The 288,358-nt window shown below is 43.6% G+C and overlaps 6 protein-coding genes across 14 annotated transcripts; 4 read left to right on the top strand and 2 right to left on the bottom strand.

The window, feature by feature from the left end:
* The first annotated feature begins 2,334 nt into the window (after positions 1–2,334).
* On the top strand, positions 2,335–3,282 carry LOC141107284 (olfactory receptor 5V1-like). Its single transcript, XM_073597977.1, has one exon. It carries the CDS (start codon positions 2,335–2,337, stop codon positions 3,280–3,282), a length of 948 nt encoding a protein of 315 aa, XP_073454078.1.
* A 72,345-nt stretch (positions 3,283–75,627) lies between these two features.
* LOC141107283 (olfactory receptor 5A2-like) lies at positions 75,628–76,575 on the top strand. The gene has a single exon (XM_073597976.1). It carries the CDS (start codon positions 75,628–75,630, stop codon positions 76,573–76,575), a length of 948 nt encoding a protein of 315 aa, XP_073454077.1.
* A 29,745-nt stretch (positions 76,576–106,320) lies between these two features.
* On the top strand, positions 106,321–107,268 carry LOC141107282 (olfactory receptor 5V1-like). Its single transcript, XM_073597975.1, has one exon. The coding sequence runs from the start codon at positions 106,321–106,323 to the stop codon at positions 107,266–107,268; it is 948 nt and encodes a 315-aa protein (XP_073454076.1).
* Positions 107,269–129,362: 22,094 nt separating this feature from the next.
* On the top strand, positions 129,363–130,331 carry LOC141108999 (olfactory receptor 1f45-like). Its single transcript, XM_073600957.1, has one exon. It carries the CDS (start codon positions 129,363–129,365, stop codon positions 130,329–130,331), a length of 969 nt encoding a protein of 322 aa, XP_073457058.1.
* Positions 130,332–146,915: 16,584 nt separating this feature from the next.
* Positions 146,916–216,975, bottom strand: LOC141108339 (methyl-CpG-binding domain protein 1-like). 7 transcript variants are annotated; one of them, XM_073599864.1, is made up of 17 exons: positions 216,875–216,975; positions 200,592–200,722; positions 198,107–198,218; positions 197,863–198,032; positions 194,608–194,693; positions 191,802–191,842; positions 189,311–189,454; positions 188,786–188,920; positions 187,794–187,850; positions 182,195–182,248; positions 172,808–172,861; positions 166,394–166,555; positions 162,115–162,219; positions 161,934–162,026; positions 159,602–159,706; positions 159,435–159,515; positions 146,916–154,736 (listed from the first exon to the last, which is right to left on the bottom strand). In XM_073599864.1, the coding sequence occupies exons 2-17, from the start codon at positions 200,699–200,701 to the stop codon at positions 154,290–154,292; spliced, it is 1,956 nt and encodes a 651-aa protein (XP_073455965.1). In that variant the 5' UTR covers positions 200,702–200,722; positions 216,875–216,975; the 3' UTR covers positions 146,916–154,289. The 7 variants fall into 7 exon arrangements, with proteins under 7 accessions (XP_073455965.1, XP_073455963.1, XP_073455964.1 ...); XM_073599862.1 differs by lacking the exon at positions 216,875–216,975 and adding an exon at positions 200,799–200,953; XM_073599863.1 differs by lacking the exon at positions 216,875–216,975 and adding an exon at positions 200,799–200,950 and having other exon boundaries at positions 159,605–159,706.
* A 12,553-nt stretch (positions 216,976–229,528) lies between these two features.
* Positions 229,529–279,474, bottom strand: CXXC1 (CXXC finger protein 1). 3 transcript variants are annotated; one of them, XM_073599858.1, is made up of 14 exons: positions 279,357–279,474; positions 275,875–275,984; positions 273,575–273,675; positions 268,023–268,156; positions 256,915–257,076; positions 256,267–256,422; positions 256,082–256,189; positions 249,575–249,759; positions 246,366–246,573; positions 246,144–246,254; positions 244,097–244,146; positions 243,891–243,987; positions 238,160–238,312; positions 229,529–230,086 (listed from the first exon to the last, which is right to left on the bottom strand). In XM_073599858.1, exons 1-14 carry the CDS (start codon positions 279,405–279,407, stop codon positions 229,940–229,942), a joined length of 1,773 nt encoding a protein of 590 aa, XP_073455959.1. In that variant the 5' UTR covers positions 279,408–279,474; the 3' UTR covers positions 229,529–229,939. The 3 variants fall into 3 exon arrangements, with proteins under 3 accessions (XP_073455959.1, XP_073455960.1, XP_073455962.1); XM_073599859.1 differs by having other exon boundaries at positions 268,032–268,156; XM_073599861.1 differs by lacking the exons at positions 256,082–256,189; positions 256,267–256,422.
* Between the last annotated feature and the right edge of the window lie 8,884 nt (positions 279,475–288,358).

Here is a 288,358-nt window from a genome sequence, read left to right as displayed (position 1 = left end):
CCTTTTACTCTGAAACCCCTTACTAAAATGTAGTGGAACCAATTGCCTTCAGAAGTCACCTAATTAGTAAATAGAGTCCACCTGTGTGTAATTTAATCTCAGTATAAATACAGCTGTTCTGTGAATCCCTCAGAGGTTTGTTAGAGAATCTTAGTGAACAAACAGTATCATGAAAGCCAAGGAACACACCAGACAGGTCTGGGATAAAGTTGTGGAGAAGTTTAAAGCAGGATTAGGTTATAGAAAAATATCCCAAGCTTTGAACATCTCACAGAGCACTGTTCAATCCATCATCCAAAAATGGAAAGAGTTTGGCACAACTGCAGACCTACCAAGACATGGCCGTCCATCTAAACTGACAGACCAGGCAAGGAGAGCATTAATCAGAAAAGCAGCCAAGAGGCCCATGGTAACTCTGAAGGAGCTGCAGAGATCCACAGCTCAGGTGGGAGAATCTGTCCACAGGACAACTATTAGTCATGCACTCCACAAATCTGGCCTTTATGGAAGAGTGGCAAGAAAAAAGTGATTGTTGAATGAAAGCTATAAGAAGTCCCGTTTGCAGTTTGTGAGAAGCCATGTGGGGGGACACAGCAAACATGTGGAAGAAGGTGCTCTGTTCAGATGAAACCAAAATTGAACTTTTTGGCTTAAAAGCAAAAGGCTATGTGTGGAGGAAAACTAACACTGCACATCATCCTGAACACACCATCTCCACTGTGAAACATGGTGCTGGCAGCATCATGTTGTGGGGATGCTTTTCTTCAGCAGGGACAGGGTAGCTGGTCAGAGTTGATGGGAAGATGGATGGAGCCAAACATAGGGCAATCCTAGAAGAAAACCTGTTATTCCACGTACACACGGTCGGAATTTCCGCTGGGAAATGTTCGATGTTAGCTTGTTGTCGGAAAGCCAACCGTGTGTATGCTCCATCGAACATTTGCTGTCGGAATTTCCGCTCACAAATGTTTAAGAGTAGGTTCTCAAATTTTCCAACAACAAAACTTGACGCACAAAATTCCACGCATGCTCGGAATCAAGTACGAGTGGCACACTGGCTATTGAACTTTCTTTTTATAGTCCCGTTGTATGTGTTGTACATTACTGCGTTCTTGACGTTCGGAATTTCTGACAACATTTGTGTGACCGTGTGTATACAAGACAAGATTGAGCCAATATCCTTCGGAATAAAATCCACGGTTTTGTTGGTGGAATGTCCGATCGTGTGTACGCGGCATTAGGGTCTGCAAAAGATTTGAAACTGGGGTAGAGGTTCACCTTCCAGCAGGACAACAACCCTAAACATACAGCCAGAGCTACAATGGGATGGTTTAGATCAAAGCATATTCATGTGTTAGAAAACAATGGTATCATTAACCGTTAGCGCAAAGGAACAGTAAAAAGTAAAAGTAGTGATGATGTGAATAAAAAATCACTTGTATTCACTCTGTAAACATGTAAATGAATCATCAGTTCACGGGAAAAGAATGTCCAGGGAGGGCTCCTGTCCTCAGAAAGCCAACTCTGTATGCACATCACCTATACAGCAACACATTGGAGCCCTCCCTGGACAGCAGGAGCCCCTCAGAACACTGGATAACAGATGAGCCTACATCTTTTTATCTCTTGAGAGTGTTCTCATGTAGTGTGTCATTAAAACTTTGATCTTAATGCTGCACATAGGTGGCGCTTCCTGTGTTCTCCCCTTTTATTCATGTGTTAGAATTGCCCAGTCAAAGTCCAGACCTAAATCCAATTAAGAATCTGTGGCAAGACTTGAAAATTGCTGTTCACAGACGCTCTCCATGCAATCTGACAGAGCTTGCTCTATTTTACAAAGAAAAATGGGCAAAAATTTCACTCTCCAGATGTGCAAAGCTGGTAGAGACATACCCAAAAAGATATGCAGCTGTTTTGCAGCGAAAGATGATTCTACAAAGTAATGACTCAGGGGGCTGAATACAAATGCACGCCTAACTTTTCAGATATTTATTTGTAAAATATTTTGAAAACCATTTATCATTTTACTTCCATTTTACAATTATGTGCCGCTTTGTGTTGGTCTATCACATAAAATCCCAATAAAATACATTTAGGTTTTTGGTTGTAACATGACAAAATGTGGAAAATTTTAAGGGCTATGAATACTTTTTTAAGGCACTGTATGTGTTAGTATTAAGTTAATGGTTAGCGTAAAGATAAGCTTTGGGAGTGGTTTTAAAAGTTATAAAAATAGAATGATCAATAACATTTGTTTACTGATACAATAAAAGGGTTCTGAGACAAAACAGTTCTTTTATGCCTTTCTGTTGTTCCTCAGATTGACAGTGACCCATGGAAAAAGCTGACCAGAAAAACCAAACTTTGGTGTCTTTTTTTTTGGTTGTTGGCTTTTCAGAAGATAAAGAACCTCAGCTTTGTCTCTTCCTGGTCTTCCTCTGCATCTATCTCATCACAGTCATTGGTAACATACTCATCCTTTTTGTCATCTCCTCCAGCCAGCGACTACACACACCAATGTACTTCTTCTTAGCCAACCTGTCCATCATTGACATCATCTTTTCTTCTGTTACTGTTCCCAAACTTCTCTTTATTTTAGCCACTGCCCAGAAGAAAATGTCCTTCTCTGACTGTATCACCCAGCTTTCGTTCTTCCAATTCTTTGTGGTAGCTGAATGTTATCTTCTAGCAGTCATGGCTTATGACCGATATGTGGCTATCTGCTTCCCTCTTAACTACATGCTTATTATAAGCAAGGAGGTCCGCATCCGCATGGTCATTGCCTGCTGGGCCTGTGGCTTTGTCAACTCACTGACTCAAGCCATCTCTGTCTTACACCTCGACTTCTGTGGTCCCAATAAAGTGGACCACTTCTTCTGTGACGTCACTCCTCTTTTTAAATTGTCTTGTTCTGACACGCGGCTTGGGGAGGCTGTGTTTTTAATAGCAGTGGCTTTAGCAGGTATGGGGCCATTTACTTTTATTCTGGTGAGCTACGGTCGGATTATCACAGCAGTTTTAAAAATTAGCACCAGTAAAGGACGTCTTAAAACCTTCTCCACTTGCGCTTCTCACTTCACAGTGGTGGAACTCTATTATGGTAGCGGCATCTTCAGCTACATTTGGCCATCCTCAACTTACGCCATGGACAAGGACGTCAAATTGGTGGCTGTACTTTATACAATTATGACCCCCATGTTGAACCCTATTATTTACAGCTTGAGGAACAGGGAGGTAAAACAGGCTCTTAAGAAGGCTTTGGGGAACAAGAGAATAAAATAATGTGATATCTCATACTAAATAATATGATGGCTTAACTATAAAACATTACAAAGAACACAGATGTTTTATTTTACTGAATCCAGGTCAATGAAAGGTAAAATCTAATTAATTGCACTACATTTTTTGCACTTCAGTCCTAATCCCTCAAATACCACAATTCCTGTACAGGGGTGGCTTCATTGACATCTCCGCTGTATCTATGGATCAAGCCCAGGTTGTCACACAGGCTGGACTTCAAACATGTCTGCCTTTGTTCATCTCCAATACATGGAAGCTGGTGGGATTAGTAGTTTACAGAAGAAACATAACTTTTTTTGCTTTTAGTTTAGCTCACAGGAAAAGACAAGGGAATTGCATTTCTTGCCAGGTATTTTTTGTACTAGCTGATAAAGTTTTAGCCTGTTAAAAACACTAACGCAGCCACTACATCCAAGGACTGGAAAGCTGTTACTCCTTTTTTTTTTTTCATTTTGGGTAGAACGGGGAAATGTTAGAAACTGTCTTAAATTTTACTGCTATCCAGGGCTCCAGTAGACAGATTTCCCCTCATGTTCTGTTCAGGGGACAACCTTTTTTCCAGGCAGGAAGTGAGAGAATAATCTACAACAGGGAAAGAGATGATACAAATCTGAGGTTCTAGCAATGCCCACCTAACTGGAAAAAAAAAACAGTTGTAATTCTGGTTGTGTTGCAGTTGGTGAGATTTTCCCTCTTTTCCTGTCTTGGGGACAACCTTTTTACCAGAAAAGGAGTGAGTAAACCATCGAATGGCAGACTTGTATGCAAGTGCAAGTTGTATGCAAAGCCCTTCTGAAGCAAACAAAAGCCTAGCAACACAGGTAGGAAAGAAGTGGAGACTCTTCACACAATAAATTATGTGAATGTTCCCTCCAATCGACCGTTCCTCCTCTTCTCAGGCCCCCCGCCAGCACTCTTGACCCCTCCTGCCAAGTGCCCCCATGGTGAGCAGCTTGTTCATTCACACACAGAGCGTGGCTCGGCCCTCCCATTCTTTCCTCATTGGCTCACTGGCTGCAATTGACAGTAGTGGGAGCCAATGGCTCCCACTGCTGTCTCAGCTAATGATTAGGAAGAGACCTGGGAGAGCCGATGCCCTCGTGCACATTGCTGGGGGAGTTGGAGGGGGGGGGGGCTACTGCACACAGAAGTTCATTCTAATCTATGCATGAAGGTAAAAAACCTAAAGCCTTTACAACCACTTTAGGTGTGTTTTTATACTATTGTAGCGACAGCGGACTACAATTATCAGTTATGCAGACCACCTCTCGTCATTTTCCATCTGTTTCCAGTGTCCCTCTAGTGCCGGGCTCCAGTAAATGTCATCATATTTGTAAGCCAAACAGGGAGGATTGTGGGACTAGTAGTCTTTGGATCAACCATTCGGATGTTGTGATATTACCCCCGGACTACACATCCCAGATACCCCTGCGCAACACAAGGGACCTCTGGGAGGAACTATATAAAGGGTCAGCGAATCTGCGGCGCTCACTTCTTCGTGGGCCTCACTGAGTGCACACCTCTCTGCTGCTAGGGGATAGGGGTACGACCTACCACGCAGTGATCGCATAACTCCAACCTGGCCCCCGGAGCGCCCAAATCTTCTTGCTGTTCATCAAACATCCACGCGGCATCAACTCATCAGACAGACCCAACGTCCACCGGTATCCTGCAGCTGGTGGGGTGGTGCACATCCAGGGTCGCTGTTCCAGAGGCTTCTATCTGGTCCTGTTGTTGGTGAGAGGGCTGTCGCCCAGCGGTTGCAATCCTTATCTGGTTATCTTACTTGAACACTGTGTACAGACACTTTGCCCATGGAAACACTTTACTGCATTACATAGGACACTGTACATAGACAGCCTTACCCTAAACTACTTCAAGGAATATCCCTAGCCTGTTGAAACTGTCTTGTTTGTCATCAAAACACTGTGCCATATTTGGATATAATCTAATGAGCTCCAATTGCCAGTGAAGACTATTGCAGGCCTGCATTCTGGACATTGCTGTTGTTATTAGTTAAAGAGTCCCATATCCTGCTTCTATTTTATCTGGTCTCTCATTAGGATATAAAGGTTTAATAGGCCGCCCTGGGGTTCCCTTTTAGTGTGGTAACAAATTTCATTAAATAGTGGGTTCTTTATAATCCTTCCAGTTTACTCTCTAGTTTGTATTACTATGTACATATATGTATGTTGCAATTCTGTACTGTTGAACTGTAATTAGGCTGTTTCTTTAGGGGAATTCCTCTACTGAGTTTGGCTGTTATCCAGAACTTAGTTGATTAATTGCCTTTTGTTGAGAATATATATATATATATATATATATATATATATATATATATATATATATATATATATATATATACACACACACACCTGTGCCTCAGTAAAAGCTAAGATAATATATATATATATATATATATATATATATACCCTGTTTCCCCGAAAATAAGACCTAGCGTGATTGTCGGTGATGGCTGCAAAATAAGCCATACCCCCCAAATAAGCCCTAGTTAAAGTCCTTGTAGGTCTTATTTTCAGGATAGGGCTTATTTTCGGGGAAACAGGGTAGGGCTTATTTGGGTGGTAGAGCTTATATTGCAGCCATCACTGACAATCACGCTAGGTCTTATTTTCGGGGAAACAGGGTATATATATATATATATATATATATATATATATATATATATATATATATATATAGCTGACTTGCGTTGAGTGTCATTTAAAGGTACCCACAACAATATGTCTGAACCCAGAGTGTCAGGTGGGTTGGAGTGCTCACAGGGTCAGGGCGACACAGATGAACAGGTAAATCAAAGCAGCCCTCTGGGGGGCCGTGCTACATTTGGGGGCTCGTCCAGGATTTACTCTGCATCTGGCCCTAGCCGACCTAGACAATAGCCACGATCCACAAGGGAGGCAGCTTTGGTGGCTGCGGCTGTGGTTGCTTGGGGAAGAGCCCAGGGAGCTTGAATGGAGCAAAGCACTATCTTGGAGTTCTCAGGAAGTGAGTGCACTGAGAAGGGGATTCAGCAGTGGGTGAGAGCTTTAGCCCCAGAGCAGAGGGCCTACATTTTGGATGTGTAAGTTGAGTTCACGCCGGACTATATTAGGGTAGTTATGGAGTGGCAGGAAGAGATACCTGTTTGTTTCCAAGAAGAAGAGGTATGCCTAGCTGAAGGGGTAACTGCCAGGGTGATTCCACTGCAAGTGGGGGGAGAAACCGTTGAAAGGCAGCGATCATTGAGGGCCCAGGGAAGAAGCCTAGGGTCTGTTGGGACAGACTCCCATTGGGGCCAGTGCCCCTCCCACTTCCTTCTATACTGACAAGAGCCAGCTAGTTGACAGTCTAGTGAAGAATGGATCTGGAAATGCAAGTGTGAGCTATCGGAGACTCAGATTTTTCTCAGGGCAGCTGCCGACCCCCCCATGGGAGAAGATGAGTTTGAAACCTGGATGAGTCAGGCTATGGGGGAATGGAGTGTTTGAGAGGCTGTGAAACCACAGAGGCTCAGTGAGAGTCTTATAGGGCCAGCCGCCAAAGTAATCCGCAACTGGAGAATGGGAAAGAAAACCTGCGTTGCTCTGGACTATATAAATGCTTTGTATGCTGTATTCAGAAGAGGTGAAACCACTGACTTGCTGTACAAGTTTAATCACATTCACCAACAAAAGGGAGAGAGTCTCTCCGGGTATATTTCTCGAGTGGACAGAATGTTGCATCAGATTATCATTAAGAAGGGCAATATTCCCAAGGATGCTGATCAAGCTCGTTTGGATCGAGTCTTGCAAGGGGCTCGGCCCAACCATCCCATTGTCCTAAAATTATTGCTGAAAAGAACACAAGTGATCCCCACGTATCCCAAGATGATGAGGGAAGTGCAGGAAGAGGAAGCTTTATTGGAGGAAGAGTCAAGGAATGGGAGAACTGGGCGCTAGTGGAGGAAGGAAAGAGAAAGTGGCTACCCAAACTGTACATGCTAAAGCAGGTTTCTCAGATGAGGACAGTGAAACAGAGCAGGCAGGGTTGGCTACTCCTGATACTAACAAGCCAATGGGCGAATCCGGACCAGTTGAACTAATGACCCAAGTAGCTCAAGCGCAAACGCAGATGTATCTGTCAGAAGACCCAGAAACCATAAATCAGACTGAGACAGAAGTACAGTTAAATCACACTTGTTTAATAATAATAAAAAAAGGTAAACAGCGTAAACATAGTCAAAACATAGCCAGAGTTTAGGAACCGGGATGGATAGTCAGAGAAGCCAAAACGTCAGGGAGCCAGAGATGAGCACAGTAGAAGAGCAAGCAGGATCTGGAACCAGAAGGAATGGCAGCCAAGCAAGTCTTTAACAGGAAGACAGGAGAGCATCTCTAGAGATGTGACCAAGGTGAAGGCAAAGATCATCTGGACTGGACGGCTTAAGTAGGCAGGACTGACGAGCAGGATATCATCAACAGGTGAGTCACTGTGGAGAGATAGGAGCTGGCAATTAGCCGACAGCTGAGTGGTCAGCTTTGAGAAGGAAAGGCTGAGCCCAGCCCTTACAGTCCCCCCCCCCTTGGAGGACCACCAGGCTTGAGGGGAATACGTCTATGGAAATCACGGAGGAGGACGGGCATGTACGTCCGAGGATGAGACACAAGAGCGTTACTCCGGACCGTACCCTTTCCAATGCACCAGGTACTGTATGCGCTCACTGAACCTACGGGAGTAAACAATGGACTGTTCTTCATACTCCTCATGGTTCTCAGGTTGAGGACGAGGCACCGAGGTGGTAAAGTGGTTGCAGACCAAAGGTTTTAATAAGGAGACATGAAATACATTTGAGATACGCATATTAGAAGGAAGGTCTAATGCGTAAGCCACTGGGTTAATCCTGCGAAGAATACAGAAAGGCCCAATAAACCGAGGTGCGAATTTCAGAGAGGGAACACGAAGTTGGAGGGTGCGAGATGACAGCCAGACCCTGTCCCCAACCTGGTAGGAAGGCGCAGGCAAGCGTCTGCGGTCAGCATGGAGTCTATACCTATCATTAGCATGTGGCAAAGCCTCCTGGACTTGTGCCCAAGTGGAACGAAGACCACGGAGATGCTCCTCTAATGCAGGAATACTCTGCCGAACAAATGAGTCAGGCAACATGGAAGGTTGGAAGCCATAGTTCGCCATAAACAGGAACAATCGGGAAGCAGAATTGAAGGCACTATTGTGAGTAAACTCCACCCACGGTAAGAGGCCTGACAAGTTGTTATGATGGTCAGAAATATAGCAACGTAGGAATTGCTCCAAGGACTGATTGGCTTGTTCTGTGGTCCCATTAGACTGCGGGTTCCTAAGTGGAATACAATGGGACATTTTCGAGAACCGGTCAACCATGATAAGGATAACTGTGTTACCCTGGGAGTCGGGTAACTCCACAATAAAAAACCATAGACAGGTGGGTCCAGGGCCTCTCTCCATTGGGTATGGGTTGTAGGAGGCCCACTGGAAGGTGTCGTGGAGTCTTACTCTGATCACACACGGAGCAGGCAGCTATGAAGGCGGTTACATCAGCACATAGACTAGGCCACCAAAATTGTTGGGAAATGGCCCAAAATAGTTGATTCTTCCCAGGGTGGCCAGCAGCCTTGGGAGAATGGTAAGTCTGTAGTACAGCAGTACGGAGACTCTCTGGGACAAATCAGCGGTCACAAGGTTTCTCAGGAGGAGCATGAACCTGAGCAGCAAGAATTTTGTCACCCAAAGAAGAAGTGAGACTGGTGCAAACCGTAGCCAGAATACGATCAGGAGGAATCACAGGAACCGGAACAGACTCCAACTTGGAAGTAGAGGAAAATTGTCGTGAGAAGGCGTCAGCCCTTACATTCTTAGTACCGGGTAAGAATGAGACAATGTAATTGGAACTTGACAAGAAAAGGGCCCATCGCGCCCTTCTGGGAGAGAGGCGTTTAGCCTCAGACAAGAATGTGAGATTCTTATGGTCAGTAAGAATGAGAACCGGCACAGTGGTACCTTCGAGGAGATGTCTACATTCTTTCAGGGCTAAAATGATCGCTAACAGCTCTCTGTCACCAATCTCGTAATTGCACTCCGCAGGTGACAATTTCTTGCAAAACTAGCCACAAGGATGCATAGCGCTATCAGAGGTAGGACATTGAGACAGAAGGGCGCCAAATACAGTCTCAGAAGCATCAACCTCAAGGATAAAAGGTAACATAGGATCAGGTTGTGCCAACACAGGAGCAGAAACAAAGGCATCCTTGAGATTCTCAAAGGCCTTAATGGACTCCGGAGACCAACTCTGTGGGTTACTATCCTTTCTGGTGATATCAGTCAGGAGCTTGACCAGAGACGAGAAGTTACGAATAAACTTCCGATAATCGAAAACACTGCAGAGGATGTAAACCCACGGGTCGGGGCCTCTGTAGGACTGCTGAAAGTTTCTCTGGGTTCATCGAAAAACCAGCAGTGGAAAGGATATAACCCAGGATTTTAACCTGTTCACAATGTAATTTGCACTTCTCCAATTTACAATAGAGATTGCTCTCTCTAATGCCGCGTACACATGAGCAGACTTTCCGGCAGACTAGGTCCGGCGGACCGGACTCCGATGGAAAATTCGATCATGTGCGGGCTCCAGCGGACTTTTTTTCCCCAAAAGTCCGACGGACCTAGAAATAAAAAATGTTTCAAATCCTTCCGACGGACTCGAGTCCGGTCGAAAAATCCGCTCGTCTGTATGCTAGTCCAATGGACTAAAAACGACGCTAGGGCAGCTATTGGCTACTGGCTATCAACTTCCTTATTTTAGTCCGGTCGTACCTCATCATGTACGAATCCGTCGGACTCTGGTGTGATCGTGTGTAGGCAAGTCCGTTGGAAGTCCGCCGAAAATCCGTCGGATAGTCCGTCGGACCAGTCGGGTCGAAAAGTCCGCTCGTGTGTACGCAGCATTAGTTTCTGAGGCACACGACAGACATCGGTGTTGTGGCTCTTCAGGGACTTGGAAAATATGAGGATATTGTCGAGGTAAACCACTACACATAACTGCAACAAATCTCGGAGGACATCGTTAATAAATTCCTGGAAAACTGCTGGGGCGTTACAAAGTCCAAAAGTACTCATAATGGCCTGTTCTGGAATTAAACGCAGTTTTCCAGTCATCGCCCTCCTTAATCCTCACAAGATTGAATACCCCTCTCAAATCAAGCTTCGTGAAAACTGTTGCTCCCTTGAGGTGGTTAAATAACTCCGTAATCAATGGAAATCGGATAGGCATTCTTAATCGTGAAACGATTGAGACCCCTATAATCAATACAAGGTCTCAGTTCACCACTCCTCTTCTTCACAAAGAAGAAACCAGCACCAGTAGGGGACGAGGATTTGCAGATGAAACCTCGAGAAAGTGCGTCTGCAACATACTCCTCCATGGCCTTATCTACCATGACAGACAAAGGGTAAACTACCGGCTTGACCTTTGTCAAATACATCACTAAAATCGCAGTACTCCTACGGCAGGGAGGAGAGTGAAGAGGTGCACAGGACCTTGGCTACCTTCTGGAAGCATGTCTTACTGCATTGTGGCAGTACAGCACAGAGCCAATCAAAAGAGGGGTTGTGCCTCTGTAACCAAGGATAACCATCAACCAGCGGAAATTTAGGTGAGGAAATAACTTGGAATTGGATTATCTCATGGTGAAGAGCTCCTACGGCCATGGACAACGGAACAGTCTCATGAGTCACATGGGCAGGCTTTATAGGTCTTCCGTCAAGAGCCTCAATGGCAAGTGGAGTGTCACGCAGCTGAAGTGGAATTGAGTGCTTCGATACAAAGGCAGCATCAATAAACAGGGCTGCAGCCCCAGAGTCGATTAGAGCCTGTATTTTAATGGACGACTCAGTCCAACAAAGGGTAACCAAAACCAGGGGCTTATCCTTCTGGATAACTGGGGGCCACCGAAGGTCTGTCCATGACAGGACCTCAAGGCTAGGGTAAGACAAGACTTCAAAAAGTGACCTGCTTGGCCATAACAAAGGCACAATCTCTCCCTCCTCTTAAGGGTTCTCTCATCCGCAGAGAGATGCGTGAAGTCCAAGTGCATGGGTTCATCTTCACAGACTGACTTGGTACCAGGAGGCATGGGAGGTGAGAGAGGCAAGGGTGGGACTGCAAAGTTCGGAGACAAATGTACAGGAGGCTTCCGCAAGCGCTCCTTAAAAGGGAGTCTTTCTCTGAGTCTGGAGTCAATGAGGATGGCAAACGTGATCAACTTTTCCAGCTCAGTGGGTATATCTCGGGCTGCTATCTCATCCTTGATGGTATCCGAAAGACCATGAGAAAAAGCAGCCACGAGGGCCTCATTGTTCCAAGCAACCTCTGCTGCCAGAGTATGGAATTCAATGGCGTTATCGGCAGCAGAAGCGGAGCGTGCGGGATCGTCAAATACCCTTTTAAAAGAAGCCACAAAATCAGGGTAATTCAAAACAACAGGTTTTTTGCATTTCCCATAGAGGGTTTGCCCAGGCAAAGGCCTACTCTGCTTCTGCTCAACTTGGTTAAGAAACTGAGTTCTGTTCTTCCTATGTTGTTAAACATAACTCCTGACTCAGGGATATATCTAAATGTAGTATTTATGTGTAGGAGGGTTTCACCACCATTGCAAATTGTGTCATGTTTTCCATGGGCAAGGACTGTAATCAGCCTTAACATTTCCCCACCACCACTAATTGCAGCCTCTTAGAAAGCCAAAACCCACAAAATGACAGCTGTTTATCTCTTAGCATGCTGATAGTAATCAGCCATGACCATCCTTCAAAACAGATGGCATATGCCAGAAACAGGTTCTTCCCTGGCTCTCTGGCCTTCCACAGTACATCTGCATTGATTAACTTCCTGCACCCCTGGGACTTAGGACAATTTGACACCACAGAGATGCAGGCTAAAAACATGGAACATCACGGTGGTTCACAGCCTAGCGCTTTAGCCTTGCAGCATTGAATTTCTGGGTTTGATTCCCAAACCTGCTAGCTGGCTATATGTTGTGGTGTTAAACTTTTTTTTTCACCAGTGCTAACGTTTTTGATGGGTTTCACATAATGGAACCCCAAGAAATCACATTATAAATCAACCAAGTGTCGGTTTTCACCAAATCTAGAGCTGGGATGTTTTGGCCCAGATATGGATGTATACATCTGGTGTGATGCTGCACACATATTTTAATGTTGTATGTTTATGATGAAAGAGGCATTTTTTCATTTGTAAAGAGTCCACCTCAAGAGACAGAATCAATTAAACTGGTGGGTGTGTCCTTTACTGGGTGGGTGGAGGGGAGCAAGTTTGTTAGGTTATTTAAAGGCCTGCATTTGTGGCTGCTGTTTGGCCTAAGAACAGGCCTGAATTTTTCTTTGTAAGAAAAATTCAGGCCTGTTCTTAAGCTTCTGCAAAGATGGCTTCTCGGCCTCCTGACTCAAGAGCGGTTGTCATGTATGCCTAAGCTTTGGGTTGGTGGGTGTTCTAGGGGCCCCTCTTCTAGGGAGACCCCTGGATAAACTAGAGGCCAAATAAAGGTGGAACCAATAAACGTCACCATGTTGCGGGGTTCGATGCGTTTGTGAAATTCTATAAGAATACAGGTAAAGCCTGAATTCCGTGGTAAAGGGGGTTTGAAGACGATCGCTGTGGATGTTACAGAAGTTGCTGAATTTACAGGTCAGTGATATTATCGCTCTCCAGGATTTTGTGGCCAGTGGTCAATACGATGTTTCTTTTCATTCTGAGGATACCGGTCAAGTTGCATATGAGAATTCGGGTGAAGACGGATCTAGGAGGGAATATGTTAACTAAGAAGATGGATAATCCGTTTATTGTTTGATCCTGGATTGTAAATCATGATTGTACATTATGTAAAAGATATATTTGCATGATTATTAAAATGTGCTGTGTATTATTGTTAATGTGTTTGGTCATATGACGTAGGGGAGGCAGTCACTAAGTACTGATAGTATATGTGTGCTGTTGTCCGTTTACTGAGACTATAAAAAAGTGTATTGGGTTACAAATAGAGTCTTTGGGTCTGGTATGGACTCTAAGGGAAACTCCATACCAATTTAAAAACTTGGCATGGGTCCCCCCAAAATCCATACCAGGCCCTTCGGGTCTGGTATGGATTTTAAGGGGCACTCAATACCAAATTTAACAGAATAATTTGGCATGGGTCCCCCCCAAAATCCACACCAGACCCCTTATCCGAGCATGCAGCCTGGAGGTCAGGATAGGGGGAGGACAAGCGAGCGCCCCCCCCCCCCCCCTCCTGAACTGTACCAGGCCATATGCCCTCAACATGGTGAGGGTGCTTTGGGGTCCCAACACAGCAGAGGAAAACAGCGACAAAAGAAGAGTAGCTTTTTTTAATTATTAGTGGGTAACCGGCGGCATGGAAGAACACAGCAGCGGGAGAAGGCGGCAGCGGCAGGAAAGATATCTCGGGGAGAAGACGGAGGATGGAGAAGACAGGGGCAGAAGAAGATGGCGGCGGGTGAGACAGCAGCAGGAGAAGATGGCAACGGGAAAGACAGTGGCAGGAGAAGACGTCTCAGAGCTATTTTACAATAAAGGACTTGTCAAAAACCGGCAATTTTTTTTTTTTTTGCATTTCACTGCTTTTTTTTGGTGAATGGATAGAGGTACGATGTACCTCTACCCATTCACATGGGGGGCAGGATCTGGGGGCAATCTTGGTAAAGGATCACAGACCCCGACAACCACTGTCCAGGGTAGTTGGGAAGAGGCCCTTGTCCCCTGCCAACTTGGGGACAAGGTGCTTTGGGGGGGACCCCAAAGCACCCTCCCCATGTTGAGGGCATATGGCCTGGTACCGTTCAGGAGGGGGGGCGCTTGCTCCCCCCCATCCTGACCTTCAGGCGGCATGCTTAGATAAGGGGACTGGTATGGATTTTGGGGGGACCCCAAGCCATTTTTTTAATGTTGGCATGGGGAGTTCCCTCCGAATCCATACTAGACCCAAAGGGCCTGGTATGGACCTGGGGGGGACCCCACACCATTTTTTTTGCGTTGCCAATGCATTTTATTCTATAACTTTAACCCTTCAAGTGCATGTAATATTATGTTGTAGCACTAACTCACGGTGGAGCTGCTAACCTTTGTTACCTCAATTTCACCGGAACCGGGTCTAGGGTCCCGTTGAGTTTAATGCCAGACAGCGTAGACACCAGACACTTGAGTATCTTTTCCAATGCTTTAATAAAGAGTAACTGAAAGAAGTAGTAGGAAAGAGGTAGAAGGAAAGTTGCAGGGAAGTTCAAATACCTTTTCTTGATGTAATATTAGGAATTGGAATCTTGTAGATGAATGTACTCTCCTTTTAGAGTTGAATCTTTGCCCGCCCGGATAAGTTTCTCTCCCTAACCTAGCAACTGGCACGCAGCACGAACAAAAGTCTCTGCCACAGACTTGAATGGTATAGAAACTTGTACGATCCTCTGCCACAGGATGTTTACGATGGATAGCAAACACAGCACTAGAACCTTTAAGCCGATCCAGCAGTACTATACGGTAGGTTAACTTTAGGATGCGTCCTCCAACTGAGTCACCAGGCCCCTCTCCAGACCAGCACTCTGCATGATCCTTCCATGACGGGTCCTCCCCTGGGATCTTCTCAGTTGTCCAGCTTTTTCTCGTAGGACAGACAGCACAGGGCCATTTCCTCGCTGCTGTGGTAGGCCCCAGACAGGCTTCTGGGCCCACCCACACGCTACAGCAACGTGGTCCTTCCAGTCGGAGGACCACGCGGTAGTACTCCTAACACATACCTGTCGGCCAGGAGGGCCAGCAGGTGGAATGAAAGACCCTAAAACATGGCGTCTGTCAATCCACACGATAAGCACAGGGCGACATGGTAGGTTGCTGCACTGTGAACAAATATTCTCCGCACTGCAAACTTCGGACAAATGGACGGAGATGTATGGCCAGTCCTTCACACTTGTGGCAAAGCATGCCCAGCCCTTCGATATCTCCAACCGTGTATAGCACAAACCTCCCCTGCGGCTTCAAACGAATGCCAGTATCTGTCAGCAGGGTTCCGGTCAGCATAGCACCCGCAGCGGTACTTGTAGGGAACATCTTAGATCCCACAATCAACGGTACCAATGGAAAAGAAGACATGGCTGTACTCTGATCCTCTCGGCACGACCACGAGGCCTCTCTTCTCCTTTGGCACCAGACACACACACGCGTGTCCCACGCGGTAGCAAGTAGGTTAGGCTCCTCTCACTTGTTCTTCTGATTACGTAGCTCCCGGGCTTTTACTTCTCACCCACAGCCTACGCAGTCAGAAATAAAGTCCTGCAATTTAACCCCTTCTTTTCCTGGAAAAAGTGACAAAGTCCAGAAACCTCTTTTAACATAAACTCCCAGTGAAATACTTCTCAGGGTTGCGGGAAGTTGACGGCTAACAATCCCGGACGACGCCCCCACATCTAGCACTAACTCACGGTGGAGCTGCTGGTTTAAAGCAGGCTGTTACCGTCACCTTTGTTACCTCAATTTCACCAGAACCGGGTCTAGGGTCCCGTTGAGTTTAATGCCAGACAGTGTAGACACCAGGCACTTGAGTATCGTTTCCGATGCTTTAATAAAGAGTAACTGAAGGAAGTAGCAGGAAAGAGGTAGAAGGAAAGTTGCAGGGAAGTTCAAATACCTTTTCTTGATGTAATAATAGGAATTGGAATCTTGTAGATGAATGTACTCTCCTTTTAGAGTTGAATCTTTGCCCGCCCGCATAGGTTTCTCTCACTAACCTAACAACCGGCACGCAGCACGAACAAAAGTCTCTGCCACAGACTTGAATGGAATAGAAACCCGTACGATCCTCTGCCACAGGATGTAATGGTTTACGATGGATAGCAAACACAGCACCAGAACCGTTAAGCCGACCCGGCAGTACTATACGGTAGATTAATTTTAGGATGCGTCCTCCAACTGAGTCACCAGGCCCCTCTCCAGACCAGCACTCTGCATGATCCTTCCATGACGGGTCCTCTCCTGGGATCTTCTCAGTTGTCCAGCTTCTTCCCATAGGACAGACAGCACAGGACCATTCCCTCGCTGCTGTGGTAGGCCCCAGACAGGCTTCTGGGCCCACCCACACACTGCAGCAACGTGGTCCTCCCGGTTGGAGGACCACGCGGTAGTACTCCTAACACATACCTGTCGGCCAGGAGGGCCAGCAGGTAGAACGAAAGACCCTAAAACATGGCGACTGTCCCATAAATAACCTCCCCCAGAATGCAACTTGTTAGGGGCAACTCTTAAATAAGTTGCTTATAGTTTATATTGCTTTGCCAAATTATTGCTTCTATAAGAAACATGACACGGAGTCAGGTATGTCTGTATCACAGTTCTGAGCCTTCCCAAAAAAGGACTGCTCCCTTTACTTCTTTTATAGGCAGTTCCAAAAGCAGTAATCTTATCGGCATTACCAAATGAGGTTAAGGTACAAAGAGTTTCTCATCAGCGAACATGTAATGATTATTCAGCAGTTCCAAATTCCATCTAGATACAGATTGATAGAACAATTGATACGTACATAGGTAAGAAAGGAGCACAAACAATTTAAATAGAACAATTGATACGTACACAGGTAAGAAAGGAGCACAAACAATTTAAATAGAACAATTGATACGTACACAGGTAAGAAAAAACAGAAACAATTAAAGTGGAACTCTAAGTCATTATTTCAACCCTATCAATTTCCCCCTTTGACATCATCCTCTCCTTCCCCCTGGGTCCTCATGAATAAGTTCTAGTCAGTTTTTCCCCAGAGTCCTTTCCCTGACCGCGAGTTGTCAGAGGGGTAGAACCCATCCCCCTAGGTATTACCAACATCTTAAAATTCAAGAAGAGGAGTTTTATAGGAGTAGGGTGATGTCAATACACACTTATCAGTATACCCTGTCTATTCTCCTAATTTTCCTATTTATTTTCCTGTATACACATATATTCGTGATTGTAAGTGATATTAATATTAGAATAATAATTACCATTGGACTTAACAACCAGTGAAAGGTATTGGTTGCTGTAGAAGACATTCCACTAAATATATCCCACCAATGTGGTGCAGTATCCTGTTGTATCTGTGAGGAAAGATGTACTAGTCTACCTTTGTCAATAATAATTTGCTACTTTAGGATCATCTATAGCCCATTCAAAGTTGTTGTTTCCTCTACTTCAAGTACATTAATACCAGGAGTCCATGCATATATTTGTAAAACAACAATCTTCAACAAAAAATATGTAAGTAGATATTTCATCATGTTGTTTTCTCGGGTTGTTTCTTGCAATGTGATGCGTGTATCCAGGTAGGTTTTCCTTCCAGCTTTACTGAGGTGGCTGTGGTCAAGAGTACTTGGTAAGGACCTTCAAACCTGGGTTCCAATGTCTTTCTGGTGTGTTTCTTCACATATACATAATCCCCTGGTAGCAGAGTATGTGTACCTGTTATTGAATTAGGGTCTGGAAGAGAAGAATACACACTTTTGTGGATCTTAGTTAGACGTTGTTGTAATTGTATCACATATGCAGTCAAACTATCACATTGCAATTGCATACTCTGTGGAAAGTATAAACCCAATCTAGGTGCATTCCCAAAAAGTATCTCATATGGGGATAATCCTGTCTTTCCTGTTGGAGTGTACCTTATAGAGAACAAAGCCAAAGGCAGGCATTCTGGCCAAGGCTTGTTTAACTCTTGCATGGCTTTTTGTATTTTTAACTTTATTGTCCCATTTACTCTCTCCACTGATCCTGAACTCTGTGGGTGGTAAGGGGTGTGAAAACCTTGTTGAACCCCTAACATGGTCATCACATTCTGCATGATTTCTCCTGTAAAGTGTGTCCCCCTATCTGATTCTATGGTTTCAGGAAGACCAAACCTAGGTATTAACTCAGTGATCAGTTTCTTAGCTGTGGCTTTAGCTGTAGCCGATTTTACTGGATAACTTTCGGGCCAACCTGAGAATAAATCGATACACTCGAGGACAAATTCAAAAGGGCCGCTCTTAGGCATTTGTATGTAATCAGTTTGCAGTCTCTGGAAGGGGTATTGGGCCCGGACCTGGTGTTTTCGTGGGGTTTTTACTCTCTGTCCTGGGTTATTCAGGAGACAGATTTGGCAGGCTGCACAGTAGTTTCTTGCAGTGCTACTGAATCCAGGGGCGAGCCATCCTTGGTTCACAATCCTATACATGGAATTGGAACTGACGTGTGTGGGTAGGTGAACTGCCGCTGCCATTTCTGGGTACAGAGAGGCAGGCAGGCATATTTTGCCTCCTTCCCTCCATACATTGTCAAGGTCTGGTGCTGCTCCCATCCTGACCCACTTATCTTTCTCGCTCTCCCCTGCTTGCTCCTGTAATTTACTCAGCTGCTGCCATGTTGGTTCTGGGATACTCACCTCTACCGCTGCTAAGGTCTCAGGGCTTCCTTCCCCTAGAGCTGCCTGTTTTGCAGTCAAATCTGCAAATGCATTTCCTTTTGCCTCAATTGTTTTTGCGCTCGTGTGTGCCGCTATCTTCATAATGGCTACTCGTTTAACCTATTGAAGATTGTTCAGGACTCTCTTAATCCCTTCTCCATGTTTTACAGGTGTACCTGCTGCTGTCAGATAACCTCTAGCCCTCCATATGTGGCCATAATCGTGCGCTACACCATAAGCGTAGGCAGAGTCAGTGTAAATATTCCCTTCTCGTTCTTTTAAGTATTCTAGGGCTTGTTCTAAAGCTTTTAATTCTGCTTCCTGTGCTGACATGTGGGCTGGTAAGGGCTGTGCTTCAATTACCTGCGTATCAGTCACTACAGCATACCCTGTGTGATATTTACCCTTGTCATCAGCAAACCTACTACCATCTATATACAAGGTGTGCTCAGCATTTAAAATCGGTGTATCTGTAACATGTGGAAATCCCATTGTCTCCTGTTCCATGAGCTGAAAACAATCGTGCTGATCTACTTCTTTAAACAAAAGAGTGTCAGTGTCCTCATTTCTTTTCTCACTAGTACTATTAGTACTATCATTCCCCCTTGCCAAATCTGGTGACTGAAGAGGCAAAAAGGTGGCCAAATTTAAGGTTGTACAGCGCTGAAAAGTAACATTTGGAGGTAAGAGTAAAGTACACTGTAATCTTAATTGCCTAGCCATTGAAATGTGTTTGGGCTGTACCTGAGACAAGATTGCATGTATGTCATGTGTGGTATGCACTACGACTGGATTGTCTAGAACAATCTCTGATGACTTATCTATGATAATTGACACTGCAGCTACCGCCCGTACACAAGACGGTGAACCTCTAGATACTGGATCTAATGCTGCTGAAAAGTAAGCGACTGGTCTTTGTTTTACATGTGCCTGTGTCAGAACACCTGTGGCGTGTCCAGTGATCTCAGCAATGTACAGATTAAATATCTTGGTGTAATCTGGTATACCAATAGCCGGGGCAGAAATCAACAACTTTTTCAAAGTGATAAACGACTCATAAGCTACTTCTGTAAGCACATACGGTACAATTTTCAAACAATCGTATAATGGCTGCATCAAAGCGCTAGCATGTGGTATCCACTGTCTACAATATGACACGATACCTAAAAACATACGCAATTGTTTGAAATTCCGTGGGGGTAACATTCCCTTTATCACTTGAACCCTCTCCTCAGTGAGATGTCTCGTACCCTGTGATATACAATGTCCCAAAAAGATAACTTTTTCCTGACACACTTGTAACTTTTTCTTATTAACCTTGCAACCTTTTTCTGCCAAAAATCGCAACAAATTAAGGGTGGTGGCCAAACAAGTTTCTTTGTCAGGGCAGCATAACAATAAATCATCCACATATTGTAACAATACACAGGAATCTGGCGGTACCCATTCTCCCAACACCGTTTGCAATGCTTGCGAATACAAGGTAGGTGAATGCGCCATACCCTGAGGTAGGCGTGTCCAGGTTAGTTGCCGATTTTTTATTGAAAATGCGAACCAAAGTTGGCATTCTTCAGCAAGCGGGACGGAAAAGAAAGCATTCGCTAAATCTATAACCGTAAAGTACATACTGGTTGATGGTATTTGTGACAGTAATGTATGTGGATTGGGTACTAAAGGTGTCATCGGGGCTAGTATTTTGTTGACCGCTCTAAGGTCTTGGACCATTCTATACTTAACCGGACTACCGGCTACTGATTTCTTTTTAACCGGGTACAAGGGAGTGTTTGCCGGTGATTTTACCTCTTTTAGAACTCCACTTTTTAAGAAGGATTGGACCTGCATTTCTATGGCCGTCTCTTGGGGTGCACTAAGTGGATACTGCTTTTGTTGGGGAAGCACTGCTCCTGGAATCAGCTGTAGGGTAACCGGAGGTATGGGCAAAAGTCCAACATCAGCTGGATGTTTTTCCCATAGTTCTCCTGGAAGGGACGACAAAATCTGATCTAAGTCTGAAGGAGGTGTGCCGGACAATTCCGATTCCTCCTCTAGGTATTGTATCAGGTTACACATCTCCATGTGTTCTTGATTATCCCCTATAGCTAAGGTGACAGTGCCATCTGGGTGATAGGTAATGTTAGCTCCTATTTTCTGCAAAATGTCAGCTCCTAACAAATTAGTGGGGGCTCCTCTGGATACCAGAAAGCGTGAAAGGAACATGTGGTTTCCTACTTTAACTTTCAGAGGTTTTGTAAGCGGGGCGTCGGCTAAAATGCCATCATATCCAGTTATTAGTAAAGTGTCAGGTGATTTTTGGCCAGGGAGTAGTTCAGAGTCAGAAAGTAACGAGCGTGAAGCTCCTGTATCGACTAAACAAGAGATTTTCTTATTACCAACCGTTATATTTGTCTTAAGCATTGTTGTTTTGGATTTTTCTAAAACCGGGGTGAGTCATGCTCGTGGACCATCTCCCTGCTGCCTGATATGACTATTTTTGTTGTCCCTGGGCTGGTTCCTTCTCTGATTAACTGGAGAATCAACACCTTCCTCTCCTTCATCCCTTATTCTTTTCTTACAGTTGCGTCTGATGTGACCAATCTTGTTACAGTAGTGACAGGTAAGGGGTTTGCGAAAGGAACCTCTACCTTGCTCTTGGGGACCCCCGAGTGCGTTGATAGCATGAGATTTCCTCCCTTTGGTTTCTGCTAAGTCTGCCTCTATGCCTTGCGCTTTTTGTAACAACGTCCCTCTATCTCTAGTTGCCCTCCACTCTGGTGTGCAGGCTTTCAGTCTCTCACTTATCTGTGGAATTAATCCCTCCATAAATTGTCTATTGAAGGCTCGGATTGTGACTGGCAGGGCCAAGTCCAATCCCTCATCTGCCATCATACTTTCCATAGATAAGTAAAATTCCGATACAGTCTGTCCTGGCATTTGCTTCATGGGTGATATGGACCCCCTCTCCTGTTGTTTTGCCTGACAAAAAGCTTCTAATCTAGCAATAAAAGGGGCCCTTGAGTCTATATGTCTGACATGTCCTGTCTCTAAATTGCCATCCCCATCAACTTGTCCTGCAGGTCTGTGTGGACCTATTTCTGTCATAAACTGGTTAAACAGGGTCAGAGTCATTTTGTGTCTGCATAGATCCTCCCCATCCTGCCAGGTCGCTTCATGTGTATTCATTAACTGTGTCACAAATCTACAAAAAGCAGCTGGCTTTGCTACCGGGTCTGGGGCGCTCTGTATTAATGCCATAAGGGTGTCTGCCGACCATGGTGCCCAAGTCCTTATTTGCATTCTACGAGTGACAGTAGGCGGGGCATTTGGATGGGCTGCTTGTCCAAATTCTGGATTGTTTACCTGAACAATGCGTGTATCAGTGCGTACGGGAGCTACAGTTTCTGGATGAGGTTTTTGTGCCCCACAATGCACACATTCTACTGCCCATTCTGGGTTTTGTGCTCCACAATCCTGACAAACCCATCCTCTCCCCTCAAGTACCGGATATATCTTGTGTGGTTTGCGTTCTACGTCAGTGTATGGGGGTGGGATGGCTGAGCTGGGAGCCTCGACATTTTTTGTTCTTCTATCTTTCATATCCCAACCATCACAATCTGGATTATACTTCCACCCCTCTTCTTTCGCTCTATTTGAGACCTTAATTAAGCATTGAACCTGACGCATCCATTGCTTCTCTAACACCTCTCCTTGTCTGTCCCTTTTTATTTCACTCCATACATCCGGGTCTAAGCCCGCTGCTCCTTTCACCTTAAATTTACGAAGGACATCCTTTAAGTCCTGTGCTTCGGTTTTCCCATAAATGTTCTTAATTATCTGTGGCACCGTATAGTGCGCCACAATTCCCTGACGGGGTTTTGTGTTCCTCTGGCCCATTCTAACAGTCCTGCCTAGGTAGCGTGTGGGACACTTAGTGTACAATATAATGCGGCTACAACATATACAAGAATGAATAATTACTTTATATGCTAGCCCAATAGCAAACCAGCTAAGTTACACTAGTTCCTCGTTGCCTTCCTCCTAGGGTGCTAGAATTCTAGAAACCTCTCAGGAATGAGATTTCTGAAACCGAATTACTTTATATGCTAGCCCAATAATAAATAATTACTTTATATGCTAGCCCAATAACAAACCAGAATGCGGCTACAACATATACAAAAATGCGGCTACAACATATACAAGCATTCCTTTAAGTGGCCAGGTATCCGACTAGATCTCGGGACTTTGTTGAGACCTTATTCCCTCCCCCTATCTGGGAATCCCTCTCATACACTCTTATCCCTGCTTTATGGAGCAGACAGGGCTTATACTCTCAACCCATCTATGGTTTATGAGTTAGATGTGAGGTTAAGCATAAGCGTCAGACCCCCAAGCTCACAAGCCCTCAGGTTCCCAATCGTGTGAGGTAAGGCGCATTCCGTTGCTTAGTTCGGCAATCCCCTTCTAACTCATACCATCCTTGACAAGGCTCATTCACTTTCTCAACAAGACAGACAAGACAAACACAGATAACAAAAACAAACAAATAATTCCAGCAATATAAACTAAAATATGCAGTAATTCTAGACTCACCACTACAGAGGCTGGTGTTTTAAAACCAGGAGAACCGTAACTGACAGAACGGATAGGCACAAATCAGGGGAGCACAGAATATAAGAAAAATAAAGCTTTTTCTTACCTGCGCAGGTTTTTTTGATCTGTGGTTCCCGGAATGCCTATTCCTTTTTGTTCCGTCAGCCGCGTTCGTCCACCTCTTGTAGTATCATCGGTGAGTCCCTGTTCCGAGCGCCAAAATGTTAGGGGCAACTCTTAAATAAGTTGCTTATAGTTTATATTGCTTTGTCAAATTATTGCTTCTATAAGAAACATGACACGGAGTCAGGTATGTCTGTATCACAGTTCTGAGCCTTCCCAAAAAAAGGACTGCTCCCTTTACTTCTTTTATAGGCAGTTCCAAAAGCAGTAATCTTATCGGCATTACCAAATGAGGTTAAGGTACAAAGAGTTTCTCATCAGCGAACATGTAATGATTATTCAGCAGTTCCAAATTCCATCTAGATACAGATTGATAGAACAATTGATACGTACATAGGTAAGAAAGGAGCACAAACAATTTAAATAGAACAATTGATACATACACAGGTAAGAAAGGAGCACAAACAATTTAAATAGAACAATTGATACGTACACAGGTAAGAAAAAACAGAAACAATTAAAGTGGAACTCTAAGTCGTTATTTCAACCCTATCAAACTCAGAGGACCACCTCCACCGAGTTATCTCCAGGACAGAAGAGCACCCATACACTTCAGCGCGTTGCCTTTCCAACACTGACCTATGGCGACAACGACACCCACAGGCACAGTGTGAAACTACATGCAACACAGCCAAACTGGAACAGAGGCTAAATCTGACTATGTATGAAACAGATAACCCACTAAATTTACCTATAAGCGGTAGATGAAAATCTACCAGCGCTACATGTCATTATTCAATGATATTATGGTGTAGAATTCCAAAAATCCGGCTATTCAAAAATCAAGAAAAAAAACGCCACGCCAAAATAAAAAAAAATTGATGCGGGGTCCCCCCAAAATCCATACCAGACCTTTATCCGAGCATGCAGTCTGGAGGTCCTGAATCATACCAGCCCACATGCCCGCAACATGGGGGGTGCTTTGGGTCCCCCCAAAGCACATTGTCCCCATGTTGATGGGGACAAGGGCCTCGTCCTGACATCCCTAGGCTGTGGTTGTCGGGGTCTGCGGGCAGGGGGCTTATCGAAATCTGTAAGCCCCCTTTAAGGGCACTGCGCTCCGAGCCCACCCACTTGTGTTACAATAGCAAATTAATAGTCGCTATTGTAACGCTGATTCTCCTCCTGGCCAATCAGGAAGTGGGTCATGGGACCCATCACCCGATTGGCCAAAAGGAAATCTGACTGGATTGGCTGGCAGGAGGTGAAGGAAGGAGACTCTGGGGAACTGAAGCCGCCAGCAGGGGGAGGGAGGAGACGCTGGGGAACAGCACCTGCCAGGAGGAGGGAGACACTGGGGAACAGCAGACGCCCGCAGCCTATAGAGAAGCTGCTGCCCGGAATTCTGCCCATGAGATGGGGTAAGGGCGGGGCCCTGACCGTCACCCCCACAACCTGGCCAGCCGACTGGGGGGGCTTCTCTGCTGTCCGTGACCAAACTGGGGGGGAGCGGGTGTATTGTTTGCCGCCCCCCCCAAAAAAAAAACAGCCGCCAACGTTAAAGTCCTGATATAATCAAGACCGATGCAGGCTCCATAGCCCTGCACTAATTATGATGACACCAAGGAGTTGATTTACTAAACCTGAAGAGTGCAAAAGTTGGTGCAGCTCTGCAAACCAATCAGCCTTCAGGGTTTTTCTCAAACTTTAATTGAACAAGCTGGAGTTAGAAGCTGATTGGCTACCATACACAACTGCACCCGATTTAACACTCTCCAGTTTTAGTAAATCAATCCCACGAGACAGTCCATTGCCAAAGCATGGGGGAGTACCATCTGCCAGGTAAGCGAGAAAGTTAAAGTGTTTTTCCTCTCCCCCAGAATAAATGAATAGTAAACCCTATTAGTGTGGACACAGCCCCACTGCAAGGGATACTTTTTACATTTCCAAGAATTTGGCTTTAAAGAGAGTAGAAGTAGAGAGTTGTAGAGCAAAGATTAGGGGTCCTGTCACACTTTTGCATCCTATACTGGATGTGCTGTAATGCATGTGTTTTGGTGCTTTATGGTTTTCTGTGTCAAGGCAGCCCAAGAATTCTGAATTGGTTTCCAGTGCACATTAACACATGAAAAAATCACCATTATAGGCAACTCAGCGCATCACAGCACACTGTATGTGCACTGGCCGCAAACTGTATTATGCATTGGGGTGAAGGACATTAAAGCACTGGATTCCCCCATCAACACAGTCAATGTGCTTGCACAGAGCAGACGGGTGTAACGTGTTGATTATTTTATTTTTTATTTTTTATTAATTACCTTTACAAATGCTTTAAATCAAACACAAGAGCTTCCTATTGCACCCATCACCAAGTCAGTTCACTTCAAAGCCTGAGCAACACAGAAAATCTATACAATTAACAGTTCATAAACTGTGGTACAAAATACATGATTTATCTGGTTACGTGTATCTTTTTCCAGCTCCAGTATGTTAGCTCCTGAAAAGAAGGATACAAGTTCATATTGCAGATTTCAATAATCCTCTACTAGTGCATCAAATGTTACAAAGAAAAAGCCATGGCAGGAATATATACACCTAAAGGCCTCATGCACAATGGATGTTTGGCCCATGTGCATCAATTCCTGGTGTTTTAGCGCCCCCAGGTGGCATAAGAGCAGCATCCAGTCCCAATGGCTGCAGCCTGTCAAACTATAACAAGCTGAAATAAGCTGCTTCTAAACGCTGTCTGGAGTGGTTCTCCCATTTAGGGGTGCACATGTTTAGGGACGTATCCCCAGAACACAGGTTTTCTGTATTCCGTGCATTGTTCTCTGAATGCACAGAGCTCGAAAAACACGAATATTACTTAGTACAGCGTTCAGCCACAGAGTTTTTCAGCCCGTCATAGACATTGACAGGCTACAGGCATCAGGGCTTAATGCTGCAGTGGTGCTCCGGAATTGATGCACATGGGCTAAACCCCCCAATGTGCATGCAGCTCTATAGAGAAGATAAAGGAGTTGATTTACTAAAACTGGAGAGTGCAACATTTGGTGTAGCTCTGCATAGAAACCAATCAGCTTCCAGGTTTTATTGTCAAAGCTTAACTGAACAAGCTGAAGTTAGTAGGTGATTGGCTACCATGCAGAGCTGCACCAGATTTTGCACTCTCCAGTTTAAGTAAATCAACCCCAAAGTGTTCATGGGATTGCTACTGTCTATATTAGTGCTAGGTTCAAATATGTTTATCAGTTTTTATGTTACCCCCATAAGGTGTCTATGCAAGGGTTTAAAGTACATAGTTATCCATCTGGGTTTTAATTATGACTTAAAGTGGAGTTCCACCCCACCAGCAAAAATTTTAAGTCAGCAGCTACAAATACTGTAGCTGCTGACTTTTAATACTAGGACCCTCTCCTGTCCTGTAATCCTGGAGCGATGTTGGCACCCCAGCCAGCTGCCATCGTCTGTAAGGGAGAACGGCGGTGAAGCCTTGCGGCTTCACAGACGGTTCCCTACTGCACATGCGCAAAGTGCACTGAGCTTTCTAAATGGCCCGGTGGCGGGGGAAGGAGGAGTGCTGAACTTCCGAGTGATCGCACCGCGGAGCGATCTCCCGAAGGTGGGGACAGGTACCTGTCAAAAACAGGTACCCGCTCTAACCCCCCCTTCCCCCGAAAGGTGCCAAACGTGGCACCGGAGGAGGAGTCAGATAAGCAGAGCTTCCACTTTTGGGTGGAACTCCACTTTAATGCCCTGTGCACACGGTCGGACATTGATCGGACATTCCGACAACAAAATCCTAGGATTTTTTCCAATGGATATTGGCTCAAACTTGTCTTGCATACACACGGTCACACAAAGTTGTCGGAAAATCCGATCGTTCTGAACACAGTGACGAAAAACTCATACGTCGGGACTATGAACGGGGAAGCAGCCAATAACTTTCCTATTTTAATTTATTCTGAGCATGCATGGCACTTTGTGCATCGGATTTGTGTACACACGATCGGAATTTCCGACAACGGATTTTGTTGTAGGAAAATTTTATAGCCTGCTCTCAAACTTTGTGTGTCGGAAATTCCGATGGAAAATGTGTGATGGAGCCCACACACAGTCGGAATTTCCGACAACAAGGTCCTATCACACATTTTCCATCGGAAAATCCTATCATGTGTACAGGGCATAAGGGGAGATGAGAAAAAGTTTAATTTGTGTTAAACTTGTATCCTTGATATTTGAAGGAGTGCCAACATTAATAATACAGTATAGAAAAAAGGGTACCTTCATCCCAACAAAGTGGAGAGGAGTTTTTTTTTTTTTGTGAGGCTGAAATGGACTTTAATGGTACCACACAAAAGCTTGGGATAACAAACTTGATGTAAAAAGTTTTGAATTTTATTACAAAAGCAATTAAAAATACATAAGTTTAAAACAGACTAAAACAAAACAAAACAATGGCTCTATATGGTCACAGATGATGTGACACTTGAAGGATTATACTATCTGTTTATTGATTGCACGACATGTTTCGTGGACAAAAATACCGCTTCTTCAGGAGCTTTATTGTACACATATACACATAATATTATAGAGCGATTACCAATGTCAAACTATAAATCAAAAGAAAAAACATACATTAGTCAGTATCTCATACAATCATCAAAATATTGATTACCGTATATACTCGAGTATAAGTCGAGATTTTCAGCCCTTTTTTTGGGCTGAAAGTGATCCCCTCGACTTATACTCGAGTCACCGCCGTCTGTCTGCATGATCAGCGTGTCATGCAGACAGAGAGCGGCCAGCGTGTGATATTACCATTCAGCGGCCATTCACTGTTCAAAAGTCGCGCCTCCTCCCCGTCTGTGATAGGCAGAAAACTCCATTTCCCAGCAGTCAGTGTACAGCCTATCACGGATATTCTCTCATCCTCGTCCGTGGTATGAGGATGAGAGAATGTCCGTGATAGGCTGACCGCTGACTGCTGGTAAATGGAGTGTTCTGCCTATCACGGACGAGGAGGAGGCGCGGCTTTTGAACAGTAGAATGGCCGCCGAATGGTAATATCACAGGCTGATCGGTGCAACGGAGGATGCAGATCGCCACAGGGACACATGCACAGGACACAGGTAGGTGACACATGCACACATACACAGGGACACATGCACAGGACACAGGTAGGTGACACATACACAGGGACACATGCACACATACACAGGGATACATGCACAGGACACAGGTAGGTGACACATACACAGGGACACATGCACACATACACAGGGATACATGCACAGGACATATGCACAGGACAAAGGTAGGTGACACATGCACACATACACAGGGACACATGCACAGGATACAGGTAGGTGACACATGCACACATACACAGGGACACATGCACAGGACACAGGTAGGTGACACATACACAGGGACACATACACAGGGAGGTATACAGCTGCAGATGGGCATTGTTGACCCTCTTTTTCCACTTACAGTAGCTACTGCATTTCTCACCCTCGTCTTATACTCGGGTCAATAAGTTTTCCCAGTTTTTTGTGGTAAATTAGGGCCTCGACTTATACTCGGATCGACCTATACTCGAGTATATACGGTAGATATGGAATAGAGATATATTTTGTGTGCTGACCCTCCAAACAGGCCATCTTACCCAAAACGTAACCATGTGCACGACCCAAGGAGGAGGTCTGTCCCAGCGGGCATGGGAGCCCCACACAAAAAAAACGCAGGTATGATGTCTGATCAAAAGACAAATAAGGATTGGTAGTAATGTTCCATAAACTAGCAAAAATAATCCCTAAAGTTAGAAAATATATTTAGCATACCATGGCAATCGATCCATGAATCTAAAACGATGGGCCTCTACGAGGTTTCAAAAACAGAACCGCAACATCCTAAAATAGTAAGTGGATAGTCTACTATAACCCACACTGTATAAACAAGACTTACAACAGGATAATACTGTATCATATAGATACTTTACCTAATGCAGTCGATAAACCGTAGAAACCACCTGTGGAGTTTGGTGTAAGGGAATATGTGGGATTATTCCAAAGGTTTTTTTGTATGTTCAAACAGTATCTAAAAGTAATAGAAAAACACATATAATAATGTAATGACCTGATAGGTCTAACACTGTATACAGAGGAGTCCAAACAGATAAGTTTCCAATGCTCACCTTCAGGATAGTAGAACACAAGAGTACATATATAGTAGAATACAGGGTCAAGGGATATAGATATCCACTATTATTTCCACATACAGTGCCCTAAGGATAAAGACAGAAAGGAGGGGGTAGGGAAAACAAGCGGTAAGGTAAAGAGTTTGTGGATGAATCACAAGCTGAAACCAGATCCATGTTATACATACCATTCAAGAGGACTAGTCCCGAAAAGGATGTAGCAATGATGGCAGCAGAGAGGCTGTGTCATTTAGCCTCTCTATTTATATGTGTCCTCCGGAGCCGCACATCCGCCGGGAACAACCATGGCCAGGCCGCTGCACCTGAAGTCGCGTCATGGGAGGGAAAAGCCTGGGGCCGCCATGGTGGAACAGGGCGAACCCAAGCATACCAACCAAAAGGAAGCACTCCCTAGTGGATCGTATGCAGAAAACACCCTGTAAGGCCAGCACCCATAGAGAGCCTATAAGGAAAAGGCACCACACAGACAAAAAATGTAAAAAATACAATGGACATACAAACCTTCACAGGTTGCCACTGGAGTCCTCTTCCACTCCTCCATGACAACATCATGGAGCTGGTGGATGTTAGAGAGCTTGCGCTCCTACACCTTTCGTTTGAGAATGCCCCACAGATGCTCAATAGGGTTTAGGTCTAGAGACATGCTTGGCCAGTCCATCACCTTTACCCTCAGCTTCTTTAGCAAGACAGTGGTCATCTTGGAGGTGTGTTTGCGGTCATTATCATGTTGGAATACTGTCCTTTTGCCCAGTCTCCGAAGGGAGGGGATAATGCTCTGCTTCAGTATGTCACAGTACATGTTGGCTTTCATGGTTCCCTCAATGAACTGTAGCTCCACAGTGGCGGCAGCACTCATGCAGCCCCAGACTATGACACTCCCACCACCATGCTTGACTGTAGGCAAGACACACTTGTCTTTGTACTCCTCACCTGGTTGCCTCCACACATGCTTGACACCATCTGAACCAAATAAGTTTATCTTGGTCTCATCAGACCAGAGGACATGGTTCCAGTAATGTCCTTAGTCTGCTTGTCTTCAGCAAACTGTTTGCGGGCTTTCTTGTGCCTCATCTTTAGAAAAGGGTTCCTGCTGGGGCGGCAGCCATGCAGACCAATTTGATGCAGTGTGCGGGGTATGGTCTGAGCACTGACAGGCTGTCCCCTCACCCCTTCAACCTCTACAGCAATGCTGGCAGCACTAATACATCTATTTCCCAAAGACACCCTCTGGATATGATGCTGGGCACGTGCACTCAACTTCTTTGGTCGACCATGGTGAGGCCTGTTCTAGGTGGAACCTGTCCTGGTAAACCACTGTATGGTCTTGGCCACTGTGCTGCAGCTCAGTTTCAGGGTTTTGGCAATGTTCTTATAGCCTAGGCCATCTTTATGTAGAGCAACAATTCTTTTTTTCAGATCCTCAGAGAGTTCTTTGCCATGAGGTGCCATGTTGAACTTCCAGTGACGAGTATGAAAGCATGAGAGCGATAACACCAAATTTAACACACCTGCTCCCCATTCACACCTGAGACCTTGTAACACTAACAAGTCACATGACACCGGGGAGGGAAAATGGCTAATTGTGCACAATTTGGACATTTTTACTTAGGGGTGTACTGACTTTTGTTGCCAGCGGTTTAGACATTAATGGCCGTGTGTTGAGTTATTTTGAGGGGACAGTAAATTTACACTGTTATACAAGCTTTACACTCACTACTTTACATTGTAGCAAAGTGTCATTTCTTCAGTGTTGTCACATGAAAAGATGTAATAAAAGATTTACAAAAATGTGAGGGGTGTGCTCACTTTTGTGAGATACTGTACATACATTAAGAAAAACAAACAGTTGTAATAATAGCTACACTATTAATGAATCACCATTGCTGATCCTAGATTCTTGAATCACAATTTGGGAAGGGGAAAAACAAGAAAAAGAGAAAAAGGGAAAAAATTATGAAAAGGGAACAGGGAAGGGGAGGAGAAAAAAAGAAAGAAAAAGAGAAGAATAAAAAACAAAAATATTCAAAGATATTCTTTAAGAAAAGACAACCATACCCTACAGGTATACCTATGATTCTATACCTATTAGTCTGCTAAACATGTAGAGTAATCAATATACAGATGGTATAATCCTTCAGGTGTCACATTATCTGTGACCATATAGAGCCATTGTTTTGTTTTGTCTTAGTCAGTTTTAAACTTATGTATTTTTAATTGCTTTTGTATGGTACCATTTAAAGTCCATTTCAGTCTCCCAAAAAAACTCCTTTTCAAACTTGCACCCTTGTTTGTAATGATAAGGAACTTCTGTCTGATATGCAAAAGCACTTTTTAACTCTTATTTAATAAAAAAATATATATACTGTATTTTTATTGAGCAATGTCATGGATGTTCCTTATTATAGATTAAAGCTTAACTCCAGGTTGGAATAAAAAAAATATATGCTTGCAGTGTGGCTTCTTGCACTGTATGGGTTAAATGCTCATTATGTCCCTTTTTAACCTGCTCACAGCTGAGGTCACACGCTCTTCCCCTCCACAGGTTACTAGCCCTGCATTGTATGTGATGAACTTAAGGGACTGCCAACAGGTTGGAGGTTCAGAAGGAAGAGGGCAATGCTGGAACAAGGAATAGGTAAGTAATAGACCCTTTTTTTCTACCCTTTGAAATAACAAGCATTTAACTCTTGCAGTGCACTGCAGGGTTCCCCACTGCAAGGGTATTTTTGTGCTTCAGTCCCTAGTTCAGCTTTAAGATTATACCTGCATTAACGTATTGTATGCATTTTATCCACCTGTAAAGATCGCCCATGTATAGACAATTCTGAGACTGCTGCTGGGCACCACCATCTTGAATGTGATATTATCAGCACCAGCAGACTCAGAGCTGTCACTTAAGTCACCCTCTATAGCGATCACTTAATTTAAATAACATCTAGATGTACAGTAAGCTACCTGAATAAAATCCAAATCAGAAAAATCCTACTGGATGTATAGTGCCAATAAAATATATAAATAAACAAAAATAGTGATCTGCAAATGTAAACAAGTGCTCCTGAGTGTAATCTTAATATATCATATTATCAAGGTGCAAAATCAGATCTATCAAAGTGCATACAGTGCAATTCATAAAACTGCGCAGATATCCTTCTGTGATAACCAATAACAACCACTACAATTCATAAAATACTGCAATTATCTTTTTGTGATAATCAAACAGTTCAGAATATTATAGAAATGGGCGAACGATTCAGAACTTTCGCTGTTCAGACGCTCAACGAGCAGCTGAACAAACGGGTCGTTTGACCATTTATTTGCGCCCCCCCGGAACCGATCACAATGCATTGTGGCACTGAACAGTGCATTGCAAGCCCTGATTGGCTGAAGCAGTAAAAGCTTCAGCTAATCAGGGTACAGAGCACTGTCAGAGTCATAATTGGATAAAGTCATGCTGACAGTGTCCAATCATGGCTCATTACCACCCCACAGTATTCTTTCAATGGCAGCCATTTTCAGTGTGATTTTCGGGTGAAGAGAGATAGAACAGGGCTCTGTTCAGTGCTATTAGTTAGTTAGTGTGCTATACTGTGCTATTTTGCTTCAATTGTCAGTGTAGAATATTAGTTTAGTGTCAGTCTAGGGATAGTGTGTGTGTAGTGAGGAGGACCATCATTCAGCTTTTCATAGTGTGCAGCTAGAATAGGGACAGCTCAGATAGTTTCACTGTAGTGTAGTGAGACCGCGTCATTCATACATACATTAGTGTAGAGTAGGGACAGCTCAGATAGTTTCAGTGTACTGTAGTGAGACCGTGTCAGTAAGCTTTACATTAGTGTATCATACCTCCCAACATTTTGAGATGGGAATGAGGGACACCTACTAGTAAACATAGGGCATGCCTCCTGCCACACCCCCTAAAAGAGAATAAACCAAAAAAAAGATTAATTAAATCCACAAAGGCTTTTTTCACCACTACTATTCCTTTATATTGGCTTTTAAAAATTACAAATACAGCAATTTAGATTTTGGATAAAAATTTTAGCTCTGGGAAACACTTTTTGAAAGATAAAAAGAGCATTTTATATACTATATAGATCAGACCAAAATGAAGGACAAATGAGGGGGAAAGAGGGATGGAGGGACATTGCTCCAAATCAGGGACAGTCCCTCCAAATCAGGGACAGTTGGGAGCTATGGTGTATAGCTAGAGTAGGCCATATAGCTAGAGTAACGCCATTTACTTATGTGTGCATTACTGCCAGTGTAACGCCACATAGTTTTGTGCATTACTGCCAGTTTAACGCCATTTACTTCTGTGTGCGTTACTACCAGTTTAATGCCATATAGTTCTATGTGCGTTACTGCTAGTTTAACCCCTTATAGTTTTGCGTGTGTTACTGCCAGTTTAACGCCATATGGTTCTGTGTGCGTTACTGCCAGTTTAACGCCATATAGTTCTGTGTGTGTTACTGCTAGTTTAACACCATATAGTTCTGTGTGCGTTACTGCCAGTTTAACTCCTTTTTCTTCTGTATGCGTTACTGCCAGTTTAACACCATATCGTTTTGTGTGCGTTACTGCCAGTTTAACGCCATATAGTTTTGTGCGCGTTACTGCCAGTTTAACGCCATATCGTTTTGCATGTGTTATTGCCAATTTAACGCCATATAGTTCTGTGTGCGCTACAGTTTAACACCATATAGTTCTGTATGTTTGGTGCATTATATCGCAGTATATTATAGTGTATCTGCGGAGTGTGTCTCTTTAGTGTGAGTACTCAAATTAAAGTGCACCTCTTTACATTGATTGTGCATCTACATACAGATTTCAATTTCTTCTTTACATTTACTTATAAGCACCACCCCCTCCCTCCCAATAATGTCTGGGAGGACAACAAGGAGAGGCAGACGTTCCCTTGGCACTGTAAGGGGGCCAGCAACAAATTTGTCCACATTCAAAAATAGACGTGGTGGTCAGTCCTCAGGCAGGGCATCATTTCCTCTGTTTAGTGAGTTTGCCCGTGCTATCTAGATACAGCATGCAGAGGAGGTGGTGGACTGGCTCACTAAACCTTCCTCATCCTCCTCAACCTCTGTCACGCAAGCAGAGACAAGTGTGCAGTCCCCTGCAGTTGCCGGAGTGAATATACCTGCCTCCTTGTCCACATCTATTCCTGCCATAGCCCCAACATTAGCCATTGAGGAGTCAGCTGAGTTATTTGACCACAACATCAGCCACTTGCTCCTTGATGATGCCCAGCCATTACTGGATTCAGATGTGGGTTCTGAGGTTGAGGAAGACAGGAACATGAGCCTAGAGAGAGGGAGGAACACTGGTAGACAAATTGGCATTCATGCTCCCCAAGCCGCAGCGTATTGCCAAGTTGTCTCCAGTGGTAATGATGAAGATGGAGGAGATGGAGATGATGATGATGATGAAGTCATCATCATCTCCTGAAGCAACTTGGGTGCCAGATAGAGTAGAAGAGGAAACTGAAGATGAGGCACAACACCAAGGAGGCTGACATCAAGAAAGAGTAGAGAGCAGCCACCCTATTCCATCACATTCTATAGCTGTTATCTCCCAGCCCACTTCCCAAAGCTCAGCTGTCTTGGCCTTTTTCAGCACATCTGCAGCAGATCGCACTGTTGCTATCTGCAAACTGTGTCTCAGGCACATCAAACGTGGCAAAAGCACCAACCATATGCATATCATTGCAATTTTTTTTGCCTTTTATCAAGAGCACCTCTATAGGGTTATGGTGGGAAGGCGCCCCCGACACCCAAAGAGTAATTTTTCTGCACCTGTTTGACAGGCGCATATCATTGCAATTTTTTACAGCAAGGCCAATTCTTGCTTTCATCAGGAGTACCTCTATAGTAGTGGTTCTCAACTCCGGTCCTCAGGACCCACTAACAGGCCAGAATTTAAGTATTACCTTGGGGAGATGCAGACAAGAATACTGCAATCACTGAGCAGCAAATTATATCACCTGTGATGTATTTTGTTATCTTGCAAACCTGGCCTGTTAGTGGGTCCCGAGGACAGGAGTTGGGAACCATTGCTCTATAGGGTTATAGTGGGATGGCGCCACCGACACCCAAAGACCAATTTTTACGCATCTGTTACTTCTATACAAAGCCAAAGTGACACCAGAATGTATCCAAAAAATCTCTAATCTTGTTCCCAGTGTACTACATTGTGGCCTCATCATACACACTGGCTCCCCTGCTGTTGCTGAGCAAAATAAAGGCAGCTTGCAGGTAAAATTTCATTTTTATTTTTTTTTGCTTTATAAATGCAATTATTGCTGCAGCATATTCTAGACATGGTACAGATCTGACACTTTACAGGTAGACTAACTGGGGCCCCCCAGGCACTATATTGGATGGAATTTTTTATTTTTAGGATTTCACTTTGAAAATCAAAAAATCACTGCTCATTTAAAAATGACGTTTTTCCACAAACTTTTTTTTTTATTGATACATATTTATTGAAGGGTAACCATCCTCACCTGTGATCTGTTTGCTTGTAATTAGTGTGTGTGTGTGTGTGTATGTGTATAAAAGGTCAATGAGTTTCTGGACTCCTGACAGACCCTTGCATCTTTCATCCAGTGCTGCACTGACGTTTCTGGATTATGAGTCACGGGGAAAGCAAAAGAATTGTCAAAAGATCTGCGGGAAAAGGTAGTTGAACTGTATAAAACAAGTAAATAACAAAAACAATATCGGCGCCAGTGGCGGCTGGTGCTCAAAGGGTTTTTTTTTTTGGGGGGGGGGGCGCAAACGAACTGAAACATACTGAAACAAAAACATCAATTGCAGCCTCGTTGTGCCCATCATATGCAGCCACTTTGCCTATCATATGCAGCCAACTGTGCCCATCATATGCAGCCAACTGTGCCCATCATATGCAGCCAACTGTGCCCATCATATGCAGCCACTGTGCCCATCATATGCAGCCACTGTGCCCATCATATACAGACTTTGTGCCCATTCTATGCAGCCAACAGTGCTCATAATATGCAGGCAATCATGCCCATCATATGCAGCCAACTGTGCCTATCATATGCAGACTCTGTGCCTAGAAAATGCAGCCAACTGTGCCCATCATTTGCAGCCTCTGTGCTCATCAAATGCAGCCAACTGTGCCCATCATATACAGACTCTGTGCTCATTAAATGCAGCCAACTGTGCCCCATCAATTGCAGCCACTGTGGCCCGTAAATGCAGCCAACTGTGCTCCATCAATTGCATCCTTTGTGCCCATCATATGCAGCCACTGTGCCCCCCGCTGTCTGCCCGGAACTTACCCCATCATGGTGGCACACAAAGTCTGTAGGAGGAGTGGATATGGACTGTACTAGACAAGGTACAATGGTGCCGCTCTAAAAGTCTCTGACAGACAGTCTTTGAGAAAAACTGCAAACTGTGGATGGCAGCAGGCTCGGGGAAGAGCTAGAAGAATACTCTGCAGATAGACAAAGGAAGATAAGCAGCGCCATCTGAGTGCAGAACTGTATAAAATAGGAAAGGGATATAAAAAGATATCCAAGGAATTAAGAACGCCAATCGGCAGTGTTCAAACTCTAATCAAGAATTGGAAAATGAGGGGTTCTGTTGAAACCGAACCATGGTCGGGTAGACCAACTAAAATTTCAGACACAACTGCCAGGAAAATTGTTCGGGATGCAAGGAAAAACCCACAAATAACTTCAGGTGAAATGCAGGACTCTTTGAAAACATGTGGTGTGGCTGTTTCAAAATGCACAATAAGGAGGCACTTGAAGAAAGATGGGCTGCATGTTCGAGCCGCCAGAAGAAAGCCATTACTACGCAAATGCCACAAAGTATCCCACTTACAATGTGTCAAACAGCACAGAGACAAGCCTCTAACCTTCTGGCACAAAGTCATTTGGAGTGATGAGACCAAAATTGAGCTTTTTGGCCACAACCATAAATGCTACATTTGGAGAGGAGTCAACAAGGCCTATGATAAAAGGTACACCATTCCTACTGTGAAACGCGGAGGTGGATCGCTGATGTTTTGAGGATGTGTGAGCTACAAAGGCACAGGAGATTTGGTCAAAATTGATGGCAAGGTGAATGCAGTATGTTATCAAAAAATACTGGAGGAACATTTGCATTCCTCAGCCAGGAAGCTGCGCATGGGACGTACTTTGACATTCCAACATGACAATGATCCAAAACACAAGGCCAAGTCAACCTGTCATTGGCTATAGCAGAATAAAGTGAAGGTTCTGGAGTAGCCATCTCAGTCTCCTGACCTCAATATCATTGAGGGGATATCTCAAACATGCAGTTCATGCAAGACAGCCCAAGAATTTACAGAAACTGGAGGCTTTTTGCCAAGAGGAATGGGCAGCTTTACCATCTGAGAAGATAAAGAGCCTCACCCACAAATACAACAAAAGATTTCAAGCTGTCATTGATGTTAAAGGGGGCAATACACGGTATTAAGAACTGGGGTATGTAAACTTTTGATCAGGGTAATTTGGGTAGTTTCTGTTGTGATGATGATTTAAAAAGAGTAAACACAGTTGATTGATAATAAATGGCTTCAGCCAAACACTAACCATGAGTTTTTGTGTTATCATTCATATTCTCTGAAAAGAAATTCTGCCAGGGTATGTAAACTTATAAGCACACCTGCTCCCCATTCACACCTGAGACCTTGTAACACTAATGAGTCACATGACACCGGTGAGGGAAAATGGCTAATTGGGCCTAATTTGCTCATTTTCACTTAGGGGTGTACTCCCTTTTGTTGCCCGCGGTTTAGACATTAATGGCTGTGTGAGTTATTTTGAGGGGACAGCAAATTTACACTTTTATACAAGCTGTACACTCACTACTTTGTAGCAAAGTGTCATTTCTTCAGTGTTGTCACATGAAAAGATAGAAGAAAATATTTACAAAAATGTGAGGGGTGTACTCACCTTTGTGAGATACTGTACATATCATTTACAAATCTGGAACTAATTAAACTACATGTCTCTCCTACGTACAATAATCCACATTGACATTTTATTATATATACCACATAAGACGATGGACAAGTGTAGTGGTCCTTAATATTTATACTGTAACCCCCCTGTGGCTAGGGAAAGAATTTTCCCTTAATCATGCTACTGCATTGAATCCAATTATGGCATGGAAGAAAGCCACTATTGCGTGGCCCTAAAAAAGTTGTTACAGGTACAGGTGGACGATATTGGTCCAATCTACTCAATTTGTCATGTATGGTCTTCCCCCAGCGATATGAAGCTAAAGGGGGAGAATAAGGCTGGCCATACATTATACTATTTTCTTGTACAATTTTCCTTTAGATTTACCAAAATTATAAAATATGAGGTCAGACTTAAACATTTCAATTTGTATGCAATCAGGCAAGCCCTTGCACTGCAAAGTTGACCGTAAATCTAAAGGAAAATGAACACGAAAATTGTATAATGTATGGTATGGTCAGCCTTAGATTGAGGTACAGAAGGATAATTACTACTCAAAACTGGCTAGTGTTTTTGATATTTTATGCACGGGTTGAGAAAGGGTGAAATTGGGAGATGAAGGGTAATCTCCTGCAGGCTATTTGTTTACTTTTATTTTTACTACCGGCAAAATGATTCCATTTTTTTTTTAACAACATCCACAGAATAGCCCTGTTGCCAGAGTCTAGCTTCCATCTCATTCGTTCTTATTTAAGAGACACTGGATATTTTATAAATAAGATATAAGATGTCTTTATTGTACCTGGCTCTGTGTTGGTAACTTGGGATGTTGCAACTATTCTCCGCGATTTGGGCATTGAAGCGTTCCAATGATTACTTGTTCATTCTAATGCCCCGTACACACGGTCGGATTTTCCGATGGAAAATGTCTGATCGGAGCGTGTTGTCGGAAATTCCGACCGTGTGTGGGCTCCATCGGACATTTTCCATCAGATTTTCCGACACACAAAGTTTGAGAGCAGGATATAAAATTTTCCGACAACAAAATCCGTTGTCGGAAATTCCGATCGTGTGTACACAAATCCGACGGACAAAGTGCCACGCATGCTCAGAATAAATAAAGAGATGAAAGCTATTGGCCACTGCCCCGTTTATAGTCCCGACGTATGTGTTTTACGTCACCGCGTTCAGAATGATCGGATTTTCCGACAACTTTGTGTGACCGTGTGTGTGCAAGACAAGTTTGAGCCAACATCCGTCGGAAAAAATCCTAGGATTTTGTTGTCGGAATGTTCGAACAAAGTCCGACCGTGTGTACGGGGCATAAGATCTATAGTTCCACGCAAATAACCTTTTTTGTTATAGCTTTTAGCTACTATTCTTGAAAAAAATGTCTTCTTCTTTAAAGAGAACTATTATTTAAAGCTCAGAGGTGTGGCGATGGGCTCCAATGTCACCCCCGCCCCCTATGCAAATGCTTTCAAGGATGTGATAGAAAATCCTTTCATATATATATATATATATATATATATATATATATATATATATATATATATAATAACATTCTATTTGTTGAAAATTGTGCCTGCTGGTACAGATTCATTGATGATGAATTTACAATATGTGTGGGCAAGTTGGAGACCCCATCGCTTTTCAATATGTATCGGAATTGTTTAACCTCCCTGGCGGTTTTCCCAAGTGTGGCTCGGGGTTAAAATTCAGGACCATTAGCGGTAACCCCGAGCCACACTCGGGATTGCATCGCAGGATCCTGGTGCCTCCTTACTTACCTTGTCCCCGGGATCCTGCGATGTCCCCCGCAGTGTCCGCGGGCTGTGTCCTGTTCCGAAGCCTCTCTGTGCCAGGCTCCGTTCCCTGCAAGCGTCGCGACACACGGGGGTGGAGCCTGGCGGCAAATTCAAAAAATTTAAAAAGCATAACACATACAGTACTGTAATCTTACAGATTACAGTTCGAACAAAGATTACAGTACTGCATGAAATCATTTCATATCCCATTTGTCCCCAGTGCTCTGGCCCATGCCCTGCATGCAGTTTTATATTGCATATACTGTCTTTTCTGCCTGGAAACTGGAGATTGTCCATAGCAACCAAAAAGTGTCCCTTTACGTCAAAAATGGCTTTAGACCAGCTAGAAAACAGCGATAGTAAATTAGAACACTTGCAGAATTGAGCGATAGTGAATCGTGTGGAAATTTATTTTATTACTATTTATTTTTATTTTTTTTAATTATTATATTTTTTTTATTATATTATAATTTATGTTTTTGTGTTTCAAACTTTATCATACCCGGGATATCTACTAGACTCTTGTTTGGACAGATTTAAGTGTGTTATTGTTAAGAATTACAGGCCTACAATATAAAACGCCAAATTTCCATGCAAAATAATTGTACCGCTTTCAGCACCTAAAATCAGAAAGAATCATACCGCCAGGGAGGTTAATACTTGGCCTTAAATTTAACATGTCAAAGAGCAGAAGCGAGATTCCATTTTTAGATACTATGTTAAAGGTGCAAGGTGAGCATGTCATTAGTGATCTGTATATATAACCCACAGATCAAAACCAACTACCACACTTTTCTAGCTTTCATCCACCCAGGGCTTTTAAATCTATTCCTCTGAGTCAGTTGACCCGTGTTTCTAGGCTAGTTAGCGAGTCTGAAGATAGTGAGAGGAGATTGGATGAGATGGAGGCTATACTCTGGCAACGGGGCTATTCCGTGGATGTTGTTAAAAAAGAATGGAATAATGTAGCTTGTAGTAAAAATTAACAAATAGCTGGCAGGAGATTATCCTTCATGTCCAATTTCACCCTTTCTCAACCTGTGTATATAATATTATCAAAAAACACTGGCCAGTTTAGAGTAGTAATTATCCTTCTGTACCTGAATTTAATTCTCCCCCTTTACCCTCATATTGCTGGGGGAGGACCATACATGACAAATTGATTAGATTGAACCAATATCATCCACATATACCTTTAACAACTTTTTTAGGTCCTCGCAATAGTGACTTATTTCCATGCCTTAATTGCATACAGTGCAGTAGCATGATTAAGGGGCAATCCTTTCCCCATCCACAGAGGAGTTACAGTATAAATATGTTAGGGCTGGGCTCAGCCGTTCCTCCTCAGAGCTCTAGTGCTCAGCTGTCAGTTAATTGCCAGTTCTTCATTCCACAGTGACTGACCTGGTCTTCATTTCCTGCTCGTCAACTAGCCCTGCTGGCTATTTAAACTGCCTGGAACAGATCTCCTGTGTCTTCGCCTGGTCAACATATCCTTATATGCTCTGCTGTGTTTTCCTGTTAAAGACTTTTGCCTTCCTTTTTTTATTCCTGTTTCACTGGCTTGTTCCGACTACCCGCACTGGTTACCGAACCCTGGCTATGTTTTGACTAAGTGTCAGGTCACCTGGGACCAGGTGACAGATGCACTCTGTAGGAGTCAGAAATGCACCGCTAAGGTAGTGGACCCTAGGACTGACTGCTGCGGATTAAACTCTGAAAGGTTCAGGAAGCAGGTCTACAGGATAACTAACATGGATCCCAGTGGGAGCTAGAGCATAGATTCCCCGGGGCGGGGAGTCTAAGAGCCAGTGGGTGTTCACCAGAGCTTCTAGTGGTGAGGATGGACTGCGCTGCAGTCTGGCTCCAGGTCGCGGCCCCCAGGGTCTCACAGCTCACGCTCACCGTAGACTACAGGAGAAGAGGAAGGAGGCAGCAGGCTGGAACGACAGGGAAGTAAGGGGTAAGCCAAAGGTCAGGGCGACTAGCAGACAAGGATAAACATAACACGCCAAAGATCAGGGTAACAAGCAGACAGGGAGAGTCGAGAACAGGCCAAAGTCGGTAACAGGATTTAGACGTAGGAAACACAGCAAGTACACACAGAGGCTAACACACAATGGTTGATTAGCACCGCTGGCTTGCAGTGCACAGGTTAATATAGGGTTCCCTGATAGGGCCTGGGGTGGAGCCATGCTTAGAGGAGAGGTTATAAAACCAGTCAGGTGAGAGGCAGCTGGTCTTTAGAGATGAACACATGGAGACAGGTAAGCTGACAGAGAAAACTCTATTGCATAACCATGACACTACGTTTTCTCTGTTTGTACCATTTTACCATTTTATTAAAAAGTGTGATCTTTACTGCACTTCTGTCTCAGTCTGATTCATGGTTCCTGAAAAAATATTAAGGACCACTACACTTGTCAATTGTCTTATGTGGTATATATAATAAAATGTCCATGTGGATTACTGTATGTAGGAGAGACAACACAGAAGGTTAAAGACCAGATCACATGACATAAATACTTGATCAGGAACAAATTGTTCCAATTACCTTCAGCTAGGCACTTTGTTGAAAAAGGACAACCAGTCACGCAACTAAGATTTATGGTGATTGATGGGGTATCCCAAAATAGATGAGGAGGAAATAGGGAATTAACCATAAGAAAGCAGGTGGTTCATTGGATCCACCATCTGGATACATTATACCCCAAGGGGTTACAATCTGACTTCGACTTGTATCTGTTTCTCTAATTATAATTAAGCTTGGAGTGTTATAATTGGGAGGTGAAGTTTTTAATAAAGGATACTTTTATAGTTATTTTTAATGTTTGTAACTATATATATTTTGATAATAGGTGTCTCTCTGGGATATCTCTCATGTGGTGTAGGGGAGTGGTTATACTCTGTTGTTAGTCTTCTGATTTTTCTGTCATACTGTTGGTGAAAAATTGTAATCAGCTGTTAATAAACTATTTAATTGGTTCCAGATTTCTAAATGATTAACAGTATATGCATGTGAATACTAAAATCCCTTTGTGTGTTCTTGTCTGAGGAGGGGTGTTAGCATTATAGCCCAATACTGTTGTAAACGGAACACTATGTGATGCTTGTAATTTTTTGATCTTCTTATATTCAATTTTATGTGCAGCAATCCCTGTTTACAGTATATACACACGCAGACACCACACACTCTCTTATAAATAAATGTAAAAAAAAACATTTTAAATTGTATTAAAACATGGACGTTGTCAGTAAGGCAGAGGACTGTTAGTAGGGCAGAAATTGCTGTCAGTAATATATTTTTATTTATTTTTTTATTATTTGTTTACTATTTTATTTTTTTATTTGCAAAAACATTTTTTATTATTTTTTATTTTACTTTTTTTTAGGAGCCCCATTAGGGGCTTTGGTGAAATATCAGGGGTCTAAACCCCTTGATGTCTCATTTTTGAGGCAGAGAAAGGGACTGAGGACAGAGACTCCCCAGTCCCTTTCTCTGCAGCCAGGCAGCAGGGGGAATCTGCACAGCACAGGGTGATTAGGGTGTGCCCAGGCACACCTGGCACACTCTGTGTGCATACCTATGGAGGACATAAAGACTCGGGACTGCCTGATATGCTCTGAAGGGGTACAGCACAGCTAACCAACACAGCTCAACGCAGTGTTTTTCAGTATAATTGTTGCTTCAAATATATAGACATTTTTCAAAAAGTAAAGTAAAGTGAAGGCATTGATGTAAAGGAACAATAAAAAAGGGTGGGGCAGAAGAAAAAAAGGGGGGAGGGTGGTGTTAGGGAAGACAAACCTTAAACCTTGCCATGCAGTTCTATTATCTCTTTCTATTGACCAGAAAGCGATGCTGGTAAACATCCAATGTACCTGATGAGGTTTATATCTTCATTGCCTTTCAAAACTATTAGCCTGTTCCTCTTATTTAGTTTATCTGATAATTTAAATGGTATGTAGCCAGCTTGGCTAAGAATGAGAGTGAAAGAAACAGCTACTCCTACAGTAGCTACAGCTACTACTGTAACTGCTGCCCTGCGGTGCTGAACTGGATAAAAGCTCTTTTGGCAAGAGGAGGGAGCTGCTGAGCAGGAAGAATTTACTGAGTTAGACAGCAATGCACTGTGGGAACTGTAGTCCTGAGGAGAGACTCTACTGTGTAATCAAGAGCTTTTGAACTAGATTCCCCAGAGAGGAGAATGCAATCACCCAACCCAACACAAATTCTCTCCCTCATCCCTCCTCCCAGAACAAATCCCCCAATCCGCCTCTCTCAGGGCAGATCCTCTCCCCCCTCAAATTCCTGCTCCCAGCACAAATTCTCTCCCCCCTTCTAGCAAACCCCCCAGCACAAATCTTCTCCCCCTTTCTCAGCACAAATCCTCTTCTACCTCCCCCCATCCACCCTTCAAGCACAACCCCTCTCCCTTCATTCCTGCCACAAATCACCCCACCTCCCCAGTTTAAATTCTCCTTCCCTCCAATTGCCCTTTCAAGCACAACAGATCCTCACCCCCCAAATTCCTCCAAACAGAAAAAAGTCCTCTCCCCACTTAAGCACAAATCCCCCCTCACAGAACAAATCCTCTTCCATGCCCTTAAATCCCCCATCCCAGCCCCACTCCCCCCTTCCTAGCACAAATCCCACTCCCCAATCCCCTTCCATCCAAATCCCCCCTTCCAGCAAAATCCCCCCCCCCCAAAAAAATCTTCTTTTTAGTGCAAATGCTCTTCTCCCCCGAAATCCCCTCTCCTAGCAAAAATCCCCCCACCCACCACAAATCCCCCCCCCCCTTTCTAGCACAGTTCCTTGCTCCCCCATAACCCCCTTCCCCATTCTAGCACAGTCCTCTCCTCTCCAAAATTGTCCCCAACAAATACACTACTGTGCAAAAGTTTTAGGCAGGTGTGAAAAAATGCTGTAAATTAAGAATGCTTTCAGAAAAAAAGCTGTGTAAATATTTTTATCAATTAACAAAATGGAACGTAAATGATGTAATACCAGACAGACTTGATGATGCTGAGATCAGGGCTCTGTGGGGGCCAAACCATAACTTCCAAGACTCCTTGTCTTTGTTCTTCTTCATGCTGAAGATAGTACTTAATGACATTGGCTGTATGTTTGAGGTCATTGTCCTGCTGCAGTATACATTTGAGGCCAATCCCATGCCTCCCTGATATGGCATGATGGATAAGTATCTGCCTGTATTTCTCAGCATTGAAGACACCATCGATCCTGACCAAATCTCCAACTCCATTTGCAGAAATGCAGTCCCAAACTTACAAGGAGTCAGTCCAGAGCATCTGCTACCATTTTTCTGTACCTCAGTTCCTATGTTTTTGGGCATAGTTGAGTCACTTATCTTTGTTTCCACATCAGCGGTATGGCTTTTTTGGCCGCAGTTCTTCCATGAAGACCACTTCTGGGCAGACTTGTCCAGACAGTAGATAGGTGTACCTGGGTCCCACTGGTTTCTACCAGTTCTGTGCTGATGGCACTGCTGGACAACTTCCAGTGTGGAAAGGAAGTAAGAATGATGTGTCTTTCATCTGTTGCATTATGTTTACTTGGTCAACCACTGCATCTATGGTCCTCATTGTTGCTTGTTCTTTGTGCTTTTTTAAAGGAGCTTGAGCAGAACATCTTGAAACCCCAAGTGTTGAAATCTTTGCCTGGGAGAGACCTTGCTGATGCAGTATAACTATCTTGTATCTTGTTGCTGTGTTCAGTCTTGCCAGGGTGTATGACCTGTGACCAGGGCTGGCTGGCCTACTGGGATACCGGGATATTTCCCGGTAGGTGGCCTGAGTTGGGGTCACTTTGAGCTGTGGCTGCAGCGGCGCCCAGGGCTGATCCAAGTGCAGGGTACTCCCCTCCCTCCCTCCTCTTGTGTAGGTCACACACATCGGGCATCTCCCCGCTGTGTCACGGAGCTTGGGTCTGTTTGGCGGCCGCTGTAACAAAGTCCCGCCTCCTGTGATAGATGGCACACTGATCTGATGCCAGGAAATTGAATCAGTGCAACGTCTATCACAGAAGCTGGTTTAGGAGGTGGGACTTTGTTACAGCGGCCGCCCGGCCCGGGCAATTCAAATCAAAGCTGCGTAACACAGCAGGACAGTAAGGCTGAATTGATGGGCACAGTGAGGTTGAATTTGATGGGCACAGTGAGGCTGTTTGATGGGCAGTGAGGCTGCATAGATTGGCACAGTGAGGCCAAATTGATGGGCACAGTGGGCCAAATTGATGGGCACAGTGAGGCCCAATTGATGGGCACAGTGAGGCCCAATTGATGGGCACAGTGAGGCCGCATTTGATGGGCACAGTGAGGCCGCATTTGATGGGCACAGTGAGGCTGCATTTGATGGGCAGTGAGGCTGCATTTGATGGGCACAGTGAGGCTGCATTTGATGGGCACAGTGAGGCTGCATTTGATGGGCACAGTGAGGCTGCATTTGATGGTCACAGTGAGGCTGCATTTGATGGTCACAGTGAGGCTGCATTTGATGGGCACAGTGAGGCTGAATTGATGGGCACAGTGAGGCTGAATTTGATTGGAACAGTAAGGCTGAATCAATGGGCACAATGAGGCTTCATTGATGGGCAGAGTGAGGCTGCATTGATGGGAACAGTGAGAATGAATTGATGGGCACAGTGAGACTGAATTGATGGGCACAGTGAGACTGAATTGATGGGCACAGTGAGGCTGCATTTGACGGGAAAAGTGAGGTTGCATTGATGGGCACAGTGAGGCTGAATTTGATGGGCACAGTGAGGCTGAATTTGATGGGCACAGTGAGGCTGCATTTGATGGGCACAGTGAGGCTGCATTTGATGGGCACAGTGAGGCTGCATTTGATGGGCACAGTGAGGCTTAACTGATAGGTACAGTGAGGCTGCATTTGATGGGCACAGTGAGGCTGAAATGATGGGCACAGTGAGGCTGCATTTGATGGGCACAGTGAGGCTGAATTGATGGGCACAGTGAGGCTGCATTAAGGTGCACATTGAGGTTGCATTTGATTGGCACAGTGAGGCTAAATTGATTGGCACAGTGAGGCTAAATTTATGGGCAAAGTGAGGCTGCATTTGATGGGCACAGTGAGGCTGCATTTGATGGGCACAGTGAGGCTGCATTTGATAGGCACAGCGAGGCTGCATTGATGGGCACAGTGAGACTGAATTGATGGGCACAGTGAGGCTGCATTGCTGGGAACAGTGAGTCTGAATTGATAGGCACAGTGAGGCTGAATTGATGGGCACAGTGAGGCTGCATTGATGGGCACAGTGAGGCTGCATTGATGGGCACAGTGAGGCTGCATTTGATGGGCACTGAAAGGCTGCATTTGATGGGCACTGGTGAGGCTGCAATAATCTCTTGTATCATGTCTGCAATCTCGGACCATCTCCTGTAGTATGTCTGCAGTCTCTGACATCTCCTGTACCATAAAGTATATAAATAAACGTGCCTGCGCTGAAAAAAACATATATCCCAATAGTTGGGAGGTGCATATATAGTGTAAACCTATACTACAATATTTCAATAATAAAAAAAAAAATAAAAAAATGCTAGTAATATATAAATTATAAAATAAATACAATCCTTATATAAAAATATCCCATAAAGTGCAACATGCAAGAAAACAAAACATATATGTGGTTATAAATATAAGATCAAAGTGCAAAATCAAGTGTCCACATTTAAAAAGTTCAATTCATTGATATTAACACATAAAGTGCAAGTAAGTAGTGTCCACAGAAAACAGTGTTCCTCATGCTCCTCCTTAATGGTGTTCACAATCCAGCATGCTTCAGTGCTCTCCTGTGCCCCCCACTTGTGCTTGCGCTCAACTCTGAGCATGTGACACGGTAATTAAACGGTGTCTAAACACGCATTGGAGCCACCCCTTGGGCTCATACAGGGTATGCTGGTATAAACTCCAACACCTCTCTAAGATGTCATCAGATAGTTTCACATACAAGAAAGAAAAAGCTCCATAGTGTGATACAGTAGGGATTTATTTAAAATATATTAAAACTTCCCTCCAGAAGGGTACTCACAATATGTAGGTGCGTGAGTGCACCAATCTTTCCAGAGAGTGTTTGTATAAAACAAGCGTTTGTATGGCGTGCAGTGTGTCGTTCCTCATCTACCTCTGTTGCTGACAGCTCCGTCTTACCCCTCCCCGACGCGTATTCGACATAGGGATCACGTGTCTTCCTCTGGGGGATCTAATTCTGTACCATGTCTGCAGCCTCTAACCATCTCTTGTATCATGTCCGCAACCTCTGACCATCTCTTGTCTTTTATCATCTGCAGTCTCTGAGGGGGGGGAGTCTGGAGAGGAGTCAAGAGTGAGAGCGCCGCCGGAATGGGGTTATGGGAGAAGTCAGATGTGTGTAGACTGTAAAGAGGAGACTATAGGATAAAACCAGAGCCACCAAGCTGGAGCCGTCTGACTGAGCCCTGCACGGTGCATCTGAGAGGAGGTCAGTGACAGTGCCACCAGGCCAGTCTAAGGCTGGGTTCACACTGGTCCGACAAACGCTCCGACATTGGGAGCTCATGTCGCATGACGTGTGAAATTTAATGTTTCCCTATGGGAGCCGTCCTAACTGGTCCGACACAAGTCGTTCCGACTTTAGAAATACTCCCTGTACTACTTTGGTCCGACTTTGATCCTACTTCAGCCTATTGACTATCATTGAAGTCGGATCAAAGTCGGATTGCCGTCTTGCATGATCCGACTTCGGCACGCGACTTGTGCTCAGATGTTCTTGAGGGGGAACTCCGCGCCAAATTTTAAATAAAAAACCGGCATGGGTTCCCCCTCCAAGAGCATACCAGGCCCTTGGGTCTCGTATGGACCTTGAGGGGAACCCCCTACGCCGATAGAAACGGCGTGGGGGTCCCCCCCAATCCATACCAGACCCTTATCCGAGCACGCAGCCCGGCCGGACAGGAATGGGGGTGGGGACGAGCGAGCGCCCCCCCCTCCTGAACCGTACCAGGCCGCATGCCCTCAACATGGGGGGTTGGTGCCTTGGGGGAGGGGGCGCGCTGCGGCCCCCCACCCCAAAGCACCTTGTCCCCATGTTGATGAGGACAAGGGCCTCTTCCCGACAACCCTGGCCGTTGGTTGTCGGGGTCTGCGGGCGGAGGGCTTATCGGAATCCAGGAGCCCCCTTTAATAAGGGGGCCCCCAGATCCCGGCCCCCCACCCTATGTGAATGAGTATGGGGTACATGGTACCCCTACCCATTCACCTAGGGAAGTGTCAATAAAAAAACCACAGTACACAAGTTTCAAAATTAATTTATTGGGCAGCTCCGGTATCTTCTTCCGACTTCTCCTGGTGTTCCGCCTCTTCTCCCGGGCCCCGCCGCTATCTTCTTCCAGCTCTATTGCCAGCGAGGGGCCCGGTCTGCTGCCGCTGTCTTGTCGCCGCTGTCTCGCCGCTTCTTCTCTTCTTCCGATGTTGACACGACGCTCTCCCCGGCTGGAATGCTCTCTGTGCGCTCTGCTCTGACTTATATAGGCGGTGACCCCGCCCCCTTATGCCGTCACAGTCTCTGGGCATGCTGGGACTGTGACGTTTTAGGGGGTGTGGTCATCACCCGATGACCACGCCCCCTTATGCCGTCACAGTCCCAGCATGCCCAGAGACTGTGACGGCATAAGGGGGCGGGGTCACCGCCTATATAAGTCAGAGCAGAGCGCACAGAGAGCATTCCAGCCGGGGAGAGCGTCGTGTCAACATCGGAAGAAGAGAAGAAGCGGCGAGACAGCGGCGACAAGACAGCGGCAGCAGACCGGGCCCCTCGCTGGCAATAGAGCTGGAAGAAGATAGCGGCGGGGCCCGGGAGAAGAGGCGGAACACCAGGAGAAGTCGGAAGAAGATACCGGAGCTGCCCAATAAATTAATTTTGAAACTTGTGTACTGTGGTTTTTTTTATTGACACTTCCCTAGGTGAATGGGTAGGGGTACTATGTACCCCATACTCATTCACATAGGGTGGGGGCCGGGATCTGGGGGCCCCCTTATTAAAGGGGGCTCCTGGATTCCGATAAGCCCTCCGCCCGCAGACCCCGACAACCAACGGCCAGGGTTGTCGGGAAGAGGCCCTTGTCCTCATCAACATGGGGACAAGGTGCTTTGGGGTGGGGGGCCGCAGCGCGCCCCCTCCCCCAAGGCACCAACCCCCCATGTTGAGGGCATGCGGCCTGGTACGGTTCAGGAGGGGGGGGGCGCTCGCTCGTCCCCACCCCCATTCCTGTCCGGCCGGGCTGCGTGCTCGGATAAGGGTCTGGTATGGATTGGGGAGGACCCCCACGCCGTTTCTATCGGCGTAGGGGGTTCCCCTCAAGGTCCATACCAGACCCAAGGACCTGGTATGCTCCTGGAGGGGGAACCCATGCCGGTTTTTTATTTAAAATTTGGCGCGGAGTTCCCCCTAAAGATTCATACCAAACACAGTGCCGGGCATTGGCGGGGATCCAAGTCGGATCCCCGTTCATTGAAAGTCGGACACATGCCGGCTTCATGTCGCAGGGCAAAGTCGGATCCAAAGTAGGACGGCTGTCGTGTCGCACCAGTGTGAACCCAGCCTCAGGGGGGTCAGTTATGTAAGGGGGGAGTGAATACAATAATGTAAGGGGACACTGATATAAAGGTTTCCCCTTTATATCAGTAACCCCCCACCTTACCTTAGTGTATTCTTTCAGCGGAATGTGGTCTCCAGAGTCACCAGAGTCCCCCCCACACATTCCCAGAGTTCTCAGTGATTGCTCCACTTTTAATCGGAAATTGCTCTTGTATATATTAAGCCCTATTTGCTTTCATATCTGTCTTATCTATATATAATACACTCTTCAAATTTACTTTAAAATGCATGGTTTTCCCTTTTATGATCAAGAAAATGATGATATGCTGTTGGGCTGGTATAATAATGCTATGGGGCTGGTATGAAATTATTTCCAGGGCTGTTTTTTATTCCCAGCCCGGCCCTGCCTGTGACATGAACTGCCTTCCACAACCTTACCTTAGTAGCAGAGTTTGATCTCCTACACAGCTGTTTCTGTTTCAGTTATTGACTGTGCTTCAACCTACATATGAAATTGATAATTATTAGCACCTGCTTGGTATAATTGGTTAATCATACACCTGCCTCTAATCCTACAAAATCCCTGACTTTATTTTTTATTGCATTTTAGTGTAAATGTGATATCTGAGGTATTTTTGACCACAGATCTTATATTTAAGAGGTCCTGCAATGTGTTTTTTCTATTACAAGGGATGTTTACATTCCTTGTAATAGGAATAAAAGTGACACATTTTTTTTAAAGAACAGTGTAAAAATAAAAAATAAAAGGTAAAATAAATAAGAAAAAAAAAATTTTAAATGCGCCCCGTCCCGTCGAGCTCGCACGCAGAAGCGAACGCATACGTGAGTAGCGCCCGCATATGAAAACGGTGTTCAAACCACACATGTGAGGTATGGCTGTGATCGATAGAGCGAGAGAAATAAGTCTAGCCCTAGACCTCCTCTGTAACTCAAAACATGCAACCTGTAGAATTTAATGGGTAAAACTATGTCGCCATTGCATGAGCGGGCGCAATTTAGAAGCATGACATGTTGGGTATCAATTTACTCGGCGTGACATTATCTTTCACAATATAAAAAAAATTGGGCTAACGTTACTAGTGTCTTATTTTTAAATTAAAAAAAGTGGAATGTTTCCAAAAAAAGTGCGCTTGTAAGAGCGCTGCGCAAAAACAGTGTGACAGAAAGTATTACAATGACTGCCATTTTATTCTCTAGGGTGTTAGAACCCCCAAACATTATATATATATATATTTTTTTTTTTAAGTAATTTTCTAGCAAAAAAAAGTGTTTTTAACTTGTACAGGCTTGGTCAAGCCAATTAATGACTTGATGGGTAGTGGGTAAAGCCAATTAATGATTTGATGTAGATTTTTCTTCTGTTCACTCATTTTGCATTTTGTAAATTGATAAAAATAAACAACTAAAATATATATTTTGGGATCCTATAGCTAGTTTTAGCTCAGGGCTCAATGACCAGCATAGGCTAGAGCTAAGTTAGGCATCCAACGTCCGCTTAGGATGTAAGAGGTCCAATTGCATGGCTGATTAGAAACTACCAGAGACTAAAGCTGGCCATACATTAGTTTTTTCATTTAGCCAGCCGGATGAACAGAAAAAACGTAGGCGATTTCTCCATCCACATGTTTAATCCTTCCCACTGTGTCATTGTGTTCTGACAGGGGGGTTCTCCACCCGTCAGAATACTTAAAAGGGGGCGCACCTTTAGAGCCCCCTTTTTTGGGACGGCGGTCACTCAGCCCTGGTGATAGTTTAGGTTAGCAGGTATTAAGTGTGCTGTGCCTTTAAATACATACCTGAGTTGCAGGTGGCCCAATCAGATCCCAGGGAAGGTTCTGGTATTCCTGGGAGAAGTGATAAAAGGGGCTGCTGAAGGTCTGTACTTCCTCTTGCAGCAGCTGGACCTGGAAGAGAAGAAACTGCAGCCAGACCTGGAGAGCAAAGAGTTACTGACTTGCCTTTTAAACGGTTCTCTTTCCTGTCATTGTGAGCGGTGCGGATGGAAGACCTTGTGAGGGCTTTTGTGGAGAGAGCAGAGAGCCAGGGCGGAGAGAAATGGATGCGACGCTGCCTGGCGCTGTCTGTCACAGAGGACAGTCAGCAGAACGCAGAGGTGAGAGAGGCTCAGCCAGTCCAGCCCTCACCTCAGTGAAGAGCAAGGCGGAGCGTCCCTCCGGAGCGTCTGGTGGCCGGAGGAGGAGAAGAACAAGCCGCCGGGCGGGCGCGTGCAGAAGAGAGGGGGTGCATGGCGGCGGTGCCCGGGAGACGGTCGGGACAGAAGAGGCGGACCTGCACTCAGTCACCAGCCAGGAGGAGGGAAAGAGGACACTCGGCGCCACAAGAAGAGCGTCAGGAGAGGACAGAGCTGCCTGTGTCTGCTGCAGGCTCTCAAGCAACAACTACTCCTCAGCGGTCGGGTCCTCAGAGTGACCTGGTCCCAGGTGCACTGTTCCACAGCCTACAGACAAGCATGAGTGTCCCAGCGGGGGAGGTGTCATCAGCTGGGCAGGGTGAGTTACAAAAATCCACTGTGAATGATATCTTGGGTTACCTGTCTGCTATCTCTCATGCTCTCTCTGCTGCTGGTATTGCCTCTCCTATTCTTCCTCCTTCTCTGGCTGTCTCCCCCTCTGGGTCTGACCCTGCTAGCTTTAAAATTTCTGCACCTGTAAATGTCCCTGCTCCTGTGTCATTTAGTCAGTCAGGCAGTACACACATTGGGGATGCACACATGCGCACTCCTGTTAGGGATATCTTGTCAGTCCCAGAGGCATGTTTAAAAGGGGTTATGCCTTGTGAAATTTCTCCTTTGGGGTACCATCTCCCTTCGGCGGTTAAAGAAAAAATCTGGCGGGGAGATTTTGTGGAAGTTTTATCTCTTCTTCCCACTGCAAAAGAATTTAATTTGAAATCAGATAAAAAAGGGGAGCAGGAGGAAGATAGGCGCAGAACGGTACTACGATCGTTTAATAATTGGTTACAGGCATTTTTTGTTTTTGCAAGCGTTCTGGTCGAGAAGCACCCGGAATTGAGCGGGGGTTTGTTCCAGCACTTGGACCACGTCTTGGAGGCTTACAAGAATTTTGGAGGTCTGGGCTGGTACGCTTATGACGAGTCTTTTCGCCAGAAGCTATCGGTCCACCCATCTTTAAGATGGGGAATAAAAGACGTGGGCCTATGGCTTAATTTAATCTTGCCTCAGAGAGCGCCTAGTTTGCGGCAGTTCCCTGCTAATCCTGGTACTCAGGTTTCGCCAGGGTATCGCAGGGGTTGGTGTTTTTCATTCAATGAGAGTCAGTGTCGTTTTAATACTTCTTGTAAGTATAGACATGAGTGCTCTTTTTGCGCGGGGCCCCATCCTGTGGTGAAATGTTTTAGGAAAACAGCGGTGGGGGTCCCGTCTCAGCGCGATATTTTTCCCAAGAGCCTGCACGCCAGTGAGGCTGGAAAACATGCGCCCTTGACTGGATCTATACCCAAGCAGGGAGAAAGCGCTTTTACTAATTGAAGGGTTTTCTTCTGGTTTTCCTCTCCCTTCTTTTACTGGCTCGGGTTGTACTATTGTGGATAATCTGAAGTCAATTAGGCAGTTTCCTGAAGTAGTGAGGGAAAAAGTTTCCAAAGAAATTGCAGAAGGTCGCATGGCTGGCCCGTTTAAATTTCCCCCTTTTAGCGATTTTCGCATCTCACCGCTAGGTGTGGTCCCCAAGAGGGAACCAAATTCATTTTGTTTAATATAGCATCTTTCTTTCCCGAAAGGGGGCTCGTTGAATGACGAGATTGACGATTCGCTGTGTTCAATCGCTTATGCGACTTTTGATGAAGCAGTGGGCAAAATTAAAGCATGCGGCCGGGGGGCATTGTTGGCAAAAGCCGATGTGAAGTCGGCTTTCAGGCTCTTACCCATTGCCCCGGCAGCTTTTAGTTCTTTGGGTTTTTATTTTGACGGGTTTTATTTTTTTGACAAATGTCTTCCTATGGGATGTTCTTTGTCTTGTACATATTTTGAAACTTTTTCTACTTTCATTCATTGGGTTGTGTGTTTTGAGTTGGGTCAGGATTCGATTGCACACTACCTAGATGATTTTTTATTTATCGGCTCGGCAAATTCTGACATCTGTTCTCGTCTTCTACAGTTATTTGTGGTTGTTACAGAACATTTTGGGGTTCCTCTGGCTGCCGAGAAAACTTGTTATCCTTGCAACTTCCATGGAGTTTTTAGGTATATTGATCGATACCGAGGTGGAAGAATTTAGTTTACGGCAGGCTAAGGTAGACAAGATGAGGAACCTTATTGCAGTATTTTTGTGGAGACGTAAGGTGTTATTGAAGGAGATGCAGTCTTTACTAGGTCTCCTGGCTTTTGCTGGGAAAATCATGCCAGTTGGGAGGATTTTTTCTAGGAGGTTGTACATAGCAACTGCAGGTTTGAAATCTCCTTTTGCTCACATGCGTTTAACGGCTTCTCTCAAAGATGATTTGGTAGTGTGGGCTGATTTTTTGGTGACTTTTAACGGGCGTTCCTTTTTTCAATCAGATTTTATCTTTGCTCCTGATTTTCGTCTGTTCACTGACGCGGCAGGCTCCAAGGGTTTTGCGGCAATTTGGGGATCGCATTGGAGCTGTGGGGCTTGGCCGGAGGCATGGATTCGAATGAAGGCTACTAGGAATGTCGTGCTGTTAGAGCTTTTTCCAGTTTTAGTGGCCGTGGCGCTTTGGGGAGAGTTTTTTGCCAACCGGCGGATTCTGGTAGAAACGGACAATAAGGGGGTCCTTTTCGCTGTCAACTGTCTTTCTTCCAGCTCTCTCTGGGTGGTTAAGATTTTGCGGCATTTGGTCTTTTTATGTTTAAAATTTAACATTTGGATCAAGGCGAAGTACACGCCGGGGGTTTTGAATAATCTGGCTAACTCTCTTTCCCGTTTCCAGACGCAGCGTTTTCGGGAGCTGCTCCCAGGGGCGGACGCGGAAGGAACGCAATGCCCGGCATACTTGTGGGAGCTAATTTAGCGAGAGTGATGGATGCCGTTAAATGCTCAGTTTCTTCCCGTACGTGGGCAGACTACTCCGTGGCTTGGAGAAAGTGGATGCTATTCGCTGGAAATGCGGGTTTTGATTGGGAGTCTCCCGAGTAGCAGGCTGTTTTGGCCTTTTTGGCTTTTCTAATGGAAGGCCAGCCTTCTTATGGTTCTCTGGCTAAGACCCTGGCAGGAGTATCATTTTTCTTCAGGATGAGGGGTCTCCCGTCCTGCTCTAGTTTTTTCCTAGTAAAGCAGGCCTTGAAAGGCTATCGAAGATCAACTTTTGTCCCGGATGACAGGCGTCCTATTGGTTTATCTCTGCTTAGGTGCTTGTGCGATGCCACATTGGGGGTATGTTTTAGCGGCTATGAGGCTTTGCTGTTTAAAGTAACTTTTGTTTTGTTTTATTTTGGTGCTTTTCGGGTTTCTGACCTGCTTCCTGGATCCAAGCTGAGCTCCTTGGGTTTGTGGTCGGAGCATGTGCTAGTTGACCATGGTCGCGTACAGGTTTTTCTGAGACGGTCGAAAACGGACCAGCTGGGGCGGGGGGAATGGGTGACAGTGTCGGCATGGAGTGACGCCTCAGTTTGTCCGGTGGCGCTAGTTACCGGTTTCCTCACGTCCGGCAGGGGTGACTCATTTTCTCAGTCATTGGGACCAGTCTCCTTTTACTAGGTACCAATTTGCTTATGTTCTGAAATGCTGTCTTGGGAAATTGGGTCTACAAGATTTCAAGTTTTCCTCACATTCATTCAGAATAGGAGCAGCGTCTGACGCTGCTGAAAAGGGGTTGCCAGCCAAAACCATAATGGGTTTGGGAAGGTGGAGGTCAAACTGTTTTAAGAGATATATTAGACCTAACTTGTCACTTTAATTTTCCAGGTTTTCAGCATTGTGTTTGGATTCTGGGCCACTCATACATATATTGGGCTCGGAAACGTGCGGCCCAACGCAGGTATTCTGTCAACCTATCGTTACTGCCGGAATCCTTCAATCTGTATTGGAAAGGAATAAGAGGTTTGCAGTGGCAACATTTATTTTTTCATTTGTCTCAGTTACATCAGGTTTGGCCACCGCCTTCAATTTTGATAGTCCATCTGGGAGGTAATGATTTGGGTTCAGTTCGTACTTTAGACCTTTTATTTATGATTAAACAGGATCTGTATAGGTTCCATTTGACTTCACCGGGTACGATCATTGTCTTTTCAGAAATTGTTCCCCGTTTCGCTTGGCTGTCTTCCCCGTTTTCCAAAGTAATGGAGAAGATGAGGAAGAGGGTCAATCGGGCGTTGGCAAAATTTATGCCACTTTTGGGGGGATTTTCTTATAGGCACGTGGATCTGGAAGGGGGCATCCCAGGTCTTTATAGGCAGGATGGGGTCCACCTTTCAGATGTAGGTGCAGATATCTTTAATCTTGGCTTGCAAAACAGCATTGAGAGGGCCGCGTATTTGGGGTAGGCCGGCCTGGTTGCACAAGTCCGGCTGGTGGGGACGTATTTCTTTGTAAATAAAGGTTGAGTAGCCCGTGTTCTGAAAACTGGGCAAAGGTTTTGCTGTTAAATATTTAATTTCATTTGGAAAATTGGAATTATTATGTTTATTTATATGAATTTTTTGTAACCAATAAAATTACCGCGGCCATTTTTTGCCATATGATGTATGTGTGTTTTTTCCTATTAAGTTTTTATGGTGGTACCTGGGGAACTAAGGTTAGGGGCAAGGTGTGGCCTGCTGTCCCATACTTAAAAGGGGGCACACCTTTAGAGCCCCCTTTTTTGGGACGGTGGTCACTCAGCCCTGGTGATAGTTTAGGTTAGCAGGTATTTAGTGTGCTGTGCCTTTAAATGCATACCTGAGTTGCAGGTGGCCCAATCAGATCCCAGGGAAGGTTCTGGTATTCCTGGGAGAAGTGATAAAAGGGGCTGCTGAAGGTCTGTACTTCCTCTTGCAGCAGCTGGACCTGGAAGAGAAGAAACTCCCTCCCTCCCTCCCCGTCGCGGTTTATTTTATGTGGTTGGGTCACCCCGGATTCCGGGGGGGACGTATTTCTTTGTAAATAAAGGTTGAGTAGCCCGTGTTCTGAAAACTGGGCAAAGGTTTTGCTGTTAAATATTTAATTTCATTTGGAAAATTGGAATTATTATGTTTATTTATATGAATTTTTTGTAACCAATAAAATTACCGCGGCCATTTTTTGCCATATGATGTATGTGTGTTTTTTCCTATTAAGTTTTTATGGTGGTACCTGGGGAACTAAGGTTAGGGGCAAGGTGTGGCCTGCTGTCCCATACACTAATCAGCGCTGCCGCCAATTGGTTGAAGCACTGAATGATCAAAAATATACAAGCCAGTTTATGAAAAGGCAATTGATAGATCGACTTCTCATGAACGAGAATGGCCATACATAGATCAAAATTCAGCCAGATCAGCATGAATGCGGATTGTGATCCACGTTTGGCCAGCTTTAGATGCAGAGTAGATAGGCTGACTCTGAGTTCCAGAGCCACACCACATTCTCTACTGGTCAGAAGCTTTTCAGGCTGGTTGGACAATGCTTCTCGTCATCATCCCTGATCATGTCTTCAGCTCTTTGACACCAAGACGGATGCTGCATCTCGGTCATCCTCAGGGACCCCGCAACTGAAATTAGCTGCAACAGCCATCTTTATTAATAGCTATATACTGTATACCTTAGTATATGTGTACAATTCCACCAGGACTCTTGTTGGCCTCTTTGTTGATATTGCTTGTACATTGGATGTATGTACAGTATCTCAAAAAAGTGAGTACACTCCTCATATTTTTGTAAATATTTTATTACATCTTATCATGTGACAACACTGAAGAAATTACACTTTGCTACAATGTAAAGTATTGAGTGTACAGCTTGTATAACTGTCAATTTGCTCTCCGCTCAAAATAACTCAACACACAGCCAATAATGCCTAAACTGCTGGCAACAAAAGTGAGTACACTCTTAAGTGAAAATGTCCAAATTGGGCCCAAAGTGTCAATATTTAGTGTGGCCACCATTAATTTCCAACACTGCCTTAACCCTCTTGAGCATGGAGTTCACCAGAGCTTCACAGGTTGCCACTGGAGTCCTCTTCCACTCCTCCATGACGACATCACGGAGCTGGTGGATGCTAGAGAGCTTGCACTCCTCCACCTTCCGTTTGAGGATGCCCCACAGATACTCAATAGGGTTTAGGTCTGGAGACATGCTTGGTCAGTCCATCACCTTTACCCTCAGCTTCTTTAGCGAGGCAGTGGTCATCTTGGAGGTGTGTTTGGTGTTGTTATGTTGGAATACTGCCCTGCGGCCCAGTCTCCGAAGGGAGGGGATCATGCTCTGCTTCAGTATGTCACAGTACATGTTGGCAGCAGCACTCATGCAGCCCCAGACCATGACACTCCACTACAATGCTTGACTGTAGGCAAGACACACTTGTCTTTGTACTCCTCACCTGGTTGCCGCCACACACACTTGTCACCATTTGAACCAAATAAGTTTATCTTGGTCTCATCAGACCACAGGACATGGTTCCAGTAATCCACGTCCTTAGTCTGCTTGTCTTCAGCAAACTGTTTGCGGGCTTTCTTGTGCATCATCTTTATTTATTTATTTTTTTTAAATTCCTTTATTTTGATATACAGAAGGCATAGAAATACAGTCCGGGTTACAGCAGGTCACTTATTCCATACATTCCTACTGTTGAATCATATACAGTAAAACTGTAGACCAAGATCAAGTTATTTACCAAACAAATATGGTAGCATACATGTGTTCCAGCCAAAAGTATATCCGTTCCATACATATTATATCAAGGTTGCCTACCAATGGGCCTCCTTGCATAAACCTTAACCTGTTTATGAACAGTTTTGATATATACTATAATATTTAAACCTTTAGAGACAGAAATGTCTTTTGCTATACAGGTGCGTGTTTCCTGCTCACCTTAAATAATATCTTCACATTATATTTGTTATCGCCGTCACCACGGCTGCTTAGTGAGCGGTCAGAACAAAAGAAACTACAGAAAAGAAAAGAATGGGAGGAGGGGAGAAAAGCGGGGTAAGAAGGGGAAGGGAGGGCGTGAAGGAGGGTGAGAAAGGGGCAAGAAAGAAGAGGTTGTAAAGGCATGGCCGCGACATCGCCCCCAACTTGGTCCCACCTGTCACACCCCAGAGGGATGTGTACAGATATCTGTTTCAGTGGGGTCCATGGGGTTGTTCTCAGGTAGATAAGGATTGTGTCTGGGCTATGTCCTGTAGATATGTGTCTGTACCAACAAAATATCTCCAGGGTCTCCATTTGTCCATAAATTGTTCCTCTTTGTTTTGTAGGGTTGCCGTCAGTTCCTCCATTCGTAAAATACAGTTAACTTTTGAGTACCACATGACCCTGGTGGGAGGTAGGGGATTCCGCCAGAGCGCCGGAATGCATGTTCTTGCTGCGTTCAGGAGTTGCATTGTCAATGTTTTCTTGTACTTTTGAATCGGTCTCGTGGTCAGGTGTAGGAGGCATGCGGGCCGGGTTATCCTTGAGATCGACCGAGGTCAGACTTTGGATTGTCGAAGTCACCTCCTCCCAGAAGGGTCTCAGGAGTGGGCATGACCAAAAGACGTGAAGCATACTTCCCACTTCCCTGTCACACCTCCAACACCTATCCGAAAGCGACGGGTTCATTTTATGTAACACGTATGGGACTCTGTACCACCTGGTCAGGATTTTGTATCCCGCTTCTTGGTAATGACTCGCAATCGATGACTTGTGTGCCAAGACCAAGACCTTCTCTCTTTGCTGGGTGGAGAGCTGAGTCCCCAGGTCCCTTTCCCATTTCAGGAGGAACTCTGGAGTTGAGTCCTCCCCTTGTCTCGTAAGGATACTGTATAAGAATGACAGTGTGTGTCTTATAGGTTCCCCAGATTTGCAGAGAGATTCCAGAGGAGTGTGGCTACGAGGGACATAGGGTATTTTCTGGAGGGTCTTCAGATAGTGTCTAAGTTGCAGAGTGCTGAGACTGTCTAATGGAGGATCAATGAGTCTGGAGAGAGTGGAGGCAGTTGGGAATTCTCCCCTGGGCCAAATCTCACCTAGGGACTGTTTCTCACAAATCGTTAATTGTCTCAATCTGCGGCTTGTGAGTCCGGGGGTAAAGCCTGGGTTACCTATAATAGGAGTCATGGGGGAGGGTAACGGTGATATGTCTGTGGTACGGAATACTTTCCTCACCACCTGGAGGGTGGCACCTATTAGCGGGTGGGATTTCATGTCTGCCGGCGGAGTGGACATGAGCCACGGGGATGGGAGTAAGGGCATAGAGGAATCTTCAATTTCCATTCCTACCCATTGTTTGGAGTCTCTGTTGCAGTGCCAGTCGGCGATCCTGGCTAAGTGAACCGCTTGGTAATATCGAAAGATATCCGGGAGACCCATGCCCCCCTTTTCTTTGGGTTTGGTCAATGTTTGCATTTTTGTTCTGGGGGATTTATGAGACCAGATAAACTCTCTGATGATAGACTGAATTTGCTTAAAGAAAGTAGTTGGTAACTGGATCGGTAATGTTTGAAGTATATATAAAATCCGGGGTAGGGCCGTCATTTTCAGGGCGTTACAACGCCCAAACCAGGTCAAGGTGAGTTTGTGCCACGTCTGGAGATCTATCTTAAGTCTCTGAAGTAGGGGTACGAAGTTGCTGGTATACAGGTGTGCCAAGTCAGGGGTGATGTCCACCCCCAGGTAGAGGATAGATTTCTCCGCCCACCTAAAGGGGAAAGATTTGCTCATGTTTGTTGCTACCATAGCTGGTAATGTGATATTCAACACCGCGGACTTGGCACAATTGACTTTGAAGTTTGATGTTTCCCCATATAACCGAAGAGCTGACAAAATGTTGGGCAGAGTGATCTGTGGGTTGGAGACAAAAAAAATCAGATTGTCGGCGAAGGCCGCGATTTTATGATGTCCAGAGGGCTTTGCAATTCCCGTTATATTGGGGTTCTACACATGAACGGTTCGAGGGTCAGAATGAAAATTAGTGGGGACAGGGGGCACCCCTGTCTCGTCCCATTTGAAATGTCAAAGAATTCCGAACGCCACTCGTTGACCCGTACCGCCGCCGAGGGAGCCGAGTACAAAGATGATATCCAGCCTCTCATGTTTGGGCCCATACCAATATGCTCCAGGGTGGCCCGCATAAAATGCCAGGCCACCCTATCGAAAGCCTTTTCCGCATCCGTGGAGAGGAGCAGAAAAGGCTTCTTGACTGATCTCGCTTCATGTATGAGATTGAGAACTCTAATGGTGTTGTCTCTCGACTCCCTCAGCGGCACAAACCCTGCCTGGTCTAGGTGGACCAGGTGTGGGATATGCGGCAGGATTCTGTTGGCCAGGATTTTGGAAAATAATTTCAGATCCACGTTAAACAGTGCAATCGGGCGATAGTTACAGCAGTAGTTGGGATCCTTCCCTTCTTTTGGGATCAGGGATATAAATGCCCTTAGTGAGTCTACCATGTTAGTACTACCCTCCTTTAATGTGTTGTACGCTTTCAGAAAATGTGGCGATAGGTTAGGCCCAAAGGTCTGGTAGTAGGTCAGGGTGAAGCCATCCGGCCCCGGTGCCTTCCTGGGCTTCGTTTGTGCCAGGGCTAGCAATAGTTCTTCCTGAGTAATGTCCGCTTCAAAGGCGTCACTTATATCAGTTGGCAAAGTAGGCATACCCGAGGACCTGATGTATTCACCCGCTGACCTCTCCTTCTCCGCCAAAAATCCAACAGGTTCCCCCGTGTGCAAATTGTATCATTGTTGGTAGTACTCAACAAATTCGCTGGCTATATCCCTGGAGGTATGGACCTTTGCCCCCTGTGAGGTCACTATAGATGGAATGTAAGTGCGCTGTCTCGGACCACGAAGGAGTCTGGCCAACATGGTACCTGGCTTATTGGAGAATTCGAACATAGATCTTCTGGCCCAAGCCAGATTCTGTAGCGTTTTGTAGTACAAAAGGTCCTTCAAATCACCCCTGGCCTTCAATAAAGCCTTGAGGTGTGTTTCGGCCAAAGACTTCCTGTGTAGCAGCTCGAGAGACCGCACCTGGGATATCAAAAGATCGATCTGTTTGGTTCTTTCCCTTTTTTTTGCAGCCCCGATCCTAATTAGTTCACCCCTTATTACACATTTATGGGCCTCCCATATTGTCATTGCAGACATCAAGGGGTCTGTGTTTTCTGAGAAATAATTGGTTAGTGCCCTACTTCTCTCTGTACGTACTTCTGGGATTTGTAACAATGACTCGTTTAGTTTCCATGTTGGGGGGGATCTGAGTTCCGTGTCCCAGCATATGGTTACATGCGTGGGAGCATGATCAGATAGGGAAATGTAATCAATTTGGGATGAGGTGACATAAGGGAGGTCTTTATGCTGGATCTGGAAAAAGTCTATCCTGGAGTAGGTTCCATGCACCGCAGAGAAGTAGGTATAGTCCCTCTCCTCCGGGTGCATGATCCTCCAGGGATCCACCAACTGCAGGCCAGTCAATTCCTGTTTGAGTTTTTTCAGGTAGGCGAAGGACAAGTGAGACGTTCCTCTCGAAACGTCAAGTAGTGGCTCAGGGGCAAAATTAAAATCACCGCCCATCAGGAACAAACCCTCTCGGAATTCTAGGATTAGGGGAACGAGTGATCGCAAGAAGGACAGGTGGTCAGAATTAGGGAAATAGACGTTGACCAGGGTCACTGTGGTATTTCTGATTTTGCCTTTTAAGAGCAGGTAGCGCCCAAGTGGGTCCGCTCTCTCCTCCAACAGTGTCCACGGCAAAGATCTGGCTATCACTATGCTAACCCCCTTCGATTTTGACAAAGGGGAGGGAGCGTGGTACACGTTGGGAAAGTCCCTGTTGCGAAGTCTGGGAACTGCCGACTGTTTGAAATGCGTTTCCTGAATGAATGCCACCTGCGAGCGTGTTTTTTTCAGATCTGAGAGTAATCTGGAGCGTTTTTCCGGTGTCGACAGACCCCGTACGTTGAGGGAGGTAAATTTTATCTCTCCTCGTGTGCGTGAACCCGAGGGAATTCCCGGGGGGGCCATGTCGCGTACCAATACCAAACAAAAAATATAAAAATAAAGAGAATGCTCAGAGAGGTATAAAGCGGGGGGTGGGGGGGTGAGGAGGGGCGGAAGAAAGGGGGGGGGGGGGGAGGCAGAAGGGAGGAGTAGTGGGGAGGACTGGGAGAGAGAGAAAGGAAGAAGGAAGTGAAGCTAAGAGGAGAGAAAGAATAATACTAAGAAGGACAAATAAATTATCCAACTGTTGCTATACTAAGCCTTGCGCACGTATGCGCTACCTATTAGTGGGTGTGGAAGACTAGTCTCTGCCCCACAGCGGGAGACGTGTCGACAGGAGAGAACCGGTATAATAAAAGATATCAAACTATTACCGCTATAAACGGAACACAAAATAATAAAAAGTCTAAAAACAACTCTCTATTGCTATGTGCAGAACCTTCAGGCCGCGTGTATGTAAACCCCTGTAAAGCAGTTTATATTAACACATAGAGAAACACATACACCAACTTTCTGTCCGCCACCTAGCTATCATAGTGAACTCTAATGTCAAGTATCAGAACAGTAATAAGCTATACACAATTCCGTGTCTTTGAAATCAGGGCACCCCCAGCGCCGCCACCCCATGTCCCCAACAAAAAATGAAAGAGAAACGATAAACGGAGGGTAACAAAAATGCCCCCGTTAGGAGTGCGGAGACATGGGGGGGAGGCACTGCGAAAAGGCCTCAACAGCATTTGGGTCTAAACAACCATTTTAGGCATTACATCTCTGCACCGAGGGGCAAGGCATCCCAGTAACATACATACATAATAAGCCCCCTTAAACTATACATGACCCACTCACGGAACCGTGTGGATATGTTATGAGCTCAGGAAGGATAGTCTAATCAAGACTCCGGTGAGGTGAGATTGTCTCTCGGGGATATCCTGGATCTTGAGCGCCATTGTCGTCTGCTGGATCTTTGGGGTCTTGGTGATGCAGAATGTGGGTTGTTGAAGGTGGTTGGGAAGTCCAGCCAGTTGGGTACAGAGAAACCGGAGATCGCCAAGAAACCAAACAGGTCGGGAAGCTGGTCCGGCCATCGCAGTACAAAAGAGTTGTTCCCTTTCAGCACAATCAAATGAAAGGGGTGTCCCCATCTGTATGTGGCACCTGCTGATCTGATTGCTTCAAGTAATGGTCGTAGTTGGCCTCTCATGCGCAGGGTGAGTCGCGATAAATCTGGGAAAAGTTGCACAGAAGCACCATCAAAGTCCAAGGGGCCTTGGGTCCATGCCCTTTGTAGAATTTCTTCCTTGATTGTGTAGTAATGGACTCTCGCCAATACATCTCTCGGCGCGGGATCGTCTCCTCCCCTAGGACCCTGTACACGGTGGACACAGTCTAGTTCCAACTCATCTGTAGGTGGTTTGTCCAGCAATCAATTAAATATGGCCACTATCGTAGCTCTAAGATCACCCCCTGATGTGGCTTCTGGCAAGCCGCGCACCCTGATGTTGTTTCTCCTGCTGCGATTTTCGCCATCATCTATGGAAAGTTGCATCAGGATCAAGCGCTTTTTATAATCAACATGAACCTTTTCCATGGCTGACATTCTGGACTCTAGGTGGGAAGTGGATGTCTCCACCTCAGATACCCTAGAGTCCACCGTATCTATCCTCTGCTTAAGGTCATGGATTTCTTTAGAAAGGGTATTGTGCATCATCTTTAGAAGAGGCTTCCTTCTGGGACAACAGCCATGCAGACCAATTTGATGCAGTGTGCAGCGTATGGTCTGAGCACTGATGGGCTGACCTCCCACCCCTTCAACCTCTGTAGCAATGCTGGCACCACTCATACATCTATTTCCCAAAGACAACCTCTGGATATGACGCTGAGCACCTGCACCTGTCCTGTTAAACCTCTGTATGGTCTTGGCCACTGCGCTGCAGATCAGTTTCAGGGTCTTGGCAATCTTCTTATAGCCTAGGCCATCTTTATGTAGAGCAACAATTCTTTTTTTCAGATCCTCAGAGAGTTCTTTGCCATGAGGTGCCATGTTGAACTTCCAGTGACCAGTATGAGAGAGTGAGAGTGATAACACCAAATTTAACACACCTGCTCCCCATTCACACCTGAGACCTTGTAACACTAACGAGTTACATGACACCGGGGAAGGAAAATGGCTAATTGGGCCCAATTTGGACATTTTCACTTAGGGGGTATACTCACTTTTGTTGCCAGAGGTTTAGATATTAATGGCTGTGTTGAGATATTTTGAGGGGACAAGCTGTACACTCACTACTTTACATTGTAGCAAAGTGTAATTTCTTCAGTGTTGTCACATGAAAATATAATGAAATATTTACAAAAATGTGAGGGGTGTACTCATTTTTGTGAGATACTGTACTTTTATTATCTAGATAACTGGTTAATTTCCCAGGAAGGGAAATGCTTTTGCTCACAGAGACCCTGTGCTTGGTGGAGGCACTGTCCACTTTATTATCAAACTCACTCTACCACTTGACGAAGGTTCTGATTTTCTTATTTACCTACAGGTTTAGTGCAATACCCTGTTTGGGGAGGGCCATTTCTCACCACCCCCTCCTCCTTCCTTCCCCACAGGAGGACAACACATACAAGGCGATCTAGTATTTCTAGGCTGATCAATAGGTCATTCCATCCAAATGATTTTTAGGCCCACAAATGAAGCCTTCTACGATTAGATGTGGGAGACCCCCCCCACTGGGTCTCCTACATCTAATCACAAATGGCCCCATTTGCAAGTGAGAATGGGACCTGAATTAAGCCAGCCATAAATGGTTTAAATCTCAACCAGTTCAGCAGGGACCGGCCGAGATTCGAACCCCTCTGTAAGCAGGCTGATTGTAACCAAGTTGATCCATCATTCGACTTGTGCTCAACCAGCATGTCAGATTTTTACATATGATTGGCAGGGGACCTAAATTACAAATGGGAGCCTGACTCCTGAGTCAGTCTGTAAAGTTGGCTATACACTGTTCAAATTAAGTCTGGTTTCTGCTAAACCAGGTGAAATTTGAGCAGTGTGTGACCCTGTCAGTACTCTACTGCCAGACACCCTTGGATCTGAAATCGAAGGAGCTAAGTGGATAAGTCTCAGCCATAAAATGACTGCAGCCTATCAGAATACATTAACTCCAATGGAAGATCTATCCATCTGTGTTGTTTGGCATGGATGGAGAAAGTTGATAGATTTATTCATTCAGCCTGAAAAATCTATATACAGTACTGTATGTATAGCCAATTTATGATCTCTCTGCCATAAATCCAGGCTCTGATCCCACCCAACTGAGAGAACCCATCATAATGATCCCAGCAACTGTGCAGACCCAAGAACTCACCAATATCCTTGAGAGATAGAAGAAACTGTTATAAAAGGTATGTAACCCCTAATAATATGCATCTTCTATTTGGTCGCTGTTGATCTGTTAAATACCAATAAAAGAGTTTTGTTAGATCTGTTCAATAAGTGCAAAAAAAAAATAAATAACCTGCTAATCCTGCCAGAAATCTTGTAAACTAATAACTTCCTGGGCTCTCGGCCTGTGCAGAAGATCGCTGAGAACAATGTAACTGATAAGAATGCAGTTTTATCAGTTTTATTGTTCCCAGCTATCTCTAAAGACTACAGAGCCACACTCTTCTATGCAATGAAGAGGAGGAGAGGGGGAGAGTGCTGTAGTCCTGGTCTGTTTCTGTTGTCCTGATAGAGAAGAATGAGTGTGTGTTGTCTGTTTAGGACTGGAAATGTTTCTGACAGAATCACCAGGTAAAAATTAGGGGGAAAAAACTTTAAAAAAGAAAACCAATACACAACACCTAAGAAGCAGTAAGTTATTATATTATGTTTTTTGTGTTTAGATACACTTTAATTCTTTAGCACTCACATTAAATCTAAAATATACATTTTGGGTGGACTGACACTTTAAATTCCCCTGGCTGAGAAACTGTACTCGAAGAACACTTTTTTATTATTTTAATTTTTTATTTATTATTTTCAATGTTACACAAGATGAAAAATTCATGTGGGACTTATTCCAGAGGGCTTTGTGAAGCTTTTATTCAGAGATCAGAGCTCAGGGATCTTAGCTGCATGCTGGAAATACTGTAAGACAAAGCAGCAGTCAAATTATCAGGTGTCAGATCCCACATTTTAAAGAAAAGCTTTTTCCTCGCCCTGCTTAATACGGTGCATCCTACGGAGCAGAGATAACCAGCAGATTTTAATGATTTGTCAATTAATTGCAATATGACAACATTCCAAATTGTACTTTTCAGGAACAGATTTAAAACAAAATGAAGCAACATTTAAAAGGAAACTGAACTGCCTAATTAACTAAAAAAAAAAAAAGATAAAAATGATAAATACAGAAAGAATAGACATGGAGAATTTACATTGACTTTTTTGCATGGACGTGCCTTTGTTGTCAGAAAAAAAATGGTGTTTCAGTTAGGTGAGCTTTATAAACCAATAAGCAGAATATGAAAATAGTTTATAGAATTTCATATGTGGCAGGATGTAAGATCCTTTGCTAATAAAAATCCAGACTAAGGCTGGCCATACACTATTCAATTTTCCTGTTCAACTTTCCTTTAGATTTACCAAAACCATATAATAGGAGGTCAAACCTAAACACTTTCAATTTGGATGCAATCAGGCAGGCCCTTGTACTACATAGTTGAAGGTAAATCTAAAGAAAATTGAACAGGAAAATTGTATGGTGTATGGCCAGCTTAAGAGCTAAATGTTCAAGAAAATAAAAATGATGACATTCAAAAATGTATTTATACTAAAAGCATATAGATGTATAGCACCCTATATGTACAACTCCTAATAAATGTTAATTGCTTTATTAATAGATTGATAGAGGGCCACCTTTTTCCACGATGTACAAAATAATGCAGGCCATACATGCAAAGATTTCGATTGATCAAAGTTTGACTGTCAACTGATTTTAATCAGATACTCATATAAACCAATTCATTTTCCTCCTGTTAATTAAAACTGCAGAATGGTTGCTCTAGAATGGCTGTTCCCTTCAGTTAGCATGAACTTTTTTTAAGCAATTCTAGTTGTGTATTCGATCTGTACATGTATGGGCATCATTGGTGATACAAACAAAGGTGAGTAATGCAGGTGATACAAAAACATTAAAATAGAGTACTCTAAGGGCTCACTCACACACGCAGTGCCCTCTGAAGAGCAATCTGTGTTGGATTGCTCTTCAGAAGGCATTTGATAGGCAGTGAGGAGGCGCTATGTCACACCTGACATAATCCTGTATCTGGTGTATTATTGTGTGACAATTGGGTGCATTGCACATGGTTGCAGGGGAGTTGCAGCATAGCCCCATAGTGCTGTATAGATCGCAGATAAAAAATTATTTTGGCTGGGGTTTTAACCCTTCTCTGCTGTATCTAAATGTAAAAAAAAAAGTTCTGGCTATACCTATGTAGCGCCTACCTCCAAAGGAGATGCTGCTTCTCGGGTCCTCTGTTCCTGTCTTCATGACTCTACAAACAACCCCACACACTCTGACACACCTGGCTGGGTGGGGAATTATTATTGCAGATGTATATGCCGTGCCCCAATTGCAAAATAAATATTAGACAGCAGCGTTAATATGGCAAACAGTTAGACCATAGCAAGGAACCGATTGCAAATAGGTGAACAATAGAAAGAAATGCACTGTAAAGAAAATAAAATTGGTGTAGAGGGAAACGCCTCCTAAAACCCTATGCTGGGGCAATCCTAACTAGGGAGAACTATGCCTTAAGCCAGCCATAGACGGTTTGAATCTGGGCCGGTTCCTGCTGATTCAAACCATGTATGGGCATGTTGAATGGATCAATCGATCATCTTGGGTACAACCAGCCTGTCGGATTCTACATGCAATTATTGCAAGCAGAAGAAAATGAACAGCAGGGCGCTGAGGTCAGTATCAAATAAAAACACTTTATTTAAATAAGTAGCACACTTACATTGAAGCCAGCATGAAACAACACAGATAGGGAACACCTGAGACCAAGCAGCTGTAATCAGTGTGAGGCTGTAGGCATCACTGAGCACACAGAGACCGGGGATGACAAGAAGCCAGCCAGCTCAAAGTATGGACATTAGCGGCGGTGTTCAAGGCTGCACACCAGGATGAGAGCTGTCAAAATGCATGGTGGATGTCGGGAGAGGGGGTGTGCATGATCCTTTTCCAGGGACTTTGCCCTCTTCTTCAAATGCATCAGGATGCTTCAGATGTAGCCTAGAATGCTACCGCTAATATCCATACTTAGAGCTGGCTGGCTTCCTGTCATCCCCGGTCTCTGTTCTCTCAGTTAGGCCTACAGCCTCACACTGATCACAGCTGCTTGGTCTCAAGTGTTCGCTATCTATGCTTTTTCATGCTAACTTGAATGTAAGTTTGCTGCTTATTTGAATAAAGTGTTTTTTATTTGATACTGACCTCAGCGCCCTAATGTTTGTTTTCTTCAACGTTGAGGTGATCCTACCCAGATCTTTTGCGGGAGCTGCAGAGGTTCCAGTCTTGATCCCTTGTCCTGTTCAGCCATCCATCCATTCAGTTGCCTCATCCATTCCTCCACCCTGTGATGGTGCACAGATACAGATGAAAGTTCCAATGGACCAAGGGACTTTGCATTTCTCCTAGGAGCGCTGTATGTACTGTGTACTTGTACACTCTTTGGATTAATTATTGAAAGCAGCTGCTATAGCCACTAACAATAATTGCTGTCTTCTCCCAGTGGGAAGAACATTGCGGTGGAACACAATGGCTGGATTCCCCTGTCAACACTGTCTGTGGTTGCTGGAAAGAAATTCACTCCGTCTATGGCGGTCCTTACTATGGCCTCATGCACACAGGATGTTTTTTTCCTCCCCTGGGTGCCCTTGTTCCACTGGAGGATAAAGCAGTTTACAAAACATGCCTAAAGCCATGCACAAAAAATGTTTGGCCATGCATTCATTCATTCCATTGGCCAGAATATTCATTTATTCTGGCCATTAGAGTAAATGAACGTTCAAGCGCTGAACTCACCTAGCATTTAAGCCATTTACATGCATTTAGGTACATTCAGCGTTTTTTTCTGCTCAAACGCTCCTCTCCTGAATGTGCTTCTTCCTTAAAGTGTTACTAAACCCACAAAAGTCAAATCAGTCTGTATCAGTGGTGACTGGTGTCTTTTTTTTGGGGGGGGGCGCAAACATACCATACCCCCTCCCCCACCCCTCGGGCTTTCGGTCGGGTCACACAACTAGGTGGGCTCAGACTGCAGTGCTTTGCTCCCCCAGCTCAACCTTTTTTAAAGCCTATTAGAGCCTCTGGCTCTAAACACGTGCTTCAAAAAAAAAAAGAACCCCATTGAAATCCATGCGTCCGCCGCCCTGCATGTAGATTAAGGGGCCAGATGCATGAATGGGGGGGTAGCGCCCATGCGCCTCTAATAGACGGGCCGCCACTGGTCTGTATATGCATTAAAGCATGCTTGTTATACTCACTGTGGAACCGAAGAGGTTAATCCTCTGCATTGTGTAAAAAAGGCTGTTTCATCCGGTCTCCCTGATCCTTCCCTTCTCCCAATGTCCCCAATATATCTCCTGATAGTACAGAGGCTAGAGACCAGCTGCACATGCTCAGTTTGGTGTGTATTGCTAGAGAGTTTTTTTTTTCCTTGGGCGAGTGCATATGATCAGCACATGGCCAATTAGCACTGTCCAGACATAAGGTCAGGGGGTCCTGCATCCTCATAGGACAATCATGGGAGAATGAAAACTCCACCTACAAGCTTTAACCAGACACTGATAGAAGTCACAAGACTGCTATATACTGCTGATGAAAAAAGGTATTTAGCCGTGTATATTTACTAAAACTATTGCATTTCCATATACTGTGTACTGTGAGAGACCAGATATAGTGAATGCAGGGTCCTGGGTTTAGTAACACTTTAATATGCCTCTAAATGCTTATGCCTAGAGCATGGCCACATAAGCTAATATAGGGGTGCATTTAGAAGCTAAAAAAAAGGCAATCACCTGTAAAAGTGGCATTTTTTATATCCTGTGTGCATGAGGCCAGCAGTCTGTAATATAGTCTCTTCTGCTGGCCATCATGTTGGGGCCCAACTGTTAAGTCAGAGCTTTCAGGATAGTGTCCCTTTAAGCACTGATGATGACAGTGGCTCTGGTCCTTTTAAGCACTGAGAAAGTCACTGGCTCTGTGATACTTGGTGGCAACACTGTCTCTCTTCTGTCAAATTACAATGTGGATTTGGGCAGCAGCCTTTCATCAACTCCTATGTCAGTAGGTGACCTTCACTGTGTGAAGCGCAGCTGATCAGTGTCCACAGCATCCTTTCCCATGGTCAAGCAGTGGGCTCCTCCAACTTCTGTGGCTCTCTTCAATGTCCCAAAATGTCTGTCACCATGCCTGTCTCTCAGGTGCAGTGGTGAGTATTCTGCCAGCAACCAAAGCTGCATTCAGTCCTCCCAGAACATCCTCCACACTTCTTCGTCCCAGCCTGGGAAAACAGTAGGTAATCACCTCTCCTTGTTGCCCCAGTGCTACCAAGCTAGCTCAGTCTGCCAGAACTACACCTCCCACAATCCTTGCAGTACACATTCCGTCTTCCTTCCTATTGGGTAGAGGACAGGCTCAACACTGGCTGTACACAGCTATGCAATAAGAGTCCCCTCCCGTAGCTATGTCTGTGTAAAAGTCTCCTCTGCTGCTAAATACACAATCCTTTGCCTGTCGGTGTTGCAGACTGGGCTATATACATGTTCATGTCATTTTAAAAGTTGTTTCTGTATTTTTAAACCTTTAAAAAATAATACCTGGTAATTCTGTTATGAAGGCCCTTGTTTAGGCAAGACCTGTTATAGGTTGACAATGCTCTGTTCCTGTCTGATGGAAACTACAAGTGGCTATGTCACATTTTACAGTCATGATCCACGATCCACTGTTGTCACCATCAGACAACTCACATGCGAATCCCTGGCAGAAGTACAAAATCCAAAAACAGCTCAAGCTACATAACTCACCTCCTTTCTGCCGCTGTCCCCGCAGACTAACAAGGTCAGGGATCCATACCCACTCCCCTTACTGGTTGAAGGACCGTTCTCTGCAGTATTCAGGATCTTCCCACCACTGGAGGGAGACGGGGCAAAGAGGGCCTAGGATGTCACCGGATCAGACCCAGCATCAAAGAAAAAAAAGTAAGCAGAAAAAATATTTTTAAAGGCTGCATGGCTACAGCTTTGGAGGGGTAAAGGGGGAGGTAGGAACCTGAGTCTGGAGCTGGGTTTGAAGATACACAGTGCTTTAACTACATAAACAATCTATTAATTTACAATCCAGTTTGGCAGACCAAGAGACTACTGAATTGTTGGTAAATCTATCAAAGAATTTGGAATTGGATTGGATTGCGTTTGGCCAGCTTTTTTTTCATGCAATATTCCACCACTGCTCCAAATGCTTCCTCTCTCCTGTCAAGTTAAACAATGTATTAATGGCCTGGCACAGCCCCAATGTTCCATGTTACATAGGGGACAGTGCTGGCTGAGACTTGAGACATTCTCGGTGCCCCTTTAAAGTGTATTTCCACTATTACAGTCAAATTTGAGAAACAAAACAATATATGTTTGTTATGTGTTCCCATTCAGACAGCAAAAACACTTCTACGTTGCACAATTTAAAATAGCAGGAAACTCAGGGGTTGATTTACTAAAGGAAAGTAGACTGTGCACTTTGCAAAGTGCAATTGCACTCGCAAGAGTAGTTGCTCCAGAGCTTAGTAAATGAGCAGAAGCCCTGCTGACTTCCATCATCCATTAATGTGCAAGGAAAAATGCATTTTTTTTTTTAATTTTCCTTGCACATGATTGGATATTCTTTGCAAATTGAAGCTTTACCTCATTTACCAAGCTCTGGAGAAACTGCACTTTGCAAAGTGCACAGCCTTTTGGCCTTTAGTAAATCAACCCTGTCCCCACAAACAAAAAGAAACACGCTGAGTTTTCCCTCAATATCATACAATGCAGAAGGCCAGCTTCTAGATCTTTAACCCTTTGTTAGGACAGACAGTGTTCAAACCTAGTTTACAACTGATAAAGAGATCTGCCAGCATAGTACCCATAAGGTAAAATATGGCAAACATTAATTTCCCAGCCCCCTGGGAAAATAATTAGTTATGCTATGTCAATGAGAATATGTACAAATATAAAGTATGTGTTGTGTTATCCGAAACTGGCTGCAAAACTGTAAATACACTGTATTACCAAAAGTATTGGGGCACATGAACTTTAATGGCATCCCAGTCTTAGTTTGTAGGGTTCAATATTGATTTGGCCCACGCCCGCCCTTTGCAGCTATAACCGCTTCAACTCTTCTGGAAAGGCTGTCCACAAGGTCTAGGAGTGTGTCTATGGGAATGTCATTCTTCCAGAAGCGCATTTGTGAGGCACTGATGTGGATGAGAAGGCCTGGCTCACAGTCTCCGCTCAAATTCATTCATAAGGTGTTCTAACGGGTCGAGGTGCAGGCCAGTCAAGTTCCTCCACACCAAACTCACTCATCAATGTTTTTATGGACCTTGCTTTGTGCACTGGTGCACAGTCATGTTGGAACAGGAAGGGACCATCCCCAAACTAGTCCCAAAAAGTTGGGAGCATGAAATTGTCCATAATGTCTTGGTAACGGTGATGCCATAAGAGTTCCCTGTTACTGGAACTAAGGGGCCAAGCCCAACCCCTGAAGAACAACCTCACACAATATTCCCCCCACCACAAAATGATTTTAGGGGAACCCATCCCATTTTTTTTTTAAATGCAAGCACCCTTACTCCTGAACCATACCAGGCCACATGTCCTCTATATGGTGGTGGTGGTGGGGGGGGGGGGGGTGCTTTGGAGTAGGGGGATCCCCTCCAAAGCACCTTGTTCCTATGTTGATGAGGACAAGGGCCTCTTCCCCACAACTCTGGCACGTTGGTTGTGGGGGTGCCAAGTTTGACTTATTGGAATCTGGAAGCCCCTTTAACAAGCCCACAGATCCCCCCCCACCATGTGAATGAGTATAGGGTACATTTGGGGTGCCATTAAGAAATTATGGCATTACAAACCTGTCCTGCATTTTGTGTGAACGGAGCATGCTGAGGGGCTAGATTTAAAGGAGCATTTTAAGAGTTCATATAGGTGTTAAGATCAAGTTAAGGGTTAGCTTAAAAATAAGCTTTGGGGTGGTTTTAAAAGTTATGTAAATAGAATGATCAATAACCTTTGTCTAGTGATACTATAAAAGGGTCCTGAGACAAAACAGTTCATTTATGCCTCTCTGTTGTTCCTCAGATTGACAGTGACTCAATGGAAAAAGCTGACCAGGAAAACCAAACTTTGGTGTCTGTCTTTTTGGTTGTTGGTTTATCAGAAGATAAAGAACCTCAGCTTTGTCTCTTTCTTGTCTTCCTCTGTATCTATCTCATCACAGTCATTGGTAACATACTCATCCTCTCTGTTATTTCCTCCAGCCAGCGACTACACACACCAATGTACTTCTTCTTAGCCAACCTGTCCATCATTGACATCATCTTTTCTTCTGTTACTGTTCCCAAACTTCTCTTTATTTTAGCCACTGCCCAGAAAACTATCTCCTTCTCTGACTGTGTCACCCAGCTCTCGTTCTTCCAATTCTTTGTGGTAGCTGAATGTTATCTTCTAGCAGTCATGGCTTATGACCGATATGTGGCTATCTGCTTCCCTCTCAACTACATGCTTATTATAAGCAAGGAAGTCCGCATCCGAATGGTCATTGCCTGTTGGGCCTGTGGCCTTGTCAACTCGCTGACTCAGGCCATCTCTATCTTACACCTTGACTTCTGTGGTCCCAATAAAGTGGACCACTTTTTCTGTGACGTCACTCCTCTCTTCAAATTGTCTTGTTCTGACACGCGGCTTGCGGAGGCTGTGTTTTTATTAGTGGTGGTTTTAGCAGGCATGGGGCCATTGACTTTTATTCTGGGGACCTACATTCGGATTATCGCAGCAGTTTCAAAAATTAGCACCAGTAAAGGACGTCTTAAAACCTTCTCCACTTGTGCCTCTCACTTCACAGTGGTGGTACTCTATTACGGTAGCGGCATCTTCAGCTACATCTGGCCATCCTCAACCTACGCCATGGACAAGGATGTCAAAGCGGTGGCTGTACTTTATACAATTATGACTCCCATGTTGAACCCTATTATTTACAGCTTGAGGAACAGGGAGGTAAACCAGGCCCTGAAGAAGGCTTTAAGGAACAAGAGAATAAAATAATGTGATGTTTTAAACAAAACAATGTGATGGCTTAAATATAAAACAGTGCAAAGAAAACTGATATTTTACTTTACTGAATCCAAGTCAGGGAAAGGTTAAATCTAGCATCTGTACCGTTATGCCTGGAATGTCAGGGGTGCGCATCTCTCTTTATCTTTCCCTCCTTTCTTCTTTCCCTTTCCTTCCTTATTTTTACAGGCTTTTCTTTCCTTTCCCTGCATCCTTTTTGAGTGACCAGTGAATTACATGATATATTGATGTACGTGAAATATTGTGGGGATTTTATCAGACTCAAATTACCACTTGCAATCCTGGCTTAGCCTACTCTCCCCCAATCATTTTACATCACATGCCGATATGGATATTAGCCACATGGTCACGTGGTTATGGTTCCCTCCTCTTCCTCCTCATGGAGTTTAAAGCAGTGACAGGGACCCATGAATGTGCCAACTTTTTTGTTATTGATTTTTGCTTGTAGATTATTATGTTATAGCACATAGAGCTAAGAAATATAAGGAGTACATTTATTGGAATATATCTTTCTGTCCATACCTCTAGTACCTTGAGATATCATTTTGTATACAGAAATACCTTATGTAAACAATCTTTTGTCTTGAAATTTGATACGTAAATTTTCAATATAAATGATTGGAAAAGAAAGGTTAAATCCAATTCATTGCAGTGGATTGTTTGCACTTTAATCCTAATCCTACAAAAACCACAATTCCTGACCCTTGGTGGCTTCACTGACTTCTCCACTGTATCTGTGGATCGAGTTCCGGTTGTCACCCAGGCTAGACTTCAAACATGTCTGCCTTTGTTCATCCCCAATACATGGGAGTTGGTGGAATTAGTAGTTTACAGAAGAAAGATAACTTTTTTTGCTATTAGTTCAGCTCACTGGAAAAGACAAGGATGTTGCATTTTTTGACAGGTATTGTCTGTACTTACTGATAATGTTTAGGCAAATAAACCCTGACTGCCCGGACAACGTCCAAAGAATGCAGTCGTCTCTCTTCCGCTGAAGGAGGCTGAGAGAAAAAAGAAGGCAAAATAATGTCCTGATTTAAATGAAAGGCTGACACCACTTTTGGCAAAAATGATGGAACAGGTCGTAACACAACCCTGTCGTGGTAAATGATCAAGTATGGTTCCCTGCACGAAACTCTGACACCATTCTAGCCCAGGTGATAGCCATCAGGAAGGCTAGCTTGTGTGACAGCAAGTCTAATGGAATTTCCTTAATAGGTTCAAATGGTTGTTTCTGTAACACAGACAGCACCACAGTTCAAGTCCCAAGGACACATGGGTGACCTAATGGGGGGAAGCAAGCAAGTTGCCCCTTGCATAAAGGTTTAGATCAGTGAATGGGAGGCTAAAGGCCTTTGGAAGAATACTGATGGGGCCGAAACTTGACCTCTGATTGTACTCAAAGCCAATTTGATTTCCACAGCTGACTCTAGAAAAGAGAGAATTCTCCCAATCACATATTTCCGAAGATGCTATTTTCTGGCTTCACACCAAGCAATATAAGTCTTCCAGACCTTATGATAAATCTTCCTAGTGACAGCTTTTCTAGCATCACTAGAGTAGACACCCCTGGTCCCGAGATGCCACGGTCCTTTAACACCCTGGCTTCAATAGCCATGCCCTCAAATTTAGAGACTGTAAATTGGGGTGGAATATAGGACCTTGAGACAGTAGATCGGGGCGACGTGGAAGCGTCCATGGCCCGTCTATGGTCAGTCTCACAATCTCCGGGAACCAGGGCCTTCTGGGGCAGGCTGGTGCCACCAGAATGATTGGAACCCCCTCTCTCCGAATCCTGTGCAACAAATGTGGAAGGAGAGGGATCAGAGGGAAAGCATAAACCAGGGAGTACTGGCTCCATGGAACTATCAGAGCATATTCTCTAATTGTCAGAGGATCTCTTGTCTGAGACACAAACTGCTGTAACTTGTTGATGAACCTGAATGCCAGTTGGTCGACCACTGGCCATCCTCAACGTTGGCAAATTTCACTTCTGGGTGTAGGAAACATTCCCCCTGGGCAGATCTGCTGGAGGCTGAGATAATCTGACTTCCAGTTCTCTACTCCGGGGATATGGACTGCTGATATAATTGGCACATGTTCCTCTGCCCAGGCTAGTATGTAGTTCACCTCCTTCAGAGCTGAACAACTCCTGGTACCACCTTGGTGGTTTATATAGGCCACTGTCATGGAATTGTCGGACTGAACCCTGATGGGGCAGTCCTGAAGCTCCACCCTTCCAGGACCGTAGGGCCAGACGTACTGCCTGTAATTCTAGGACGTTGATGAGCAGGGTCTGCTCTGTCCCTGACCATTTCCCCTGAGCTGTGAGCCCGTCTAGGGTCACTCCCCAGCCTGAGAGACTGGCAGCTGTAGTTAGTACTCTCCAAGTTGCTGGGAGAAAAGATTTTCCCTTTCACAGGTTCTGATCCTGCAACCACCAGTTTAGGCTTAAGCATGCCTGAGGAGATAAGCACATTGGATAATCCAGGGCTTTTCTTCCTCTGTTCCAAGCCAACAAGATGTTTTGTTGTAAGGGTCTTGAATAGAACTGGGCATAGGGCACTGCCTCGAAGGAGGATACCATCCTCCCTAGAAGACTCATACAATGCCCAATGGAGGGTTGTTTGGTGCCCCTTATCTGATGCACCTGATCCTTCAGGGCACAAATCCTTATGGGTGGCAAGAATACTCTTGCTTGGACCATTTTTAAGATCAGATCTAAGTACTTTAGACTTTGAGCTGGTCTCAAGGCTGACTTTTTGGTATTTATGATCCAGCCTAAGCTTTTCAAATACCGCACTGTATAAATTATGCTCTGTTTTAGAGCCTGTACTGAGTGATCTCTGAGCAGGAGGTCGTCCAGATACCCAAGCACCACGATCCCTTGGGCCCTTTAAAAGACCCAGTACTGGTGCTAGGACCTTTGTGAACACCCGGGGAGCTGTAGCAAGCCTGAAGGGTAGAGCCACAAACTGAAAATGACGTTCCTCTACTGCAAAACGTATGAACCTCTCATGAGGCTGAAAGATAGGTATGTGTAAATACGCGTCTTTTATATTGATGGAGGCTAGAAAGTCTCCCCTCTGGAGTGAGGTTACTAGTGAGTGGACAGGCTCCATCCAAAAGGACTGTATCAATAGATACTTGTTCGAGGACCTTAGGTCCAAAATGGACCTTGTTTCCCCATTTGGTTTCTGAACCGTAAACAGGTTTGAGTAAAACCCGTTCCCCTTTCGAATACAGGAACCTCTACGATCACTCCTTGATGCAGTAGATAATGTAGTGCCTGAAGCAATAAGTTTATTTTTGGAGGATCCGAGGGAACGCTGGATCTTAAAAACCCTCTGAGGGGGAACCACCTGCAACTCCAGCTTGTAACCGCAAGATAAAAATTGAGGTGACCCACTCGTCCTGAATTGTTGTTTTACAAATGTCCGCAAAGTTCAACAGCCTTCCCCCCCACCCGATGGAGTGGGGGCGTCCCCTCAAAAGGAGGGCTTAATGCTGGGTTTAGAAGAATTTTGGACCCAGGGCCTTTTCTGGCCCTGGTCTTGCGACTTGCCCGTGGTCCTAGCGCCCTGTTGGGGGCAGAACCGCCCTGATGCTGAGACAGTCCCTGGGTTTTTAAACAAGGGGCGCCTGGTGCTTTTCTTCACAGGAAGTAGAGAACTCTTCCCTCCAGAAATCTTTTGGATATATTTGTCCAACTGATCACCGAATAAACGTTCCCCATGAAATGGGAAACCTGCCAATAACTTTTTACAAGGAAGCTCGGCTGACCAGTTCTTAAGCCATAAAAATCTGCGCATATGTACAGACAAGAGAGCCAGACAAGAAACCTGCTGTATTGAATGTATTGAATCCTTTAAAGCATTAACAGCAAAACACAGCGCTCAAGGAAAATCTGTCTTACTTTCAGGCAGATCATCCTCCTTGTTAGGCCTATCAGGCCATTTGACCTGATCCTTTACAGACTGGCAAATACCAATTGCTGCAACACCTGGCTGAATAGCTGTACTGGCCAAAGAAAAGGAAGCTTTTAATAATAACTCCAATTTACTGTCAACAGGGTCTTTCAAGCCCTATGCGTTATCTACCGGACAAGTTAAGTTCTTGTTTAAGAAAGAGACTGTTGCATCTATGGCTGGCATGCTCCATTTTTTAATGAACTTTTCATCCATGGGATGTAAAAGCACTGCACCGAATCCTAAGCTTTAAGCTCTTCCCCATCCTCAACCCATTCCTGCTCCAGACTAGGAGACTCCGGGGAGGGGGACCTGTCACGCTTCCTGCCACCCTGCGGGATGGAGGCAATCATGCCAGCAATCCTGTGCTCTAACCCGGCTAGGGCTGATGACAGTTCATCCTTAGTGATAAAGGGTGAAACAGCAGCTTTGACAGTAGGCACAATACCAGATAGGCGCAGCGGCTCAGATTGCCTGGAAGGCTCTGGTCCTTCAGGGGATACAACTAGGTTCATCAGGAACTACTGACAACATAGGTGTGCCCTTCCCTGTGGTTTTAGTCCCACTCCTCTTTTTGGAAGACATTTAATAGCCACAAACAAAGAGTACTTGTGTGTAGTATTAAAACACCTCAGAAGGGAGACCCCCTATGCAACAATCCTGCTAAGCACTTTTAGCCTGCCAAGCAACACCTGGTGACTCACGTGACCCGGTGTAAGGAAAAATGAACCACTGCAAGTGTCTGTTCAGAGCCTGCTCTGTGTCCCACAGCTGCCTTCTGGAAGCACCACATCCTTGGCCTACACAGCTTAAATAAGCTGGGTGTGCGCTGGAACATTCTGTGCGTGCGTGCGCACACACGTGTGTGGTCCTGGCGAATGGGCGTGACTGTATTCGCACATGACGCAAATATTCGTGCGCCCAGATAAAGGCTACTACGCATGTGCAGCAAAGCCGCATGTGTCATGGCCACCAAACAAACTGATGAGCACAGCAACGCAATTGCGAACGCACGTGTGCCATGGTGAACCAAGTCGAAATGCCCTGCGCCCTCATACGCCATATGCCATCATACAGGTAAAAAACAGCCACACACAAGCAAGGTACACTTTGCAAACACCCACAGCTAGCCCAGAACTCCCCCTTATGGTAACCGCACACAGGTGTCTAGCTTTTAGCTAGCTTGACTGATTGTTACAATCACTGGGACACCCCACAATAATAAAATAAAGGGGTTTCAATTACCCATCCAGGCGCAGGGCCACTTAGAAACTAAGGGCCCAATCTTCACCCTTCACAGCGGGTTCTTGTCACTTGGACCTTCAAGGACTGGGCACCCTTTTCATGTTTAGCGTCCACTCCCTTGGACCTGTACAGCACCCTGCAGGAAATGTCTTAGCGCTGTAGTGTCCAGGATTTCCACTCCGCAGGGTCCAGCGCCCGGAGGCCACATTACAGGCAAAACCTTGCAGGATCTTGAGTCTTCTTTGTGAGGCTTGGGTACCATTTATCTAAGCATAAAAGCCTGTGTCAAATGGATCCAATCGGTCAATCCCTTGATTCATTTTGGAACCATTTGTGGGACTAGAGACCTGGAGCTCGGAGAGCTCAAACAAACTGTGCCATCCACCTTGCAGACACTGGTAAAAATTAAAGTACTTCCTGTATGGGAGGGGTTATATAGGGGATCACTTCCTTTCTGAAGACCTTTGGTCTACCAGTGTCCATTCACTTGATGATGAAGTATAACCCAGCAGGAAATGAATATTAGCCTGACTCTGTGTCCCATGATGTATGAAAAAGAAACAGTTGTCATTCTGGTTGTGTTGCAGTTGGTGACATTTCCCCTCATTTCTATCCTGGGGACAACCTTTTTACCAGACAAGGAGTGAATGAACCATCAAATGGCAGACTTGTATGGGAATGTAAAGCCTGTTTGAAGCAGACAAAAGCCTAGCAACACGGGTTGCAAAGAAGTGGAGATTGTTCATTCAATAAATGATGTGAATATTCACTTCAATGGACCAACCATTTGAAAATCAAACTCTACTTCTTTCATTTGCACATGATTGGGTATCCAAAGTGAACAGGAATTTGCTTTTCACACTGACGAATTATCACTCAACTTAGTATATCAGCTCAAAGGTCTCCTTTCTTCAGGGAAGAAGATAAGCTAAGTGGCTGAGAGAAAAGGTTGGATAATTAGAAGCGTGTTTTGACAACATCATGGCATCCAGGTTTAAGGTGAGCCAAGATGTGAAATGTCCATCATCCAATAAAATCTGAATTGCTGAAGCCTTTGCATGTTGGTGTACTTACCTGCTCTGTGCAATGGTTTTGCACAGAGCAGCCCGATCCTGGCTCCTGCTTGCTGTTATCAATCTGCCCTGTGAGGAGGGAGAGAGTGGAGAGAGCCAGTGCTCTCGTGCACAGAGAAGGATCGTGCTTGCGCTCAGGTAAGTAGGGTTAAGGGGGAATTCTGCAGCACAGCAGGTTTTTTACCTTAATGCATCCCCACATCCAATTTGCATGACAGGCAAGTGTGACCGGCTCTCCGTGAAGCCGGTTAACACATGGCCCGGGCGGCCGCAGTCCGGATTTCAGAAGGGTCCTGTGTGTGTTTGGGTCCGGTTCAGGTGCGAATTCAGGCAAAAATTTGGACCTAAAAAGCAAATAAAAACAGATGGTGCAGCGCTCAAATAAAAGCAATAATGAGAGTCCATGAGGAATTAAATCAATCCAAACAATCATGTGTGATGTGACTTCATGCTGACATCTCAGTGACTTTCAGTGATCCCTCCACCAATATGCAGGATGGCCTCTCACCTTATGGCTGGGACCCTTTAATTATAGAGGGTCAGAAATGCCTTCCCTTATTCTCCTTTCCAAAAGGAGGGTAATATTACGTTTTAAAACTTCAAAACTTTAAAACAGTCCCACCAAAGGACAGGCTTACAAAAAGCCAGGCTTTCCCAAAAGCCACTTAACAGGCATGGTCCGTCTCCTTTCTTTGGGAAAGCCTAAGGCCCTAATTGGCTTCAAAAAGGGTGGGCTTGGGGAGCAGTAGAGCCCATCCAGTTGTGTGACATTAGTGAAGTAATATTCGCTAATGTCTTCCTGTTTCTTCTTCTGGTCAATCAGGAAGCGAGTCCTATTTGGCCGGGAGGACAAGCGACCGCTGGGGACTCGGGAGGAGACGCAGGGGGGAAGCCACCGAAGCTGCAACCTGGATGGAGTAAGTGCAGGGCTGATGGGTGAGCAAAGCGGCGATCGAGCGACGGGAGGGGGAGTGGCGATCGGGGATGGGGGGTGGTTGGCTGGCTGGATGGGAGCTGTAGGCCACCCCTCCTCACCCAAGAAAATTAAGCACCAGCTGCCACTGTTCTGGATATAGTCAGTGAGGCCACGCTCCAGCAAGTGAGTGAGAACCTGTCATGACATTGAGCAAAGGAAGGAGAAGAAACACTAATAAGAAGCCTGTGTGCGATTTTATCACCCGCACCTACTCAAAACATAAAAAATTGATTTGGGTGTCAATGCTACAAGGTAACTACTAATTGTTTTATATTTAGTTGTTAGAAATAGTTACAGATTTTAAATACACTTTTACAATATAATTTGAAATTATATTATAGGCTTCACTGCCGGTTTCCCTTACAGACAATGGCAGCGGCAGCACCCGAGAGCCAATGGAAACATCATCTGAGGTGCCGGCATCGCTGGATTCCAGGACAGGTGTGTGTCCTAATATTAAAAGTCAGCAGCTACAGTATGTGTAGCTGCTGCCTTTTAATCTTTTTGCTGGGGGGGGGGGGGGGCTGAACTCCGCTTTAAAGAGACATTGTCACCTTAGCCATGTATGCCTAGTGATTGGGTGCCGGATCCAAGTTTCGGAGTGGGGAAGTTACATGCTACTCCATACCTGGAAATATCATATATGTTGGACAGCAGTGGAAGAGAAGGGAAAGTTAAAGGAAAGCTGGTAAGGTGAGTATGTGGAGGTCAGGGGTCCACCATAGAGACAATGTCACTTTGTCCCACATGGACATAGTTGCTATCTGTCCCAAATTTGCTGGGACAGTCCCACATCTAGGTGCTCTGTCCTGATTATGCAGTGCCCTGGGGTGTGTCCCGGAATCACAGCGTTACCCCTATTTGAGATACTGAGCATGTGCAGTAATTTACAAAGGTTTTTAACCGAGAGGATGGCATGTACGTTAAGTGTGGTCCATGAACAGGGCGACAGTGTCCCAGGGACTGGGCCAAATATGTTGGCAAGCAGGGCCAGATTAAGAGCATCATGGGCCTGGTGCTAAGGATTTTGATGGGCATTTTTATGGAAATAAATAAAATGAAAACGCTTTTTTTTTTTTGTTAAAATAAATGAAATATCTTTAACAAACCACTCGTTTACACTGTATGCGCAAGAGAACCCATGTGACTGAGCCCTTCATTTTTTTAATGATTTATTACATTTTTGAATTTTTTTTTCATTTATTATTATTTGTTGCAGTTTTTTTTATTACTTACATTTTTTTCACAATGCTTTTTTGGGGGAATGGAGCAGTGGAAGGTGTCAGTACTGCATACACGGGGGGGTCCAGAGCAGGAGGAATCTAATGGACAGTCTGGGGTGATGAGTGGGGGGGGGGGTGCAATTACAAGCACTGATCTCCCTCTAGAAGAGGTGGAGTGGCTCTCAGCTGCTTCATGGTGAGCCATAGAGGGAGACTGTCGTGGTGATGGTGCTTGTGATTGGCACCCCCGCAGCACCGATCACCCCCAGCTTTCAGATTCCCCCTGCTGCAGGAGGTGCAAGGAGTGTTTCATGCAGTGCAGTATCCAAATGGTCAGTCTGTCCCTGTTGGGCCTATATTAAGGTAGGGGCCTGGAGCTGCAGCTCCAATAGCCTCTGCGTTAATCCGGCCCCGTTGGCAAGTATGCATGGGCAAGGTGGCAGTGTCTCTTCAAATCTTTGGAAACACGCCAACTAGGTGGATTTCTCCCTTCAAAGTATTTTAACAAACAATCAAACTATAACAACTTTTAAAATGTTGTGGAAAGTTAAACTTCTCTTTTTTCTTTTTTTGGACCACTTTGCCAAATAACTCCCAAGATGCATGGAGTTTCTTTTTTCTTCACTGAAGTCTGGTTTGCAGAAAGTTTGCAAGTTCTGACGTCCTCTTGTGAGTAGGTGACATGGGATTTGCTCTGGAGGGTTTTAAGAATATTCATATGAGGAAGAATTGTAAAGAGGTTGCTGGAGGCTGGAGGAGATGCTGTGAGTATGACAGGGGAGACGCTGGGTGGGTGTTGGGCTTTCAGGGAGACAGAAATCACTTTCACTAACCAGGTCATTCAGAATAGACACCATTCATGGGGTAAAAATGACAATTGTTTTGGAAATTGTTATATGGTTATGCACCTTGTCTTTTTAATGTTAAATGATATACACAGGAATTCTTTAATAAACAGGCAATATATTAAAGTTTGGTTTACAAAGTCAATTTGGCCCACTTAAGTGACTCTTTGCGTCTAGGTAGAATAGTTTTTCAGCCTGTCATAGATATTGACAAGCTGCAGGCATCAGGGCTGGATGCTGCTGCGGTGGCTCCGGGTCCAGTAAACACCAGGAATCGATGCGCACAGGCTAAACCCCCCGCCCCCTCAAAGTGCATGCAGCTTTAGGGACAATAAAAAAAGGTTCATGTCATGTTAGTGCTAGGTTCAAATATGTTTATCAATTTTTATGCTATCCCATAAGGTGTCTATGCAAGGGTTTAAAGCCCAACTCTGGGCAAAAAAAATGTAATGGGGCTATGCCCGCACTGCATGGGTTGACTGCTCTTTTTTGTCTAGGGGAGAGGAGAAAGGAGATTTACTAACCTAATCCTCTGATATTCCCAGCACAAGACCGGTCCCGCACCCCTGCGCTCTATGGGTCTTGAATTGTGAACTGTTCCTGACATCATGAAGCCCAGAGCAGCCCAGAGCAGGCTTCATAGACCAGGAAAAAATCCAGTCCACCAGTTGACCGTAAAGGAACGCTGTTTTCCGGTGGAACAAAGGATCAATTGAGTATAAGCTTACTCCTCACCACTACAAAAAATGAGAAGTTGACCCATGCAGTGCGGGCACAGCCCCGCAGCAAGGGAAAACTTTTTTTTTGCCTGGTGTTAGCCCCCTTTCACACGATCGGACCGTTCAGGTCCGCCTGTCAGTTTTGACGGTGGACCTGAACGGGCGCTCCATGTTAGTCTATGGAGCGTCGGATGTCAGCGGAGACATGTCCGCTGACATCCGACCCGGTCCGATCCGCTAAAAGCAGGCGGATGGCTCTACGTCCAGGTCCGTCGCTGGCGGATCGGATCGGGTGAGATCGGATGAAAACGGACATGCTGTCCGTGCTGTCGCTGCTGTCCCTCCATAGGTGGCAGTGGCGCCTGGCAAGCCCCTCCCCACACAGTGAGCAGAGAGGAACCTGTCATCCGCCGGCTCAGCGGAGATTAACGGACTGATCTCCCGCTGAGCCGGCGGACCGAGGCGGGCTCCGTAGAAACGGAGTCTGCCTCATGTGAAAGGGGGCTAAGGCTTTAAACGTGGTTATCCATTCTGAGTTTTAGTTATGACATAAGGGGAGATAAGGAATATGTTTTATTTGATCACCTCTGCGGTTTTTATTTTTTGCGCTATAAACAAAAAAAGAGCAACAATTTTGAAAAAAAGCAATATTTTTTACTTTTTGCTATAATAAATATCCCTAAAAAATATATTAAAAAAATTAATTTCCTTCTCAGTTTAGGCCAGTATGTATTCTTCTACATATTTTTGGTAAAAAAAATCGCAATAAGCGTATATTGATTGGTTTGTGCAAAAGTTATAGCGTCTACAAAATAGGGGATAGATTTATGGCATTTTTATTATTTTTTTTATTAGTAATGCGGTGATCTGCAATTTTTATCATGACTGCGGCATTATGGCGGACACATCAGACAGTTTTGACACCATTTTGGGACCATTATCATTTATACATAATAAGCTATATAATTAACTAAAAAAAGCACCGATTACTGTGTAAATGACACAGGCAGGGAAGGGGTTAAACACTAGGGGGCGATCAAGGGGTTAAGTGTGTCCTAGGGAGGTGTTCTAACTGTGGGGGGGGGGTGGGCTTCCACTGACATGACAGCGATCACTGCTCCCGATCACAGGGAGCAGTAGATCCCTGTCATGTCACTAGGCAGAACGGGGAAATGCCTTGTTTACAAAGGCATCTCCCAGTTCTTCCGCTCCGTGACACGATCGCGGGCACCCGGCGGACATCGAGTCCGCGGGACCTTGGGCATGGTCTCTGAGTACAATGCGGCGATTTAAAGGGGACGTACCTGTACGCCCATTTGCCCAGCCGTGCTATTGTGCCAACGTACATCGTCGTGCGCTGGTCAGCTAGTGGTTAATTCATATTTAATAAAAATTATTTTTTATTCAGCACTGTCATCGAAGGGTTGATGTTCTTTATTATAGATTAAAGCTGAGGCTAGAGCAAAAAAATACCCTTTCACTGGGGCCCATTGCAATACATGGGTTAAATGCTCATTACGTCCAAAGGTGCAAAACTAAGGTGAAATATACCTTATTCCATGCTCCAGCAAGGGTTCCTCTGTCCGTGAGATCGGTCCATCCTCCTCTCTAAGTTGCTCACAGCTGGGGTCACACGCTCTCACCCCTTATTAAGACCCTTAATAAGAGGGTCTTAACAGGCTTGTATAACACAAGCTAGGAAACGTATACAGAAATCAATGCCAGGTTACTAGCCCTGCATTGTATGTGATGACCTCAACAAGCTGGAGGTTCAAGAAGAAGAGGCCAACGCTGAAACAAGGAATAAGGTAAGTAATAGACCCTCTTCTTTTACCTCTTGAAATAACAAGCATTTAACCCTTGCAGTGCAGGAGTCCCCACTGCAAGGGTATTTTTGTGTTCAGTCCAAAGTTCAGCTTTAAGATTATATGTGCATTTAACATATTGTTTGCATGTTATTCACCTGTAAAGATCGCCCATGTATAGACATTCAAAAGCCCTGAGACAGTTGCTGGGCGGCATCATCTTGGATGCACCAGCAGATTCAGAACTGTCACTCTAGTGACTCTCTATAATATTCCCTGCATTCCTTCTCCTGTGCTTGAACACAGCACTCCTATTTAAATATTGTCTAGATGTAAGCTACCTGAATAAAATCTGAAAAATCCTTACGGGATGAATAATTCAGATAAAATAAATAAATAAAAATAGTGATATGCAAATGTACACAAATGCTCCTGAGTCAATCATATTATCACGGTGTAAAATCAAGTCTGTGTATACAGTGCAATTCATCTACTGTAAGTGTGCAAACATCCTTCTGTGATAACCAATAACAACCACTACAGATCATAAAGTCCTGCAATTATATCTTTTTGTGGTAATCAAAAACAGTTCAGAATGTTATGGAAATGCCCAACTGTGGTAACCAATAGCACCCAAGGATCAAAGTACAAAATGCCAATATTCTCCCAAGTGTCAAAGATGTGAACTATAGGCTATGCTTTGGGATAGGCTGATCTTAATTCAAAAAAGGTCAGAAAATGCATTTCTCAATTTATTGTTAAAAAAAAAAAAACAGTCCTTGGCTTCTGGATATATCTCTCCTATCTACTCCTGAGGCCATTGGAGGTTGTTAGTACTATCTGACTGCATATCCATTTCTGCAACTTCAGATGGCTGTCCAAACACCATTTTATACCCCAAGTAAAAGGGAATAGAAGGTACAGTACAAAATATAATGTTGTGGCGCTTGTGAACTACAATGCACCTCCCTCTTCCATAGACAATTCTCAAATTAACCTAAAAATAAATTAAATTATTTCAAAATATATTCCTTTTTGTAAAACGAGAAACACTTAGGCCTACTACAATACACCCCCCTTCACATATATACAACAATATGCTTAATCAATACAGTACTTTTCTATGTAAAATAAATAAATAAATAAATTAATTAATTAAAAAGCTTCCTCCCAGGCATTTTCCCTTTTAAATAGTTCCTTCAGTGCAATATAGAAAAGTTCCCAATTCAGTTTTAAAAGTCTTTGTGTAATCACTCAAAATAAAGTGCCAAAAAAATAGTACTTTTCAAAAAAAAGTGCTTGAGAATTAGTACCATCTTCCACACTCTATTAAAGTGGTTGTAACCCTAAAAAAAAAGCTCCTGTTCCTTTAAAGCATGGATAACAGCATAGTGCTGTTGCAGTGTAATTAGTCCCTTTCTATGTTCTAAAATACCTGGTTGATCCTGCCTGTTCCTGTGTCCCCCTATGTGAACTGACCACGTTTATCATGGCTGCTGATTTATAATACCGTGGTCAGTTTACGTGCCTCTGTCAGCCCACAGTCTCTCCCTCTACCCCCCCCCCCCCCCCCTGGCTGTCAGCTCAGTCTAAGTATGAGAGCCTATCTGCTCCATACCCATCCCCTCTCCTCCTGTCTATATTACGCTGCAAAACATCCCCCGTTACTTGTATCCTCTCTGTTTTCTAAAGATCGAAAGTACTGTGTCCATTCTTTTTAAATTATAATCCTAAATACCTCCTTTCACGGCACCGCTCTTTGGTCACATGACCTCCCTCTGCTGGCTGGCTGACTTCAGAGGGGAATGTCAGGAAGGAGAGCGGAGGGGGATCACGTGACCGCAGAGCGGCAGTGTGAGAAGAGGTATTTAGGATTATAATTTAAAAAAAACAGACACAGTACTTTAGATCTTCAAAAACAGAGAGGATACAAGTAATGGGGGTATGTGACTTAACAACCACTTTAAGTGACCACACATGCTCCCCTCTTGAACACCTCACTCACCACATTTCCATGACCCCTTAGCTTAATAAGAGGGTCTTAACAGGCTTGTATAACACAAGCTAGGAAACGTATACAGAAATCACTGCCGCTTTTGTCATTTCCGGTCTGTGCAGCGCAGGATCTTTCAAAGGAGTCTGTATATGCTTCCTAGCTTTTTTTCATACAAGCCAGTTAACATTGTAAGTGTATTTTATTTGTTTTTAACACTCCTAAATATAGCGATATTATATTATTTGATGCTGCCTTCCCGGTTTCTTTAATATGACTGGTCCTGAGGAGGAACGGAGAGAGGTGGAAGTTTATTAATCCAGAGAGGGGACCCCCTGGCAAAAGGAGAATCCAATGGATGGAGGAAAAATATCTGAGTGCTTCCTAGCTTGTGTCATACAAGTCTGTTAACACTGAGACCCTCTTATTACCACTGATCAGGCCTTTTCTGGGACTTTTTGTTTACAGGTTTAAATTAGTATTTTTTGGTAGAAAATTACTTAGAACTCCCAAACATTATAAATATTGTGTAGCAGAGACCCTAGAGAATAAAATGGCAATTGATGCAATATTTTATGTCACACAGTATTTGCGCAGCGTTCTTTCAAATGCAATTTTTTTGGGGGAAAAAATACACTTTCGTGAATTTAAAAAAAGAAAAACACAAGTTACCCAAATTTTTTTGTATAATGTGAAAGATGATGTTATGGTGAGTAAATAGATATCTAACATGTCATGCTTTAAAATTGCGCATGCTCGTGAAATGGTGACAAACTACGGTACTTAAAAATCTCCATAGTCGATGCTTTAATAATGTTTACAGGTTACCTGTTTAGAGTTACAGAGGAGGTCTAGGGCTAGAATTATTGCTCTTGCACTAACAATTGTGGCGATACCCCACATGTGTGGTGTGAACACCGTTTACATATGCATTCGCTTCTGCACGCGAGCACGGAGGGATAGGGCACTTTTTTTTGTTTCTTATTTATTTTTCATTTTTACACTGTCCCTTTTTTCTTTATTTATTTTTTTATCATTTTTATTCCCATTACAAGGAATGTAAACAATCCTTGTAATAGATATAAGGATGACAGGTCCCCTTTTAGAGAGATCTGGGGTCAAAAAGACCCCAGATCTCTCATCTACCTTTAAAAGCAAAAGAAAAAAATGTTTCTTTGCATTTTGACTTAAAAAAAAAATTATTTGTTTTGGCCTGAAAACCAGACGTCAGAGGTCACTCCGGTCTTCCAAGGGCATGGAGATGAGTGTGGGCCAACTTGCCCTCCCTCGTCTTCCTGCCCAGCAAACGGCCGCATCAGATCGCTTCCGGGCTTTACCGATGGCTCCGGTAAGCCCGGAAATGATCAGGATGCGTCGGGAGGGGGGGCACCTCTCCTGCCGCCTCTAAAAGTAATCCCGCAATGAATGCGCCCACAGGACCACTTTTTTCAAATGCAGAATCGCCCATAGTAAGAAACAATACCGGAGTTATGGCAGCTAGCTGTTGCCATAACCCTGGTATTTAACGGTCAGCAAGTGGTAAGGGGTGGTAAGGGGTGATGGAAGTTTGGTGAGTGAGGTGTTCAAGGGGGGAGCACCCGTGGTCACTTAATAGATTTTTACAAGCTGCTGTCAGCGGGGATGGATGGGGCACCTGTGCCTTTCGTCCACAACTAAATGCTGGAGCCCCATGCACCACAGCTAAATTTTCAATGTGCCTTATACCTTTTCGGATATCTAATTCTAGTATATATTTTTACTGACCAGAAAGAGAGGTGAGTAACTATATACTTTACCTGATGGGGTTTATATCATCATTTCCTTTCAAGACTATCAGCCTGTTCCTCTTATTCAGTTTATCTGATAATTTAAATGATATGTAACCAGGTCCTTGGCTAAGAATGAGAGAAACAGCTGCTCTCTGTAGCTGCTGTCCTGCAGCGCTGAACTAGTTAACAGCTTTTTCAGCAAGAGGAGGGAGCTGCTGAGCAGGAAGAGTTTAGGCAGAAATGCACTGTGGGAACTGTAGTCCTGAGGATAGACTCCACTGTGTAATCAAGAGTTTTGAACTAAATTTCCCAGAGAGGAGATTACTGGGAGGAGAGGAAAGCGCTGCATTCTCCAGGACACAGCATTCTTTTTACCATGAGGGAGACCGGAGAGTGCACATTGCTGTCCAGTGTGCACCACCACTGCTGCTTGTCAGCGACCTGAGCGGGAAGTACTAAGTTTGGGAGTGCCGACAGCCAGAGTCACATAAGAGTGGACTGATTGCTGTGTGCGACCAGATGGTGAGCTGCAATATCACTGGGACTGGTGAGCTGCTACTGTGAGGATTTACTAACCACTGCTAGAGACTGACCATACAGCCATCTGCTAGCCTTAGTGCTGCCTGCAGGCTTGACTGGGACTATTCTCACGTGCACCAACAGTACAACTGGGCCCCAGCTCTAGCCAGCTTTATCGTACATCACGGGACACAGAGTCCCGTGTAGTAATGACTAATTGGGTTATACGCTACCTTTAGGTGATTGGACACTGGCAACCAATAGTAAGACGGTTCCTCCCATATAACCCCTCCTATACAGGAAGTACCTCAGTTTTTTCGCCAGTGTCTTGAAGGTGATGGTCATGGCTGTTGAAGCTCTTCAAATTCTTCAAATAATATCCCAGTGAGGATGTTATAATCGGATCCATTTGGATGGCATAAGAAAGCTAAAGTGGATGGTACCCGAGCCTCGGTTTCAAGAGCGAGGTTTTGCTTGTAATGTGTCTTATATGGCACTGGACCCTTGTTAAATTGGTATTCCTGGTCATAAGTTGCCCAAGGTAAATCAGAAGGGTGCTTTACAGGTCCATGGGTGTGGCCCCCAAAAAATGGGGGACCCGGTCCTTGAAGGTCCTCAGAGGCGCTACCCGCCGTGATGGGGGAAGATTGGGCCTGATAAACAGGCCCTGCTGCTTGGGATGGTGAGTACTCCCTTTGGGAATTTCTATATATTACTATTAGTTATATTCCCTCTGTTTCTGATGTGACCTTTTTTTGCCTGTGTCTGGGGATTACAGAGCGCCAGGTGCGCGGCTGTGTGCATGTTGGGTGCGCGTGCGCCGCTGCGGTGCACATCGCGGGTGCGCTGCATGCGTCTGGGCACGGTGGAGGCGCCGTGCGGCGTGCATATGCGCTCAGTCCAATGCAGGCTTTATAAGGAGCAGGTGCTCCTGGCATGTGCTGGGACAACGCAGAGCAATACTTGGGCACGTGAGTCTGGAGGTTTTTTGACACAGTTGCAATAGGTTTTACACTGGTCTCAGCTTGTGGGGAGTACCTTTTTCCACGTATGTAAGCAATGTCTTCCAGAAAACGTGGTACAGGGAGCAGGGCAAGCACAGGGGTAAGAGGACCTTCCTTGAAAACAGGAGACCAGCCCCATGCTGATGCAGCCTCAGTCTCCCCTGAAAGACCTGCGGCATCTGGCCTGGCTGAGCCATTGTATTTGTCAGGCATCGTGGCCACCACCAATATTCCTGCCTCGGCTTATGTTACTAAGCATGATTTGGCATTGGCATTAGCAGGCCTTGAAGGCAAGATAGCTGGCATGATTGCTGCTGTAACACAGGGAGGAAAGAAACGTAATAGATCTCCCTCTCCTGAGCCTGGGCCAAGTGCAGAATCACTAGAGCACCAGGACTCTTATAGCCAAATGGGTCCAGGTGATCTGGAACCAGAGTGGGCAGAGGATTTGGAGGAGGTGGCCATGAAAGACCGGGAAGAGGGAGAGGCTGATGAATCCTCAGCTGAGGACTCAGGTTCGGAAAAAACAATTTCAGCCTCCCATTCCCAGAAATTGTTTATCCAATCTCTGACTGAGATGGTACGTGTTGGGTTTAAGTCCTCCGGTTCAGGAGTCTGGACTCTCCTGCTCTACTTTGGGATCTTTGCGACCTTTGCGGTTTTCTATTTTGTATCCTATGGAGGAAAAGTTCAGGAAGAGATGGGGTACACCTTTGGTGGACGCCGCCATTTCTTCAGTGAATAAGAATTTAACCTGTCCAGTGGATAATGCCCAGGTATTTAAGGATCCGGCCGATAAAAAGCTAGAGTCCTTGTTTAAAGCCTCCTTTGCAGTGGCTGGTGCAGCAGTTCAACCAGCAGTTGCAGCCATTGGGATTTGTCAATCCCTAAAGGACCGTGTTAAAAGGTTAATAAAAAACCTGCCTTGTCAGGAGGAACCTTCCGAGGAGATGTCAGAGCTTCCTCATGCCTTATGTTTTGCAGTGGACGCATTGAAAGACTCAATTCAACAGATGTCTCGTTTTGCGTTACTGTCCGTACATATGCGCAGGGTTCTGTGGCTAAAGAACTGGTCTGCTGAGACGCCATGCAAGAGGCTACTTGCAGCCTTTCCATTTCATGGAGAACGCTTGTTTGGCGAAGATCTGGATAAATATATCCAAAAGATCTCTGGAGGAAAAAGTGCTCTCCTCCCTATTAAAAGGAGAGGTAAGCAACCCTCTTATAAGATTCCTAATGCTCCAGGTCCTAGTGCCTCTTCCCCCAAGCGGTATCAACGGCCTCAGCTGTCAGGGTTTAAAAAACCTCAGGGTCAGAGGAAGCCCTGGAACCAAAAGCCAGCCAAGTCCAACTCCAAGTCAACCTTATGAAGGGACACGGGTGGGGGGCAGGCTTCGGCTGTTTCTTGATGCATGGGAAGATCTGGTCCAAGACAGATAGGTTATTTCCACTATAACACGGGGTTACAGAATAGAGTTCCGGGAGATCCCTCCAAACCGTTTTCTGTACTTAAGGGTCCCGTCAGATCCAGAGAGAAAGAAATGCCTATTCCTAGCCTTGCAGCATCTGCTGAAGCAGGGGGTAATCGTCAAGGTTCCGCACAAAGAAAGATTCAGGGGGTTTTACTCAAACCTTTTTACCGTACTCTCAACTTTTTTGTAAACGTCCGATCCTTCTGTATGGAGTCGGTTCGTTCAGTAATAAAATCTCTGAGAAAGGAAGATTATTTCGCGTCCATAGATATCAAGGATGCATACCTTCATGTACCGATATTTGGTCCATATCAAAGGTTTCTGCGTTTTGCAGTAGAAGGCCGTCATTTTCAATTTGTGGCACTGCCATTCAGTCTAGCCATGGCCCCCAGGGTTTTCACAAAGATTCTGGCCCCGGTATTGGCGTTCCCAAGGTCCCAGAAGATCTCTGTGGTAGGTTATCTGGACGATCTTCTCTTGAGGGATTGCTCTTGCACCATCCTGATCCAAAACGTGTCAAAAACAGTGTGGATTTTGCAACGCCTGGGTTGGATTCTAAATATGGAAAAGTCATCCCTTTGCCCAACCCAGACCTTGGTGTATCTGGGTCTGGTCTTGGACACCACCCAAGAAAGGGTGTTTTTACCCCCCTTAAAAGTCGCTTCCATAGTGGAACTTGTCCAGAAGGTGAAAAAAGAACCAAGGCATTCTATTCGGCTATGCATGAGGTTGCTGGGCAAAATGGTGTCATCCTTCAACGCAATTCCATATGTACAGTTCCACTCCAGGGTGTTCCAGAACAGCATTCTGGGAGCCTGGGACAGGTCTGCTCGAACCTTAGATCATCCTATGGTTCTATCCCCACAGGTACAATGGAGTCTCTCTTGGTGGTTAAAAACCAGCAATTTGAGAAAAGGGAAATCTTTTCCACCGGCAGTCTGGAGGGCAGTAACTACAGACGCCAGTCGCCTGGGTTGGGGAGCAGTCCTGGAGGAGGCGTCTGTCCAGGGAATATGGTCCTAGGCAGAAAGGACTTTGCCCATCAATCTATTGGAGATTCGGGCAGCTCGTCTGGCTCTGCGTTTCTGGACGTCCAGGTTACGGGGTCTCCCTGTTCGAATCCAGTCCGACAACTCCACGGTGGTGGCATATATCAACCACGAGGGAGGTACCAGGAGTCGGGCAGCCCAAAGAGAGGTAAACTACATATTGACTTGGGCAGAAAAGCATGTGCTCTCTCGGCAGTATTTATACCGGGGCTGGACAATTGGCAGGCAGACTTTTAAAGTCGCCAGAAATTGTTGCCAGGGGAATGGTCCCTGCATCCCGATGTTTTTCTACAGATCTGTCAACACTGGGGGACCCCAGATGTGGATTTGCTGGCATCCAGATGAAATGCCAAACTGGACAGGTTTGTATCCAGGACCAAGGATCCGCTTGCTGTCGGGATAGACGCGTTAGTAGTTCCTTGGGATCAGTATTCTCTGATATATGCTTTCCCTCTGATCCAAATTCTGCTGCACTTACTACGCAGAATACAGGAGGAATGAAAGCCAGTGATCCTAGTGGCCCCAGCGTGGCCTCGGAGATCCTGGTACTCGGAGATTGTGAAATTGGCAGTGGGGGATCCCTTGGTCCTTCCGTGCCGTCCAGACCTGTTGTCTCAAGGACTCATATTCCATCCTTCTTTACGGTTGCAAAATTTGATGGCATGGATATTGAGACCAGAATATTGAAGGACCGTGGTATCATGGGTTCAGTCTTGTCTACTCTGATAAATGCTAGAAAGTCGGTTTCTAGAACTATCTATTATAGAGTCTGGAAGTCATACATTTCTTGGTGTGAGGAAAGGAAATGGAACCCTCGTAGGTATACGATTGGAAGAGTTCTGGCCTTTCTTCAAGCAGGAGTAGACTTGAAGCTGGCTTTAGGGACAATTAAAGGACAGACTTCGGCCTTATCGCTTTTTTTTCCAAAGACCAATTGCATCCCATTCTTTGGTACGTACCTTTGTTAAGGGATTAACGCACCTAAGGCCACCAATTAAGCCGCCTTTATGTCCCTGGGATCTAAATTTGGTCCTGTCGGCTTTACAGTGTCAACCGTTTGAACCTATTGGGCATATCCCGTTTGTCCTATTAACCAGGAAATTGGTGTTTTTGGTGGCTATAACTTCGGCTAGGAGGGTGTCAGAATTAGCTGCCCTTTCTTGCAAAGAACCTTTTTTGATTCTTCATCAGGACAGAGTGGTCATGCGCCCTCGTCCGGATTTTTTACCTAAAGTAGTTTCCAAATTTCATTTGAATCAGGACATCATTCTACCTTCCTTTTTTCCAAACCCTAAAACTAGGGAGGAAAAGTCACTTCACTCGCTTGATGTGGTGAGGGTGATCAAAGTTTATTTAAAGATGTCAGCTTCTTTTCGGAAAACTGACTGCCTTTTTGTCCTGCCAGAAGGTCCTAAAAAAGGACAGCCAGCAACAAGTTCAACTATATCCAGGTGGATTCGCCAGACTATTATCCAGGCGTATGGATTAAGGCGCAAGGTTCCACCTTCGGATTTAAAAGCACACTCCACTAGAGGGGTTAGTGCATCATGGGCAGTACGCCAACAGGTGTCTGTGGCTCAGGTTTGCAAAGCGGCCACTTGGTCTTCAGTTCATACGTTCACCAGGTTTTACCAGGTGGATGTTAGATCTCAGAAGGAGACTGTTTTTGGCCACAGCGTGTTGCAGGCAGCTTTATAAGTCTCTGGCCCGTTGGGCTTAGGGATATGGTGTCCCCCCCCCCCCCAGGTGCATCGCTTTAGGACATCCCAATTAGTCATTATTATGCTGCTCTGTGTCCCGTGATGTATGATAAAGAAAAATTGATTTTTAAATACAGCTTACCTTTAAAATCCTTTTCTTGAAGTACATCACGGGACACAGAGGTCCCTCCCCTCTTTTCTGGGATCGTCATTGCTTGCTACAAAACTGAGGTACTTCCTGTATAGGAGGGGTTATATGGGAGGAACCGTCTTACTATTGGTTGCCAGTGTCCAATCACCTAAAGGTAGTGTATAACCCAATTAGTCATTATTATGCTGCTCTGTGTCCCGTGATGTACTTCAAGAAAAGGATTTTACAGGTAAGCTGTATTTAAAAATCCATTTATTAACCACTTCAATACCAGGCACTTAGACACCTTCCCGCCCAGGCCAATTTTCACCTTTCAGTGCTGTCGCAATTTGAATGACAATTGCGCGGTCATGCTACACTGTACCCAAACAAATTTTTTATCATTTTGTTCCCACAAATAGAGCTTTCTTTTGGTGGTATTTGATCACCTCTGCAGTTTTTATTTTTTGCGCAACAAATAAAAAAAGAAACGTAAATTTCGAAAAAAAACAAGTTTTTCTTTGTTTCTGTTAAAATTTTTTGTAAATAAGTACGCTTTCTCCTTCAATGATGGGCACTGATACGGCGGCACTGATGGGCACTGATACGGCGGCACTGATGGGCACCAATGAGGTGGCACTGATGAGGTGGCACTAACGGGCACTGATGGGCACTGATAGGTGGCACTGATGGGCACTAATAGGTGGCACTGGTATGCGGCACTGATAGGTGGCACTGATGGGCACTCATAGGTGGCACCGATGGGGACTCATAGGCGGCACTGGGCACTCGTAGGTGGCACTGATGGGTACATATGGGTGGCACTGATGGGTACAGATGGGTGGCACTGATGGGCACTGATAAGTGGGCACAGATGGGCAATGACAGGTGGCACCGATGGGCAATGACAGGTGGCAGTGATAAAACATTACTGGGCAGATCTGGGCATTGCTGGGCAGATCAGTGACATAATGGTGCCAATCAGTGCCCATTTGTGGGCACTGATTGGCACAGATTGGGCACATGTGGATGGCCATGGGGTACATACCTGGCCATCCACGTTGCCCCTTCCCTGGTGGTCCTAGTGGCATCCCTGGTGGTCCAGTGTGGTGATCTGAGGGGGGGCTGCGCTGATAAACAATCAGCGCAGACCCCCTCTGCCAGGAGAGCCGCCGATCGTCTCTCCTCTACTCGCGTCTGTCAGACGCGAGTGAGGAAGAGCCGATCAACGGCTCTTCCCATTGACAGCGTGATCAGCCGTGATTGGACACGGCTGATCAGGTGGTAAAGAGCCTCCGCCGGAGGCTCTTTACCAAGATCGGTGGAGCGGTGTGTCAGGCTGACACACCGCTCCACCGATCGCCGCGATGCGCGCCCCTGGGGGTGCGCGGCGGCATGTTATCCTGCTGGACGTCATATGACGTCCAGTCAGGATAACAGAACCACTTCCCGGACGTCAATCCGCTATAGGGCGGGCGGGAAGTGGTTAAAGACTGCCCCATTACAGCTGCTACACAGAGACCTTTACCTATTGCTTATGATAAGACAAACCTCTCAGGAAACATTGCACCATAACCAATATATTGAGTTCATTTACCACTAAACTGTCTTGTGTCTTTTTCCTGGTGGTAATTCACAGCCAAGTTAAAGTGATACTAAACCGAGAAGAGTTAATTGTCATAATTCATTCACATAAATCATATATATATTTTGCCACTGTATTTTGTTTTGATTTTTTAAATCCTCTAAGTACCTTATTTCTGCAGCACTGTTGTGTGGTCACATGATATTTCCCTGTTCTTTGGTATTTGCAGGGAAAGATCAAGATTCTTTGGAGGGGCTTCTATAACTCTGCTGACGTGTGATCTCTACAGTGTGAGTCTGTGTTTGGACAGCCCTGATTGGTACTGTGCCAGGTCACATGACTAAAAAAAAAAAACTGTTTCAGAAGTGTAATTCAAATAAAATTATAAACATTAAATAACAGTTTTACAGCTGCCAATAAATCTTTATTGAACATCAAGTGTGTATTTTTTCTTAATATGGTGTAGACGGCGTCAGAGATGATTGACACTAGCTTTAATTTTGTGCACATGGCATCTGCATCCAAGGCTCTTTTTTTCACTTTACAGGTATTTGCAATTACATGTGATATATTTAATACTGATTTATATTAAAACAGCTTTTTTGAGTCTCTTAGTGAATGTAATCAATCAGCATACTATATCCCACCCCCATAGTGTTTAGCAGTAGGACAAGGAAGGAAGGAGGAAGGAAGGAGAGGAGTGTCATTTACCACTTGTGACTCTATAGGCATGTGGGATACACAGATAAGAAAAAGGAGGAAATGAACAGCTTGGAAAGGAACTGAAATTGACACTTGTCACGTCACCTGCTACTAGATGCAGCTTGTCACTTGCCACATTGCCTGCACCAGTTGCAGCTTGTCACTTGCTATGTCACCTGCCACAAAATGCAGCCTATCGCTTGTCACGTTAGCTGCTTTTAGATGTAGATGCAGCTTGCCACGTCACCTACCACCAGATGTGGTTTGTCACCTGCCACCTCGTCTGCCACCAGATGCAGATTGTCCTTTGCCATGTCACCTGCCACCAGATGCGAATTGTCACTTGTCACGTCACTTGCCACCAAATGTGAATTGTCACTTGTCACGTCGCCTGCCACCAGATGCGGATTGTCACTTGCCACGTCGCCTGCCACCAGATGTGGATTGTCACTTGCAATGTCGCCTGCCACCAGATATAGCTTGTCACTTGCCACGTCACCTGCCACAAAATGTGGATTGTCACTTGCCACATCGTCTGCCACCAGATGCAGATTGTCTTCTGTCATGTTTGCCTGCCACCAGATGCGAATTGTCACTTGTCACGTCACCTGCCACCAAATGCAAATTGTCACGTCGCCCGCCACCAGATGCGGATTGTCACTTGCCACATCGCCTGCCACCAGATGTGGATTGTCACTTGCAATGTCGCCTGCCACCAGATGTGGATTGTCACTTGCCAAGCTTCTCACTGTTGCCTGCCACCAAAAAATACCAGATACAGCTTGTCACTTTAAATGTAAAGGCAATTTGATGGCAGGCAACAGTGACAGCATAGAAAGAGGCTTCTGGCAGTCTCTCCCCAGCTTTTCTGCATCCGAGTGAGAGTGAGGGCAGACAGTGAGATATGATGTAATCTCTTGGCTCCCCGTGGCTGCACATAACAGAGAAGCCTTTGGCTGTGAGGGCGGAACTGCGCTGATGTGGGGCGGGCGGTGAAAAATGATGTAATCTCTATGCTTGCTTGCCCACTTGCCCGCTCGCCTTCTCCACATGTGACAGAGCAGCTTTCATGGCCCAGCTGCAGAGAGGGCGCAGCCTGGTACCGGCCTGCAGCCCAGTGCTTGGTGACACCCACTTTAACCCACATATATCCCTGTACCTGTGATCTTCCATTATTACTACGAAAAGCTGCTCCTGTCACAAGCACTCAGGTTCTGACTTTTCCTCCTGCCCTTTCCATCTGCCTGCTCCATTCATAGAAGCTGTACTGTCACTTCCCACAATGAAAAGCGCTCTATGATATACTCCCATTCCCATTTTAGCTTACTGACACTTACTTGTTTGAGAAAGCGATGTGCCTATCGCAAAACATGTCATAAGAGAATTTGTTCCTGCTGGCCACTTTAATAACCCTCAGTTCACACTCATAAGTTTTTTAGCATGATTTGCCGTTTGCAGAAATGCACTAGTCGATTTAACATGGTTTTCTATGGTACGCGTTCACATCTGTGCGTTTTTCAGCCGATGCATTTTTGGAAAGGGTCAGGGACAAATTGTGTTTTGCGTGTGTTTTGCATGTAATAGACTTCAATGGACCCGCACCAAAAATGCAACTGATGAGTCATCAGCTGCCAGCAAGGTTTCCCAAAGACAGCTGAATGTAAAAGCAAGAATTGCCAGCAATAAAAACGCTGTAAAAAACGCCAAAATCCCCCCCAAAATCCATACCAGGCCCTTTTGTGGGGGGTCAGGATCTGGGGGCCCTTGTTAAAGGGGGCTTTCAGATTCTGATAAGCCCTCTGCCCGCAGATCCCCACAACGACCGGCCAGGGTTGTGGGGAAGAGGCCCTTGTCCCACTCAACATGGGAATGAATTGCTTTGGGGTGGCGGAGGCAGAGCCCTCACTGCCGCAAAGCACCCCCCCATGTTAAGGTCATGTGGCCTGGTATGGTTCAGGAGGGGGGGTGCTTGCTGGTCCCCTCCCTTTCCTGACCCGACAGGCTGCATGCTCGGATAAGGGTCGGTATGGATTTTTTTTTTATGTAAATTTGGCATGGGGTTCCCCTCAAAGAGTCCCCACGCTGTTTTTTTTTATCTTTTTTTTATTGCCGGCAATTTTTTTGGCTGACCGCTGATGATTTATCAGTTGTTAAGGATACAGCGGCCGGCTTTCTGGCCGCTCCTTAACAACCAGCTATTCAGTTTGTTAAAGAGGGAAAAAAGCGCAAAATGCATTAAAACTGCATGCAAAAATGCAGGTTTAAGTATGCAAAACACATCGCAAAATGAGCCAGAAATGCGCATCAACCGCAGCCGCATAGATGTGAACCTAGGGTCCAGGAAGATTATTTTGCATCTACGTTTTCAGCATTCCTGTTGCTGACACAAGTGATGAAGTGAACAGAAAAGGGGATATCTACTATCAACTGCAGTAATAAAGTGTTTTCATAAAATGTAAAGTCTGCCACATGTCACAGAGTTTTTCTCTGCTTAACACAGCCAAAAGAACTCTATGGTTGCAGAAGAGGCCATGCCATGGAGGTGCTGATGTTTTTCTTGGGAGACACCGGAGGAAATGGAGGTACAGGAAACAGAAACGGGGTAAGAGAGCAGGTATAAGATTAAGACTGAAAGCTCGCCCATATAGACCTGTGTTGCCAAGTCTTTTTCTTAGTAATTGCCAATCTCTTTTAAACGAGATGGATGAACTCAGGCTGCAGTTTATTACACACAAATTAAATAGCTGTGTGACTGTCCTCACAGAGACCTGGCTGGATGGTTCTATACCTGATGAGGCCACTGAGCTGGCAGGCTGCTCTGTCTATCGAGCGGATAGGACTGTGGACTCTGGAAAGACTAAAGGAGGTGGTCTGTGTGTATATGTTAACAATAAATGGAGTACAACTATCAATATTGTCGGGACATACTGTTCACCTGATTTGGAATATCTTATGCTAAAACGTAGACCTTTTTTCATACCAAGAGAATTTACTAATGTTATAATTGTGGCCTCTGTACATACCTCCACAGGTTAATTCTAATCTGGCTCTGGAGGAATTATACCATGCTATTAACATTCAGCTGAATGCACATCCAGAGGGGGTTGTGATTGTGGCTGGCGATTTTAACCATGTGGAGCTAGAAACGGTTCTTCCTAAATTTTATAAGAATGTGCACTTTCCAACAAGGGAGAACAATATTTTAGATCAGGTATATACAAATGTTTCCAGTGCATATAAAGCTACTTTGTTGCCACATCTTGGTCTATCAGATCATACCTCTTTAATGATGATCCCTCTTGTTTGCAGAACAAAACCAGATATTAAAACCATACAGGTTTGGAGTGAGGAGTCAAATTCACTCCTGCAAGAGTGCTTTGAATTAACTGATTGGAATGTATTTGCACAGGATGCAGAGGAATATGCTTAATCTGTTTTAGCTTATATTCTCTTTTGTATGGAGATGTTCCTAGTTACAAAAACTATTAAGGTATTCCCAAACCAAAAACCTTGGTTGGATGGTAAAGTAAGGGCTCAGCTTAGAGCAAGGGATGTGGCCTTTAGATCGGGCGACCCTATGGTTTATAGGAAAACTCGGTATGAATTAAAGAAAGGCATTAAGGAGGTTAAGCGTAGATATAAACAGCGCATTGAATCTTATTTTGAAAATCAAAATTCTTGTAGCATGTGGGAGGGGATTAAAACAATGGTAGATTTTAAATCTAGGAATACACAGGTTTGTAAAGTGCTCCCTGACACCTTAAACCAATTTTTTGCTTGCTTTGAGGGCCAAAATATGAGATGTGAAACCCATAGTAAAGAACTAGTGGAGGACGACCATTTATTGGTATTAAAAATACATGAGGTCAGGTCAAATTTGAGGAAGATTGACATCAGAAAGGCAGCAGGACCAGATGGGGTGTCAGGCCATATACTGAGGGGATGTGCAGACCAGTTAGCAGGTGTTTTTACTGATATTTTTAATTTGTCATTAAAGCAGGCTGCAGTACCTTCTTGTTTTAAATCTACTACTTTTGTCCCAATACCTAAAAAAACTCAGCGGTATCATGCTTAAATGATTATCGCCCAGTTGCCCTAACTCCTATCATCATGAAATGTTTTGAGAGGCTCGTATTATCACGTCTTAAGGCAAGCATTCCTGTTGATCTGGATAAGTATCAGTTTGCCTATCGTGCAAATAGATGCACAGATGATGCAATTGCTATTGCATTGCATGCTGCCTTGACACATCTTGAGCACTTACACATATGTTAGGATGTTATTCAGTGATTTTAGCTCTGCATTTAATACAGTAGTTCCTGAAAAATTAGTGGAAAAGTTAAAAGCTTTGGGCCTATGTCCATTGCTACGGTCATGGATTATGGATTTTCTAACAAACCGGCCACAAATGGTGAGAATAGGAGATCAGATGTCTAACACTATTATTTTGAATACAGGGGTACCACAGGGATGTGTGTTAAGTCTGGCCTTGTTTACATTGTTCACGCACGGCTGTACTCCCATACATGCGTCTAACACTATAGTGAAGTTTGCTGATGACACCACTTTAGTGGGACTTATACAAGATAATGATGAGACAGCTTATAGGCAGGAAATTCAACATTTGGTTGAGTGGTGTAGAGAAAATGATTTAATACTCAATACGGCAAAAACTAAAGAAATAATAGTGGATTATAGGAGATCAAGAAAGATCAATCATTGCCCGGTTTATATAGGTGGTGAAGAGGTGGAAAGGGTGGACACTATTACATTTTTGGGAGTGCATATTACAAGGGAGTTGTCATGGTCTCAAAATACTTTTTTTTCTAGTGAAAAAAGCGCAGCAGAGACTGTTTTTCTTTTGGAGACTGAAGCAGGCTGGATTGCCCTTAAGGCTTCTGGTCAATTTCTATCATTGTACCATTGAGAGTATTCTTCTCCACTGCGCTGTAGTGTGGTATGCCAGCTGCAGGGTGAAGGATAAGAAGTGCCTGTCTCGTGTGGTGAAAGCAGCACAGCGGATCATAGGAACAGAGCTACCAAATTTGGACACAGCATATGCCAGCAGATTAAAAAAGCGGGCAAAAGCTATTAGTATTGATCCAACCCACCCAGGTTACAGTGTGTTTGTCCCATTGCCATCAGGGAAAAGATATAGAACACTTAAAACGCACACTAATCGCTTAAAGCATAGCTTTTTCCCTAGGGCCGTATTGTCCATAATCCCATCAGGTACAGTTTGAGGAATTTTATGTAGAATTTTAACATTCTTTTATTTATTTTTAAATAACATTTTATATTTTGATATATTTAAATAGATATATGGGCATGTGCTAGGAGTATGTATGTGTGGTTTTCTTGAGAAATGTTTTATTGCTGCTGTAAAGAGTATCCAGAAAAATTTTGTTGTATGTATACAATGACAATAAAGTCTATCTATCTATCTATCTATCTATCTATCTATCTATCTATCTATCTATCTATTACCACGATTTTGACAGGTCAAGTGACTGGGGCCACTTTGTGGCTTTTTTCTGGCACACACATTCATATTCATATTTCACTGTTGGCTTTGGAACATTGGGCACATTGCTGTGCCTAATAAATTTGATTTTATACTGCGATTCTGCTACTTTATAACTATATCCATTTGTTTTGGAATTTTTTTTTTTTTTTTTCTGAAATTCTACATTGTTTAGGTAGTCTCTATGATGGTAGAACTTAAATTAAATAAACATTTGAGTTTTACAAACATAACTTTTGAATTGTTATGTGGCTAGATTCTTTTATTTGCTGAGAAACAGCTTTAAAAATGCAATTTTCAATATCTGCACAAAAAAGTCACATTATTTTATTTAAAATTCATATTTTGTGGTTATATTAAATTACCTATTTACATTTTTGTTTGATATTTTTATTACAGTTATGTGGTTATTCAATGGAGTACTCTAAATGGGATAACCAAACTTCAGTGTCCACCTTTATGGTTGTTGGACTTTCTGAAACCATGGATCCACAGATACACCTCTTCTTCGTGTTCCTTGGCATCTACCTCGTCACTGTGGTTGGGAACATAGTGATCCTAAGTGTGATTTCCTCTGAAAAACAACTACACACGCCAATGTACTTCCTCTTAGCTAACCTCGCAATTGTTGACATTCTTTTGTCCTCTGCCACCGTCCCTAAACTTTTGTTTATTTTGGTAACAGCCCAGAGGTCCATCTCCTACACAGAATGTATTACCCAACTTTATTTCTTCCAATTTTTCATGGTAGTAGAGTGTTATATTCTAGCAGTCATGGCTTACGATCGGTATTTAGCAATTTGCTTTCCGCTCAACTACACCCTTATTATGAACACTGCAGTTCGGGTTCGAATGGTCTTTGCCTGCTGGATTAGTGGTTTTGTCAACTCAGTAGTCCAAGCAATCTCAATATCCCATCTTAAGTTCTGTAGATCCAACAAGGTGGATCACTTCTTCTGTGATGTCACCCCGCTGTTCAAGTTGTCCTGTTCCAACACGCAAGTTGGTGAGGCTCTCTTCATGATTGTGGTGGTTGTTGCAGGATTTGGTCCATTAATATTTATATTTTTGACCTATGGTCGAATCATTACTGCAATTACAAAGATTAGCACCAGTCAGGGAAGGTTTAAGACCTTCTCTACTTGTGCATCTCATTTTACAGTGGTAGCCTTGTATTATGGAAGTGGCACATTTAGCTACATCTGGCCATCCATCACTTTTGCCATTGACAAGGATGTTAAGGTGGTGGCTGTACTGTACACGATCATGACCCCAATGTTGAACCCAATAATTTATAGCTTGAGGAATAGGGAAGTGAAACAGGCTCTGAAAAATGCACTGAAAATCCACAGACTAAAATAACATAGATTTTTGTTTATTTAATTAAAAATATATTTAGAAAATTATAATGAAATTTATATAATTAGCCTTTTTATTATTTTTTCATAATCCTTTGTACTACACTCAAACTGTAAAAGAAAAGACCAGCACCGTGAGCCAGTCGGACATGCTGTATGCACCAGAGCTGCCAAGAGAAGATGACCTTCTGCCTCCCTTTTACCCAATTAGCAGGATTGAGGGGGTGTCTTTGACCAAACTGAGTGGCTGTTGTCATGGGGATCCAACAACTGGCTATGTACTTTGTCTATGCTGTCTTGGACCACATAACTGACGGTATACTGTTACATGTTTTTTGGCGGTTGAATGTTTTCCCATATACTGTATATATTTTAACTGTACATTTAAGGGCATGGCTGGAGCTCAACTTTAAAACCCCTTCCACACCAAGGGCGTTTTGCAGGTGCTATAGCGTTAAAAATAGCGACTGCAATCCACTCTCAATCAGCTGCTCCATTGTCCCCAGTGTGAAAGCCCGAGGGCTTTCACACTGGAGCGGTGCGCTGGCAGGACGTCAGGAAAAGACCTGCCAGCAGCTTCTTTGGATCGGTGAAGGAGCGGTGTGTTTACCGCTCCTCCACCGCTGCTCCCCATTGAAATCAATGGGGCAGCGCTGCAATACTGCCTGCGAAATGCCACTATTGCAGAGCATTGCGGGCGGTTTTAACCCTTTCTCGGCCGCTAGTGGGGTGTAAAAGCGCCCCGCTAGTGGCCGGAATGCATCGCAAATCCGACGGTAAAACGCCGCTAAAAATAGCGGCGTTTTACCGCCGACGCTATGGGCGGCTCGGTGTGAAAGCCGTCTAAATATGTTCAGGGTGGCAAAAAGCTAATACTTTTTAACAGTATTGTTAAGACCTTGGGCCTGAGATCATTTAGGAACACTAACCAACTGGAGTTTTGTTAATCTATGTGTTTGGATTTTATCCAGGGGCTTAGTTACACCCTACAATCCAGAATACATACTAAATGGATAATTGGCTTGCAATCATGTGAATAATTCAAAGGTCTTTTAAAAGAGTGGCCGTAAACAGCTCTATAATTATAAACAATGCTCTCAGTTTCAAGCAAGGCTTGTGATTATTCCCCTATTCCTGAGCTACTGGAGGTTATAAGACTGATTACATGGTAAAGGGCTGATGTGATTGGCTCTTTTCCTCCACGGGACACAGCAATCACAGACACTTCCCTATGGACGCCTCATGGGGAGTGCGGGAAGAGCATTATCGGGAGGACGTCCAGGGATGCCTTCCCAGAACTGGAGCCTGTTATTACTGTAGCCATATATCAGCTGTAGCACATTGAGTAAGTGGTTAATCACACAGGGGACCTATTCTCCTTTAGTTGGTCGCTTATCTAGGAAAAAGAATGACAAATTAGATGTGCTACATGTGCACCGCTGCCAGCCCCAAGTGATAACTGAAACGGGTCAAGGAGATAGTGTTATGTACTTGGTAGCGGCCGAACCAAACTTACACCTCCTGTCTTGTTTTGTCTCAAGAGGTTGATGACAGGGTAGGGCAGGACACAGAGTTACGTTGGCTCCTGTAATAAGTCCTGGCAGCAGAAGAACTTAATCTTGCAATGAAGTAGAAGGTTAGGAACACAAATGTGGTCACAGAGCTTGCAGAAGCAGGAGGCAGTTACGTGGTCAGACAGGCAGAACTTGGCAGGCAGCAAAAGCACAGATTCATAAGACGAGAGCGTAAACAGGAGCCAAGCTGAGGTCTGTTTTACATGGGCAACAGATGTGCCAAAAGGATAAGCAAGGTGTGGAGTCAAGAAGCAAGCCAAAGGTCAGGTACCAGAGGGATTGAGATTAGGCATAGTCAAAAGGCAAAACCGGGTACAGCACAGGAACAAGCAGGGTCTGTTCATGGGTCATATGAACTGATGACCTCTCAGCAATGATCCTGAGTCTTGCAGTGCATTAAACAGACCACTGGACGCCAAATTTTATTTAAAAGTGCATGCTCACGCTTATGAGCACATTAATGCTTGCACGCACAGTCCTAGTTCTGTTGACAATTGTTTGTACAGTATCACTCAGTATACAAGTCAGTATAGAACAGAATGTCAGAGCATTAAAAAAAACATTGAAAAATTAAATCAATATTAATTTTTCCATGGGAATTATTTTGAGTAGAAGAAATGAGAAAGTTTCTTTACTGTGAAACCAGTAAAAGTGTGAAACAGTCTTTCAAAGGAGCAGCGTCTAGTAGCCTCAGTAATTTTGTTTTACAAAGGTTCTTTCTAAAGGCACAGTCCACAGTCTAAATTCCAACTTTAAAAATAAAAACTCTTGCTGAGATGTTCCCTGAATATTTTATGCTGCTTATCATATTTTTCTTCTTCTGGAAGACCATATTTGACAGATTGGATTGTTCCCTGTGTTATGTCAGATTGTCATGTATTTTTGACTGTATAATTACGAATCTTGCTGGAATGGATGTCTACAAGCACACAGAAAAATAGGATTTTTATAACATCTTACTTGTAAAATCCTTTCCTTGCAGTACATCACGGATACAGAGCCATAGTAGTAACTATATGGGTTATATAGGCCACCTTTAGGTGATGGACACTGGCACACCCTAGACAGGAAGTTTACTCCCTATATAACCCCTCTCCTTACCGGAAGTACCTCAGTTTTTGTAGCAAAGCAATACACGTGTATACCAGGAAGAGGGGGGGACCTCTGTGTCCCGTGATGTACTCCAAGAAAAGGATTTTACAGGTAGGCTGTTCTAAAAATCCTATTTTCTTTAAACTACATCACGGGACACAGAGCCATAGTAGTAACTATATGGGATGTCCCAGAACAATGCTATCTGAGGGGAGGGAGACACAAACAAAAGTAGGGTGCCATCAGACCTGAGGACCTATACTGCTGCCTACAGCACACTGCGCCCAAAGGCGATATCCTCCTGTCTTTTTACATCCACCTGATAGAATCCGGTGAATGTATGGACTGAAGACAAAGTTTCAGCCTTGCAGATTTGAGCCATGGAGGCTTGGTGATGCACTGCCCACTAAGCACTAACAGCCCTGGTGGAGTGCGCTTTGATTTGAAAAGGTGGAACCTTCCCTTTCAAACCGTAAGCTAGAACAATTACTTGCCGAATCCACTTAGAAATAGTAGATTTTGATGCTGCCTGTCCTTTTCTAGGACCTTCAGGCAACATAAACAAAACATTTGTTTTTCGAATCTGAGCAGTCGCAAGTGCTCTCACTACATCAAGGGCATGTAGCAACTTTTCTTCCATAGAACAGGGTTCTGGAAAAAATGAAGGCAGAACAATATCCTGGTTTAGATGAAAACCTGACACCACCTTTGGCAGAAAGCTATGATGAGGATGCAATACCACCTTATCCTTGTGAATAATTAATTATGGCTCTTTACAAGAAAGAGCAGCCAACTCTAATAGCCTTCTTGCAGAAGATATGGCAACCAGAAAAACTAACTTCCTTGTCAAAAGGATCAAGGGAGTACGCCATATTGGCTCAAAAGGTTGTTTTTGTAAAGCCGACAAAACTAAATTCAGGTCCCAAAGTTTTAAGGGTGACCTAACCGGTGGATTAAGCCGTGTTACCCCCTGTATGAAATTACAGACCACAGAATGCGAAGCAAGTAGTCGTTGGAACAATACCGATAAGGCCGAGACCTGGCCTTTGATGGTACTCAAGGCCAGCTTCATCTCTAATGCTATTTGCAGAAAGGCAAGGATTCTACCTATAACATATTTTCTAGGATGCCAACCCCTGGATTCACACGAGGAAACATATGCCCTCCAGACTCTATAATAAATGACTCTGGAAGCTGGCTTCCTTGCATTAATCAAGGTAGATATCACTGATCCCGAAATCCCACGATTCTTCAGAATGTGGGTTTCAATAACCAAACCGTCAAATTTAGCATTTGTAAGGTAGGATGGAATACTGGTCCCTGCGAGAGTAGGTCTGGACGTGGTGGTAGGGTCCATGGGTCCCCTAATGCCATCCTTACGATCTCTGCATACCAAGACCTTCTGGACCACGCTGGGGCCACAAGAACCACCGACTTCCTTTCCTGCTTGATCCTGCGAAGAAGATGAGGTAGCATCAGAATAGGAGGGAATGCATAAATCAGTGAGAACTGATCCCACGGGGTCACTAAGACGTCCGTTTCGCACGCGAACGGATCCCTTTTTCTTGACACAGCCTGAAAGGCTGGCATTTGTTGTTCCAGGTAACTGGCATGAAGGATTTCCTCTTCTACAGATTCTTGGATATCCTCCACCAACTGAGGCTCTGGCGCACCTTTGGCGACAGACACATTGGAGAATCTAGCGCTTGGACCTTCTTGTTCCAAGCAGATAGAATACTGTTTTGCAACAGTCTCGATGAAACTGAGCATAGGGAACAGCTTCGAATGAAGCCACCATCTTTCCCATCAACCTCATGCAAAGGCAAATAGAAGGATCCTTCTTTGCCCTGACCACCTGAACCAGCTGCTTTATGGAGCTGATCTTTGCCTGGGGTAAAAACACCCTTTTCTGGGCTGTATTTATGATCAGACCCAAGTACTCTAGTCTTCTTAATGGTTTTAAAGAAGATTTCTCTAGGTTGAGGATCCAACCTAGGTATTCCAGGTAGTTGAGTGTGGTGACCATGCTTTGGTTTAAGCGGGCTACTGACCGGTCTATCAAGAGCAGGTCGTCTAGGTATGCTATAATTGTTATACCTTGAGCCTTTAATTTGGCCAGAAGAGGGGCAAGGACTTTTGTAAACCCCCGAGGTGCAGTAGCTAGACCGAAAGGCAGAGCTACAAACTGAAAATGGAGTTTTCCTACCTCGAAACATAGATATTTCTGGTGATTGGGAAAAATAGGCACATGCAGGTATGCATCCTTGATGTCGATTGACGCCAGAAGTTCTCCTCCTTGTACGATGGAGACAACTGATCGGATTGATAAAATGCAAAAAGAGCGGATATTCAGGAATTGGGTTAGATCTTTGAGATCTAGAATGGGTCTGATATCACCATTTGGTTTTGGAACCGTGAAAAGGTTTGAATAAAAGCCCAACCCCTGCTCTTCCATGGGGACCACCATAATCACTTTTTGAGACAAAATTCGATCTAATGCTTGAAAGAGAGACTTCTTTTTCTCTGGATCTTTGGGGACGTTTGACCTGAGGAAATGAGGAGACAGGAACTCTCGGGAACTCTAGTTTGTAACCTAGAGCTATTGTGGAGACCACCCATCTGTCTCAAAACTCTTCCTGCCAGACCCTTGAGAACTGCAGAAGTCTTCCCCCCACTCGAGCGAGCAGGGGCACCCCTTCATAAGGAGGCTTTAGTATTCTGTCTTGTAGGTTTTCTGCCCCAGGACTTCTTTTGTCCCTGGGGTTGACCCTGAGGTTTACCTCTTGAACCTGACAGCGGAGGCCGTTGCGACTGCCTGGAGGCAGATGCCCCTGGCCCTGAAGAAGGGGTCTGTTAAATGAGGGACGTTTACACCTTTTCTTAACTGGCAAAAGGGTACTTTTTCCACTTGATATTTTTTGGATATATTTGTCCAAATCATCCTCCAAACAGCCTTTCACCGCGGAAAGGAAAACCAGCCAGGAGTTTTTTGCACGGCGCATCGGCTGACCAAGTTTTCAACCATAAGATTCTACGCATATGCACCAACCCAAGCGTAGGGCAAGAAGTCTGAAGAATAGAATCTCTCATCGCGTCAATTGCAAAACACAAAGCCCCTGGCAACTTGGCTAAATCCTGGGCCTGCTGATCAGGGATAACCTTGAGCACCTGTCTCAACTGATCCCTCAAGGATTGACATACCCCAATTGCCGCCACTGCAGATTGAACCACTGAACCTGCCAAAGAAAAAATGTTTTTTAACAGGAATTCCAATCTCTTATCGGTTGGGGATCCCTAAGCATTTGAGCGTTGTCAACCGGACATGTCAAACTTTTATTCACAGAGGATATAGCAGCGTCAATTGCTGGTATACCCCACTTTTTAGTAAACTTTTCCTCCATAGGATAAAGTGTTGAGAACTTTTTAGAAGGAAAAAGAAAATGCTTATCTGGGTGATCCCACTCAGAATACATAAGCTGTTCCAGCAGTGAATGGACAGGAAAAGCACACAAAGCTTGAGGAGGCTTTAGTAAAGCCAAACAAGAAGTGGGCTTTTCAGCTGACTCAGTTAAGGGTAGCTTAAATGTGGAGCGGACCATTTCAGTAAGAGATTGCACCAGCAATTTCTCAGATTGTGAAGCTGAAGAAGGTTCTTCCACACTTAATCCCTCGGAAGAGGAGTCATCAGCCTCTTCATGATCCCCTGAGGGGGATTCATCTTCTCCCTCCCACTGTTCCTCTGTTTGAGGGTCCTGGGTGGTAGAAGGGGGCTTATCGCATTTTCTCCCACTCTGGGAAGATGTGATTAAAGCCGTTAACCTTTCTTCAAATCCCACCGAGGCTAAGGAGAAAACTTCCTCAGTAATATAGACAGGGGCTGCAATGTTGGAAACAGTTGCAACACTTAACAAACCTGATGGCTCACTCTGACCAGCCCCCCAGTTCTTTCAGGGGAGGATGGTGTAGCAGAGGTAAGACAAAGGTCCCCAGAGCTTGAGGGAGACACCTTTGGGCCCTTTTTGGGGTGTTTGCACCTCCCCTTCTGCCAAACATAGTCCTAAGCACAAATGCAGAGGTACTGCCAGAAAAAATGCACCCACTGCTGACCAAATAGTCCAGCAACTGCCGCTGCTATTAATGCTCAGCCTGATGCTAAGTAAACGTGCCTTGGGAATGCCTGTGTCACCACTCTCACATGCCCCCGTCGGCTCTGTGTCCCTCCGTTAGCTAAATGCAGTCTGCAAATGGTGCACTTATAGCTTACACAGTCCTGCATTGTGGACGCTGAGGCACGTCAACGCCACACTAAGCCAAGCCCCCTCTCCTCCTCCGTCTACCCACTGCGCCGCGCCCCCCCCCCCCCCGCTCTTTTCAAAAAAGACTGTTTTCCCGCATGTGCAGGCCTCTGATCCGACTGGATCAGCTTGTAGGGGGGTGGTAGAGAGGAGGAGAGCTGCTGGAGGAAGGAGAACCACCGCTATGGCAGTGGAAGAGGGAGCAGAGCAGCATACCGCTGATCGTTCTGAACGCTCTCTGCCTCCTCGAGAGGGGAGAGAGACTCCTGTCCAGGTGGGGGATGTCTTTGAAAGAAAACCCCCCTCCAACATCTTACCAGAGGCTTGGGACTGGAGGAAGCCTGCAGATTCTGCTGACACATCTGAAAAGCATGGAACAGGTACGAACTCTTGATAGCCCCCGGTGGCGACTTTAGGCATGACAACATTTACTTAAAGGAGAAATCCCATAAGAACTTAAAAATTCCTTAGGAATCTCCACTTACCTTATCCTGCCGCAGACCCAATTTTCACCCCTCATGGTGGGCTCCGTTAAAAAACCTTCAGGGACCGGGATCCCTTTTTATAGGGGGTTCCACTCCCTTGGACCCATATAGCACCCTGCCAGGAAGCTTTTTGGCTGAAAAAACCAAAGCACTGGATCCCAGGGTCCAGCTCTCAAAAAGAGAAGCATTACAGGCTAATTCCCGTTTCCATGAGGCCCGGGTACCATTCAATTTGGACTAAAAGGACACTTTGAATGGAGACGGCTGCATAGCTTGCCTCAGCAAAGATTACTCTAGCGGAGCTCAGCACAGAACATCTTTACTCGTGACCAACACCTTAGACACTGGCAAAAAAACTGAGGTACTCCTGGTAAGGGGAGGGGTTATATAGGGAGTAAACTTCCTGTCTAGGGTGTGCCAGTCTCCATCACCTAAAGGTGGCCTATATAACCCATATAGTTACTACTATGGCTCTGTGTCCCGTGATGTACGATAAAGAAATGATTTTGCCTGTTATGGTGAACTAATCTCCTAAATAAAACATGTTAAATATAAAAAAAAAGCCCGTCAGTAGTTCGATTGGCAGAGTTGCCCAAAGTGGTTATTCAAAGACAGTGGCGGCTGGTGAAGTTTTACGATGGGGGGCGCCAGACCCCACCCTTCCTTTTTGATCCCTCCCACTTGCTGAAAATGGGCGTGGGTTCAGCGGGAATAGTGGCGTGGATCTAAGGGGGTGTGATTAGCGTCTGAGATGAACGAGGGATGGAGGGAGACAGAGGGAGAGAGGGAGGGACAGCAGGCCCAGATTCTACACAACAATAGAAATATGTGTATTCTAGAAAGTTTAACAGTCAACAGATAAAGATACTCCAAACACCTGGTGTTAGCACTTCAATCATCCCGGCACCATAGTTGTTATGGTGTCAGGACAATTGAGGGCACATTATTTCTAATATTACATTGCAATACAAAATTAAATAATTCAACTCACCATAATCCAGAATAAGTGGGAGCCCTAAGTGTGTCACCTGCCACGTCGCCTGCCACCAGATGCCATCATGTGTCCCCAGCGGAGTCCGTCCTTACATCAGGTGCCCCCAGCGGAGTCCGGACTTACATCAGGTGCCCCCAGCAGAATTCGTCCTTACATCAGGTGCCCCCAGCAGAGTCCCTGCTTACATCAGGTGCCCCCAGCAGAGTCCCTCCTTACATTAGGTGCCCCCAACGGAGTCCCTCCTTACATCAGGTGCTCCCAGCGGAGTCCCTCCTTACATCAGGTGCTCCCAGCGGAGTCCCTCCTTACATCAGGTGCCCCAACGGAGTCCCTCCTTACATCAGGTGCCCCCAGCAGAGTCCCTCCTTACATCTGTGTCCCCATCAGCAGAGTCCCTCCTTACATAAGTGTCCCCAGCGGAGCCCCTCCTTACATCTGTGTCCCCATCAGCGGAGTCCCTCCTTACATCTGTATCCCCATCAGCGGAGCCCCTCCTTACATCTGTGTCCCCATCAGTGGAGCCCCACCTTACATCTGTGTCCCCATCAGCGGAGCCCCTCCTTACATCTGTGTCCCCATCAGCGGAGCCCCTCCTTACATCTGTGTCCCCAGTGGAGCCCCTCCTTACATCAGGTGCCCCCAGCGGAGTCTGTCCTTACATCAGGTGCCCCCAGCGGAGTCCGTCCTACATCAGGTGCACCCAGCGGAGTCTGTCCTTGCATCAGGTTCCCCCAGCAGAATCCGTCCTTACATCAGCTGCCCCCAGCAGAGTCCCTCCTTACATCAGGTGACCCCAGCAGAGTCCGTCCTTACATTAGGTGCCCCCAGCAGAGTCCCTCCTTACATCAGGTGCCCCAGCAGAGTGCCTCCTTACATAAGGTGCCCCCAGCAGAGTCCCTCCTTACATCAGGTGCCCCCAGCAGAGTCCCTCCTTACATCAGGTGCCCCCAACGGAGTCCCTCCTTACATCAGGTGCTCCCAGCGGAGTCCCTCCTTACATCAGGTGCCCCCCGCAGAGTCCCTCCTTACATCAGGTGCCCCCAGCAGAGTCCCTCCTTACATCAGGTGCCCCAACGGAGTCCCTCCTTACATCAGGTGCCCCCAGCAGAGTCCCTCCTTACATCAGGTGCCCCCAGCAGAGTCTATCCTTACATCAGTATCCACAGCAGAGTCCCTCCTTACATCTGTGTCCCCATTAGACCCCACCCTTCCTTTTTGACCCCTCCCACTTGGTGAAAATGGGCGTGGGTTCAGCGGAAATAGTGGCGTGGATCTAAGGGGGTGTGATTAGCGTCTGAGATGAACGAGGGATGGAGGGAGACAGAGGGAGAGAGGGAGGGACAGCAGGCCCAGATTCTACACAACAATAGAAATATGTGTATTCTAGAAAGTTTAACAGTCAGCAGATAAAGATACTCCAAACACCTGGTGTTAGCACTTCAATCATCCCGGCACCATAGTTGTTATGGTGTCAGGACAATTGAGGGCACATTATTTCTAATATTACATTGCAATACAAATTAAATAATTCAACTCACCATAATGCAGAATAAGTGCGAGCCCTAAGTGTGTCACCTGCCACGTCGCCTGCCACCAGATGCCATCATGTGTCCCCAGCGGAGTCCGTCCTTACATCAGGTGCCCCCAGCGGAGTCCGGACTTACATCAGGTGCCCCCAGCAGAATCCGTCCTTACATCAGGTGCCCCCAGCAGAGTCCCTGCTTACATCAGGTGACCCCAGCAGAGTCCGTCCTTACATTAGGTGCCCCCAACAGAGTCCCTCCTTACATCAGGTGCCCCCAGCAGAGTCCCTCCTTACATCAGGTGCCCCCAACGGAGTCCCTCCTTACATCAGGTGCTCCCAGCGGAGTCCCTCCTTACACCAGGTGCTCCCAGCGGAGTCCCTCCTTACATCAGGTGCCCCCAGCAGAGTCCCTCCTTACATCAGGTGCCCCAACTGAGTCCCTCCTTACATCAGGTGCCCCCAGCAGAGTCCCTCCTTACATCTGTGTCCCCATCAGCAGAGTCCCTCCTTACATCTGTGTCCCCATCAGCAGAGTCCCTCCTTACATCTGTGTCCCCATCAGCGGAGCCCCTCCTTACATCTGTGTCCCCATCAGCGGAGTCCCTCCTTACATCTGTGTCCCCATCAGCGGAGCCCCTCCTTACATCTGTGTCCCCATCAGTGGAGCCCCTCCTTACATCTGTGTCCCCATCAGCAGAGCCCCTCCTTACATCTGTGTCCCCAGTGGAGCCCCTCCTTACATCAGTGTCCCCAGCGGAGTCTGTGATTACATCAGGTGCCCTCAGCGGAGTCCGTCTTTACATCAGGTGCCCCCAGCGGAGTCCGTCCTTGCATCAGGTGCCCCCAGCAGAATCCGTCCTTACATCAGGTGCCCCCAGCAGAGTTCCTCCTTACATCAGGTGACCCCAGCAGAGTCCGTCCTTACATTAGGTGCCCCCAGCAGAATCCGTCCTTACATCAGGTGCCCCCAGCAGAGTCCCTCCTTACATCAGGTGCCCTCAGCAGAGTCCCTCCTTACATCAGGTGCCCCCAGCAGAGTCCCTGCTTACATCAGGTGACCCCAGCAGAGTCCGTCCTTACATTAGGTGCCCCCAACAGAGTCCCTCCTTACATCAGGTGCTCCCAGCGGAGTCCCTCCTTACATCAGGTGCACCCAGCAAAGTCCCTCCTTACATCAGGTGCACCCAGCAGAGTCCCTCCTTACATCAGGTGCCACCAACGAAGTCCCTTCTTACATCAGGTGCCCCAACAGAGTCCCTCCTTACATCAGGTGCTCCCAGCGGAGTCCCTCCTTACATCAGGTGCTCCCAGCGGAGTCCCTCCTTACATTATGTGCTCCCAGCGGAGTCCCTCCTTACATCAGGTGCCCCCAGCAAAGTCCCTCCTACATCAGGTGCCCCCAGCGGAGTCCGTCCTTACATCAGGTGCCCCCAGCGGAGTCCATCCTTGCATCAGTTGCCCCCAGCAGAATCCGTCCTTACATCAGGTGCCCCCAGCGGAGTCCGTCCTTGCATCAGGTGCCCCAAGCGGAGTCCGTCCTTGCATCAGGTGCCCCCAGCAGAATCCGTCCTTACATCAGGTGACCCCAGCAGAGTCTGTCCTTACATTAGGTGCCCCCAGCAAAGTCCCTCCTTACATCAGGTGCCCCCAGCAGAGTCCCTCCTTACATCAGGTGCCCCCAGTAGAGTCCCTCCTTACATCAGGTGCCCCCAGCAGAGTCCCTCCTTACATTAGGTGCCCCCAACGGAGTCCCTCCTTACATCAGGTGCTCCCAGCGGAGTCCCTCCTTACATCAGGTGCCCCCAGCAGAGTCCCTCCTTACATTAGGTGCCCCCAGCAGAGATCCTCCTTACATCAGGTGCCCCCAATGGAGTCCCTCCTTACATCAGGTGCTCCCAGCGGAGTCCCTCCTTACATCAGGTGCTCCCAGCGGAGTCCCTCCTTACATCAGGTGCCCCCAGCAGAGTCTATCCTTACAACAGTATCCCCAGCAGAGTCCCTCCTTACATCTGTGTCCCCATCAGCAGAGCCCCTCCTTACATAAGTGTCCCCAGCGGAGCCCCTCCTTACATCTTTGTCCCCATCAGCGGAGTCCCTCCTTACATCTGTGTCCCCATCAGCGGAGCCTCTCCTTACATCTGTGTCCCTATCAGCGGAGCCCCTCCTTACATCTGTGTCCCTATCAGCGGAGCCCCTCCTTACATCTGTGTCCCCATCAGCGGAGCCCCTCACATCTGTGTCCCCATCAGTGGAACCTCTCCTTACATCTGTGTCCCCAGCGGAGCCCCTCCTTACATCTGTGTCCCCAGCGGAGTCCCTCCTTACATCTGTGTCCCCAGTGGAGTCCTTCCTTACATCTGTGTCCCCATCAGCAGAGCAGAGTCCTCCTTACATCTGTGTCCCCGGCAGCACAGCCCTCCTTCATGCCGCATCTGTCTCTCCCCTTCAGCTGCAGCTAGCTCCTGTCTTTCTCTGTGTGTTCAGTGGAGAGGGGAGGGGCCTCCCCTCTCCACTGAACACAAGGGGATTATACTACAGGCGCCGGCAGGTGATGCTTGGCGCGATGGATTGCTCCAGAAAGCAGCTCCAAACCCCGCCAATGAAGCACCTCGTCTGCAATCTCATGATTGCATAGACGTGGCGCTTCCCATAGTGCACTTAACACAGTGCACTTAAGGACTTTTTTTTTTTTAAGGGCCATGTTTAAAAATGTATTTTTTTTTTTTACTGCCGGGGGGGGGGGGGGGGGGGTTTGGATGACAGTGGAATTGTGTCTTTAGGGATAATCCCCATGATTTTTTCTTCAATTTTTACCTGGTGATCATGTAAATAACACACTTCCTGTCCTTGGGTGAGAACGCTCACAGAACTGAAATCTCAAACAATGTTATCAGCTTTCTCAGTTATCTTCTGTACAAAGCAACAGCCCTTCTATAATATTTTCCTAAGCGCGGACTTCTAATTTAGTATCTCTATGTAATAGAGACCAGAAGAGGAGGAGGTGTTCTTAGTCTAAATCAGGAGAGCAGCCTGGGGTGACAGCACTGCTCTCCCAAAGATACAGTGCAGTAAGTTAGCATTGTCATCCAAAATCTGTGTTATTTGCATGATAACCAATTGTAAAATCGAGGAAAAACTCTGAAAAATAAGAAAACAAATGCAGCTGCAATATGTTACAATTTTGTGTTTGCCTTTATATATACTTAAATCATTTAGAATACTCTTTAGGATTATGTAAAAACAACATGACTAAAAATAAAACAAATCCCCAAAGTAGATATCTGCCACATTAACAAGACACAAGGGGGAAGAAAAAACATTTAAAAGAGAATGCTACGGTACCAATAATGTACCACTAACTCACTTCTCGGACTTATGCCAAATGTTATATTGTGGAGCAGCTCCATAAATATCATAGTTTATTATCTCTCTCTTAGAAAATAACTTTGTGATTGTGTTGCAAACATTTTATGTTCTTTTTTTAAAGGTAAGTGACCTCTCCAGTATGAGCCTCTGTTGGCCTTTAAAACATCACTTCCCTCAAAAAATGTGGATGCTGCAGGGTTGAACTGACTTCCTAAAAATCTCACAACTTTGCTATTAGACATCCCTTTTGAATTACGTGAAAAACAAAGCTCAATTTATGTTTAAAATTTGCATACATGAGTGTGTGTGTGTGTGTATATATATATATATTTATTATGCACTATATTACCAAAAGTATTGGGACACCTGCCTACATGCACATGAACTTTAATGGTATCCCAGTCTTATGCTGGCCATACACTATATGAAAAATCGGCCGAACACATTTTCGAAAAACGAACGTTCGACCGTGACCGCAAACGTTCGTGCCATCATGTACTGGCCGATAAATCGTTCAGTGGACATAAATAAATAATTTTTTGTTCGTTTTTTTACATATACCTAGTGCAGACAGTTTGGACGGGAAACACATTAACCTTGCAATTTATCGTACGTTCGGCAGAAATTTTCCAAATTTGCCGTTCGTTTTTTTTTCCACAAAAACGTCACAAACGATTATCGATTTGTGCCCATTAACTTGCCAAAAAACGAACGAAGTGTCTATATGAACGATTTTTCGGCCGATTTTTCGTATAGTGTATGGCCAGCATTAGTCTGTAGGGTTCAATACTGAGTTGGCCCACCCTTTGCAGCTATAACAACTCCAACTCTTCTGGGAAAACTGTCCACAAGGTTTAGGAGTGTGTCTATGGGAATGTCTGACCATTCTTCCAGAAGCGCATTTGTGAGGTTAGGCACTTGTGTTGGACGAGAAGGCCTGGCTTGCAGTCTCCGCTCTCATTCATTCCAAATGTGTTCTATTGGGTTGACTGTCCAGTCAAGTTCCTCTGCCCCAAACTCATACATATATGTCTCTATGGACCTTGCTTTGTGCACTGGTGCGCAATCATGTTGGAACAGGATGGGAGCATCCTCAAACTGTTCCCACAGCATGAAATTGTCCAAAATGTCTTGGTGTGCTGACGCCTTAAGAGTTCACTTGGAACTAAGGGGCCAAACCCAAGCCCTGAAAAACAACCCCACACCATAATCCCCCTCCACCAAATGATTTGGACCAGTGCACAAACAAGATCCATAAAGACATGAATGAGAGTTTGGGGTGGAGGAACTTGACTGGCCTGCACAGAGTCCTGATCTCAACCCGATAGAACACCTTTGGGGTGAATTCGAGCAGAGACTGCAAGCCAGGCCTTCTTGTCCAACATCAGTGCCTGACCTCACAAATGCACTTCTGGAAGAATGGTCAAACATTCCCATAGACACACTCCTAAACCTTGTGGACAGCCTTCCCAGAAGGGTTGAAGCTGTTATAGCTGCAAAGGGTGGGCCAATACAATACTGAACCCTACGGACTAAAGCCTGATTCACACCTATGCATTTTTAGTGCTTTTTGCATTTTGCAGATTTGCACTACAGAACGTGTTCCATAGGAAACTATGTAGAATGGACTGCTGTGCAAATCTGCAAAATGCAAAAAGCACTGAAAATGCATAGGTGTGAATCAGGCCTTAGATTCGGATGCCATTAAGATTCAAGTGCGCGTAAAGGCAGGTGTCTCAATACTTTTGACAATATAGAGTGTGTATGTGTATATATATATATATATATATATATATATATACATCTATATATATACACATATATATATATATATATATATATATATATATATATATATATATATATATATATATATATATATATATATATATATACATATACATATATATATATATGGGCTACACAGCTTATTTTGCACTTTCATGTTTGCATCTCAGTTTTTTAACTTCAACCTGCTCCTGAAAATGCCTTACTACTTATCACAGATGTCTGCTTAAACCTTGAGATCCATCAGCTGCCGTGGGTTTCTTTCTTTTCTTTTGAATTGCAATATAAAAGTACAACTTCCCTTTAAAGCATTAAATAAATCAAAAAATGACCCTTCAGTTTAAATTTGGCCTTTCTGTAGTTTTACAAGCCTGCATGAATGGATTCCTGATATATAAAATATACAGCAACAATACCACTATTAAAAAGAAAGGAAAAACATTACCTTTTTATCTTTAAAAAGCAGTTGTAATCCAGTGACTATGCCTAAAGCCAAATACACACAATGAAAATATCAGACAAATTCTTTTTTTTAATTTTTTTTGCATGCTAGTCTCCTTATCGAAAATAAAGAGGTTACAAAATGTACAAAAATTCTCGTACGACAGAATACAACTTCAGAAGTGATGTAATGTTTTGTATTGTATTGTATTCTTTCGTTTCCGTGCAGGCGTGGTCTTGCTCTTCCGATTTCTTTTTCAGACTAATACTATACTGATTAAACGAAAATCGTACTACAAAAAATTTCCTGTTTGTCCCTTCGGATAATTTCAGATGAACTGCCATGATCAGCTCTCAAAAGCTGTAACGAACGATCAGATTATCATACGATCACTTTGAAAGCAGTATTTTTCGTCTGCTTTTCTGATCATGTGTACTAGGCATATGGCTAGAGCCAGTTATGGATTGCAGGAAAAAAATAGCTTGATTCGCCCATAAACACAGTCAGTGTTGATCAGGGAATTCCTCCTGCGGAGCTATTGTGTTCTCCTGGTGTGGGAGGGGGGGTGCAGGGAGCCGCTACGCCCAGGAGAACACACACTGATTATTGCTAGCAGCTATAGTCGCTTCCAATAGTCGCATTACAGATCTGATGGGTTGTACCCAGCTTGGGTAAAATCAGCCTGCCCATACATGCTTTAAATTTCGGCTGGTCCCTGCTGAACCACACAAGATTTGAACTATGTATGGCTGGCTTAAGATGATGGCATCAGTCTTATGCAGGCAGGGGGAAGAATTTTCTCAGTCTCCCCTCTCCCAGTGATCACTCAGACCGTACATTGTAACACACGGGGAGGAATTATTCTGTGTGAGACATTTAGAAACACAGCCTAGAACTGCACATGCACCAGGATTACATCATCTCAGTCCAAGATTTAAGGTACCCCATTGTCTAGGGCTGACATAAAATGCATTGTTTGAGAAGGAAATCTGAGCTCCTACAAGCTTTTGTGCCTAACCACTGGGTAGTGAACCCTCCTATTACATTTAACTACCAACAGTTAGACACATTTCTTCATAGTTTTCTGCAGTGGCCAACCATTTAATTTGTCTTTGGGGCTGCTGCACAAAACAAAATAAAAAAGAATTCCCGCTGCCAAAGTGCATGTGACCCACTCAATCTGAGAGGTCAGTGATTGGGTGAATTGGTTGACCGCTAGCTGGGGAGAAAAGGAGAGAAAGTACTTTTTTAGTTCACTTCACAAGCACTTTTACCGTATGTAAAAGAAATAATTTGATGCATGGTAGATACTTGATTCTTTTGTACATTCATTCACTGAAATTTATTTGATCTATTTGTATAGCTTGCACTATTGTGTACTTTGTGTCATTGTATGTGTTTTGAGACTGTACCTATGGATTAAATAGCTTTTTGTTTTCGTGAAATCCAGCACTGTGTACCTTAAACCAGTGGTCTCCAAACTGCGGCCCTGGGGCCGAATCTGGTCCTTATGGTATTATTTCATTCACAGATACCAACAATAGGGCACAATTCCCCCCCACTGACACCAATGAGGGTGCACAATTCCTCCCAATGACACCAACGATGGGACACAATTCCTACCACTGACACCAATGATAGGACACAATTCCTTCCACTGACACCAACGATGGGGCATTATTTCTTCGTAATCATGTCGGGACCTTTTCTACTCCCACTGGCCACAGTCAGGCCCCCCTAAAGTTCAAAGGACAGTAAACTGGCCCTTTGTTTAGAAAGTCTGGAGACCCCTGCCTTAAACGATACTATTGTGAACATAAGACACTTAGCACTTTTTGGATTTGACACTTAGTATGCACACATTTAATTCTTTGAATTCTGTGTCATGCATTCACTATGCCCTCTGAGTATGCATTGCTGTGCCCTACAGCCTCCTGAGGGGAGGAGTTTCAGGGTGAGGAGTCAGTACAGGAATCACTGCTTGCAAGCCTTAAGGTACCATGGGATATATAGTGCTTAGAAATGTAAAGAAAACAGCAGGGGAGAAACTGCAAAGCATGCAGGGAATCCAGGAAGTTGTGGAAAGGGACGGCCAGCAGACAAGTATTACTCACAACATGAAAGGGGATTTTAAAAGAGAAGTATGGCTTTTGAAAAAAATAAAGATTTATATTCACCTAGGTGGGTGCAGCATTGATCCAAGGCTGTATCTGTCCCTCATTGGCTCTCCAGTAAGAACTGAGTGATCAAACTTTGCTGATCGCTCAGTTCTCCCCTTTGCTCTGGGCAGAGAGCCGTGACTGTCAGTCACCGCTGTCTGTTCTGCCACTCTAGTGCTGGGCTGTAGAGGGGGTGGGAGTGGCTGGCTCAGCCTCTCAGCGGCTAGCTGAGAGGCTGAGCCAGGTGCTGGTCTGGGCTATTGGGTGTATGGTCAGGATCTTTTCAGAGCCTAGATCAACTGTGTGATGTCAGCCAACCGTGGGCTTTAGCCCACTGTCGGCTGAAAATGGGTCACAGGAGTGCAGAACGAACGTACTCCTGTGATCCCCAGAAGTATAGCCAAAATAGCTTTGACTATACTTACATTGGATTGTCAAAAATAACTATTGTTTGCATTGCTATTGCAATGCTGATGTTATATTATGAATATGTTTATGCTGTGACTATAGATCTCCTTCAAGAAGAAGAGCTGACTTATACACCAATAGCTATTCAAGGGAGTAGGCTTGTCCTTGACTTCACTTCACAAAATGTTATATCTGCATATCTGAGCACTCTGTATCTTTGGGGTCCTGATTAACTTAGGAGCACATTGCAAGGTTGAATTCAGCTCCACAAGGGTCTGCTTTTTACTAAATTTGCAGATTTGCTTTTTTTCCTATTTTAAGAGAATACAAAAGATATAACAATTGATATGGTTCCTTCACTGTATGAGATCACACAGAATTTGTGTTAAACCAGAAATAGTAAGATAAAAGGACATTGTTTGGGGTGACCCCCAAGCCTTTCTCCAAGATATAAAGATATTAAAAAAGCAAAGGGGGGGGGTACTGAATTATACATTAATATGGAATGCCCCAGGCTTTCTGTGAACTATGGGGCATAGCCCCATAAGGATTGGTAAGGCAAAGTACTTACATGTTATGCTTCCAATCTTAAAGCTAATCTGTAGGCCTCAACAGTTTAGAGATACGCCTGGCATATCCTGTATGCAATTGTAGAAGAGGGCCTGTACCTCAAGGGGAGTAAAACCGCACCACTTATCACCCAAGAGTAAACTTTCTTCCCAAATTAGCCGTATCATCTCTGAAGTGAAAAGAAGAAGAGAAGAAGCCAGGAACCAGTTGTAGTAAAGATGGAGAAGGAATAAAGAAGAGAGGGAGGGGGTAGAAAGGGGGGGGGGAATATATAAGGTAAGACCTCGCACTCTGAATCCCACCGGACTGGTACCGTCTTAATCAGGCATAGACCTAGGATCCCCAGTCAGGTACCTGATCCACGGTTACCACACTTTCTCTAACACCTTCATTCTATCGTTCAAGATCACTGATATATGCTCATTAATCATAAGCCAGGAAAGTTTACACTTGAGCTGATCGAATGGCAAGGCCGCCGACTTCCAGAACTTGGCAATAGTCATTTTTGCTGATATGAATATAAAGGCGATAAGTCGCCTCTGAGATTTCGGGGCTGTCTCCACCTTGCAGCCCAGTAAAGCTTGTCTCTGAGATTTGGCGAGGATTTACTTTTTTTTTAAATATAAAATTATATATATATATATATATATATATATATATATATATATATATATATATATATATATATATAAAGGTTTATCCTAAATTTCTTTCTACACTCCGATGTGTTTTATGATACCATCACATAAAGAGAACTCTGAAGAAAATATTCAGACACGAAAAACAAATGACTGGCCCAGCAAATGCATGGTGATAGGATAGTTCCATTAATGAAGAGCAAGGAGCACTTCCTGGGTGATCAGAAATTTTGGAATGTGATAATCAGCATATCAGAAACTTGTATATGATAAATGTTCATCCCATGCACTGCACAATAGCCACAGGTGGTGCATTCCTTATATATGAGAAAATCCTTTAATAAAATAAAATTATGCAAGCATGTCTGGTTACTAAGCTTTTTTGTCCATTGGTTTAGTGAACAGCCAAAGTTCCTTAATGTGGTTGTAAACCTCAGACATGAAATATTAACAAAGCATATAGTATGTACTGATTTCAATTAAGAGCACTAAGTGTCACTTTTGTCTGCTGCTTCGTTCCTCTGCTATCAGCACAAATCACTTCTGACAAGTTAAAGGGTAACCTATAAAAGCTTACCTGGTCGCTACTGTCTGACCTGTGTGCATTTCTTCTACCTAAACAAGAGCTGTTGTGTGGCTAAAGCACTTCCATTTAGAGAAGAAACTGGCCCAGGAGACTTCCGCCTGCAGGGAGCACATGTGCACTGCCGGCAGGGGCGCTTCTGCTTTCGCTTGTGCTGTGAATATTCCATATTCCATATATTCGGTAATACAAAGCAGATCTCAGGTCTGACAGGGGGAAGGGATGGATTCTGTGTTCCTGCAAAACAGGGACTAGAATCTATCTCTTCCCTTAGTGAAAGCAGCACTTACAGTACACAAAAACACTGGCTAGGCACATAGTTAACCCTTTGATCACCCTAGATGTTTAACCCCCTTCCAGTCTAGTGTACAGTGACCACTGTATTAGTGTCATTGGTTCCCACAAAGTGTCAAATATGTCAGTTAGTGTCCAATTGTCCACCGCAATATCGCAGTCCTGCTATACGTCGCTGATGGCCGCCATTACTAGTATAAAAAAATGTAAAAACTAAATTTCATAAATATATTCCATAGTTTCTGGACGCTATAACGTCCGCATAAACCAATCAATATGCGCTTATTGGGATTGTTTACGAAGAACATGTGGCAGAATACATATTGGCCTAAATTTATTGTAGCAATAACTCTTGGTGGAGCTGCTGGTTTAAGCGGGCTGTTACCTTCACTCTCGATATCTCTGTTTCACCGGCACCGGGTCTAGGGTTCCGTTGAGTTTACCTCTGGACGATATAGGCACCAACACTTGAATAGGTTTTTCAATGCTTTAATGAACCAGGTAACAAAGGAAATAGCAGGAAAGAGGCAAGAGGAAAGCTGCAGGGAAGCTCAAATACCTTTCTTTAGGATTCTGTAGAATGACCTTTAGAATTAAATACTGTAATTGGATGCGATCCCCTTGTGGGACACGATCTTTGCCCACCTGGATAGGCCTCTCTCACTTGCCTAGCAGCCAGTACCTAGCACGAACAAAAGTCTCTTCCACAGACTTACTTGGAATAAAACCCGTACGATCCTCTGCCACAGGATGTATTGGTTTGCGGTGAATGTCAGACACAGTACTTGAACCTTTACGCCAACCCGGCAGTACTATGCAGTAAGATTATTTCAGGATACGTCCTCCAACCGAGTCTGGGGCGACCCACGCGCCGCAGCGACGCGACCTCCGGAACGGAGGGCCGTGAGGTGGTACTCTAACGCATATCTGTCGGCCAGGAGGGCCAGCAGGTGGCTGAATACGAACCCCTAAACATGGCGTCTGTCCCATAAATACCCTCTCCCAGAATGCAACTTGGAGGACCACCTCCACTGAGTTGTCTCCAGGACAGAGGAGCACCCATACGCTTTGACACGTTGCTCTTCCAACACCAGCCAATGGTAAGAGCGACACCCACCGGCACAATGTGGAACCAAACGCAACTCAGCCAAGCTGGAACAGAGGCAAATCTAACTTCCTCTAACAAGCAACCCACTAAATTTACCTATCAGATGGTAGATCAAAAATCTACCAGCGCTATATAATGAAGACATTTTTTATTTTTTATTTTTTATTTATTGAATGTATGCTATATCAGAAAGTAAAAAATATTGTTTTTTTTTTTTTTAAATTGTCAATCTTTTTTTGTTTATAACGCAAAAATTAAAAAACGCAGAGGTGATCAAATACCACCAAAAGAAAGCTCTATGTGAGGAAAAAAAAAGGACATCAATTTTATTTTGGTACAGTGTTGCAAGACCGTGCAATTGTCAGTTAAATTAACGCAGTATGGCCTGGTCATGAAGGGGGGTAAATCTTCTGGAGGTCAACTGGTTAATGGTGCCACAATACTAGACTGTATGAATATACTTTTGTTATGAAACACTAAGCAGCCCTTTAGGCTACACATTCTATTGCTACACGTTTTAATATTGAAAAGGTAATACATAACAAAAGTAAAATAAAAAAAAATCCCCTAAAAGACCATTGTGTAGCAGAGGTGGGAGCATGGGGGGTTGAATAAATAGTATTCTGAAAACAAATTTGTGGAAGTGGAAGTTCTAATGAATGAGGAATAGCTATATGCTTTCAAGTTAGTAATAGTGATTTGCATGCACTAAGAATGGATTATTGGTAATGTCAAATACACAATACATTTTTTGGTATTTTCAGCTGTGAATTTCCAATGAACAGAATCAATGAGTCTAGGGTCACAGAGTTTTTCCTCCTGGGCCTGTCCCATAGTCAAGACCAGAAAATGCCATTATTTGCTCTTTTCTTCCTAATGTATCTAGTAACACTCTTGGGTAATGCTCTCATAGTAGCTGTGATTGTCAGTAGCCAGGAGCTGCACAACCCGATGTATTTCTTTTTAGGAAATCTTTCTTTTGTTGACATTTGTTTTAGCTCAGTAACGGCTCCTCTTATGTTGAACAATCTTTTCTGGGATCGGAAATCCATTTCCTTTGAAGGATGTATAAGCCAGTTATTCTTTCTGTTTTGTACAGCGAGCATGGAGTGTTTTGTCCTGGCAATTATGGCTTATGACCGTCTGGTGGCCATCAACAACCCTCTACGCTACTTATCCATCATGCACAGGACAATGTGTTTGGCTCTGATAGTCTTTTCGTGGACATTTACATCTTTACATTCTCTGTTACATATCTCTATTGTTTCTTCAATGAAGTTTTGTGGTCCAAACAAAATCCATGAGTATTTTTGTGACCTTCCTCCCTTGCTGGCCCTCTCCTGCTCTGACACATCACAGTATGACCTTTTGGTGTTCACCGAAGGCTCATTTGTAACCATGAGTCCCTTTGTGTTTGTAGTTATCTCTTATGCTCGGATTCTCAATGCCATCTTGAAAATTCAGTCTTCCATAGGAAAGTACCAAGCATTCTCCACATGTTCCTCCCACCTCACTTCTGTTGGACTTTTCTTTGGAACCATCTTCTTTACCTATTTCCGTCCATCTTCCTCAGATTCATTGGAGGAAAATAGATCAGTAACAGTGGTGTACTCAGTTCTTACTCCTCTACTCAATCCTTTTATATATAGTTTGAGGAACCAGCAAATTAAGGTTGCTGTGAATAAGATCTATCATCGGATGTTAAGGACAGATGTGAAAGATATATGTAAAAAAAAAATCCTATAGTTACAGTATGCACTACAAATGAGGTTTGGGTTCTTCACTACCATGGTTTCAGGGGAATCTTGCAGGTTCTAGATTTGCAGTCAATCTGAATTTATGTGCAGATTTGCCCAGGAAAATATTTGAAAACCATAATACGCTGCATGACCTTAGACTTTGCCCAGCAGGATTAGAAGAGCCATGGGGAGGGGCATAGAGTAGCCATAGTGTCAGTTTTTTTGGAAGCAAGCTGATGAATTAAACAAGGAGAGATAAAGGTCAGTTTAAAAACTGTACTTCTGATTGCTAGCTTTTTGGGTAATCAATCCCTTTGCTGGTTATTTTGCTAATTATTGGGGAATTTTTTGCCTTTCATTTTATTTTGATAATTTTGTGTGTTATTTTTTAGTTTTAGTTGTTTTAGGTTAAACTGTGTTTGTCTGTTATATATATATATATATATATATATATATACTGTAAATATTTTATTATATCTTTTCGTGTGGTAACGACCCCAAACACACCTCAAAGACGACCAATGCCTTGCTAAAGAAGCTGAGGGTAAAGATGATGGACTGGCCAAGCATGTCTCCAGACCTAAACCCTATTGAGCATCTGTGGGGCATCCTCAAATGGAAGGTGGAGGAGCGCAAGGTCTCTAACATCCACCAGCCCCGTGATGTCATCATGGAGCAGTGGAAGAGGACTCCAGTGGCAACCTGTGAAGCTCTGGTGATCTCCATTCCCAAGAGGGATAAGGCAGTGCTGGAAAATAATGGTGACCTGACTTTTGTTCACAGCACATTGTTGCATAGTTTAAAAAAAAAGTGCAAAAACAGTGTATACCCAAACCTGCCATTCTGTTCTATTCCCCATAGATAAATTACAACTAAGGTATAATTTATAAAAATGATACCACCTGCCCTCTTTTCCTCTCCTCTTTCCCTCTTTTCATTTTCTCACTTCTTCTACATTTACTCTGGTCTGGTAATACTAGGATATCCGGCCCTAGGGCAACCTACTGCACAACTTGATACCAGTCCAGAATCCCAAATACCCTGTTGAATGTGTTTGATTTTGTGTTCATTCTTTTTGTTTTATTTGACTGATATTATGTGTAATTGTATTGTCCTCCTGCCTGGGCAAACCCGTGCCTGTTGGTACTTGAAAATTATATAAAAATCATTGCAGAGAAAAAACTGATAAAATCCCTGCGCTTGGTGTACCAAAGCAAAATCAAAACAGCAGCACACCAATATCCTGCATACCAGCCTATAAACAGATGGTCTACATTTCTCTTCATTCCCCTCTGTGTCTGCTTCATCCAGGGCAGGCATATTTGGATCTGACAGAAGTAGAGAAATGAAAGCAGAAGAAGCGTAGGGTTGGCGAGGCTTGGTACGTGATGTGATCCTGCATGCCTGTGGGACTCGTGGCAGTGCTGTTTCTCTGTTCATTGCCGGCCTTTCATCTACGTGGGAGTCTTTTTTTTTTTTAATAAATATAATCTTGTTTTGAAAATACTATGTGATTTGCCCTTCTGTTCCTTTTACACTATGTGTAAGTTTGATGTGGAGTGCTGCAGAACCAGGGAATAGGAAGATATTATAGCTGTGTGACAGGCAGGCGCATTAGATCTTCGTTCTCTGAGATCAAAATACCTAGTAAGGAGCTTCTGAACACTGGTGGGACACTATACTCCTTTCACAAGAGTATTTCACATGATCTGATTACATGATTAAAGGCTGGTACACATGTTCAGAAAATCGGAAGTAAAATTTAATCCGATGAACGATCTGCCGATTTTCTGATTGTTAGTATGGTGCTTTCGACAGGCAATTACAAATTTTCGGACGTCAAAAACTGTGAACACAAGGTCCGATTTTCGTTCAATTAGTACAGTTTTCAGGCCCCAAAAAATTGTAAGAGCAAGACTACGCATGCTCAGAAACGAAGGAACACATACAAAACTATTCAACACATTACATCACTTCTGACGTTGAATTCTGTCGTACGAGAATTTTCGTTTGGTGAGTAACCTCTTCACTTTTGATATCGGACTAGCAGCATAAAAAAAACGGACGAAAATTCGTCCGATAATCTAATTGTGTGTACCCAGCTTTACTCTTCAATGGGGACTCACTTTTTATTTTTTTGGAATTTTTTTTTGCAGATTTTTTTATTTGCAGACATTGTTTATATGCACAGCATTCATTCATGGATATGATATTCTGTTATGTGATATCTGCATGATTTCTTCTGTCACCTTGGATGTTTGCAATGATTTATTTGATTTAAAGTGCACCTATTTTTATTTAACTGTCAGGCATACACCAGTTAGGCCTTTTATTCCTAATTAAAACAGTCTTGTTGTTGGCCAATTTTAACATGCTTTATCCCCTACAGTATCTTAATTCTTGTAGTAAAAACACAGCCTGCAATCTCTCTAGTAAATTTTGGCCTAGCCTTGCTCACTAAATTGTCCACTGATGCCCAGTTTTACAGTAGCCTATCATCTGCAGTCTCTTAATTCTTGTTAAAAAAAAAAAAAAAAAGCACCTGCCTGTACTCTTTGTCGCTAGTACATTTTGTCTTATTACCACCTTTGAAATTGTCCCGTTACTAGCTAGTTTTGCACTGCTGTAGTATCTGGGGTCTCTAAATTCCTAAAGAGAACTTGATTTTGCATCAACGAGAACAGATACAGATGCCAAATAAAAGCCTTTTGTTTCTAAATATGTGCTGCTAATGTACATTGTCACTGAGACTGTCCATGAAAATCATACTATTCTGTAACACCATGCACAGCTTTAAGGCAACCCCCAATCATGTTCTTTAAAGTATTTGTGTATTTTCAATGTTGCCCTCAAAGCAGCATGAGGACCTTCTCCCTCCTAAATTATATATATATACAGTATACTGTATATATTTTTCTTTTTCTCCATCGGTTCAATTTCCCTATGGCAGTGGCCAGCTTCCCACTTCTTTTGCCTAATAAGTCTTAAAAAATAACCAGAATTTAATGAGGTTCACACCCATAGAATTCAATATGCTTCACCTTTGAAGTTCAAGTTTGCCGGCTTTCAAACAGGATTCATATCTTTTGTTTTATCCTGAGTTACATCACCAATCTCGTCTCCAAATATCACCCAAACCTTCCTCTCTGCTCTTTCCAAGATCTCCGGCTCTCTAGCTCCCTTTGCTCATCTTCAGAACTTCTCCAGAGCCTCTCCCATCCTCTGGAACTCACTACCCCAATCTGTCCGGCTATCTCCTACTCTGTCTACTTTTGGGTGAACCCTGAAACCTCATCTCTTCAGCGAGGCCTATCCTGCCTTCAGCTAACAACCGAATCTTCTACTTCTCCCATCATTTCACCCCTCACAGTTAATACCTTTTGTTTCACCAGGCCCTCCCTATTGGATTGTAAGCTCGCAGGTGCAGGGCACTCCTAACCCTCTTGGATTGACGCTGTATTGTCTCCCTTTATATTGTAAAGCACTGCACAAATTGTTGCCGCTATATAAATCCTGTATAATAATAATTTCAGAGTCCAGGAGAAACTCTCCCTTCATCAGGGCTTTAGTCAAAATAAGAACTTTAAATTAACTCAAAATAGGGCTTTCCTGTAAGAATGTATGTAGGGAAGCGAATTGCTAGACTAGGAGAGTTACTAGCCAGCAGCATCTGTGTAAACAGCCAAGCTAAAATAAGATAGGGTTGTTGGGCAATGAGGTGTCTTTAGGTAGTGTGTTACCAGTGGCGGCCCGTCCCTAGAGGGCGTACGGGTGCCGCCTCCCCTATCCATGCGTCCAGCCCCCTGATATACATATTAGGGCACCAGACTATGGATTCCATTGCGGGGTGGGTGTTTTTTTTTAAGCACCTCATTAGAGCTAGTGGCTCTAATAGGCTTCAAAAAAGCATGGGCTCATAGCGCAGAGATTTGCACGAGCCCACCCAATTGTGTGATGACAGCGAATGAATTTTCCCTATTTTCACACAAAAGTTCCTCCCCGCCAATCAGGAGGCAGTTTGTGAGACCTGATTCCTGATTGGCCAAAGCGTCAGGTGATCCTATTGGATGCCTAGCACTTAGTCGGAAGAGAGAGGAAACACACTGCGGAGGAAGCCGCTGTAAGAGCGGACATTGGAGTCGCTGCCTGCACCCCGCCGCCCACAAGGACCGCATTGGAGGACACCACAGCCAGCCACATAGATTGGGTAAGTGTCGGCCCAACGGTCGCCCGGGGGGTGGTAGTGCCACACTGCTGGGTGGTGGTAGTAGTGCCACACCCTTGGCTGCCTGGGGGGTGGTTGTTTGCCACCCCCCCAAAAGAAAAACCCACCAGCTGCCACTGTGTGTTACCATGGTGGTACACCATATTTGTGGCCCAGTCTCAGTTATATCCAGTGACAAAAATACTTCCTGAAAAGGGATTTGAAAATATTGGTATTTAGTTACTTTGACCCAATGTATCAAGAATACCTTACATCTGTACAACACACCTTTCATTCCAACTGGCCCTTGAAAAGCAGGTTATTATAATTGAAGATTTTCAAAGTCTACTAATCAAGTTAATTAAAATAAAAGAAGAACTCAAGCAACACTGCTATCCCAACTGAGTGGGTATCTGGTGCAGGATCAACTCACATGAGGATAGTTTAGGAAAATATCTGGTTGTCTATGGGCAGCCTCAAGTGTTGCATAAAATCTCTGAGCTGCACAGAGGTCTAATACCGTATTTATCGGCGTATAACATGCACCGGCGTATAACACGCACCCTAAGTTTAGGAGGGAATTTTAAGGAAAAAAACTTTTAGGAGGGAAGTTTAAGAAAAAAAAAAACTTACATTTAAATGCCCATCAATGCAGCCTTATCAGTGTCCATCTGCAGCCTTGTCAGTGTCATTGCAACCTTGTCATTGCAGCTTTGTCAGTGTAGCCTTGCCCCAGTGCAGCCTTGCCCCAGTGTCCACTGCAGCCTTGTCATTGCAGCCTTGTCCCAGTGTCCATTGCAGCCTTGTCAGTACAGCCTTGCCCCAATGTCCATTGCAGCCTTGTCAGTGCAGCCTTGCCCCAGTGTCCATTGCAGCCTTGTCAGTGCAGCCTTGCCCCAGAGTCCATTGCAGCCTTGTCATTGCAGCTTTGGATGGATTTAAAATTGTCGCCGCCGTGATCGCGGGGACTGGGCGGAGCGGAGTGAGCGCCGCCGAGATCGCAGGGACTGGGTGTAGCCGAGATACACATAGCCGAGTGTACTCGGCTCCACTCACAGTCACGCCCGGACTGGGCGTGACTGTGAGCGGAGCCGAGAAGAGCCGAGTACACTCGGCTATGTGTATCTCTGCGGCGATCGCTCCGTTCACAATCAGCGGAGATCAACGGGGATCGGTGTATAACACGCACCAACAATTTTCCCCTGATTTTAAGGGGAAAAAAGTGCGTGTTATACACCGATAAATACGGTATATTGAATGCACATCAATTTAATTAAACAGATGAGTGAACAACTCGTTATTCGGTTGCAGAAGAATGCTTAAAAAAGTTTGTTCTTTGGCGTGTTGATATTTTTCTAAAAGTACCACATAGAAATAGTCATCTATATTTATAGGTAATACATACCAGGAAGATTTTTTTGAGAAACAGAAAGTATTTTTGTCTCTGCAGCAAAATTAACCAATTTATAAGTTTTTTTTGCCCTCCATTCAACCGGGTCAACAAGGGTCTACAATCTGTTTTCGTTCAAATAGATTCTTCTAGAGTCTTTGTCTTAGCCTGGCCACCAATGGAATAATGACATTCTGAAACTATCATAGAGCACTAGTACTTTATAAAAAAAAAAAAAAAGTTACATCAAGCAAAAAAGTTTTGGTACGTATGCAATGTCCCACGCTCATCTCTTCCTACAGTGAAACAGCTGCGACACACTTCAGGGTTCTCAAAAAATGAATAAAACAATACATACAAAACACCATGTTAGAAAGTTTTCTTTAAACTAATATCTAATATTCATCAATTAACAAATATTAACAAATTAATGAATGGCTAATTCCCCGTACACACGATCGGAAATGCCACCAGCAAAACTCTGATGAGAGCTTTTGGTCAGAAAATGTGACCGTGTGTATGCTCCATCGGACTTTTGCTGGCGGAATTCCAGCCAGCAAAAGATTGAGAGCAGGTTCTCTATTTTCCAGTTGGAAAAAGTTCCTATCCGAAAATGCGTTCGTCTGTATGCAATTCGGACGCGCAAAAAATCACGCATGCTCGGAAACAATTCGACGCATGCTCGGAAACATTGAACTTCATTTTCTTGGCTCGTCGTAGTGTTGTACATCACCGCGTTCTTGACGGTCGAAAGTTCAGAGAACTTTTGTGTGACCGTGTGTATGCAAGGCAAACTTGAGCGGAATTCCGTCGGAAAAACCATCCAAGTTTTTTCTGATGGAATTTCTGATCGTGTGTATGGGGCATTAGATCTTACAGAATAATTGAGTTGATATAAAATATCCTTTAGTTATGGAAAAACTGAAATTATATAAGATTTTTATACTTGTGAAAGTATATGCTGTTATAAGCTCATAAGCATTTCTTGGGAGAGCTCACATATGGCAATAATTAGTTGGTTCCTTTCACCTTCCGGCATCTGTGAGAAGGAAGGATTCACATACTTTCACATGTAAAAGTTCAATATGTAAGTTAAGAATATAATTTCTTTATACTACAATATTTTTTGATTAGGATATTTTTATTAACATTGGATTTTAAATGAATATAATATACATACTGATATATGTAGTATTTGAATTTAGAAGTTAAGGGAAACTTATGTTGTATAAGTTAAAAGGTTTTACATATAGCTCCTCTTGGCCCACTCCTCAGGAATGTCAACTCCCACCATCACGTGAGGAGGAAAGCCCGCAATTTTCTGTAGGACTACAAGAAAATCTCAGAGATACTTTAAACCAGCCCTTTTAAAGATAAATTGGGGGTCTTTTTAAGAGTAAAAAGCTAGTAACAGAGGACAGAAAGGCAGATTTGGCTGCAGACACACTCCACGAAACATTGAATACAGCTTCACAGACACATATCTGATTCAATCTTCATCTTAAAGTGGAGTTCCACCCAAAAAAAACACATTCATGGCTCTTGACGTCACTTCCCTCGGTGCAGGAAGGGAGATCAGCTCTGCCCCCTCCCTCTTGTCAATCATCTGGGACACATCACAGGTCCCAGATGATTGTGTGGCCAATCACGGCGTTTGAGCGAAGGGGGAGATGAGCGGGGCTTCGGTCCCCCACATCACTGGACCCTGGGACAGGTAAGTGTCCAATTATTAAAAGTCAGCAGCTGCAGTATTTGTAGCTGCTGACTTTTAACTTTTTTTTAAGCGGAACTCCGCTTTAAGAAGGTAATATATTATTGATAAGTTTACACTGTACATTTTGATATTGTTCTTGCTATTTAATTATTAAATCAATGTTTGAGTTTTCACACGAGAACTGAACGGACTTTCTTGGAACTTTCCTCATCAATATGAATTATTGAAATATCGATATTAATACTGTAAAAACTGTATTTAACACACCACAAGTAATGAAAAGCAAATCACAAAAGGCAGGCATAGGGCATGTCTGTTACACTGCAAAATGAGAGAACCATTGATCCTTTTAGGCACAAAAACTTTAAAAGTTGTATATTTTTATACAAACCCATTGTTGTTTTGGTGCCTAAAATGTCCATGGTTCTCTCATTTTGCATGGTTTTAAATTATTAGGATGTGGCACTTTATTATCGGTCTATACATTCACAGTACCACCCTGTGAGGATGTTTTCATGTCTGTTACAGTAACAAGACACGGGAGAAGAGGGCAGAAAACAGTTAAAATAAAATAAAAAAATTAAAAAAAAGAGAGAACACTACCTGTGGCTTCCAACACAAGGGCCACCCATCCGGCTTGCCTCTAATGACACACAGTGGGCCGCTCTGGGACCCAGTTCGCTACCCTTGCATATTAGTGTCCCCTTCTTACCCCTATTGCCCATACTCAATAACACACTTTTTCCTGTCTGAATAAATCAGGGTTCTTTGTCCGGTGGACTACATATGGCAACCATTTTCTGGCCTCTCACAATTTTCCTCCTTGGGCCCTACTCCAAGAATGCCATGATGCAACTAGCTTAGAGCACTTTCATTTCTTACAAATGAGACATAAGATAAAGACCTTCTGGACGCTACACAATTTCCATTACACTAAAACATCCTTTGAACATATTTGCCTGCACTTCCCAGGGTTGCCCAAATTTATATACATATTATACTATACACTGAATAACAGGGGCTCCCCCTCCTCTGTATATGTAGCAAATTAGGAACAGGACCTTGCGAGCACCATGGACACAGAAGACAGGAGAGGAACTTGGATAAGCATAGCCAAAAGTTCAATAATACTCCAATCTTGGAAACTACTTATGAGGGTTCTGTTTCGGTGGTATTAGGTGCCTGCCCTGATTGTCTGAACCAACCCAAATTATAATGATAAATGTTTCAGGGGATGCAGCCTATGTGGAGACACAGTCCATATACGGTGGTCCTGTCCTAAACTTACGACATTCTGGTCCAGAACTTTCTGACTGCTCCAAACCCTATTTCATTTAATTGTCTCCAAAGATGTAAGGAACGACCCTCAAGCACCAACCAATCCCAGGTTTTTTTTCATACCAACATAAACTAGCAACATACTAGGGAGAGGACTTTACAGCTTGAATTAGGGTTTCCCTGAGAAAAACATGGGTGCGCTTGCTACCAGCAGCACCCTCAATAATGGTATCAAGAGTAGATCTGAAGATACATCCCTTGCACACCATAGATGCTATTTAGACACAGGTTCCTGCATTCCAGCACTTTAGTCAAAGTATTATCCTACACATGTGTACTGACCTGAAACCTATGTTGGGGATAATCTAGGAAGACTTCCACAAACCTTAACAACTAAAGTTTAAATCCACATCAATTTGCTGTAGATGCTCTCTAAAGCAGCCCATACATGATCCCCCCCCCCCCCCCCCCCTTCAACCAGCGGGTTGAAGGAGAAAAAAAAAACGTAATTTTTCACATCGAGTGTGTGGATGGGGAAATCATCCAAACGGAGGTATTGTATTCTGAAGGTCGTCATAATACACTGATCAGCATTGCAGGCTATAGCCAGCGGTGCCGATTGTGTGGAAATTTTACAACAGGCTGGATTGGTAGATGGAATTCTGTACAACCAGCCTACCCATACATCAATAGAAATTTGTCAATTTCAGCAGTGATTCGATTCATGTATGACTGGCTTAAATGTGGGATCAACTGCAGCAGGACCAACATCCCTGTCAAGGAATTTTGACCAATAAGCCATGGTCTGCGAAGTCCTCCTGAGCCAGTCCAGCACAGTCAAGATCACTGGAATGCCCTCCTTTTTCGATCATGTGGAGTGGGAAAAAGAATCTGGTGGGGTGGAAATGCATAGATCAGGTCGAACTGACCCCATGGCATCACTAGAGCTTCCACTACTAGGGCCCAGGTATCCCTGCACCTGGCAACATACCTGTTCAATTTGTTGTTAAATCTGAATGCCAACAGGTCCACATCCAGCGGACCCCATCTGTGGCAAAGGGCTAGAAGTGGACGGACAGTCCATTCTCCCAGATCCAGATGCCGATTACAGATAAAGTCCACCAAATCACCCCAAGTTTCAAAATTTTGACTGAAGTCAAGCTTCCTCCAACGACCATGTTTCTTGAACTAACAAAGTCAAGAATGCTCTCTAGCCCAGCAGACTGGCATTCATCATGAGACTTTCCTCCTCCAACTGTGGAGGAAATGGCTTCCCTAACTGGGCTAAGCTGGGTTGGAAATACAACACACTAGGACCCACCTGGCCTTAAAGGTCACTCCCCTTCATTACCTCTTATTAGTGACCACCAGTTCATAGGAGGAGTCCTTTCAGTTCTCCCATAAAGAGAAGTTTGTCTCCCTTGGTTGAGACACAGGATCTTTCATTTTATTACTAATGTAGGACCCACTGATAATGAGGTACTTTGACGTAGTAAGTGGGCTTAGCACAGTGGTGTATTTAGGTTTTGTGCTGCCCTAGGCCTGACTAAATGCGTGCAACCCCTAATTTAAATATGACCTACCCCTTCCTGTCAAGGCCACACCTCTTCCTGTTTAAGATCCACCCTGTCTTCTGTAAACCACACCCCTTCAGTGTCTTATAATCAGTGAAGCTTAAGAGTGCTGCCTCATCAGTGCAGTCCATCAGTACAGCCTCATCAGTGGCCATCAGTGCAGCTTATCAGTGCCGCCTCATTAATGGGTATCAGTGCCAAGCCCAATGGTGCAGCTTATCAGTGGCCATCAGTGCAGCTTGATAGTGCTGCCTCATCAGTTTCATAATATCACAGTTTATTAGTGTATATGAATCATATATTATCGCACGGAGTACTTCGCAGTTCATGAATTTTCACTAAATGTGGACTGTTTAAAGCGGAGTTCCACCCAAACATGGAAGCTCTGCTTCCTCCCCCCTCTGGTGCCACATTTAGCACCTTTCAGGGGGGAGAAGGGACCAGGTATCTGTATTTGACAGGTACCTTTCCCCACTTCCGGGAGACGGCGCCATCCCTTGGAAGTTCAGCCCTCCTCCTTCCTCCACCGCCAGGCCATTCAGAAAGCGCAGCTTGTTTTGCACATGTGCAGTAGGGAACCGGCTGTGAAGCTTCACTGCTGGTTTCCCTTAACATGAATGGTGGCGGCAGCACCCAAGAGCTGATCCAAAAATCGGCTGGGGTGCCGACGTCGCTGGATCCCGGGATACGCAAGTGCCTAATATTAAAAGTCAGCAGCTACAGTATTTGATGGGGGGGGGGGGCTGGACCTCCTCTTTAATTAGTCTGCACTGAGTTCAACATGCACGGAGCACTTTGCACATGCAGAAATCAATGCAAACTCATTAAACAGTCCTCATTCAGTGAAAGTTCATGTACTGCTAAGTTTGAATTGATTTCAGTATGTGCAAAGTGCTCCATGCATGCTGAAATCAATACAAACTTTGCAGTACATGAACCTTCCCTGAATGAAGACTGTTTAATGAGTTTGCAGCACAGATCACTTTATTGCAACAAGATCTGTATATTAATTTCCAAATTGAGCACCTTATATGTGATTGGCTGCTTGGCACACATTACAAAAGTTTTGCAGTCAGGAGCCGTGGGGATTTGTTGCCACAAGGAGCTGGTGAGAGGAACCGGGGAGCACCGAGTATATGTATGACTGCATTGAGGTGGGGGAAGTAATGTATGACTGTATGGAGGGGGGGGGGTAGTGTATGGGAGAGCCTCAAATATATAGGGGGGGTAGTGTATGGGAGATCCTCAGAAATATGGAGGGGGAGGTAATGTTTGACTGTATGGAGTAATGTATGGAGGGGGGGAGGTAAGGTATGACTGCATGGAGGGGGAGGGGTTGTTAAATGGGAGAGACTCAAATATATCATGGGGGGTAATGTATGCCTGCATGGGGGGGGGGGGTTAGTGTATGAGAGAGCCTCAAATATATAGGGGGGAGGTAATGTATGACTGCATGGGGGGGGGGGGGAGTAATGTATGACTGCAAGAAGGGGGGCAGTGTATATGAGAGCTTCAAATGTGTGTGTGTGTGTGAGAATGTATGGGGGAACACTGACTACTTGGAGAGCATTCTATGTATGGGGGGGGGGGGGGGGTGTCCATTTACCCGATCAGAGGGGTATCTTGAGAGCTTTGTACAGCTTGCAGTGAGGCGAGCCGTCTCTGGATCTCATCCGAAGATTTATTTTAGCTTCGTGGAGGATCCCAGCGCTGGGATCCTCCACAATTCTGGGCCATCCCAGCCCTCCTTGGTATAATTAGGGAGATGATGATAGTGAGATCCTCCTCGACAGACCCCGCCTGGGGAGACAATACAGTGTAGAAAGCTGCACAAAGGAGGGTAGGCAGAGCATAAGGCTCCGCCTTCGCCAGTAAGATTGCGTGCAGCTGGTCTGGCCCCCCCCTTGGCCAAGCACTGCATACTGCCCATAATATATTTACAAATGCAGCGCTATAGCAAGCTGGCCGCTGTATTCGTGCGGAGGCAGCCTAGGCTAAGAAACAGCACTAGATTACAATGCTTGCAGGGCAGCATATACATTTCTAGGTTCCAATGAGTAAGGACATTAACCACTTGACCTCCTGAAAGGTTGACACGCGCCCCCCCCCCCCCCCCCCCTTTCATGACCAGGCCATTTTTTGCGATGCAGCAACTGACAATTGACTGACAATTGAGTGGTCATTCAAAACTGTACCCAAATAAAATTGATGTCCGCCCCCCTACAAATAGAGCTTTCTTTTGTTGGTATTTGATCACTTTATTTTTTTTGTTTATAGGGCAAAAAATTAATGCAAACAAAACAGACAATTCAGAAACAAAAAAAAAAAAAAAAACAAAAACAAAAAAATCTAATTTCTTCATAAATTTAGACCAATATGTATTCTGCTACATATTATTGGTAAGAAAAAAAATCCCAATAAGCGAATGTTGATTGGTTTAATGAAAGGTGTTTTAATGATATGAAATTCCCAGTGTGCCACATCCCATAGAAACAGGAAAAAGAAGAAGACCCCTAGGAGTGGGACTTTTAGGGCACTACAAAAAGAAATCAATAATGTATAAAAAAAAATTATTAAAGAAAATACACATAATTTATTGAAAAGTATGTCAGACAAAAATACTGATTATATACAACTGTAGATACAATATCCTGTACCCGACATGTTTCAGAGCTGAATGTCCGTTCTTGCATCAGGGGTTAACAGGATGTATATAATCTATAAAGTTCAAATACAGTCAACAGTGAGTTTAAACATTTCCCTAGTCACATACAAATATGAGAGAGACATATATGTTCAATAACTCACATCTGGTTCAGTTGTAGATGCGTGAGAAAATCCACGTTCGCAAAAAAAACACTGTCACATGAGGTCTCCATCGACTGTCCGCTTTACGATAAGTATTTGCAATAGAAATGCCTCTTTATGAAAAAGCAGTAGTTTCTGGAAATATGTGGGATCATGAAAAAATTAGGGGACTCTGCCCAACCTAAACCAAAAATTTCAGAAATGGGTCTGGGCGAGTCTTGACCCTTTTCTCAAATTTTTGGTTTAGGTTGGGCAGAGTTCTCTCATTTTTTCACGATCACACACACATTTCCAGAAACAACTGTTTTTTCATAATGAGGCATTTTTATTGCAAATACTTATAGTAAAGCGGACAGTTGATGGAGACCTCATGTGACACTGTTTTTAATGTGAACATGGATTTTCTCATCCATATACAACTGAACCAAGTGTGAGTTATTGAACATATATGTCTCTCACATTTGTATGCGACTAGAGAAATGTTTAAACTCATTGTTGACTGTATTTGAACTTGATAGATCATATACATCCTGTTAACCCCTGATGAAAGAATGGACATTCAGCTCTGAAACACGTCGAGTACAGGATACTGTATCTACAGTTGTATATATTATTCTTTTCTAGTCTTCATGACCATGTTCAGTATTTTTGTCTATGACCTACTTTTCAATAAATTATATATTTAAAAAAAAATGTTTTATACATTATTGATTTCTTTTTTTAGTGCCCTAAAAGTCCCACTTCTAGGGAACTTCTTTTTCCTGTTGATTGGTTTAATGTGAACATTACAGTGTCTACAAACTATGGGATATATGACATTTTTATTTATTTTATACTAGTAATAGCAGCGATCAGTGACTTATAGCGGGACTGCGATATTGCGGTGGACAGTCGGACACCTAACTGACACTTTGTGGGAACCAGTGACACTAATATAGTGATCAGCGCTAAAGAATATGCACCGTCGCTTTACTAATGACACTGGATGGGAAAGGGTTAACAACATGGGCAATCAAATGGTTAACTGTGTGCCTAGCCAGTGTTTTTGTGTACTGTATATGCTGCTTTTAACGAAGGGAAGAGATGGCTTTTAGTCCCTGCTTTGCAAGGACACAGAATCCATCACTTTCCCCCTGTCAGAACGGTGATCTGCCTTGTTTACATAGGCAGATCCCCATTATTTGTGGCTTACCAATGATTGGCAGGTGCTGAAGGACTTTGACTTCTGGTGCCCGCAGATCAGCTTCTTCTATGAATTATCACAGCAGAAGAGGCCCGCCGGTGGCGTGCATGCACCCCCTGCAGGTGTAAGTGCAGAATCACGTATATATCAGGGGTCGATCAATTATCGGTGCGACCGATATTCACTTTTTTTTGAAGCTACGGTGTTGGTCACAAACGTACCGATATTGCTTCAAGGGGTTGTACCGGGGTGATGCCAGCAGCTCGGCTGTTATAACAAGCAGCCCCCTTTCCCCCTCCCACCGCTCAGCCCGGGTCTCCCGTCCCACCCAGATCGGCTTTGTTCGTGTCTTGGATGTCATGACATCACTTCCGGATTACTGGCATCCTAAATATGCCAGTTTTAAAAAATAGAAAGTATTCAAAAATACAGATTGAGACGTTTTGAATACTTTCAAGTGCAGAGGAGGGGTTTGGGGTCTTATAGACCCCAGATTCCTCCATAAAGAGGACCTGTCACAGGGGATGTTTACATTCCTTGTGACAGAAATAAAAGTGATAAAAAAACTGAAAAAAAATTGAAAAAAGGACAGCGTAAAAATAAAAAAAGTTTAAATCTACAGAATATTGGCACTCGATATTGGCTATCGACCTAAAGGCAGCAAAAATTGGTATCGGCCCTGCAAAAAACAATATCGGTCACCCCCTGGTATATATACACCCATGATTCTGCTATTGGGTGGACGGCACGTGCCTAAATACCCGGAGCAGATGGCATTCCTCATACTTACTCTTTCCATGCAGTTAGACGCAGACAAAATAAATGGAAACAAAGTATTGTCTATACTGCCTGTGATAATGGCTCTCACATCACAGGAAAATCAAATGCAATAGGTAAAATCACCAACACTCCTCAATAATTGCCATTGAACTTGTATTTCAATGTGTCTAAATCAGGGGTAGGCAACCTTTTGAGCACAGTGTGCTGAAAAATGTTTTCAAAGAAATTGAGCGTGCCGATTTTATATCAAAAAAGTGTCAACTTCATACTCTCATTAACGTAAAGGATTTTTTATAAAGTAAATGCTGTAAACTACTTCAGTAATAGTGAGAAATTAACATCCTGCACTCTCATGCCTTAGATCAGCTCCAATTCCTGCCACTCCACATCACTGTCCCCCCAGCACATCTGCACCACCACTGTAACCCCCTGTACATCTGCCCCACCACTGTTCCACCCTGCTCTTCTGACGCACCACTGTAACTTCCTGCATATCTACCCCACCACTGTACCACCCTACTCTTCCGTCCCACCACTGTAACCCCCCTGCTTATCTGCCCCACCAATGTTTCCCCTTTCTCATCTGCCCCACCATCGTACCTCCCCTGCACATCTGCTCCACTGCCGTACCCCCATGCTCTTCTGTCTTACCACTGAACCATCTTCTCATCTGTCCCAACACTGAACTTATCTCTGCCTTTCTGTCCCACCGCTGAACCCACTTCTCATCCCTCACACCACTGTACCTCTTTGCACATCTGTCCCACCAATACACCTCCTTTCACATCTGCCCCACTGTTCTACCCCCTGCTTTCTTGTCCCACCACTGAACTCCCTTCTCATCTGCCCCAACACTGTACCCCCCTGCTCTTCTGTCCCACTGCTAAACTTCCTTGTCATCTCTTCCGCCACTGTACCTCCCTGCACATCTGCTCCACCGCTCTACCCTCTTCTCATCTATGATATGCGTGATATGCAGAGAGATGAAAGGAAGCAGAGATGAGACACATCTACCTGTCCTGGCACACTTATCCTGCTGATCCACCTCTCACATCCAGCCCACGTGCTTGTATGTGATGGTGGGCGGAGCTAGCAGGCATGTGATTAGCTTTAGCAGTGGCCAATGACAGTCCTCCTCCTCCTGGAAACAGGGACGCCCCCCCTAGCAGAACTGCACCCAATCTCTTCCCCATCACAAAAGCTGACAATCGCAGCTACAGCAAAGTTAGAGAACCAATGTTTCCCATCTTTTACAATGTGTGGGGGCACAGTCCCTCCCCCTCAGTGCAGGTGCGGCGTGGGGAATTCTGAAATTGGAATGCACTAGTGTCTCACTGACACTTCTCTGCACTGCTCTGGGGAGGGAGTCGAGTGCCAGCAAAAGAGGCTTTGTGTGCCGCTTGCGGCACCAGTTCCGGGGGTTGCCCATCCCTGCTCTAAAAGCTACAAAGCAAAGACAGTAGTCAACTATAGAGCATAATTATACAAAGTGTATTTCAATGTATCAACACCAAGATGGCAATATGAATCAATGCTGTTCCTCTGACACAAAGACATGGCAACTGGATGGTTTAATATCTGCAAAAGCAGCTTTACAGAAAAGCACTGAGAATAACTTCATCTCTGATAAATAGGAACATTAGGTACAAACCAGACAACATTGTGCATTATTGCAAATATAAAGAACATTCTTTATTTAAAAAGCAGCAACTTTCTAAACAAGAGCTATAAGGAGACAAACAACTTTTAGGATATGCTTGGGCACAACAGTGTAGGAGGAAAGGAAGGAAGACCAAAGTAGATTAGATTTTTTTTTTTTTTTTTTACTTGTGTCTTAATTGCAATGGTAATTAAAAAAAAAAAAAAAACAAAGCAAACTATTAATATCATTCATTGTAAAGAATTTTGTAGAACGTTCATTTCTTTTCGCCTGCGGCCCAGCCTCAGTGACTTCCAGTGTAGAAAACAAAGAAAAAAAAATCATTTCCAAAATGACATTTGAAAAGAATGGTATTATGGAACTCTGCCCCTATGTACTAAGAATAGGCACTATAATCCCATTCTAACACTTTAAGAGCAGATTATAATACTTGAAATGTGGCAAAGTCCAGTAATTATAAAATTTGCTTGTATTTCCAGGCAAGCAGCACAGCTCAAATACACACATACACTATATTGTCAAAAGTATTGCAACACCTGCCTTTACACACACATGAACTTTAATGGCATCCTAGTTTTAGTCCATAGGGTTCAATATTGCCTTGGCCCACCCTTTGCAGCTATAACAGCTTCAACTCATCTGAGAAGGCTGTCCACGGGAATGTTTGACCATTGTTCCAGAAGCACATTTGTGAGGTCAGGCACTGATGTGGACGAGAAGGTCTGACTCACAGTCTCTGCTCTAATTCATCCCAAAGGTGTTCTATCGGGTTAAAGTGACTAAGGCTTCATCTTTTTTTTTTTTTTTTTTTAAATAATAAACATGTCATACTTACCTCCACTGTGCAGCTCGTTTTGCAAGGAGTGGCCCGATCCTCGACTTCTGGGGTCCCCTCGGCAGCTCCTCCTCTTATCAGATAACCCCCTAGGAGAAGCGCTCTCCCTAGGGGTTACATTGCAGGTGTGCTCCCGAGTCCAGCATTTGCATCCATAGAAATGAATGCCGGACTCGGCCCCGCCCCCTGGCACCCGTGTCATTGGATTTGATTGACAGCAGGAGCCAATGGCTGCGCTGCTATCAATCTATCCAATCAAGAGCCGGGACCCCGTGCAGAGAAGGAGAGCGCGCCTCCGCCGAGTGAATGAAGGGGCTCAGGTAAGTAAAACAGGGGGCTGCTCCCTGCCAGAAGTTTTGACACAAGGGTTTACAACCCCTTTAAGGTCAGGACTCTGTGCAGGCCAGTCAAGTTCCTCCACCCCAAACTCTCTCGTCCACACTATATTGCCAAAAGTATTGGTCCACACCTCCAAATTATTTGGTGGAGGGGGATTATGGTGTGGGGATGTTTTTCAGGGATTGGGCTTGGCCCTTTAGTTCCAGTGAAGGGAACTCTTAAGACGTCAGCATACCAAGACATTTTGGACAATTTCATTTTCCTAACTTTGTGGGAACAGTTTGGGGATGACCCCTTGCTGTTCCAACAAGACTACGCACCAGTGCACAAAGCAAAGTCCATAAAAACATGGATGAGCGAGTTTGGGGTGGAGGAACTTGACTGGCCCGCACAGATTTCCGACCTCAACCCGATAGGACACCTCTGGCATGAATTAGAGCGGAGACTGAGAGCCAGGCCTTCTCGTTCAACATCAGTGCCTGACCAGCCTTCCCAGAGGACTTGAATCTGGTATAGGTGCAAAGGATGGGCCAACTCAATATTGAACGCTATGGACTAAGACTGGGATGCCATTAAATTTGATGTGTGTAAAGGCAGGCGTCCCAATACTTTTGCAATATAGTGTATGTGAACTGCTTTACTCGCCAAAAGCTTCAGAAATTTAAGAACCTTTTAATCCAGGCTCCCCTGCTAGACAGTAAAGACAGGACCCAAGACCCTTCAGCTCACTTAAGGAATACAGCATGATTACGGATCACCCCCTGCCTCTGCTGGCTGGACAATGAAGGAACAGGAGCGAATTGATAAGGGAATTGCTTTACTTTCCCATTGCGTTAGCATGTTCATTGTCAGACAACATGGTGCACAGCAGTAGAGCTCCGATTGACTCAGTGTGCTTTTGTAAAGTTATTGTAAAACATTTAACGGAAACCTACCATGAGAGAAACATGGAGGCTGCCAATGCCTTCTTTATAATTCTAGTTGCCTGGCTCTCAAGCTGATTTTTTTTTTTTTTTTTTTTTTTAATACTTAGAATCACTGACACAGAGGAAGCAAGCAAATATGACTTTCCTGATCTGTGTATGTGTTTCAGGTCACCAAAATCAGAAAGCACTGAAGACAGCAGGCCAGCATAACAGCCAAACACCTAGAAGGGGGGCTGCAATGGATTGACTGCATTTCTCTCAGTAAAAGGTTTATTTAATGAACACATAACTGGCATAAATAGTGTTTTACATCTGCCTGGTATTCAACTTTAAAAACTGTATATATTGTAAATCTTGCTTATATATATATATATATGTCAGTACAGGCTCTAGAGGTATCCAGTATAAGCCTGAAAAAAAACTTGCCTATAAAATCTCAAACCTAGAAATTCCCTGCTATGCCTTTGAAATTCAACCTGGACCTTAGCTATGAATTTTAATACAAAACAAAAAGTTTTCCTGTGCAAAGTGTAGGCTTGGTTCACACAGGTATGATGTGAAGAGCAATGGGTACAGCAAATGCTTACAAAGCAGTTCACACATTTTCAGCAAGTCATTAGAGTAGCCATCAGCTCCTGTCATGGGGAGTTTAATACAGATGCTAATGGGAGTGTTGACTGTAGCTTTAAGGACTTGTGTTCATAGCACAAAGGCTCGACAGCATGCGTTTATGCACCCAGGAGTGACTAGTGTTACTTGCAGCCACTGCCAGCCGCATTCAATAAATATGACCGTGATACAATAAATCAGCGCTATCAAAATAATAAAATACTACAAAATTTAAATGAATCTAAAATTAAATGAATCTAAAATTAAATGAATCTATAAAAGCTGCTCACTATAACACTTCAGTGATTAACCCACCTCATATATTCATATATTAAATGTAAGATTTATTATATGCACATTTAAGTGCAACTTAAATCTGTCATAAAAATACATTCAGCAACAATGTGCAAAAGTGCAATACAATACGAAACTCTCAAATAGGTAAATTAAACATAAAGTGCAAATAAGTCCATTGTAAACACAATCTCCAAAAGTCCAATATTTCTGTTCAATACAGAATGATACACCCGAGTGTCTTCAAAATAAATTCATGCTTTGGTGCCCATCCTTCACCAGGTGAATAACCTGCTCACCTTAATTTCAAAATCAAACAGCACAAGATATATGATACTCCAGGCTCAAGTATGTAGGGACCCGCTCCTCAATCCTCCTTCCTGCACTCCAAAAGACAGTTTCCTCCAACTCCACCACAACAGCTCACAAATCACAGCAGGATTATGGAAGATACAAAAGCACAGACATAGTGTACTTCCACTAAAACATGTTTATTCCTACAAAAACATACACTTACTAAAATGCAGATAGTTAAAAATGTTCAGTGGTCAAACGCCAGCTCAGCTCCCAGGCAAGAGAACAATGTGACGTCAGGGGCTCGGCTCCTCCCTATACACATTGCGCCCTTGTCATTGGGCTTCTTCAGTAGGTTTTTGGAATACACTTGGGTGTATTAGTCTGTATTATATTAAACAGAAATATTGGACTTTTGGAGATTGTGTTTACAATGGACTTATTTGCACTTTGTTTAATTAACCATTTGAGTTTCACATTGTATTGCACATTTATGCTGAATGTATTTTTATGACAGATTTAAGTTGCCCTTCACCATACTTAATATAAAATTCAATAAAAGGCTTGCAGACACATGGTCTGTACAGATCTTCTCACAAAAACTGAAGTATTTATATCTGTATAGGGCCGGATGTAAATGCTCAGATGTGTGGGAAAATCCATACCACCATTCTAGACAATTTTTAACAGGCTTCTGGTGGCTGCACAGAATACCTGTCACTCCTGAGCACATAAACACATTGTGTGGGCATCGGTGTCTCATGTGAATAAACCCTAAAGGCAGTTTGTAGCGAGATTTCGCACTGGTTAAAGTTGGAAAAAGGTCACCTAGAGCTGCTATAAGGTTAACGATTCAGCCATTAAGAGGTGTTCAGCAACCTTAGAAATAAGCTGCCCAAAGCACTTTAATTGCTTATTGTAGACTGCTCTTCAGGCCAAGGTACCTAGATTTTTAAGTTTATATCTATAATAATAAAAAAAAAAAAAAAAAATTCATAGTTGGTGTTTGTTAAACACCAGTAAATGCCACTACCCTTTGTAGTGGGATTTACTGAGCATTTTGGCTCCAATGGAGAGAACACAGCAGAAGCCGCTTGCCTTCTGACTGTCAAGGAAAAAGTATCAAGTGTGAGGGAGGAGGTTAAGTATTCATTGGAGAGATCAGATCAAAGAAACAACTATGGCAAAAAATGGTGATCTGATAACTGTATACAGTTAATGCGTGACCCTAATGATAAAATTCATATTGATTTACATTTTTTATAACACATGCCCATATTTCAAAAATTCTCTACATTTGCAGACTAAGCTAAACAGAAAAACTAACAGTAACAGGGCTGGGACAAATTAGAAGGCTGGCCATAGACAAGTCGAAAACTGAACGTTTTGTCGAACGAAAAACAAAAATGGTGCATGTGATTGTGCCATCGTTTGTTTTTATAAAAACAAATCCAGCATGTTGGATCAGACACTTTATATTGTGGCATGAAAATCACGTTCCCAGTTGGAACACTAATGATGCAAAAGACGAATAACCTGATGATCGACAAGAATTTTTGTTTTATTTTTGACTCTATTTTTAATCTATATGGGCAGCTGAACACTGAGAGGGGTGTGTAAAACAGTTTACACATTTTAGAGAGCAATAATTCAAATGTTCATGCACCCCTAGTAACATTTTATATTGTTCCATAACAGCATGTGAAACTTAAAAAAATTAACATACTGAGATTTATAATTACTGGAATTACCCAGTTACCAGAAGAGAAAAGTTTTAAAAATGAACTGTCCTTTAGCCTTTTCGTATTGTTATATTTGCTATTTTGGACTTTAGAATCCTTTTTAATACATTTGTATGCATTTCAGATAACTTGCCTAATACGATCAGGTCTTCTTGTATGGCTTTTCAAAATTTAATAAAAACATTGAACTACAAAAAAACGAAATTTTCCTTCAAGTTTTACATGTTTGGGTATGTGTTTGGGTTTAAAGGAGAAGTACAGCCAAAGCTCGTTTGGCTGTACTTCTGTGTATCAAAGGAATGCAGTTTGCTGAAGCCCGCTGTCGGCTGAGGTCACAGAGCCGGTCCAGGCTGGGGCAATATCCACAATAAAGTCAGGATCTACCCACAACCCCGGACTGGCATCTGGCTCAGCTGCTGGGAGTCTGAGCCAGCCGCTCCTGTCCCCTCCACATCCCAGAGCTCCAGCGGCAGAGAGGCGGTGAGAAACGAGTGATCAGTCGTCTTTGATCGCTCGGTTCTCAGTCTTAGAGCCGGAGGGGGACAGATGCATCCACCTATGCAAGTATGATTTTGGAAAAAAAAAAAAAAAATTTTAATGGTTAGCCTGAGGGTTAGGAATGAGTCATCTAGGGTTCCTGGGCTCAGCGATGTGAGCATCAGGAACTATTTTCTGGTTTGAATAGGTGATTACAAGTTAATACCTACTATGAACTAAATACTACATTCTACTTAGTCATGTTGGGCATTATTCAGACCTCTTTAATGTCCCTCTGAAAACCAAGGGCTGTGTAAGTAGCAACATCTATCGTATATCCATAACACCTCCCAAGCCAATATAAATCTCAGCAACACTGATGTCAAATAAGGGATCGGACCTCACACATCCCTCAGCTTTCTCATGGACAGTATGGAACTGAAGAATGCCCCTAATAAAAAAAAGAGGTTATCCCCTTTCCTGGAAAACGTCTTTAAAAAGAAACTAAAGTGCATGAGTTTTTGTGACGTTTACCTAAAAGTAACATTTTGATGTGGCTTTTTCATTTTTGCTGTTCTATATTTTCATGACTAATTCACACAAAGATTTGCAGATTCTTCCTATGTAATGGTTATGCATGAATCAGAGCAGCATGTTTAGAACAAATGGCAAGATCACAGGAAAAGCCACCCATTAGTCTCTATTTCAGTCTGATTAGACTGATAGACCAGTACGGAGTGAGGGAGGAACAGTACAGCACAATCACTGCGTAGCAGTGCAGGGACGCAAACCCTGCACATGTAATCAGCAAATATGACTGCTTCAATAGAATGTAAACTATAAATATAAAAGGGTTTTTAAAACATTAGAACACACCAATAAGATCATTTACATTCATGAATAAAAAAAAATAAAATGACCCGAATCCCTTTAATATACACTGTGAACTGCACAAAAAACCCTCCAAAAAAAAAACAAAACAAAAAAACAAAACAAACATACAGTCACGGGTTAGGAGGAGCAATGTTTACTGTTCTCCCAAGGCCTCTCCGAAAATCTGAACATTTTCCAGGCAATATAGTGGATATTCTAGAGCCTGTGCACAACTAATAGTTTCAATACTATGCCTTAAAATAAGCCAGGGATGGACAAATTAATACAGAATTCAGGAGCCAGTTAGTCCAATCTAGGAATCTAAAAACATATTTCAACTGGCAAAAACACAAAAACAAAAAAACAGGCCATGAGCTGTGACTTAGAAGCTTAATGGCTACCTGACTCCTGGGATATGTCCAGCCCTGAGTTAAGTGTTTTGTCCACGCATTTCTGCAGTAGGTCTCCAAACACTGGATAAGCCAGCCCTGCAGCCAAACGCATATTAAAACCTCAATTTTTACAAACATGGCTTTTATTTGGTCCACGGTACGGAACTGGGATGAATGAGGCAACAATTCTTTGCCAGGTTGGTGATGCCTAGTTATGGACTGACCATTTGTTAAAACAATTCTTACATTCAGCTTGGATTCCAGATTATACAGAATTTTCCATCAGTAAACCCATGCTACCTATTGGACAACCATAAGGTCCATCACTGGCTCATCTTTGGCTAACGTATCATCTACCTATGCATACAGCTTATTCCAGCAGGGTAGTACAGTGTGGTTTAATGTGGTGGTAAGGGGGTAAATGATCCACAATGCTGAACCACTGCTAATTATTACACAGTTTCATCTTAGGTGAAGGTCTCAGATGCTTTCTTGTAACCTTCTAAACATACAATCCAAAACACTTCACTTATGAATATCTCACAAGCAATTCTTTTGTCCCTGAGCTCCAGCTCATCCATCACCTTCTCTGTTCAGCGGACAAACCCTGAAGGCCAGGGGTTTTGGCTGCAATCTGGACAACTTTCTTCATATACTAGTACTTGGCAGTTTGGAGAACGAGGCCCTTGTCTGGGAAGGCCTGCGCAAGGACGATAAGCTTCAAGGTCACAGATTAGCTCCACCACATCATCAACGGTGGTAAGCCGGCTTGGGTGAGTTTCGTAGAGTTCGTGGAGGGAAGGTACAGTGTAATCTCTGACAACAATGTGGAAGTAAAGTCCTGGCTGAATGTGAACAACTGTCTCTGCCATGGTGGAGGCTTTTGACCTTTGCACCAACTGCAAGGTGGGGCCTATGTCAGACAGGACCTCCCAGTGGGCTGGCAAAGGGATTTCATTCAGCTCCGCCAATAATTCATGCAGAACTGGATCCAGGCCGATTTTGGTGTTTAAGGTACCCAAGCTGAAGATCTGCGTAATCTGCAAAACATATTCAAAAAGTGAAATTAAAATTGAGGGGGTCAAGGAAAGCCATTAAACAAGGGACGTATAATAGTTTTAAATATATTTTTTCTGTTCATTATGGTCAGGTCTACAAAACAGAGCATATAAAGGAGGATTGCAGTACTTCCCTTGTTTTTACAAAACTGGGACTGACGACGAGATTACAGCAAAGGGGAAATTCCCCTTAGGACAACCAACTGTGGAAAGCTTTGAGAAAGTAAACTTGCAAGCCCTATGTTAACAGTGACAGAGCAGAACCCTCTATGGATACCTGAAAATTTAAAGCATGTTAAAATTCTTACCTAAAGTGGTTGTAACCCTAAGGATAATTAAAAAATGCTCCAGTTTAAAGCATGATTAATACTACAGTGGTTTGGATCTGGTAAGAAGACATTTTTGCCTGACCTGTCTAAGCACTGGGTGTTCGCACTGAAGTTAAGGACTTTGCACAATATCATGATCTGGACTTTGGCGTTTCATATATTAGATAATTTATTTGATGAGGTAATATAGGTTTGATTTACATCCCCTCAGGGTCCCCCCAGTAACAAAAATGAGCTCCAGAAGACAGCAGCAGAGAAATGATGTTCTGGATAATGAGATCATCAGACTTGTTTAGCCCTGATCATCTGTGAATCCTCCGGAGTGGTGTTGGCAGCAGCTTGTGGCTTGGATGTTTCTTTCCTTGGAGGCTTATTATTGCTTAGCTCTGGTGAGTTTAACCCCCTGAGGGAAGTGTGTTCTCACAAGGTGGAATTGGACTGACCGGTGGAAGGTGCACACTGAGACTCTGTTTTAAGATCACCTATGAACACTTTCTGAACCACTTTTTAAACTCCTCACTAATCCTAAAGGACTTTCGTGTGAAGTTGGCCACATGCATGTGTATTTCAGCTCAACATTAGCGCTGTTTTTAGTGTGATATTATAGTCTAATTTATTGATTATTTTATACCACTATTTATTATATTCTATAGTTATCTATATTCTGTTGGAATATGGGAAAAGAACAATTCTTTTGTGCGGATTCAAAGAAACATATGCAAACAAAGTGTTTAGGGGGGAAAGCTTGGGAATTTAAGCTTGTAACTGTGAACTACTATTTTGCAGACCTATTTATCTGTTGCAATCTTCTCCTGTCAAACTTCCAGGAAGGCTTGCAAACTTTCCCCCCAGCCCAAAGGGTGGTGGCGTCCCTTGATTTTGAGGAAGGCTTCTCCATGGCTTTGGAGGACTTGGGAGTCAGGGCCCGGGCTAAGAGCTTGAGGCTGGCAAAAAGAATGCTCTTTGAAAGTAGAAAGAGCATCAGGTTTTGCATTGTAGGCTTCAACTTCTTTAAAGCAGTAACAAGGTACTCTTACCCACAGTTTGTTTGTGATTGTAATCATCCAATGCCAGACCAAAACATATGCTCCTTCTGAAAGGGTCAAGGTTAGACATGCTTTTTACAGGGTAACTCTGCTGACCAACATGTTAGCCATAAGATCCTGCACATGTGTACAAACAAGACCCCCAGTCAAAAAAGTTGCTGAATGCATTACTGAGGCACCTTGTTCCCCTCAGTATTCACACAACCAGGATGTCTCTCTCGTTATGCAACCTGAAGGCAAAACCTGAAGGCCAAACCTTCAGGTTTTGGCACACTCCTACAACCTGCACGGTTGCGCTGTGAAACATGACAACAGGTGCAAGGAGAGGAACCTCCGCCCGCGCGGAGTGCAGATGCTGGAACAAGTTACATATTCCACCCTTAAACAGGTGGAACATGTAACATGTTCCAAAGGTGAACTTATCCTTTAAATACTGGGATTTTGTCTGCTGGGACCTTCAGTGACTTGTTGAGATAGGAAATCCACTGAAGGCATACTCCATTTATGAATGAACTCACTTTCCATAGGGTATTGCTAAGCAAACCTTTTTGACAGAATGAACACCATGTCAAGGTAAGCCCAGTCCACATACAAAACATCCTTTAAATAAGAATGAACAAGAAAGGATTGAGGATGTTGTAGGGGAGGCCATGATCCAAATCCAGTAACCTTTGGAGTAGAGGACTTGGGAAACAGTAGCTTTAAATTGGTAAGGACCACTTCTGCAAGAAAACTCACAAAGGCCTTTTGGGTCTGAGATAGCCTGACCCTGGAATTCCTCCAAAGTAGATTCTTCAGATGAGGATTCTTCCATGTATGAAATTCTTCTGCCACAATATTTTCAGCCTCCACTGGTACCTCCTCCATAAGGAGGGAGAAAGTGAGAGGAGACACTTCCGCTTGCAATCAACCTCTTCAGGACATTAAATAGTTAAGGGTTTGTTCCGTGCCGATTGTTAATTATACTATGGAAAGAGCTGTTACCTCCACCATGACACCTACCTAGGTAGGGTCTGCGTGAAAAAAAGAATGTTCTAGTGGGTGTGACACTGCTGTTATAAGTGCGTTCTTATTTAAGTGCTATTGCTTCTATTTACATGATGTGCGATTGAAAAACCTATGTGACTTCTATGGGTGTGTATAAAATGAATTCCTTCCAAACAAAGTGATAAGTGCAGATGCTACTCAACAATCCTTAAAATAAACATATATAAATCATATATCAAGCATAAGAGCTGTGTATATGAAAACAATCCTTTCAATAAAGTGGCAGGTGCGATAACTAATCAACAATCTTCAAATATATAAACCATATATCATGGCTAACAGTTAAATCCAAAGTGCAATGAAGTGACAAATTGTGAAAAAGTCCTAAAGTTGATAAACAATCCGTCTGGAAATAAAGATCATCCTTCAAAAGCAAAGTGACAGGTGCCTTATTTTCTCAGTGCTTTCTAGAAAATATATATTAAGGTACAAATGCTTCACTCCCTGCGCGCCTATGTTAATGCACTCACCAGAGGGCTCTTGCCACTAGTTGGTATTGCACCTTCACAGCCACACACTGCTGTATATTGGAACACAGACCTCGCATGCTATTGTTCTTTATCGGCCCCTTCACCTCGATAGTACACAGTATATGCAAAGAGAAATAACACTCCGTAGTGCAATACCATTTTAACTCCTTTTATTTTATGAAAGACATATGGATATGCACTTACATTTTGTTTAAAATTGGTTAGCAGTAAGAAACGGTAAGTCCGTAATTCCCATGGGTTCCACGAACCAAACAGGAAATGACACAATGACGCCATGGCGGAGCCATAGCGCCACTTCCTGTTTGGTCAGTGGAACACATGGGAATTACGGACTTCCTGTTTCTTACTGCCAACCAATTTAAACAAAATGTAAGTGCATATCGATATGTCTATCATAAAATAAAAGGAGTTAAAATGGTATTGCACTACGGAGTGTTATTTCTCTTTGCATATACTGTCTACTATCGAGGTGAAGGGGCCGATAAAGAACAATAGCATGCGAGGTCTGTGTTCCAATATACAGCAGTGTGTGGCTGTGAAGGTGCAATACCAACTAGTGGGAAGAGCCCTCTGGTGAGTGCATTAACATAGGAGAGCAGGGAGTGAAGCACTTGCACCTTAATAGTTTCCAGAAAGCAAGGAGAAAATAAGGCACCAGTCACTTTGCTTTTGAAGGATTATTTATCAACTTTAGGACTTGAATACGATAATAGGACTTTTTCACAATTTGTCACTTTATTGCACCTTGGATTTAACTTTTATTCCTAATATATTTATTTGAAGATTGTTGATTATCACACCTGCCACTTTATTGAAAGGATTGTTTTCATACACACATCTCTTATGCTTGATATACGATTTATATATGTTTATTTTAAAGACTGTTGAGTAGCATCTGCACTTGTCACTTCATTTGGAAGGAATTATTTTATACACACCCATAGAGGTCACATAGGTTTTTCAATCGCACATCATGTAAATATAAGAAATAGCACATAAATTAGAAAGCGCTTATAACAGAACAGCGCCACACCCACTAGAACCTTGTTTATTTCTCTTCAGGACACGGCCAGCCAGTTTACAATAGGACTCTTGCCGTTAAAGAGCGGTCCAAGTAGGTCAAGAGGGTATTGCACAAAAATGCACCAGTGCGCTGGTTACCCTAGGAATCAGTCTGCTTTCTTTTCGCCAGTGCCCCACCTTCCATAGTAGGATAACTGATGTTGGGTTTCTGTTATATGGACTTGCTGCACCCTGTAGTCCGATTGTGCTGTTTCTCTGCCACCACATGTATATCAAGATGGTCGCTGCCATATGCAGAGCAAGATATCCTATATCTTGGGATGTACAACAAAGAAATTCAGACTGATGAAATGGTGAAAACTAAAATTTATAATGGTGGATGAAAAGCTAACCAGTATTCTTTTAGACAAACATGCTTCAGAGGGACTGATTTTGAACAAAGATCCTTTCATTTCTCCCTTTTACTCTTCTAACCCTAGCTGATCCTCTTAACCTCCACCTAATATTTTTTTAACAAAATGTGCATAATTGCAGAAGGCAATTATATCTATTTTCACATATCTAAAAGATACACATATATACAATATATTACTAACAGTTCTGCAGCTTTTTATAAATTAATGCAAAAATGTATATTTTATTTTGATTAACTCTTTTGATGGTTAGAGATAGCATTAGCACTGGTGCTAAAAATGTAAGTGTATGATTATTTTTATTATAACACAATTGAATTTGCCAACTAACCACTGGAGTGCTCTCATCAGCTGCCTCTACATCATCCGTCTCTACAATAAACTCTTCTGCTTTCACCGGGCAGTGAAGATCCTGTAACAGTTGCGAAGAAGCACATTATTAGCAAGAGAAGATTTAAAGCTGCACGTTCTGTACTAAATACATAAAAAAATACAGACTACCAGGGGCTGTTCTTGTATTTCCTGATCGACTATGTTACTCTCTTTGCACTCCTGTTTTATTTGTTTGGTCTCCACTTTGCCAATGATCCAGGCACCACCATCCTGCAACAAGAATATTTGTTAAGAAAACACTATCTAATCCCAACAGGGTGCAAACCTGGGGGTGTTTTGTGGCCATGTTACAGATGTGTATATTCACTACTGGTCTGCGACAAGGGAGCTACAAAAACTCTCTTCTTTGAAACCAGCCAATAAATGCCAACTGATGGACTTGCAGTTTATTAAAAAAAAAAAACACAAATACAAGATCTCGGAAATGAAAAATCAGATCTCGACACACTTAGCATGGTTCTGCAGACCTGCCAGATTTTCATCTTAAAGGGGTTGTAAAGGTACAAGGTTTTTTTATCTTAATGCATTCTATGCATTATGATAAAAAGCTTTCTGTGTGCAGTTGCCCACCTCACACTAACCTGAGGTCCCTCTCTGTCCACGAATGTCTCAGCTGTCTGAGATTCTCCCTCCTGGTTGCCTGAGACATAGCAGTGGCGCCATTGGCTGCTGTCAATCAAAGTCAGCTAGCCAATCAGGGGAGAGAGGGGGTGGGGCTCCGTGTCTGAATGGGCACAAGGAGCTGCGACTCGGCTCGAGTGCCCCCATAGCAAGTTGCTTGCTGTGGGGGCACTGAACAGAAGGTACGGGCCAGGAGCACAGAAGAGGGACCCAAGTAGAGGAGGATCGGGGCTGCTCTGTGAAAATCCACTGCTACAGAGCAGGCAAGTAAAACATGTTTGTAATTTTTATAGGAAAAAAAACGAGACTTTACAATCACTTTAAAGAGGACCTGAATTCTGAAAGCTGTGCTCAAAAAAGGCAGAGGACAAGTCACATGTTTTGCCTGTGGGCTTCCTACAACTGATGCTGTCCCTACTGCTGACTTACCATGCCTTGTTCTGCACTGTGTATTTGTGTAGGGGTGGCTATTTTGCTTGCACACGCCTTAATTTGCTTTATAATTATTTCCTCTGCCTACATTTCTAAACATCTTTAAACCTCCTGCACATTTTCTGCTTAAACTGATAAAAAGGGTCCGTTTGCAGTATAAACACTCTTTTGGGACCCTTCCAGCACAGTCTAGACAAACTAGTAAACAGTGAAGCTAGTTTCTGATGTCAGACAGCACAATTTTCTTGCACGGAAAATTATGGGAACCCTAGGGGTAAGGATAAGGCATGCCAAGTTTTCTCTAAGCTGAAAACCAAACATAGAGCATGGACTTGGGCTTTTCATCATTACTTTAAAATAGGAAAAAAAAAAAAGAAAAAACACAACAATCTCAATCTAAACTTCGCTTCAGCCTGCTTGATGAATCTCCACTCCAATTCAAACTCCCAAAATCAGTTATCAAGCTTACTTGTGCCTTTGAGAAATGCAGCGAGTATGCTTGGGAAAACCGTTCCTGCCCAGAAAGTAAGAAAATGATGATCCCAAAGAAAAAACAGAGCTCTGAAGATGACAGCAAGTAGGATATGCTCGCTGTGTAATTTTTCAGGCTTCATTTTCAGTTCTGCCCGACATGTACCTTTATCCGCTTCAATACTGGGCATTTTCACTCCCTTCCTGCATAGGCCAATTTTAAGAGCTGTCGCATTTTGAAATGCGTGGTCATGCAATGCTGTACCCAAACAAAATTTTTATAATTTATTTTACACAGATAGTGCTTTCTTTTAGTGGTATTTAATTATCACTGGGTTTTTTATCATTTGGTAAAAAAAAAAAAAAAAAAAGTGAAAAAAGACAGAAAATTCTGAATAAAAACGTTTCTCTTAGTTTCTGTTATAAAAGTTTGTAAATTAGTACATTTTCTCCTTCACTGATGTGCACTCATGAGGCTGCACTGAAAAGGCAGGACTGACGGGGATCACTGATGGGCACTGTTGGGGCTGCACTGAAAGGCAGAACTGACGGGGATCATTGATGGGCACTGTTGAGGCTGCACTGATAATGCACTGTGAGAAAATGCCACTGATTGGCTCTCCTCACCTCACACGCCGTCAGTATGAGGAGAGGAATGCCTATAACCAGCATTTCCTTGTTCATATGTGATCAGCTGGGATTGGACACAGCTGATCACAAGGGTAAAGAGCCTCGTTATTGGCTCTTTACCGAGATCGGTGATGCGGTGTGTCCCAGGGACACAGCGCTCCGCCGATTACCGCGCAAATGCGGCGAGAGTGGGACAACGTCATCTCAGAACAAGAGAGCCACCTTGCGCCCGTCGTTTTACCATATGACGGGCAATAGGTGGGTACATTTGTGTGATACTTACCTCGGTTGATGTGTATTTTCCATTTCTGTAATCCAGCCGTTCCAACTTAATAATTGGCAACCTGGGTGTGAGCATCAATTGCGGCTTTTGCTGCTAGAGAATGACAGCAAAATTATAAATTAATGTAAGGAAACAATGAGAAAGAACTGCAGAGCTCAGATCTTGCGAGCATTAAACTAACCAATGTCTCCATCTTCTCATCATCAGCCGCCAACTTCTCTCTCTGGAGTCGCTCGAGGATCACAGGATGATTGCTAGACTTGAGATTCACAGGGATATTTTTTTCCTATAACACAAATCATGGAGGGTTTAAGCAAACTGCAAGCAGAGCTTTTACACAGCCAAAACTTAAACATACAAAGAGGAAACCCCAAACCACAGCTGGCAAAAGAACTGAAAGCGTGTGGCATGGAATGGTCAGCCATGAGGAATGCTGGGAAGAATATCACATCCTAGCGATGGGATTAGTCCATGTCTTTAGCCAAAAAAAAATAATAAAAAGTACTGTATATCTTTACGTGCCATCTCTTGCTGTAATTACCAAGCTCCTTCAGTTGACCATAAGGCTGCCTATCCGATAGACTTGATAGGTAGGTAGCCAAACGTCACACTCATATGGCAGGCTAACACTGCTAATTGTAACACAGCAGCTTAGTTGTAGGCCTACAAAGGGAAGAGCTATTACTGAACTAAAGAAAATAAACTTTCCAACAGACTATCAAAAAATGATTTGTTTTTTTAGATGGGAACAGAAAACAAAAAAGTTTGTGGGTTGACATACACTGTAAGAGAAATGCATACAGGTACTATTTTGGACAATACATTGCATCACAACACACATTGCATTAAGATCTGTCTACTCTGCTACGCTATATATTGGGTGCTTGTTTTTAAATGCATATGTACTTCGGGGTGGAAGTATGACTGTATACACACACATACAGTGGATATAAAAAGTCTACACACCCGTTAAAATGTCAGGTTTCTGTGGTGTAAAAAAAATGAGACAAAGATAAATCATTTTATAACGCTTTCCACCTTTAGCCTAGGTTCACACTGACTGCGGAAATGAAATCGTGTGAGTTCAGCTGAACTCGCACAATTTCATTTCCGCATGTCAGTCCCGACTTCAGGGGCAATTTCACAGACATTTGTGTGGGTTTCTGCACAGATGTCAATGGAAATCGGCAAAAGCAGTAAAGGGACTACTTTTGGAAATCGGTGCGGCGGCGCACCATTTGGGACGCTCCAATTGCCACCGATTTGGCATGTCAAATCGCATGCCAAATCGCATCATTGTGAACCAGGGCTTAATGTGACCTATAAACTGTACAACTCAGTTGAACAAAAAACTGAAATCTTTTAGGTGGAGGGAAGCAAAACTAAAAAATGGTTGCATAAGTGTGCACACCCTTAAATTAATACTTTGTTAAAGCACCTTTTGATTTTATTACAGCGCTCAGTCTTTTTGGCTATGAGTCTATCAGCATGGCACATCTTGACTTGGCAATATTTGCTCACTCTTCTTTGCAAAAGCACTCCAAATCTGTCAGATTGCAAGGGCATCTCCTGTACACAGCCTCTTCAGATCACCCCACAGGTTTTCAATCTGATTCAGGTCTGGGCTCTGGCTGGGCCATTCCAAAACTTTAATCTTCTTCTGGTGAAGCCATTCCTTTGTTGATTTGAATGTATGCTTTGGGTCGTTGTCATGCTGAAAGATGAAGTTCCTCTTCATGTATAACTTTCTAGCAGAAGCCTGAAGGCTCTGTGCCAATATTGACTGGTATTTGGAACTGTTCATAATTCCCTCTACCATGACTAAGGTCCCTGTTCCAACTGTAAAAACAGCCCCAAACCATGATGCTGCCACCACCATGCTTCACGGTGGGTATGGTGTTCTTCTGGCGATGTGCAGTGTTGTTTTTGCGCCAGACATATCTTTTGGAATTATGGCCAAAAAAGTTCAACCTTGGTTTCATCAGACCATAACACATTTCACACATGCTTTTGAGAGACGTCAGATGTGTTTTTGCTAAATTTAGCTGGGCTTGGATGTTTTTTCTTCGTAAGAAAAGACTTCCGTCTTGCCACTCTACCCCATAGTACAGACATATGAAGAATACGGGAGATTTTTGTCACATGTACCACACAGCCAGTACTTGCTAGATATTCCTGCAGCTCCTTTAATGTTGCAGTAGACCTCTTGGCAGCCTCCCTGACCAGTTTTCTTCTTGTCTTCTTATCAATTTTGGAGGGACGTCCAGTTCTTGGTAATGTCACTGTTGTGCCATATTTTCTCCACATGATGATGAGTGTCTTCACTGTGTTCCATGGTATATCTAATGTCTTGGAAATTCTTTTGTACCTTTCTCCTGACTGATACCTTTTAACAATGACATCCCTCTGATGCTTTGGAAGTTCTCTGTGGATCATGGCTTTTGCTGTAGAATGCAACTAAGAAAATGTCAGTAAAGACCTACTAGAACAGCTGAACTTTATTTGGGGTTAATCAGAGGCACTTTATATGATGGCAGGTGTGTACTGACTTCTATTTACATGAGTTTGAATGTGATTTCTTAATTCTGAACACAGCTACATCCCGAGCTATAAGAGGGTGTGCACACTTATTCAACCACATTATTTTATTTTTACTTCTTCCTCTTAAAAGATTTCAGCTTGTTGTTCAATTGGGTTGTACAGCTTATAGGTCACATTATAGGTGGAAAAAGTTCTGAAATGATTTATCTTTGTCTCTTTTTTACATCACAAAAACCTGACATTTTAACAGGGTTGTGTAGATTTTTTATATCCACTGTGTATGTGTATATATAATCACACACATGTACGTGCGTGTATATACACACACACACAAACACTTTGTATATTTAGTTACCATGTGTTAAACTGAGTTAACTCACATGACCACAATTGCAAAGGCGTGAATCTAGCCTTACCACTACACTCAGTAGGCTTTTCACAAAATTTCTAAATGAACTTCAATTGCATAATTCTATAATTCTGTGCTATGCAACCTTCTCTCATGCTTAGGAAGGCGTTTCTTCTACATAGAACAGTGTGGTTTGTGTATCTGCAGGCTAATCCTGGTAAAGAGATTTAAAAACTCAATACATGTTAACACCAAAAAAATAAGCCAGTCAGCTAGGTGATGCTCTGGTCCACATACTCCCATAAAAACCTACCTTCCTGTCCTTAATGGCTGTCAACAGGGAGGTGTGAGGTGCAGTCTAGAGCAAAATCATGCCACCTTAGGTTTTATATTAAAGCGTTCTGGAGCTTTCACAAAGTAAGCTTGACTGGGTTTACTTTGCCAGTAAGAGGACGGCACAGGTTTCTCTATTAGGAACTTACTTGGAAACCTTAAAGTGGTTGCAAAGGTACAAACTTTTTAACCTTCATGCTATGGGGCGGGGTGATGCCGCAGATGTGTGTGAATAAACACAGAACCGCGGCTTGGGAGTGCGCCTGCTGGGTGCCCCCACAGCAAGCTGCTTGCTATCGGGACACCTGGCAGGACCCAGGTGCGCCGGCATGGGACCTGAGAAGAGCATGATTCGGGCTGCTCTGTGTAGTTTTTTTTTTGTTTTTTGTTTTTTTAAGTATAACATGTTAGGACAGCCTGGAGCAAAAACTAAAAACAATGATGGAATCTACAGCCACTTATCAGGCAGACTGTGCCCACTTACGAAATTTAAATGCAAATCAATTATGTTTGACTAGCATGCACCTTTAAAGGCAGACTCCTATTCAACCTTGAACACGCTTAAAAAAAATCTAACATTTAAAATCAATCAATGGTAAGAGACCTTGTGTGAGTATTAGTGCTGTTTGATTAGGCTGTTATTTAACACAATAATGTTTTCAAGCATGTTTCCAAATTCTGAGAAAACTTAATCTACGATGCAGCTGTGAACTAGCAGCATGAAGCAGCACTGTACACTACCATAATCTCAGTTAAGAGACCATACTGTCTACGGTAGATGCAGCTCTCAGATCAATGATCAAACAATCAGCATGGTTCCTGATCATGTGATCATCACGACGGCCAATCATGGTGATCTCAAGCAGGATGGAGGGTTTAATTACAAGCACACCTCTCTTGTAGATGGTACCGTGCCACACTATTTGCAAGAAAAAAAATAAAAATACAATGTACAATTAAAGAGTTTAAAAAAATAAATAAATAAAAACTTTTTTTTATCAAACTTATTTGAAAAAAAAAACAACAAAATGCACTTTTAAATTTTTGTTAGGCTTTGACAAAAAAAAAGCACATCTATTAAAAAGGGTACCAGATAAAAGCCTTATATTTTCTTAAAGAAAAAAAAAAGAAAAAAAAAAAAAAAAAAAAAAAAAGGTATACAGTACTGTTAAATTTGGTCTGGACATCTAGGCTTTAATGACCTCTGGTCACGAAAGGGTTAAGCAACAAAACCCACCGCGGCAAACCGCAGACACTGGCGCCAGCGACACTTCTGCCGCTTAAGGTTACGGCCACCGAATTTGGGCTTGTCCTGGCAGAAGTCACAATCGCCACAGTCCTGTTTCCTTTGGCAGGCCTCACACGTGCCACATTTTCGGTTCTTGCGACGACCTACCTTCTGCAGTAGAACATAGCAGGAGGGACAGTATTGATTAGGTGCTCTAAAGCTTTGTCAGGCAGTTATTAACATGGAACTTAATGCATAATGCTAAATGCGCAAAAAAGCAGGATGCCATCAAATCTGCAAGGTGAAATGGGTTTGGGGGAAGGAACAAACATGTAAAGTGGATTCCGGCAAGCAAGCTCTGCAAATAGGATTATATGCATGGAAAGTTTTGGCAAGCAGGGTAAAGTACAAGACAGGCTGTTAGAGATGGGGAAAGGGAAAAGGTGCAAGCAACCAAAATCAGCATCGAACTATTTACCCAAAACTGATACATGAAGTTTTAGTTAAAGGATAAGCTCACCTTTGGGAACAAGTTCCACTAGTTTTTAGGGTAGAACATGTAACATGTTCCCAATGCTGCAGCCACTGTGCAAACATTGATTCTTCCTGTCAGATTGTATCTACTTGCCCGTACGGGATGTAGATCTACAGGCTCCAAAAAATAGAAATAAAAGCACATTTTTTTACCTGCAAATGTACATTTATTATTTTTTTCTCAAAAGTGAACTTATCCTTTAAGTGGAACTGAGTTTAAGCCCAACTCCAGCTATTTGATACTGCATTTAGTCCTATACCTGGAGCTGTGCTTTAAATACTAGGCTAAAGAGCATCACTTTCAGCAAGCATTTAGAGAGCTATATTTTTCTCAATAGCCTCAAATTGAATCTGTTGCAGGATCACTTAAAAACCTGCACTGCCCCACCACTCCAGTCGCTCACTTTTTTTCAGTGCAGTGCAATCCACTGCCTCTCATCAAGTGGCTGGCAATAGAACTTTATGAGATATCTGTGTGACATTTCAATATTGTTAGTTTAAAAACATAAAAAAATAAAAAAAAGGAAACAGTGTGATCTGCTGAGCTCAGCGCATCAGGACTTTGGTGATCTCAGATGGATTCCACCGCAAACCAGCCCTGAGGAAACAGGCCCAACAAAAGTTGCTCAGAAAAAACAAAATTACTAACAGGTTCCTGCAGGGAATTTCTGAAGACCAATATACTAGCAAAAATAATTCTGCTTAAAGCATCTATGGCCAAAAGATAGTCCCAGGGAAATCTGCTAAACCTTTTACCTTGCTTAGGCATACTTCAACAGGTGCTTCCTTCCTTCCTTAACCACTTGCAGACCAGCTGCCGGAGTTTTACTGCGGCAGAATGGTACGGCTGGGCGACACGACATTATGCTACGTCGCTTCACCCTGTGACCACTAGCCCGCTGCTTGCCCCCTGAGCCGATGCGAGTGCCCGGCGGACGCGATGACCGCCGGGCTCCCGCACTCGCTCGTGACACACCGAGAGCCGGGATCTGTGTGTAAACACACAGTTTCCGGTTCTCTGAGAGGAGAAGAGACTGATCGTCTGAACAACAATCTGTCATCTCCCCTGGACAGTCCCATCACCCCTTCAGTTAGGACACAGTGATAGAACAATTAGCCCCTTGATCACCCCTAGTGTTAACCCCTTCCCTGCCAGTGACATTTTTACAGTAATCAGTGCATTTTTATAGCACTGATTTCTGTATAAATGCCAATAGTCCCAAAAACGTGTCAAAAAAGTGTCCTATGTGTCCACCATAATGTCGAAGTCCTGATAAAAATCGCAGATCGCCGCTATTACTAGAAAAAAAAAAAAAAAAAAAAAAAAAAAGCTATAAATCTATCCCCTATTTTGTAGACGCTATAACTTTTGTGCAAACCAATCAATGTATGCTTATTGCGATTTTTATTACCAAAAATATGTAGAATACATATCAGCCTAAACTGAGGAAAAAATTAGCTTTTTAAAAAAAAATAAATAAATAAAAAATGGGGATATTATAGCAAAGAGTACAAGATAGTGTTTTTTTCAAAACTGACGCTCTTTTTTTGTTTATAGCGCAAAAAATAAAAAACCGCAGAGATTATCAAACACCACCAAAAGAAAGCTCTATTTGTGGGAAAAAAAGAAGTCAATTTTGTTTGGATGCAGTGCCGCACGACCGCGCACTTGTCAGTTAAAGTGACGCTGTGCCAAATCGAAAAAAATAGCCTGGTCATTCAGCAGCCAAATCTTCCGGGGCTGAAGTGGTTAAAATGAAACTACACCCAAATCAGTCACATTCAAGGCCTGGCGTGAATAAGAATTGTCACAGTTGCTTGTGTCCTCATCTGAACTGTTTGAGCCACCAAATGGCTGGTGCCATAACTGACCATATGAGCAACATCATGGCAACTGCAGAACAAACAGACGAAGATGACAGCTTTCTTAGCTATAAGGCCTCATGCACACTGGACGTTAAAATAACATTCTAAAAATGCCAGTAACTTTGCAGTGAGTTTTTTAAGGTTTTTGCAATAGAGTTTTTTTTATCATTTCCCGCGTTTTTTTTTTTTTCAATGGATTAAAAACGTCCAAAAAGTGGTGAGCCATGTTTTTGAGTGTTTATCGGTGTTAATCAGCGTTTTTTACAGCTGCAAACAGCTAAAAAAGAAAAAAAAAAAACTCTCAGAACCCACTCGTTTTGGGGTTTTTTGAAGCCAAAAAACGCCCCAGCCAAAAACTGCTGGTAACAGCCTATGTGTGCATGGGCACATAGGATAACATGATGGGGAGTTTATTGACTGTAGAGAAAAACGTCTGAAGCCAAAAACAGCTGCTGTAAAAACGTCTAAAAAGTGTTTACTTCTGCTGTAAGATTCTTGTAGAAATTAATAGCTACTGCCATCCTGACTGCAGTTCCAAACCAAGCAAAGCTTTACACAAAGTCTTGTGTAATGTTCCCAATGCTATCAGCAGGATCTTTACACATGGCATGTCATCCACTGGATGCGTAAAACACCTATTTAGACAAGAGATTGCTGCATTTACCAAAAGGCATGCTCACTATTTAGTGACTATCTCCATAGGGAATGGTTGAGAAAACTTCCTTAGGTGGAACAATAATGTTGTCTCCATTCTACCCAGCAACAGTGCAAGTTAACAAAAATTAACAAAAAAAACAGATGATTGCAGCCAGCACTGACATGCATTCCTGCATCAACAAATATAATATTCCTATAAGAGTGCAGTGCAATTAAAATTCAAAAAAGAAGAAAAAAAAAAAAAAAACACTGAAGAATGATAGTCTGTCCGTTTTTTAAGTTTTTTTTTCTATTTTGAACTTTGATTGTGCTGGATTCTTTTACGAATATTGCTTTATCAGGGCACTTGCAACTCGCATATATCCCCTCCTTAGGAAAAGGGTGTAAAGGGAACACGTGGGAGTCTTACGGCAGCCACCATGATCCCTGCAGTCCATGCTGTGCGCATGTTTACACTGAACTCGCTGTTAGACGGGCAGGAGCCAGACAGCTCATGAGAGCCTATATGTTGAGCAGAAGTATGCCTGCACAGTAAAAGTGCATCACAGGTGGCCACAGAGAAAAGAAAATATACTATGAAAAGGTAGTTTCATAGTCACACAAGTACTAGAAAAAGCTACCCGGGTGCTCACCATTCCCTGCTGCAGGATCCACCTTTTAGAGTTTAAAGTGTTACGAAACCCAGGACCCTGCATTCACTATATCTGGTCTCCTACAGTACACAGAACATGGAAATGCAATTATTTTATTAAATGTGAACTGCTAAATACAAGTAAATAAAAGTATATAGCAGTCTTGTGACTTCTATCAGTGCCTGGTTAAAGCTTGTAGGAGTTTTTACACTGCACCGGCTGTCCAATCAGGATCCAGGACCCCGGACCCTCTCTGTCTGGACAGTTTTCATTGGCCCTGTGCTGATCACATGCACTCTCCCAAGAAAAACTTTCTAGCAATATACACACCAAACTGGGCATGTGCATCCTGACTGCATTTACTCCGTCATCCGGACCCGTTTTAGAGTCAGTGGAAGAAGAGGAGGCTCTGTGCATACAGGATCAAACAGCCTTTTTATACAATGCAGAGGATTACCCCTTAGGTTGCACAGATTTTACTGCTGTGGGTTTAGTAACACTAAGGATCCAACCTTCACCCATCACAGCGGGCAATGTCTCAGGGTGTCTATTCCCGTTTATTGGGTCCACTGCCTTGTGACCATCACCTAGTGGAAAGTAGATACTTACTGTATGAGAGGGGTTATAGAGGGAAGGCCTTGCTGTCTTTTTTTTGCCAGTGCTCAATCACCTGTATGTGGCAAATAACCCATCAAGTGAGGATTAAAAGAGAAGTGTGGGTTTTCAAAAGAACATTTATATTCAACTAGGTGGATGCAGCATTGGTCCAATGCGGTATCCATGTTCTGCCACTCCCAAGACAGAGAACTCAGTGATCAAAGGGCGCTAATCACTCGGTGCTTGGTCTTCAGTGAGCAGTCACTGCTGTGTGCTCTGCCCCTCCAGCACTTACTGGAGCGTCAAGCTGTGCAGGGAGCAGCTGGCTCCGGCTCCCAGTGGCGTGCTGATAGGCTGAGCCAGTTGCCAATTAGGCATCTGGGCGAATCCCAACATTGTCTGGATCCCTGCAGAGCCTGGACTGGCTCTGTGACAACCAACAGCAGACTTTAGTCTGGGTCACATGAGTGCAGAACTAAGAGCTTTGGCCATAGTTCTCATATAACCATTTGCCGACCGGCGCAGCTGCGCAAAACAATGGATGGGTACGTTGTTCCCCTTAAGACCCACAGCACGGCGGGGGTCCCGATGCATGTGGCAAACACACAAATCCCTGTTCTGTCAGGGGACAGGAGACATATCGTTTGTTCCTAGTAAGTAGGAACAGCGATATGTCTCCTCCCCCAGTGAGTCCTATCCCCACACAGTTAGAAACACTAGCTAGGGAACACATTTAACCCCTTGATCGCCCCCTAGTGTAAACCCCTTCCCTATCAGTGACATTTACGCAGTAATCAGTGCATTTTTATAGCTCTAATCGCTGTATAAATGTCAATGGTCCCAAAAAAGTGTCAAGTGTCCAATCTCTTCGCCGCAATGTCGCAGTACTGCTAAAAATTGAAGATCACTGCCATTACTAGTAAAAAATAAATAAAAATGCCATAAATCTTTCCCATAGTTTGTAGACTTTTGCGCAAACCAATCCATATACGCTTATTGCGATTCTTTTTACCAAAAATATATAGAATATACATTGCCCTAAAACTGATGAAGAAATTTGTTTTTTTAAAAACATTTTTGAGAATATTATAGCAAAAAGTAAGAAAATGTTTTTTTTCAAAATTGTTGCTCTTTTTTTGTTTACAACGCAAAAAATAAAAAAACGCAAAGGTCATCAAATAACACCAAAAGAAAGTTCCATTTGTGGGGAAAAAGGGACGCAAATTTAATTTGGGTACAGCGTCGCACGACCGCGCAATTGGCAGTTAAAGGGACGCAGTGCCAAATTGTAAAAAGTGCTCTGGTCAGGAAGGGAGAAGATCTTTCTGGGCTGAAGCAGTTAATCATGCGGCACTCTGTCCCATGATGTAAGAAAAATATTAGTAAGCTGCAATATTTAAAACTTTTGTTTTTGAGCTTCTAAAATTCTGCTAAAAGTTTATTTATGGGCATTAAAAAGCTTCTTTAAGCTTCCTAAATGCTTGCTGTATAGGATTTTCTTTAGTCTACTGTTTATAAGCTAATGCATTTCGCTTCCTTCCAGAAAATGTATTAGTATTTTTTCATGAACAAGTATTACTTGTCCATGAAAAGCATAGGTTAGCACAACAAGTGAGAATCGGAGGTGAATAAAAATGCAGACTTTAGAATGCTTGCAATCCAATACTTAGCAAGTGCCTAAAAAATGAAGACATTTAAAAGGAAGTTTTAACAAGGAAAGAACCCATCTAGCATGCAGGGGAGGACAGAAAGCATGCAAGTCAAGCACACAGAAAGGCTCTACAAGTGGAAATAGATTTTCTGTAAGCAAATGCAACTATGGCAACATACAGGGCAAGATTCTGAAGTTAACCAATAGAGTAAACATGGAAGCAGCAGAACATGGACAGAGAGGCTTTGTAATAGGGTAAGCATACTGGAAGCTCAGAAACTACGAGCTGAATGACATAACAAAGAGTAGGAAAGAGTAAAGTTATTACACAGCCCTACAAAAAGAATAGGATATCATTTTCTGTTACAGGATACAAACAACCCAAAAACTACAACTAGAATAACAAGCCAATGACAACATCAACAGGATAGGCCAGAGAACAGCCAAGGTCTCCAACAAGAGTCTGTCAAACATCACGCAACTGACCTTCGGTTTCTTCTTTTCAGTTTTTCCCTTCACCTTTTTATGATAGGCCTTTTTCTAAGAGTAGGAAAAGAGAAAAGGCAAAGATTGCACAAGCCACAGTGAAAGAGACACTGTCACCTTGCCCTTGTAGATCAGAAAGCCTTTGTAATGTCCCCCTGCCCCAGCTTACTCCCCTTAGCAGAGCTCCCTCACAGCTCCCCTAAGCACACTGACATGTGGTGAGAGGTCTTGTACTCCCACATAACCTGAAGCAATAAGTATTGTTGCTGGCAAGTGGGAGTAGGGCAAAATATAAGTGGTGCAGGTGGACCCTTTACAAAGGCGCAGTCTCTTAGCCCAAGATGACAGTACCTTTAAAGCATAACTCCACTTTTGGTGAGAAAAAAACATTCCCCTCTAGGTGATCTATGCACATAGCAAGGATTATACCAAACTTTGTTGCAGATTCCTACCTTTTGTTATTCTGACGAAATCCCTGTGTTTGTATCCATGTGGGAAAGTGAATTCAATGGGAGGGGTTTCATAATTCTTAATTAGCTGCAGCACCTGCAGGGCACTAATAAGGAAAGCTACTGAGCCTGCATCCCTTAGACGTGATTTCATATTAGGAGTATCTCGCTGAAATTACATTTTTGTTGCAAGGGATGCCTGAAATCTGACGTGTATCTTAGTGTAGACTTCTGGGAAAATAAGTGAGCCAATTACACAAACAGTAAATGATGTTTCTGGGGGGTGTTCTGTACATATTCTGTGTGCAGAACGCCTCCAGATAGCTATATTGTCTTGCATTTTTAGAAAATTACAGAGCTGCAGATTGAAAAGGAAAGGTAATTTTTAATACAATTTAATTACATTATGACTTGTGGCAATTGCATACGCTGTATTATTTTTTTCTTTATGTACAATTTTTTTCCCCCATGAAAGTGGAGTTACCCTTTAAGCTAGCTCGACATGGACTGAGAGATCCACAAATACACTACCCAAGCATGCAGTTTAGCAGAGAAACCGAGCGGGGCTATCCAACCCCAACCTTGAGGGCCACCATCCTTCCAACTGTAAAATGCACTTGTAATCAATAGCAATGAAATAAATGTAGTTTTCCATTTTCGTCTACAAGTGACCCCCACCAATCATCTATTTGCTAAATTCTCCAAACTTTCTGGAGAATTTAGGAGGAATAGTACTTTTTCTTTTAATGAACATTTCATATGTTAACATAAAAAATGATGTTTTTAAAGCTTAATAAGCCCACTGACTGAAAGCGGAACTTCACCCAAAAGGGCAAGTTCTGCTTGTTTGGAACCTCCCCCCACTCCACTGCAGCATTTGTCACTTTTTTGGGGGGAGCTGGTACTTGAATTTGACAGGTACCCACTCCTACTTCCGGTCAGTTGCGCCAAGGTGATCTAAACCGGAAGTTCATCCCCCCGACCCCCCTCCTTCTCCTGCAGTCCTCTGGGTCTCATCACAGGTCCCGGAAGACTAAAGGACCATTCACAAGGCGCAGCATGGCCTGCACATACGCAGTAGGAAACCAGCTGTGAAGCCGCATGGCTTCATTGCCCATTTCCCTTACTTGAGATGCCAGGACTTGCTCCCGAAGCCGATTGAAGAATCAGCTTGGGTCAGGACATAGTTGGATCCCTGGACAGGTAAGCGTTCTTACATTAAAAGTCAGCAGCTACAGTATATGTAGCACCTGACTTAGTTCTTTTGGGGGAGCCTAAAGCTCCTCTTTAATGGTTTCTCAAAACATGCCCATTTCAAGGCATGCCTGTGGCAAGAACCGTTACAGTTGCTATTGTGCTTATGTTAGTTTTCAATTGAACTTTCAAGTCTTCAAATGGCTGGTGTCATAGCTGATCTTGTGTACAGGCAACTGCAGAGCTAACTGAAGGCAAATACAGGAGTTTCCTCAGCTATAAAGGATAAGCTGGTTTGGGTCAATTTTTAAAGTTTCATACTAGAATCAAACATTTCACAGGGCTTCTTCCACTACCTCGCACTGGTGACTGGAGGTTGCTTTAAAGAGAACTTGTTCTATCCTGCAGGGGAAAAAACAGGTTCACTTTAAAGTCAAGTATTTACAGCAGTTATACAGCCACTGCCGAGGCTGCAACATCCCGAGGTGTAATGACTGGGTGAATCAACAACCCACAACAGTTCTGGTGGCTAGTGACTTAATGTGGATGTAAAACCACTCTCATCCTTTCTAAACTACTGCCAGAGTGGTTATATATAAGGATATACGTGCCTCCTTCATGTATCCTTACCTGTCTCACCTGTCTGTTATGAGACCTGAAAAACTGCAGATTCTGTGGGTGGGTCTGTTGTCTGGAGCTCGGTGGGTGGAGTCGTGATGTCAGTAGACTCCCCGCCCACCTCTTCACTCCCCTTGTCAACATGCATTTTGTCCTGTGTATTTCTTACACTGAACGTCTGCTGGTCTGGTGGATTATGCCCCATGATCAAGAACATCCAGTCAAAACCCAGAAAAAGTCACCACATGACTTCAGCATGCCCAATCATGCTGAGGTGTGGAGCAGCCAATCCTGGGAGAGCTGGAGAAGAAAGGAGGAGGGGATCTGAAGTTCACAGAAAGTCTCTCTCAGGCTCCTGTATGAGATATGTAAATCACCTGTCACTCACAGCAAGGGAATAGAACTGCCTCCCATTTCTCTGTGTGTCAGTTTTTATCTCACTGAAAAAAAGGTAAGGACTGCTCAGAGTTAAATTAACTCTTCGTGGCAAGACTGGGCACAGATGACATGAAATCCTATACTGTACAAAGTGCAAGCTTTAATCGGGTTTACATCCACTTGAAGAAACAATGCTGAATGATAAAAATGCTGTCCAAAAATATGCAAGTTCTAAAGTAAGCTGGCAACTACACTACCCATAACAGAGTAATTTAAATCGTCTCGCTTCAACAGTTTCTTTTACCAAGTGACAAGTCTAATATGATTACATAAAACAGCAGAGTGGTCTTCATACTGTTTATTTTTTTCCTTTGTAAGACTGTTTCAGATGGTAAGGAGCCAACACATTAGGTTAGATTTTTAAAACTGTACATACAACTATATAAATATATTTATGATAAAAAAAAAGAACATGGCAAAGCAACTTCTGTAGTACATAAGTCATAGATGATATGCATTTTATTAAATAAAGGCGCACCCAAAGCTGCATGACCTTTTATCCAAAAGATGATTTAGGAGCTATTACATATCTGGTGATCGCGTCCTCGCACCCACCATTCCCGGGAAGCAGATTTTAAAGGCCAAAATTGAAAGCTGCTGTTCACATTAAATTCATTGTGCTATGCTAAATACCACCTGAACCATTTGACTCATCTACTTTCAGCCCTGGACTCCTAGGGTGTATGGCATGCATCAGGAACATGCACAGAGCCAATTCTGACACCTTTGTACAAGAGAAGTTTGGCTTTGAAAAAAATAAATACAGCTCCTGTTTCACAAATGTTTTATATGGTTGAACTCAGGGGACTGACCAACTACTGAATGGGATTTAAACTTTTGAGATCAAAAGGAAAATCCCTTTCTGAAACATGGCGTTCATTAGACAAAATTAAGTCCAAAAACCTTGGGGGGGGCGTTTCCGGATGTAAAGGAGAGCGAACGTCTCGGTGACAGCTCCAGCTATCCTGCCAAAGAATTCTGCCGAATCCTCCTTCCCTCTGTGCTATCCTGCTAAGTAAGCTCTTGCCGCCAGGTCGGGGATCACCCCCCCGATCCATCTAAAGGATGCTCCACCAAAAAGCAGCCACCTCCTAAGTCTCAGAGCCCCGCTGTGGGGATACGTGCGGCGGTCATCTTGCCATTGTCTCCAGGAGCCAGGCGGGCAGTGGCAGTGAGGACAAATCTGCAGCTGCTGCTAGATAGGGATACTGACAGGGAGAAATCGCCACAGACTCTGCGGCTGCAGAGCATTCGGGGGGGGACGACGACACACGACTCCTCCACAACAGCCATCCTCGCCACCATAGAGGCCAGCAAGACCACCCTCATGGGCCGGATAGACTCACTGGCCATTGAGTGTGGTCTCATCAGGCAAGAACTGGACAAATTCAGGGGCCGGGTTTCTGCTGCAGAGTCTCGCATCTCTGAGATTGAAGAAGCCGAAACGTTCTTTAAGGATATCCTTAAAACTGACGCAAGTGTCCTCAGCATATATAGTGGAGTGTGCCCACAGAGTCCCGATGGGCGCCAGACTGCAGGGGTCACCACCTAGACTTTTTTTTAGTAAGCTTCCTCAATTATCAGGACCTCATCCTCGCTGAAGCAAGAAAACAACCTCAGCTCAGGTATGAAAATACCACTCTACACTTCTTTCCTGATTTTTCCCTTGAGCTCCAGAGACACCGCTATTCTTTTGTGGAGGTGAAAAAGCGGTTACATGAGAAGTGCTGGAATGCTATATCCTAGCAAGCTGCGTGTGGAGCATCGGGGATTTGTGAAATTCTTTGAATCTCCATCGGATGCCTCAGAGCGGTTGGATACCCTAGTCTGACACTGCTGTGTCCCTGCTCGGCCCAGGCCCTATACCTTCTTTGTTAGCTGGTTGGGGGGGGGAGTTGACTGACTCCTTGGAAGGCACTACAGGCCTGTCCGGCCTTTCTATACTCCCCATTGAGATCAATTTTCCTCTTTGCCTTTTTTTGCATACCCTTTTTGTTACTGCTTACATATTGATCCTGTCAGACCATTACGTGGGGTCTGGAGTTTTTTGGGAGTTCTTTTGTGGAATGAAACTTTGAAACTTGGAATTCCTCCCCCACCTTCCCTCTGTGGAGTGCATGCAGTAGTTTTGAAGTTTTTGGGATTTAAGTCCTCCAGCGTGTGTTTTTGTGCATCAAGTTCGTTATGCTGGCGAGACAGGGAAAGTCAATGACTCTGTTGGGTTTTTTATAAGCTGAAGTTAATTTTTGTGTTTTTCTGCATCTTTTTTTATATACTACATGACGGTAATGTATTTGTGCTTTTTACATTATTAAAGTTCTCCCTATGTACAGGGGAGAGGTTCTCTCAGGAATGCAGGTTTTTTTAACGGTTCTTTATGTTACTGGTGTACGTTTATGTTTCAGTATTGTAAATGGCAATGTATGGCTCTGGGCTTCCTTTCTGGTACTGGGCTCCCATCTAGTGGTTATTTTTGCGGTCATGACTTTGAGTATTGGTGTCCTTTCCTGGAATCTCAGGGGACTCAAGTCCAAATTTAAACGGGCTCTGGTGTTAAAGTATCTACAGTCCCATCGCCTTCAAATTGTATTTTTACAGGAGACCCACTTGATGGGAAATAAGATACTTGCTATACGCCATCCCTGGATCCAATGAGCCATACATGCCACATTCTCTTCTTACACAAGTCTCTTCCTTGCTCTATTGAAATAGCACTCACAGACCCTGGGGGTCGCTATGTGGTGGTGATTATTGCGATTTATTCACATTGCTTAGCGTTGGTAAATATCTACACTCCTCCTCCATTCTCCAGTGTCATTTTATATGAAATATTGGAAAATCTAGCACCTCATTCACCATTTAGGTTATTGATTGCGAGTGACTAATATCCTGTATTATCATCTTGATACTTCTAACCTGCAACGAGCACCCAATCATGACTTATTTCACTGGGCTGAGGTTGCTGGACTCACTGAAAATTGGAGGTGGAAACATCCTATGGAATGGTGTTACTCTTATTTGTCCTCAGTTTTCAGAATAGATATGGCCTTTGCCAATGAGGCCCTGTTACCCATGGTGTCTGAAGCTACATATCTTCCTAGGGGCGTATCAGACCATACCCCATTGCAGATTACCCTACAGATTGGAGGCCATTGGTCTAGGGGGTCCTGGTGATTATCTCCTGGCTGGGTGGGGGAGTCCAAGGTGGGGGAGCTTTTAAAACCACACCTAGAATCATTCTGGCAAATTAATGAAGGATCAGTTATGGGCCAGATAGAATGGGATGCTTTTTAGGCCACTACTGGGGGATGTACATATCGGCCATTAAAGCAAGGGCAGAACATAATCACATGATGGCAACCCTGCAAGACAGAGAACAGGAATGTGCGAAAGCGAATGCTGATACACCTTCCCCAGATACCTTGGCAAATTTACAAAATGCCTGGAGGGCAGTGCACCGCCATTATAAGGGCATTGCACATTGCGACAGAGTGCTGATCAGATTTTTGAGCAAAGGGACAAAAATGGTAAGTTGCTTGCATTATTGACAGCTGAGGCTAAACCCCTGACAGCGATCCCATGTATTTCCTCCCAATCCAAAGAGCTGTTCACCAACAGAGGATATCCTACAGACGTTTGTATTATAGGGATCTCTACTCACCCATAGCCCCTTACAACAATTTAGGATCCGATGGTTCTTTTAGACCCCTTAAAATCTACCTGTTGTGTCAGAGGAGATTAGATAGACTTTGGATGCCCCCTTTAAGGAGGAGGTGACAATTGCTATAGGTTATTTTCCTAATGGAAATGCACCAGGTCCAGATGGACTACCGATCGAGCGGTATAAACAATATGCCAAGGTTCTTTCACCGAGATTCCTTTGATTATAAAATGATTGTTTTAAGAATGGCTCCCTTCCTTCTTTTACGAGACACATATAGTGTTGCTGGCCAAACCTGATAAAGACCCCCTTCAGTGTTCATCCTACAGACCTATAGCCCTACTTAATATGAATTTCAAAATACTTACTAAATTGTTAGCCAACAGACTCATTCCTGTCCTAGAGCACTTGATCTCCCCTGACCAGATTGGCTTCATGTCAAAAAAAGCCACTGACATTAACCTGCACAGGACCGGATATTTCCAGTGGAGGTGTTCTAGTCTTTTTGGACCTTGAAAAAGGCTTTATTCGGTAGACTGCAATACATGACCCGATTGTTGGAAGCGAATAGGTTTGGCAGTTCAGACAGTGGATCAGTATTTTATATCATAACCCAACTGCGGTCATTAAACTAAACAGCTTGCTCTCTGAATTCTTTTTGATGGGTAGGGGTACCCGGCAAGGTTGCCCTATGTCTCCTGGGCACTTTGCCCTGTTCATTGAACTCCTGACTGTGGCTCTGCGAGCCTCTCCAGAAGTACAGGGTATCCAGGTCGGCAGTCTGATAGAAAAGACGACTTTGTACGCGGATGACAGTATTATTTTTGCATGACTCTGATACATCCCCGTCCATTTTGAATACCTTTGCTGTTTTTTCCGGTCTGAATGTAAACTAGAATAAATCCCAGTTTCTTCCACTTAAGACTCCTTCTCCTTCTTGCAGGGTTCCAGCCAACTGCCCCTTACAACAAGTAGGTAAGGTTAAATACCTGGGCATCTATATCTCTAGTTCAGTCTCTGACTTCATTACCTTGAATGTCACTCCGTTAATGCAGACGCTAAAACGTAGATTGCAAGCTTGGCAGAATATCCCCCTAACGCTCATTGAGAAAGTTAATTTGCTAAAGATGAATTTCTGCCCCTCTTCCTGTATAGATTTCGTTATTCACCTGTGTGGATACCAAAATAAATCTTTAGGACCATAGATAGTTTGGTGTCTGCATTCTTGTAGAAGGGGCGAAACCCTAGGATCAAACTGCAGGTGCTCCAGCAACCCTGGAAGCAAGGGGGGGTTGGCGGTACCAAATTTTTTTCATTACTTCCTGGCTGGGCAATTAGTTTTCACCCAAAGGTGGTTAACCCTCCCGGACGATGATGCAGCAGTCGCTTTGGAAGCTGCTCTAGAAGGCTCTTATTAGGCACTGATGCATCTTTTGCTCAGGGGCAGTAGTGCCCCATACCCTATCACTACATCTATGCGGGCAACTGTTAGAGCATGGGTGGCAGCTGGTAAAGCAGAATTAATGGACTGTTCGGTAATTTCTCCCCACACTTCATTATGGAAAAATCCTCAGCTTTCGCACTTCTATAAAGTACCCTGACCCTGTTATATGGACCGAATTTGGTATTAAAAAGGTGGGGGATATGGTTAGGAATGGCAAACTTTTGCAATCTGAGGAGTTGAAATCTAAATTTAACCTAATTCTCACCTGTTTTGTTATCTCACCTGTTGCGTCATGCATAAAACTCAATTTAGTACTGCACCAATCATGCTGAAAGAAAGCGATATGGAATCTATGCTTAGGGACGATCAGTTAGACAAGGCTTTGTCCAATATTTATAAGCAGCTGTTTGTGGATATCAGCAGGATCCTTATGCCTTGCAGAGCGGCTTGGGAGAGGGTGTTCCCTCAGGAGGACAGGGATGACTAGGACGATCTTTGGGAAATTCATTTCTCCAGATTGGTTTCGGCTAGAGACCATCTCATCCACTATGAATTACTGCATCAAATATACCTTACTCCAGCCAGACTGGCTAGAATCCCCCCCTCCCCCCCCGGTCATCCTGCTGCTGGTGGTGCACCTCACCCAGGGCGGATTTTATGCATATTTTTTGGAACTGTACGGCTGTACAGAAGTTTTGGGTGGAGGTTACTGAATGTATAGAGAAGTAACTACTATGTTAGACCCACTGTTAAAAGTGTGTCTCCTGGGACTAGTCGATGTTCTGGCCTCTAAAAGAGAGTAACACTGAGTCTACTATGCTAGAAAGACGATAAATCTCTCTTGGAAAAAACCTTCACCTCCTGCTGCTCCGGCCTGGAAGTCACTTATTAATAAAGCCCTTCCTTTCTACAAAGCCACAAACACTAGTAGGGGAATGCCAAAAAAATGTGATAAAGTGTAGGGGGGAGGGAGGGGGGCGAATAGTGTTTCTACAGTGTCTGACTGAGTTGGTATATTCTAAACGACTTCTAATAGTGTCAATACTGTTTAGGGGTGAAGTTTGATATTGACATTTTGAGTCTTTGTATAGTGCTTTCTTTAAACTAGGAATTATATCTAGTGTCTGTTTATTCCTATAGACCAGTAGATGGTTATAAGAACTGGGAGTCCATAAAGACATGTTATAACACGTTAAGCTTGTTCATAAGATGTAATGGACTTGCTGTTCTTACAGTTCTATATTTGCCTTTGAGCTATACTATTGGCCTAGTGCTGAGGTCATGTTAGTACTGTGTTGCCTGGCAGTAAGGCTATTTTTTTTAACGTGTATGTGTTTTCCGTTTCTGTATTATTACGAAAACTTTAATAAAAAGAATCCCCCCCCCAAAAAAAAGTCCAAGAACCTTGATCAGTGGCCTTCAAAGATTAGAGTTGAACAGCAGACAAATTATATTATATACACACACACACAGACATATATATACACACACCCAAGCTATACAGCTGGTCTATATGATCACAATTTTACTAGTAAAAGGATATTCACTGGAGAAATCAGACAATACACAGACGTTTTACTAACCTTCTGCTTAGCCGGAAGACTGCTCCCATCTCGTTCTGACATCAATCTCCATTTCTAAAACAGAGATAAGAATGTTGGAGGTGAGATGTTAGTCAAATTACCAAACTAGAGATAGGATTTGTACAAGGGCACCAAGACAGACACATTCCCAAAGAAACAAAATCTTATTCAAAATCTCAGTACTGAAAGTAACTGTAGGAAAATGCATTTCTATGTTATAGGTTTTTAGCTGTGAATAGAATGGAGAAAGTTTAGGTAATCTGTCAGATTTTTCCGCTATCCGGGGCTGCATTTAGAGGTTTCCCCTCACTTCCTGGGGACCACCCTTTTACCAGATAGGAAAAAAAGGAAATGCTCCATGGCTAAAATGGCAAATGATCACTTCTGATGCTTTGCAACAGCACCTTTAGGCGGGAATTCACTCCCCTCCTTTTCTACTTTTGGAACTCAATTTTTTGTGGGCGAGTGGGCACACAGCTTTGACAGGTAACTGTTACATACTTCCGCTGGAATCACCCAAGCGATTTCACTGAAAGTTCACTCCCCTCCCTGCCGCAACCTTCTACGATACATCAAAGGTCCCAGGGGGCTGCGGGACCATTCATGCAGTGCAGCTTCACAGCCAGCTTCCCACACTTACCATGGCGGTGCCAGGAACCCAAAGACTGGTGAAGAATGGGCCCAGGTTAGTACAGCGCTGGATCCCTGGACAGGAAAATGTTTTATTATTAAAAGTCAACAGTTACAATATTTGTAGCTGCTGACTTAATTTTTTTAAAAGTGAATGGAGAACAGCTTTAGAGTAGAATTCCAGGACATACGCAACTAATATGATAGTGATATTAAAGTCTTTTTTTTTTTAACAACATTTTATACTTACTTGCTCTGTGAAACAGTTTTACGCAGAGCAGGCCAAACCCTCCTCTTCTGGGGTCACCCGCCAGTGCTTCTGGTTCCTCCTGCCTTCAAATATCTCCCCTAAAAAGCCGCCTGCTGGGGGATGTACTCATGCGGGCTTGCTGCCGAGCTGCACTGTGTGCGCGTCTATTGGCACACACACTGATCCCTCATCACTGGATTTAACTGAAAGTAGTGAGAGCCAATGGCATTGCCCCTCTTGGGCAATCGCTGGACCGAGATCGGGCTCAGGTATTTTAGGGGGCTTTTAGGGGGCTGCACCTAAAAGATTTTTTTACCTTAAAGCAGAGAGTGCATTAAGGTAAAAAAAAAAAAACAAAACATAATGACGACATGAAAGAAGTTTGTTTGAAATCTTTGAGAATGTATTAAAAAAAACACCACATGTACATAAGTATTCACAGCCTTTGCCACGACACTCAATATTGAGCTTAGGTGCATCCTGTTTCCACTGATCATCCTTGAGATGTTTCTAAGGCCGGGTTCACACTAGTGCGACACGACAGCCGTCCTACTTTGGATCCGACTTTGCCCTGCGACTTGAAGCTGACATACGTCCGACTTTCAATGAACGGGGATCCGACTTGGATCCCCGCCAATACCAGGCACTTTGGTATGAATCTTGAGCAGGAACTCCACGCCAAATTTTAAATAAAAAACCGGCATGGGCTCCCCCTCCAAGAGCATACCACCCCAAAAATCCATACCAGACCCGGTTCCGAGCACGCAGCCCGGCCGGTCAGAAAAGGGGTGGGGACAAGTGAGCACCCCCCCCCCGTACCAGGTCGCATGCCTTTAACATGGGGGGGGGGGGGTGCTTTGGGGCAGGGTGGCTTTGAGGTGGAGGGGGCCACAGGGCGCTCCCCGTCCCAAAGCACCCCCCCATGTTGAGGGCATGCGGCCTGGTACGGTTCAGGAGGGGGGGGGGGGGCGCTCGCTCGTCCCCACCCCTTTTCCTGACCGGCCGGGCTGCGTGCTCGGATAAGGGTCTGGTATGAATTTGGGGGGGAACCCCGCACCGTTTTTGCGGCGTCGGGGGTTCCCCTTAAAATCCATACCAGACCCAAGGGCCTGGTATGTTCTTGGAGGGGGAACCCATGCCGGTTTTTTATTTAAAATTTGGCGCCGAGTTCCCCCTCAAGATCATCTGAGCACAAGTCGCATGCCAAAGTCGCATCACGCAAGACGGCGATCTGACTTTGATCCGATTTCAATGATAGTCAATGGGCTGAAGTAGGATCAAAGTCGGACCAAAGCAGTACAGGGAATATTTTCAAAGTCGGACCGACTTGTGTCGGACCGGTTAGGACAGCTCCCATAGGGAAACATTGATTTTCACACGTCATGCAACATGAGCTCTCAATGTTGGAGCGTTTGTCGCACTAGTGTGAACCCGGCCTAAAACTTGACTGGAGTCCACCTGTTATAAATTCCGTTGATTGGACAAGGCACAAACACCTGTCTATATAAGGTCCCACCAGTTAACAGTGCATGTCAGAGCAAAAACCAAGCCATGAAGTCCAAGGAATTGTCTGTAGACATCCGAGACAGGATTGTATTGAGGCCCAGATCTGGGGAAGGGTACCGAAAAATTTCTGCATCATTTAAAGTCCCAATGAGCACAGTGGCCTCCATCATCTGTAAATGAAAGAAGTTTGGAACCACCAGGACTCTTCCTAGAGCGAGCACACCCGGCCAAACTGAGCGGTCGGGGTAGAGGGGCCTTAGGGAGGTTTTGAGAAACAAAATTCTCTGGTCTGATGAAACACAGATTGAACTCTTTGGCCTGAATGGCATACGTCATGTCTAGAGGAAACCTGACATCACTCATCTGGCCAATACCATCCCTACAATGAAGCATGGTGGTGGCAGCATCATGCTGTGGGGATGTTTTTCAACGGCAGAAACTGGGAGACTAGTCAGGATCGAGGGAAGATGAATGTAGCAATGTACAGAGACATCCTTGATGAAAACCTGCTCCAGAGCGCTCTGGGCCTCAGACTGCGGCAAAGGTTCATCTTCCAACAGGACCCTAAGCACACAGCCAAGATACAAAGAAGTGGCTATGGGACAACTCTGTGAATGTCCTTAAATGGCCCAGCCAGATTCCAGAAATGAACCAGAGTGAACATCTTTGGGAAGATCTGAAAATGGCCGTGCACGACGCTCCCCATCCAACCTGATGGCGTTTGAGAGGTCATGCAAAGAAGAAAAGGGGAAACTGCCCAAAAATAGGTGTGCTAAGCTTGTAGCATCATACTTAAAAGGACTTGAGGCTGTAATTGGTGCCAAAGGTGCTTCAACAAGGCATTGAGCAAAGACTGTGAATACTTATGTACATGATATTTTTTCGTTTTCTATTTTTAATAAATTTTCGAAGATTTCAAACTTCTTTCACGTCATTATGGGGTATGGTTTGTAGTATTTTTAGGAAAAGAATTAATTTAATCCATTTTGGAATAAGGCACACAACAAAATGTGGAAAAAGTGAAGCGGTGTTAAAACTTTCCAGATGCACTGTACTTTAAATAAGTCCCCCCCCCCCCCCCCCCCCTTACACCTATGCTGAGTAACCTGTTAAGAAAGATCTATATACATTCCCATTTTCAGGACGGTCATGTAATTTGGCTACCCTCTGTTAACTGGAAACAGCTGCAGGGGAAAGGAGGGAGCGCAGATACCCTTGTCTTGGGGAGAGGAGGGAACGATATTTCTGAGTAAGCTGGAAATCATGCCAGTATAATCATAGCTCCCTATTTTAACAATCTTAAGTGGCATTGATAGGCGGTTGGGAAGTTGCATAAATGTAACCCAACTGCTTATTTTGAAGGTCTTTGTGAAAGAGCCCTATCAGCTTACAAGTATCTGCCACTTGTTAAAATTTGAAGACTGGAAGGCTGCCAAGTCCTTGCCATCAGAGAAAATAAACTGAGATGAGCTGTGATATCAGTGTCCCTGATGTGAAGAAACATTTCCTTACAATTCATACAGCTACAGAGGTGAATGGGAGTTTGTCCAGAATATGTAAAATGCTTTAATATGCATAACCCGTGCACAGGTTTACTTTGTGTATTCTTTAAAATGTGTGCTGAAATTATTGTCCATTTTTAAAAACTGCTGTCTTTAAATAATATTATCCCTAGCAAATAGATTTTTTAAAATTATGGGTGATGCTTATACCCTCTAAAAGGCCAAGTCCACCTTTAAAAATAAATAAATATATATATGTGCACATATTTTTGCAGGGAAAAAAAAAAGGTACATTATTATTTATTTGCATAGGAGTCGCTAAAGCATTGCACCTGCAATCGGTAGATAGTAGAGTTACGCTTTAAACCTCCTATGTCATTTAAAAACACTTAATTTCTTTATGGGATGTTAACCATAAGCTGTTGTAGCAGTGCTAAAGATTGAATTGCATTTTTGCTAAATTTCTCATAAAATTTCATGTTGCTCTGCTGTTGTTGTTTTTTTCTACTACTCTGTAAAGACAGCCAACTGGCCTGCAACCCACACGAATGCAAGTTAGAACATACAAGTGCGAATAGCTGTGTGACTCACCACCATAGTGCTACGCCACGATCATTAAATTGTCACGTATACAGTCTCACAATTCCTGCTTGATATCCTTGTATCTTCCTTTTATCCTTCATTCAATGACCTTACATTGCTGTTTAGATATGTTACTATATTTTGCTAATGCGAGGCATAATTGGTTTATTGCAGTCCTAATTAACCCCTTCATGGCCGAGGGTAAAACAAGCCTTAACTGGGCTTTCATAGGGTAGTAAATGGTAACAGATATATCCTGTTTTTTTTTTATCAAAGGAAAGCTGGCCCAAAATAATAAAAGAATTTTAGTTTTTATAATTTAGCTGTATATTTCTTGCCAATACAATAACTTACCAATAAAGAACTGAAAATAAATTCTCCTGCAGCGATACCACATAGGTAGATGTTATTTGTTGTTTGTACCCAAAGTAGGGCCCAGAACCAATGGTGTGCATTTTGCTTTTTTTATCCTACCTAAAACACATACACCGACACAAATTTTAAAAATGCATTTTTTTAAAAAATCCTAATATACTGGCCCAGACCTTTGACCCTTACCTTGAACTCCAACACTAACCTAGATCAAACCTTGATCTGGATATTTTTTCTCTCTTTATCTCCATTCAGAGAAGAAAAAACCCAGGAGCGGCTAAGCAGTGAGTGATCACTATGACAGCCAATCAGAGGCTATCACAGCGATATCAGGTTATTGGGAACCGGGACTCCTGGTTCCCAATCATTAGTAGGAGACCAACATCTCTCGGCTCCCAGCACAAACACAACACATATGTGGTGCCCAGGTTTAAAGCCTACCTCCTGGATGCTGCATATATGTTACCATGTCCATAACCTAAAACACAATGGATTTAAAAGAGAGACTGTGAAATGGTATATAAGGACTCCTGGACTTGTCTGGCCCCCTACTTTCTGTATTTTGATCCAAGGGATCAACAAAAGCTTTAACTTGATTTCTGTCATGGTGAAGGAAAACTCCCTCCATACAAAAAACAAAAACAAAAACACAGACACACAAGGATCTAAGCCTTCCTCACTGTACCAAACGTATTTAAATAAATTACTGTCCTACCCATTTAATCATCCAAACCACTTCAAGTCCTAAGATACTTACTGTTTTTAGTTTCTTTGTAGCAAAATCTTTAATTACTTCTGTTTTGGTCCCTGATTTCTGCAAACACAAAACAATAAGAAGAGTCAACAGCAATATTTTCTAGATAAGTTATGTGTAAGGAGACCTTAAAAGGTATGAAATAAAAAAACAAAAAGGCATGAGCACATAAGAAGCATTTGTTATCTTACTTTCAGTGCTAATTTACAGCACTAACGACAGACTTCAGTTGAACAGACAGCGGTACACACAGAGCGAAATTTGTCTGATTCCTGCTGAACCAGCTGATTTTTGGTCCCGTGTATACCAGCCTTAAGACAAGAATGTTTACTATTTTCTCCTTAGGTGTTTTTTTTCTTTAATTTCTGTAATGCAGCATTTTGACGGAACTTGGGGAGGTGGGAGTAGACCCAGGTGGTAGGCTCTGTTTTAAAATGTTAATTTTCCAGCACTTCAGGTTCAGTAAAATCTACTAGAGAATAAATAATAAAAAAAAATTGCTGTTACTTCCGGCCCCGCCTTCTGCCAGTTTTAAACAGAGCCAATATGTGTCAAACTGTGAACACTGTAGGCATTGTCCAGAGAAAACCAGCATTGAAAGGCTGAGGTATGCAAAAGATGGTGAGAGGTGTGTGGTGTGGCATCCAATTTCAAAATGCACCTATCCCACTTATAATTGTCCAGGCTACTACAGTACCTTGATTTGAGTTTATTCAATAAAAGCAAGCATTTGACAGTTGATCCAGAGGAGGCCTAAAACCTCCAATAAAGCATGATCAAATTTGCTTCAGCAGGGGGACAACCCCCGCCCCGCCCCCCAAAAAAAAAAAAAAAAAAAAAACACCCTTCCTGATTCCCCAAGCGGCAATAGGATATCACCTAGATCATAAAATATATACACATACATACACACACATATATACATACACACACACACACACACACATATACACACACATACATACACAAATGTATGCCCTCAGTTTTACACTGACCTTTTTGTGGCATCTGCGTTTCACACACTTCCTGCTGATGTCCAGATCTGGGTTTTGTTGCCTCTTTAAACACACAGAACAAGCCTCACAGTCCTCTGTTGCAGTACAGCCCTGACAAACTCCACAGTCACCTGGCTGTGCAAGAAGAATATAATGAAAACAATTACTGTTTGCAACATACAAATTACACTAAAGCTGTAAAGAAATGCTGTTAAACAGAAGGATAAGTGGAGTTACTCTATTCAAATAACTGCTGAAACTCTTGTGTTAAAACAACAGCAATGAAAGATACAAATTAATGTTGCACAAGAAAAAGAAAAACAGGAAATGAGGAGAGCTGCATTGTTAACCATGAAGGCTCTTGTCAAGACTCGACTAATACCTATTTCAAGAGATAACCTAGATAAAACATAAATCTTCAGCAGGGTGGGAAACTTTGTTCATTTTCTGGGAATGCTCAGCACCAAAGTGGTGCAGGAACAGGTTGCTCTTAAGCTGGTCACACAAAAGTTGCTGCGATGGTACCTTGTGGATAGCCTTCAGACAGCGCCTTTTCACGCACTTCCAGGAGCTTCCGAATTCAGGGTTGTGGGTACGGAGGAGACATATCGAACAATAACCACAGTTCTCAGTCAAACTGCATGCAGCACAATTACCACAGCCGGTGCTCTGAAGTTAGGAAGGAGATATTAACAGGATTTCCCACCTGTATAATTCACCAATTTCACACACTACAAAACATTCTATGATAGAGAAACTCCTGTTTAACTAAGAAATTATACCAAAAAAAAAAAAAAGTGTGTTCTCCTGGAGGGGGAAGTGGGCTGCGTGGGGTGCTGTCCCTGCTGGGAGAACACAGTCATTATTACTAGCTGCTAGAGCCACTGGCAATAATCACATGTAAAAATCTGACATGCTGGTTGTACCCAAATTGAATCGATGAATCGACTTGGGTACAATCAGCCTGCCCAGAGATGGTGCAAATATTGTCTGGTCCCTGCTGAACCGGCCAAGATTCTAACTATCTAAGGCCGGCTTAAGTAGGAGAGGCTTAATTACCATCAGCTGAGCAATGCAAGCTTCTTGTGTGCAGCGACTGATGTGAAGGTACAGTATGTAAATAGCTGAGTTGGCCTGTGATAAATAAATCTTAGACCGGTAATAGGAAAAAGCATGGCATCCGTTTAGGAGTGACAAAGTCTTATAAAAAGTGTTTCAGAAAAAAACAAATCTACTTTTATGCAACCCCTTTGGAAAAAATAACAAGAATCCAAAACAAGTGAAAAATTTGATTTTCTGACACCAGACACTTTTAAAACGTTGTTCAAGGTACCAACAAGAAGGCTGTATAAGGGGACAGAGGCCTAAAGACCAAAAACAAAAATGTGAGGAGATTACAGGCTGCAGAATGTCTAGGGCACAGGAGACCTATGTAGGAAATAAAACGCAGTCCTAGCACAAGGCCTGGGTAGCCGATGGCAGTAGCAATCCCTATACTGCTATCCTCAAAATTTAAAGTGTCAGCACAAGTTGCTGGCCATTTGAGAGCCGGGTTTATGATGGCTTTATAAAAGCTAAGCCAGTCTCTTAGTGCTGAAATCGTAAAAAAACAAAAAAAAAAAAAAAAAGGACTCTGGCTGCAGCTAGAAATTACAAAAAATTCTTTTGAATTGTTAAACAAAAATATTAACAATAATATTATAGTTCAGTGATCATTTTATATGATATATTATTTTTCTTTTTTAAAAGACAATAATATGGGTCAGCACTATTGATCCACTGTGAAAACATATCATTATACTGCTCTTAATTAGGAAACTCAATATCCTATAGAATAGAACTATTGATTCATCCTCAAAACTGGTTGTAAAAGCAAAGTTTGGACAAAGTCAACGTTACATGCATGGCCGATTGCCAATTTGAAGTTCTATGTATTTTACAACCTTAAAAGAGAAGTTCAGGAATCTCAAAAAAATTAATTAAAAAAATCATACTAACCTAGATGGTTGCAGCACTAATTCCAGCTGCAGTTGTCCCCTGCTGCCTCTCTAGACCGAGAACTGAGCGATCAAACGTCACTGACCGCTCAGCTCTCAGTCTTCAGCCTGATGATTCACAAGTTCTCTGCCCCTCCAGCGCTCACTGGAGTGCTGAGCTGTGGAGGGGCAGAAGCGGCACATTGCAAGGCTAAGCCAGCTGCCGGTCAAGGCATCTGGGCGAATACCAACCATATAGTCCAGATCTTTTCGGAGCCTGGACCAGGTCTGTGATGTCAGTTGAAAACGGGTCACAAGAGTGCAGAACTAAAAGCACTCCTGTGACCCACAGAAGTATAGCCCAAAAAAAGCTTTGGCTATACTTCTCTTTTAACAAGCATCAAAGCAATGGATTGAACAGGTGCAGTGATCCTTTGCTTCCAGAGTAAAGGGTGCCCATTTAGGATCAAGGCTTATTCACATCTGAGGTGCCCAGAAGGAAGAGGCCAATCCTACTGGGAACAGAGTAAGGTGCAAGCCAAGAGGTCCCAGAGGAGGGTTAAACTATAGTTTTTAAAAGGAGCTCCAGCCAAAATTGTTATTCAACAATTTACCAAGTAAAGGATATCATGTAGATAAACCACTTTGGATCTTTTAGACAGTCTAGTCAATTGCAAAAGAAGTAAAAATTGAAAAGATCCTCTCTGAATCTACTAAAAAAAACATGTCAACACCATCTGAATGAATGTACTATGATCAGACTAAGCTAGGGATCCCCAAACTATGGCCCTCCAGCCGTTTGTGGAACTACACGTCTCATGAGGCATTGTAAAACTCTGACATTCACAGACATGACTAGGCATGATGGGAGTGTAGTTCCTGAACAACTGGAGGGCCATAGTTTGGAGACCTCTAAGTGAACTACACAAGGAATGGCTTTGCAGTTAGGCTGGTTGACTGCCAACACCACAGTGGGACCAGAGATGGACCTGGGGCCCCAAATACCTTTAGCGCATATATTTCAATAAAAAGAGGCTCACCTTCAGCAGCTTCTGTTCCCTGTTGAAAGCTCTTCGATTAGCTAAGAATAAAGATGGAAAAACAGTTATCTCACAGGATTACATTGCAATTGTAAGGATGTAATGTGACTGCGTAGACTTGATCTGGAGAGCCATATTTTAGCTCTCCATAGGTTCAGGATTAAAATTATCAAAATAAATGTAGTTGTTGGTCTGGGTTAACACAGTGCTCCACAAATATCAATCAAGGGGTTCACATCCCAATAAGAGGATTGCAAACCTCAATTTACTTATTTTATCTTCATCATATCCTTTATTTCTATAAAAAAAATGTTTTGGCTGGAGCTTTAAAAGATACATAGGGAGAAAAATGGGAATACTGCAAATATATTATAGTCTCAGAGACAAAAGGGACACAGAGAAGACAGCTGATTGTGAAAGCGCTGAAGAGAAATGAGGTTACATGTAACCTGTTCATTTTGTGTCCATTTCTTCTATTTCAGCTAATGTAAAGGAAAAAAAAAAAAAAAAACTTGAAAAAGATTTTGGACTTTTGCTCTCTGTAACAGTCTCCCTCTATGTACTCTGACCATCTCTCTGGAGAGAGAATAGTGAAAAGCTACAGCAGACATTAAACCAACAGAGGGCATATGGTTTAAAACCAAAAAATTATTTCAGAAGCGTGTGCACAGTAGTGATCACCCAGATAAACTGTATTTATAGTCTTTGTATTAGATAAAAGAATCTATTCTAAATCATATTCTACAGCTTTAATATATACAATACACAATAAATACTATTATAAATAATTATATATATATATATATATATATATATATATATATATATATATAAAATTTCAAAGGCAATAATCAGTGAAATACTGTAACAACATTATTCTGATGATGTAGATATATAAATGATTACATAAACTGTTTTATTACTTTTTAGAATACAACATCCCCATTAATTTAAATAATATACACCATGAGATTATGATACCACCACATGAACCCGGTTCTTCCAAGTCCTGAAGAAGTGGACGAGACCCGAGAATAAACACTGACGTAGGAGACACCCGTAAGTATAAAATATATCGAACTGAAATATGCATTTGTAATTTGTATATAAAAACAAGGGATGATAGATCTATGTGGAATACACTGTTGTTGTGTATAAGGAATTATGGTGGACCTTTAGGTTTTATTGGCTTTGAAATAAATCATATATGATATGGTGTTTATTGTTGCATTTTGTATTTACTGAAGTCTTAGGATATAAATTGTAACAGATGTTGAGCTGCATTTGACAGCCCCTTGTCTAATACAAATATAAAAAATGAAATAAAAAGGAGCTTCTGGACCTTGGTGTATGTGTTTATATGTATATGAATATATACAGTATATACAGTGTGCAAGTTATAAGTGCCTAAATCTTTTCACTGAATTAGGAAGAAGTGCCAATAACTGACAATTCCATGACACCACAATCTGCAGCTGTTCATCGAGGTAGCATTAGTGAAAATTTTCAGATGTTTTTAGAAAAACTTTGCAGTGGTAGACCACAGTAGTAACTGATTAAAGTTGAGCTGTTGTGATTTTCCACACTTCAATGCAATGCAGACTGCTGACATCTGCCATTCTACTGAAATAATCTGAATAATCCACTGCAGCCTATTACCTAATCAGTGCACTAAAGAAAGGATGGCTGATGAGTAGAAAGAAGTTTCCGGTAGAGAAATTCAAGACCTTGCACCTGTAATAAGGACCTAGTCTTCTAGAAGGAGGAGTTTACACTATTATATCTGGTAATGGAAATACAATCCCTTTCTTTGTGTGGAGGCTCTCCATACACTGCCTAGCAGATAAAGGCATATGAAAGAGGAACTGAAGTTCCGCTATAAGAAACAGCAAGCAGGCAGGCTTTTATTGCAGAAGAGACATGCAGTGTCTCTTTAGCAAATAATATGTCCCTAACTGCCTGCTCGCTGTCTTCCCAAGCTCTGTAAACTTGTGCAGCTCAGCTTACAGCGCACAGCCTGTTTCTGAATGTTGGGATGACGGTATCCTGCGCACGCACAAAAGGGATCTCTTCCCCCGCCAGCCAATAAAGAGTCCCGAAGACCTGCACTCAGAAGATGCCAGAGCAGGACCGTTAGACAGGCGAGTATTAAAGTGGTAGCAAACACAGCATGGTCACTTGTACCTACAGGTAGGCTTATAATAAAGCTTACCTGTAGGTACAATCAATACAGTCACTGGCCCATGCGCACTACGCTATGCATTGAGGACACACTGAATGTGTCGTCAATCCAGAGCACTGTGCCGTGGCCATGACTCCCATGCACATGGGTGGGAGTGACGTCATAGCGGGTCGGTCAAGCGGTCGGAGCCCGCAAACCCATAAGAAATATTGGATGAACATGGAAGACCCGCCAGGGGTGACAGTGTGCTGCTGGAGGGATCTCCTTTACAGCTAAGTCTCTCATAATGTGCAAGTATGAGGCGCAAACTAGCATATTACATCATTAACTTACAGGAGAACTTTATTTTATTTTTTTAAAGACTTTACTCCTACTTTAAGCTTTTAGTTCTGCTTTAAATTTGGGTATTCAGTTTCTCACAAGAAATTTTAAAAAGGTGAGTGGTGTGCAGTCTATGTTCCATCAAAATGGGTGAAAAGAAAACCGAAGGCATCATGCATACAAAATGGGAATTTTTTTTCTTCTGCTGCAAGTTTAAAGAAAGGGAGAATCGCAGAAGTTACAGAAAAAAAATCTCCACCATCAGAGAATACTGCTCTTATTCTGTTTAAAATGACTTCTTACCACGACAGTTACCACAGTACCAAATATTACGCTTCGACCGACCGAACTCGACCCCAGTAAACCAAACTTTACAACCGCTGCAGCACCTAGAAGAGAAGTGCGTTTAAGAATTCTTACACTTGTCAATCTATGTGATTTGACAGCAACATTACGCAAGTGATATGCTGATGGCCATTCAGCAAAAACAGCTATTCAATGTAGATCACAGAGTTTATTCTGTTTACCTTGGATTAGAAGTATAAAATGTAAAATGAATGACCAACCAGGGTCTAGCTGCTAGCATATAAAGTGACAAAGAATCTTTCATAAAATCTAGCAGCTTTCCGCTCTTGTCCCTCAGACCTGGATCCATTGTTAAAAAAAGGAGTTCTTCATTTTTAGAGTAATGGAGGGTTGAAAGTTTTTTGTTGCCATCTGTGTTCCATTGCAGAAATTTTCCTTCACTTCCTGTCCTAAGTGAGGGCATCCTGGGGTGTCACCAGAACTAATGCCCCCCATTAGGAGGATTTCCCCTCAATTCCTGTTCTGATGTCAACCCAAAATGTGTGATATTTTTTTCCTTTCACTTTCAATGATAATGATAAACAGGACAAATAGAGAGGGTGACTCTCCTTAATGGGGATACAGACAGCAATAAAAACTGACAGGTGATCTAATCCATCTCCACTCTATCCAAAGCTAAAAAAAAAAAAAAAAAAAAGGTTTTGCCTTCAGTGACACTTTGGGGTTCATTTACTGAAACTGGAGAGTGCAAAATCTGGTGCAGCTCTGCATGAAAAGCAATCAGCTTCCAATTTTTTTTTGCCAAAGCTTAATTGAAGAAGCTGAAGTTAGAAGTGGATTGGCTCCCACGCACAGCTGTACCAGATTTTGCACACTCCAGTTTTAGTAAATCAACCCCTTTAAAAGCGGCGTTTCACCCAAAAGTGGACCTTGCGCTTATCCGATTCTGTAGCTACGGACTTAATTATTAGAGCGGCGAACAAAACTCTGCTTTAAGTCTTACAGAAAGCTTAGTTGATTTTGTGCGCATTAAGCCCCATGGTAAATGGGGCCTGGGGGGGTAGATTTGACCAAACTTCACCCCCACAATATTTCCTCCCAAATTTTTGATAGCCAAGTTACACTGAACTGTACTGCACATTCACAGATCAAAAGAGAAAGAAAGAGCTTTATACTCTACTGTTACACATTTTACAGTGTATTTATTATTTCTATCTATATCATGATACATTGTTTTCTTAATGCAGCCAATCTTGCAGACCCCTAATTCACTTATAAAAGAGAATACAGCCTTACTAGTGTACAACCTCCCTCTTAAAATACAGGGCACTTAACAACTTAACTGTGAGTGTTGCTGGAACTACACAACACGCTGTTCTGCCTTTTCACAGCTTTTTATTTTTTTTTTTAAAGAGGATGTATACCCTCACATATATCCAGTGAAGTGAATAGCCTCAGATGATACACAGAGATTAAATAAATCCTCCTCCTCCAAGTTTTACTTGTTTATCTGCAGTCTTCTCTTTTGTACACCCCTTCAAAAGTGCTGGTTTTAGGTAAAATCCTTTAGCATTTTTCAGTATCACAGAGGAGGGGTGAAGAGCTGTCAGAGACACGGTGTGAGAGCTGACTGGAGGAAAGGAACACACCTCCACACGCACAGCAGAACTGTGTTCTGAATACACAAGCTGAGCTCTCTCCCCGACACATTTCTTCTCATGTGTCGGAAAACTTCTCAGAAGTGATTCATGCTAACACAGGACGGAAGGGAGCACCAAAGAGAAAAAACACTTAGCCCCCGTTCACATTGACTGCAGCTTTGAAATTGTGCGATTTCAAAGCCGCATCACAGTGCGACTTTGAAGACATCTGTGCGGCTTTATGCAGATCTATTCAAGTCGCACCTAAAGTCGCCAAAAGTAGTGCATGTACTACTTTTTCAAAATGATGTGGCACACCAGCTTGAACAGAGCGATTGCTGGCAATAGGCTGCAACTCGTTAAGCAATTTGACCTATCAATGTGAACTTTGGATCGAGAAAAGTAAACACTACAGATATATGCGCTTTCCTCAGATTTGATGACTGAGGTTTACAACCACTTTAAAACTGAAAAAGCTTTATTGAGCATAAACAACTTGTTACCAGGAATATTTTACAGTAATAACAATGTTCCAGAGCGAGAACAGCAATCTAAGACATTGAACACAATGTCTGTGGACTGTGACCAATACAAAGCCATCAGTAATTCAGTACAGGGTTAAGACATCCTGATACAGAGATCAAGTGCCCATAGCTAGTTCCAGCATACAGCTGGAAAAAACCCATTGGGATTACAAAATTCTGTCCACAATAAGGCCTCATTCACACGAGGCGGACTCCGCTTCCAAGGAGTCCGCCGGCTCAGCGGGAGATCTCTCCGTTGAGCTCCGCTGAGCCGGCGGATGACAGGTCCCTATCTGCTCACTGAGCGAGGAGGGGCTTGTCAGGCGCCGCTGCTGTCTATGGAGGGATCGGATGAAAATGGACAGAATGTTCGTTTTCATCAGATCTCACCTGATCCGATAGCAACGGATCCGGACGTAGGGCCATCCGTCTGCTTTCAGCGGATCGGAACGGGTCGGATGTCAGCGGACACGTCTCATAGGCTAACATGGAGCACCCGTTTAGGTCCGCTGTCAAAACTGACAGGCGGACCTGAACGGTCCGATCGTGTGAAAGGGGCCTAAGATCTATATGTCAAAGACCCATTACACCCTGACAAATTTATTACAGCCTCTCCAATTTCCTGGGATACCCTCTATGCTTTTCACAGTTCTTCATTATATTAAGGCTAATTAAAGAATGAAGATGTGGTACAAGAATTTAGCCAGCAGAGTAGCCATTGGTAAAACACACTGTTTATGTTTTACTGTACTCTAGCTTCACAGACGTTAAAATGCAATAAATTTAACCATCTGCTGTGGCCGTTATGATGAGTTCCCACCATCCCTGCTGTGTTTTTAATTTATTTTCTATTGTAGAGAACATAACATGAGGAGATGGGATGCACAAAGGTGACTTGGAACACCCCAAATTACCACCCAAGACATAAAAAGCCGAGTAAAACCAATAAAAAATTACTAAATTTTTTACACCACGTAGTCTCATTTCACACTGATACAGTAACACTTTTGCTGTATGATGCTGCCTCTACCTTGGTCATGCAACAGACAAACCTGAAAAGTTTCTTCCCACTCAAGCAAGCAACTTACGCGGTCACTGACTTTACTTCCTTCCCATTTTGCTGGTGTTCTTTAGAAGATGGAAAAGGAAAGGACAAACGTTTCTCAGACTGGACTGGAGATGTTGGGGTCATCGGAGAGGTTGATACCACCGGAGATGTTGGCGTTGCCTTCTTCTTCTTTTTCTTAATCTTCTTTCTCTAAATAACAGAAATGTCATTAGCGGACAGACTAATAGTAACCCCTTCTACTCCCCAGAAGATACATCACCTACCTTCTCCAGTGGAATCAGGGTTCCTTGCTTGAAATTAAAGCATGACAGGTCCACAGATTCTCCTAAGAATTTGGACAGCTCAGGCTTGCTGCGAAAGCGCTGACCAGTGGGACTACCAAACAAGAAGCGCAATATAAGTAATGTCAGAAATTTTACATAACTGGAATAGAAAAAGTTAACAACTCACAAGCACTATCTACTGTATATAAAGTCAGTCTAATGCTGGTCATATGTAGAACAAAACAACTACTCAATGGCTTTTTCCACTATAAAAATAATGTATCTTTCAGGATATAGACTGTGCTACATGAATGGTTCAACCAAGCAAGTTGTTTGTCATCTATGATTACTAGCTTCTCCTGTGTACCTCTAAGTCCATAAAAAAAGATTTTATTAGATAAAAAAAAAAAAAAAAATTAATAATAATTATTAATATATATATATATATATATATATATATATATATATATATATATATATATATATATTATAATTTGACTTGCCTCTAAATCCCATATCTTGGAGTACAGTACAGGACACAGGCAGCTTTTTTTTTTACACATATATTTACATAGTCTGATTGAAAAAAGACAAGTTCATCCAGTTCAACCAATAGAAGGGGGTAAAAATATAACAATACAATTCTACAACCCTATATATTTAAATCCTATACCCACAGTTCATCCAGAGGAAGGCTAAAACCCTCAATAAAGCATGATCCAATTTGCTCCAGCTGGGGAAAAAAAAAATCCTTCCTGATCCCCCGAGAGGCAAATGGATGTTCCCTGGATCAACTTTACCTATAAATATTAGTTTCCAGTTATATTATGGGTATCTAGGAAAGATCCAGGCCTTTCTCAAAACAATCTTCACCTTTGGTTTTAGGTGCCATGGTGTAGGAATAAGCTGCATGTGCCCTGTACTGTACGATTTTTTATTACAGGTACTTATATAGCGCCGTCAATTTATGCAGCGCTTTACATATTATCTATTACACATTCACATCAGTCCCAGCCTTCAAGAAGCTTACAATCTAACATCGCTAACTCACATTCACACATACACATAGAAGGGCCAATTTAGATAGCAGCCATATAACCCTCCAGCATGTCTTTGGCGTGTGGGAAGAAACCCACGCAGGCACAGGGAGAACATGAAAACTCTGTACAGCTAGTCATTTAGGATAGTTATTTCTTTGTTGTCTATTGAGAACCACAGAAGAGGTAGTAATCATAGACAACATGGCAACTGCCTACAAATGAGTTGTCTATGGTTACTACCCCTAAAAGCGGTTCTCCAGCCTTTTTTTTTTTTTTTTATTTAAAAGTCAGCAGCTACAAATACTGTAGCTGCTGACTTTTAATAAAAGAACACTTACCTGTCCAGGGGTCCTGTGCTGTGCTCATCCAAACTGCGTCTTTATCAGTCTTCAGGTCTCAGCGCCTGCATGTTTACTGTGGGCAGCCGGCTGTGACTCCTTGCGGCTTCATAGTTGTCTGCCCACTGCACATGTGCGAGATGCACTGTACTTTATGAATGGTCTCACAGGGACCTGTGACATGGGGGGGGGGGGGGGGGGGCGGAGTTTGTAAACTTTAGGTGGATTGCCAAGGCGATCTGACTGGAAGTGGGAGCAAGTATCGGTCACAATCAGGTACCCCCCCCCCTCTCCAAAAAGGGCCAACAACAGAATAGAAGGGGGATATAGGAGGGTATACAGCGAAACTTCACCTTTAGGGTGAAGTTCTGCTTTACGTCGCTCAACAGACAATAAAGAAATTATAAATTTGATGGGCTCCAGCTTTTAAATTGTTAGAGACACACAAACAGGTTTAAAAGAAACCTATTATGAGAATTACATGGAAGCTACAATTACCAACCACATGAAAATGTCAGTAGCCTGGCTACCTCAAATGGCGATCCATAAAATGAGGGGTAATAACCACCACTCAAGGTGATCATTGTGGCATTTGAAAACACACTTTTAGTAAGTTCAGCTGGCAGGAACTGTTCAAAGACAACCATAGAACAACAAAGTACATGCATGGGGGCAGCCATATTTGCTCATTACATATGCAGGACTGTGTTTGTAGGAGAGGAGCACAGCGATTGAAAACAATGCACGCTCTAGGGCTCTTATAGTAGATGCATTAGGATCGCTAAACACAGCATCTCACATCCACAGTGATACTGGAGAAAGTAGCAAAAATCTGTGTACTAAAGACAACTGTGAATTTATTGAGCAGCTTGTATATAAATCTAAGTCACATGAAAATTATAAACTTTATAAGTTCAAAATTCATACAAAAAAAATAATAATATGCCACAGTTCTCCTATTTGAACTGTAATGTCGATTTAGTTGAAATAAACTGTGCATCAGCAAATGTAACGTAACACAAAATAATCAATAGCTGGTTCAGCCAGGCATAAACCAAGCGGATTATCTGTCATTTAGAGGTGCCTTCAGTTCACCTCTACACCTACCTTTGATAATAAGTGTCTGAGTGTCCGCACGACTGTCCAGATTTACGGACGGCCGTCCTCCGTTTCCAGCCCGGGCCCAGCAGTGGCCAGTCCTCCCAGCCCTCAGACATGGTGAGCGGGGCTCCGTGGAACTGCAATAACAAGGGGACAGGATGATAAATGGGCCTCGGAGCCTGCGGCAGCTGCAGCCATAGGGGAGACACTCACATTGGAGACACACATGGATGCTCACAGCTTCAACCCAGGGCCAGAGTCTCTGACTCACTGAATTCCAGCCCACAGTAAAGGCTGTGGGAGGAAGTGAAGCAGACAGGAACACCCTGCAGTGCGCTGGAAGCCAGGAACAAATTGTAATGACATCCTATGCACAAGAAGGCCATCGGTTAACTGCCTCCTTCCTCCCCCCCCCTCCCGCCCCCCCAGTCCATGCAGCCTGGACCAGTGCACTTCATTATACAATCCGCTTCACTAGGATAAGCCTTTTTAAAGGGTCAGCACATCCAAGCTGATAGTTCTGATTCTGGGTGATGCTGGAGATTTAAAAGTGAACCTGACATTACAAGATACAGTCTATTAACATTACGATACAACAGAAAAAAAAAAAACCACAAAAAGACAGTTAATAAAAACATTTCTTTGAAACCGCATTTGCATTACACAATATGCCAAAATAATGACATTAAAATGTTGAAATGCACAACTCAGGCAGAAAAGTCTGATCAATATACATGGTCAAATAAAAGCTGAAAGCCGTTTTCAGAGGGGGCGGCATCTGCTCATTCGTTTTACAGCATATTTGTGCTTTGCAATGTCCGTATATACTTTACCATTCAGGAGTCTTATTTTTAAATTGTAAACTATGTCAATGCAGTTTTGCTCCATTTGGGAAAAAAATAAAAAATAAATCAGGACATGGGACTTACAATCAACACAACGTGTGGCTTGTGCTGCTGTTTTACCTAAAATCTTCTGTCCCCCAATTTCCCCTTCTGTAATCTTCTGGTGCTGCTGGGGTTAATAAAGATGAGGGACCCGTCATATGCACTCATCAAAAGTGCCAACTATGACTGCCCCTCTCCTCCATTCATAGAAGCTGTTTTATTACTCCTATGAATGAAATATGCTCTATGAATGGAGGAGGTGGAACTGTCATTAATCTGCACATCCTCCATCCAAAAATCGCTTTTCATTCATAGAAGCCATTGTATAGAAAGAAAGGAGGAGGGGGTGTTAATAGCAGGCATAATATCTCTCTCTCTCTGTATATATATATATATATATATATATATATATATATATATATATATATATATATATATATAATATCTCTATCTATCAAGTCCCTCAGCCCTATTCACTCTCTGCAGGGGTTGTGGGGGGGAATCGGAGGATAGAAGATTTTACCTAACGCAGCACTAGGGACACGTCACTTGACTGTAGTAATGTCACTTGTGCTGTCCCCGCTGTCAGAACACAATGTCCTGGTGGGGGGGGGAGGGGGATTCCACCCACCTTGTTAGTGTAAATGGAGGAATCTATTTTTTTCCCCCCCTTCAGCCTGTGCTGCTTCTGTAGAAAAGACATGCCAGAAAAACATCTTTTGATCAGTACCCGATCAAGGCTCGCATCCAGGATGGATAAAAATGAATAACATTTTTTTCTTTTTTTTTTTTTTTTTAATCCAAAAAAAATCTGATTTTTTTTAAATTTAAATCTGATTTTATTTAAAATCCTTTTTTCAAATTTATTTTAATAAAATGCTTTTGGAGTAAAAATCTATCTAAAGATAGTTTTCTATTTAAGATACATTAATAATTTAGTTTATTCAGCATGAAATGGAGCTTAGTTATGTAGCATGAGGCTGTATATTCTGCAATATTTACATTTTTGGTAAACTCATTCAATGAAGCCAAGCTCTACAAGCTGAGATAACATGCACTGCATTGATGCATTCACACAATTTCACAGTAACCATGAGATAAAACAAAGTTCAGGAATGATCCTTTATCCCATTGTACAAATCTATGTACACTACAAACTGTATGATTGAATCGGTTCTGATATCACAGTTTTACTAACCTGACAGGTTATTATTATTATAATAAATAAGTAACCTTCATTTTGTTTGCAAATTATAGAGTCTACCTACCAGAAAGAATAAGTCCTTACATTTAAAGAGTACCTGTCATTATAGATCCATCATGGCAGCACCTGTTAGCGGGCATCCACTCACCTGCTGCTGCCACGTCCCTCACCTTGTTGTGTCACTGCCGCATCACCAGCCGTCCCATTAAAATAAATGTGACTGTCAGTAAGCCAACAGCGGGTCAGACGAGCAGCTGCGGATCAGATATGACAGCTGCTCTTAAAAAAATTATGATTTAAATAAAGCCTCTTTACTAGCGATTTAAATTGCGATTTAAAAGCCTCTTGATTTAAATCAAATCCACCGTGCTCGCATCCAATTGCTGCAAACGCTAACCGGTGTGTTCTGGTAAAGGGGGGGGGGGGTCCCCCTGTCAGAACACAATTGGTCAGCAGGGAGATTGCTGTACTAACATTGCATAGTTAGTACAGGGAGCTCCTCATAGTGTGTACCAGGCATTAGTTAGCCTGGTCGTAAAAGGCTGTTGAAAAACACTATGGAGTCTGGAAACGCAGAGACTTCTAAGACAGCCTATTATAAACAGTCAAAAAACAGTCCATGTGCATTAATGGTTTAAAGCAAATTTACAACCTAGTCTGTCTTTTTTTTTTTTCTTTTTTTATTGTCAACTACTAGAATCAAAATCCGTTCATATTCCATAACTGCCACACTGATGGAGACAAGATCCTAAACAACGACTACACAGACATATGAGAATATAACCATCAGTTAGATAACAAACACACCTATTTTACAGGGTGCAGAAGGCAGATGGGATAGTGTGTGATGTGTGTCTATAAAATCGTGATTTATGTATACAATTTATAAAAGTAAAAATGTTACATTAGTAAATTTACTTAACACAAGATGCTAACACACCAGGATAAGGATACCTTTTTTCAAAAAAGTGACAGCCATTTATAGTGGAGTCCAATTAGATAAATGAGGCCCCGTTCACACGGGGCAGATCCATCCAAGTGGAAACTCGGCTATCTGTATATGGGCGGCGCTCGGCTCCGCTCAGTCACGCCCATCCCGGGCGGGACTACGAGAGGAGCCGAAAGTGGCCAAGAGCCGCCGAGAAGAGCCGAGGCTCTGTGTGTCTCGGCGGCACTATTTTCAAACTGCAGTGACACTGGCAAGTCACTGCAGTTTAACTACAGCCTGGGCAAGGCTGCAAATGGACACTTACAAAGTTGCAAATGGACAATAACAAAACAGGAGATGGGCACTGACAAGGCTGCAAGGCTGCAAATGGACACTGATAAGGCTGCAAATGACTGCAGGGCTGCAAATGACACCAAGGCTGCAAATGACACTGGACAAGCATGCAGATGGACACTGATAAGGCTGCATTGATGGGCATTTAAATGTAAGTTACTTTCCCTAAAATTTCCTCCTAAACTTGGGGTGCGTGTTATACGCCGGCGCATGTTATACGCCGATAAATACGGTAGTTTGTTTGGACCAAGCCGAATTAATTATTTACGTCACTAATACATGCAGTGGCTGTTAGCACCGTATAAAATGAATGTAGCCTCAGCTACATAAAATATACAGCTCTGTGCTCTGGCAGCTGGATGAGAACTTCCTGTCCTGCTCCCGGAAGAAAATCAAGTCAGGCTAAGCGCTACTCAACCATAAGATGCTTTGTATTCTACGAATGAATACAAAGCTTCCTCTGATTGGCTGAAACAAGCTGATGACATCAAACTCTGCTTCAGCCAATCAGAGAAAGCTTTGTATTCATTCATAGAATAAAAAGCTGCCTATGAATGGGGATGCATGGATATAACCACCGTCAAAAATTATTAACCACAAATGGGGTTTTAGCATTTTGCCTAAATTAAATAAAAAAAAAAAAAAAAAAGGAGAAGGTTTTGATAATGGCAGGCTGCATCCCATGGACTTCAATGTAAAATCGTGCCCCACTGACTTCAATGCAAAGAAACACCAGTGACAATAAATTTGATTTTTTAATTTTTTTTTAAACTGTCCATTTCAGTTTTCGGCACCGGAATTTTCATTTCAGTGCACCAATAGTTTATAGAGTGCAGAGAGTCAAGTACTTGTGAAGTAAATAGTTCATCTGGAACAGCTTGCTCCAAACAAACTATTTAAAGTTAAAGGGTAACTCCACTTTCACGGGGAAAAAAAATAGCAATTAAAAAAACAATAATATAGCATATACAATTGCGACACAAGTCATACTGTAATTGAAAGTTATTAAAGGGGTTGTAAACCCTTGTGTTATTTCATAGGATGCATTAAGGTGAAAAAACTTCTGACACTGACCACCCACACAGAAGCGCTCTTCCTCTCTGCCCGTTGTCTCAGCTCTTGATTGGATAGATTGATAGCAGTGCAGCCATTGGCTCCCGCTGCTGTCAATCAAAACCAATGACGCGGGTCCCAGGGGGAGGGGCGGAGTACTGCATTCTGTGTGGGTGTCCGCCTTGGGAGAGCCTTCTCCAACATGGACAGTCGATGCGGGGAGGAGTTACCAGCGCCGCTGGGGGACCTCAGAAGTCGAGGATCTGGGCCACTCTGTGCAAAAATGAACTGCACAGTGGAGGAAAGTATGACATGTTTGTTATTTTTAATTTTTTAAAAAGGAGGGTTTACAACCCCCTTTAAAAATTACCTTTCCTTTTAAAGCTACACCTGTTTTTTCTGAAAATGCAATGCAATATGGCTACCTAGAGGTGTTCTGTACACAGAAAGTGTACTGACCACTTCCCAGAAATATCATTTCCTGCTTGTGTGATTGGCTCACTGATTTTCCCAGAAGTCTTCACTAAGATACAAGTCAGATTTTTGGCATGCCCTGCAACAAAAATGTAATTTTTGGTAATGTACTCCCAATAGGAAATCCAGTCTTAAGGAATGCAGGCCCTGCAATTTTCTTAATTAGAGCCCTACAGGTGCTACAACTGGTTTATATTTATGAAACCACTTCCATTAGACTCAATCAGCACAGAAACACAGGGGGTTTCTTTAGAATAACAAAATGTAAGAATCTACAACAAAGTTTGATAAAAATCCTTGCAAAGTAGTATACATAGATTACCCAGAAGGGAATGTTTTTTTTTCCTTCCACAAAAGTGGAGTTACACTTTAAATGAAACCTGGAGATGTGCTGAAGGGAAACGGCTGTGAAGCCACGAGGCTTCACTGCTGATTTCCCTTAGCTGAAACGGTGGCAGCAGCACCCAAAAGACGATTGAAAAATTGGCGCGGATGAAGACACCACTGGATTTGTGGACAGGTAAGTGTCCTAATATTAAAAGTCAGCAACTACAGTATTTGCAGCTGCTCACTTTTATTTTTTTTCTACAGAGCCTGGAGCTCCTCTTTAATGAATGTTGTTGGAAGGTAAGTCAAAATTCAATTTTGTTTTTTAACATTTGATTTTCGAATGTATGGAATCTCCTGAACCAAAACTACTCTCTCTAAAGCCTTGTACACACAATCAGATTTTCTGCAGACAAAGCTTTAGACTTTTGTCCAAAGGACGTGTGCCGTGAACTTGTCTTGCATACAAACGGTACACAATTATCTGCCGACAAACCCGAATGTAGTGACGTACTAGATGTACTACGAGCTGATAAAGAGGAAGTTCAATTGTCAGATGCCACCCTTTGGGCTCCATCTGCTAATTTCGTGTTAGTAGAAGTTTGCCGAAGTGTTGATTCACACTTTTAATTTCGTGCTTTTCACTTCGTTCGTCCACCAGCCACGTTGCAGAATCGGAGGAGATAACGTGTTATTTATTATTGGCCTTGGAGTTATTGCTTTGACCCAAGTCCAGTCACATGAGGAGGAGGATTTCTTGGACCATTGCTGATCCCCTATATTAAGAAGCAGGACACATGCATGAGGCTTTTATTTTTTGGTTGAATAATGATTTGATTATATTTTCTATATTTTTGGATGCATAGAATGAACTTTTTGGTTAAGTTCTATTGGCAGATAGCTTGTCTAATTTTATTTGTTTTATTTTTTTAATGCACAATAAAGAAATAGTGGAGAATAATACTTGGCTTTGTGTTTTACTTCAAATGACAGTTTGGGAGTAGGCAGTTACATTTAAAAATATACAATGTAAAAATGTAAAATGTCAATGTAAAATTGACAAGGGACACCAACATAGTTGTATCTTTGATCTTAAAAACTATGGGATAATGGTGTTGTGGTAACTTGCCCAAATAAAAAAAAAAAAAAAGACATAATATTATTCTTGATATCACTAGAAAATAAAAGCCTTTTAAAATACGTTTGTAATAACTCCATCAGTATCACCAGCAAAGCAGCTTCATTATTATCCCATTAAAGAAGAGAATTGTGCGCTGCATGTGGATATTTCATAATTTGCCACGACACAAATGTTAATTCTCCATTACGAACTAGGGGTGCAAGGGATCAAAAAACTCACGGATCAGATCGATCCTCGGATCAGAGTTACGGATCGGATCATTTTCGGATCAGCAAAAAAAAAAAAAAAAAAAGACAAATCTTGTTAAACCCACGGAGTTTTAGATCTAACAGTTATTTTCAACGCAAAACAGAGCTTATATGCATAAATACAGTATTTGTAGATCGGACGAACTGTTTAGATGTTAAATTTTAAAAGCAGCAGCAAACTTGCTGACCTTACATGGTTGCTAATGTGACAGAACACCTCTGATTTTCACATGTAAACGTTACATGTGAAAATCAGAGGTGTTCTGTCACATTAGCAACCATGTAAGGTCAGCAGGTTTGCTGCTGCTTTTAAAATTTAACATCTAAACAGTTCGTCCGATCTACAAATACTGTATTTATGCATATAAGCTCCGTTGTGTGTTGAAAATAGCTGTTAAATCAAAAACTCCGGTGGGTGTAACAAGATGTCCGCTTGCCCCCTTCTCACTCTTTCATTACAGTACTGTGCAGGAGTGTGGGGTGTAGCAAGATGGCGGCCACTTCCTGACGAGACAGCGGCTGCCGCCGGGTGTACCAAGATGGCCGCCGCTCCGGAGCTAGGCCGAAGTCGCTGCCTTCCCTATGGCCAAGGCCGCAAATCGCTCCGTGGATCGCGGGTGTGCCGATCCGCGGAGGTTCACCCATGCGGATAACGGATCAATGACAATCCATTGCACCCCTATTACGAATGCTAGTTTACAAGACCGACCGCTTCTGGCATGTTCTTGCTTCCAAGCATGCATGTTTGTACTTCAGACTTTCATCTGACTGACTTATATACACACGCTCGGAAAATCCGACAACAGACATTTGTCTGCGTAAAATTTATAAGCCTGCTATCCAGCATTTGCCTGCGGAAAATACCACAACAATTGTCCGATGGATCGTACAAAGGGTCTGATTTTAGGCCAACAGTCTGGCATTGCACAATTCCCGTCAGAAAATCCGATCGTGTGTACGAGGCTTTCAGGAGGCATGTTTGAAAAAAAATTTCCATCTTGCTCCTTCAATTCTTTTCATCACTACAGTCAAACGATCGGCAATTTGCCCATAATAACTATTAGAAAATCAAATGAATGTTATGAAAACTAAAACTTTCAAACAAAATTCTACCACGTATGGCCAGCTTTAGGCTAACAAAGTGAAAAATTGGAGCCTTGTTCAGTATCATTTCTTAAACTACACAAGGTCAGCGGACGAGTCAGGGGGCCCTTGAGGCCAATGAACTCCCACTCTGAGCTGGCTGATACAGATCACCATCCTGGTACAGACTAACCTTCAAGGTGTATCAAAGCACCATTTCCTCCCCCACCTCTCATCACTGTTAGGAGCTGAAGGGAATCAGGGGAGAGGTCATGATTAACAAAGGCCTATAATTCCAAAGATGACTCCTTTTGTTCAATTTCCCTCCCAGAGACACCAGATGCGTTCTGTAAGGGTATAAGCTGCGGGATGATAGTGATGCATTTTCTGAAGCACCAAGCTGTAATGCCTTTGTTGTTGTGTTTGAGCATGCGTGACGATTGTCCCATGGGTCACTTTTTACCTATTCTTACAAGAAAACCGTTAACCTTCCCATTATACAAGGAAACCTAATACAATGTATGGTTTCACTGGTATAGGGCCCACATCTGCTACATAATATAGACTCTAGTCCTATGCAAATATTGTCAAACTGGGATTTTTGTATCATGTAAGGATATATCAGAAAGGTTCTAAAATATGTCTTTGCTGGCGCTTGGTTTGAAATATCCTATACCTGCTTACAGTGGGTGGAAAAAAAAATACATCCTCTGAAATCTTTATTAGGACTGAAAGGAGCCTACAGACTCCATGGAATGTCCAAGTATTCTGGCCATTTACCATCAGATCAAATAATGTTTCTAGGTGAACAGGACTTCTGAACAGCAGTGGATATCCCTATCCCAAGGCTTCTTTAGGTAAGAAGTGGATTGGTCATGGATGCTTTCCCGATGATGACTACTGCTTCCCATCAAGAGGCCAATGCCAATGATGTTCATTGGAAAAAGCATGCACATTCTTATGATGCAAATATACACACTCGTAGAAAGATTAGCAGTCTAAGGTTTTCATTGCAATAAGATGGTTACCTGGCCAATCACCAAGCCCAAACACTGTTACATTGGGCAAAGAGTAGGATATTAGCCCCTGCGTAAGCACGAGTCCAAAACCAACCAAGAATTTATGCACGGCTCTTTCTTGCAAGGCTCTGGAGTCAGAAAATGGTGGGAAATAAGAGAAATAGTTGGGAATATCCCCTGAATAAACAAAAGGCTCACTCTAAATCCTTGATGACCAACCTGCGGCTTTGTGTGGCCCTCGGGGTCCCTGCAGACACCAATCTGTGTTTCCCTATTGCCCTGTAAGACCCCTTTCACACAAGCAGACTGATTGGGTACACCTGTCAGTTTTTCAGGCGGACCCAATCGGACCCTCTATTGTCCTCTATGGAGTAGCAGATGTAAACAGACTTGTTAGTTTTCACACCCGCTGACATCCCATCCGATCCACTAAAAACAGAATAGCAGATCGGATCAGATAGCAGGAAGGTGTAAACAGACGGCTGTGTCTGTGCCCACTCTGTAAAAGTGGAGCGGACCAGCCATTCGCCTGCTAAGCGGGGATCAGCAGACAGATTCCCCGCTGAGCTGGCGGAGTCCGCCCCGTGTGAAAGGGGCCTTAAAGTAGTGATTTCTAGCAGCCTCATGTAATATTGTTCCAGTTCATGATAGTCTCTTGTAGCATGTCCTCAGTCTCAGACCATCTCTTGCCTCATGTCTGCCATCTATGACTAAAAATGGGCTCAGGCATGTCTCCATGTGCCCGTCAGGAAGCTTACACTGCGCAACGCTAATCACAGACAGTGACACATTTCCCGATCTGTGCAGCCACGGAGGTGCGAACACACCTGAGTCCATCCTTATCTCTGACCATCTCCTGTTTTACAGTATTGTCCACAGTCTCAGACTATATCCCGATGTGTGTCTGTTGTCTTTGATAAAGGACTATTCACTGTTAAGCACTGCCCCCTAATTATGTCAGGGGCCCCACTTGAGCCCCCCCCATTTTAAGAAAGTTGACCACCATTGCTCAAAATTATTAGTGCCCATTAATTTAAATACTGTGACCATGTTTGATAGTACAGTAAACTGTGATTTATAAAAATTAAAAGGTGAAAAACAGCATTGTCGACAAGCAGGGGTGACAAACGGAATTTCATTGTGGGCCACATCAGCATTATCACTGCCCTCAAAGTGCTGGTTGTATCTTTAGGATTATATAAATTTACCCAGGGTTTTTATTTTTAGAGAATAGGTGCAAGAACTCACTCAACCACTCCCCCCTGTCGAACCGCATAGAAAGGTGGATGTGGCCAAATTGCAACAGTGAGAGAATCTTAAAAGGGTAATAAATACCAGGGAGTGTGTTGAGTGTGGAGTTCAGGGGTGTGCTATGTACAGAGTGCAGAGTTCAGAAATGCGTTACATAAAGAGTGCAGGGTTTAGGGGTGCCCTATGCACAGAATGAGGAGTTCAGTGGCGTGTTGTGTACAGACTGCAGGGTTGAGGAGTGTGCTACATACAGGGGTTTAGGGTCATGCTTTGCACAGTGTGCAGGATTCAGGTCTCTTTCACAGGCTGTTCGGATCTCATTTCCACCCCTCCCTAGCTCTGACCTCTGCATCGCTCTCCCCATCTCCCACCTCTGCACATATATTACTCTACAGCCCTCATCTCTCTCCCTCACCAAAAGCTTCCTCGCATATCACCTACCCAGCCTTGTTCTAGTACCTCCCTGGGGTGTAGGTGGTTCTGCCCCTCTCATTTGCAACAAGATTATTGGTCGGCATCTGTGCACCCAGGCACAGATGGGGATCAGAGTGCAGCTTACCACATTATGCCCCATCCCACACAGCTCCCACATTTCCCTTGTCCCCGCCATGAGTGCAGGGCAGGCAGGGATCTGTGAGAGCCACCAAGAGGAAAGCTGTCCTCACCAGAAGGTTTCTGTTTTTACAGGTGATAGTGGCGAAGGGTGACAGCCAGAGGTGGCAAAACTCCTTTCTGTACCATTAAGACGGAGAAAAAGTCCTGTGTGTGAGGGTAACATGAAATTGCCCGGTGGGCCAGATTCGGTCGACGGGCCTTGTGTTTGACACATGTGGTCTAGAGTAATGAATTCATACAATAGCCATATATCTGGTGTACTGAAAAAAAAAAAAAAAAAAAACATGAACTATTCTCATATAAAAGAAAAATGCACACCAAGGTTACACTCTTGGATGAAACATAAGTACACTGCAGAGCATAAAGGGACTGACATTCATTACAACAGAGGCTCATAAGGAACACAAAACCAAAGGATCTGAATAGGATTGTTCTTCAATGGTGACTAATTCTCTTTAGCCTCTTTAGTCACATGCATCAAGAGCAATGCCTGACAGGCTGGCACCACACCGTAAAGTGCTGCACAACAAACTACCCAGAATTCGGGAGGCAAAATAAAACTATTTCAGAACACATCGATTCAGCATGTGACTAGGACAAAGTGGCTGGCTTTTACTTCCAGAAAAGATTGCCATTGTTCACTCCTCCATTTGCAAATGCTAAATTCCCTGGCTTCAGTGCCAAGTCACTGACACAGAACAGGTCAGCAAATTCCCACTTCACTGGCTGCGTACTTGCTCTAGGTTTGAGCCAAATTTATATAAAGGTGTATAGATGTCAATGAAAATTCTGGTTATTTTTACCTTGTACATAAACAGTATATAAAACAGCACCAGCTCCTATACTGTAACAAGGAAGACAATGTATCTCACACACTCATTAGGCCGGCCATAGACAGAGCGATTTTCTTTCCTGCAACCAGCCATCCCTGCCGGGAGAACAGTGATTACTGCTAGTGGCTATAACAGCCGCTAGAAATAATCGCATGTAAAATCCAACAGGCTGGTTCTAGCCCATACATGGTTCGAATCTCAGCAGGTCTCTGCTGAACTGACCGAGATTCGAACCACCTATGGCAAAAAGCTCCTCTGTGCAGCAACCCCCCCAAATGCTTACCTGAGCCTGATCTTCCTCCATCGATGTTCAAGAGAGCCTCAGCTCTTCGGGGACGCTCTCCTCCTCAATGGCTAAGACAGCAACAGGAGCCACTGGCTCATGCTACTGTCAATCACAGCCAGTGAACCAATAAGGGGAGAGAGGGGGGGTGGGGTGTGTGTAAATATTAACTCAAAGCCATGGCTCGTGAACAAGCCTGCTTGGGTGCCTCCATTGCAAGCCGCTTGCTCTGGAGTCACTGGGCAGGAGGGAGGGGCCAAGAGCACTGGCGACGGACCCTAGGAGAGGAGGAAAACCACTGCACAGAGCAGGTAAGTATGACAAAAAACAAACAAACTTTAATATCACTTTAAAGCGTCTGTTAACCCAAAAAAAAAGTAAATTCTGGTCCCTTAAAGCAGATTACACAGCACAGCGCTTGTGCTATGTAATCTGCCCCCCCTCTAAAAACTGTAAAAAAAAAAAAAAACACAACAACCCTAAACCTACCACTTCCTGTATGCCCACTCTAAACAGACCACGATACCCAGGGCAGCTCCGCCCTGATCACTGTTGTCAAAGTGCATCTCTCTGTGATAGGCTGCCTGCTCTCTGCTCTCCTCTCTCCCCCCTCACCCCCTCCTTCCTCCCTGTTAGCGCCCTCTGTCTCCGGCCCTGCCCCTATTATTTTAATATTAAAATATAAATTTTGTCACTGCCAGCCTCTCTATTAGAGGCTGGCATAGCACACGGTATATGTTTTATTTAAAAACGAGCGCTGTAAATACTGAATATCAGCAGTCTTCAGCCCGGTCACGTGACTTGTGGCCCCTTTCTAGCTCCGATGGGTGTCTCCTGCGGAGGAGACGAGCGGCCATGTGATCTCCCTCTGATGTCAGAGGGAGATCACGGCCCCTCCCACAGAAGACACCTACCAGAGCTGGAAAGCGGCCGCGAGTGATGAGAGCGGCCTGAAGACAGCTGATATTCAGCATTTACACTGCTCATTTTTAAATACAACATACACAGTGTGCTATGCCAGGCTCTAATAGAGGGGCTGGCATAGACATATATATGCCTTAACAAACACTTTAACTTTCCCTATACTTTTAGTAGTACACATACAGCATATGACCCTACACCAGCTTATATACACTGGGAAAAAAAAAAAAAAAACAGATTATACATTTACATTATAAGACAAATAAAGATCCTTGCCCTAGCTTTATCTACTGATCTGAATATAATACATAACCAAGCACTTCACCAATCAGGTATACAGTATATGTATGACACATACCAATCTTTACCTACTTGGTGTACAATGTATGACACACAAAATTATTATATATATATATTTTTTTTTTTTTTTTCGTCCACAGAGTACAAAACAAAAAAATCTTTCCCTGGACAATGTACAGTATTTATATGACAAACAGACCTTTGCTCATTGAGAGTAGAGTATATGACACAGCCACATTGTCGCCCATGTCAATATGACAACTAGATCCCCACACATTGTGAGTACAGTTACAACCAGATGAACCAAAAATGGCCATCTGATCTTCCCCAACAAGTCTGGAGTCCCCAGTACTAAAATAAATACACACTACCTGAAGGAAAACCTGGCTTGTGGACTACCATGGACTCAAAATTCACTAATTATATAACAGAGGGGATGGCATGCTTATACTATAGATATGATAGCAGGAGAGGAGGATCATGGAGTGGACAGAGATGACAGGCGGGGGGGGGGGATGACGACAAAGGGAGCAGAGAGCTGGGCTGCGGATGACGGAGGCACGTAAACTGACCACGGTGTCAGGGCTCAGCAGCCATGATATGCTGTGGTCAGTTTATAGGGGGGGGGTATAGTCAGGCAGGATCAGCCAGGTATTTCTCGTGTTACAGGGGCCCAAATTACACAGCACAGGCACTGTGATATACAAAAAGCTTTAAGGGTACAGGATCCATTTTTTTTTTTTTTTTAGGTTAACAAGCACTTTAAACCTGGCAGCATCAATAGACAGTGCCTACCTAGTACAAAACTATATCCCATCCAATCCCTAGTGGGGAGCAATTTAGTATGGTAGGGATGCACCAATGCCAGTTTAAGACCGAGTACCAATACTTTTTCTCAGGTACTTGCCGATACCAATCACTGATACCTATTTTAATCTCATGTGACAGTTTCTTTAGGGCTTGTTCACGCCGTACCTGCATGGAAACTGATGAGAAAACCTTACAGATTTCCCTTGCAGAGAAATCAGTTTCACATCAGTTTTCATAGCCTGTTCACATATATGCAGGCCGGCCGCAGTGTGAGTTGAAAAAAAGAGTCCTGTGCGATTTCATTCCAGTTCAGGTGCAATTTCTGATCTCACACACTACAATTCCCATTTAATTTGCACCTAAACTGCTGAACAAAATAACACTGGACTGGGTTTTGAAATCACACTGCATACCACCCCACACATATGTGAACTGTTTATGAAGTAACTAGTTTTAAGATCAGAGCATTTGTGCAACTAAGTACTCGAGCAAATGCTTAGTATCGGAACCGATACCAGTATCGCTGCAATGCTAGGGTATAGTGATAAATACGTTTGGCTATTAAGATACAAAAGAACAAGAAAAAAAAAAAAAAGCAGCACCAAAATATACAGCACAATAGTTGGTAAAAGGAATCAGCCAAAACATATCGTCAAAAATCAGGGTATTTGTGTTTTGGCAATAGAAAAAAAAAAAAAAAAAAAAGGTGCCAATAATGGCATGGTGTGTCCTTATTGACTTCAATGCAAAACCAAGTCCCATTGACTTCAATGCAAAAATGCCAGCCACTACCTTATTAAAAATGTTTTAAAAAAAAACAAACAAAAACTGCCCATTTTGGTTTTCAGCCAAGTGGATCCTGAACTTTCGATTTCGGCACCGGAATTTATTTCAGTGCACCACTAGTTGGGAATATAAAATATATAGATCTATATTGACTGTAGGCAACCATCACAGTTATACAACATCCAAAGATCAATGAATCAAAGATACAATGCATGACATATCTAGACCTGCGCCCACTGGGCGTATAATGCACAACACATCTAGGACTTTCAGCTATTGTGAGTACAAGGCATGATATCTAGACCTTTTGCGATTGAGAGTACAAGATATGACACATCTAGACTTTCAGCCATTGGGAGTACAATGCATGACACATTTAGACCTTCTGCGATTGAGAGTACAATATATGACACATCTAGACCTTCACCCATTGGGGAGTACAGTATAGGACACAACTAGACCTTCGCCCATTGGAAGTACAGTATAGGACACAACTAGACCTTCGCCCATTGGAAGTACAGTATAGGACACAACTAGAACTTCGCCCATTGGGAGTACAGTCTAGGACACATCTAGACCTTCGCCCATTGGGAGTACAGTCTAGGACACATCTAGACCTTCGCCCATTGGGAGTACAGTCTAGGACAACTAGACCGTCGCCCATTGGGAGTACAGTCTAGGACAACTAGACCGTCGCCCATTGGAAGTACAGTATAGGACACATCTAGACCTTCGCCCATTGGAAGTACAGTATAGGACAACTAGACCGTCGCCCATTGGGAGTACTGTATAGAACACATCTAGACCTTCGCCCATTGGGAGTACTGTATAGACACATCTAGAACTTCACCCATTGGAAGTACAGTATAGAACACATCTAGACCTTCGCCCATTGGGAGTACTGTATAGACACATCTAGAACTTCACCCATTGGAAGTACAGTATATAACAAATCCTCAGCATGTTGATGTACAGTGTATAACACGTATAGATGTTTCATAAACAGATCTTCAGTAGATGCAAATGAGCTCACCCATCATGATCTTGCCCCTTTGGGGTAGACAATAAGTTCGCTCTCACACATCTGTAATGAATGTTTCACACACAGATGATCAGCATCTCTGATATAAAGTAGAACTGAGGGTAAAACCTTTTTTGGATACAGTAAGGAATGATTAATACTGTCAGTTTTTTTGCCACCTGTCCCTCATTGGGGAAATTTTCCTTCACTTTTTGTTGTATCGCTAAAACTGGAAGTGAGAGGACATCTATACAAAGTGAGGGAAACCCTGGATGTTCCCAGAATTATTGTCCCCTCTGGAAGATTTCCCCTCTATTCCTGTTCTGGTGACAACTAAAAATTTGAGATTTTCTTTCACTCTCAGTGATAACTGCAAACAGGACAAAAAGAAAGGAGGTGGACGTGGTGAGCACCGTATCAGGGACGCGGTGAGTAATGCACTATGGGAAGAAATTAAGTTCAGCTTTTTATGTTACTTTAAAGGTTCTACTTGTATACACATGCATAGCCTCACCCAGTGTACAGGAGAGATATATATATATATATAGCTCCTCCTCTTTCTCCTCCCAAGGAGGTGCAGTGTACAGGACACAGCAGCAGCCCCTGTACAGTAAACAGGAAGCCTTGTATGTTCATACACAATGTACACCTGATTCCCCCGGTTCTATACACAGTAGAGACACACGCCTCCCGCGGACCCCTGCCAGTCTAGAACACTAAGGGCCCCGGGGCCTCCCCGTTCTCTACCTACCTCTCTTACTCGGTGTGGGCAATCAGCAGACAGCAGGCGGGAGACAGGCAGGAAACGGAAACTGGGTCCCTTCCTCTTCCGCTCCAGCGGAAAACACCCCCCCCCCCCCCACGCGCCCCGCCACTACCTGGAACGAGGCTCGGAACGCAAGCGCGGTTTGCTATTGGTTCCCTTGGTATGGGCGGAAATGGTGACAGGCGGAAAAAAGAGGAGGGGTCGGGCTTCTCAAGGGGATAAAAATAAAGGGGCGGGACTGTTCCGGTGTTCTGCCATATAGTGTCCTCGTATCAGATAGTGTCCGCCTCGTACTGCGCAGGCGCAGCGCCTGCGCAGTACGGAGGAGCAGGAGATGCCGAAAATGCCCGAAGTTGATCAGCTGACCATCAGCTGTACACGGCGCTCGGGCACCTGTTAGCGATGGCAGTGTAAGAGGGCCCCTCGCGGGCTCGCTTTGCTCGCCACGCTTCGGGCACGGCCTCGCTGCGCTCGGCAAATATTTATTCTAACTCTATGTCCACTTGGATAGTAGGGAATGATCCTGGACATAGGGTAAGAATAAATGCGCAGGCGCCGTGTACAGCTGACGATCAGCTGTTGAACTTCGGAGACTTTCGGAGTCTCTTTTGTCCTCCGTACTGCGCCTGCGCAGTACAGGGAGGACACTATATGATAGGGGACTGAATTCGATAAGACACCGGCTGATGAATAAGGGAGGATGGGGCTGTTTCGAAAAATAAACAAGGGGCGGGGTTGGTCTCCCGCCATGCGGGTGATGTACACAGAAAGAGAAAAAGAGTAGAGAAGGAGGCAGGACAAGTTTTGACATAGTAAGTGCAATAATAGCACCCAGCATTGGTATCAGTGGATGCAAAAATGATACACAGCATTGGTATCAGTGGAAGCAAAAATTACACACAGCATTGGTATCACTGGATGCAGTAATAACACACAGCATTGAGCATTGGTATCAGTGGAGGCAAAAATAACCCCCAGCATTGGTATCAGTGGAGGCAAAAATAACCCCCAGCATTGGTATCAGTGGAGGCAAAAATAACCCCCAGCATTGGTATCAGTGGAGGCAAAAATAACCCCCAGCATTGGTATCAGTGAACAAAATACTAACCCCCAGCATTGGTATCAGTGGAAGCAAAAATAACCCCCAGCATTGGTATCAGTGGACGCAAAAATAACACCCAGCATTGGTATCAGTGAACAAAATACTAACCCCCAGCATTGGTATCAGTGGAAGCAAAAATAACCCCCAGCATTGGTATCAGTGGACGCAAAAATAACACCCAGCATTGGTATCAGTGGACACAATACTAACCCCCAGCATTGGTATTAGTGGACGCAAAAATAACACCCAGCATTGATATCAGTGGGCACAAAAATAACCCCCAGCATTGGTATCAGTGGACACAATACTAACCCCCAGCATTGGTATCAGTGGACGCAAAAATAAACCCCAGCATTGATATCAGTGGGTGCAAAAAAAACCTCTGCATTGATATCAGTGGGCGCAATATTATCTTTCAACATCGGTGTCAGTGGATGCAATTATAACCCCCCCCCAGCATTGGTGCCAGTATTATTGACTTTGTGTCAGTATTATTGACTTGGTGGTCAGTGGCAGTGAAGGTTAACAGCTTTTACCCTCCCCCCCTGTTTCATTGGTGGTTATGGCAGTTCAATGTAACCCCGACCAGGTAGTCAGTGGCAGTGAAAGTTAACCCCTATCCCCCTCCCCACCTGCACTGGTGGCCATAGAGAAATTTAACCTCCCCACCCCCTCTGCATTGGCGGTCAAGGCTGTGAAAGTTAAAACTCTTAACTTGTATCTCTATGGTAATATTCAGCTCTGACATAGCTCTGGTAATCAGTTTCTCTATTGTGGCGTGTAACACTTACCAACGCATTTCGTCCCCTGAGGAAGTCACATGTCTTGGTAAGAAAACACATCAGAGCAGAGCTTTTGAATGACGTCATCAAGTTGTATGGAACCCGGAAGTGAAGTACCTAACAGCCAAATACATTGTGAGGCTGTAATAAGTGGTGTGTTCATGGACATCGGAATGAACAGTGAAGTAAGGAGGCCTGCTTGGGGAGAGAGGATTGCATTTAAAGAGGAGACCAGACACCTCTTATAGTGAGAAAGGCAAAAATGAGCTGAAATATAAAAGGATCCCATTTAAAGGGAACCAAGCCATTTATGAGGTTACATTTCATGTATGGGTCATAAATATAAGGTGAAAGCACAACTGGTGGAGGGTGTCTGCACTGGAGAAATGTGTGCACTGCATTTGAAGCATTGAAGATTGTATGAGAGGCTGCGTATTGCATATGGACACGTTATCTTGAAAGATTATAATTTTGGCACAAATGGCGTGATGTCGTGTTACAAGGATAATAGCGCTACACTTTTATTTTGGATTTGAAAGTTTTGACACATTTATGAGATATGGTATATGTGTTGGCAGCTGAAATTGGTTGAGTGGCAATTTTGACTTGCACGTTTTTTTAAATAGCAGAGCAAAGGAGTGTTTCAGTAATTTTTTTCACTGTGGGTGAAGTGTCACGCACACACGCCTGAATCTCTTTCCTACAATTTAGCAATACTGCTGCTGCTCTTGTTTGCAAATGACACGCAGACCGACCCTGGGTTCAACTCTGCTGCCTGCCTGCAGTGACCTTATTACCTTCAGCCTCCTGAGCCACTCCTGCTACCAGCAGTTGGGTTTTCAAGAATTCAAGAGCACATTATCTATGTCGTCATGTACCCTTTGTAAAAGCAGTTCTGTATCATATGTTAAAATCTTCTTGCGTTTGGCAGCTTTTAAGGTTCCAACCATGGCTTCAAATAAATTGGCACACTGGTCATCATGAAATAATACACCAAACTTTACTTTCAGTTTTCCATCTGGGTCTCTTGTGCCAAGACCTTGTACCCTGAGCCATGTTACCCCCACTCCATGGTTCAGCATGTTGGGTCCTAAAAACATGGGAAGTAGTCCCAATATCCTTTTGTGCCTCCATTTTACAATCCACCAGTGGTTTCCGGTGCTGCCTGCAGTGGACCCTCTAAAGAGCCAAACTTATACATAATTACAAACTGTAATTTTGCCCTCTGCCTGAGTCTATGCAAGCCTCAGAATCTTCCTTACCTCCACTGAGCATTACTTTTCTGGTGCACTTACAGTTCCCAATGTATGCTTCTAAACAGCTAGCTGCCCTGTACCTGTTTGAGAAGGACTGTTAAAAAGTGGGCTGCCCCCCCCCCTGTGGATCCGGCAATATCCCATCCTAACAAAGCTTTAACTATCCCTGTGGGGGATGCACCTGTTTTTAAGGATGTCATTTGACAAGTGGTTTGAGATATTTTTCTAAAATTTTGTTCTCTCTTGCAGACCCTGCCTTGCAATTTTCCTTGCCTGTGACTCTAGTCTGCCAAATTCTAGTTGACTGGGCTTAGTCCATCATATTGGATCTGGTTAATGTGCAAGCTGATCCCTTACTTGTAGAGCACTTAGAGCTCTTGCTTGTAGCCTTGAATTACTGTATGGATGGGTTAGAAGTTTCCAGGCATGTTTTTTATATGCGTCTTCTGCTATGAACATGAGGAGGACTCTTTGGTTAAAGTGTTGGGCTGCAGAACCAGCTTGCAAAAAGTGCCCGTTTCACTTGCATTTTGGGGGATAGCATCTCTTCAGAGTTTCCCTCGACACCCTCAGCAAGAAGTCAACAGGAGCAAGAGACCCCATCTTTTACAGGCTCAGTATGGGGAAGGGTGACCCTGTCTTAGAGGCCAAAATACTTCTTTTTCAAAGCCAAGTCCACGTCTCCCAAACCCTCAGACAAATCTTGTTCAGCATGAAGCGTAGCCCCCACATTCCAAACTGGGGAGATGTCTGTTAGCCTTTGAGGAGATATGGGAAACCAGCATCTCAGATGCTTGGGTGAGAGAGGTGTTTCCAGGGGCTACAAGCTAGAATCCTGCTCCAAGCCCCTTTGATTATTGTCTTCCAACCTACCTGTATTGTTACACAGATTAGGAGATCTCCATGCTGCACTATCAGGTCTTCTGGGGCAAGGAATCATCATCCCAGTCTCAGTGGCAGAATGGTTCTACTCCAATCTATTCAGGTATCCCAGGCCTAAAGGCAGCGACTACCCCATAATGGTTCACAACCTGAACTGTGGTCAACTCGGATAAAAACTCCTGTAAAAGAAAAGAACTGGGGCAAGCAGAGGTTCTAAGGATGGTGTCTTGGTAAAAAGAAGACTAGAGTCACCCTAGGTAGAAAAGGTCCTAAGCCTTAACTCACCTGATCCCATAAGGATCAAAGGAACAAAAATTCCATATCTAGAAACCGTCAGGGCAGACATTCACATTGCCAAGATGATAACTTATCAAAAAGAACCTTAAGACTGGGATCACACTTATGGGAATTGGATGCGGGTTTCCCCACATCCAATTTGCATGACAGGAGATTGTGACCGGCTCTCTAGAGAACCGGTTTGCATATCTCCAGGGTGGCTGTGGAGTGGATTGCAAAGGGGTCCTGTGCGTCTTTGGCTCTGTTTCAGGTCTGAATTCAGGCAAACATTCGGGCCTGATTCGTCCCTGAAATGGAGAACAGGGATGCACCAGACCCCTGCTACGAGGCACATCCGGCATAAGTGTGAACCCAGCCTCAAGGAGTGTAACGGTGGTTACTGAGCCTACCTAGAGAAAAAGGGTAGGTAGGGGATGTTTGGTAAAGTTTTGGAAGCCCTGCAAACCTGATAGAGGTGAGTGGACATGACTGGAACACAAGGTTACTTCCAAATCCCAAATCAAGACCTAAACTACTTTTTTTACCACAGCAAGACCTCCTGTTTCTCCCCAGTGGTAGAGGCACACTACTGTGTCCATATCAGGTGACCTCTTTAAGGATGATCTCACAAAGTAGGAGCCACCTGTTCCTGGGACTCCAGAATGCAGACTAGAAGACAAAGGTTTTCCAAAAACAGGACTTTCCAGAAGATGGGAAGAGAAATCTTCACCAACCCCAGAAGACTGATCAACCAGGTCAGGAACTACATGTTCATCAGGGGTAGACAGTTTAGTCTGCTGAGAAACCTGATTCACAACAGCAGGGGAAGGGTCATTTAAGAGAATGAGGTAAAAGAGGTGCCTCAGAGAGGATAGCCCCTCAACATGATACTCCTGCCATACCTGAGAGACAGGCAACTCTCTGACTAAAACAAAACATTTTAAGAGTCCCTTGCCACAAAACTATTCTGGTTATACAGTATCTGTCTGCAAGCGATTAAAATGATCCAGCACTGCTTTCTGAAGATACAAGATCCAGTATAATCTTGGTTACATTTGGACCATCAGTAAGATGTTAGCCCGCAAAAACTGTTCTCTGGCCCTCTACCTACAACCTTAATGCACCTCCTTGTAAGGCCACGCAGCGATGGGCCAATAGAAGACACATAAAATGAGAGGGGAAGGGGCCAGAGCCAGCAACAATAGGAGGTAGTGCTTTTTTTGCATTCTATAGGTCAGACTAGATGTAAAGAAACTAGAGGTGCTTGCTATATTGTGCAAGTGTCACTATGCTAAATTTTTAATGCTCATCGATTTTTCTTTTAGCTACATTGTGGAAACCCCCTTCACACGGAGAGCAAGGGTCAGACTCCTCCTATACCTACACACCTCCACTCCCAAAAAGCTAGCCAAGCAGGCATGTATAGTGCGGCCAGGGTCATAACGAGTGGGGCAGAGCGCCCTGGTGGCTGCCATCTTCAAAACCCTGTAAGACTGAAACAGTGCAACCTCTTTGGGGAATGATGGTCATTGCTATGCAGTGGGCAAAACACAGGTTACCTCTGGCTGTTGCAGGCAGGAGCAATAGAGCTTGATGGCTAAGGATCAGACATTTGGACATCAGTAGGCCATAGCAGAAAGGGCCTTTGTGTGACAGCCTTACTGGCGAGACTACAGGTAACAGCAGAATCTCCTTGACAGCAGAGATTCCTTGTGGGTCTACAGGTCAAAGCATTACAGAGGCCACACACTCACCTTTCCTTGTGGGGGCAGTGGATCACTGGTATTTTTGGAGTGAGCAATCTCCTAAGGTAACCAGTGCACTAGTTCTTCCTGGTACAATGCCTTCTCAGCTGACTAGGACCGCTGTGTCTACCAAAGGTCCAGATTTACATGTTTGCAAGTCATGGTCTCCCTGATGGCCAAGAGGAAGGGGATGTAGGGTGTGAGAAGTCCCATATGCTTTATTTCAGGTAGGGAGGAGCCTCCATGCATTGTATCCCCAAAGGCTCATTTTGTGAACACAAAAATATTTTACTCTTCTGCAAGTTCTTGATCATCCTCTGTCTCAAGGAGTGATCATTCTGGTCCCAGGGGACATAAAGGTTCTGCGGTATCTACTCAGACCTTTGACACATTTTGAAATCAAATGGGAATGTTTGTTCCATCGTGGATCTCAGGAGACTTAACAAGTGCTAACATTTGGGTGAAATCAGTGCTGTCCGTGGTGACCTCTCTCCAGCAGGCAGGTAGTTCTTGACATCTGAACATCAAAGATGCTTACCTGCATGTTTCCGATCCTTTTGCCTCTAAAAGGTTCTGCGTTTTGAGCTGGGGGACTGCCATTAAAAATTATAGCTCTGACGTTTGGCTTATCCTCAATTCCCTTTGTATTCACCAAAGTTTTAATTACTGAATGCCAGAGTATCCCTGTTGTGGATATCTGGAAGATTTACTTCTAAGGGAGCAATCCGCTTCTCTGCTGGGTATCAATGTGTTTCACACAGTGCAAACTCTGGAGAGGTTCAGGATGGTCCAGAATTTACAGAAATCAGCCTTAGCCCCAACCCCGAGATTAGGATATTTAGGTCTGACCCTGCATATCATCAAGGAGAGAGTGATTCTCTTTCTGGACATATGTCATGCTCTGAGGGCTCAGGTAGCTTTACTCAAGACTATACTTAATCACTCAATTTGCTCTTGAATGGGTTCTGGGAAGGATGGTAGCCTCTACTGAGGTAGTACCTTTGTCCAGCTTTAATGCAGTCTTTGGATTCCCTGATGTGGTTAAATACCAGCACAAGACTGCCTCAGGACTGGTGGATCTCCTCATGGATGCTGGGGATGGGAAAATCTTTAATCCTTATATTCTGGAGGGTCCTGACAATGGATAACAGCATTATGGGCTGCGGTGCAACTCTGCACAATTTCTCTGCCCATCAACATCCGGGGTTTGTGGGCCTTTCACCTTGCCCTACTGCATCGATCAGCCCTGCTGAAGGGCCTTCTTGTAAGGGTCCACTCAATGTTATGGTGGTGGCATATATATTTGGTCAATGAGTCACCAGAAGTTGAGCGTCTCAAGGGAAGCGGATACATCCTACATTGGGTGGAACTCCATGTTCCCACACCATCTGCCATTTCCCAGGGCAGTGGGGTTTTCACCCAGAGGTCTTCAAGGAACTCGGTCAATGGTGAGCTTCCCTGGATGTGGATGTCATGACATCCAGGTTCCGTGCTCAGCTCAATGGGTTTGTCTCTGGGCCCAGGGATCTTTAAAGTGGTTGTATAGGCTCATGGTTTTTTACCTTCATGCTCTAACCTATTTTGGATTAGCTGGTTGGAGCCTTTTGGCTTGTTGCCCTTCCCTCCTATTCAGTGCTTTGGGACATCCCCATTTCTAATGAATATAAAACCCTCTGTTTCCCATGATGTACTTACCGCATTTCTGGTTTACCTGCAAAACCCTTTTCTTGGGAGTACAACACGAGACACAGAAGTCCCACCCCTTTTCCTTGTGGTTCATGGTTTGCTACAAAAACTGAAGCCTTGCCTAACAGGGAGGCCAAAAATATTGGCACCCCTGCAGTTCTGTCACCAGTTCGCCCAGAAAATTGTTGCAATTACAAATGTTTAGGCATTCTCATGTTTGTTTCTTTTGTTTGTAGTGGTATGACACAAAAAAGTGGAGAAACAAAAAGCCAAATCTGATACATTCCATGCAAAACTCCAAAAATGGACTAGACAAAATTATTGGCACCTTTAATTTAATATTTGGTAGCACACCCCTTGTAAAAAATAACTGAAATCAATCACTTCCTGTAACCATCAATGAGACTCTTACACCTCTCTACTGTAATCTTGGACCACTCTTCTTTCGCCAACTGCTCCAGGTCTCTCAGATTGGAAGGGTTCCTTTTCCCAACTGCTGTTTTGAGATCTCTCCACAGGTGCTCTATGGGATTTAGATCTGGACTCATTGCTGGCCCGTTCAGTACTCTCCAGCGCTTTGCTTTAACCATTGAATAACTCCAACCACCATACCAATGACGCTTATGTTTCCAAGTGGGCAACAGACCTCCGGTGCACCAGGGATAAAGCAGACTGGTTGCAAATTTGGGCCACAATAGCTTCCTTCTCTATTAATGTCAATATGGTCAAGTCTGCATTCAAGATTGTTACCAGATGGTCCCATCACATGTAGCCCATCTTCAGCCTTCCCAATACTGGTCTGTGCTTTCGTGGCTGCGCAACACCGAGTGAGGTCTTACATACCTGGTGGACATTTCCTACGATCACATGGTTTTGGACCAAGGTCTTGAAGCTTATACATTCTTTGTTCGCCCTTTCCCCAAAGACCGTAGTATGTCTTATTACACCTTAACTACACCCACTTCCTGCCTAAGCCAATTTTCAGCTTTCAGCGCTGTTTAAATGACAATTGCGCGGTTATGCTACACTGTACCCAAACAGAATTTTTATCATTTTGTTCCCACAAATAGAGCTTTCTTTTGGTGATATTTGATCACCTCTGCGTTTTTTATTTTTTGCTAAACAAATAAAAAAAGACCTAAAATTTTGAAAAAAAAAAAAAAAGTTTTTCTTTTGTTTCTGTTATAAAATTTTATGAACAAGTTTTCTCCTTCACTGATGTGCACTGATGAGGCAGCACTAATATGCAGCACTGATGGACACTCATGGGTGGAACTGATAGGCGGCACTGATGGGCACTTAGAGATGACATTGATAGGCATCACTGATGGCACTGGCAGGCATTGGGGATGGGCACTGATTGGCATTTCCCTGGTGGTCTAGGGTGACATACCTGGTGGTCCAGTGTGGTGGTAATCCCTGGTGGTCCTGGGTGGACTGCGCTGATAAACAATCAGCACAGACACCCCCCCCCCCCATCAGGAGAGCAGCCGATCGGCTCTCCTCTACCTGCGTCTGTCAGACGCGAGTGAGGAAAAGCCAATCAACGGCTCTTCCTGTTTACATCTTGATAAGCCATGATTGGACACGGCTGATCACGTAGTAAAGAGCCTCCGTCAGGGGCTCTTTACCAAGATCGGTGTAGTGGTGTGCCAGGCTGACACACCACACCACTGCGCAAGAGCAGTCATTCTGGAGGGCCGTACACCCTGAACGAGAGCTACGCTGCCCAGCCGTCATTTGACGGCCGGGAAGTGGTTAAACTCCCCCGACTTTACTAAAACCCAATTTAAATTGGTGACTTACATTTTGTTAATAGCAAAACAAACTATCACCAAAGCATGGAAGAAACAATGTTTCCTTTCAGGAAGTTCGTCAGCGGATCGATGGGTTCTTTGTTTTGCGTGTTCAGCAGGATACTGGTCAGTTTCTCGTTAACAAACTCTACCGGATTTGGACCCTGTGAATACAATACTGTATGCTCGTCCATCACTGTCCATGAAGAGCTATATTTCATTATAATAGCCCAGCTTTGGGATCCTGGTCTTGGGCATTCCTGACGCTCACTCCACCTCTCTTTCTTTATCATTCTATTGTTGTAGATCACGCGTTTTGTTCAGACTTGATGTTTTGATCTGCTTATTGTTTCACGGCCTGCAACAAAGTTACCTGGCTCATTGATACCTACTCTAACTTGCAGGCTACAAGTTTTGTTTATTAAAGTGGAAGTAAACTTCCATCATTAACTTATACCTATAGGTAAACCTATAATAAGGCTAACCTATAAGTAGTGTAAATATCTCCTAAACGGGCATCAATTAGTAGATATTTACTATACATGCAGCCAGTGGCATCACTGGCGCATGTGCTCTGAAGGAACAGCCATCTGTGCCATTCCTCCAGAGCACTGTGCCGTGAACGGCGTCATCACGGCTCCAGCCAGTCACAGAGCCGGAGTTTGCAAACCCGGAAGCAAGACAGGTAAAAGATGGAGGCGCCTGCAGCTCTGACATCCCGGCACTGGAAGAACTTCATTTTAAAGGTTTGTTTAACATAATGTGCTAGTATGCGATGCAAAAAATAAAAAATAAAAAAAAAACATCCAGCGGTTTACCCACTTGCTGACCGGCCGCAGTACATATACTGCGGCAGGTCGGCTCTATTGCCCGAAATGACGTACCTGTACGTCATTTCGTGCAATAGCCAACGGGGGCGCGCTGTGTTTGGCTAGAGGGGGAGCCAATAAGTGGGTCCGGCTGATGTGATGTCCGCCAGCCACCCGCAATCGCTCCCCAGAGAGACAGGACAGTGGTCTGCCGATATAAACAAGGCAGATTGCCGTCCTGTCAGGTATGAACAGAGAGATCTTGTGTTCCTGCTAAGCAGGAACACGGATCTCTGTTCATACAGTCAGTCCACCCCCCACACAGTAGGAAAGCATCCCCTAGAGACACACTTAACCCTTTGATCGCCCCTGGTGTTCCCTGCTAGTGTCATTAGTACAGTAACAGTGCATATTTTTAGCACTGATCACTATAATAATTTCACTGGCTCCCAAAAAAGTGTCAGTCAGGTGTCCGAATTGTCCACCACAATGTCGCAGTCCCGCTAAAAATCGCTGATCGCCACCATACTATTAAAAAATAAAGAAATCAAAAAAATTCCATAAAAATATCCCATCGTTTGTAGACGCTATAACTTTTGTGCAAACCAATCAATATAGGCTTATTGAGATTTTTTTTTAACAAAAATATCTCAGGGGGGATTTTGTCCCACTCCTCTTTGCAGACCCTCTCCAAGTCATTACAGTGGATGTAAACCCAATTCATGAAATTTGAGCTGGGCACATATATCTGCAGTGTTTTCTTATCTCTCTTCAAAGCTCTAAGTCCCATGGCTTTCTCCTGCTCCTCTGTTATCGGCCTAATCATTTCTGACAAGTTCTTTGTCAACTGTGATAAAATCAGGCTGAATTTTGTTTCAGGGTGGCTACTATAAATAGATTATCAGAGAGCTGGTTTATTCACAGCACATCTCTGGAAGTCAACACTCACAGTTGAATCAGGAAGAGAAAATTCCATTTTCAAAGCCCTGGCTGAGGGAAGGACGATCTCACCCAAGATTTGACGGTACATGGCTCCGTCCACCATCCCTTTGATGCAGTGAAGTTGTCCTGTCCTCTTAGCAGAAAAACACCCCCAAAGCATAATGTTTCCACCACCATGTTTGACTGTGGGGATGGTGTTCTTGGGTCCCAGGCAGCATTCCTTCTCCTCCAAACACGGCGAGTTGAGTTGATGCCAAAGAGCTTGATTTTGGTCTCATCTGACGACAACACTTTCACCCAGTTCTCCTCTGAATCATTCTGATGTTCATTAGCAAACTTCAGACAGGCCTGTACATGTGCTTTCTTGAGCAGTGGGACCTTGGGGGCACTGCAGGATTTCAGTCCTTCACGGTGTAATGTGTTACCAAATTGTTTTCTTGTTGACTATGGTCCCAGCTGCCTTGAGAACATTGACAACATTCTCCCATGTAGTTCTGGGCTGATTCCTCACCATTCTCATTATCATTGAAACTCCACGAGGTGAGATTGTGCATGGAGCCCCAGACTGAGGAAGAGTGACAGTTATTTTGTGTTTCTTCGATTTGCAAATAATCGCACAAACTGTCATCACCCTCTCACCAAGCTGGTTGGCGATGGTCTTGTAGCCCAGTTCATCCTTGTGTAGATCTACAATCTTGTCCCTGACATCCTTTGGGCTTGGCCATGGTGGAGGGATTGGAATCTGATTGATTGCTTCTGTGGACAGGTGTCTTTTATACAGGTAACAAGCTGAGATTAGAGCACTCCCTTTAAGAGAGTGCTCCTAATCTCAGCTCCTTACCTGTATAGGGGGAAATGCCTTGATAGGGGATCAAATACTTATTTCACTCATTAAAATGCAAATCAATTTATTATTTTTTGAAATGCGTTTTTCTGGATATTTTTGTTGTTCTGTCTCCCACTGTTAGAATAAACCTTCCATTAAAATTATAGACTGAGCATTTCTTTCTCAGTGGGCAAACATACAAAATCAGCAGGGGATCAAATACTTTTTTCCCTCACTGTATACACAAGTTTTTACTACCCAATTTTGTTGTGCTGTATGGCTACGTAATGCAATTCCATATTACTGTCATTCCCTCTGCCTGCTTTTTAGATTAACAGAAATCATCACACTAACCATAGCCATCCCGAGCTCTCTCCTGTAGATACTAATATAATAAGGCCGATTTCAGTTTTTAGCGGACATGGGACATCGGGAAATACAGATTTCAGTTTTCTTGGCTAAATTATAAAAAAAAAAAAAAAAAAAAAAAAAAAAGCTTTCATGGTTTTTAAAAAGGAATAAATGAGCGAATACATATTTGCATGGAGTGGTCTATTAAAAAAAATACCAGATTCATTTTCCATAAAATACAAGACACATTAATGTGGAAAACTGTAGTTGAAAATCTCTCAGCTAGTATATTCTAATAAAGAGCCAACTGGAACACCCATGAAATTATTCTCGGCAGACCACAAAAACAATCCTCTGTGCACTTCGACACAGTCTATGAGAATGAAAGATTCTGTTTAAAAATGGCTGATAAAAGACTGAAGTTCCATCATGTACATAAACGATGTGAGGTAAAACATAAGAAAAATTCAGGACAAACTGCAGTCTCTTTAAACACCAGCTCAGCACAATTTTTTTATAAAAGTTTAAAGAAATATTCGTTTTTAATACAAAGCCCTCTCTCCCTTTGTGGAGGTAAGATAGGGAAGCTTCTCAGCCTCAGCGTTCAGTGTGAGTGCGCAGGTCCGTGGTCACAGGGTCGTGCTGAATTGTTTGGTGTAACATGAGAGCCAAGAGTCCGGCTCGGTTGGTCATGGCCATTCGGACGTTGCGCTCTTGTTCAAAGAGTTCATCCAGTTTGTACCACTGAAATGACACAATAAAAAGAATGTTCAGTGTAAGAAGGTCTGGTCCAGTAGTAGGGGATTTTTTTCATACTTTAAAATTAAAAGTTATTAAAGTGGAATTAGAGGCAAAATATTTTTTACACATTGTATAAAGTGAGAGAGGGTTAGAACCTTTGTCCAGTTTCTGTTGATATCCTTTGTGCCTGTTGAAGACAAATCCTCTCACAATCTCTGTGGTCATTTAGAATGGTAAACGGGTTCTTTAGGTAACATGAGGAACCTGTCACATCTAATGATCCCAATGCAGCACTGTCTGACTCTAGGAAAGATATTTCACTGTGCATAAAAATACATGCTAGGGTTGCACCGATATTTTTTTCAAGTACTCTCTGATATTGACTACTAACTCTTTTTTTTTTTAAATGTCATGTGACAGTGGCACTAATATGCAGCACTGATGAGGCGTGGACTATGTCAGTAGTTTTCTTATTACAATTATATATATATATATATATTAAAAAAAAAAAAAAAAAAAGGAAAAAAGTGTGAGAATCAATTAATGTGGAATTACTGCCAACACCCTAAATGACATCATGAAAAGAACATGCATCAAGTGCATTGAGAGATGCCCCCTTGGACTTTGATGTCAGAAGTAAAGTATAAACAATCGAAGTATATATAAAAAAGCACAAGAGTGCCAACTTTATTTAATACAAAAATAATACAAAATATATAGATGTAATAACACACATAGAAATAGCGATTTTAAAATGTATTGCAGTGGTAAATCAATGAATAAATATAAACAAGAGGTAGTTAGTACATATTCACCCAAGTTGGTGGTCAAGAAAATTACTGGCCGAACCAAAAAAGGAGTTAACCAGCTAAAGTCTTAACACGTATAAACCCGACATGTTTTGGGAATTATTTGTGCAATGGTGTGCATATTTCTTCTTCAGGGGTAATTATAGACTGGTAATTATGTTCTTTTCTGCAACATAAATGTAAGTAGATAATAGTATTTGCATGACAACATTCAATAAATATTGATAATGTCAGTAGCCTTATAAAAATAGTGGCAAATAGCATAACCAAAGGTACTTACAAATCAAAGATTCACTGCAGGTGTAGTAAAAAAAGATACTGGACAATACAGGAGAATTTTACATGCTGGCTGCCCATATCACCACACTAGCATGATAGATTGATTGGAGCGTGCACTCAAAGCCCAATAATCTGAACGTGTTCACAAAGGGCACCTGACAATCGCCACAGCGGCGCTGAATGCATTGTGGAGACAATGGCAGGGAAAAAAGGGGGATGAGTCCCTTACATAGCAGAGGTGCAAATATGCACACAATAAGTTAGTAAACAAAAAAAGGAGTATAGATAGCTGATCCAAAGTTGATTTCAGCAATATTAGAAGTTAAAAAGTTTACCTTCAGGGAGTAGTAGCATGGATGATGCAGACACCAGGTCAGCAGCTGGCATACTGACAAGGCTGTGTGAGCGTCAGTAATTATCTGATCAGCTGTGTCTGACATCAGCCAATAGGAGCTGTGTCTGCCATCTCGCTAAGTCAGCTGTAAGAAACAGCTGACTGCGAGGTCCGGACGCCCTTCAGACGTGGTGGTGCGTGGCGTAGACACGCCTCTCGGGGCATGATGACGTCACGCATCCCCGCGTCACCGGGAGTGTCTACGTAAAGACAGGGGCGGATGAGGATGTGGCAGAGAGCCATCTAGTGGGAGGACAAGAGATCAGCCAGGATGTTTACAGTTAAATCACAAGAATTACATAATGGCGATGACTGCAATAATGCATAACATAGTAAAAGTGATAAAGAAAACAAGAAAAAGGGAAAAGGAAAACGGATGGAATGGTGGTGGAAGAAAAATTAGATGGATAGAGTTACAATATGGGTAAAGGCAAGAGGAAATGGGAGAAAAATCTAAAGGAATAAAATAAAAATAAGAATAATGATGACAAAGGGTCCTACATATTAAGCTCACAGACCGAAGAGGTAAATCCTGGGAGAAATGATCTAACGTTGACTGCTTCGTTTAACCCAGGCGGTTGAGTAGCCTGTAAAATGAAAATCCATCTGGATTCACACTGGAGGAGGCGCTTATTAAAGTCACCTCCTCTAGGACGAAAGTGCACCCGATCTAATGCCAAGAAAAATACCTTGGGAAGTGATTTTGGGTGCACCATGGCCATGTGCTTGCCAATGACTACATCTGCATCACGTTTACGAATTGTTACAGTGTGTTGGTAGATTCTTTTCCAGAATTCTTTAATTGTCTTCCCGGCTCACAAGTGGGAAGGTACACCATGCCGGGAGTAGTGTAATTAACATAATGTCTTGAGTAGAACCGTTGGGTAGGTCGATGTTCGTTCTTCTGTCCATGTATTGACAGTAGGGGAAACCCCCACAGGAGAGAAAGTCCTAACATTTTACATGTGTCACCCCTGTTAGGTTGGTATTCACTAGTGACTACCCTGTCACCCACAGATGGAGCTCTTCTGAAGGTGACAGCTGGTGTATTTGGGACAAACTGGGACAGTGATGGGTCCATAGTCAAAAGGTGCCAGTATCTACTTAGGATTATCCTAAACTGCTTGTGTTGCACTGAATATGTGGTAATGAGCCTACTTGTATCATCTCTTTTTGCACATTAAGTAGCTTGCGGCGAGGTAAAATGATCATTTTTTTATAAGCCCTTTTTAAGCATGTATTAGAGTAACCTCTTTCGAGGAGCCTTTTTCTAAGAATGTCTGCTTCTTTTTTGAAGATAGTGTCATTTGAGCAGTTTTCGGCGAACCCTAAGGTACTGGCTATAGGGTATGGACATAAGAAGAGGTTTGGGATGGAAACTAGTTCCGTGAAGCAGCGAGTTCCCTGCTGTGGGTTTGCGATATAGTTGACTTGATAGGCTTCCATCAGACTTCCATCAGAGATGTACTCATTAAAAAACAGTCTGATGGAAGCCTATCAAGTCAACTATATCGCAAACCCACAGCAGGGAACTCGCTGCTTCACGCAACAAATTTCCATCCCAAACCTCTTCTTATGTCCATACCCTATAGCCAGTACCTTAGGGTTTGCCGAAACTGCTCAAATGACACTATCTTTAAAAAAGAAGCAAACATTCTTAGAAAAAGGCTCCTCGAAAGAGGTTACTCTAATACATGTTTAAAAAAGGCTTATAAAAAAAACGACCATTTTATCTTGCAGCGAGCTACTTAATGTACAAAAAGAACCGTCTAGGGATGATACAAGTAGGCTCATTACCACATATTCAGTGCAACACAAGCAGTTTAGGATAATCCTAAGTAGATACTGGCACCTTTTGACTATGGACCCATCACTGTCCCAGTTTGTCCCAAATACACCAGCTGTCACCTTCAGAAGAGCTCCATCTGTGGGTGACAGGGTAGTCACTAGTGAATACCAACCTAACAGGGGTGACACATGTAAAATGTTAGGTACTTTCTCTCCTGTGGGGGTTTCCCCTACTGTCAATACATGGACAGAAGAACGAACATCGACCTACCCAACGGCTCTACTCAAGACATTATGTTAATTACACTACTTCCGGCGTGGTGTACCTTCCCACTTGTGAGCCGGGAAGACAATTAACGAATTCTGGAAAATAATCTACCAACACACTGTAACAATTCGTAAACGTGATGCAGATGTAGTCATTGGCAAGCACATGGCCATGGTGCACCCAAAATCACTTCCCAAGGTATTTTTCTTGGCATTAGATCGGGTGCACTTTCGTCCTAGAGGAGGTGACTTTAATAAGCACCTCCTCCAGTGTGAATCCAGATGGATTTTCATTTTACAGGCTACTCAACCGCCTGGGTTAATCGAAGCAGTCAACTTTAGATCATTTCTCCCAGGATTTACCTCTTGGGTCTGTGAGCTTAATATGTAGGACCCTTTGTCATCATTATTCTTATTTTTATTTTATTCCTTTAGATTTTTCTCCCATTTCCTCTTGCCTTTACCCATATTGTAACTCTATCCATCTAATTTTTCTTCCACCACCATTCCATCCGTTTTCCTTTTCCCTTTTTCTTGTTTTCTTTATCACTTTTACTATGTGATGCATTATGTGTAATTCTTGTGATGTAACTGTAAACATCCTGGCTTGTCCTCCCACTAGATGGCTCTCTGCCACATCCTCATCCGCCCCGTCTTTACGTAGACACCCGGCGGGTAAGCTCCACCAGTGTAGGCTGGCTGGATGACGCTATGCTCCATCTCCATGCTGGGAGGAGCTATTGCGCTCCCCTCACTGTCCCCAGTGTCATGAGTTGGGAATTCCTTCCCGCCAGTGACGTGGGGATGCATGACGTCATCACGCCCCAAATGGCGTGGCTACACCGCGCACCTCCGCGTCTGAAGGGCGCCCGGACCTCGGTTTCTTACAGCTGACTTAGTGAGATGGCAGACGCAGCTCCTATTGGCTGATGTCAGACACAGCTGATCGGATAATTACTGATGCTCACACAGCCTTGTCAGTATGCCGGCTGCTGACCTGGTGTCTGCATCATCCATGCTACTACTCCCTGAAGGTAAACTTTTTAACTTCTAATATTGCTGAAATCAACTGGATCAGCTATCTATACTCCTTTGTTTACTAACTTATTGTGTGCATATTTGCACCTCTGCTATGTAAGGGACTCATCCTCTTTTTTCCCCTGCCATTGTCTTCACAGTGCATTCAGCGCTGCTGTGGCGATTGTCAGGTGCTCTTTGTGAACACGTTCAGATTATTGGGCTTTGAATGCATGCTCCAATCTATCGTGCTAGTGTGGGGATATGTGCAGCCAGCATGTAAAATTCTCCTGTATTGTCCAGTATCTTTTTTTACTACACCTGCAGTGAATCTGTGATTTGTAAGTACCTTTGGTTATGCCATTTGCCACTATTTTCATAAGGCTACTGACATTATCAATGTTTATTGGTTGTTGTCATACAAATACTATTATATACTTACATTTATGTTACAGAAAATAACATAATTACCCAGTCTATAATTACCCCTGAAGAAGGAATATGCACACCATTGCACAAATAATTTCCAAAACATGTCGGGTTTATACATGTTAAGACTTTAGCTGGCTAACTCCTTTTTTGGTTCGGCCAGTAATTTCTTGACCACCAACTTGGGTGTATATGCACTAACTACCTCTTGTTTATATTTATTCATTTATGTACCACTGCAATACATTTTAAAATCACTATATCTATGTGTGTTATTACATCTATATATTTTGTATTATTTTTGTATTAAATAAAGTTGGCACTCTTGTGCTTTTTTATATATACTTCGATTGTTTATACTTTACTTCTGCCATCAAAGTCCAAGGGGGCATCTCTCAATGCACTTGATGCATGTTCTTTTCACAAACATAGATATTTTTTTATATTTATTTTTATAATTTTTTTTTTTTGGGTCTTTGAGTTTCATCTCCATACATAAATAAGCATCGTAAACACAGGAAGAGGGACCGGAGGAGGACACAGAGGGGGACCGGAGGAGGACACAGAGGGGGACCGGAGGAGGACACAGAGGGGGACCGGAGGAGGACACAGAGGGGGACAAAGAGGGGAGCCGGAGGATGACAGGGGGGGACCGGAGGAGCCCACAGAGGAAGGCACAGAGGGGAGCCAGAGGAGGAAACAGGGGATTCTCACAAAACGATCGGTGCGGCCGCTGGGAATTTATAATCACCCATCTCCCTGTGTGGCATTCGATAAAGCAGCTGAAAGCCACAGAGGGGCTTCCTTCCAGGTTGGCAGACTCAAGCTGCGTGAGTGGCCGGAGCCACAATGACATCACTTCTGCGGGAGCCGCCGATTACGGCACAGAACTCTGAAGGAACAGCACGGGTATGCCGTTCCTTTAGAGCATATTCGCTGGTGACATCACCAGCTGCAACTACAGTAAATATCTCCTAAACGGTGCACGTTTAGTTGATATTGACAGTACTTATAGGTAATCCTTATTATAGTCTTACCTATAGGTAAAAATCATGCTTGGGAGTTTACTCCCACTTTAAAGTGGAGTTCCACCCAAAAGTGGAACTTCCACTCATCAGGTTCCTCCCCCCCTCCGGTGACACAGTTGGCACCTTTCAGGGGGGAGGAGGGTACAGATACCTGTATATTACAGGTATCTGTACCCACTTCCGGCGTAGATAGCCGCAGAATCTGCGGTTATTTACGCCACTTCCTGCTCCCTCCCCGCTGCCTGCTGGGAAACACACGGGTCCCAGAGGCAGCAGGGAGCATTCGTATTGCGCGGCGCGACTCGCGCATGCGCAGTAGGGAACCGGGAAGTGAAGCCGCACGGCTTCACTTCCTGATTCCCTTACCAAAGATGGAGGCGGCAGCACCCGAGGACGGAGAGACGCTTCGGCCTCGGGTGCCGACATCGCGGGCGCCCTGGACAGGTAAGTGTCCATGTTTTAAAAGTCAGCAGCTGCAGTATTTGTAGCTGCTGACTTTTAAAAAAAATTTTTTCGGCGGCGCTCCGCTTTAAGCTCAGTGTTTAGAGGCAGAAAAAAAACCTTCTGTTTTGCATTTTTGAGAGCAGTTTTCTAGCAGAAAAAAAAAAAAAAAAAAAAACGCTTAACGTGCCTAAACCCTAGTACAAAAAAAAAAAACGCTCAAAATTAGCATTGTTCTGCAAAGAGCACTGCCGTTTTTTAAGCCAGTGCGTATGGACCCTTAGGGGGAAGGTTAGCAATGACAGCCTCCATATTTTCTTTATTTCTTCCCAGATCTCTTTTATAACTAAAATGTTGGAGAAATGCATTGAAGAAATAAAAAAATAAAAAATTCCTCCTTCAAAAAAAAATGATTTTGCCTAGTGGTGATGTAAACATCTTCACTTTATACATAAGTCTTTTGGTGTCCAAACTCCTATAGGCAGAGCCTGCTAGCCCAGAGGCATGTTCTGTCCCTGCATCATTGTGGAGAACGAGTAAGTACAGATAGGCATACATGGTTTCCAGACTTCGTTGGTTATCTATCCTTTACAAACCCTCCTTTAGAAGTAGGGGTTAATGAACACACTGGAACACTTACAAAACATGTACTCAATGCAGCCAGGGTTTTAAGAAGTGATAGATAAGGTTTTGATGTTGAGGCTCCATTCACACATGAGCGTATCGATTAACTTGCATTTTTTTTAAGCTTTTTTGCAGCTTTTTTTTTTTAAAAGCATTTTAGAAGTGTATTGCAAGTGTTTTACAGCTTCAGGTGTTTTTGTTTAGCCAATAGAAAGCACAAGGGGAGGAGTCAGGCGTTTCTTTTTGAAGTCTATTGGGCCAAAATCACTTGTAATCTGCCAAAAAGAAGCTCAAGCACTTTTCTGAGCAATAGGCATTTTGCTTCAGGCGACAGAACGCTCAGATGTGAACAGAGGTCATTGACATGAATGGGATTTGGCTTGGTAAGCATTTTAGAGCTACAAGCTTCAAGCAAAAAAATTGCTTAAGTGTGAACAGTGCCTTATTGCTCATGTAAGTGAAGCCTAACAGAAAGAAAGGCATTTAAAAGGAGAAGTACAGCCAAAGCTTGTTTGGCTGTACTTCTCCTATGGATCACAGGAGTGCAGTTAGTTTTGTACTCCTGGAACTCATTTTCAGCAGAGAGTGGGCTGAAGTCTGCTCTCTGCTGACATCACAGAGTTGGTCCAGGCTCACCGTCATCACGACCATGTAAGTCGAAATCCGCCAGATCCATGAACCGACACCCAGCTCAGCCTCTCAGCGAGCCACTGAGAGCCTGATCCGGCCGCTCCCCACCCCCTCCACAGCTCAGCACTCCAATGAGCGAGTAGGGACAGAGCAGAGAGAAGCAACTGAGTCAGCAGCTTTCTGCACGGTGAGCTGTGAGAACAGAGAGATCGGCGGTGTTCGATTGCTCGGTTCTCAATGTAGAGGCGCCGGGGGACAGATGCAGCATCTGACCCATGCTGCATCCAACTAGGTAAGTATGAATCAAAAAAAAAAAAAAAAAAATACCCATACTTCTCTTTTAACATACTGCAAATCAGAGGGTACGTACCACACGGACGCGTTCTAAATCCACCTCAGCACGGCGCAGTTTCTCCCAGCAGTAGTGCCTGTTACATTTCCTCTTTGGAATCCTGCAGAAATCACCTGTCAACTCAAATACATCTTTCGTCATGGGACAGCCACACACTTCGTCTGCTGGCACCTGATAACAGAACACAGAAAGCAGTTGTGACTTCCCTGGGTATTGAAGTCAGCATCATAGTGAACAAATCTGAGTCTGCAGGTTTAAAAACAATATATTCCTTTTCATTAAACCTTATATTGCAATCTTTTTTTTTTTTTTTACTACAGCATCTTTGTTTAATAAACCCTGAAAAACGTGTACCCACGGTGCAAGGTTCACAGAGAAAGTACAGCAAAAGATATGTGCCTGCAAGACGTCTCTGACTGAAACTTTATACAGCCCCATCTAAACACAGTAAGGAGGAAAAGGGGAGGAGTCGTTGCTCTGATGTATTCAGTTCTGTAAGTCCATTTCAGCTTGAGCCGCTTAGTTCTGTAAACAACAGACTTTTCAAAAATCAAATATGGGGAGCATAGAAAAAGGAACCTAAAATAAATTATTGAATCCAACGGTATCACAATACTGTGCTTCTGCGTTTGCTTTAGGCCACTTTCACACAGGCTCCTCCGTTGGACAGAATCAGTTTGCTCAGCAGAGGAACGCTCCGCTGATCCCCAATGAGCAGGCGGATGACAGAACAGTCTCCGCTCACTTGGCGGAGCTGAGACAGACACAGTCCCACTCTCCTCTATGTCCATTTTTATCCGATCCACCAGACGGATAAAAAAATAGGACCACCATCCACCTGGACATGTTACCACTGACATTCGCCACTCCATAGAGGTGAATTGAGGGTCCGATCAGGTCCTCCTGAAAAACTGATAGGCGGACCTGATTGGACAGCCCGTGTGAAAGGACCCTTACTCTTTTTCACCTCTTTTTAGACATACTTCCCATACTACAAGCCAAGTCCTTAGAACCGTCATAGCAGATAACAGTGCCTTCAAAGCCTATTATTTACCCAAACTAACAGACAACCCCCCCCCCCTCTAATAATCTGTCAGCTCCTATGCTGATGAAGTCTCCTGAAGTCTAACTCAACCCTTCTATTCCTTGAAGCTGAACACTGCATCATCTGGCCTCTATTTAAAAGTTCAGTTGCCATGGTTCTGCATGTGATCAGCTAAGACACCGGCCATCTGAGGACTGAAAAGTTCAAATGAGAACGGACATAATCACACTGGCAATAGTAACAGTTTTCAACAGAGGCATACCTTGATTGCAACGGTTTTGGAATATAGTTAAAGCAGTTCCTTGAAATAATAGAGTACTATAATAGATACTCTTTAGAAATCAATTTTGTATTAGTGGGACAAGTGGTGAAACATACAACAGATTTATATACGTGACAGCAGGGTTTATTTTTTGTCAGAAAACAGGTTCAGGTACACACATTACCTCCGCCAACCCAAGCTCATTGTCATGTTCAAGAAACCAGTGGTGAGAGGATTTGAGCTTTATGACATGGTACATTATCCTGGTGGAAGGAGCCATCAGAAGATGTGTACACTGTAGTCATAAAGGGATGGACATGGTCAGCAACAATACTCAGGTAGGCCATGGTTTTTAAACGATGCTCAATTGGTACTAAGGGGCCAAAATGTGCCAAGAAAATATCCCCCACACCATAACACCACCACCAGCCTGAACCATTGATACAAGGCAGGATGGATCCATCCTTTCATGTTGTTCACTCCAAATTCTGACCCCATCATCTGAATGTCGCAGCTAAAATCGAGACTCATCAGACCAGGGAACGTTTTTCCAGTCTTCTATTGTCCAATTTTGGTGAGCCTGTGCAAATTGTAGCCTCAGTTTCCTGTTCTTAGCTGACAGGAGTGGCACCTGGTGTGGTCTTCTGCTGCTGTAGCTCATCTGCTTCAAGGTTCGATGTGTTGTGCATTCAGAGATGGTATTCTGCATACCTTGGTTGTACTGAGTGGTTACTTGAGTTACTGTTGCCTTTCTATCATCTTGAACCAATCTGCCCATTCTCCTCTGACCTCAACAAGGTATTTTCATCCATACAACTGCTGCTCACTGGATATTTTCTCTTTTTCCCAGACCATTTTTTGTAAACCCTAGAGATGGTTGTGTGTGAAAATCCCAGTAGATCAGCAGTTTTTGAAATACTCAGACCAGCCCGTTTGGAACCAACAACCATGCCACGTTCAAAGTCACTTAAATGACTTTCTTACCCATTCTGATGCTCGCTTTGAACTTCAGCAATTCATCTTCACCACGTCTAGATGCCTAAATGCATTGAGTTGCTGCCATGTGATTGGCCGATTAGCAATTTATGTTACCAAGCAATTGAACAGGTGTACCTAATAAAGTGGCCGGTGAGTGTATATCAGTGACAAATGACAAGTCACTGAGGACAGGGCAGAGTCGGATGTGTTGTAACTCTGTTCCTTCATGTTCTGGCTGAAATAAAACCTTACATGTCGATAAGGTGTATATAAAAATATCACTCTGACAGAGCTGTTGCAAACTTCTCTCCTGCGAATACATTGAGTTTTACAGGCAGAGAAGCTATTTGGGAGAGTAATAGAAACATATAAAATTTCAGTTCCAAAGGAAATTTTGTTGCAGAATTGACTCAAAGATGCAACACAATAATTACATGTGTGATGCAATCAGCAATTTAATCCATACAAGAGGTCTTATTTACTTCCACTTCGCTTGTCACTAATATTATGGTATTTTTTTATGAATCTGTCACAACAATAGCACCAAACAAAATTCTACAAACAATACCCCATAATGACAACGTGAAAGAAGTTTGTTTGAAATCTTTGCAAATTTATAAAAAAAAATAAAAATCACATGTACATACGTATTCACAGCCTTTGCTCAATACTTTGTTGAAGCACCTTTGCCACCAATTACAGCCTCAAGTCTTTTTGAGTATGATGCTACAGACTTGACACACCTATTTTTGGACAGTTTCTCCCATTCTTCTTTGCAGGACCTCTCAAGCTCCATCAGGTTGGATGTGGAGCGTCAGTACACAGCCATTTTCAGATATATCCTGAGATGTTCAATCAGGGTTCAAGGCTGGGCCACTCAAGGACATTCACAGAGTTGTCCGATAGCCATTCCTTTGTTATCTTGGCTGTCTGCTTAGGGTAATTGTTCTGTTGGAAGATGAACCTTCAACATAGTCTGAGGTCCAGAGCGCTCTGGAGCAGGTTTTCATCAAGGATGTCTCTGTACATTGCTGCATTCATCTTTCCCTCAATCCTGACTAGTTTCCAAGTTCCTGCCACTGAAAAACATCCCCACAGCATGGTGCTGCCACCAACATGCTTCACTGTAGGGATGGTATTGGCCAGGTGATCAGCGGTGCCTGGTTTCTTCCAGACATGACGCTTGCCGTTCAGTCCAAAGAGTTCAAACCTTGTTTCATCAGACCAGAGAATTTTGTTTCTCATGGTCTGAAAGTCCTTCAGGGGCCTTTTGGCAAACTCCTGATGGGCGGTCAGGTGCATTCTAATAAGGAATGGCTTCCGTCTTGCCACTCTACCATACAGGCCTTATTGGTAGAGTGCTGCAGAGATGGTTGTTCTTCTGGAAGGTTCTCCTCTATCCACAGAGAAAAGCTGGAGTTCAGTCAGAGTGACAATCAGGGTCTTGATCACCTCCCAGACTAAGGGCCTTCTCTCCCCGATCACTCAGTTTGGCCGGGTGACCCGCTCTAGGAAGAGTCCTGGTGGTTCCAAACTTCTTCCATTTACGGATGATTGAGGCCATTGGGACCTTCAATGCTGCAGAAATTTTTATGTACCCTTCCCCAGAACTGTGCCTCAGATGTCTACAGACAATTCCTCAGACTTCATGGCTTGGTTTGTGCTCTGACATGCACTGTTAATTGTGGGACCTTATATAGACATGTGTGCCTTTCCAAATCATGTTCAATCAACTGAATTTACCACAGGTGGACTCCAATCAAGTTATAGAAACAGCTCAAGGATGATCAGTGGAAACAGGATGCACCTGAACTCAATTATGAGTGTCATGGCAAAGACTGTGAATACTTATGTACCTGTGATTTTTTATTTTTAATAAATTTGCAAAGATTTCAAACAAACTTCTTTCACGCTGTCATTATGGGGTATTGTTTGTAGAATTTTGAGGGGAAAAAAAATGAATTTAATCCATTTCAGAATAATACTGTAACATAACAAAATGTGTAAAAAGTGAAGCGCTGTGAATACTTTCAGGATGCACTGTATATCATATTTATTTGTCCTAAACTTTTTATTCAGCATTGCTTCAGTTACTTCCTGATTTCCAGGCCTAGGCAAATGATGTCATACATCTCAGGCGTCTTCAGGAAGGGAGGAGGAATTTTATTAGCCAAGCACACCCTTCTGCCTACATGCCTGAGCTAAGGGCAGATGGATTCCAGTAAGTAAATGCTAAAAGAATAAAATTTGCCCTTACTCAAGATGGCTACCAAAAGAAATAGTAGGGGTGCTTTTAAAAGTAATTTATCATCAAAATAAAAGCATGGATACATAGATGGATGGTTGAAATTGCTTTGAATATTAACAACTGACGAAACTGCGTTTTTGGTTTGTGGTGCTCAGATGCAGTGTACTTCCACTTTGGTCTTTGATAAAACCGCTTTAAAGAGGAACTAAGCCCTAGTGGGTTTTTCTTCTTCCCTGCAAAGTAAAGGCATAATGTGCTAGTATGCATCGCAGGCCGCATCTGTTGCCCATCTTCCTCCTGGGGCCGTGGACTCTGGCTCTGTGACTGTCCGGAGCTGCGTGACATCGTGCGGGAGCCGCCAGTCACGGCACACGCTCCTGAAGAAATGGCACGGACGGCTGTTCCTTTAGAGCGCATGCGCTGATGACATCATCGGCGTGGTATACAGTAAATATCTCCTAAATGGCGCATGTTTAGGAGGTATTTACAGTACCTATAGGCAAGCCTTATTCTAGGCTTACCTATAGGTACAACTAATGGGGCGTACACACGGTCGGACTTTGAGCGGACTGGTCTGACGGACGCCAACGGACCAAATCCAGCGGACAATCCGATCGTGTGTGGGCTTCCTTCACCGGACCGTCAGCGGACTTATCCAGTCGCAAATTTGACAGACTTTAGATTTGGAACAGGCTTCAAATCTTTACGTCGTAACTCCGCCGGACCCAGAAATCTGCTCGTCTGTATGCTAGTCCGACGGACAAAAACCGACATTAGGGCAGCTATTGGCTACTGGCTATCAACTTCCTTATTTTAGTCCGGTGTACGTCATCACGTATGAATCTGTCGGACTTTGTTGTGATCGCCTGTAGGCAAGTCCGTTCCTTAGATAGTCCGTCGGAAGTCCGTCGAAAGTCCGTCGAAAGTCCGTCGAAAGTCCGTCGGAAGTCCGTCGGAAGTCCGTCGGAAGTCCGTCGGAAGTCCCTCGAAAGTCCCTCGAAAGTCCCTCGAAAGTCCCTCGAAAGTCCCTCGAAAGTCCCTCGAAAGTCCCTCGAAAGTCCCTCGAAAGTCCCTCGAAAGTCCCTCGAACCAGTCCCTCGAACCAGTCCCTCGAACCAGTCCAGTCGAAAAGTCCGACCGTGTGTACGCGGCATTACACAGGGAGGTTTACAACCTCTTGAAAATGTTGACATTACAGCAACAAATAAAGCCTAACCTTGGGGTCTCGTGAATGTTCTGGACACAAAACTTGCAAACGCTTGCAGTAGGTTTTACTCTGTGGGTTGTACACATCACAAAAGAGACGAGTAGCTCTGCAAATAGGAAAACAAATATTTTTAAAAACACCAAACATAGGCAAAGACACCACAGGGCAGAGCAGTGATAAAAGGTGACTTTGAAGTCCAGCGAAGCAAAACATACCCTTCAATTCTGGTCGGGTACATTGATCCAAAGGATGTCTGGCTTTCATACTAGGAAAAAAAAAAAGTACAACAGGAGAATTACTGCTTACCCAATATAAAACGAGAAACTTACATACAGCTTTAATAAAAAGTAATTCTAGACTTATAACAACAAATGCAGAAATATTTCAGGAAGCTGTCTGTAGCGTCACGTCACATGATTGTGTTGAACATTCCTTCTCTATGTTTAATACAGTAAGAAGCCCACATTGACCTACATAATTACACAGCTCAGCATTTGATGTTCACAATATACAAGATTATTATCAACAAAGCAATGTTCTGCCCAGAGGTATCGTGCTGATACTTCCAAACAGCCCTCAGCTTTCCAGTGGATGTTTATGCACCAACAGATGTAAATCCCTCAACAGCCCAAATCTGGAAGTAAGTGTTATCCACGTCAGCTTCGGAAGATTTTACTCCCTTTATGACCAGGCCAGTTTTTGCCATTTGGCATTGAGCTACTTTAACTAGTGCTTGCACAGTCAGGCAACGCTGTACCCAAACAAAATGTATATAATTTTTTTCACACAAATAGAGATTGCTTTTGGTGATATTTGATCATTACTGCGTTTTTTATTTTTTGCAATATAAATGAAAAAAAAGACTGAAAACTTTGGAAAAAAAAAATATTTTTTACTTTCTGTTAGAGCCCTTTCACAGTGAGGCAGTTTTCAGGCGTTTTAGCACTAGAAATATCGCCTGTAAAGCGACCGAAAACTGCCTCCCATATGTGAAAGCCTGAGAGCTTTCACACTGGGGCGGTGCACTTGCGGGACGTTAGAAAAAGTCCTGCAAGCACCATCTTTGGGGCAGTTTGGGAGCGCTGTAAACAGCACTCCCAAAATGCCCCTTGTCCATTGCAATTAATGGGCAGCACTTCCAAAGTGCCTGAAAGGCGATTCGGAAGCGCCGCAACACAGGCATTTTTAACCCCCTTTTCGGCCGCTACGGGGGTTAAAAGCACCCCACTATCGGCCGAAAAGCGCTGCTTAAACAGCGGTAAAGCACCGCTAACACAAGCAGCGTTTTACCACTAACGCACTGGCGTCCCAGTGTAAAAGGGGTAATACAAAACGTATCCAATAAAAAAAAAAATTTTAAATATTAATTTCTTCATAAATTTTGGCCAAATGTATTCTGCTATTCTGTTTTTGATAGAAAAATCCCAATAAAGTGTATATTGATTGGTTTGCATGAAAGTTATAGCGCCTACAAACTATAGGACATATACACTGGAATTTTTTTTTTTTTTTACACTAATGGCGGTGATCAATGACTTATAATGGGACTGCGATTGTGCGGCGGGCAAACTGACTAACTGCCACTGACATTAACACAGTGATAAGTGATAATTCTATTCACTGAACTAATGACACTGGCTAGGAAGCAGTTACCATCTAGGGCAATCATGGGGTTTAATAATGTGAAATGTGTGCTGCTTTTACTAAGAGATCTCTCAGTTTCTGACAGATCGTTCCCTCTGTACAAAGCTCTCTGTATTGTTTACTAACACAAAGCTCTGGGCTATGATTGCACACAGTCAATCAGCAGGTCCCGGCTGTGAATCATTGGCAGGGACCTGCTGACCGGCTTTTACTGTGTACAACCATACATGTGCGTGCCCTAAACCTGGAAGTAGGCAGCGACATACGGGTACGTCCCTTTGTCTACAGCGGCCGCTCATCCCCAGTACATTGCGAGCGGGCGGGCGGGCGGTTGCCAAGTGGTTAAAGAGTTACGCACCTGGAAAACTTCTATGAAAAATAAAAAATGTTTCTGTTCTGCCCAAGACATTCCTCCCCACAGTCATTCAGTCCTGGGTTTCAGCTCTCAGCCACACAAAGCAAATACAATATAGAAGAAAGAAGAGAACAAGCTCAGGTGGATTGCCTATGTACTAGGCACATGCTTAATACAAACATATAGTTACTGGTCTGCAGTATGCGTCCCTTCTATCTGGTATTTTCTTTGAATATGGTTGATGTTCTTCAGAATATTCTCACCTTGGCATAACAGCGCTCCATGTGCCTCAGAGCAACTTTGGGATTAATTGGATGGCCACAAGACACACAGAAAATCTGAAAATCAGTGTCATCACTGTCTCCATCATTGGTCTGTCAAACATAAATAAATAATCATAGTTAAACATTTACTCTTTTGCCTACTTGATTCTCCTACTGCAAATGTGCTCCAGCGATTTAACAAAGTTTGACAAATGACCATACCTCTTCATCCTCTCGGATCTGCTGCTGTTTGGCTTTGCTGATTACGCCCTCCAGCTCGTGAAAGCGACGCTCCATTTCTTGAAGCTTTGTACGTGCTTGCTGTTGCTCTCTGCGGATCCGTTCCAGCAACTTCTTTCCTTGTTCCTCGGCAACGCATGGGTTCTGTTGCCACTGCTGGATGCGCTGTGGAAGGATCTCGTAGATCCGACTGAAGACAAACATGAAGCAGAAAGACTTATAAGAAAATCATAGCAGGTCTAAATCCATTTTAAAGCACTCTGCTTTGCACGGTTAACATCCTAAAAGGCAAAATCTAATGTACTTACAATGGACTCATTGAGGTAATATTGCAGTTTTTACCTTACAACAAAGCAATAGGTTAAAGGATAACCTCACCTTTCATGTTACGTTACATCTATACTCAGGGTGTAACATGTAACGAATGGACCGGCCTCCCTGATTACTCGATCTGACAGCTAGCGGTGGATCTTCTCCCCCCCTGCTAACTGTCATAGTTTAAGAAAAATGTGGCCGAGTGGGGCTCCCACCGCATCACTCATTCACAGTGTCCTGTGGTTGAAAAACTACAAGGTCCTGCAGCCTTTGCGGCTGTCGGCTTGTAGTTTTCAATGAACTACCACGGCGCTGTAGAGCAGTGGTCATCATCCCTGTCCTCAGGGCCCACTAACAGGCCAGGTTTTATGTATTACCTTGGGGAGGTGCAGACTAGTATACTTCAATCACTGAGCAGCAAACGATATCACCTGTCATGTATTTCAGTTATCTTGCAAACCTGGCCTGTTAGTGGGCCCTGAGGACAGGGTTGATGACCACTACTGTAGAGCACATTCATTTTCTCTTCCAGTCAGATTGCATCTGCCTGCCCATACATGGAACCATCTGCTGATCGCTGGTGCAATGCTTTACAGGCTCCAAAAAATAAATAAATAATAAATGCATATTTTCTTACCTGCAAAAATGCACATTTACTATTTTGTTCTAAAAAAATAACTTATCCTTTAATCTCTGAAATTATATATATATACACATACACACACACACATACACACACCTTTCCTATGCTCCTCCTGCTGGTCTATCTGCTGCAAAGAGCAACTCCCTTTCCTTCAGGTTATAGCACTGGTGCTTTGTGACTGGTTCAGTTGTCTGTCACATGGGGGCAGAGGAATTGTTCTCAACTCTACTTAAAGAGGAGTTCCAGTCTCGTGGAAAAAAATAAAAAGACTGTAGCTGCTGAGTTTTAAAAAACAGCTACTCACCTGTCCCATGATCCAGCGGAGTGTTCACCCCAGTTGGTTTCACCTGCTGTCTTCTTTCCTCGGCGCCGGCATCTTCACTATGGGCACCCAGCTGTGACAGCTTGCAGCTTCACAGCCAGGTGCCCACTGCACATGCGCGAGCAGCGCAGCACATTGTGAGTGGTGGATGTAGTCTTCTGGGACACGTCAGTGTTTCAGAAGACTGCAGGGGGGAGGAGGACTTCAGTTTCCGAACGCGTAGGCAGTTGAAATGGAAGTGGGAGTGGGTACCTGTCAAAATAAACTCCTCAAAAGTGTCAATTCTTCAAGAGGCGTGGGGGATGAGTCCTTAAAGGGGAACTTCACCTTTTGGGTGGAGCTCCACTTTAAGCTCTACAATGAATCTGTTGTTTAGCTCCTTTTGGGATGAATTTAGGGATTTGTAGATTAGCCAAAAGAGAGAGCTTGTCAGTGTAAGTGCAATCACTCTGTGGGGGAGATTTACTAAAACTGGAGCACTCAGAATCTGGTGCAGCAGTGCATGGTAGCCAATCAGCTTTTAACCTCAGCTTGCTCAATTAAGCTTTGGCAATAAAACCTGGAAGCTGATTGGTTTCTTTGTAGAAGTGAGCCTAATTTTGCACTCTCAAGCTATAGTAAATAAACCCCTGTGTGTCTCTCTCTAAACACTGTTGAGGTTACATATTAGCCACACAGGAAGTGCAATATTTTTAATCAGCCCTCCAACCCATACATTTGCATTATAAAGCAGGCCATAGATTATGCAATTTTCTTTCCTGCAAACCACGAGTTGCAGGAAAGAAAACCACTCACCTCCCCCATCAACACAGTGATTATTGCTAGTGGCTATAGCCACTGGTAATAATCGCACGCTAAAAATCTGACTTGCTGGTTGTACCCAATTCAAATGATGGTTCGACATTGGTACAATCAGCCTGCCCATAGATGGATTGAATCTTGGCTTGTTTAGCAGGTAGTGGCTGAGATTCGATCTATGGCCAGCTTAAAGTGATTGTTAAGGCTCATTTTTTTTCCATAAAAATAACAAACATATTATACTTACCTGCTCTGTTGCAGTGGATTTGCACAGAGCATCCTGGATATTCGCTTCTCGGGTCCCTGTTCTGTGATCCTGGCCCCTTCCTCCTGTTTAGTGCCCCCACAGCAAGCAGCTGGCTATAGGGGCACCCGAGCCGAGTCACAGCTCCCTGTGTCCATTCAGATACAGAGCCCTGACCCCGCCCTGCCCCCTCTCCCCCCTGATTGGCTAGCTGGCTTTAAATGACAGCAGCAGGAGCCAATGCGGTGTTTTAGCCAATCATGAAGGAGAATCTCGGACGGCCGAGGCACTCATGGACACTGCTGGATAGAGAGGGGCCTCATGTAAGTATTAGGGCGACTGCTACACACAGCAGGCTTTTTATTTTAATGCAAAGAATGCATTAAGATAAAAAAATCTTCTGCCTTTACAACAAAAAATGACTGCTCCAATGGATGGATGGAGATATTATATATATATATATATATATATATATATATATATATATATATATATATATATATATATTACAAGTCATACAAGGAAAAAGGCTATTTAAATATTAATACATATTATCATCATTATCATGCTAATATAAATAACATATAAATAAAAAATCTGAAAATACTATACATAATTTTTAAATGGCTACCTAATGCAAACACAATTTTAGAAAAAAAAAAAAAAAAAAAAACATATTTATGGATCTACAGATTATTATAAGGCTTTAGGGAACAAGGGTGGTAGAGCTATGCTGTTTATAGGATTTGTTTCAGTGGTCTTCTTCAATAAACACACAAATGGTAGCTTATACAAGGAAAGCTGCAAATCTCTTTCTAGAAACGAGCCTAATGAAAGTAGAGAATTGTAATGTAGGCCACTGAACTCACTTGGCTGCCAGCTTCATGCCGCAGTCATCGGAGCAGTACTTCGAACTGGCTCGTGCTGGCTGGACACAGCTTGGCCCCAAACATTGGCGCAGTGACGAATAATCTCTGTTTTCCAAGCGCTCAGAGTGCTTAGCCTTGTCCTTGTGCCTTTGCTTCTGCTTGTGTCTCTTGTACTTGTCATCCTTCTAAGGAATACATAAAAACAATGACAATTATTCAGCATATGACAAGCTTAGATCAGGACATCGAAAGCCCAATACTGTGAAGGCTCATTCTGTGCAGAGGTAGCACAAAAATCAGAAAGGATATGTTGGTTCTACCAGTCACATTTCTTCTCCACATGCTGCTTCATGTTTCTACCAGGCTGTTTAAACAGCCATGAATATCTTAATGCAGTAATAAACCAAAAACAGAAAATACGGTATATTGCAGATTAACAGTCCCTAAACATGGTGGCCGCAATTGTTTTGTTTTTTTTACTTTTTTTTCCCTATATTTTTACTTGGTGAGCTGGCCAGTAACACGCTTCCTGTCTTAGGGTGTCTCCTCTGGATGGAGGAGCAACAAAAACACCTTTAGACAGCAGCATTGTCAGTATGGGGAGAGGATATAGTTTGATGCACTAGTAGACTTAGTTGGACTTGACTAAGGCACTAAAGCCAAACTCCAGTTAAAACTTTTAAACAGTAAGGCCTCTTTCACGCGGCCGATCCATTCAGGTCCGCCTGTCAGTTTTTTAGGCGGACCTGAACGGACACTCCATGGAGGTCTATGGAGCGTCGGATGTCAGCGGTGACATGTCCGCTGACATCCGACCCGCTCCGATCCGAAAAAGTGTGACGGAGGAAAAACCTACTTTTCCATCCGTCTGCGGATCGGATCGGGTGACAAAGGACTCTACGATCCGTTGTCATCCGATCCCCCATAGGGGAGAGCGGCGCTCTGACAGGTCCGTCACTGCACAGTGTGCAGCGACGGACCTGTCATCTGCCTGCTCAGTGGGGATCGGCGGAGCGATCCCCCGCTGAGCAGAGCGGGCTCCGTACACGGACATGTCCGTGTGAAGGAGCCCTTACAGCAACAGTTTTTTCTTCCTTTTGGGACAAAAGTTATACATAAACGTATAAACATTGACCATTGTAAGCACCCCTGTCTGCAGTAAATAGCTTTGTTTCACCCCTAACTGGAATGTTTTTTTAGGAAGCTCGATCATAGAAGTTGAAATATAACAGATTTACTGGCTGGACCACCAGATGAAAATAAAAGGAGAAAAACCTAAAAAAAAACAAAAAAAACAAATTCAGCCACCGCATCTAAAAATTGTTACGCGGCAAAGTTTATCCCCAGACACTTTTTTCTCTAGGATGACAACACTTATTCATCTCTGCTGCAATGTCACCTTTTTCTGCAGCCTCCTGAGACTACAAGCAGCTCCAGCAAAACACATTGTGCTAGCGCATTCTGCCATAGTCAACACAGCAAGACTATGCTAGTCAGTTGCCTCTGGAGCACACAAATATCCACAGCAAGTCCATACAAAAAAGAGATTTACTAAACCTGGTGCACAAAGAATTTGGTGCAGCCATTACTAGTAACCAGCTTCTAACTGCAGCTTGTTCAATTAAAGTGGTTGTAAAGGCAGAAGATTTTTTTTTTATCTTAATGCATTCTATGCATTAAGATAAGAAAAACCTTCTGTGTGTAGCAGCTTCCCCAGCACCCCCCTAATTACTTACCTGAGCCCCATCTCTCTCCAGCGATGTACAGAAATGTCTAAGCCATCCGGGACACTCCTCCCGATTGGCTGAGACACAGAAGTGGCGCAATTGGCTCCTGCGGCTGTCAAAGTCAGTCAGCCAATCAGGGGAGAGAGGGGCTGGGTCAGGGGCTCCGTGTCTGAATAGACACACAGAGTTGTGACTCGTCTCCAGTGCCCCTATAGCAAGCTGCTGACTGCAGGGGGCACTTGATAGGGGAGAGGGGCCAGGAGCAGCAAAGAAGGACTTGAGAAGAGGAGGATCTGGGCTGCTCTATGCAAAACCAACTGCACAGTGGAGGTAAGTATAACTACATTTTTTTTTTTTAAATGACACTTGACAATCACTTTAAAGCTTTGACAATAAAACCTAGAAGCCGATTGGACACTATGCATAGTTGCACCAGATTCTGTGTACACCAGTTTTAGTAAATCTCCCCCAAGGAATGTACATGAGATGCACAGTGCAGGGAGAGAAAACATGAACAAAACTAAGGGAAAACTTTACTTTATTAAAGAAGAATTTGGGATGCAAAAAAACAAAAACAAACATACATACTCTCACCTCCATGGTCTGATGCTGCAGTTATCCCTCGCCGACTCTAAGCTGAGAACTAAGAAATCACATAACGGTTGACCACTCAGTTCTCGGTCAGCTCCGAGCAGCTGGTCTGCCCCACCAGTGCCCACCGAGTGCAGAGAGCCAGAGTCAGCTGTCAACCAGGGCTCTGGGTGGATCACAACAATATCGCTCAGCTAAGATAGCCGACAGCGGGGGTTTAGCTGTGACTCCTGGGTCACAGGGGGGCACAAGTAAGTGTACTCCTGTGACCCACAAGAGAGGTATGGCCAAAAAAAGCTTTGGCCATACTACTCTTAACAAAAAAATATTGCAATCATGCATTTCTTGTGCCCTACAAAACTAAAGCTGGACATACATGGATCATTTTTGTCATGATCAGCCGTTAGTCTGATCAAAAAAAAAAAAAAAAAAAAACATACAGATTCCCCTGTCCACACAAGTGAGGTGAGTGGAGGAATCCTCCCTGCTGTGCTACTGTATTCTGACAGCAGACTCCTCCTGATCAGCGCTGCAGCTAATTAGCTGCAGACACTGATAAAATGAAAGTTTTCCAAAAGTCCTGATATAGAGAAGTCATTTATGAGTTTCAGATGGATTTTAATCCATCTATAGCCAGGTTAAGTATTCTTCTGTGAGAGTTTAATTCTAATTTAATTGTAATCAGTTGATAACTTTCGCTTGATCTGTATGTTTTATTGTATAATGGGACAGTAAACCCTGACCCACATTCTGGTTAGCTGAAGCAGCTGCTAGCTTCCTTTAGCTCTAGGGAACTTCCGCAACTAGATCTTCCTGCCATAGTCTCTGGCTATAGTCCATGACTTCACCTTGCAATCTTCTTCCTCTTGCAGCAAATGAGTGCACAACTTAAAAAACATGAAGCAGGAGAGGTAGGGCCAGAACCAGGGATAAGCATGTTTAGTTGGTGAGTGCACCCTGGAGTTTGGGATTCCTTCACTCTACAGCAGAATGGAGGCGAGCTGCCTGGTATTTACAGTAAGCATCATTTTGAATTTTTGGCCATCACAGGTTCTCTTTATGACAGCTATTTCTCACAAGAAGAACACAATCTAAAGCAGCTCTAAAATGATATAATGGAACTATAGAGGAACTTACGCCCAATTCCAAAATGTCTTCTTTCATGGTGGACACACATTTGTTAATTGTATTATAAAACAAATATAAAAGCCCCATTAGGAGGCTGGACCCCCTTTGTAGAAGCCACAGCATTTTTGCTGGGAAAGCTGGGAACCCAAGTACAGAGATCTCACCATCAAAGTTCCTGAGAGGTTAAACAAACAATTAGGTGATTTAAATCTCCAGCACCTACAAAAAAATGAAATATCAGTTTTGGACGATCCAGCCCTTAACATTTTATAAAAGCACAGTCGACAAAATGCCTTTACACAGGCAATATAACTCCATGATTAACTCCAAAAATAAATGTCCCTGTTTTATTACAAAAAACTCCTCAACTTCTGATGTAGAAGCCGCTGCACTACACCCTGCAACTCAGCAATAAGGGTTCTATAGAAACCGGGGCACTGGAGACCTCCTGATCAACCTGCCGATTGTCCACTGCAGATCCATATGGTGCAGAGATGGGAATCAATTAGAGTCAATGGAACTGCAGTGTGCATGCACCAAGGTGAAGAGGTTTCCAGTGCACTTGTTTCTATTGGAGCAGCTTTGATGTCAGAAGGTATCCAGATGGAACCTTGAGGCAGGGTATATATTTTTAGGGGGGATCATGGAGTTTTCTTTAAAAAAAAAAAAAAAAAAAAGAAGATCATCTTCATTGAGAAAGCAGGTTACCAGCACACAGGAATATATATTTCTTACTGCAAGTTGTGGACTTATTGTTAATGAGCTTTTCCAGGCAACAAGTGAAACCCACAAGCCGCTAACTGTATCCACCAAACTCCACAGCGGTGTTAAATTCAGAAATTTAACTTGATTTACCATAATCTGTGTTCTCTGTAATGTACTGCAACCAGAATCCAGAAACCACCTCACAAGTTTACTAAGAGAGCACTTCATGAAACCAGTAGTATGGGATATCCCACTGTATATGCTTTCTACCTTCTAGCTTGAATACTCTGGGTCTGGACAAAAATGCAGATAAAGCTTTTCCTTATCTCATTATTTGTTGTTCCCTCACTGATGGAGAACACTTCTGCTACCTTTCCCAGTCTGAGTGCCACTATGTAGAGGACTTAAAGGGTAACTCCACTTTTATGGGGAAAAAAAAATAAAATGAAAATAACAAAAAATATAGCATATACAATTGCGACACAAGTCATATTGCAGTTGAATGTTATTAAAAATTACCTTTCCTTTTCAATCTGCAACACTGTACCTTCTGTCAAATGCAATGCAATATGGCTACCTGGGTTCTGTCAGCGGCGGCTGGTGTTATTTTTTGGGGTGGGGGGGCGGCAAACACCCCCCCCCCATGCTGTCTGTCGGTCAGTCCGGTGCTTACCACATCTAGGTGGCAAGTGGCGTGTGGCTCCTCCCCTCCGCCTAGGCATCCAATAGGATCACCTGTCCTTTCAGCCAATCGGGTGACACTCGCTTCCTGATTGGCCGAGAGGAGGATCAGTGTTACAATAGCAAATATTCGTTCGCTATTGTAACACATCTGGGTGGGCTCGGTTAGCATTCTCTGCGCTCCAAGCCCATCCTATTGTGAAGCCTATTAGAGCCTCTGGTTCTAACCAGGTGCTTCAAAAAAAAAAAAACACATGCATCGGGCGTCCTGCAAGGGGCTGGACGCATGGATAGGGGAGGCGGCACCCGTGTGCCCTTAATGGACCCTGCGTTCTATACACAGACGGTGTACAGAACGCCCCCCCCCGAAATGTAATTTCCTGCTTGTGTGATTGTCTTACTGATTTTCCCAGACTTCTGCACTAAAATACAGATCAGATTTGGAGCATCACCTGCAATAAAATTTTAATTTTTGGTGTGATACTCTCAAAGGGAAATCATGTTTAAAAGGGATGCAGACCCAGCAGCTTTCCTCATCAGAGCCCTGCAGGTGCAGCAGTTGATTGTTAATTACAAAACCGCTCCCATACAGATTCACTCAGCACATGAACACAGACAAACATACAGCAATTTCTTCAGAATAACAAAAGGTAAGAATCTGCAACAAAGTTTGGTAAAATCCCTGTAATGCACATGGATCACCCAGAAGGGAATGTTCTTTTTCTCAAAAAAAGTGGAGTTACTTATTAAAGATACACGTCGGTGTACAGAATGCCTCCAGGCTGCCCTATTGCTCTGCATTTTACAGAAAATTACACAGCTGCAGATTGAAAGGGAAAAGTAATTTTTAATAACATTCAATTACAATATGACTTGTATTGCAATGGTATACACTATATTATTTTTTTTATTTGCTCATTTTTTCCCCACGAAAATGGTCTTTAGTAAATCAACCCTACTGACTCAGAAGAAGTAAGCATATAAGGACTCATGCCTTTTCTCCAACTTTTCTAATCTGGATACTTGTTTGTGGTCATTGATTCAGAAAGTACTGAAGCCAGTAGATCAGCTTAACAGTTAAGCACCTAGCAGTTTCAGAAGCAAGACCACAATGGCAGCCCCAAAATATATCTCAGAAAAGGTTTACTCAAACCCACGGTTAGCATGTCTAAAAACATATAGCAAAACACAGCCCTATCATTAGTGTGTCTGCACTCTTAATGTTTAATCAAAAATCCTTAAGGAGGGGGGAGCAACCGGGCCCATTTCATAGAATCAAAGCCAGCATGCCGTCTCAGGCTCCATTGTTTCCAAGGAAGAAGAGCGCAAGGCGGAGTGAATGCCTTACTTACAACTTGTAATTTCAACACATCCTTTCAGCCTAGGCATCAGTAGAAAACACAGTAGGTTTTCAAAAAATCCACAGATGCCCCCTTATTCCAACTGTGTGTATAGGATGTTACCCATTGTAAAAACTGCACCTGACATTGCTAACAAAGATTGGCTGCAAGAGATTTTCCAGCATTCAGGAAAATGTTCCTTACCAACAAGGAGCATGGGATCAGTTACTTTACATCCCATAGACGGCCCGGCTCACTGACGCAGTTCCAATGCTAACCAAAAGCTGGCCTAAGTATGGCCCACTTAGGCTTCCACGAGGCAAAAACTGACATACCTTTTTGTCTGACTTCTTCTCGCGTCTCTTAACGTGCTTTACTTTGACGGCTCTCTTCCTCAGCACAGAGTCGAGAAACGGCGCGTCGTCTGTGTCACTGAGCCACGGCTGCAGAAACACAAGTCTTATTATGAAAGTTCTACAGCTAGAGGTATCTCCATCTACTCCCAGCAAAGTTCAGTTACCAAGTTCTGGTCATCGAAAGCTCCTCCAGCACACAGTTCTTGATACAGATCTGGATCCAGGGGAAGGTCGTCGTCAGAGAGAGATTCGGCAAGGCTGGGCGGTTCTGGGGTATCCCTAAACACTGAGAGTTCATCGTCCTTAACACGCAGCATTTTCTGAAGACAACCCATAGCAGATGTATGAGAAGATTATTATCGAGCAAAAAGAAAAGTGGAGCAAAACACACCAACCAATCAGAAACTCACAACAGATGAAATCCCCTAGCTGATGGATTTTTCTAGGCCGATGCCTTCCTTTTTTTTGAACTTTTCATATAATATGCTCATATTTTAATATAGGAACCTCAGTGCAATTTAGCCTCAGAAGCCCACCAAAGGTCTTCAAATCCTTTAGTGGGTCTCATTGGAAAAAACGTTTCAGCTAATCAATGGGATTAAAATGTGGGGACCCCAGCTGTCAGCAAAGGGCAGGCTATATGCACAGACCTTCTGCTTTCTAGCTGAATATGGAAAACCTCTTGAAGGCATCTTATTATGCAAACAGCTCAACTGGCCTTTTCTACAGTGTGGGGCAGGTGTTAAATGCAGAGAGAATAACAACACTGACAGGTCACTCATAAGGCAAAGTTCAAGCAGTGACTCTCTTACCCGTGCTCTCACTTGACACTGACGTAAACGGCACTTTTGACGGACCTTGTTGGGGCCTCCAAACTTTTTCATATCTCTGCAGAAATCACACTGTCCACAATCCTCTGTGCGGCTGCAAGATTCACACTCACCGCACATCCTTGCAGAACGTTTAATCTGTTGCTGAAATGGGTAACACATATAAGGCAATTTAATACTTTGTTCAAAAGTAAGATCTACAAGAGGTCAGAAACAGAGACACTGTTACCACCCATGCTTGGGAGGTGTATGGTTTCTCTATTTAAATAAATGGAATTTAACCATTTCAGACCTCACACTTGTACACCCCCTATGGATCAGAGCAATTCCTACATTTCTGCTATGGACTGATTTGTTTGGCAATAACTTTGTTACTTAAAGTGATTGAAAAGTCTGAATTGTTTTATTTTTAAAAATAACAAACATGATAACAGAATTACACAGAGTAGCCCTGATCCTCCCTTCTGGGTTCCCCCCACCCACGCTCTTGTTTCCTCCTCTTCTTGGTGTGCCACCATAGCAAGCTGCTTCCTATTGTGGCACAACTGCGGGCTCAATCCTGAGCCACGCGGCCTGTGTCCATAGACACACACAGCGTGTCTCGACACCTCCCCCCACTCCCTTGTCACAGAATTTGACTGACAGCAGTGGGAACCAATGGCAAAGGCTGTGAGAGCAGAGAGAGCAGAGAGAGCCACTACAGATGGGCACAGTGATGGATCGAGTGAAGACTCAGTTAAAGGGGTTGTAAAGGAAAAAAAAAATAGGATTTTTTAAAACAGCTGACCTGTAAAATCCTTTTCTTTTCAATGGACATCACGGGACACAGAGCCACAGTAATTACTGATGGGTTATATAGGCATCACTGGTGATTGAACACTGGCACACCCTAACCAGGAAGTTCAACCCCCTATATAATCCCTACCCCTGCAGGGATACCTCAGTTTTGTAGCCAAGCAATATAGAAGAGGGGCGGGACCTCTGTGTCCCGTGATGTCCATCGAAAAAAAAAAAAAAGGATTTTACAGGTAAGCGGTTTTAAAAAATCCTATTTTCTTTCTCGAACATCACGGGACACAGAGCCACAGTAATTACTGATGGGATGTCCCAGAGCAATGCTACCTGAGGGGGGGGAACCATAACCAAGTAGGGTGCAATCAGACCTGAGGACCCTGTACCGCTGCCTGCAGCACACTACGCCCAAAGGCGATATCCTCATGCCTTCTCACATCCACCTGATAGAATCTGGTGAATGTATGGACTGAAGACCAGGTTGCAGCCTTGCAGATTTGAACCATAGAGGTCTGGTGATGCACTGCCCCAAGAAGCACCAATCGCCCTTGTGGAATGTGCCCTGATCTGAAACGGAGGAATCTTCCGCTTCAAACCATACGTTTGAATGATCAATTGTCGAATCCATTAAGAAATGGTAGCTTTTGATGCTGCCTGTCCTCTATTGGGACCCTCTGGCAGCACAAACAAAACATCCGTTTTGCGAATTCGAGCAGTCACTTCCAGATAGGCCTTAACTGCTCTTACTACATCCAAAGAATGTAGTGATCTTTCTTCCGGAGAACAGGGATCTGGAAAAAAGGAAGGCAGAACAATGTCTTGGTTTAGATGAAAATCTGAAACCACCTTCGGTAAGAAACTAGGATGAGGGCGCAGTACCACTATCCTTGTGTACAATCAAATAAGGCTCCTTACAGGAAAGAGCTGCTAATTCCGATACTCTTCTAGCAGAAGAGATGGCTACCAGAAAAATTAACTTCCTTGTCAGCAAGACCAAAGGAATCTGACGTATTGGTTCAAAAGGCTGTTTCTGTAACACAGACAGAACCAAGTTCAAGTCCCATGGGTTTAGGGGCGCCTTAACCGGAGGATTAAGGCGCATCACCCCCTGCATAAAGTTTCACAAAGAATGCGAAGCAAGTGGCCGTTGAAATAATACTGATAAGGCCAAGACCTAGCCCTCAATGGTACTCAAGGCCAGCTTCATCTCTAATCCCAATTGTAGAAAATCAAGAATTCTACCAATCACATTTTCTGGGATATATTAGAAATGATAGAAGGGTTTGGCGCTGTTCCTATTTAGTTTCCTACCTCCATATAGGTTACTAGATTAAAATAAATTCTTAGGTGCACCGTGCATATATCAAATATTAAATACAATATGGATTCCCAAGTATACCGTGCATGAGTCAATTAAATATTCTGCTGCAATATTGTGCAATCATAGGTGATACATAGACATAACTTAAATGCTTACATATGTAATATTGCTAAGGAGGGAAGAAAGGGGGGGGGGGGGGGGGGGAGAAGGGAGTGAGATAGGGAGGTGGGGAGGGGGTGTAGGAAGTCTGTTCCTAAGGAAAATTACAATAACAAGATAAAGTGCAAATGTGCTGGTGCAATCCAAAAGGCAACAGTGACAAGATAAAGTGCAAACGTGCTTCAAAATTCTTTAGTAAGTCTCTTGTGCCATATTCTTGTGCTGTGGTGATAATCCTTCACTTATAATATCTCTTTGCTCTGAAAGTGCAGCCACTCACCAGATCACTTCACCCCTGCGGGGGTAGTAGGCAGTTACAGTTTTATCGCCACTGTACAGCGATCGCTGGCGGGCTCAGGATCGTGGTATATCATATATAAAGAGAGAGGGAGTGCCCATAGCGTAAAATTGCTTTAAAAAAGTTTTATTACACAAAATGAAAGGGTACTCACACTTTTACAGTAAAAATCAAGCGAAATGGTAAAAACGTCAGAACCGTCATAAATATCCTTCAGCGCTGGTACAGGAGGTGATGTTTGGGAAGCACAGATTAGGCCACGCCCTACGCGTTTCGTCGCTCCCGTAGACGTCCTAACGACGAAACGCGTAGGGCGTGGCCTAATCTGTGCTTCCCAAACATCACCTCCTGTACCAGCGCTGAAGGATATTTATGACGGTTCTGACGTTTTTACCATTTCGCTTGATTTTTACTGTAAAAGTGTGAGTACCCTTTCATTTTGTGTAATAAAACTTTTTTAAAGCAATTTTACGCTATGGGCACTCCCTCTCTCTTTATATATGATATACCACGATCCTGAGCCCGCCAGCGATCGCTGTACAGTGGCGATAAAACTGTAACTGCCTACTACCCCCGCAGGGGTGAAGTGATCTGGTGAGTGGCTGCACTTTCAGAGCAAAGAGATATTATAAGTGAAGGATTATCACCACAGCACAAGAATATGGCACAAGAGACTTACTAAAGAATTTTGAAGCACGTTTGCACTTTATCTTGTCACTGTTGCCTTTTGGATTGCACCAGCACATTTGCACTTTATCTTGTTATTGTAATTTTCCTTAGGAACAGACTTCCTACACCCCCTCCCCACCTCCCTATCTCACTCCCTTCTCCCTCCCCCCCCCCCCCCCTCTCCCTCCTTAGCAATATTACATATGTAAGCATTTAAGTTATGTCTATGTATCACCTATGATTGCACAATATTGCAGCAGAATATTTAATTGACTCATGCACGGTATACTTGGGAATCCATATTGTATTTAATATTTGATATATGCACGGTGCACCTAAGAATTTATTTTAATCTAGTAACCTATATGGAGGTAGGAAACTAAATAGGAACAGCGCCAAACCCTTCTATCATTTCTAATATATCTCAGCTGTCCCCATTTTAGGGTGACTGCCTGTTGGGAGGCAGCAGTTCCAAACTTTACCAATTAAGTCTTTATGTTCACTGCGCGGGTTCACCATCCCTTTACATTTTCTGGGATGCCAACCCCTGGATTCACACCAGGATATATAAGCTTTCCAGACTCTATGATAAATCATTCTGGAAGCTGGCTTCCTTGCATTGATCAGAGGTAGATACATATCACAAGACTTGAAAGCTCACGACTCTTCAGAACGTGGGCTTCAATAGCCAAACCGTCAAAATTAGCATTTGTAAGGCAGGATGGAACACTGGACCTTGAGATAACAGGTCTGGGCTTACCGGTAGGGTCCATGGGAAACCCACCGTCATCCTTACTATTTCCGCATACCAAGTCCTTCTGGGCCAAGCAGGGGCCACCAGAAGTACCAACTTCCTTTCCTGCCTGATCCTGCGAAGGAGTCGTGGCAGTAGCAGAATAGGCGGGAATGCATAAATCAGTGAGAACCGATGCCACGGAGTCACCAACGCATCCGTCCCGCATGCAAGAGGATCTTTCGTCCTTGCCACAAATCTGTCTATCTTTTTGTTGAATCGGGATGCAAAGAGATCTACATCTGGGACCCCCCATCTTTGGCATATGGCCCAAAAGATGTCGGGATGCAGAGACCATTCCCCTGGAAGTAACTGCTGGCGACTCAAATAGTCCGCCTGCCAGTTCTCTATCCCCGGAATGAAGACTGCCGATATACATGGCACATGCTTCTCTGCCCAGACTAAAATCTGGGTCACCTCTTTTTGAGCAGCTCGGCTCCTGGTGCCTCCCTGATTATTGACATAAGCCACTGCTGTGGCATTGTCGGACTGGATCCTGACCGGGCAACCCTGTAGCCTGATATTCCAGGCCTTTAGGGCTAGATATACCGCACGGATCTCCAGAATGTTGATGGGTAAGGTCCTCTCGGTCTTGGACCATACCCCTTGGACAGCAGACTGTTCCAGAACTGCTCCCCAACCCGACAGACTGGCATCTGTTGTTACCACCGTCCAGGTAACCGGTAGAAAGGATTTCCCCTTCTGCAGGTTTTCGGGTATTAGCCACCAATTGAGGCTGTGACGCACCGCATGAGACAGGTGCATCTGAAAGTCTAATGCCTGAACCTTCTTGTTCCAGGCTGACAGAATACTGTGTTGCAGCATTCTTGAATGAAACTGAGCATAAGGAACTGCTTCGAATGAAGACACCATCTTCCCTAGTAGCATCATACAAAGGCGGACAGAAGGACCCTTCTTGGTCCTAACTGCCAGAATCAGCTCTCTTAAAGCAGTGATCTTTGCCTGAGGTAGAAATATTTTCTCCTGGCTTGTAACTATGATCAAACCTAAGTACTCCAGTCTTCTTACTGGTTTTAGGAAAGATTTTTCTAGGTTGAGGATCCAACCCAGGTGTTCCAGATACCTGACTGTGGTCCTCAAGTTCCCATTCAAGGAGGCTACCGACCGGTCTATCAAGAGCAGGTCGTCTAGGTATGCTATGACAGCTATACCTTGAGCCCTTAATCTGGCCAGAGGAGGAGCCAAGACCTTTGTGAACACTCGAGGTGCAGTGGCTATCCCAAAAGGCAGAGCCACAAACTGGAAATGGTGCCCTCCTATCTCGAAGCGCAGAAACTTCTGATGAGCGGGAAAAATAGGCACATGCAGATATGCATCTCTGATGTCTATCGATGCCAGAAATTCTCCTCCCTGCAGGGTGGAGACTACTGTCCGAATTGATTCCATGCGGAAGGACTGAATCCTTAGGAATTGGTTTAGATCCCTTAAATCCAGAATGGGTCTGACATCCTCATTTGGTTTTTGGACCGTAAAAAGGTTGGAATAGAAGCCCAATCCTTGATCCTTCGCGGGAACTACCACAATGACCTCCTGCGACAAAAGTCGCTCTAACGCTAGAAGGAGCGACTGCTTTTTCTCTGGATCTTTGGGGACACTTGACCTGAGGAAACGAGGAGAAGGAAATTCCTGAAACTCCAGTCTGTACCCTAAGGTTACCGTGGAGATAACCCATCTGTCCTGGAAATCCTCCTGCCAGAGCCCTGAGAACTGTCGCAGTCTTCCCCCCCCCACTCGAGTGAGCGGGGGCGCCCCCTCATGCAGAGGTCTTAGTGTTTTGCCTAGTAGGCTTCTTCCCCCAGGACTTCTTTTGTCCCTGGGGTTGACTCTTGTCTCTGGACCCCGATGGAGGAGGCCGTCGAGACTGCCTGGAGGCTGAAGCCCCTGGCGCTGGGGAAAGAGTTCGTTTGAAAGAGGGACGCTTACTCTTCTTCTTAACAGGTAAGAGAGTGCTTTTCCCACAAGAGATTCTCTTGATATAGTTATCCAAGTCTTCTCCAAATAACCTTTCACCACGAAATGGAAACCCAGCCAGGAGCTTCTTACATGGTGCTTCGGCTGACCAATTTTTCAACCATAAGATTCTACGTATATGCACTAACCCCAGCGATAGACGAGAGGTTCGCATGATAGAATCTCTGATGGCGTCAACCACATAACATAAGGCCACTGGAAGGTTAGCCAACCCCTGGGCCTGCTGTTCAGGTAAAACCTTGATGACCTGCTTAACATGGTCTCTTAGGTATTGACAGACTCCAATCGCTTCTACTGCAGGTTGAGCCACTGAACCTGCTAAGGAGAAAACATCCTTTAATAGGGATTCCATCCTTTTTTTTACCGGATCCCTGAGCATCTGAGCATTGTCTACAGGACAAGTCAGACTATTATTTACGGAGGAAATGGTGGCATCAATGGCTGGTGTTCCCCACATTTTCATAAACTTTTCTTCCATAGGATAAAGTGTAGAAAACTTTTTCGGCGGAAAAAACGTTTATCTGGGTGATCCCACTCAGCCTAAAGGAGCTTTTCAAGTAAATTATGAACAGGAAAAGCCTGTGCTGTTTGAGGAGGTTTCAGTGACCCTAAAGAAGAAGAGGGTTCTTTAACTGATTCAGATATGGGCAATTTAAATGTGGAGCAGACCAATCCAGTAAGGATCTGCACTAAAACTCTCTCCTCTAGGGAAGTTGCAGAGGGTCCCTCTCCACCTGATTCCTCCGAAGAGGAATCATTCGTCCCATCCCGATCCTCTGAAAGGGATTCCTCTCCTTTATCCCAGAGCTCCTCCTCCTGAGGGTCTTGGGGAACAGAGGAAGGCCTAGTGCATTTTCTTCCACTGAGTGAAGACGTAATCACGGCCATCAATCTTTCCTCTAAACCATTAATGGTTGAGGAAAAAACCTCCTGTGTAATGTATACAGGGGCTGAAGTGCCAGAAGCAGGTATAGCCCCTGACCCCAATGGCTCTCCCTGGCTAGCCGTCCCTGGCCCCTCAGGGGGGGAGGATGCTGCAGACAGGGGGCCCTCAGAACCCAAACGAGATCCCCTAGAGTCTCTGGTTCTTGGGGTGCCTGAACCTCTTCTACCCATAGTGCAAAGCAACAAGGTGGAGGTATCAGAAAATGAACACTGACTGCTGAGCGATGTAGTCTGGCTAAAAGCCTTGCTACCCAATGCCCAGTCTGGTGTTACTTTAGTAAATGCTGCCTAGGAGAATGCCTGTGTCCCACCTTACATGCGACCGTCAGCTCTGTGTCCCTCCGGAAGTGCACCTGTAATTAGTGCCTTTAATAGCCTGCAGCCGGTCCTGTGGGCGTCTGAGCACGCTCCCCCTCTACCGCGCCCCCCCCCCCCCTTTCGTTTTTTTGAAAAAACGAGCGCTTCTCGCGCTAGCCGACCCTTCTGAACCAACATGGAGGCTGGGGGAGGAGGGATAGAGGCCAGTAACGATGGGCCTGCCCGTGTAACGGCGGTGGCGGCCGCTGCGACGGCGGTGAAAATGTGGTGTCTAACCGCCTTACAAATCACCTGCGACCTCCCCTTAGTCTGGGGGGAGATATCCCTGAGGAGAGCCCCCCATCCCATCCTACCTGGAGCCGGCCAGAGGAGCTTGTACAGCGTCAAATACTTGAGACAGACATCAGCATGAGAAGGTATGTGCTCTTGGCAGCCCCCGGTGGTCACAATAGGCATAGCATGCATTTACCTTAAAGGAGAAAACCTACTAGAATTAAAAAATTCTGTGGAATCTCCTCTTACCTTATCCAGCCGCAGGGTTCTGTACACAGACCCAATCTTCACCTCTCACGGTGGGCTCTGTCTGAAAAGACCGTCAGAGACTGGGGCCCCCTACGAATAGGGGGATCCACAGTTCTGGCCCTGTAAAGCACCCGGCTAGAAATTAGGCTAGAAAAAACAATTTTCTAATATGCAGGGTCCAGCTCTCTAAAAAGAGAAGCGTTACAGGTAAAACCTCGTTTCTTTGGACGCAAGGCCCGGGTACCATCCAATTTGGCCTAGAAAAGACACTTTGGAATGGATCTGGTTAGCCTGGCCTGCCCCAGTATAGGATATAGGATATTCCCTTTGGAGCTCAGCACAGGACATCTTTACACGTCCATCACCTAAGACACTGACGTAAAAACTGAGGTATCCCTGCAAGGGGAGGGATTATATAGGGGGTTGAACTTCCTGGTTAGGGTGTGCCAGTGTCCAATCACCAGTGATACCCTATATAACCCATCAGTAATTACTGTGGCTCTGTGTCCCGTGATGTTTGAGAAAGAAATATTATCTCCTAACTAGCTTCCTTTTACCTAATGCAGTGCTCGTTCACTAACCTCTTCCATCAATATGCCTTGCAAATGTCCTTTTTTCTTCATTAAAATCCTCACTTCCTGTTACTGTGTATGTAACTACACACCATGAGGCGAGCTGTTCTGCCTGGTGGTAAGTGTCGTGCTCACCCCCACCCTTGGACTACAGGAGTGCGTCAGGACGCTCTCTACGTTGAACATAGAGACACAAGGGCTGTGTGTTAGTGGGCGTGTATATCACACAGCAGCGCCACCTCCCTTGCTGCCCGGATGATAGTCCTGCTGCGTAGGCTGGGGAGGCGGGAATGGGTGGATACTATGGGCGGCGTGTGGACGAGAACTTTGCTCGTTCTCTTAAGGCGAAAAAAAAAAAAAAAGGCTCTGCCCATGCACAATGCCGCTAAGCGTAATGGGAACTGTAGTACCGTTATTGCCGTGACGTCACTGTAGTGCACACGCACCGCAAACCAGGAAATACAGCATACTAACTACACAGGAAAGCTGGAGGATGATTTATAAGCACTATTTAAACCGGTATCTAAATTTTTTAAATGAAAATAATTACTTTTTTCGATATAAGCACCTGACAATGAATAATTATAGGGGAAAACATTTTTTCCTTTACAACCCCTTTAAGCATAAGTGGGGATGAGGGGGCGATACAGGTACTGGAACATTTACCTTATTGCAGGAAATGCATTAAGGTAAAAAAAAGTTTAGACTTTAGAACCACTTTAAAGTGTTTGTAACCCTAAAAAGTTCCTGTTCCTTTAAAGCATGAACAACAGTATAGTGCTTGTGCTGTGTAATTTGGCCCCCTGTATCACCTGAAATACCTGGCTGATCCTGCATGGTTTTACCCTCCCCCCTGTAAAGTGACCACAGTTTATCATGGCTGCTGAGCTCTAAGACATCGTGGTCAGTTTACGTGTCTCCGTCATCCGTAGCTCTCCTCTGTCCTCTTCCCTACCTTCCCTGCCTGTCAGCCTTGACTGCTACTATTATTTATGAGTGTCATTTCTACAATCCCCTCTATTACATTAACTGATGTGCCCAGTGTATGTGGTTTTGTAAAAAAATAAGCTGTTCTATACTGTATTTCTGAGTGCCACTTGGTGCTCACGTGACCAGCCGCCTCTCTACTCCCAGCTGACGTCAGCGGGGGTTTCTCAGCCCCTCCCACTGTAGCTGTCAGACTGGGGGAGGAGAGAGGTGGCTGGTCCTGTGAGTGCCGCTATAAAATAAGGTATAGAATGGCCTATTTTTACAAAACCACATACACTGGGGCACATCAGTTATAGAAGGGATTATAGAAATGACACTCTGTGGCTTAAGATAACAAAAATAGCAAAATAATTAAAATATATAATTTTTTTTTCTCTCGGGGGACATATACCTTATGCAATCTATGCACCTGTGCACTTTGTTTTTTGGGGCATATGCAGCACACCCAATGTCCACAAATGGTTAAATTACCCCTTAAAAGAGAAATATGGCCAAACCCTTTTTGGCTGTACTTCCCTTAAGGGTCACAGAAATACAGTTACATTTACTGTTAAGCTCCTTTGACCCAAAGTCCCAAAAAACTAAAGCTATTACTCCTTTGTGGGCTGAATTGCCCAGACAGATCACAAAAAACAGATCACCTAGTATGCTGTTATATGCGTGCACTATAACATCCTTTGCATGAACGGTGTATGTAAAATTTCACTTAGTTTTAGGGCCTGTCGATGAGCTTTTGTTTGCATGAGATGGGTTTTGCATTCTTATATAAAAGTCTATAGGAATTCAAAACCCACTTAAAGTGATTGTAAAAGTCTTGTTTTTTTTAAAATAACAAACATGTTATACTTACCTGTTCTGTGCAGTGAATTTGCACAGGGCAGCCCAGATCCTCCTCTTCTCAAGTCCCTCTTTGCTGCTCCTGGCCCCTCCCTCCTGTTAATTGCCCCCACAGCAAGCAGCTTGCAATGGGGGCACCAGAGCTGAGCTGTAGCTAAGTGTGTCTATTCAGACACGGAGCTGCGGTTCGGCCCGCCCCCTCTTTCCTGACTGGCTGACTCTGATTGACAGCAGCAGGAGTCAACCAGGAGGGAGAGTCCTGGACGGCCGAGGGACTCGTGTACATCGCTGGATAGAGAGGGGGCTCAGGTAAGTATGAGGGGGGCTGCTACACACAGAAGGCTTTTTATCTTAATGCATAGAATGCATTACGATTAAAACCTTCTGCCTTAAAGTGGTTGTATACCCAAATGATTAACGTTTACCTACAGGTAAGCCTGTAATAAGGCTTATCTGTAGGTAAAATGAATATCTCCTAAACCTGTACAGTTTAGGAGATATTCACTTTGCATGCAGCCACTGACGTCAGCGGCACATGCACTGTGAATGCCCAGCTGAAGGTCCGCCAGACGCTGCCGGACCTTGCCGGGAAGAAAACTCCTGCGCGCATGCGCGGGAGTGATGTCATCGCGGCTCTGTCCACTCACAGCGCCGGAGGCGCGAACCCGGTAGACACGCCGAGGGCAAAATGTCAGCTCCCTCGGCGTGGACTGGGTGAGATTCCGACGCCTCGTTCTAAGGTAAGTATTTCATAATGAGCTAGTATGCGCTGCATACTAGCTCATTTTGCCTTTGCCTTACAGTTTTTTTTGGGTTTTTTTGTTAGTCCTGCGGGTATACAACCGCTTTAACATTCTTATTTCAAAAAGGTATAATGATTACCTTACTCACACTGCTGGTGCTATTCCTCCTCTTGTCACTCTTTATCAACTCTTCGTTCTCGTCCCTCTCCGTCTCTTTTTCCCTATCCTTGCTCTTCTTATGTCGGTATTTAATCTCCAAATGGGGATATTTCGCTGGAAATATGAATTGACACTGTAAATCAAACTGCAGTTTCTTTCTTTCTTTTTTGCTGATAAATTGATATAACAATTGTATTGCTACACTGGCCATTATGTAATTTAAAACCCAACATAAAAAAAGCATACCGACAAGAAAAAACTGTCCTTTAGAAAATAAAAGGCCAAAGGGTCATTAACCGGCATTTCCAAACTATAAACTATGACAGAAAATATTGGCCCCATAAAAAATGATCAGGGGGAGTTGGTTACAAGTAACAAGGGGATAGCAACTATATTCATTATATTCTTCTCCTCTGTTTATACGAATGAAAAAGAGGGGTACACTAAACATGCTTAATTTACACATTAATGTATTTTGGCTTTGAGGATATTATATACCTGGAGAAAACTGGTTGCAGGAGTGCATCCAGAGAGTGGTGATAAATGGCATACTTTTTGAATGGTCTAGAGTTGTGAGCGGGGTACCCCCAGGGTTCTGTTCTGGGACCAATTCTGCTTAACTTGCTTATAAGCAATATAGAGGTGGGTATAAATGTTCAATCTCAGTGTTTGCTGATGATACAAACGCTAAGCGCAATAACATTGCATCTGGATATAGAAGACCTAGTTAAAACGGAGGGGTGGGAAGCTATATGGCAGATGTTTAACTACTTCCCGCTTGTAGGACATCCTTGGTTTAAAGTAGTTTTACCGGGATGATGCTTGCACCTACAGGCATCATCCTGGTATGAAATTTTTCAGCCAGCGATTACATTTGTAGCAGAAGTGATTTTAGTGCCTAAATAGGAGACCCCAGATCTCTCCAAAAAGAGAACCTGTCATGGCCCATGCTGTCACAAGGGATGTTGTTCATTCCTTGTGATAGCAATAAAATGAATCCAAAATAGAAACAGTATAAAAAAAAAAAAAAGTAAGAAGTTTTGTATAAAAGAAATAAAAATATTATAAACATTTTTTTTTTAAAGCCCCCTGTCCCCGGTGCTAACGCATATGTTACTCCCACATGCATATGTAAACAGTGATTTCACCACACATGTGATGTATTGTCGCAAACATCAGAGCAAGAGCAATAATTCTAGCACCAGACCTCCTGTGTATCTCTAAATTGGTAAACCTGTAAAGGCGTTTAAAGCAACGTCTATGGAGAATTTTAAGCCCCGTAATTTGCCGCCATTCCACTGGCAGACGCAATTTTAAAGTGTGACATGTTAGGTATCTATTTACTTGACGTAACATCATCTTTCACATTATAAAAAAAAAATTGGGGTCAATATTGTGTTTTCTTAATTTAAAGTGAAGCGCTACCTCACCCAGTGATCTAACTCTATTACATAAGTTTCAAAACACTCCAAACAGTGACAATTAATATAGGGCAAAATAAAAATTATGATGCTAAGAATAATGACCCCTAACGGAGTCTTGACTACCTGTGTGAATAAAAATAATCACGTGCTGAAATAAACAAGCAATCAAACAATTATGGTGTCCATGAAATAGCATAAAAAAGTGATAAAACACTTCAAACAATGATTCATCCAGTCCGTTTATATAGTGCGTTCATCTATACATATTGTGCAATTGCTTGAAGTGTCTACTGGTGAATATTCAGTGATAATAGTAAACTGCTATGCACACCAAAGTGCCCTCCACTGGTCACACTATGCGCTCACCTCCCAAAGCGACCCAAAAAGAGTCTAGTTGCGCCTTCCCCTTAGGGGGTATAAATCTAGCAGTCTGAAACGCCACTGTAGGTACATGGGCTCCTGCTCCTTTTTACTTTATCCCTCATAGATATGTGTCACGAGAGTAAGAAAGAAACTGACTAGGGTTTAACTGTATAAAAACACTGTCATTTATTATAAGATAAAAGGTTCCACTCACATTTACAGATGCACTAACCCTGGTGCATAAAGGTCGCCCTGTATGCCCCCGGTGGCTGGCTCTATACTTGCTGGTTAGACGCGATGACATCACAAGCTCCGCCCCAACGTGTTTCGTCACTACACGCATGACTTTATCAAGACCTCTTGTAACGTCATTGCGTCTAACCAGGAAGTAAAGAGCCAGCCACGGGGGATACAGGGCCGAGGATCTGCAGATATTTGAATGATCCAAGGGGAGTCCATACCCCACTGTACAGAGATAACCACCTGTATGCCCCAGGGATAGTGCATCGACAGCAGTGGGAGGCAATGGCTATCAATCTATCCAATGAGAACCCGAGAAAGCGTCTGGGCTCGTGCTTGTTGCTGGAACAATCAGGTTCAGGTAAGAAAAAGGAAGGCTCTGGTGGGCAGCTGCAGCACAGAAGGGTTTTCACCTTAATGCATAGATGCATGTGGTACTGCGGCCACTGCGCGCGGGTCCGGCGGACTCGATGTCCGCCAGCCACCTGCGAACGCAGTGAGGAGAGGCAGAACAGGGATGTAAACAAGGCCGATCCCTGTTCTGACAGGGGAAGAGAGAGATCAGTTGTTCCTAGTGATCAGGAACAGCGATCTCTCTCTACTCCCAGATAGTCCGTCTCCCTGACAGTTAGAAACACCTCCCTAGGGAACACTTAACCCCTTGAACGCCCCCTAATGTTAACCCCTTCCCTGCCAGTGCCATTTATACCGTGATCAGTGCATTTTTATAGCACTGATCACAGTATTGGTGTCACTGGTCACCAAAAAGTATCTTTTAGGGTCAGATTTTTCCACTGCATCATTCATCACTGTGTCATTAGTACAATGTCAGTGCATCATTTTAGCACTGATCACTGTAATGTCACTGGTTCGCAAAAAAAGTGTCAAAGGGGTTCCGATCTGTCCACCGCAATGTTGCAGTCACGCTAAAAATCGTTGATCCCCGCCATTACTAGTAAAAACAATTAAAAAAAAAAAAAAAAAAAGTCCCTAAATCTTTCCCTTATTCTGTAAACGCTATAACTTTTGTGCAAATCAATCAATATACGCTTATTGCAATTTTTTAAACAAAAATATGGAGCGGAATACATAACCGCCTAAACTGATGAATACATTTGTTTTTTTATATTTTTTTTTTTTTGGATATGGATTATAGCAGAAAGTAAAAAATATTGTTTATGTTTCAAAATTGTCAGTCTTTTTGTTTATAGCGCAAAAAATTAAAGACCGCAGAGGTGATCAAAACACCACTAAAAAAGCTCTATTTGTGGAAAAAACAGGACATCAATTTTGTTTGGGTACAAAATCGCACGACCGTGCAATTGTCAGTTAAAACAAAGCAGTGCCTTATCGCAAAAAATGGCCTGGTCATTAAGGCGGTAAATCCTTCCGGGGCTGAAGTGGTTAAGAGGGGATTTGATCATGATACACACATCTTGAACCACTTCAGTTCCCGGAAGATTTACCCCACTTCTTGACCAGGCCATTTTTTTGCTATACGGCACTGCGTTATTTTAACTGACAATTGCGCGCTCGTGCGATGTTGTACCCAAACAAAATTGATGTCCTTTTTTGACACTGTACCCAAATAAAATTTATAGTATTTGATCATCTCTGCGGTTTTTATTTGTTGTGCTATAACCAAAAAAAATGTAAAAAAAAAATCAAATTTCTTCATCAATTTAGGCCAATATGTATTCTGCTACATGTTTTTGGTAAAAAAAAAAAAAAAAAAATCCCAATAAGCGTATACTGATTAGTTTGCACAAAAGTTATAGTATCTACAAACTATGGGATATATTTATGGAATTTTTACTAGTAATGGCAATGATCAGCGACTTATAGCGGGACTGCGATAATGCGGCAGACAAATTGGACACTAACTGACACTTTTTTGGGGACCAGTGACACTAATACAGAGATAAGTGCTAAAATTATGCATTGTCACTGTACTAATGACACTGGCTGGGAAGGATTTAACATCAGGGGCAATCAAAGGGTTACCTGTGTGCCTTGCTGGAGTTTTATTGTAATGGGGGTGGTGCCTGTACTAGGGGAAGGCATAGGTCTGTGTCCCTGCAGCAGGAACACAGGATCCATGCCTTCCTTACTGACAGAACGGCGATCTGACTTGTTTAGATAGGAAGTTTGCCGTTCTACCTGTGTCTTAAACAATCAGCAGGTGCCGGCGGACATTGGGTCCATGGGACTAGCAGATCAGGTCCCACTGTAAAAATATCACAGCGGGAGCGAGCCTCCGGGGGGTGCGCACTCACGCCTGATACCCGGATATACAGGATCACATATTTATACATGATCCGACACAATGCAGCCGCCCTGTAACAGTAAAAGTGCAATAGGGTGGTCGGCAACTGGTTGAATGGCGACTATGGTATTGGGAGGAAACTATTTAACCTAAGGTCTCTAAAGAAGACACACAGCCACACAGAGAAGTTGGATGAGAGGTTGTTCAATCTTACATTGTGTAAAGGGTTCTTTACTGTTAGAGTGGTAAGGATGTGGAATTCCCTTCCACAGCTAGTGGTGTCAGCAGGGAGTGTAGATAAATTCCAAAAACTTTTAGATGTGTTTCTTAACAAATACAATGTACAGGAATATGGAAGATGGTAGTGATACACGCGCTCACACACACTCAGATTGAACTTGATGGGCTACTAGTGTCTTTATTCAACCTTACCAACTATATAGCTATGCAAGTCACAAAAATGTACATGTAATCATATCATTCATCTTACAACCCTCATATTCATAGCTTTTGTGTTATACTTTCATGTTACAGCAGCTGTACAGCTTTTCTAATTATGAATGTGCAGTAAACAAGCACCAAAGTTAAACCCAGTGCACTCAGTAATCAGCACTCTGTATCAAACCTGGACTGAGTGACAAACCCCCCTCTCCTTCTCTGCAACACACATCTGTGTGAGGACACTTGTGCACAGGGAACTGAATAACTCTTCAAAAAATTTGGAAAAATCATTGCAATGTATAGAATTCCCCTAGAGCTGATTTTATTCTTCTCAACAAAAGTGAAGCTACAATTTAAATGCAATGCCATTTACCATGTTTCTATCACTTATGATCTCACTTGTCAAAGGTATTCCTACTAAGAACAGAACTAACTATCTCCTGAGCCACCAACCAGATGAAAACCTGCCCCTGGGGTCAAAATCTACATGGTGGACATGGGGAAACAACTCAATTTCTTAATTAGAAACAAGTAGTATGTTGACACATAAAGCTCCATCTTTTTTTCTAAAGTCATCAGAGCTCAGTCTACTGCTTGCAATTTCTTTTAAGAAAACACAGCAGAAACCACCAATGCCACTGAAGTCACAATTATAGTTACTGGGCATATTGCAGCCAATGTAACAGTAATGTCATCAGTTCTTAGCAAACTGATAGACTTGGGGAGCCCCCAAAATAGTATCCTCTGTACTATTTTGGGGTCTATTCATTTGTGATACAAACAGGTGACACTCCTCACCTCGGCATGACATGCAGTACCACTCCCGAATGGCCTTGGCCATCTTCTCTGTGATGTTGATACAGTCTCCATGGAACCACTCATTGCAATGATCACACCCACTGTGCAAACAGAAAACAGACAAGTTGTCATCAAGCAGTACACAATTTAAAAAATACAAATGTTGCAGAGTTATAGCTACAAAACTGTCCATATAGTACATGGTAGAACAATCAACATCCAATTTTCTTAAAATTTCCCTTTTAAAAAAACTGGAAAAGGGTTAGAACCTTCCAAAGGTTAAACACTGTGGGGTCAATGTACTAAAGGCAAATCCACTTGGAAGTGCATTCAGATCTGAAGGGAAAATCAGAAATGAGGGGAAGCTCTGCTGATTTAATCATCCAATCATGTGCAAGCAAAAATGCAGTTGTTTATTTTCCTTGCATGTCCCCCTCAGATCTACTGTGACTGCACTTCCAAGTGAACTTGTAGTGCAAAGTGGATTTTCCTTTAGTAAATAAACCCCTGTGTGTTTGGCCATTTGGGAGATTCCTATTTGACATGTGTCAGACATAACAGAAGTCTCCCCATCATGGACACAATTAGTACTAAAACACATAATCTAGTAGAGATTTTAAGGTGATGGGTGTCAGACAGAACAGGAAAGGAAGAGACACAGACAGCATTATAAAATGTGGGAAAAAAACCTCCTCAGATTTACAGCATTCAAAATCCAAAACGCCTAACACTGCTCCATTCTATGCAAAAGCAAAACAAATGGACTAGAGTTGTGCGATTCCTTTCATGCAGTCAGAACTGATCCAATCACTGCGTGACACTACCAAGCAGGAAACAGAGCCAGAGCATGCATAAATCACGAGTAAATAAAACTGTATATATCATTATACAATACATATTACTCAGTGATTAGGTTCTTAACTTTATGGCTGAAGTTTAATCCACTTAAATTTGGCACCCTCCGTCATTAACACTCACTTACATTGTTACATAAAACCTTTTAATATCCATACGTACCTTATTTTAGACCCAGTGATGTCATCACTAGTTATCTGTACCTTACTAGGCAATGCAAGCAAATTAGAGTTGGTTGTTAGGATGTTGAGCCTCCAATGGATTAAAAAGCCCAATGAATAAAAATAAAAGGTGATGACCGAGGACAGTAAGGCTGGAGAACAAAGGCTAGATCAGTGATGGCGAACCTTGGTACCCCAGATGTTTTGGAACTACATTTCCCATGATGCTCATGCACTCTGCAGTGTAGTCGAGCATCATGGGAAATATAGTTCCAAAACATCTGGGGTGCCAAGGTTCACCATCAGTGGCTAGATGATGCTGGGCACCCTCCAGCCAGGAAACAAGAAAACCTCTGACTTTCTGCAGCTTCTATTGGGCATTGTGGGAAGCTCACAGTGTGCAGTGAAATCAGAGTAAGCAAGTTCAGTACAGGACAGGAGCCTGTACAACTGTACAAGACTGACTATAAGACTGAGTGAGAACTAATGCGCAAAACCACAATATTAATTGTATCAGATAAGGAGCTGCCAACATAGATCAGTGTACTCACACCACCCTGCCAGAGAAATAATCAAATGAAAATATATATGTGGCGCTACCCTATCCTAGTGTACCAACTCCAAATCTGTGAATTCAGATGATCACAATGTGCTAAAAAATGAATCCCAATCATAAAAGTGCAATGTGCATATACATTATTCATTTTTTTAACTGCACTATTGTCACTTTATGTGTTTTCTATTGTCTAATGTTTATTTGTTTGTATGCACTTTGCGGTCACTCTGCACATTTTATCACTTTTTATGCCTATGATACAGCAGTCGCACTAGGAGCTGCAATTTTTGCACCATTTAACCAACTGCGCACTTGACACTTTGTTTTTTATATATATATATATATATATATATATATATATATATTCGTTTCAGAAGAATTTGATCATATGAGTAATAGGAATCGCAATACATGATATGTTGATGTATGATTATTCCTAGTCCACACACTGTGATAGACCTCACTATGTTATCACGGGGTATCATTTAATCCACTTTAATATTCGCCATAATTGTATATGCACATTGCACTTTTATGATTAGGATTCATTTTTTAGCACATTGTGATCATCTGAATTCACAGATTTGGAGTTGGTACACTAGGATAGGGTAGCGCAACATATATATTTTCATTTGATTATTTCTATGGAAGAAGGCTAGTGCTGCTGTAGGAATACGATTTTATTCAGCAATATTGCTGATTCAATAAAGATAATAAATTAGTCTCACATCATAAAGCAGTTGATATCTGGCTTGCGGCAAATGCAGTACACCGGTGCATTCTCTCCATTCTCCGTCTCTCCCAAGCCTGCCAGGTCGGGGTCTGAATACTCGCTATCCTGAGGACACAAAACATTTGTAAAAAGGAAAGCTTTTTGTCAAAAAAAACCCCAAAAAAAACGATATATATGTGTGAGGTGAACATGGACATTGGTCAGGTATTTAGAAGTGATTAAGTTGTGATTGTGTCAGGTACAGAGAGGTGACTGGGGTTGTCGGTTATGCAGAAGTGACTTTGTCTTTTAGAGATTAATGGGGATACAGATGTGCTCATAAGTTTACATACCCTGGCAGAATTTATGATTTCTTGGCCATTTTTCAGGGAATATGAATGATAACACAAAAACATTTTTTACTCATGGTTAGTATTTGGGTGAAGCCAGTTATTATCAATCAACTGCCTTTACTCTTTTTAAATCATAATGGCAACAGAAAAAACTCAAATTACCCCGTTTAAAAGTTTACATATCCTGGTGATTTTGGTCTGATAACATGCACACAAGTTGACACAAAGGGGTTTGAATGGCTAGCAAAGGTAACCATCCTCACCTGTGATCTGTTTGCTTGTAATTAGTGTGTGTGTATAAAAGGTCAATGAGTTTCTGGACCCCTGACAGACCCTTGCATCTTTCATCCAGTGCTGCACTGAGGTTTCTGGATTCTGAGTCATGGGGAAAGCAAAAGAATTGTCAAAGGAGGTGTTCAAACTCTAATCAAGAAGTGGAAAATTAGGGGTTCTGTTGAAACCAAACCATGGTCAGGTAGACCAACTAAAATTTCAGCCACAAGTGCCAGGAAAATTGTTCGGGATGCAAAGAAAAACCCACAAATAACTTCAGGACTCTCTGAAAACATGTGGTGTGGCTGTTTCAAGATGCAAAATAAGGAGGAACTTGAAGAAAGATGGGCTGCATGGTCGAGTCACCAGAAGAAAGCCATTACTACACAAATGCCACAAAGTATCCCACTTACAATATGCCAAACAGCACAGAGACAAGCCTCAAATGTTCTGCCACAAAGTCATTTGGAGTGAAAATTTTGCTTTTTGGCCACAACTATAAACGCTACATATGGAGAGGAGTCAACAAGGCCTATGATGAAAGGTACACCATTCCTACTGTGAAACACAGAGGTGGATCACTGATGTTTTGGGGATGTGTGAGCTACAAAGGCACAGGAAATTTGGTCAAAATTGATGGCAAGATGAATGCAATATATTATCAAAAAATACCGGAGGAACATTTGCATTCATCAGCCAGGAAGGTGCGCATGGGACGTACTTGGACATTCCAACATGAAAATGATCCAAAACACAAGGCCAAGTCGACCTGTCATTGGCTCTCAGTCTCCTGACCTCAATATCATTGAGCCACTCTGGGGAGATCGCAAACATGCAGTTCACGCAAGACAGCTCAAGAATTTACAGGAACTGGAGGATTTTTTCAAGAGGAATGGGCAGCTTTACCATCTGAGAAGATAAAGAGCCTCATCCACAAATACCACAAAAGATTTCAAGCTGTCATTGATGTTAAATGGGGCAATACACGGTATTAAGAACTGGGGTATGGAAACTTTTGATCAGGGTCATTTGGGTAGTTTCTGTTGTGATTATACTTTAAAAAGAGGAAACACAGTTGACTGATAATAAATAACTTCAGCCAAACACTAATCATGAGTGGAAGAAAAGTTTTTGTGTTATTTGTATTCTCTGAAAAATGGCCAAGAAATCATAAATTCTGTCAGGGTATGTAAAATTATGAGCACAAGTGTGTGTGTGTGTGTGTGTGTGTGTGTGCACACAGGTAAATGGATGGCTAGAAGTTATTATACAAGATGTAATGGGGGTGGTTGATGCCATTATCTAGAGATGAATGGTGGAGGGGGTTATATATCAGTATATAGAGAAAATTGGAGGAACTCTTGTCAGTATACAGATATGAATGGAGGGGAGATGTCAGTATACAGAGGTGAATGGAGGGGAGATGTCAGTATACAGAGGTGAATGGAGGGGAGATGTCAGTATACAGAGGTGAATGGAGGGGAGATGTCAGTATACAGGGGTGAATGGAGGGGAGATGTCAGTATACAGGGGTGAATGGAGGGGAGATGTCAGTATACAGGGGTGAATGGAGGGGAGATGTCAGTATACAGGGGTGAATGGAGGGGAGATGTCAGTATACAGATATGAATGGAGGGGAGATGTCAGTATACATAGGTGAATGGAGGATAGATGTCAGTATACAGAGGTGAATGGAGGGGAGATGTCAGTATACATAGGTGAATGGAGGGGAGATGTCAGTATACAGAGGTGAATGGAGGGGAGATGTCAGTATACAGAAGTGAATGGAGGGGAGATGTCAGTATACAGAGGTGAATGGAGGGGAGATGTCAGTATACAGGGGTGAATGGAGGGGAGATGTCAGTATACAGATATGAATGGAGGGGAGATGTCAGTATACAGAGGTGAATGGAGGATAGATGTCAGTATACATAGGTGAATGGAGGATAGATGTCAGTATACATAGGTGAATGGAGGGGAGATGTCAGTATACAGAGGTGAATGGAGGGAGATGTCAGTATACAGAGGTGAATGGAGGGGAGATGTCAGTATACAGAGGTGAATGGAGGGGAGATGTCAGTATACAGAGGTGAATGGAGGGGAGATGTCAGTATACAGAGGTGAATGGAGGGGAGATGTCAGTATACAGAGGTGAATGGAGGGGAGATGTCAGTATACAGAGGTGAATGGAGGGGAGATGTCAGTATACAGAGGTGAATGGAGGGGAGATGTCAGTATACAGAGGTGAATGGAGGGGGGATGTCAGTATACAGATGTGAATGGAGGGGAGATGTCAGTATACAGATGTGAATGGAGGGGAGATGTCAGTATACAGAGGTGAATGGAGGGGAGATGTCAGTATACAGAGGTGAATGGAGGGAGATGTCAGTATACAGAGGTGAATGGAGGGGAGATGTCAGTATACAGAGGTGAATGGAGGGGAGATGTCAGTATACAGAGGTGAATGGAGGGGGGATGTCAGTATACAGAGGTGAATGGAGGGGAGATGTCAGTATACAGAAGTGAATGGAGGGGAGATGTCAGTATACAGAGGTGAATGGAGGGGAGATGTCAGTATACAGAGGTGAATGGAGGGGAGATTTCAGTATACAGAGGTGAATGGAGGAGAGATGTCAGTATACAGAGGTGAATGGAGGGGAGATGTCAGTATACAGAGGTGAATGGAGGATAGATGTCAGTATACAGAGGTGAATGGAGGATATATAATCCTTGTACGGTGATAAATAGGGTGACACTACAGAGGCGCCTCTCTCGCTCCCTCACACATAACATTACACAATCTATAGAGGGGGAGGGGGAATCACTGACAAAGAAATAGCACAAAGACTCCCCGGGATTGTTATGATCTTACCATCGCCGCCACTTCCGGTCTATAGTTCATCCTCTGTGACGGCAGACGCATTTCCGCTTCCGGGTGAGCTGTGATGAGGTCATGTTGGGCTTATTGGCCTGATGCAGAGGGAGGCGGGGTGTAGTGTGTTAATGAAGGGGGCGGCGTTGCTATAGGACACGAGCATTGTATACCTATATTCGATCCTCTGAAATGTTGGTCCGCAGAGTTGCAATAAAGGGGAATATACATACAAGACCAGGCAGCTGGCAGGATATCCCTTCTACCCTCCACTAATCCCTGCATAAAGAACTGTAAAGGCGGCCATTGCTGATCTGATAATAAAAATAGTTTCTGTCCTGACTGTTAGGCTGATGAATGGCACACGGGCGATAAACCTGAACACATATGAATTACACATGCTCTGTGGCTGATTAAGGTGGTAATTAAACTCACTTGGTACCTTATCTGCATTAAATTAACCTCAAAACCTGTGTAATTCATATGTGCTCGGGTTTAAAGGGATGAGGTGGCAACTGTAACCCCTCTCCCTCACCCCCCATTTTGTTACAGTAATACGTTGTAAAGAAAATTGCAATGATCCTCTGTGTGATCGCTAACTGTGACCTGTCACTCAGCAACTCAGATTCATCAGCATTTTAGCTTGGCGGCAAAGCTGCCGGTGACAATCACTAAAAGTGTAACTAAAGCTTTTAGGTAGAATGGAGAGGGATTAGAACACCTGTCAGTTTTTATTTATGTCTGTGTCCCCATTAGGGTGATTCGCCCTCTCTATTTGTCCTGTTTACCGTTATCATAGAAAGTGAAAGAAAATTCTAAATTTTGGATTGTCCCCAGAACAGTAATAGAGGGGAGATCTTCCAATGGAGACAAGGCATTCCCGCACTTTGGATTTCCTCTTCCTGTTTTGGCTATGGGACAGGAAGTAAATCTGCCCAATGGGACAAAGATGACAAAAAAAAAAAAACCTGACAGGTGTCATAACCCTCCCTAAGGGCTAATGTACACTTGCGTCAACATTAAAGCTCCTACTGCTTCAACATGCTTTTTTTATGCTTCTGTGATGCGTTTTTGAAGCTTGGCAGATGCCCTGTGTGTGGCTATCTCATACCTGCATTTTCTACAACACAAAGCTGAATTAAACCTCTCAAAAGCTGCAGGGGTTTCAAGTGAGCTTTGCCATAGACCTCTATGGAGGCTTTGAAGCACTCCTAAAGCGATATGGGGTATCATTTTTGAAGGGATGCAAAGCAAACGCAAGGTGTAAACAGGACTGTAAGCTAACTATTTTATTTAGCAACAGGAGCTTTGACTGGCATTCAGAGAGCTTTAACAAAGCCTGTCCGAAGCCTTGTTTTGAAGCAAGTGTAAACTAGCCCTTACACTGATCATCAGTGCCCTGATTATTAGTGCAGCCCCAACAGTGTCCATCAGTGCAGTCTCATTATCAATGAGGAAGAAACATGTATTTCTTTGCAACATTTTATAACAAAAACTAAGGAAAACATTTTTTTTTTCAGTTTTCACTTTTTTTGTTTATTTAGCAAAAAATTTAAAACTGAGTGGTAATTAAATACCACCAAAGGAAAGCTCTATCTGTCTCCAAAAAAATGATAAAAATTTCATATGAGTACAGTGTTGCATGACCGCACAATTGTTATTCATAATAACAAAAAAAAGCTGAAAATTTGCCTGGGAAGGAAGGGGGTGAAAGTGCCCAGTATTAAAGTGGTTAATATTCCAAGCAAACTCTCCCATCCCTCTATGTCTCCATGCTTTATTTTTGTTAAAAAAAAAAACCCTTTGAAAAACACCCTCTATCATTCCTGGCTGTGGCCATCTTGAGTAAGGACAGATGCTTCATGTAGCATTTATTTCCTGGAATCCACCTGCCCTTAAAGTGGTTGTTAAGCCACTTGTATAAAAAGCTCCCATCCCCTCTGTATTAGAACAACAAGTTCCCCTGTGTCTGTGTTAGACCATAAATATGCTTTTCTGTACTGATAACACAGCGTCTTCCTGTGATCAGTTGCCTCCTCTCCTCTGCCCGACTGACAGTTCAAGTGGGCGGGGCCGAGCACTGCCACTGACGTCAGCCGGGGAGGAGAGACAGAGAGCCGAGGAGTCACGTGATCGCAGGAAGACTCTGTGTTATCAGTACAGATAAGCATATTTATGATATATCACAGACACAGGGGAACTTATTGTTCTAATACAGAGGGGATGGGATGTTAAGTATGAGAGCGGGGGGGGGGGGGGGGGCTTGACACGAGCAGACAGTCAGACAGGGGAGGGGGGAAATGATAGCAGGCTGCAGCTGATGGAGGCACATACGCTGACAACAGTGTCTGGGCTCAGCAGCCCTGATATATCGTGCTCAGCGTACAGGGGAAAGGCATAGCCAGGCAGGATCAGACTGGTATTACAGGTGATACATGGGGCCAAATGACACAGCACAAACACTGTGCTGTATAACATGCTTTAAAGTGGTGTTCCACCCAAAAAAAAAAAAAATACATGAAAATTCCTAAAAAAAAACATTTGGAATTTTTTTTTTAACTCACCTCTAAATGCCTGTTGCTAGGGGGTCCCTCGTAGTCTGCCTATTTCAGTGCCTGGGCTGCTGACATCACTTCCCCTCGGCACAGGAAGGGCTCCGCTCTGCTCCCTCCCTCTTGTCAATCACCTGGGACCCATTACAGGTCCCAGGTGACTGAGCGGCCAATCACGGCACGCTGCTCGCGCATTCGCAGTGGGTGCCCGGCTGTGAAGCCACAGCCCGGCGCCCACAGTTGCAATGCCGGCGCCGCCGAACGGAGGGGGAGGCGAGCGGGGCTTCGATCCCCCGCATCGCTGGACCCTGGTACAGGTAAGTGTCCAATTAAAAGTCAGCAGCTGCAGTATTTGTAGCTGACTTTTAATTTTTTTTTTTTAATGGGCCCTCCTCTTTAAGAGAACAGGATCTGTTTTTTTTGGGGGGGTTAACAAATGCTCAGGCATGCAGGCAGTAGAGGGTGTGCTTGCCTGAGAATGCCCCTCTTGAAGACTCGTGAGATGTATGACATAATTTTCCTAGGCCTGGAAACCAGGAAGTAACAACGTTTAAAACAAGTAAATATGATACTTTCTTATCCATTTACTAATGCTAGCAGCATAAGGATTAAAAGTTGTCAATGTTGATTGAGTTAGGTTCTGCTTTTTTTTTTATAATGAAATGTTGCAGCAATCACTATACATAGCCATACATTGCTGAAAGAGACCAATCTGCAGCAGAGAACAGCCTAATTATGTAGCAAATCGCTGTTAATTGCTGGTATTTGTGATTATTAGCAGCGATTAATCTCTGTGAAAAAAAGCTCATTTGTCATATGCTGATAACCCCCCATCAGGGGTGAGAGTAAATCTTTCTAGAAACATAATTTAAAGGAGCCTGTCATGAGTGATGTAAGCTTCCTAAAGCCCAACTTCACGCAGATAAAAAATGATCCCTTGCAGTGGGGCTGTTCCTGCGCTGCAAGAGTTACAGGAGAAGGATAGCCAAAGTTATTTTGGCTGTACTTCTCCTGTATGTCACAGGAGTGCAGTCTGTTCTGTACTCCTGTTAACCTTTTTCATATGGTCGGGATCCACCGAGATGCTTGGAGCGGCAGCTGGCTTAGCCTCCCAACGATCTTCTGAGAGCCTGACCCTGCACCTCCCTTCCCCTCCACAGCCCAGTACTCCAGTGAGCACTGGAGGGGCAAAGCAGAGGGGGCTGGCTGACAGTCACATGATCCGGGTTCCCTGTGCGGTGGCTGCAGGGGGGATGAGGAAGTGCCGACAATGAATGGGCCATAGGAACCTATTGGGGATGCTACAGCCCCAGGCTTTACTAGCAGTTGTTGAGCGCATTCTCCTCTCCCCTACAGCTGCTGGTGGCTGACACAGGTGATCACATGACTGGACTGGCTGAAAATACATAAGTATTACATATTTTTTTACAAGGTCTGTCAGCGTAGGTGTTAGGAACGTCAGGAGCACTTAACCCTTGTAGTGCAGGCACAGCCCCACTGCAAGGAATCATTTTTTATTTGCCCGGAGTTGGGCTTTAAGTCATGCAGATCAGGGAAGTCAGAGAAAAGTCACTGGTCCTTGACTGCATACTTGTTCTAGGCTAGTAAGTCAAAGCATTGAAACCAGAGGGTCAGCTTGAACTCCTGGCAAATAGTATTTTTGGAAAAAGACATCAGCAAAGGGACACGTGTTGCTGTCTGTGCCCCCATAATAGAGATTCTGCCCACTTTCTCTCATGGTAATAGGTGACAAAACAGAAAGTAAGGCAAAATCTCAATGGGGACTAAGAATTTAAAGTAGCCTGTCAGTGGCATGGGTGCCATTGCTGGCATCCTTCTTAACTTGTTAGTTGCCTGGCAGTGTCTGGATTCAGTGCTTTTGGATCACAGACCTTGAACAAGAATGCTATAAATGAGCGTCAGAATTTTTATCTGCTACACCGCATTCACACTTGTACAGAAGCATTCTAGCGCATGTTTTTATGCATGATACAACAACTTCTTGATCATGTGACCACTGTGACATTGGCTTGTTACAGTTGTCACATGTTTTGAGCCTGTCCCATCGGCTCCTGATCAGGACTAAAGAACGAGCGCTGTTCGGTCACCGTACAAGGAGCACACAGCAAGTATGTTTTCGGTACAGAAACCTTGGCCGTCCATGAACGTATATGGGCTGTGTGGGTAAGTAAAGGCCCACCATCTTTGGAGCCACACATATGCATTAATGCGGGTAGAAAGAGGTTAAAGTGTATTGTCAGCCAAATTTTTTTTTCGGTTTAATTTTGGATAGAATGTGAAGGTTTGAACCCCTGTCAGTTTCACCCCCTCTCATGCTTTCTGTGTCCACAATTGAGAACGGGCAAATCATTGATAGCCCCATCCCCTCCAGTCAAAGATCCTGTTCCATACTACAGCTTCTGTGAATGGCGGATCTGACAGGAAAGGGTGGGCTTAGTTGGGCTCTCTTGATGAGAGCTTGTGACAGCCCCTTAGTTGTATTAAACCCCACCGCACTGGTAGATTACAGGGGTGGCAGCAGTGGGGTGAGGGGTAGGGAGGCAGGACAGAGGAGGATTACTACTAAAAGGAGGGGAATCAGCACAAGGGACACGTCCTACATTTTTCTGTTTTTACCTTTGGCTGCACTTTTCACCCTCTTTCTTCCTAGGTCATTTTTAAGTTTTCAGCACTGTCACATTTTGAATGACAATTACTCAGTCGGGCAACACTGTATCCAAATTTATTTTATATCACTTTTTGAGATAAATAGAGCTTTCTTTTGGTTGTATTAAGCCACCACTGAGTTTTTTATGTTTTGCTATTTAAAGGAAAAAGACAGAAACTTTTGAAAAAAAATATTTTTTTTTTCAGTTTTTGTTTTAAAATTTTGCAAATAAATAGTCTTTCTTCATAAATTTTATTCAAAATGTATTTGGCTAAATTTCTTTGGTAAAAATAACCCAAATCAGCATATATTATTTAGTCTATGTGAAAGTTATAGAGTCTACAAACTATGGTATGGTGTACTGACTGCCTATCTCATTTCTTGAGGCCCTAAAATGCCAGAACAGTACAAATAACCCCCAAATGACCCCTTTTTGGAAAATAGACAATCCAAGGTAAGAGGCATGGTGCGTTATTTAAACTTGTAATTTTTTGTTACAATTTTTTGGAAAATGGATAAATTAAATAAAATGTTTTTGTTTTTTTTTCTCAAAGTTTTAATTTTAACAAGGTTTATCTCACACACAGCATAGAAATACTTAAAATTACACCAAAAACACATTCTGCTACTCCTCCTCAGTATGGTGATACCACATATGTGAGACTTTTTTATAACCCAGCCACAGAGAAGGACCCAAAATCCAAGGAGCATCTTCAAGCGTTCCAGGGGCATAAATTACGTATCTAATTTCCTGACCACCTATTACTTTTTTGAAGGCCTTGGAGCATCGGGCAGTGGAAACACCCATAAAATGACCTGACCACATTTTGTAAAGCACACACCAAGGGTATTTTCTAAGAGGTTTAGTGAATCTTTTGAAGACTTCATTTTTGGCCACAAGTTTTTGGGAAATGCGGAATGAAATTGAAAATGTATTTTTTTTACAAAGTTGTCAATTAATAACACATTTCTAACACACAGCATGGACATACTTAGAGTAAACCCCTAAACACATTCTACTACTCTTCCCGAGCATGGGGATACCACATGTGTGAGACCTTTTCACAGCCTAACTACGTAAAGAGGCCCAAAATCAAAAGAGAAAACCTTCTGGCTTTTTTTTTTTTTTTTTATACTTCAACTTTTTATTGAAAGATTTTAATGTTCAAAAAAGATACAAAATTACAGCAGAACGTATGTAACCAGTACAACCTAAGGTTGAAAGCGAGTGCTTAACAAATCTTTCCATATAATCTATGTAATACGTGCTGAAATCATTCAGGGTAATTAGAGATAGCCGTCCCATGTGTCTGTGAGCTCGGTTGTGAGCGTGTGCAACACATAGGTCCATGCATTTGCCATATGTACAATAGAGCACAAGTTTAAGCTATACATAGATACAGTAACCACCAAAAGATGGAGCCTTGAATTTAAATGTAGAGAAAGCTAAAGAAAGATATCCAGGGGGCATGGCCTGGACATGGCTGAGTGATGACGTCTATTCTGTGAGCTCCCGGCTTCCCCCTGCCTATCTCGGCAAAATCACTGATTATAACCGTTTATTGATCCGGCATGCTAGCCACAAAACGGTACAGAACCAGATCGTTGGCTCGGGCGAATGACTCCCACACTTGAACTGGATGAACTGGGACTTCATGCTCTCGGTCCTCCAGCATGTGGGATTCGGCACAAACATGCTTTAGTAGATCACATCAGTCTATACATGCCCCACAGCCCGAGTTTGAGCCAATGGGGTCCTGTCGGAACCTCTCAAAATTACTAATAGGACACGACGGGGCTGCCCACTGTCACCTCTCCTCTCCGCTCTGTCATTGGAACCCTTTTTGTGCACCATACGTAGGAACCCAGACAGGATGCCCTCACAGGCATAAAAGTTGGGGGAACCCAACATAAGGTCTAGGCCTACGCTGATGACATGTTGTTTTCCCTTACAAACCCAGCGATTTCACTCCCAAACCTTTTTAAGGAATTTGGGAAATATGGAGCTCTCTCCAATCTCAAAATTAACTTTCTTAAATCTGAAGCAATGGGACTGAATCTTCCACAGCCACTTCTTTCACAACCTAAGATGAACTTTAAACTGAAATGGAACAACTCTGCACTGACATACTAAGGCACAATTATCCCTTCCCACATATCCAAGATATTTGAATTAAATTTCGCCCCACTACTGTCAAGAGTCTGTACTCTTCTATACAGATGGAATTCGGGTCTTTATTTGTGGTTTGGTCGTTGCAATATTCTCAAAATAAGTATCTTTCCTAAATTTCTGTACCTCCTGCAGGCTCTACCGATTTATTATTCCATCCAATTATTTCAAACAGGTTCAGAACCTGACTCCATTTAAAGAGGAGTCATCTCACACTGCCCAAGCAATATGGAGGATTAGCGGTATCAAACTATCAGGCAGTCCATCTCAGTAGACTTATTGACTGGAATAGACAGTTGTATAGTTGTGGGTTCAGTTGGAACAAGATCAGAGTGCAATACCTCTTGGTAGAGCGCCCTGGTGCTATGATTCACTACCCAAGGAAGTGAGAACCCATCCACTCCTGGGTCAGTAAGCCAATGGGCTGAACCACAAAGCTCTGCTCAATCCTGTTCACACAAGCGTCTCTCTCTTCCCCAACGTCGCCGTTATTTCCAATATTGGGGAATCCGCGCTTTACCCAGGCTACCAAGACCCGACCTTCAAAACTGTTGAACTCTGGTTGCTTGCAGGCCTCCCACTTTCTAAATAATAGATCATGGCCTTCGATCCCTGACCTCATAAATCCCTCAGGCTCCTTCCGCCTGCAGTTTTGGAGAGCTCTTCAACTTGCTCATTTTTTCAGATCCCTCCCACCCCGAGCAATTTCTGCCAACCTCTTACAACTCTGGAGGAATACTGTTCGGCGGAAGGGGCAATGCCACATACCCTCTTGAGTACTTACAATCTACTGATCACACCCCCAGACCCTCACCCCCTACATTGCCTTAGTGACTGGGAATGAGACCTGAACCGCACCTTTAGCCCATGACAGAAGCACCATATTCTTCGATTTACATACCATTCATCCATATGCACAAAAATGCAAGAAACTAACTTTAAAATCTTAACCAGATGGTACAGGACCCCGGTGAGATTACAACATTTTTTTCCTGAGACCTCAGATTGTTGCTGGAGATGCCGGGAGGAATGGGGCACACTCCTACATATTTTTTGGTCCTGCTCCAAAATGGAACAGTTCTGGACTGAAGTCAAATGCATCGCCCAAAAATTTACGGAATGTCCGATTCCGGACGACCCAGCCTTTTTTCTTTTCCACGCCTCCAGTACCCCCGGAAAGACCAACAAAAAAAACAATCATTCACCATCTCCTTGATGCTGCCAAAGCATGCATTCCTCTCAAATGGAAATCTCCACAACCTCCGACCATCGGGATGTGGCTCAGAAAAGTAGAGGAAATCACCAAACTAGAAGACCTTGTCCTATCTGCACGCCATCAACAAGAACACTATTCTAAAACTTGGTCGCTATGGAAAATATTCATCTTCTCTGATGAGGGTCGCACCCTTCTCGGATGCAACACAGTAGACTAAACTGGCCCTGGTATCTAGACACTTGTAGTACCCCAGAAGTACCGACCATACCATTCGAATACTGTCTAAGTGATTCGCGATCTCACATTTCCCATCTCTCCATTATTGATTTTTTTATTAGTAATGGCGGCGATCAGCAATTTTTAGCGGGACTGCGACATTGCGGTGGACAAATCGGG

The sequence above is a fragment of the Aquarana catesbeiana genome, linkage group LG09 (assembly GCF_042186555.1).
Source record: "Aquarana catesbeiana isolate 2022-GZ linkage group LG09, ASM4218655v1, whole genome shotgun sequence".
NCBI classification, from domain to species: Eukaryota; Metazoa; Chordata; class Amphibia; order Anura; family Ranidae; genus Aquarana; species Aquarana catesbeiana.
The sequence above is the reverse complement of the archived record's forward strand: the minus strand, read 5'-3'. Positions and strand labels throughout refer to the sequence as shown.

What these genes read in the sequence shown, in the direction of transcription:
- LOC141107284 (XM_073597977.1), top strand. Translation starts at nt 2,335, where the DNA reads ATGGAAAAAGCTGACCAGAAAAACCAAACTTTGGTGTCTTTTTTTTTG.
- LOC141107283 (XM_073597976.1), top strand. Translation starts at nt 75,628, where the DNA reads ATGGAAAAAGCTGACCAGGAAAACCAAACTTTGGTGTCTGTCTTTTTG.
- LOC141107282 (XM_073597975.1), top strand. Translation starts at nt 106,321, where the DNA reads ATGGAGTACTCTAAATGGGATAACCAAACTTCAGTGTCCACCTTTATG.
- LOC141108999 (XM_073600957.1), top strand. Translation starts at nt 129,363, where the DNA reads ATGAACAGAATCAATGAGTCTAGGGTCACAGAGTTTTTCCTCCTGGGC.
- LOC141108339 (XM_073599862.1), bottom strand. An exon ending in CCCTGATTCCACTGGAGAAG is followed by an intron (nt 198,033 to 198,106) that starts GTAGGTGATGTA and finishes TCTGTTATTTAG; the next exon opens with AGAAAGAAGATTAAGAAAAA. An exon ending in CTGATGAGAGCACTCCAGTG is followed by an intron (nt 154,737 to 159,434) that starts GTTAGTTGGCAA and finishes TATGTTTTGCAG; the next exon opens with ATTACGCAGATCTTCAGCTT.
- CXXC1 (XM_073599858.1), bottom strand. Translation starts at nt 279,407, where the DNA reads ATGCGTCTGCCGTCACAGAGGATGAACTATAGACCGGAAGTGGCGGCG. An exon ending in GCACCAGCAGTGTGAGTAAG is followed by an intron (nt 257,077 to 268,022) that starts GTAATCATTATA and finishes TACCCATTTCAG; the next exon opens with CAACAGATTAAACGTTCTGC. An exon ending in AGTGTCAAGTGAGAGCACGG is followed by an intron (nt 256,423 to 256,914) that starts GTAAGAGAGTCA and finishes GGTTGTCTTCAG; the next exon opens with AAAATGCTGCGTGTTAAGGA.